The sequence below is a fragment of the Corvus cornix genome, chromosome 9, assembly GCF_000738735.6.
Source record: "Corvus cornix cornix isolate S_Up_H32 chromosome 9, ASM73873v5, whole genome shotgun sequence".
NCBI lineage: Eukaryota > Metazoa > Chordata > Aves > Passeriformes > Corvidae > Corvus > Corvus cornix.
Genome location: NC_046339.1, coordinates 1769147 through 2052048, shown reverse-complemented (window position 1 = coordinate 2052048; position 282902 = coordinate 1769147). Strand labels below are relative to the sequence as shown.

Genomic DNA, 282902 nt, shown 5'->3' with positions numbered 1-282902 from the left:
ATTTATGATCAGTACCTCAATCACTGCCTGCCATCCTTCAGAAGGGAGACATCTCCCAATTACACAGTCCAGATAAACTGATTTATTTGGACTGAGCCTTGGAATTTGTCATCGTGGTCTCTTCATTTCATCACGGAGCAGGCAGAAACTGATGGCTGGAAAAAAATCACTGCCAAGAAAAAGTGCAGAATTCTGGAGCAGATCTTTTTCTAGGACCTCAGGTTCAAAGATTTTTCTCCTTTCTCTGCAGAGGCAAATCCATGGTTCTGCTTGGAAAAGCTGGTAAGATTTGGCAACATCTGGACTTTCATTCAAACATATTTAATTCCTAAGAACAAAAAAAACCCCAAAAAGTCTTTAAAAGAGTAGCAATCTCAAATGTGACATTCACGTTTTCTTATGAATACACTTAAACCCCAATTCCAAAACAATTTTAAGTTGTATTTTACTTCATTTCTCAGAGAAAAGAGATTTCCACCCCCAGGAGTTTCTCCTAAGTGGTTCTAATTGGGATCTCACACCACCATTTAGGTTTAAAGGGTCTGAGGATGTGAAACAGAAATTAATCTTTTTTTTCCCCAGTATTTGAGTATTTTCTGGGAGTAAGATCTCAGGAGATCAGATTTTTATTCCCCGCCTGGCCCTCAAAAAGAAAAAGAGAAGAAGAAAAAATTTCTGCATTTAAACTTAATTAAACTCCTCAGAAAGTGCTCCTGCAGAAAAGAAAAATGCCCTGAAAATGAAGGAAGTGAAATAGGTATGAACAGGTTCATCTCCCAGAGGAAAACCAAACTCTTACAAGAGTTTGGATACAAACAAAATGCTCAGATTTTAGCAGTGCCTTTCAGTAATAATCAAGTGGGATATTCCCTTAAAACATTCCAATGGAATGTTCACTTAAAAGGTTACAAACCACCACAACTTATGACCCATCCCAGTGTAAAATTCAAAATGCAACAGGGCCCTCGTAAAAGTCATTAAGTCATAATCATAGAATTTCAGAATCGTTAAGATTGGAACAGATCCCCAGATTCCTCAAGCCCAACCATTAACCAAGCAGAAAATTTCAGGAGATCCAGGTTTTGTTGCAACTAATTCCCAAAAACCAAGCAAATTATTTCAGCAAATCTTTTCCTGTCTCTGGGCTATTCCCCGAAATAATGGAAAAGATCTTTGCATTGAGGCAACACTTGAAGGAAAACTCCAAATGTCCAACAGATTTTAGCACCTCCACCTTAAAAAGGTGAGAATTTCCTTTGGAATCCATAAAAGTGACAAACTGCTTCCAATGGAAGGAAAGATCTGAGACCGCCAATGGATTTTTTTAAAAAATAACCATAAGACAATTCAGGAGAAAAAAGAAGAGGGTGATTAATCAGAATAATTCAAGAGGCCACTGCAATGACTAAACACTAACATTCAGTACTGATCCAGTATTAAAATTCCTTTTTATTTATCAAATAATTGGGTCCTGACACTCAAACAAGCAGCAAACCTTATTCTTTTCTCTAAAACAAATATACACAACCCATTTTCCAGCCATTATTATCTGTAAGAGGCTTTTTATTATGATTTAAAATATTATCTGGAAAACAAGTCACTTTTTCCTTCTAAAAGTTACTAATTTTCTTAGCTGTGCTTCACAGGTCATGCGTGTCACCTCTCTTCGGAAGAAATTCAGCTCTAAGAGGGAACATTCCTGGAACAGCACTTCCCTTGCTCAGCCTGTAACAAGCTTTGTCCCTCGTAATTACCAAAAAAAAAATCTCTTTTAAGCAGGAGAAGAGAGAGATGATGGAGGAAAAGCTGCTGGGTCAAGATTAATGAGCAGGGGCAGAGGGAAAGCACTGTCTGAGGTGTTTGTTAAACCCAAATGTTCCCTCCATGGGGAACGCTTCAGTGTCTGGGATCCAAACCTCCCCTCGCCTCACCTGGAACAAATTCCTGGGGCTTGTAAGGTCACAGCTCCTGCTGAGCATCTTCGGCTCTTGCCCTACTGAGGGTTGATGGAGAAGAAAACTAAACAGCTCCTCTGAGAAGGGTAAATTTTACTCTTCCTATGATAAATGAGAACATTTTCCCCATTTTCACCTTTATTGTCACACAAAAACTCCAGGTGGGAGACTCAACTCGGTGTTTCCCAGAGCCCTCCCCTCACAGCAGCTTTAATGTGCCTTTGGAGAAACCCCAATCGTTCTACAATTGAACATTTCTGATCATTGAGTGGATTTTTCATATTTCACAATAAAAAATGAAGCGTTTCTAGAGTTTGTGCTACAGAAACTCAAAAATACAGTATCAGTGCTTTGTGTAACACTTCTCCTGAGCGTCCTCTTGGGATCAACCATCCCAATCCAGCTCAGATTAAAGTCCAATTAGACTCTTATCCTTAATTGCCCCTTTATACATCCAAATAACATGAAAATAAATTATCCAAAGCAGATTTTTTGGCTCTGCTGGCACAAATCACTCCCAGAGCTGTCCCTTTGAGGATTAACTCATCTTCCTCCTTTCCCTTCCAAGTCTTCCCACTAAAACAGAGCAGGAAGGAAGGCAGCAACACCTCTTGTTCCAGGATTAACTGAGCACACCACCACTGTTCTCTTCCTTCAGTTGCCTATTCTTATTTTTTATTTCTCATTTTAAAATATCCACTCTCATATTTACTTTACTTTTCCTTCAGCTTTTTCCTTTTGGACTGGCCATTCCTGTTTTCCCATCAGTCACAGGCCTGGGTTTGCCAGCATAGGCCACATCTCACTCAAATCTCAATAGAAGCTACAACACTTCATCCTATCCCCCCAAAAAACACCCTCAAGATTATTAAGATTTTACCCTCTTTGTCATTGTATTGATATCATTTGAAGAAGTAGTAAAGAAGTAAATAAACAATTTCTATCTTTTCCTGTGGGACTTCCTTTTAGAAGACCTTACTGGGAATTTTTCATGAGGTAAAACTTACCCAAGTTCCTTCATCACCAAATAAACCCAATTTGCAAGCCTGGGGAGTTAAACATTCATTTTTTCTGCCTGGGATCTGGCCATACAGCAGCACAATGTGTGATAAATCCAGCCACCCTTATCTGGCAAAGATAAAACTCTCATTTAACCAGGCATCAAACACCAAGCCACCAAAACCCCTAAAAACCCTGTTGCCAAGCATTTACTACCCCACTCCCAGATCTAAGAGGCATTAAATAATAGCAGGGTGGTTTATTTGAGGAGAAGTTTTAGTTTATGGCATTTCTTTTCATTTTGATGGAAAGCTGTCCCCATCAGGAGTTCAGATCATGGGTCAGCAACAGTAAACTTTTTCGCCTTTGTTTAATCTATGTGGAATATTTTTCCCGTGAATTCTACGTGGAAATAAATTATGTGAAATTTAATTCAGACATGGAAAAGTTGCTCTGAAGTCTCCAGAAAGTCTGGGTGCTGTGGGTTATGCAAATGAAGCATAAAATGCTGAGGAAGTCACCGTCGTGTCACTGTGATGATGGATAAAAATGTGTTTGGAGCTGACAGGCAATCTGAAAATTACCTTTACAGCTCATTTTGGGGTTTGTTCTTCCCAAATGAGAAGGAGCTGCAACGTCCTGAGCAAACAGCAGAAATTGGCTGCCACCTTCTGACACTCCACAAATAATGGGCTGTAATTGTGCTCCGGTAATTATCCTGATTCTCCTGGAGAAAAGCCCTTCCTGATTTGCATGGGAGGGATGAAAGATTGGGCAGGACATGGGATACAATTGGGAATGGCCTCAAGGAAATGACAGCACAAAACCCTCCAGCAGCCACAAGGGAGAGCCCCACTGAAAACAAAGTAAAACAAGGAAAACATTGAAAACCCAAGAGCACGAGATTTTGAGGCATTTTGTGATTATATTACAATTTTCCAATTAAAAAAAGTAAGTCTACATCCAATCTATTCCACAATAAATGTTCTGCTGTCTTGTTCCAACTCTTCTTGTATAATTTATATGAATAATAGAAAAAACAATTTAAATAGGAAATTTAAAGGAGAATAATTCAAATACTCGGGGCAGGAATGTGCCAGTGGAGATACAAGGTTAAGCGGGTTCTCTCGTGTCAAAATGAAAGTAGAACTATAAAAGCAGGATAAATTTAAGCCTGGAGATTTGCTTTGCTGAATTCTGCACTAGGGAAAATTAGGCAGCACACACGGATTGAGTAATAGCATCCCTATGGATGGGAAGGAAGACTCACTTCAATATTAAGCAGGGAAAAATCTGTATTATTATGGCAAAGCGTGATCCTGCAGTTCCAGGACAACAGCTCTGAGTGGCCTCTCCTGGCACGGAGTTCCACCAGCAAAAGATTTGTTATGCGTGGGCCAGATATTAAATTAGGATTTTAGAAGTATTTTTATCTCATTGGCTTCCATTTTTTATGTTTTGTTTTTAAATTAAGGCCAAAAAGAGCAGCATTCCAACCATCTATATCCATGCATAGGATAAAAAAAGCAGATTATTTACTGCAAGTATTGGTTCAACCACAAAAGTCAGGTAAAAATCCCATCCTGCATCAGCTGCTTTCGCTCATCACATGAACTCAGCTGCAGCAGCAACTGCTGAGAATCCCTGAAATCTTTTTATTTATCATCATTTCCCTGATCACAGAACAAACTTGTTCACTCACTGCCTTCTTTGCTCATCCACAATCTGTTGCATGTGGACTGAGAAACAGAACTCCTGTTCCAGACATGAATCCAAAACAAACAGAAACAGGGTCAGAAGAGAAAACAGAAGCTGAAAAAGAAGATTTTTTTTTTATTATTTTTTTTTTTTTTGGTATGGTATGGTATTGGAGGAATAATTTTTATTGTTGCAGTGGGATGTTCAATATTTTTATATTCTGAGGAAGGGGCTAAATGATAGAAAATATTAATTGCAAGATTAAACTTGCAATAATCAATTAAACTCCCAATAATCTAAGTCCACTAATTCTGAATTTTACTTTTGTGTATGAAAAAGAAAAGAGAAGAGGAGAATGGGAAGGTTTATGCAAGAGCCACACTGAGCCCAGTCAGGCTCTTGTATGCACAGAAATGAGCACCTGGCAGCAAGAAAAACGTGGATTTAAGGAAAAACAAAAAGATCCAAGGAGAAGAATAGAAAGAAAATGAGCATATAGTGGAAAAAAATGGAATTAAGCACCCTGGAATCCATCTTTATGCACTCTTATGCATACATATTTAAATATTTTAGGTGATGATGAGAGGTGAATGTTGCACCTCAACCACCAGTTGTTTTACTTTGGAAACATTGATTTTATCTCTGCTGTTTCTTTGGTTTCTGGGAAAGCACAGACACAAACCAAGTTCCTCACAGAGGACTTGTCCTTCTCCAAAACCTTCCCTGGCACCAGGGCTGCTCCTCTCCTGGAATCCCAAAGCAGCTTAGAGGGACTGATGGTGATGAAGCTGAGGGAGATATTTTGAATTTTTCCAAACCATGAGCAGTTTTTACATAGAGAAGAGGAACAGAAAGAGAAATGTAACAACAGATTATTTTTCTAAATCTCTGGTGGGGCTCTGGGCAACTTGGTCTGTGGAAGGTGTGGAACAAAACACCCCGCTCTTGGGGGGGCATGGAACAAAATGAGCTTTAAGGTCCCTCCCAACCCACACCACTCTGGGATTCTGTGATTAAGAGCAGGGTCGAGCTCAATTTGCATTCTCTGCCTGAGCCCGAAGGGAAAACACATCAGCTCTCTTGTTTCCCAAACTGCTCCAGCTCAGCTCTTTTGCTGCCTGGTTTTACAGGCAGAGCCTTGAACTGATGCTGGGATAAGGTGCCCTGTAAATTCCACCAAGTGGCTCCAAAATTCCCAACAATTCCCTCACACGAGGCTTCATTTCTTTTGGCATTACACAAGGAATTCTTGGTCATAACCAGAGCATGACTTTGTCACCCACTTTGGGGTCCAGAGGCTGCCACACTGTGCTGAATAAACTTCCCTAAAGAGCCTCCTCTCTTCATTTCCACCTTTAGTGGCATCATTAAGTCTAGATGTAAAAATGCATTAATTAAAGTTCATTTCATTAGCATGCAGCTGATTTTGAAGCCTCCAAAACTCCTGGAGCTCAGCACAGCTCCGGTGCTGCCCCAGTGGAATTTCAAACCCATCAGGGCTGTGAACCCCAACTGCAGCCAAGTCCTGCCCTGCAAATCAAGATTATAAAATTTAATTAATTCATTTATTACAGCCTTGATTAAGGTCAGAATCAAGGTCATTCAAGGTCAAGTTGTTTGGGGTCTTATAAAATCCCTACTCATTGTAGGGGGGCTGAGCAGGATGACTTTAAGTGTCCCTTTCAACTTAAAACTACTGCATAACTAAAGAATTTATTTAATTCCTGCTCCTCTTAAGCTTCAACACACAGAAAAAAATATTAAAATATATATATACACCAACATCCAATAGCTGAAAGTATTAAGCTCATATATCCACTGCCTGCCATATTTATTCACACACTTCAAGTCCGACAAACAGAATTATGGGGCTATTTTATGGCCTCATGAAAAATATATTTTAAAATATATCTTGGTTACAACTCGCACTGACACAGTGTAGAAAGCTCCAACACACTTTAAATAATTTAAACCCCAGGTCTTATGGGGCATTAGGTTGGATGAGGAGACACAAATAAAAAAATCAGAGTGATGCCTTTAACCAGCTCCAGGGAGGGGGGAAGTGAAGATTTCCATAATTAACCCACAGGAAGGAGATGAAGTAGAGACAAAGAAAGCATTAAAGTTCAAAACCAGAGAAATGGAACCAGGGCTTTTGAGTGAATTCATCCCCAATGACAAAGTCAAAGAAGGAAAGGATGTGTAGGAGATGTTAACTCACACCAGAGGGTCATGGAGGCTTTTTTTAAAGCCTTCCAGATGTTTTAGAAGCCAATACTGCCTTACAAAAAAATTAAAATAAATAACCTACTGTTTACAAGAGAGTGAACTGCCCTTGCAGAACTGTCTGGGTGCAGAGCACATCATCACTACCTGAGTTTAAATAAAAGTTAACTGCAAAAGTTGGTTCTTTGCCACATCAGGAATTTGCCTGCACAGGAAAACCTGGCTGGAAATGTTCCCTGCAGCAGCTGGTGGGAAGGGGACAGAGAAGCAGGTGGAAATTTTTAGGAAAAAAATACACTGGAAACTTCAGGAACCTCTTGATGAACCTGACTGAAACAACAGAAAACTTCTGACTCACCAGGAAGGTACCTCAAAGCCTCTGGTAGGTCTATTTTTTGATGCTTTTTATTTTTTAAATATCCATTTTTAGGGTGGATGGGCTGATCCTTGAACTGAAATATCTCCAAACACCTGGGAATATCTGCAAGAACCCCCAACATTGGCAGACCCAGAATGATGAGAGAAATTAATTTCGAAGGTTTTCCATCAAAACCCCACTTGTGTTCCTCACTCTGGTGGCCCCAAAGGGCTCCTGACACACATCAAGGAAGGGGGTGAGAAATTTCCTGCTCTTTTTGCCTTTGAGGACAAAAAGTTCAGGCTGATTTGGCAGAATTTGGCTTTGAGCTGACAGAAATTGGAAGAGCAGAGCCTGAGTCTTGCTCTTCTCTGCTCCAAAGCTTCCCTCAGCTGAGCACACAGAATTTGGCAGTGGAAATGCGTTGATTTAGAATTCCAGAGAATTTCATTGCAGGAAAAGCTGATTTTTCTGTGTCATGCACCTCCCCCCAGCTGTTTTTTTGTTGTTGTTTGGGTTTGTGGGTTGGGGTTTTTTTGCAACATCAGCTTCCTTTGAAGCCCAATGCAAATATCCTAAATGTGTGCTCAGGTATTGTCCTATTTCAGCAACCTATTTTCAGCATTAAGCAATTCCAAACAGGCTGATTCACCTCGGGTTATTAAGGAGAATATTAAGGACTGGAAACAGGAAAAAAAATGGTCTGATTTAATTTTTATAACTAATATAAAATATATTCTTATTTATATGTTATATATATTATGTAAGAATATAACTAATTCTTTTCTGTATGTAATAATAAGTTGTTATGATCCTGACAGTTCTGAATGCAATCACTATTTAGTATTTATTCAGATCTCTCCAAATGCACGTGATTTTAATGTAATATGATGCTTAAGGTGGGATTTTGGATTTATTTCCTCAAGTCTGAGTGCCCTCTCTTTGTGCAAAGTACCACGACTAGTCAGGATTGTCCTTTTTAGATCATTATTCCCAAAATAATCCCTTCCTACAATGGCATTCAAGTCTCACCTGGGGTTTTGCAGCAGCCTAAATAGGCCTTAACTTTAGGATTCTTTCCCTATTATTCTTTCTACTCTGTTAAATATCTTTACTAACGCTCCAGACAAGGGAATTCTAGGCACAGACACCCAAAATCTGCCTGTACCTGCTGCCCCAAATCCTCCTGCCCAGCCAGGGGCAGGACACACCAGGGAAATAAAAATAAATAAACATTTATTCCCAAGAAATTCAGCAACCAAATCTTTTCTTCAGATGGTAAAAAAGTGCTGCTGGTGGAGAATTCATGTTTCCTGAGAACTGGTGGCTTCCCAAAAGGAATGAGCATCCTCAGAATCATCTGATGCTATGGAAGAATCACCCACATCCATCCTTATTTTGCCTCCTGACATTCCAGCAGCCTCTCCTGCCGAGGGAAATTGCTGCTGGGTGGAAAAACTGCCAAAGAAAGGGCCAGAGGTTCCAGCTCCACCTCCTTCCCAGGGATTTGCCTGAGGAGATCCATCAATTAAGAGGGAGAACATCCAAATCTCTCGTCAGTTGTTGTGATGAAGGAAAATGAGCTCACTTGAGCAGCTGAAGGATGAACAATTCCTTGCTCCCTCTAAACGGTCCCAAGGGATGCCCTCAACCATGGAGCAGCATTCCCAGAGAGTTGGTTGCCAATTAAAGATTCGTTTCATCCTCAAAAACTGCATCCAAGTAAACAAGACCTCTCTAAACTCTTTCTGCTCCTTTCTTGGGACTGCTTTTCCCTGGCTGTTTGGAATTCCCAAAGATTTTCATGGCAATTGAACCAGGCACTGAAATTTAGGCCCATTAGCAACAAGAAATTAAGTGGGAGAAACTCAGAGATGCCCGAACAAAACTCCTGAGTGCTCTTGACTCACTTTTCCTTTCCAGCTGCCTCCACATTAATTGAAATCCCTGTTTTCAAGACAGGTGGAAGAAAGGGAGAGGAGAAGGCTTTGATCTCTGAAAACATTGAAGGGAACATGTTACAGTGGCAGAGGGAAGAAAGGAAAAGGGGAAGGAGACCTGGCAGAACTGAGGAGAAATCAAGCATAAAACAGCATCCGAAAAGAATTAAATGCCAGAGAAAGTTGGCTGAGGGAAACCTCGAGAAGAGCTCCATGTAGCTCCTTTTCATCTTGGAAAAATTGAACACCTGTAAGGGAAAATGTGAGGCATCAAAACAGCCCCAGAGACAAAAATAAATGAATTCCCAAGCTTGGAGAAAAAAAAAAAAAAAAGTGCCAATCTGGCTGTGCCAGAGTTTGTCCACTGAGAGCTTTCCTGTGGAAAATGTGCATTTTCAGCAATTAAGTTATTCCAAACTTGGCCAACTCCAGCCAAAGCATTCAGCTCCTGCTTTTAATAAAATACAGCCCCTGTCTGTATCCACTTGGACACTTTGCAAGTTAAAAACCAAACAGATAAATAAAAACATCCATGACCCTGTGGACAAGAAATTTTTCCAGAAATAGAATTTTCTGCCCATTAATTATAATTGCTGCTTCTTAATGCAGTGGCATCAGCTCTTATTTATAGCCATGTTTTCGTCAGGCAGAATTAGGTTTTATTCACCCATGAAAAGCCAGTGTTTTCCTGAAAATAGATTCATTTAAGCACCTTAATGGAAATCACTTGTGAAGCATCCAGCAAGATGTAAAGCCAAGCTCTGCTGCTCTTTTAAGCTTCAGGAGCTGGGAAAGTGATATTACAGCAAAAGCTGGAGTGTTCTGAAAATGAGTTTGAGGAAAAAAAGGATTCAAAGGATCCCAAAAGGAGCATTTTGGGAATTTTCGTGGCAGCCCCGGGTTGGGGGAGCTGGCAAAGAAGGGAATGTTTGTCCAAATGGGATAAATGACAGAAAAATGGAACAAGTCACTGGTTTGGGCAACCTGGGGCAAGGGCAGGTGAGGAGAGATCAGCCCCAGGCAAGATTTTGGCAGCAGAAAAATGTATTTATTGGTCTGGGTTTGTGGTTTAATTGCAGCAGTTTCTGTAAAAGCACCGGTGCAAGTGAGCAAGGGAGGGGCTTTTTGGCTGCTTGGGAGAAACCCAGCACTTAAAAACTCCAAGATAGTTCAAATAACATCTTTGTTATTTACACATGAAATCTATGCCTCAGGTCGTTCAAAAATACCCCCAAACTCTCAATTAACATTAGCTGAGATGGGCTCTGCTGTTCAAATTTCTCAGCTTCTCTGGGCAGCCTGAGCCAGGCTCTCACCAGCCTCCCAGGGCAGTTTATATAGAACAATTTATATAAAGCATTTCTATTTATCACAACCAACTTTTCTGGTCTTAATTTAATAAATTTACAATAAAACTTCGTCTCTTTTTTTTTATTTTTGTTATTTATTTATTCCTCATCAGACAAGTTCTCCAGCAGGAGCCACTGATACCATGGCTGAGATGCAAAGAAAGTTGATTTAAGTGCTAAATTTTTTTATACCTGAAGCATCACAAATAAATCTCAACTTCAGAGCTTCTCAGAGTTCATATTTTCAGTGCTAACATTCAAAAGAAAAGAGAAAGCCAATCTTTTCCCCCATGAAGGTTTTGATGAAGCGTCAAACAGCACGACGGGAATTTTCATGGACGAGGTGTTACCAACTCCCAGTTTATCCCCAGTGATAAACTGCAGGAATATTCTCAACAGAGCCAGAAAAGCTTTGTGTTCATCAGAATTCTCACTCTGCTCTGTCCATCAAAATAAAAGGTTTTAAAGGGAATCCTCTTCCCCTTTTATCTGCTGGGATGAAGGCAGCAACAACTGCAACCAGGGCCCAGGCTCTCCAGTCCAAGACATTCAATCCCTGCCACCAGACAGCCCCCAAATGCCTCAGAATGTGTCACAAAAGCAGTTTTTATTCCATATTTTTAGTAATTCTTGCTGTAAATGATCCCTTATCTGTCAAACAGCATCCTTCCGAGCAGAATATTCAGAGATGTGGCTAAAATTAAAGCCACATCCCTGAGTTCAGGTGGCTGGTGAAGCAATTGACATCCAGAAAAAAAAAAAAATCCCTTGTTCCCATCTCAAGAGAGCAGCAGCCAGAAGCACTCTCCCCAGTAAAAATGAAGCAAATCACTGGTTCATGAGACTAAAATACATTGTGAGAGAAAAAACTCTTTTCCATTATTAGTTGCCACATAAATAAGGAAAGTACAATTATTCCTCCCAGCTCTCCGCGTGTTCTGAAGTATTATTTTTGTCAGAAGTAGAATTGAAATGACTCTCCCTGACACTCGAGCTCCATTAACTGGGAATTCATGGCTTTTACTAAGGGATATGTAAAAATATTCCACATTTTGCATGTTATCTTTCCCCATCCAGGGACACAGATGAGGATGGAGATGAGCTGGAGACTGGAGACAAACTGAGGGAATGTCATCCTGCCCAGCCAGGTTGTTATGGATAACAAGATTATTCCACAATAGTTGACCCAAATTAAAGATAAAGGATTAAAAATGCACCGCTCTGGATGGTGGTATTCTCTAAATTTTCCCCTCTTGCAGCTGTTCTGAAATATTGACTTTGTAAGGGCAACATCATCGATTTTCAAGCTAAATTTATTAGATTTGAACCCACATAAAGCAGAGAAGAGAGATGCCCACAAGCAAATAATAATTTCTTGGAAAGGCAAAGCAGGATTAGGTAGTTACTCCTATCCAGAGAGAGGCACCTGAGCTACAACATTTCACAGGACAGAAAACAAAAGAGGAATTGGTGGCTTGGGTGGCCCCAGGAGGGGTCAGATCACACCTGGATCCTGGAGGACTTTGATTCCCAGGTTTCTTGGCTCCTTTTTGCAAGGGGAAAGCCAACAAAACCCAAAGTTTTCAGCCTGTCAGGTTTCATTCCTTATTCCTTTTTTACCTCCTACCTAGCAAGGGACCAGCAGAAATTCTTGGATAAAAGGCTGAGGAAGGTATGAAGGAAATACGGAGTTTTCCAAGCCTTTTGAACCAGATGTGGATTGCTGCAGCTTTTCCAGCCTGGCCTCCAAACCAGGATGGAAATGAAGGAACACAGCTGGACATGAGGCTGCCAGAACCTCCCCAATCCAATGGGTGCCTCCAGCTAGGATTGCCCATGGATCAAAGGCAAAATGCCCGAGGTGCCCAGCTGATCACCAGCTCTGCAGGTCTGTACTGATCAGCCCTAACCCAGAGCATCCACAGGGCAGGAGCTGCAGGATGTCCAGCAGGATATCCAGGTTATCCCAAAGGAATAGCTTCAGAGCACCGTTAAACTGGTGGGAACCAAAAGCTGCCAGTTTTGGTGTGGATCTCCAGCAGAAAAATCAAAAAGTCAATAAAAAACAAGCAGCAAGTCTGTCCTATGAACCTCAGCCCCCAAAACGCCCGTGAGGGGGGAGATGAGACACAAAACAACAGGTTTGATCCCACAGCATGGATCAGATCCAGTGCCAAGCTCTGCATCCACCAGCCCAGCACAGAGGACACAAGGAACACCCTCATTTCCACTCCCAGATTCCCTGTGTGCCTCTCCAACAGCAGCAGCTCCGTTCCTCAGCCTGCAAATGAGCTGAGGGACCAAGGGCCCATCAAGCACCTTCTTAATTGTTTCAAAAATTGCTTTGCTGCAATCTGGATCTAATTCCAACAAGAGTTTTGTTACTGAGTAAAGGGGAAGCAGAATTTCCTCCATCCCTTGGCTTTGATCAGACAAGTGGCCAAGGAGAAGGGAGTAACAGGTTAATTCCTCTTGGAACAGGAGATAAAGCAGGCTCAAGCCTCCTCTCAAGGTCACCATTTAATTGCATGAAGCCCTATTAGAAACCTACCCCAGGATATTTAAATTAATATAATAACAGTCCACCTCTGGCCCAAAAACAAATCCAAATCTAAATTACCAGGAAAACTCCAAAAGTTAAGAGAAGATAACTACAAGATCATACAGAAGCAAGGTTTTAATTATTTGTGTTGAAACAAATTACCGTGGTACAAGTTTTCAGGAGAGTTTAAAGGAAACTGCCTGCAAAGTTGCTTTAAAATCTTTTAAAATCCAGAATCTTTTGAACGTCACCCCATCATTAATATCAGGAACTCCTGCTGGCCAGGAACAGTCTGGAAATCAACGTGTGCCCAGCAAGGACTGAGGGAGGAGTAGGAAAGGGGAGGAAATGGGGGTGGAGGGGGAAAAAAAAGGCAAAACCCCTCAGTTTTAGGTGATCTCTGTTTGAGGTTGGGCATCAAGTACAGGGTTCCCTAATGGTCGAGCACAGAGGGGACACAAGAACTGAAGGTCCCCAGGAAGATCTGCAGCATTCACCAGATTCCTGCTGTTTTCTCTTTCCCTATTAAATGTTGACTTGTTTTATATTTAGACTCCAAAATAATGGATATTTTGTGAGGGTGCTCCATGGGTTCTGCCCCCAAAGGCCAAAGCACCAAAGCCCAGGCTCCTCCTGACCTCGGAGGTGACCCCCAGGCCCCGCTCCCTGTAACACATCAGGAGCAGCTGCAGAGCCAGGACCTTTCCAAACCCTTGTGCCATAAAAATACATCATCAAAACTTATGAATAAGTCCAATTTCTTCTAAAATTAGAGTTGCTTTAGTAGGGAAAAGTATTAATATGAATAAAGGCCTCCTGCCCTGGTTTTAAGGTCAGGATCAAAGCAGTCACATCATTCCAGGTCACAGCCTGGCTGCCACCGTCACCTCCCGCTCAGCCACAAAAGGCAAATTATTCCCAGAAAACAGAGCAATTAAGAGAGTATTAATAACCCAGCCATGTCTTCTTGGCCACGAATAAATTACAGCAGAAAAAAATAAATTAAAATATGCAGTGGTTGTTGAATCCGAGGTGTCTTCAAACACTGAGGGCTGGGAAAATAGGACACAATATTGCACAACAGAAGGGCACCTGAAATCCCTTGGCAACCCTTGCTGAGCCTGTCCTTGAACTAAATCAGTGCTAAATAGTTGTGGGATATTGGGAAAATTCCTTCATGGAAAGGGCTGCCCAGGGCAGGGGTGGAGTCCCCATCCCGGCAGAGGTTGAACAGCCCCGTGGATGTGGCACTTGGGGACAGGGCTCAGTGGTGGCCGTGGCGGTGCTGGGAAGGGTTGGAATGGTTGATCTCCGAGGGCTTTTCCAACCTCAGCAATTCCATGATTTTCTAAGTCAGGCCATGGACACTTTCTGCCCAAGATCAGAAATCTCTCCCTCGAGCACTGTCCGCACATTTCCCGTTTTGAGCAAATTCCACGTTGAACAAGAGCTTTAAAAAGGCATTCCAGCAATCTGGCATTCCCAGGGCTGATCCCACCTAACTGGCACATGGGAGCAGAGGATGGAGAGCCAGGGAGCAGGGCAGCATCAGGGGGTTCCCAGCAAACATTCCCAGGCACACAGGGGAGAAAGAAGGGCTTGGATCAGGAGATAAAACCAGGAGCAACATGGACACAGAAGAAAATCCTCCCTAACAAAAAAAGAAAAGTAAAAAGTGGGAATGAGAAAATGCCCTGGGGAGCCTGCCTGCTTAAAGCAGTGCCACGGGAGAGCTCTGGGTGAATATTCCAATGGTTCTGTGCTCCCAGAAAACTCATCCTGCCCTCCCAGGCAGCCCCAGCACAGAAATGATCTGCACTAAGAACCAGCAGCCTTTTGGGGGGTCATTCATCCTGCCCTGATCCTCACTAGCAGGGCCTTACGGGGGTAAAACTCATCCAGGGAGAGAAATCTCATCCTTGAGGTCAGGCTGTGCTGCTCTGAGGCTCAGACTGAGGCTGTTCTTCGAGGAAGATCACGTTTAAAGCTCAGTGGGGTTCCTCAGCCTTCCCAAATACTCAGACCCCTACACCTGGTGTTAGCTAAAAGGTTACATTTACTACAGGTGCAACCTCAGCTCCTGAGTCCTCCCATTCTTACTCTGCCTCTCCCCAGTATTAATTTGAAGTCATTCTAATGTCAAGGCCAAACCCAACTCAATATTTGGTAAAAAATTCAGAGGAATAACAGCTTGGAACAGCACATTTACACCACGGATTAAATCACACATTGCAGTCATTTTTATATTAAATATTCTCCTCAGAGGAAACACTGACAGATTCCACTACTTAAAAACTGTTAATTTTTTTTTTTTTCTAGAATAATTCATCTGCATTGAGTCTGACTGTAAAGGAACACTGTCCCTCATAAGCACTTTGCTCAGGAGGGTGGTGGTTTTGAGCCTGAATTCCCTTGGAATCCCACCCCAGTGGAAAGGAGGGACATCCCTTCTCTTTCCTTGCTCCACACAAACCATCCCTGACCCTACTCTAGGGTCCAAAAACAAAGCAGGGACCACCCAAGACAGAGGGCTGGGGTGAACAACTCATTCCCATTTCCTGGCTGAGACAGCTCCCACTTCCCTGGCACATTCCAAAGGCACCATCCCAGTGCTATTTAGTGCCAGAACAGCTACAAAGGTGTGAAGAGCTGAGTTAATACTACAATATTTGGGGGTTTTTAATACCTATCAGAATTCATGTCAGTGATTCATCCCTATCCATACCTTGTGCCTAAAGCTGCTTATGAGGATGAGAAGTTCCATCTGTTGGTGATTTAGGGGCACAGATTTAATAAGTGGTTCTCAAACTTTTTCAGTTCTGCTTTTAATGTGACATGGACAGAAATTTAAGAGTCCTGTTGATGAACTGGATGTGAGGGACAGAATGGGGTTTCTTGCTCAAAGTGCTTTTCAAATCCCTTGTAAACGTTGATAGGCAAAATGAGGAGAATTTATGACAGCATAAAATAAAACCACCCTTCCTATAAAACTTGATTAGATTTATTGATTATCTAATAAAAACCTAGAGCTGGGCTTTAATAAGCTACAAATGATGAGTCCAAAGCAAGAAGCATTTTAAGTTCCTCTCTCTCTGAAGGCTTTGAAATCCTGTTCAAACCAGTGGGATTGAAAAGCAAAAGTCAAGTCAGATCTTTAGCATTCCTCAATTTTCCAGTGATTCATGGATTATTGGATGAACCCTCACCAGTTACAGCTGGCTTTGGGTGATGCCCCGAGCAGAGCTCAGGGGTAAATCCATCCTGGGGGTTAAAGAAGGAGGCATTCCCTGGATTTCAAACACAAACTGTCCACGAGAAATCCATGGGCGAGGATGCATTTGCAGAATGTTTTCAAAGCTGACACTGACTTCCAAATGAGCTCCAGAAAAATCTAGTTCTGGAACCCTGTCTCTCATTTCCCTGAAGTTTTGAGGCACTGAATGCCAATTATGGCATTTCCAGCAGGAACAAAACCTGGGGACAATAAGGGATTGGAGGACAGCGCAGGTGACTATCCCAAGGAGAATGAAGTACCTGGCAAGAGAGTCTGCAGTTGTTAAAATGGCAGATGTTAAAGGAGGAAATTTGGGCAACAAGTGGGGAAAAGAGGTAGCAAAAGCAAAGCAAGGAAATGGGAATTCTAGAAAAAAAAACGAGAAAAAAAAAGGAAAATGACATTTGAATACTGAAGTGTGAAGCATTTACATCCCTTAAAAAGCAAAATAGAGCACTAGGAGATGCTCTGGCTTTAGGCTGAGTTTACAGAGAGCTGGAGTTTTACTACTTTTTAATCACTTTTTGGCATGGGATAAGCAACCAAAAGTTTTATTTGCAGGTGGCCCCAGCTGGAGTTCTGGGAGGCCTCCTCAGGAGTGTAAGGAAATCAATCATTGCAGCATCCCAGCCCTGCCATTCCACTGAATGGGAGAAGTGACACCACGGAAATCTTCCCCTCTTCACAAATGTCATTCTTTGCATTTTGTTTCCCCTCAGACTGTGCTGGTATTAAAAACCTGACTGTGCTTGAGAGGAAGCAAATGGCACAAAGACACCTCCATTCACAGCCCCTTCAAGGGCTGTCAGGGCTGGGAAGGAAAATAATCAGGAGGAGCAGGAAAACATGGAAAGTTCCTGCTGCAAAGCAATAAAAGGCCCCTGAGAGAGAACACTGAGAGCTCAGGAAGAAGAGTGGCAGGTTGAGAAGGGCTTTGACAGAGATAAAGCACAAATTAAAGGTGGAATATTTGGGGAGAGGCAGCAGTGGAAAGGGAAAACAAAAACAATTTCCACACAGCAGAGGCTTCACTCAGTGCTCAGAGTGTGAAGGAGGGCAGGTAAAGTTTGAAAACCACTGCTGGAAGGAAAAACACGACCTGGAAGCTTTGGGCTAAAATTAATACCAGATCTGAATCCCCTTTCTTTTGTTCTAAGCTCCATTTCACTGCAGTTGCCACTTTTGAGAAAAAACCAACACACACCCCCAAAAATAAAAAGAGGAACCCAACTTCTCTCACTTTTCTATTGTTTCCCCCAAGAGCAAGAAATTAATTTGTTGGTAACTTTTTCTGTGTCCCAGGGCAGATACCACAGGCCTGAGGCCAGCTCTGAGTAAATAATCCCCAACACTGATTCAGTCCAGGGGAGGTCACCACAGACAATATTTGTTATCTCACACAATTTCAGGGATCACCAGCTACTTCAAAAGGAACAATAAACTGTCTTAAACCAAACCCATGGAAGCACAGGATGGTTTGGGGGGGAAGGGATCTCAAAGCTCATCCAGTTCCACCCCCTGCCATCCAAGGGCAAACCCAGTTTTCCTTCTACATCCCAACTTCCTTTCCAACTCCCAAGGCTTCAGCATTACACATGTGGAGAGGCTCTAAAAAACAGGCTCGGTTTGGCTGCGAAGAACTCCTGATCAGCCAAGGTGTGGAGCTGCAGATTCCTGCCTTACCACACACTCCCAGCATTTCTGGAGCCTGTCTGCTGCAGAGGAAAAATGCCTTTATTTACTGGGATTAATAAAGACCTGCTCAGATAATGGCATTTCTAGCATTTGCAAATTTGAAAACACTGCAAATCCCCAAAGCTCCCCTGCTCGGAGGCTGTGAAATCTCAGGCAGATTTGAAGTCAAATCTTGAGGAAAAGCGATTCCCATAAATCCCAGCACCCCCTGGCTGATAATACCACCTTGGGAATGCCCAGCAGTGGCTCCAGCACCCCAATTCCACTCACATCTCCCCCAGGCTCCAGCAAAGCAGCACAGAATTAAAAAAAACCCATCACTTCCCCAAAGTATAAATTCTTGCAGCCCCACTCAAGCTTTGAATGTTTTCAGCAGTGCTGATTTATTTGGATTGCTCTGGGAGACAGCACTGGGAAGCATCTTCAGCTGGAAAATCCCACTGGCAGAGGATCACTCCTGACCAATGGGAAAGATCTTCTCCTTCAGGATGGAAGTGGTTTGGGATTTTTCGGTGATGAGCCCTCTGAGAGCAGGCCTGGGAGCCCCCAGAGTGCTCCTGGGAGGATGAGCTACTCCAAGGAGCAAATATTTCTCTGCTTAAATTAATCATGGAGTAGTGAACAGCTCCTGCCCACAGCAGCTCACTGGGTAAAGTTCTCCAGGGTTTTTGTTTTCCTTGGCACTTGGGGACATGGATTAGGGATGGCCTTGGCTGTGCTGGGGGAATTCAGTGCCTTTAGAGGGCTTTTCCAGCCTAAACTATTCCAGGATTCCACCCTGCCCCAGCACTGAGCAGATCCTCCTGTACATTCAGGATATTTCACACCGCACTTTGCCTGATGCATATTTGGCTTTTCTCTAAAAAGCAGCCCAAAAATCACTGTTTTCCCATGCAAACAGAACAGAGAGGGACATTTCCTTAGCCAGTGCTCCTGTATCCATTACAGGTCCTCTTAGAGCAGAAATGGCACCACAGAAAATATTTTCTCTGGTCCTCATAGCCCTGCCCAGGGTATTAACCAACTCCCCAGCAAAGGAAGGCTCTGCCAGGATCCCAGCCAGGGGGGAGGCACATCTGGAGCAGCACAGAGTGCTCCTGGAACTCCAGGAAATCAATAATCAGGTGATTAACTGGGAACAAAGCTAAAACTTGAAAACCTTGCTTTATAAACAAGAGGGGGCAGATGGAGTTGGAATCCAATTCATAGAATTCCAGCTATTGCTGCCTGTGGGGTCACTTCAGTCCTGGAGTTGTTGATATCCCTGTATTTTCAATTACCTCTTGTTTAGTCAGGATAAACCAGAGATGTGGCTATAACCATTCATCACTAAAACTGGTTTTATTTTCAGTCACTTTTTTTTGCCCACTTTAGTTTTAAAATAACTTTCCAGGGCCTGGGATGGGTTTAGTTTTTCTCCTTGATTACTCTCTTGGGCTGCCAAGAGATGCTGTAATTCCAATTATGTCGCAGACGAATTTGGGCTCCATTGGGAAGAGCAGCTCGTAATTTGGATTTATCTTTTTTTTAGTTTTAGGAAGGTTTTATGAGGAAAAAAATATATATATTTAGGCCCTCTTTTTTTCCAAGTTATTTTCCTTAAAGTGACTGAGTCAATTACAAACAATTGAGTGGAAAGATTTCCATTGGAGGTAAACAGGGATAACAGCAGTGACTAAGGAATGGGAAGATCTCTTTGGAAAAAGCTGTGGCACAGCTGTTTATAACTCTGATTACTGCTCTGAGAGCCTGCAGTTCTTCCCCATTATTGTTACTCAGCAGGAAGTTGTGCCCACTTCCAGCCTCTAAAGTCAAATCCAGGGATGAGAGTCAGGATTTGGTGATCCCGAGCCTTGGGGGATTCCAGAGGTGTCCTCCCGCCTGCAGCACTGGGCTGGATCCAGAGGCAAATTCCTCCTCCCCAAGTGTGCCTGGAGCCTGGAAAAAATCAGTGTGCAAGCCAGGAAAGGCCCCTCTGGAGCCATAAATCCCACCAGGCACAGAGGAGAAGCTGCACATCTGCAGAACAAACACAGGATCACAACCTAATCCCAAGGGCATCATCCCAAATCCGCTCCCTGCTCCCTTCCAAAGAGCTGTCTAGGCCTCCTGCCCTCATCCCACTGCCAAAAATCCCACTGCAGAGGCCTGTGAAGACACATCCAGACCAGGATCGAGATGCACAGCAGATTCTCCCAGGAAAAAAGTCCATCCCACTTCCCCTCTCAGTGCAAAGCCTGTTTACCTGATCTTCCAGTGTCTTCTGGAAGCATAAATTCCAAATCCGATCTTGACCACCACCTCAGAAGGCCTGGCACAGGAGGGATTCCTGGTTCATTCACTCCTCAGTGACCAAACAAGAGGAATTTTCTTTAAGGAGCTTAAAATCCCTGAACATTGTGACTTTCTGCACAGTTTTTGTGGGAGTTTTGTATCCACAGCTGGAGGTGGAACACCAAACCCATCCCTCAACACCACAGAGCTGAAATTTCAGCTCCAAAGCTTCATTGCTCTGGCTGAAAACATCCAGGTGATCCCACAAATATTTTTATTCCCATTCCCCTCTCACAATTCAACATTATTTCCATATTTTGCCATGGGAGGGGGTGTTTAGAAATCAATTCTCCGTAAACCCAAGTTGCTAATCTAGCAGCAAAGCCTTGCAGCAGCTCCCCCAGCCCACCATTCCTCCTCAAATAAATTGGGGATGGAGCTTTGGGGGGCTCTCACCAGTACAGGAATCCCTCATTTGCCAGAAAATTCAATTTGTGCTGTTAAAGAGAAAGAGCAGAGAGAGCAGAGCTCCAGTTCATCATAAAGACTCAGTTTTTAAGGATTTAAGTGACACCAACTCCCTCTCTCCCTTAAAATCACCCAGCCTTTGAGAGACAGGGATTAGATTCTATCAAACCACCACCTCAGGACATTCCAGAGAGCATTAACTGGAGATTCCTGGTGGAAAAAGTAATTATTGCTATTCTGAAATGGCTGGGACTGGTGTGAGAGGTACTGGCAGTGTTTAAGGAGCTTTTGCATTGCAGCCTAATGAGAAAAAAAGCCTGGACAAGAGGGATTTTTAAAATAAATATTATTTTATACTTAAGTATGAGGAGTTAAACTCACAATTTAGAGCTCTTGGGGGGTCACAACCCAGCCCAAAATCCAGATTTTACAGTGTTTGCAACAGGTTGTTATTCCTGCAGCTTCTCAGCTGGGAACCGGCACAAGACATGGAAGGAACTTAGATATAGAAATATTGAGGAAATGTGACAAATTTATATCTTAATAGCAATTTTATCATTAACAATTTGCATATTAATTTGCCCAAAAGAGTTCCCAAAAAGCAAATAACCTGGATACCCAGCTATGGAGCAGAGACCCACCCCCCCAGTTCAGCCCCTCAGTGCTGTAAAATGGATTTGAGAGCTCTGACTTGGTTTGCTCAGTAACCACAACCCTGCTCTTCCCAATGACTCCCATATCTCCCATTTTCTCCCAGCTTTTCTACCCAAAAGGAGCTCCAGAGCAAATGAGGCACCTGGGAAGCACCAGCACCTGCAAAGGAACATCTTTGCCTTCTTCTCCAGGCATTAAAGGGGAAGCAGGAGCCTCTCTCCCTGCAAACCCACTGGATTTACTGAGGATTTGGGATCTAGAAAGCCCAATGAACCTTATTCTTTTTTTTAAGGAACACCTCTAATTGTGTCCCACTAATTTGCCAGCCAAAAATCAATTGCAGGTGGAGATAAAACCATTTGGCTGCCTAATTAATTGATGAGTCCCATGAATCAGGGAGATAGCCAAGCTTATGTTGCATTTACAGCTTCTCTGCCTCCTGATTTTCCACATGCAGAGGCCCCAGAAATGTGGGAATTTTAGATTTTGGTTGGTTTTATCACAAGCCTTGTATCAAAAACAGCAAAGGGAGTCCCCCATGTGGTCACAGACTTCTTGGGATTCTTGAAGTTGGGGAATAATTCACATATCCCGAACTGAGGTTTGTGCTTCAACACTCTGCATCCAGAGCTGTCACTGTGTACACGGATCCTCAGAGGTAAAATAACATTTAAATCAAAATACACAGAGAGCCCCCAATAAACACGAACCACCCCATTGTGGGCCCGAGCTTTCTAGGGCATAAAATCATAAATGGACCTTCCCCAAGAGGAAGGGACAGGCTGGGAGTGTCCCCATCCCAACATCCCCGAGCCCAGCACTGCCCAGCAGTGCCAGCTCGGAGGGACAAAGAGCCCGAGGACGGGAGACAAAGCGACTCCTGAGCGGGTTCCCAATCCATCCATCCATCCCATCCTATGGCAAACCCATCACACGGCCCCAAATCCTGTGCCCAGAGCCTAAGGCAGGACCCCCACAGCAGCGCTCGTCTTGATTTTCCAAAGAATTTAGCGGCCCGTCCCGAATTCCCGGGTTCTCGGTCGGTTCGCAGCGCCACACTGCCATCTGCTGTCCCTGCCTCTCCCGCAGCATCCCAAAATCCGCGGGGAACGGATCCCAAAATCCGCGGGGAACGGATCCCAGGCGGCGCCGAGCCGCTCCGAACGCCAACAGCTCCCCGAGCCGTCACCTTGCAAAGGGCTTCGAGCGTTTTCATGAATGAGCCAAGAACTCCGAGAGATGAGCGGGTGCCGTGGGGTCACCCCGGGGCCACCTGAGCTGCTCCAGCGCTCCCTGCCCAGCCGGGATGGGAGAGAAAACCCAGGAATGGTTTGGGGTGAGGAAGGGACAGGGAGAGGTCCCTCAGCCATCGCTGTCACAGCAGAGCAGAGTCCGCGTGGGGAAGTTAATTTATCACCAGAGTAGGGCGACGAGAAATAAACCCAAATCTTAAAAACATCTTCACCCCATCCCTCCCTTCTTCCCGGGCTCAGCATCACTCCCAACAGAGGGAGCAGGGAATGGGGGCTGCAGGTAGCTCATCCCGTTTTCCCTCCTTCCTCCTCGAGGGCAGGACTCCTCAGTCTTCCCATGGGATCACAGAGAGCTGATCCAGCGTGGGCTTCCCATGGGATCACAGCCTCCTTCGGACATCCCCTGCTCCACTGTGGGATCCTCCCTGGGCTGCAGAGGGATTTGTGCTCCCCCACGGACTGGATTCCCAGGGAATCTCAGCTCCTGCCCCTCCTTCTGCACTGACCTTGGGGCTGCTGCCCCCACAAATTCTCCCTCCAGCTGCAGAGATTTCCCCCCCGAATTCCTAAAGCCTCTGTCCCAGACACTCAGCCTGGTCCAACAGCAGGTCCATCCTGGTTCCAGCACGGACTCCATGGGACACAAGGGAAGATTCTGGCAGAGAGGCCCCTGTACCCCCTCACCCCCCCAAATCCTTGCCCCACAAACCTTGCAAGGACTCAGTCGGATGCAGAGGCACAAAAAACAGTCCAGGAATTAATCCTGGCACACCAGGTGAGGTGTGCACAGCTGCAGCGCTGCTCAAACAGCTTTTTCTACTCCAGCAGTTCAGTCCCTCCACAATAAATCACATCCCTGCAGCTCCTAACATCTTGTTTTACCAGCCAAGCATCCAACACGATTCTTTCACTGGCTCCTGAGCTGCTACACCACGTTCTCAGCAGCAGATTTACCCTGCAAGCACAGCCCAGCCACCTCCTTCTGCAAACCCCCCACAGCCTGGCCATGCTCCTGCATGGAGTTTTTCCTGAAGAACCTGCAGAAAGGGCCATCAAATCCAGGTTTAAAGTGAGATGAAACCAGCTGGAACCTGGCTCTTAATGATGGTGAGATTTTAGAGGAATTTTTTTTTCACCAAGTCCCTTGGGCATGGAAAGTGAAAAAAAAAAAAATTCAATCTAAATCAATCTAACCAGGGGATTCCTCCCTCAGGAGCCAGGAACACCAACAGGAACACGGGGAAAACAAGGCATGGGGCTGTTCTTGCTAATCCAGGCCTAACTTGCAGCCTGCTCCACACACATTAATCCTCTCTGCAGCTCCCAGCACAAGCTCAGGAGGGAGCAGACAGATGGACAATGACTTATCAGTGGAGAGACTTGGATCAGCAACTTAGAAATTCACATTTCCACAGGAAAAGCAAGTTAGTCATCCAAACAAATAGATATGCCCTGGGGAGATGAAAAATCTGGATAGCGATGGAGCTAAAATAAAACCTTAAGAAAAAGAAAGGCTGTGAGTTTGCAGAGGGGAGAAATAAAGTGAATATAAAGAGAAAAGCGCCACACAACGCACAGACAACTCTGCTAGATGCTCCTTTCTGGTGTGGCTGCATTTGTAGCACAAGGAAATAAGGACTGAGGCTTTCAAAGCAGTGAGTAGATTTGGCTCTGTTACATACAGGGCCATGTATTTGTGTTTTCCCCAATATTTTAATATTTCCTGGCCCCAATGCTGCAGAGAAAAACCGAGGCTGCCGAGCTCCCAGCAGCTGCCTGGGATTGGATATTCAGGATATATTCCAGTTCAGGATTTAGGATTAAAATGATTGTGGGTGGGAGCTCCCAGAGCAGGGTCTCTGAGGCAACAAAGAGCTTTCCTGGAGTAATTCCTTAGAAATATTCCAGAGGAAGCAGCCCTGCCAAGGCAAGGATGGCGTGGGTGATCTCATTGGGGTGCATTCCAGGTGACACAGAACACCACAGCCAGGAACAACCCAGGCACAGCAGGGGCACCTCCTGATCCCACTGCTTCCCACCTGCCCAGAAATTCTGTATCAAAAAGCTTATGAAGGACTTGGAAACATGTAAAGTTTATTTCTCCATTTTTTTCCCATTCCCAAGATCTCCTGTAGTTTCACCCTTCCTTCCCACAGCTCCACACTGCTTCCCTCACTAAAGAGAAAATATTCTGGTAACAGTTTTACCCAGCAAAAGCTGTTCAGCAGCATCCTGAAGGCTTTGAATCTAAATTATTGGACTTGGTGTTTATAAAGCTTTCCTCTCTAACCCCAATCTCCCACCTTTCAAGCCAATTTAGCTCCCAGTGTTACCCAGCTGAATACCAAAAGAAAAAGGGCAAGAGTCAAAGCGAAAAAATAACACTTTAGCTCCCATAAAACCGTGGGATTATCCTGGCATTTTATCCACTCCTTCAAAGGAAGACACTGAGCCCAGGTGATTTTATTGACTGGGTTGGTGCCCTTTCAATCCCAAACTGATGCAGCAGCATATTAAGCACATATTTAGGAATATCCTGAAGCTTGATAAATGGTTACAGAGCAATAAAAGTTCCCTTGGATAATGGGAAGTGTGAGGATAATGTGACACAGGACCTATAAAATAATCACTCCTTGGAATCCCACTCTCCTCAAATAAAGTCCTGGTGCTTTGACTTTATCCTCCCAGTTTTCTAGCCCTCAGCACTCCACAGATGGAATTTTTCCTTGATGAGCATTGATTTCTCATTAGGCAGCAACAGGCTGAAGTTTAAGGGATAGAAAGTGCAGAGAGAAAGGTGGGCAAGAGGCAGCTCTAGAGAATTTAGCAATTAAAAAAAAAAGGATGTTTCCTCTGGCAGGGAGAAAAGTGCACCAGAAATTCCCCCACTGCCCCAGAGCTGCTTCAAAGAGAGGAGTAAATCAATGTTTTATTGTGCAGAAAAGACACATTTATATTTACATTGATCTTTTACCAGAAAAAAACAGGAGAGAACCACCCAGAGCTGCTTTTTCTTTCTCTCCTCTCCCAGACATTCACCTGGCTCCCTCAGAGAGGCTCAAACAGCCCCCAGATCCTTCACAAAAAAAAAAAAGTTAAAATAAATTCTCTTTTCAAATGACCCATCTCCCATCAAACACTTTAACCACGAATAAAAATATAATTTAGAGATATCTGAGTTTTAGGATGACTTATTCCTCTTTTTTCCCCTTTTTAAATAAGGCAAAGTCTGGAGAAGCTCAGACTAAAACCAGATTGGTTTAGAGGCTGCAAACCAAAGATTAAACTGAGAAAGATGAGCTGAAACAAAGCCAGCGCATTTTCAGTCCATCCACAACTTTATCTTAATGAAATAAAATATTTCCCATGAAAGGAGAAAAGTGTGGAAGTTCTGGCTGCAGCAAGAAGAGTTTCACCCAGAAAATGGAAAAATCTCTGCTTGAAAGAGGATTTATTTACAAAAAAAAAAAAGAGCAATTCAAAGAAGTCATTAAAATGAGCCAAGTGATTCAAATTTACCCCAAAATAGACTTGGACACTTTTAATATCCACATCTAAGTTTAGGAATCTAACAGATGATATTAATAGAAAACCACCCAGCAGCAAACCCTTCTTGTTTCCACATTGAATCTTTTCCTGGTGCAGACACTTCCAGCCTGAAAGTTTTTCAAGGAATATTGGTGAAACTGCAGCTTTCAGACAGGGCACACAGAACTGCGGCAGAGCTTTCCCTGGGAATGAACACCAGTGGCTCTACCTAGAGAACACCACCATAAATATTCCCTATTAAGCAGCTCCAGCATTTTACAAACCACTGGAAAACCGGCAGTGCTCACACCATAATCCCCTTTAACTCCAATCAAAAGGTGTTTTCCCTCCTTTCAAAAAGGAAAACCTTTCAGCAGCCAAGCAGCTGCAAGTAAAGCTACAGAATTCCCAAAAAAACCAAGGCCCATTTCAGCTGAAATGCAGGAATTTGGATTATCGTGTTGCTTCGTTCCGGGGCAAACACAGCTCAGCTGGGGAGATTCCTGATGGGAACAGTGGCTTGGCAACACAGAGCACCTAGAAAGCCCCAAAGCCAGGGCAGGAAGCACAGGGAGAAGCAAAGTGCTGCTGCTGCTGCTGCTGTTCCTCTGGTTAAAAAACCCAGTCCTGCCACTAAAATCATGGAATTAAGTGTTAATCTGTGGAATATTTGATTAAAAACCATGGAACACGCCAGAAAAGGGGTGTTTTTATGGCCTTGTGTCAGCTTGGAATAATTTTTCATAATAATTGACAAGAGCTGCTCGCCTGATTAGAACCCTGAGCATTTATTTTCTTCCACCAGTGTCAAAATGCTTCACTGCAGCCTGAAGAGGAGACAGTTTTACCACACAAATCCCTGCTAATAGAAGCAGAAGTGAAAGGGAACAAATATTTTGCCTTTTTTTTTTTAGCAGGGCTCCATAATGAGACAAAGCACATCCTTAATCAATCCATTGTCATTCTGCCATGGCGTGAAAAATGAGGAAAACCAGATCAAAATGAGGGATTTTTTTTACACTTCAACATTTTTAAGGTGGAAAACAGCTTGGATTAAGGTTTTCTGGTGAAATGGTCTCCGTGAGGCTTTTTTAATGTGCCCTCAGACCCTCTGGGCCATCACAAAACGTCAAGTGGGTTCCAAAATCTGCTCCTGGCTGCCCAAGGATGATCCCACAGCATCACAGGCTCAGAAACTGGAGGTGTGAGTAGGCCAATAAGGTAAAATATTCATCTCTCAGCTACTTTTGAAAGTTTCAGATTTATTTTTAAGACCAAGAGTTAGGAGGGTTTTTACACTGATCTAATACTCTTTTAGACAAATTTTTATATAATTCATGACCAAGACTAAAGCACTAAATAATACTGATTCAATGAGAGAAGAACTTTAAATCTTTTCAGGTGATTTCAAGGAACCTACTGCTCATGTTCCCATCTGGCTGAGCTCTATAAATCAAACTGTAGCATTTTTAGTGAAATCAGAGGTGATCACAACTGATTCCTAGAGGGGTTTGGACCATGCAAGGACTGCAGGAGCTGGGAAGGGAGTTCCATTCCATGACATGAATATGCTTATTACAAACTGTGATGGGAAATGCCCTCCCCGTGCTGGTCCTGCTGCTGTTTGGACAACGAACAAAGGACGTGCGACTTCTTCAAACTAATCCATACCTTGCAAATAGAAACATTTTTGTTCAAATATCACGGAAATAACAGCTAAACCAACGTGCTACCCTTTTCTCCTCTCACAGCAGAGGGAAAAGATGTTCCTCAGTATTATCTTCACGCTATAAACTTATAGCACAACCTCAAAACCATCAGGGTACAGAAGGAACCCCGTGAAGACGCTGTCGTCCTCCGCGCCGGCGTAGAGCCCGTTCCAGTCCTTCCCAACCTCCAGCCACACTTGGTCCCCCACCCTCAGCTTGAGGATGGTCAGGAAGGAGGCCTGGTCGATGTCCTGCCCGTAGAGGGTGTCCCTGGCCTTGGCTACCCTCCTGCTGCTGGCCACGAGGCTGAGGCGTGCGGGGCGGCCGCGCACGGTGACATGGTAGGAGAAGACGTAGGCGCCGGGCACGCTGCAGTTGAACTTGCCCGTGGCGGGGTTGTAATCGTCGCGCTCGTTGAACCACACGCGGTCAAACCTGATGGGCACGTTGGGAGGAGGGAAGGGCCTGGACAGGCCGGCGCTGAAGGCCGAGCGCGGGGGCTTGGGGACGTCCCCACGGGCACCCTTGGCCCCGCGGGAGCCTTTCCTGCCCGGGCCGCCGCGGTCGCCCTTGGTGCCAGGGTCGCCCTTGGCCCGCTGGGGCCCGCCGTGCCCACGGGGCCCAGGTCCCCTTTGTCACCCTTGCAGCCCTGCTCGCCCTTCTCTCCCTGTCTGCCATCCGCCCCCCGGATGCCCTCAGTGCCCGTGTCCCCTTTGCTGCCCTTTTCCCCCTTGGTGCCCCCTTCCCCTCTGTCTCCCTTGGCCCCTCTCCCACCTGGCTCCCCACAGTATCCCTTTTCCCCCGTGTCCCCCTTTTCCCCCTTGTCTCCCTGTTCCCCGCCCGCTCCCGGCTCTCCAGGATCCCCCCTGTCCCCTTTGTCTCCTTTGGTCCCGTTGTCACAGGTGTCCCCTTTAGCCCCCTTTTGTCCCTTCAGTCCAGGGAAGCCGTAGCTGCCCTTATTGCCTTTGGCTCCGGCTTCACCTGGGGGGGGAAAGAAAATTCCAAATAATAAAATTGGATTGCTCTGGAGATGGAAGGACCATCCAGAGCAGTTGGTCCTTCCATGCTGTTGTAAAACCCGGAGCAGAGGGAAAGGTCAGTGCAATCCTGGCTTCCCAGACCTACCTTGCGGCCCAGGTTTCCCTGGATAACCGGGGTTTCCACTCACTCCTCGCTCCCCTTGCTCCCCTTTTCCTCCTAGGACATCCCAGCATGAATTATTAATTAATTAATTGGTGCTGGTGTGTGCAGCACAGCAAACATCACACCCCACTGGGACCATCTGTGTGTGTCCCTCACTTCATTAATAAACCAGACATGAGCAATGAGGGTTTTAAGGAAACACCTTCAGGAGCCTCAGCTGGATCCCACAGCCCTGAGCACCACCTCACTCCAAGATTTCTGCCCCTCTGGGAGGCACTTGCTGCTGTTTCATGGAAGATGGAGATGATGACAGCTCTGCATTCCTCATTCCGGGGTGGCCAAAAGCCTTTTTCCAGGAGTAAATCACTGCCTAAGGGGCTGCAGTGACTGAAGAGCACCTCACTCTGCTGCTGGGACCGGGGGTGATTCTCCAGAGGCAGCAGCAGGATCCTGCCAGGACAAAGCTTCTCCAAGCCCCATATGAAGGGCAGGGTTTCCTTTCAGGAATTCTGATGGATAATGATTGCTCAGCATCTCAACTGGAGTGATTTTGCCTGAGATATTTAAATTGAAATGCAGATTTTACACCTGCACACGATTTCTGGGGTGGTTTTCTCCTATTTCTGTCCCTAAGCCAAAGCAAACTGAACTCAGATTTTGAACTCCTGTTCAGAACAAGAAGTTTGGAGTGAGATCTTTATGAGCAGCTGCTCCTATTCCACCTGAACAAACAGTGCCACCACCTGAGTTCCTGTCCCTGCACTAATGCCAGCTAAACCTCTCCAGGCCTCAATCCCTAGCAGTATTTTTGCTTTGAAAAATGAAGACAACAGCATTTCCCATCAGTCTGGTTTACCTTTTTCTCCTTTAGATCCTTTTGGACCTTGAGGACCAGGAGTTCCTGGCAGCCCTGGCAGCCCAGCATCTCCCTTCTCCCCCTTGGGACCTGTAAAAGCAACAAAATTATCTCAGTAACTCCAAGGTTTAACTCTGTAAATAACATTTTCAGTAATAGCTAAGGAAAAAGGCATTGAGGAGTGTGTATAAGGTGATTCCATCACCTTGGGAAGAGCTGCTTGTTTTATTTGACATCATCAAATCTCACAGCTTTGCATTTCACTCTGCGCTGTACTTAAAGACTTTTTAAAACCAACTTTGAGCTGCCTCAGAGCCACAGGAGCTCCAAGGTTCATAAAACACCAGAAATAATCTGTCTTGAATATCTGAGCACATCCAAGGAGCCGCCACAGCATTGGAACTGTCCCTTTCCTTAAGGAGAATTAATTCTGCAAGTACAGAAGTGGAACCTGGCTGAGAGCTCCTTGCTGCAGAAAGGAGGGGTTGAAATCCTTTCACTTTTCCACCCCCTTGGGAATCCAGAGATTCCCAGTGCCTGTCTGGGTTCATGACACCTTCAATCAGCACAAGGACTTTTCTATCAACAAATGTGAGACCAAACTTCCTTTGCAGCCACTACAATTTCCATGAGCCAACCCTTCCCAAACCACGGGAAGTGAAAATCCCTGGAGTACATTGGATTAAAGGAGACTTATTTCATGATTTTCCCACCTTTCCTCAGATGAACAGTTCCTATCTCCAACATTTGTGCTGTTAGTGAACATTTGCAGACTAATGCACTATTCATTAGAGCAGGAGCAGAATAAGGTGCTCTGTGGATGTGCATTTTAGCAGCAGAAAGAAGAGACAAAGTGTATTTTAGGAAATATTTAGGTACTTTATAGAGGGCTGCTTCTTGTGCTTTATTTATTTATTTTTAAAATTGAACCCTTTTTTTTTTTAATTTCCTCTTTTCCAATGGAAAAAAAAGATGAACAAAAAAAGAAAAGAAACCTTCAGTAAAGATGCAAAACTGCTTGAAGATATTTTTGGGCCATGGTTGAAATGAATGTGGAATAAAATCTGTGAATCCAAGCGGATCAGGGCAGGGATAGAGAATTGAGGAGCACAGCCTCCTGCCAGCAGGGATTTGGGATAGTCCCACCCCACTGTGGTCCCAAGGACAGTGCCACAGGCAGAGAATTCCTTTTTGGGGAATTCCCACCCACACTGGTGGTTTGTAACTTCCAGGATGCGGCTGCCATGCACTTTTCTGCTCTGGATTACACAAGGCAGGATCACATTCCACATTCCGTAGAATTATGGAATCAGGGAATATCCTGAGCTGGAGGGGACTCACATGGATGATCCAGCCCCACTCCTGGCCCTGCACTGACATCCCAAATCCCACCCTGCACATCCCTGGCAGCTCCTGCAGCTCTGGCAGCCTCGGGGCCGGGACCATTCCCTGGGGAGCCTGGGCAGCGCCCAGCACCCTCTGAGGGAAGAACCTTGTCCTAAAATCCTAACATCCAACCTAACCGCGCCCGGCACAGCTCCAGCCGCTCCCTGCGTCCTGTCCCCGTCACAGGGAGCACAGATCGGGGCTGCCCCTCGGGAAGAGCTGCAGATTGCTGAGATCCCTCACGCGCTGCACAGGCCTCTGCCCAGTGCTCTCCTGAGGGAAAAGCCCCTGGCTGCGGTGTGTGTGCCGAGGGAAAAGCCCCTGGCTGCGGGCGTGCGTGCTGTGGGAAAAGCCCCTGGCTGCGGGGTGTGTGCCGAGGGAAAAGCCCCTGGCTGCGGGGTGCGTGCCGAGGGAAAAAGCCCCTGGCTGCGGTGGGCGTGCCGAGGGAAAAGCCCCTGGCTGGCGGGGTGTGTGCCGAGGGAAAAGCCCCTGGCTGCGGAGTGTGTGTGCCGATGGGAAAAGCCCCTGGCTGCGGGGTGTGTGCCGAGGGAAAAGCCCCTGGCTGCGGGGGTGGGTGTGCGTTGTGGGAAAAGCCCCTGGCTGCGGCGGTGTGTGCCGAGGAAAGGCCCCTGGCTGCGGGGTGTGTGCTGTGGAAAAGCCCCTGGCTGCGGGGTGTGTGCCGAGGGAAAAGCCCCTGGCTGCGGGGTGTGTGCTGTGGAAAAGCCCCTGGCTGCGGGTGCGTGCCGAGGGAAAAGCCCCTGGCTGCGGTGGGTGTGCTGTGGGAAAAGCCCCTGGCTGCGGGGTGCGTGCCGAGGGAAAAGCCCCTGGCTGCGGGGTGTGTGCCGAGGGAAAAGCCCCTGGCTGCGGGGTGTGTGCCGAGGGAAAAGCCCCTGGCTGCGGGGTGTGTGCCCCGCAGAGCGGGCTCAGCGCACCTGGGGGGCCCTGTGGGCCCGGCCGGCCCCGCGGCCCGCGGCGGCGGGCAGCAGTCGCAGCAGTTGAAGAAGAACTCGGCCGAGTCCAGCGTGGAATTCTCCCAGGGGAAGAGCGTGGGGAGCTCGGCTCTGCCCGGCGCTGCTGGGAATGGGGTTTTCCCCGGGATAGAGGCGGCGGAGGCCGCCAGCTGGGAAGGCTTGGGCTTGGTGTAGTGCACGGCTGGGGTCACCTTCAGTGCCGCGAGCACGGGGAGCGCAGCGAGCAGCAGGAGCAGCGGGATGGGCCCCGGGGAGCCCCACATGGCAGCAGCTGTGGGAAAACACACACAGACAGTAAATCCCTGCTCAACAGCCTTCGGCTCTTCCCTAAAGCCAGAAGGACAAGCACCTCAGGGTGGGGAGGCGCTGGCACTGCTTTCCCAGAGAAGTTGTGGCTGCCCCGTGCCAGGAAATGCTCAAGGCCGGGTTGTTTTGGGAGGGAGCTTAAATCCCATCCCATTCCATGCCTTCCACACCTTCCACTGTCCCAGGCTGCTCCAAGCCCCAATGTCCAGCCTGGCCTTGGGCACTGCCAGGGATCCAGGGGCAGCCCCAGCTGCTCTGGGAATTCCATCCCAGCTCCTCCCCACCCTCCCAGGGAACAATTCCTTCCCAATATCCCATCCATCCCTGCCCTTCTTCAGCTCAAGGCCATTCCCATTGTCCTGTCACTCCGTGCCCTTGGGAAAAGTTTTTCTCCAGCTCTCTTGTAACCCCCATTAGGTCCTGGAAGGATATGGAGAGAATTCCATAATGTTTTCAGAGTCCAACTGCACACAATAAAACGCTTTGCTGTAAAAGAATAAGTGGAAACAAAATGGAACATCAAGTTTTCCAAACCCAGGTACTTTGGCATCAATGTCAAGTATTCCAGAATTTTTATCTTGATTTTTTTCCTTGTTTCTGCCTGATTTTCTGGATATTTTTTAGTGTAAACTTTCGCATACGCTCTTTTTATTTTTGAGGTGTTGATTCAGCTGACCCAGCAAGAAAGGACAAAGTCAGAAGGCCCCAGTTCTCCTATAGGACAGGTGCTGCCTCTCAGGTGACTCATCACAAAAAGCACCTTTGTTCCTTTTTTAAAGCAGGGTCCCCACCTGTAAATGCAAATGGAACAGAGTCCCTTTCTTGCTGAAGCTGAAACCCAACCTTCCTCAGGAGCCACAGCATTCCACTGCATGGGAAAACCTCCAGGGGAGACCCCCCCCAATCCCTGTCATCCAGAGGGCAAAAGCAGACCTGGCTCCAACCAGGCATTTGGATTAGAACCTTTCCATCTTTAACAATTCTGTTGTAGGGGAAAGAGTGATTTTTTTTTTTTTTCCCTCCCCATTTTCAAACAAAATAAAATCATTTAATGGCAAATTGATTCCCCACATAAAATCCCCAGTGGTCACTGCCGCCCATTGGGACCATTCAATCCACAATTATCCCTCCTCCATGAGTGTTGAATTGGGATGGAATTCCATGCACAGATTTTTGTCCAAGGCTGGGATTTTTTTTCCAAGCAGCCCCTGCCAGCCTTACCATGAAGGGTTTTCCCGGGAAGTTGGTGTGGAGGGAGATGCTCAGCACAGGCAGGCAGGGAGCAGCCAGAGCCTGCAGCTGCAGCAACGAAGGAAAAGGATCATCTGCTACCTGGGGAGAGGGAAAAACCCTAAAATTCTCCTTTTGAACAGTATCCTCATGCGGGAGTGTCCTGTAACAGCTGGAGATAAGTAAATAAAGCCATCATTTCCACACCAAAAAAACCCAGAGATTTTAGGGATTTAATAACTTTATGGGGAAGTTCTAAATCCGGTCTCCCATCCAAACCATTCCTGAGTTTTCCTGTCATGCACTACAAGCCCTAAACCCAGCCACCCTCCAGTTCTGCAGCCGGATTGATGGATTGCTGTCAAACACTGGAAAAACATAATTAATAACCAAATTTAACCTCAGCAGCCTGAAAAAATGAAGTGCTCAGAGCAAGGAATCACTAAACAGATTTTTATGTTAATGGGTAAGATTGTTCCTATATTAGTTATTCTTAAATAATTATTTTAAGAATTTTTTTACATGCCAGGGGGTTGGAACAAGATGATCTTTAAGGTCTCTTCCAACCCAAGCCAGTCTGTGATTCTAAATAAAAGCACTTGAATAAAACTGAAATTTTGGGCTTTATTATGACATTAATTCACCACCACTGAATATAAAATCATTCATTGCATTCCCCCCACTAAAATTATAATTCACAGTGGACACAAAATAGGAAGAATTAAACTTTGCTGCAGGGCCATATAATTCATAGAATTAATCTATATTTAATTGGAGCTAAACATCTCCTAATTATTAACATATTTCCCGTAATAACATGGCAATAATTCACTTGTTCTGTTGTGTGCTCCCTAAAATGATGGGATTTAAATATTCCAGTTCACAACAGGAATTGAACCCCAATCCACCAGTTTTAAATATCAGGGAGACGACTGCACTTTATCTCGTTGAATTATCTCTAGTTCTTAGATGTGTGAGGGGAAAACCAAACCCTAATCCTCATGCAGTTACACATTGATTACAGAGAGGAATTTTTCTGGAGACAAATCCTATTGCCACTAGGTCTTCAATTCTACCACTCTCTCCTACCTTAGAACGGCTCCTGCTCCCAGGAGGACCCCCCCTCCACGGCACCTGGAAAAAGGAAATAGCATTTTGGGAGAGAATCAGTTTTATTTTGTCCCAGCTGCTCCCGTGGCCAATGAGAGCCTGCATGGGAGACAAGGGGGGATTGGCAAAGTGACACTGAAATCCCAGGAAATCCAACCCTTCCCTCAGCCTGGGGTGCTGCTGGGCTGTTTTGGCTCTTCCCCCAGCACCAGTTTTTAGGGATTTAGGGATGCTCCTCTTTCGTCTCACCGGGTACCACCAGACTCAGCAGGAATTTGTCTGGACAGCGAGGACCCAAAGGAGAAGGAATTTGTCCATTTGTTCCTGCAAGGTCTGGGTTTCCCTCTCGGTATTTAAAGTGCAGATTTGGCATCACACTCCCCTCCCCAAGCTGGGAGTGTGGGAAGGGTTCTGTAGGATCATGAAAGCAACACATGGAAAGGGAATCACAGAATTCCAGAGTGGATTGGGAGGGAAGGGACCTTAAACCCCATCCAGTGCCACTCCCTGCCGTGGGCAGGGACACCTTCCACTGTCCCAGGCTGCTCCAGCCTGGCTTTGGGCACTGCCAGGGATCCAGGGGCAGCCACAGCTGCTCTGGGCACCCTGTGCCAGGGCCTGCCCACCCTCACAGCCAGGAATTCCTTCCCAATATCCCATCCAACCCTGCCCTCCTGCACTTGAGGCTATTCTCCCTGTCCTCGGGAACAGTTTCCTTGCCCGGTGGCTCTGAAATTCTGTTTGTTCTGAGGTTTCCCAGCCTGGCTCAGAGATCAGTACCAAACCCAGGGATGTGAGGCTGCCTTGTGCTGGGCAAACCCAAGCAAGGAAACCCCTTCACTCCTCCAGGCTGAATTCCCTACATCCCAGCACCCTCCAAGCTCAGCAGCCAGACAAGGAAAGCTGCTGGTTCCAGGCAAGAAAATAATCAATTCTCCTTTAGTTTAGGTGGAGAGAATCCTAATCCTCCCTGATTTATTTGCAATCCCTCCTTTCCTCCACAAGAGTCTCCAGAATTCAGCAGTAAAAAGTTGATTAAGGAAAGTCTATTACTAAACATCCCAGGCTGGATTAATTCAGCTTTCCAGGTTATTCCCAATAAATTAATCGGGAGTCTCGCAGGGAGATGCTCTAACCCTGAGTGGGACACAGGCTTGGCTCAGCTCCTGTGGTGGAACCTGCTCCAGCACTCGTTGGTACTGCTGGAAGCAGCTGGATCTGGAATTCCAGCTGTCCTTTTTAGAAATTAATGACCATTTTTAACACTGGAACTCCAGGTTTCAAACTGAAGTGAAAAATCTTTGTGTCTTCAGCAGTTCATGGACACAGAAATTGAGTGTAGAACATATTCCCCCAGGTGTTATCGCAAACCCTGCTCCAGGATTTCCTTTGTCGGGAGGCCTGGGCTAAGAAACGCACCCATTGTCTCCTCTGGGAACTCGAGACAGCCAAAAGGAGAAGGGATAAAATTACCTGGCTCCCCTTTTCCAGCGGGGTCTCCCTTTGTGAGCCGGCTCCGGGATGTCATGGACACCCTTTTCTCCTGAGGAATGTTGTTTTCCTTGTGTGTTTGGGAAACAAAACTGTCCTCAAGAGCCCTGGCTTTGCTCTTTGGGATCGTTTCCCTCCTTGTCCGCAGTGCCAGATTTCAGGGAAGGTGCTCGTGGCTGAGGGGGGCTGGAATTCCAGGCTGGAAGGTGAGAGCGGCTCATTCCTTGGGGCAGGGCTGTCATTCCCTCCCCCAGCCCCAGCAAAGCCACTGGAATCATCGTTTCAACCCCGGCAAATCCATTCAGCATCCAACTCCCCGCGTTAATGAGCATTTTATGCGACAAAGGGCTGGGAGATTTCATTCCGGAGAGGATCCTGCCCTGCTCCTGTGGCACGGAATCCCTTTGCAGGAGATTTCACCTCGGCAGGTGTTGCAACACTCCCTGGAAATAAGGAAATGGAAAGCTCTGGTTTCCTTTCACCCAAATTCTTCTCGGCTCTGGCAAATCCAGGCTGTGTCATAAAATCTAGGGCTCCAGCACAGGTCACAGAGTGCTGCAGTACCTCCAAATCACAGCAGGAAGCAAAAATCTGGGAATAAAACTGTCTGTATGTGCTGGACTCCAAGAACTTGGGGAGTTTATGGAATTTAGGAAATTAAAAAGGAAAGGAAAGCGAGAAAATTTTATTTTTTCTGATGTGCAAACTCGCTGCAAGAGGCTTTGGATCAGCACTAAAACCAGAGGGAAGATTCCCACTGATGTCTTTGGAAGAGATGCCTAAAACTCTCCACCTCCTCTGAAACTCACCCAAAAGCAGCAGAAGCAGCGAAGTATCTCCAAAAATAAACCAAGAGGAATGCATAATAATAAGATTAATAATAATATATTATAAATAAATGGTAAAATACATTGTATTTTTTAAATCTCTTGGCTCAAATCATGGAATATCCTGAGGTGGAATGGATCCACCAGGATCATTAAAGCTCCTGGCTCTGTACAGGACAGCCCCAGGAATCCCACCAGGAATCCCACCAAGATTAGGGCAGGAGCAGAGTGGCTTCATTTCCATCTCTCATCTTTTGCTTCCATCTCTCATTTTCCCCTTGGAAAGGGAGAAAGAGCAAAATGTGCTGAGGTGGGAAGGACTCCTGCGGTTCCGTGGAGGTGACAGGGACTCCAAATGCGGCGACAGCTGTGCCAGATGTCACCTCGTGCTGGAATGGGGGACAGCCAGGGGGGTTCCACGCAGGCAGGTGGAGCTGGAAGGAGCAGGGATGGGAGGGCGGGAGTGGGATGGAGAAGCAAAACACAGGAGCTTTCGGGAAACACGGAAAGTGCTGCTCCAGGTGAGGCTCAGCACAAGAGGGAGCTCCAGGAGCTCCCAACAGCTCTGCCAGGGAGGGATTTGCAGCGGAAGCACAAAAATCAGGGAATATCCCAGCTGGAATGGCCCCACAGGGATCATCCAGTCCAGTTCCTGGAGGGAACACCCCAGCGATCCCACCCTGTGCCTGAGGGTGTTTTCCAAACATCCCAGCCCCAAGAATTAATGACCCCACCGACCCTGGTCCACCCAGGACAAGCACAACGATCTAAACCAAACATTTTCCCGGGATAACTTCCCAAAATGGAATTTTTTGAACACAAAAATCAATGTCTGAGAGACCTACGCTGTTCAAAGCTGTTGGCACTGGAAGCAGTAACCTACATGAGGGGAAACAAACAAAAAAAAAAAAAACAGATATGGGAAGAATTCCTCGTTTAAAGGAAATTTCCCATGGAGAACTGGTATTGGAATGAGTAGGATTGATCTCAAGGCTGGGCCTTCTCCGGGTGAAAATCTCCTCCAGCAAGAGGGTGGGATCTGTTCCATGGGTGACTCCTCCCAGAGCATCCCAAAACGCAGCTGCCTTCTCCAGAGGGAAACTTCAACCTGCCAAAGCCACTTGATTTTCCTCTGGAACATTTTGGAAGCAGTGATGGGAGCAACCCAGGCACTCCCAGCCATGGGAAGGGGATTCCCACCTGATAGCCCAGTGAAGGTGGGAGTATGGATGTGCTGGGATCTGCAGGTCAATAAGAAATCCCAATCATCCCCATTATCCCAGGAGATCTTTGCTTATCCAGAGCCCAGCGTGGCTGCAGCAATTTAATATTGGCCAGGGGAAACAGCAGGAAGCAGAGAGATGTGAAAACGTGACTCACCCAGGACTGGAGATCCTGCCCAGCCCTTGTTCTCCAAGCTGATTATTCCTTCACCTTCTAATTACTTGTCCCTGATCCCAGAATTCCACCCAGCCCCTCCCCCAGCCGGGTGCAGGCCAGTTAACCCAGAACATTAATTAATATTGATATTGATATTTAGGAGGATAAGACTGCTGATATATAATCCCAGATCCACTCTGTGCCACATATAAACAGATTCCTATAAACCAGGATTTCCTATAAACCCCTTTCTCAGAAGGGGCCGTGGAACTTATTTGGCACAAAATTCCAAAGGAAATCCCAGCACAAGGGAGGATCAGACCCTGTCACTGCTGCCACCAGTGTCCCACGGAGCCTCTCCTGCCTCTCTGCAGTGCCACCAATCCCCAAAGCAGCAGCTGCTGGTGGCACCTAAAGCAAGTGGAGAGATAATCACCCACAAAGGGTTGTCACCCACACCCCACAGTGCTGATGGCTTTGTTCAGCCTGCCCTGTCATTAGATAAAAGGCTTCTTCTCTAATTTGTCAGGTTAAGTGCACTTTTGGCAGGAGAGGGTGACTGGCAACAGGATCACCACACACCAAATGAGCTGGGAACACAATTAGCGACCCAATAATCTCAGGTTTAGCCAGAGCATCACCCCTGCCCAGAATATTCTGCAAACTCCGACAAATTCCATGCTCACCCTGGAAGTTTCCTTTCCATTAATCAAGACAGCCTCATCAGCCAGACAAGATCTGAAAAAACACATCCAGATCTCTCGCTGCTGGAAAATGAAAAGAGTTCAGGCTGTTGCTTTGTTGGGTTTGTAGGAACATCCTCAAGTCTGTTCAGGTAGGAGGTTTAGATTAGATTTTAGGGAGAAATTCATCCCTGTGAGGGTGGGGGAGCCCTGGCACAGGGTGCCCAGAGCAGCTGGGGCTGCCCCTGGATCCCTGGCAGTGCCCAAGGCCAGGCTGGACACTGGGACTTGGAGCAGCCTGGGACAGTGGGAGGTGTCCTTGCCCATGGCAGAGGGAAGAATGGGATAGGATTTCATTTCCCTTTCAACTCAAACCATTCTGGAATTCTGGGATTCTATGAAACTGGATCTTCTGGGAAACCCTCTGGTGATCCAGGCTGGGAAGAGCCTGGCCTGTTGTAAAGTATTCCTGCAGGGGTGTGACAGAGCCCAAAGGCCCAGGAAATATTCCCAGACTCTATAAATGCCGTGTCGGCCTTTCTGGCAGGTGAGGGATTTTATTCCTGTCTCGTTTCCTGCAGGAGCCAAAGCCAAGGCTGGAATCCCCAGCAATCATTAACACAAATCCCCAGGGGCCAAACCAGGAAGGGAGCAGATCTTCCAGAGCAGCAGCCCCTGGGGAGATGAGGAAACAAACTCCCGGTTTTTTATCTACTTTATCCAGGTAATTTTCCTTTATCCAGGTCTGATTTTCACCATGACAGGCACAGGGCTTTTAGGGAAGGCTGAGGTTCAAGCAGGTGTGGAGCAGGAGGATGGTAACCTTGAGGAAGCTGGCTACTAAATGTAGTTGTATTCCTCATCCTTTATTTTATAGGCCTGGTTTGAAGGCATTGGGAGGTTTTGGGGCTCCTTTCTTTGTGAAGAAGGATCATCCTGCAGCTGGTAAACGCAAAGGTTGTGTTTATAAATGGATTTATTTGACCACATGAAGTCTCTCCTTTCAAACCCTGGTCTGATTGAAAAGTTAATTCTTTATTTCCTTTTTTTTTTTTTTTTTTTGGTTCACTTTTTGTTCCTGTTTCATTAATTTCCTTTTCATTCCTTCCAAGGGACAAGCCAGAGGCTTCTCCTGAGTCAGGGAAGGAAGCAGCAGGAGCAGGAGGCTCAGGGGGAAGCAGAGCCTTGCCTCCCTCAGCAGCAGTGCCTGATAAATCAAACCACAGCCTCCTTGAGATTAAACCCTGTCCTACTTCTCATAAAAGAACTGTTAATCCTGAATTCCATCGCTTCTGACTTGGGGAGGTTCTTCCCTCTGGAAACACCAGCAGGGCTTGGCAGGGCCCCTGCAGCCCTGTCTTGTCTCAAGGCAAACAAGACTTGATTATCAGCAAATCTGAAATTCATTGTGAGGGAAATCTGAAATCCATTGTGAGGCAAATCCTTCTCCGTTTGATAAGCCAGAGTGTGTCAGAGGCAAGTGTGAGGGGTTTAAACACACACTGAACCTTCCTCTGCATCAGTGCTGAGTGCACCTGCAGGGTGAAGGCTCTGGAGCCCCAGGAGCGGCTGAGGGAGCTGGGAAGGGGCTCAGCCTGGAGCAAAGGAGGCTCAGGGGGGCCCTTGTGGCTCTGCACAAGTCCCTGACAGGAGGGGGCAGCCGGGGGGGTCGGGCTCTGCTCCCAGGGATGAGGGAACAGTCTCAAGTTGTGCCAGGGGAGGTTCAGTTTGGATATTGAGAACAATTCGTTCCTGGAAAGGGCTGTCCAGCACTGGCACAGCTGCCCAAGCCACTGCTGGAGTGCCCATCCCTGGAGGGATTTAAAAGCTGTGGGGATGTGGCACTTTAGAACATGGTTTAGTGGTGGCTTTGGGAACATCTGGACTCGATGATCTTGGTGGTCTTTTCCAACCGAAATGATTCCAAGATTCAATGATTCTGTGCCCATCAGAAGCAAGGCAGTAGCAGCTCATCAGGGTGCTGACGAGACTTGGGACAGTTATTTGTAACCTCCTCTCAGTACAGAGCAGCCCCCTGGAAAACCCCAAATGGAGCTGTTGTGTGGAGCCCTGATAACCCAAAATGCTTTTGCCAGTATTTTTAGGGAATTTGGGGTGACACCCACCCACTGCTGATCCCTGGCAAAACCACTCAGACCATTTCAACCTGTGCCCACTCAAGGATTTCACCATCCCGAGTCATGCCCAGACCCAACACAGAACTGCAGGACGGGCTGGAGCTCTGCTCCGAGCTAGAAAGGGACACAACGATCTGTACATTTAAAACAAAGCCTTTCCATGCGAATATTTTAGGATCAAAGGCTAAGCAAGCATCAGTTCCTCAGTCAACACCCATAAAAATAGCAGCAGCAGAAAGAGGCACTGTTGGGCTGGGAATGAAAGCATCACATCCTGATCGCCCTTTTGTCACCTGCGCAGCTCTGTTTGTGCAAGCGCCTTTTAAAGGTGTTCACCGAGGAAAGAGCAGTTTTAAAGCATCGTTACAATGTGTTCAAACAGGAAAAGAGCAGCTTTAATACCAGCTGTTACATCTGGCCCTCGAAACAGTTTGCGTTCCTTTGTGGCTGGAAGACACCGGTGGGTGCCAGAACAGCGACATTGTTTAGTGGGGGAGATTGTGCCTGGAATCCTGCTGCCCCAGGGGGAAGTAGAGGAAAAAGCATTTCTGACACTTCTATTTCTCACTTAAACTGCAAGGTTTAGTTCTAAAGTAGCTGTATGGTAGCGAGCAGGACACTAAATTAAGCTTTTTTCTCTCTGGGACAGAATAAACTACAGAAACCTGAGCCTCATGATTGGCAGGGTCATGTTATATTTCACAGGATTTCAGATAAAATCTGGTAGGTCTTGGTCCATCCCTATCTCTCCTTTCTGGAAACCCCTCAACTGATACCTGGGGCTTCCTGATAAATGGTGAAATCATCCCCAATCCCCTCTCCTCCCGCTGGAACACCGCGCTGCAGCTTCAGCTCCTTCCCACTCATCCCTTGGAGCCGGGATGCTCGCAGGCACCTGCCGGCACCCTTGGCAGGATAAGAACCCTGCAGGGGTGTCTGTCGCGATGGAGGGGTGCGATATGAAGGGAGTCTGTCGCGATGGAGGGGTGCGATATGAAGCCGCTCCGTGCGGGGCAGCTCTGGCGCAGCCCCGCATCCCGCAGCGCGGCCGCCGAGCGCATGACGCCAGCGCCGGGAAAAGCCAGGGAAACACGGCGCTCCAGGGAAACAGCTGGCGTCCCGGAGGTGCCAGCCGGCTCCATCCACGGGTTTCCCCGAGCCCAGCTCCGCTGCTCCTCCTCCCCCGCGCCCCGGCGCCGCAAGCCCGAGCGCAGCGGCTGCGGCAGCGGGCGGGGCGGAGGGACCGGCCCGGGGCCGCGGCCACAGGAGCGAGCGGGCGGGAGGTGAGGAGCGAGGGAGGAGGGAAGGAGGGAGGGAGGGAGGGAGAAAGGTGGGGATTTAAGCGCGGGCAGCGCCGGGCTGGGGAGCTGCGGTGCGGGGAGCGGAGGTGAGGGAGGCGCGGGGCCGCGGTGCGCTGCATCCCGGTGCTCTGCATCCCGGTGCGCTGCATCCCGGTGTTCCCGCAGCCCGGTGCGCCCGTGCCGCCGAGCCCCGACATTCCCGCAGCCCGGTGCTCCCGGTGCCGGCGCTCATTCCCCGCTCAGCTCGGCTCGCCCAAGGGCATCGCGGCGGAGGCGCGTCCCGGAGCATCCCCAGGCAGGGGCCGCTGACCTTGGCGAGTGCGGCCGCTGCCACGGCGGGTCCCCGGCGGCTCGGTAAGGAGCGGGGGAAGGCCGGGAGCGGGGCTGGCAGCCGCAGAACCTCCGGGGGTTGCTGTGCTGTGCCTTCCTCAAGGGAGCTGGTGGCGTTCCAGCCGGACCTGCAGCCTCCGGCGAGGGCTCTCTGGGTTTAAGGTGCCCGTGCCCGTGGAAGGGGTGGAATGAGATGAGCTTTAAGGTCCCTTCCAAGCCAGACCATTCCGTGATCCTGTGACTTGTTGCTGCAGCTCTGCAGTCGGGGATTTCCAGGTGTCAGGAAGATGGTTTACCTTAGGGATTCCCTAAAAACGCATCAAACACCCAGGAGTGAAAAGGTTGCAGTAGGTGGGGGGTAACGGAGGAGGGAAGGTGACTGTGCTGCTCACACCACTGTGCTGGGAATTCTCATTGCTGGCGGATTTTTGCTCTTTGGTTTTCTTAGAGTTGCTGGTGGCTGCCTTCAGTGGGAAGCAGGTGCAAGACCTGCCTTCCCTGTTGGATAAAGCTTGGATAATATGGAGGAGAATCCCTGCAATAAACACTTAGGCTCTGCTTACTCAGCACCAGGGACTTTGAGGACTGTGGATTTTAATGCTTTAGGAATTGGGATGCTTGGTTATCTTTCTCTCACGAATATCACGAGTATGGTGCAAATAACTGTGTCTTGAGAGCAATCCCATGAGTCCTTGGAGGGATTTCTGGATGTTGCAGGTTCAGTGGAGAAAAGCAGGGAAGCTGTGCACAGAGCATGGATGTTATTCCAGCTGGAATGGGAGATGCTGAAACGCTGCCTGGGGAGCAGCTTGGGCCCATGGCAATGCCTGTCCCACCCCTCTGTGCCCCAAAAGCATCCAGGACAGGAGATGCAGTGCACAGCACCAGGACACAGCGCTCCAGCTGGCTGGGGAGCAGCTCCACTCTGGGTCCTGCCAAGCCAGATTTTATGGAGCTTTTAATTTGTTTTATGGATATCAACAGCTTTGTGTGTCCAAACCTGTTTGCTCACAGGGAGGAAATGGCCTGCAAAGGAAGCTGTTCCTCACTGCATAGATGGGGTTAAATCTGTGAAAAAAAGTGCATTTCCCTTTTTGTTTCTTATCTGTTGCAAGAATCTCACTCCATTTTTGCTTTTCCCCTTTGGGGCAGTGACTGGAGTGGTGCAACACTGCTTCCTTCCAGGAGATCTCGGGGGAGATGCACTTGCACAAGGGTTTGGTCCCTGTGTTTCCCTAATACCTGTCATAGCTGTGACAATATTCACCTTCTCATGTTGCACACAACCCAAGGTGTTACCTTCAGCTGCCTCAGAAATGACTCAGAGCAAAGTAAAGCAGTCTGAATAAATCAGGGCTACAACTGAAAGTAAATCTCTTTTTTTAGAGCCCAGACATCTCAGTTATTTTGTTTATAGTTTGATGTGTTTACACAACCTCCTGAACTGGAAAGCCTTCGAAGGATGTAGATCATGTCCCAAATCTCACAAGGAACTGAGGTTGGCCACCAGGAGCGAAGGCAAAACCCGTCTGAGATACTCCTGGAACAGTTCTTGGGGAACTCTCAGTTTTTAGGTGTTTGCAATTTAAACCTGGTGCTGGTCTCTAGTCCCAAATCTGGGGTTTTGGTTGGGAATGGTTCTGTTCAAAACCATGTTCCTTACACTGAAAATACAGGGAAAGCTTTCCCTGGGATCCAATTTGCCATTTTCCCCATCTTCCTTGGCAGAGCTGCTCACCTGTTCTGCTCCAAGGTGCAAATCCTGTCCCAGGGGAAGGACCCAGAGCCCAAACCATGCCCAGCCCAGGGAAAGCTGGAAAGGAAGGGATCTGTACATAGACTGCAAGGAGCAGCTGGTTATGTAAGGAAACGACCGAGGAAACTTCAGGGGAGGGAGGAACAGGAAAATTGTTGAAAAATTAATTTGGCCTTGGAAGAAAATGGGACAGAGCTGCTCCAGGAATGCTGTTGTTACAGAGAAGCTGCATCTTCTCCTTTCTCTGTGCCTGAGTAAGGATGAGACTGGGCACTGATAAGTCAGCAAGGCTGCAAAGTTAGGGACAGTTGAGTTATTTAGAGCTGTGGCTTTGCTGGGAGCAGCCTCCAGCTGTCAGGGGCAGGAGAGGCATTAAATCAGTCTGAACTTCAACTGCTTTCAACTGCTGTGCTGGTATTGAATGGTCAGAAGCCTCTCTCCAAATGAGATCCCTGTGGGTGCTGCAGATCAGGCTCTGCTTTCCTGAGGGTCAAAAACTTGTGGATGTCATTTAAAAGGACTTTCCACATCGTTTTAGGCCATCATAAACTCCATCTGTGTACTTAACCCAACTGAAGGAGCAAATTCAGCAATCCTCAGGCTGTCCTTCTATCCAGCTGGGGAGGCACACTGTGACAGGAATCCATGGGCTCCAGAATCCACGTGCTCCAGGCAGAGATGCAGCTGAATCACAGCACCAAACCCCAGTTTGGGAGCCCAGAACTGCTGCAGGAGGAGCACACACATGGATCTGAGCTCAGGTGGAGATGAGGAAGTTGGGTTGGACTTTGTGCAGGTGTGGCCCTGCCACTCGAGGAGGGGTTCGAAGTTACCAGAGGCTACAGGAAGTCTTCCTGGACAGGGAGAGGTCCTGGGCCATGTGTGCATTACGGAACATTTGAAAGAACCAAAATAGCCCCTGTGTGCTCCCAGTGGGGCCAGCAGGAAGGAAGGCGGTGTTAAAGATTAGGAAGATGCTGGAGTTCATTCTCCTGTGTGAGGTAAAGCAGGAACAGGGCTGAAAATACCATTGCTCTTTCTGCCTTACCCCTTCCACTCCTGGAAGATTTTTTTTCCAGCAAACCCCACTGGCGCAGTGGAACCACGTTCACCCACACGCGGAATGGCTGAGTCACACACAGCAGTAAAACTTCCCCAGCTCAGGCCTTCATCCTGCTGCTGCACGGGGCATATGGATGGGATTGACATTTCCTGGAGCTCTGTAATGGATGGCCAAGGGTGCTGAGGCACTGATTCAGGGAGCTGAGGGAGGGAAACCAGGATTACCTCACTCTGCTGTGCACTGCAGAATTCCAGGGATGGTTATTTATGAAAATCTGCAAGTCAAGATGGTTTTTGAGGTTCATCCTTGAGTGCAGTGGGAGCTGTGCTGGGATTATTGCTGCTCTTCTCATTCCCATTCTGTCTGGAATCTCCTCCCTGGGAGAACAAGCTGGAGGGTTCATTTAAAGATCCATGTGGGAGTGCTACAGGAACCTGCTTGCCAGGAGGGGAAGGCAGCTCTCCAGGCTGAGCTGCTGCTCCATGGCCACGCTCCGTGCGGGATCAGAGCCACAGGGATGCACCAGAGGAACAGGCTGAGGTGGAGTTCCCAGGAAATGCCAGGATTTGGATTCCCTGCACCAACTGCTGCCTCATCTCAATTTCTGCCCAACTGCTGATCCACTGCATTTCATTCCTTGTGCACAGTGCTTGGTGCTCACTGAATAAAACATGAAAGGAAATGCCTGATGAGCTGGGAATGGGAACGGGAATCCCTTCCTGGTTCTGTTTGCACTTGGCCTGCGTGAAACCACTGGGATCATCCCAGAATTATGCCAGCATTAGGAGGGACAAGATTGGTGCCCTGGATAAGTCAGGATATTCAGCAGAACAAACCCATTTAACACAGTGAAGTTACAAATAAGAACAGCTCCACATAAATAACCTGCAGACAGGGTTTCTATTTCAATCCCAAGGGAGTGATTACCCATTTAGCTTTTAACATCCCAAATTATTTACAGATCAGACAACTTTAAATGAATTCTGGCACTTTGCCTGGTTGCACCTGCCCACATGTGGCTGCTCAGGGGTGGTGGGACTGAGACCCCCTCAGGGGCTCGTGGGAGGAACTTATTTAAGCTCCAGCGCAAGAGGATTCCCTCAGGATGCTGCAAACCCCACCCACTCTTGCTGCGGGGCTATCCCAGCCATTATTCAGCAAAGGGCCAATTTTTAGCCAATTAAATATTTGCATTTTGGGGATGGATTGTTTGTTTGCTGCTTTTATTTCTTACCCCGTCCTTCCTTTACATTTAAAGCACCTGTTGAATGATCATGAGGCCATTTCCAGCTCCAGGCTTTGTTTTTCCCCTCCAGACAAACTTTTCCCAAATATATGTTGGAAATCCTTTTTCCCCGTATGTGTAACTCGAGCAACCCTTCCTGCTGAGGGCATAAGGTGTTTTTCAAGCATTCTTTGGAAACCAGTCTCTCCCAGTTCCCCTGCAAGAATGTTTCTTCCCACAGGAATTTCCCAGCAGGAGCTGTCCGGCCACGGGTCAGAGTTGCAGACTGATAATGGGAACAAAATTCTCCAAATCCCAGCTGCTCAGAGCAGGAATTACAGAGTAAAGGACCTAACACTGGCATCTTCCAGCTCCCAGCTAGCTCTGACCCCAGAAAATAAGGTCATTATTAAAGAAATTTGGGAGATTAGGCATGCTCTGAAATGAAACCTTGATATTTGGATGCTGCTTTATCTTTTGAGCTGCCCTAATCAGAGACATGTGTCAACAAGCAAGAAAATCAGGCAGCCACTTAAAACAGTAAAAGCTGCTTTACAGGTTTCTCTTCTTGCATTTTTTTTCCCCTTGGAAGTGGAATTGCTGAAAATAATCTGAATATTGCTTAATAGGAGCTGAATTCTCTTCATTTCCCTCATAGCTGGCTGTAACAGTCCCGTGGCCTCTGAACAGGAGGGCATTTTCCCCACACCGCTGAATATTTAAATTTAAAAATTTGTAGACAAATGAATGTTGAGTTAAAATTGCATAAGAACAAATTATCTCCTGCTCTAGAGTAGTGGGAACTGAGGAGTGAGTAACTCAGGGCCCTTTCAACTCGGAGTGCCAGCAGCGATCGAATAAAACACAGTAATGGAAGTGAAGCCTCTCTAGGACCAATCCTGCTTAAAACACAGATTTTTAGCCTCCAAAGTTTGTGTAGTGATCTGCTATTCCCTTTGATTGCTGCTACAGTTCATTGGGGTGGTAAAGCTGCCACAGACCTCTGGAGCTGTGAGGTTTGGGGCTATTCCTTACTCCTCACACCGGGCCCAAATGCAAATTGTCCCTTCCCCAAGGGCTCTGTGTCACAGTGACCCGGGGGAGCCTTGTCTCTCACTGCCTCAGCAGCTGCTATAAAATGGCTTTTCTGCCCTTCCCCTCCTGTGTTTTCCTTTATAAATTATGCAGCTGGAGTTGCGTTATCCCTCCCAGCTCCCTGCTAACGGAGGCAGTCTCTGGCTGGATGAAAAGCAGGGGAAGTGTGTCAGTGGTGAGGGCACAGACTGTAATTTGCTGTTTGCCTTTTACTTATCCCAGCCTCCATCATTCATTAGGAGACCACAGAGCATCAAGGCAGCTCGTGTTCCTCCTGGTGTTCCAGAGTGTCTGAGTGCCTGGGGATGGAATTACTGCCTTGCACTGGGAGCTGGGAGAATGAAAGCAACCCAGGCTGTCCTGGAGCTGCATGGAAATGCAATCCCCAGGCTGGGAAAAGGGCTTTGGTTAAACCCAAAGGGCTGCTCATCATTTTAACTACCTCATCCTTTATTCATGTGTCCCTCCAAGTGCTGGTGGTGGGGCTCCAGGCTGGAATATCAGTACAATAAACCTTGGGAATGTTTTTCCTGCCTTTGGCTGCTCTTTACACCAGCTGTGGATGGAGATGCACAAGAGTCTGTGTACCTCTGCTCACTCAGAGCCTTAAACACCCCCAGCAGTGCTCCAGCCTTGCCCCTTTTCCATGCAGGGGTCAGGATTAGCAGGGATTAACCCACGGAAGGGATGAGTTTAACCAGCACAGCCCTAACCCCAGTGTAAATCCCATAACCCTGGAGAGTGTGAGAGGGCCCTTTTCCTTTTCCTTTTCCTTTTCCTTTTCCTTTTCCTTTTCCTTTTCCTTTTCCTTTTCCTTTTCCTTTTCCTTTTCCTTTTCCTTTTCCTTTCCTTTTCCTTTTCCTTTTCCTCCTCCTCCTCCTCCTCCTCCTCCTCCTCCTCCTCCTCCTCCTCCTCCTCCTCCTCCTTCTCCTTCCCACTGTACAGGAAAGGGCTTCACCTCCTCAGTGGGAAATGCTGCTCTTTTTGCAGAAAGTCTAAACAGAGTCACTTTTGGCTCTCAGGGAGGCCCAGTTTGCCAGCTGGGCCACTTCTGTTGAAGGCTTTGCAGTATTTACAAGGCTTTAAAGCCTCTCTCTGGAGTTCTGCCTTAAAATAAATGATCTGAAAGGGTTCAGCTTCCATTCATGCCAGGCCAGAGAGCAGCAGTGCCTTTCTCCCCAGCCTGAACCCCTGCAAGGAAAGTTGGTCACAGAGACAGCCACTGCTGGATTTAAAATGTTCATCTGTCCCCCAGAGAACTGTAGGAACTTTCTTGGTCTAGGAAATATGGGGAGATAGAAGTGAAGGAAATGCTTAGGGAGAATTAGGGGGAAAACTTGCCTTCCCTTTTGTAAATCCCCACGTCCCTCCAGAACAGAGCAGGAAACCACTGAATATTGTCACCTTTCTGACCAATATCAGTGGGCCATCATTATGTTAATCCCAGGCTGTAAATTTCCCAGTGCTACTTTAGGATTTGTTGCTTTGAGGGACAGCAAAGTTCTGTTGGCCCAAACTCACTATGAACACCAGACTGGAGGGATGGGATATGTCCAAGCCTCTTTGTTCCTGGCATTTTAGGCTGCACAAGTGTAGAACAAAATGGGACATTGGAAGGTTTTCCAGCAGGGAAATCTGTTGTATTCCCTGTGGACTGATCTGCTTGAATGCCCTTAAACCCCAAAATAAAGGAATCCTTCTGTAAAGCCTTGTACAGTTTCTTATTGTTCAGTTTTCTCTAAATAGATGTTTTTAGCCTGCATTTAAAGATTGTTTAAAACGCCAAAAAGCAATTTTACCAATGAACAGTGGAAGCAAACCCTATTTCCTCGTTAATTCTTGCTCAGCCGTTCTCCTTTCCAAGTGGAGCCGGGAACAATGAATGCATAAAGGTATTATCCAAGAGGAACATCTTCCCTAGACTTGTAGTTTCCATTAAATGCTCTTTTAATCTGTAACGTTTTTCATTTCTTTGGAATGAGCTGAAAAAAATCCTTCTGCAATCAGAGATTACTTTTTTCTCCCTCTCTCTTTCCTAACTTGTCTTTCCTTTATTCCCAGCAACTGCAGAACAATGAAAATGGTTATCAAAAGTAAGCAGAGGAGTTGTTACAGAGCAGTTGTTTAATCTCATCTTTATTCCAGGGCATACGTGGAATTTATGGAACATTTATGGAAGCTGGCCCAAAGTCTTTCCTTTTAAATGCCTGTTTCTCTGATTTCTACAGGGAATGAATAGGAAAACACACTCACAATGTGGCAGTTGATAGAATCACAGGAAGGTTTGGGTTGGAAGGGAGTTTAATTATCCAGTTCCACCCCTGCCATGGGCTGGGACATCTTCCACTATCCCAGGTTGCTCCAAGCGGGCCTTGGACACTTCCAGGGATGGAGCAGCCACAGCTTTTCTGGGAACTGGGAATGCCCAGCTCATGCAGCTCCAATAACCAAGCAGCAGCTGCAGAACTCAACACTTTCCTTTGCTCCAGGGAGCTGGTTGGCACTGATGCCTTGGAAAATGAGTTTGTATAGTGGTTCCATGGGATATCCCAGCTGTAATCCCGACTTCCCTGTCATTCCAGGTCTCCTCCAACCCCCCTGGAGCTGAAGATGGACGTGAAGAGGGTGAAGGACTACCTCTACTGGCTGTACTACCAGTACCAGCTGGTGACGTGCAGCTACGTGCTGGAGCCCTGGGAGCAGTCCATGTTCCACACCATCACCGTCACCGTGGTGGCCATGGTGGTGTACACAGCCTACGTCTTCGTGCCCATCCACGTCCGCCTGGCCTTGGAATTCTTCTCCCAAATTTTTGGGGCCCAGCCCGAGAGCACCGTGGTGAACTGAGCCGGCCGCAGCAGGGCCCAGCAGCTCTTGCAGCTTTGTGAAATTGTGTTCATGCTGAAGTTTGGCACTTAGGAAAACCCTGCTTGCTTCACCACCGGGGCTGGAGAGCAGAGCGGGGCGCTGAGCACAGCCCCTCTTCCATAAACACTCTGGGAATGGGACACACCGCCTGGAATGGCACAGGATGCAAGCAGCTCCCGCTTCCAGCAGCCTCATTGAACCACTCTGGCAGAGACTGTTCTGGGGGCTCATCACACACCAAGTTCTATCGACACGGTCCAGTGGCCATGTTAGGGGATATTAAAAAATGAGGATATCCAGCAGGATTTGAGTGTTCATATCTGGCTGGTTACTGACTTCCAGGCTTTAATGCATGGGAGAGGAAACTGGAACAGAAAGCAACAGGAGGATGAACTTCAGTCCAGCTTTTTTCATGCCTAAGTTTCTGCATCTGAGTTCAGATGGTCTAAAATATTTTCTTTTTGAAAAAAATGCTCCACCTCATCTTGCAGTTCAGTGAAGATGACAGGAAGAAGCAGCCCTGCTCTGTCTCAGTGCCCTCCTGCCTGCTCTGCTGAAAATCAAGTTCTTTTCTTGCTGCTCCCACTCACCACGGCAGCAAAGTCAGCACCGGGGGAAGAAGATCCAGAGTGGAAATAATATTTTAATACCTGGAGGGAAGGCTGAGTGCTTCAAGAGATCTCCTTTACAAAGAAGAAATTAGATTTATTACCATTGCCTGTGGGGAGGTTTTGGAACAATGGGAGGTTTGTTTGGTTTTCACTTTACACCTAAATCAAACGTGGATGCCAAATCATAAATTACAGCTGCACACTGCACGTCTTTACCAGCTGATGCTCCTGTTAGTAGAAGTGAGAGGTGCAAAATGTAAATAGCTTTCAAATGATGTTTGCACAGTTCTAGATTTTCCCAAAAAAAAAAACCTCTTAACTTCTTTCTCAAGCTGCAGTGGGCTCCTGCATGCTTCAAAGCACAAGTTTGTTTGGAAACGAAGACATGTGATGAAGGTTGCACAGATCTGAACATGTGTATGCAGTTTTTTCAGCAAAAAAATAAAGTTTTATTCTTCAGAAATGACCTCTGGCTCCATGACTCAGCTCTCTTGTGCTTTCCAGTCATTCATAAATATTCTGGATGTGTGTGGGCCACGCTGGCACTGTGGCAGATGGATTATATTGTGGTGAATGTTTCAGGGTGAGGTTTAAGCATCCTTTAAATGGACCCAGGGGTGAACAGAGCCGTTCATCCTCACTGGTGCTCCAGCCCAAGACCTCTCCCATTTCTGGAGGGAGAAAAAAGCCTCTGATCTGCTTCAAATTAAGGCATTAACAAATAAATACCTGAGTGTGCTGGGGGCTCAGCTGAGAGGTTTAGGCTCCAACAGGAGCTGTCCTGACAGTTTATCAGAGTGGGGAACCTGCAAATATGAGGTGCCAAGCTGTAATCACACTTCGAGTCACAAACAGGGCATCTCAGGAGATGAAAAATGGCTAAACCTGTGACAAATCCTCTGAAAAGGGTCCGTAAAATAGACCAAAAGGTACAATCCCAACGCTGGAGGTGAAAAACTATTTACTCGGCCAGCTGGTATAAATTCTATCTCCAAAGATTCTGCTCATCTAGACAGTATGATGGTGTGAATGCCAGGGCACTTCCTCATCAGTCCTGTTTCCATTATTTTAAAATTCCTTAAAAAGTTGGTTTCTTCCCCATGACATCAAACACAACTTTTGGAGTTCAAGGAGAAGCAGGCTTTTACAGGAATGCAAAGGTTGGAGCTCCTATCTCCAGGAGCACACACCCGATGGAATATTGCTCTTTAAACATTTCATTTGGCAAACAGAGCACGGGGAGGGCTTTGTTCAGGATTTCCATTGCCCTCCCATGGTGGGATCCATGCAAAGCACTTCTCTTCCTTATTGCGCCTGTTCACTGTGTTAGACTTTGGGAGGTGCAGGAAGGGGCAGAAACAGCAGCAGGTGCTTTTTGGGGGGGTCCCTGCAGCCTTAATTGGGTGGAAACTAATTTTTTGTGTGAATTCTTCAGCTTCTTGACTAAATTTTAAAGGTTTTAGGCAAGAGGTATTTACTAGGAAGGAAAGAAACAGCTGCAAACAATCTCTGCTAAAAACCTTTTGAGATTTCCCCAGCCCTTTTCACTTCTCCTTGCTACCAGAAAAACTGGAATAACTCTCCCTACTTGATATTCCAAATCAGTGGGTTCCAGCAGGAGACTTCAGAGGATTTTTGGCACTCAGCAGGGAACAGAAGCATTTTTTTCCCCAACTAAAAGAGAGAGGAGGTGAGATAACACTTTCGACAGCTTGAGACCACAGCACAGCTTAGGAAACTTCCAGCTCTGAATTCCTTTTCCCTGGGGACAAAACCATTCCTGGACAAAGGGAAGAGGTTTCCATGGGGTCACAGCTGCACACTAAGGTGCGAGGGTGGAATTTTGGAGCTCCCAGTAACACCAGTATGCCCAGCACGTGGGTGACAGCTCTGTTGTGAAGGATATGATGTCAGGCTCTTTATAAAACACTCTTTTCTCCTGCTTCATTATTGCTCCATGTTAATTGTAGTTAATTGCTCCACTGTGCTAATTGTGGCGCAGGCTGAGCACAGCAGCTGGAAGTTTTCATACCAAAAAGAAGCCAAATGAACAGAGCAAACAGAACCAATAATCCAGCAGTGAAAACTGGAACAAAAGCAGAACAGGAGATGATCCAATTCCAGCTGCATTGACCCTGAAAGTACAAATGCCCCATTAATTTAAGGGATGGGAAATGTTGGGGCTCAGCTGGCCAGCACCATACACCTCTTGTTTAAAACTCATTTTCTTAATTTCATCTAATCAGAGCTCGCATTTATCCTGCCATAAAGGTTTCCTGGCCAATTTCATGGATCACCTCCCAAATCCATTACTGAGGGCCACAACACATCCACATGCCCAGACCATGAACCTCCAGAACTTTCCTCCCGAGGCCCCTGCGGCAGCTTTTACCCAAAACTATTAAAGACACTTTCCCAAGGACCTTTCCCTCTGTGCTGTTCCCCAGGGAACACAGGGATCAGGATCACCAGCAGTGCCCCTGCATGTCTGAGTGTTCCATTTACACAGAGTTCCAGGAAAAATTCCTGTGCTTATGAAAGTTTGGAACCTTAAAACAAGTCCATTTTTCTTTTTAAGGTTTTCTCATTGTTGTGATTCAGCCATAATTTAGAATTCTTCATTTGAATGCTCCACTTCTAAATTTAATTCCCTAATTATTTGGACGTTGGGGAAAAAATCCACACAACTACTTAAGCCGTGGTAAAAGAAGCCCAGCAGGTGTAGAAGAGTCAGCAGAACCACATGAACAGCGAATTACACTTGTGGAGCACCAGTGAGAGCCAAAATTGGGACAATTCTCACAGATGAATTGCTGCACCCCAGGGCACAGACGTGGACAAGTGGCCACGTGCCAGGCTGAGCACTGAAATTAAAGCAGAAAAGGCTGATTTGCAAATGAAATATTACTGAACGTGGAATAACTTCCTCTTAATCACACAGAATCATCAATATTCAGCACTGCCACAAAAGCAGCGCTGTCCTCTCACCCCTACCCAAATAATTTCAATTATTTTTTCCTCAAACACCAAACAACAGCTGTATCCTGAAATCCTACCACAAACTGAAAAACTGGGCAGTCAGGAGCAAAGCTGGACTCCTCCTAAAGTGCAGATGCTCATCTCCTACAGCCACATCAAACCACCCAAAGCAGCCCTGCTGCAAACTTGTTGCAGTCAAGGGAATCAAGGGAGATGAAATTAGTGAAATGTTCTGGGAAAATAATCCCAGGAAACTGAAAATTCAGTGTTTGTGAGCTGACAGAGGAGGTCTGATGCCTCCTGAGGTGCTCCAGAGGCTGGATCTGAGCTTGTCCCACTACACCACCAGGAAAAGACAAGAGGAAATGGGCTCCTCTTCACTCTGTCCTTACACACAGCAAGGAAAACGCAGCCTGCACTAAACAAAGCCCCTTGGTTCAAAGCATGATCGACTTTGTCCTTCACAGTCCTTCCAATAAGCAATCTTTTGCCTGAATTGGAGGAGCCCAAATCCTGAGAATATCTCCAGGCAACTTCCATGGAAACTCCCTGGCTGGAAGGCTCTGATTCACGGGTGGAGGTAAGAATTAACTCCAAGAATTCCCACTTGTCATCATCCCTGCCTGCCCCACCCTTATTTCAGCAGTTGCTCCATCAGGACAGGTAAGAGCTGATAAACTCTGCTGATCCTGGGGTTTCAGTACAGCCAGGATAACCAAGGCCTCCTTTTTGTTGGATTAAGGAGCTCCAAGCTCAAAACAGGCTATGGAAATTGCTTTCTGTGGCCTAAGATAAATTATAGCCCCCCTCAATTGCCAGCACGCATTAGTCTGGGTTTAAAAGTGGAATTAAAACCATGCACACAAACCCTTTGCATCAAAATAAGGATCTCAGTGCTGGAATGTGCTCAGGTAAGAGGAAAAAGTCAGGAACCAGGACAAAGAGGAGAGGGGAAATATCCACACGATGGAAAATAGGGTAAATTTGACAAATCCATACAAAAAAAACCCCAGATTCTGCTTTTCTTACAACGACTGAGCAAAGAGGGAGGAAATGAAGGTAAATTGTGGCAGGGTCAGGAACAGATCCATTGTCAGCCAGGGTGCTGGTCCCGTTACTTTTCCTGGCAGCTCCTATCTTTGCTTTGTAATCATGGAGTGGATCAGAAATACCTCTTTATTTCAAGGTCATACTCACGGATGAGTTACACTCTGTGAATTTTTAGGAGCTGTAGGTACTAAAAAAATGAACAGGAGGAGAAAACGCAGGTAAAATGTTCATCATGGAGAATGTGACACGGAACAAGTGAGGCCAGGCTCAGGATAAAGCAGCCCGACGTGGAAAGGGTTGGGATGGGATTGCAGCACTGTAATTAAAGATGGGGAGCAGCAGCCTCGCCCATCAGGCTGGCAGAGGAAAGGGCTTCCAGCAGTTCCTTGCGTTTTCCACAGCCACCAGTTGCACAAGAGCGAAGCCTCACTGAGGCACTAATTATCTGCCAAACGCACAGAGATTGAGTGATTTATGAAGGAACAGCTCAAAAAAAGATGCTGCAAACTAACTCAACACATCCAGCTCTGGACATGATGATGCCTTGCTCAGGGAAAGTTTGGGACATGTCTGGTATTTCACTCCAGGTAAATAATACATCCCAAGAAGTTTTCTCCACACACTTTTGGTTTCCCTTTCCAATATTTCTCCCCACGTGAGAATTGAAGGTGAACTCAAGTGGAATCAGACTGGTACTGAGGTGTGGGTACCTCCACCCAGCTGTCTGTGCTGCCTCAGGCTTGCTGTGGAGATGCATCAAAAAAATCCAGTTTGCTGCCTGTGCCCAAACCTTCCACAGCTGGCTACAGGTGCCTCCCTATGCTATCCAATAATCTGAGCCAACTGGAATCCAAATTTTGGCTAATTTTGGTATCCAAAAGCTCTTCCTTATCACTGATGCAGTTTAGTGGCACCAAAATACCTCAGAGCCCCACACCCAGTGCAGTATCATTTTTTAATTTGGGATTGGATATTAGGAGAAATCCTTCCCTGGGAGGGTGGGAGGCCCTGGCACAGGTTGCCCAGAGAAACGGTGGTTGATCCATCCCTGCAAGTGTCCAAGGCCAGGTTGGATGAGGCTTGGAGCACTCTGGGATAATGGAAGGTGTCCCCATGGCAGGGGGCGGCACTGGGTGATTTTCAAGGTCCCTTCCAACCCAAACCATTCCTCTCCAATCCCCTCCATCCATCCATACAGGACTCGGGCACTGAAACAGCCCCTTGCAGCAGCCCTGGCTCCATGGCCTCTTTTCCCCAAGAAATCTTCCATTGCCAAAGGAGCAACACTGGGATCATCTTTCCTACAAATGCAGATACTCCTAAATAAATAATGAGCTGCAGCACTGGGATCAGCTTGGGAAGCTTCCACTCCCTTGGCCATACAGTGAGTCCTGGTTTTGCAATGCTCTGGCTGAGCAAGACCTGCACAGGCACCTTTTCCCAGGGATGTGTCAGCACTCCGTGTGCCTGTGCCAACAAGGTGGGAACAGTGGGAAGAGAGATCCATCCCACGACAATTGTGACATCTCCTCCTGGGAACTTATCTCGCTGAATAATTGTAAAATGCAAGTGCCATCAGAGAGGACTGGAGCAAGCAAAATAAAACAGTGAATAATTAAGAAGAAGGAGTTAATTGTCATTTCATTTAGTAAATTCCATTTATTTCAGCACATCCTAGGTTACCACTGGGAAGATGCTTAATGCTGCAATGTCCCAGTGGTCTGGTGACTCCCTGGGTGGACAGAGTATCCCTGTCCTCCTCATCCTCCTCCCACTCCTCCTTTTTCCATGTTTTCCTTCCCTGACTGTTTAAGCAATCTTCATTCGCTGAACTGCATTTTTGCCATTTTCCCTGGTTTTGTCTCCAGCCAGCCAGAGTGAGGCAAGGGAAGTCAGGAAAGTGAAGTCTAGGAAATGTCAACTCTACCCATAATTTCTATGTACAGCTTTTGAACAGGCATGATGTGCAATATTTTTACCTGTATTTTGCTCTTCTCACACTCTCTCATCAGAGAACTCAAAGTGAAAATGTAAATTCTGTGAAAAATACACTCATTTTCCTGATCTCAGAATTACAGAATCACTGAGGTTGGAAAAGATCTCCAAGATCATCAAGTCCAACGTTCAACCCACTAAACCATATCCCGAAGTGCCACATCCAGTGTTGTTTGAACACTCCAGGGATGTGACCCCACCACTACCCTGGGCAGTCCATTCCAAAGCTCAACCACTCCTTCAGTGAAGGAATTCTTCCCAATATCCACCTGAACCTCTCCTGATGTCCACACTCAACGCTGGTGTGGACCCTCTCCCAGCAGCTCCCAGCTCACCCCACCCTCTCACCAGGATTCCTTTAATGGGACAAGATGTTTTATCTGGGACACGGAAGATTACCAAAGGCAAGAGGAAAGCAAACAGCTCCTGTACAATCATCCTCAGATCCTTCTCGTGTTCTGATGAGCAAATATTTACCTTTTTAAAACAATTATTTCTTAGTCTGAGGTTCAGGCCTAGTGCAGCCTGGTAACAAACACACCAGGACTAAAACAACACCTCCTGGCTCCTGTCCATGCTTTTCCTTAAAGTGAAACCTTTGCCATGGCTGTCCGTGGTTATCAAGGAAGATTAGGCTGTGATGTTTGAGTTATCACAGGAGGATTTTCCCTTGCAATACCCACAAGGTCCAATTTCATAGAATCCCAGAATGGTTTGGGTTGGAAGGGAAATTAAGTCCCATCCCATCCTACCCCTGCCATGGGCAGGGACACCTCCCACTATCCCAGGCTGCTCCAAGCCACAATGTCCAGCCTGGCCTTGGACACTTCCAGGGATCCAGGGGCAGCCACAACTTCTCTGGGCACCCTGTGCCAGGGCCTCACAGGGAACAATTTCTCCCTCACATCTAATCTAAATCTAATGTCGTTAATCTGGGATGTCTCCTTGTTTGAGCAGCTCAATATGGTTTGGGTTATTTTGGTTTATAAAGGCTACTAAGAACAATTCCGCGGTTTGTAAGCCCGTGACAGCAGTGGTTTTTAAAAGGTTCCAGGGATTTAGGAAGCAGAGGATGCCCTTCAGTGCCAAACTGCCGCGTGCATCCACTGTTCCCCTGAGTGCACAAACCCAGCAGCTCTGCCCCTGGCACACTGAGCATACAGCTATTCCCAGCTGCTTCAGCAGGGCTGGGAATTATCCCCCTCTGCTGACACAGGGCAGCACTTCCAGAGGTATCCCTGCACTGCATCCAACATGTTTTACGTGCAAGTTTCACACACACATGAAAAGGAAGCCAACCCACAGGTATTTGTGCTGTGACAACGCTCATTAAAGCTGCTGATGCAACACAGTTTCATCTCCATCAGCTGAAAGTGGAATGTCACAATATCCTGATCCCCGTCACAAAGCTATTTTAAAGGAGTTGTTCCAGCTTCCCTTGTTCCTGCCTCTGAAGCTCAGCAGTGATAATGCTCGTGGCTCACACTACAAATTGGATTGCTAATTGGATTCCTCACTAGAACTGAAGAAATAGGCAAGAACTGGAAAATAATTGGAACATTATCCCAGTAAATTTAGTGCAGGTGAACTCATGGCGAGCAGCCCCTGGAAGTACCACGTCCCAGTGGAATCAGGGCATGTGTTCCTCCCATTCAGACACAGAGGACAAGCTGAAGCAGCAGCCGAGGCACGGCTCTGTGTGTGCTGCCTTGCTGAAATTATCAGTTTGCAACTTCCCAGCTGCCATGCATGAAAAGCAAGGAGAGCCCTGCTTTCTCAAAGGAATAGACCACTTGGGGATGTCTGGTTACAACCAAACTGGGAGCTAGATCCTGGAATAAACCTGGCAGTTGCCACCCCACACACAGGCCAGGCACAATCTGTTCTGCCCAAGAATGTCTCTGGTGGCACTGGGAGCTGCTGCCTCCACCTTGGAGCCTACAACAGCTCCCTTTAAAAGCCCTGCTTTTAATTCCCCTCTCTGAATCCCGGTGACTCTTCTGTTGTCTGAATGGAAACTGCTCCGTTCCTCCAAACCATGACTTGGTGCAATAGGAAGAGGAGCAAAATTGTCAGGAATGTGTGAACGCTGAGGACCTCAGCGGCTAAAAATACAGACTGGGTGTCACCAGGATCCTCCTATAAACTGGGCACCAGTAAAGATCATAAAGGTGTTTTATTGTTATTGCACAGCCCTTCCCCTGCTTCCATCCAGATGCTGTTGCTAAAATCCTACATTTAAACAAGGGTATTTTTACTGTTTGTGCCTTGGAGCTGCTGTGCACACTGCTCTGAATCCCAAATTTATTTGAGAGGGAATAGTAAAAAAAAAGTGTAGAACACTGTGTTTGGTCCTGTTCTTAAATTCCTGGGAGTTTTATACCGAAATGAGCACAGGTAATGAAAACAGCAGCCCAGAACAAACCCTCTTTGGGAAGGTCACAGCAGCTCCAACTGGAGGAAAAGTCCCAGGAGCTCCTCGAGCAGCTGCAGCACCTCCTTTCCTGGATCCAGTTTATGTGAGGGAATAGTGACCTCAGGTGTCTGTTAAATTAATCACAGGAATCTTTCCCGTTTTACTGTTCTAATGGACATTCCTACTGGAAATGAAACTACTGGGAGCTGTCACCACTGGTAAACACTCTCCTGGTGTTTCTAGCCTTGGCACTTGAGCTTTCCCAAAAACACCGACAGGTACTTTCTTGAAGGCCCAGCCACCTGCAAACAAGCCTGAAAGCAAATCAATATTGAAACCTGGTTTTAAATAGTGTTAACTTTTTTTAATTTAACCTATATTTAAATGGTGTGCTTGCTGTCCTTTCCTATCACTCAGATCCTTTAAATGCTGTGAAAGAATATGGCAGTAGAGGCAGAAAAGTCCTATATAAAATCCATATAATATTCGCTGAAAAACACGTAAGAAATCAGTGCAAACTGATATTGTCTCACTAGGGGTGAGATTCAGGCTGCTTTGCTTTTTACCTTGTTTATTTTGTGCAAAGATATAAATTTCTTTATATCTTTGCACAATTTAAAACACACAAATTTTCCACGAAGCCAGAGGACAACCAGAGCCTGCAGAGGAAATACAGAGTACCTTGGTGACTACAAAGAACCCAGTTCTGATATTAACTGAGGCTGTGCCTTGAGCTGAGGTGGGGTTTGATATATTTGCACCAAAATTAGGTGGAAACACCTGCAGTTGAAAATAAATCTGCAATGGAAACTTTTCAAGCATTATCAGGAATTCTCTTCCCAGTGACTTCAAAGATGTGGCTTCCATAAAGGACAGGCTTTGTCCTACCCCTCTCCCAACGCTACACTCTCCAAATGCCAGCCTGGAAGTGTTTTATTTCCTAAATCAAAGAAATCAAAGATAGAGTGATTCATCAGGGCTTGAAGTAAAAAATATATAACATCCACTGTGTAGCAGAGGTTCTGAAACAAAACTACAGTGCAGGGAAACTCAATTTTTTTAAATTTTGCTTTTTCCTTTCATTGTTTTTAATAATGTGGTCCACAGTGAGTCTCCAGAGAGGTCTGCAAAGAAACTTAATTTCAAAGGAGCAGAAGTGAGGAACAGTGTGTGAACACAAGCAGCCCACCAAAGAAAAATGTGCCAAAGAATTAAAAACACGGCAGACAGCTTGACAGGCTGTGATTTTCAGTCCCTGAGTGAAAGAACTTTTCCTTTCCATCGGGATGTTACCACATTAAAAAGGGCCACACAGCGTGTTGATGCAATTCAGCTTTATTTTTCTCCAGCATAACCTGCAGGAAGCAAATGCTGATCCACAAACAAACCTTGCTATCACAGAATCACCGAATCACACAATGGTTTGGGTTGGAAACGACGTTAAAGGTCATTTAATTCTGACCCCTGCCACGGCGGTTCCTCTCTTCCAAAGGGCGGTTGTGATACATCACAAATGGAATATAAACCGAACGGGTTGTACCAGCTCCTCCTTGCAAATCAAATTATCATTTCATTCTTAATTAATGAATTGTAACAGCGTAGGTCCCTCACAATTTCCGCCCGCCTCTCCACAGCTCCCTCACGGCCCTTTCCGGGCTCCCTCAGGGCTCCTCCATGGCTCCCTCACGGTTCCCGCCCGCTTCTCCATGCCGGCTCCACCACGGCCCCCTCACGGTTCCTCCATGGCTCCCTCACGGTTCCCGCCCGCTTCTCCATGCCGGCTCCACCACGGCCCCCTCACGGTTCCCCCATGGCTCCCTCACAGCTCCCGCCCGCCTCTCCATGGCCCCCTAACAGCCCTTTCCACGTTCCCTCACAGTTCCCCCACGATCCCCTCAGGGCTCCCTCACCGCTTCCCCCGCCTCTCCACGGCCCCTCACGACGCTTTCGGGACTCGCTCACAATCCCCCCACAACCCCTTCCCGCTCCGCGCCTGCCTCTCCGCGTCCCCCTCGCTCCGCCCTCCCACGGGCCGGACCGAGCTCGGCCCCGCCGTCTCCTCCCCTTCCTCTGGCGGCCGGAAAGCGCGGCGTGTTCCGCAGCCATGGAGTACCTGCCGGCCCCGGCGGCCCCGGCGCAGGGACACATGTGAGCGGTGGCGGCGGGACGGGGGGTCCCCGAGGGCGGCGGGGCTGGGGGTGGCTGTGACCGTGACCGTGACTCACTGTGCTTCCCTCTGTCCCTGTGCCCCAGCTTGTGCTGCCAGTGCGGCGTCCCCATCCCGCCCAACCCGGCCAACATGTGCGTGGGCTGCCTGCGGGCCCAGGTGGACATCACTGAGGGCATCCCCAAGCAGGGCACGGTGCACTTCTGCAAGCAGTGCGAGAGGTGAGGGGCCGCGAAATTGCTTGGGGTGGCATTAAAATGCGCTTGGAATGCAGCAGGCTCAGGGTTTAGTGGGGCAAAAGCGCTCAAGTCTGGTGAAGAGCTGGGAAAGGGGCTCAGCCTGGAGAAAAGGAGGCTCTGGGGGAGCCTTGTGGCTCTGCACAAGTCCCTGACAGGAGGGGGCAGCCGGGGAAGGCTTAGTTTGGATATTGGGAAAACTTCTTCATGGAAAGGGTTGTCCAGCCCTGGCACAGCTGCTCAGGGCACTGGTGAAGTCCCCATCCCTGGAGGGATTTAAAAGTCCTGGGGATATGGCATTTGGGGATGTGGTTTAGTGGTGGCCTTGGCAGTGCTGAGGGAATGAACTCAGTCATCTTAGACACTTTTCCATGATTTTCTATAATTCTAAAAGTTGTAGCTGCATTGCTGTTATTAAACTGAAATCTTGGGAAATAGCTGCTCATCTTCCGAGTAATTTAAGATGCTGAAGCGTCTTCCACGTGCTGTAAAATGCTCCCTGTATCCCAGGTATCTCCAGCCTCCAGGAACCTGGATCCAGTGTGCTTTGGAATCGAGAGAGCTCCTGGCTTTGTGTCTGAAGAAAATCAAAGCTTCCCTGAGCAAGGTGAGAAGCTCATCCTGTCAGGATTTCACAGCATGCTCACAATTGTTACTGTAGAGATGGGAGCTGAGCAGAATGAACTGAGGGAAGCTGATGTGTTTTTAATGTACTTTAATTTTAGAATTTTCTTTTTGCACGTTTTAGGAATTATTTATGCAGTATTTGTTCTCACTGATTTATGATGATATGGAAAAGGGTTGCAGAGGTCTATATACAGACTAAATCAAATTCACGTGTTTAAGTTGAATAAAGCATTGCTTAGGTTCAGAATGTTATTAGAGGAAAAGACCTGAGATTGATCACCTTCATTTTGCACCAATTAACCTCCATGTTCTAACTAAGCATTATTAATTGGATTTGGGATATTAATACATATATTTTTAATTAGGATTATTCACTTCTTCACTTGTTTACTGAACCATAAGTTTGTGGACTGAATCATAAGTTTCTGTTTGTGGAGTTAGAGCTGGGTTTGCTGAGCTCTTGTCTTTTCCCACGGGCAGGTCCGGCTGATTGATGCAGGATTCATTTGGACAGAACCACATTCCAAGAGGCTCAAGCTCAAATTGACTGTTCAGAAAGAGGTAACTGGAGCCCAACATTCTCCCTGTGGCTTTTAAAAATCTTTCATGGCAAACAACAACAGGATTTTAAAATTATTCTTATTATTATTAGATTTCATCCTGCCTCAGTTGTGTCATGAAAGTGCCATTCATCAGAATGAAGAAAATTATTGTCTGTTCCAGTAAAGCTGGGAAGAGCCTGCTGTTATTTGTGACCCAAATCTAGCTGAAACCTTCATCACTTTGTTTTGCAGGTGATAAATGGGGCAGTTCTGCAGCAGGTGTTTGTGGTGGAATACGTTGTTCAGTCTCAGATGTGTGAAGACTGTCACAGGATTGAAGCCAAGGATTTCTGGAAAGCTGTGGTGCAAGTCAGGCAAAAGGTAGAGGCAAACTGAATTTTTATTTGAACAAGCAGGCAAAGAATTGGGTGATTTTTCTGGATTTCTCAGACAAAAACGTACTCACACTTTGCCACAGGGATATGTTTGTGTTCAAGAGTGTTGGGATTTTTTTCTTACTCAGTTTAGAAAAACTTTCTGCTGTCCAGTATTAACATTCTTTAAAATGGTTCTGGCAGGAGGATCTTGTGTGGATAACTAAATACCCTCCTGTATTTTAAGGTAGTTTGGAAACAGTGAGACAAATATTTAAATCTTCTTTAAAGGAAATAGATCTCTCTAGCAACCAGTTACACAAAAATGAGAAATGGAAGCTTTAAATAAGTTGGTATAAGTAGAGCACTCTGAAATCTTTTTGTTTACTTGGGTGCTCCTTCTCCAGATGATCTCTTCATCTAAATGGTTATTCTTCAGAGATCCTGCTTTGCACTTGATGGTTCTTAAATAACCTTGATGCTTTTGTGTTTGTTTGGCTTTAGACTGTGCACAAGAAGACTTTTTACTATTTGGAGCAGCTGATTTTAAAGCACAGGCTCCATCAAAACACACTAAGGATCAAAGAAATCCATGGTGAGTGGGTGCCTTTGTTGGTCTGGAGGCAGAATAACCTGGATTTATTTAGCTGTGTAGAGAAAAGCTTGTGAATTATGTTTGATAAAAACCCACAGTGCTGGAAATGGATTTGTTTCCTTTCTTTTCAGATGGCCTGGATTTTTATTACTCTTCCAAGCAACATGCCCAGAAGATGGTGGACTTCCTTCAGTGTACAGTTCCATCCAGGTACAGCACTCCTGTTTATTGCCTTGAGTACTCAGAAGATTTGGGGAAATGTCTTTTATCCTTCATTTTTAACTAATTTTGTAAGTGAAAATGTAAGGAACCTGTGTTTTAGTCAAAACAGACAAAATCCCTTCTACAAAAATCCCATGTTTTCCTTGTAGCCATGGTAAAATTTACCTCTATTACCACAATTTCCTTAATATTTGCATTTGTAACAGACACACTTTGTTCCAAGGGTCTCCTGTTTCAACTGATGTCCCTCTTGTTTCCTGAGAACTCTTTATTTTCTTGTTTTACAGATCCAAATCATCCCAACGTTTGATCTCCCACGATATTCACAGTAATGTCTACAACTACAAAAGCACTTTCTCTGTGGAAATTGTTCCCATATGCAAGGTAGGTTCCCTGTGCTTCATCTTCAGGGTGTTGTGGGAAGTGGGAAGAGTTGGGATTTGGAGATGGAGGCCAGATTGTGGGGTTTGGGGGGTGGGGAGGGAAATGCAGGAGTTACTGGGGCTACAAAAATAAAAATACAAAGTTTAAAATTTTCTAAACTTTACTAAAGACTTGGTTAAAAATTCTTGAAATAGGAATGCAAATTATTTTGTGTTGGTTTGCAGGACAACGTTGTGTGTCTGTCACCAAAGCTGGCACAGAGTCTGGGGAACATGAGCCAGATCTGTGTGTGCATCAGAGTGACCAGCACCATCCACCTCATCGACCCCAGAACTCTGCAGAGTAAGTCTGGGCTTTTTCTCAGCACCTGATCGTTCTGCTGGCACAATTATTGTTTGTTTGTTTCCACAAAATCTTGGATTTTTCGACCTTAATGTTGTTTAATGTACTGTACAGTTTAATGGTGAACTAAGACATAATTCTCCAAGCTTGATTTCCATAGGATCCCGGGCAAAGCAGGCAGGCTCAGTGCTGAGTCCCTGGATGTTTCCTGTCTCTGCTAAGCATTTACATGTGTCAGGTTTATTCCTCTAAAATTAGATGGCTTCTGGATTAAGTTTTTATCCACTTCCAGAAGTTCTGTGCTGGTGTGTGTGCGCTGGTGAGCTCGGCCAGCAGAATCCCTCTAAAAGGATGGACCCAGGGAATAATTCCTTTGAGTAAAGGCTGTCACAAATCTGCTGCTCTTATGGCTCATGTCCTAAAAAACTGTGATACAGTGATGAACAAAATGTGTCTGGCAGTTGCCTTTATTTTGGTTAATGGGGTTTTTTTCCTAAGAAATTCTCTCCCTGATCACTTTCCAGTTGCTGAAATTGATGGAAGCACCTACTGGCGTCACCCCTTCAACAGCCTGTTCCACCCCAAGCAGCTGGAGGAATTCATCATCATGGATATCAACAGGGTCCACGAGAAGAAAAAAGGTGCTGGGGCAGGGGCTCGATCAAACAAGGTGAGAATTTCTCTGTTTAATTCATATTTTGGGCCTTCTGCTCAGCCGAATTCATGATCTGGATCTGCCTGGCACAGTCAGACTGGGCTGTTCTGGATCTTGCCACTGGAAAAAGCTTTTCTTGGGACCCTGTGGACCATTTGGTTTGGAAATGGCACAGGCAGGATGTGAATTCCACTTCCAGAAATTCTTCTTGAAGAGTTTAAACTCTGCTTGTTACTGGTTATTGAAATATTTGATGTTAACTTTGCAGCTCTAATTGCTGAATTGGTTTTGTTGAAGTATAGAAGCATTGCTTTTTAATCAGAATTAATGAATCTTCTCAGTTAAAAGCTACAACAGGCATCTAGTCACAGAAACAGCCTTTGGAAATTCCTGGGAGTTGGCATTTTCCTTTCCTTCCTTCTGTAAAGATGAGAAATGAGGAGTAGCAAGGAATACATTGGATATTTGATGCAGCAACAGAAGTGTAATGACAAGTGGAGTTTAAATCAGTGCAGGTGTTGGGGTTAAGCTGGGTTTGGTTAAGGAATGTTTTCTTTTCCATTCCCAAAGCACACTCTGGCTGAAGCCTGGGTCAGGAAAACCTCGGAGCTGGACACGGATCACCAATACTTCTGCTGTACTCACCTGGGGCACATCCTGAATCCTGGGGACCTGGTCTTGGGGTCTGTTCTTCTTTTCTGAAACTCTGTTAAATGATTATTTAATGACTGAATTCATGTGTTATCAAGAAAGTGTTGAACTGTTCTGATTTCAAAATGAAAGCAGCAAAAGGGGTGGAATCATCCTGGGCCTAATCCAGGAAATCTCTTTTCTAGCAGGAGTTTTCATGTGAAAATTGTGAGAAATAAGAGAGCCAAGGCATTGCCTTCAGGGTGCAGCTTGGAATCACAATTTAGGGACAAATAGATGGGAAGGATTTTTAAAATACCAATTAATTATGTGTTTGCTAATGAATATCATACACAGTGAAAACAAATGTGAAGTTTTTGTAAGATTAGGTAAATTAGGTGATGCCTAAAAAGGCTTAAACGTGAACGCTGTGAGCCCAGCAGAACCTCAGTGGATGTTGCAATTTGGATTCCAGAGGGTGGGAAGTGCCAACAGAACAGGATTTGGGAACAACAGCTGCTCAGACTTATGAAAGCTGCACATTCATGTGGATTTTTATTTGTTTGCCTTCATCTGGAAATATTTATCTTCCTTAGGAGCTGCACCTTGCTCTGTGCTGCCCTTTAATACAAACATGATACACTGAGGAAATCTTATTCATAAAGCAGAATAAAACCCCTGTTTTTATTTTAGGTTTGACTTGGCCAACTGCAACTTAAATGATGAATTTGCCAACAAGATGAATCCCCAACATATTCCTGATGTGGTAAGAAAATCCCTTTCTCTGTACAGAGCTGTCTCCATTACCCAGGGCTAGGAGGGAATATGATTTTATAATGAGCAGTGTCTGAAGGAAGAGAGGATATCAACAGTGACATTTGAGGATCATCTGATTTTTAAGGATTATTTTCTTAAATATTTGAGTGATGATTACATAATACATTTATTGTTGGGGTTGTTTTCCAATTACCATGGTGAAATAACACATTTATTGTTGGTTTTGTTCCAATTACCAATCACTGCGTGGTTAAAAACTGTTTTGTAACCCCGGCGTGTGCTTGTCTCTTCAGGAGCATTTTCCAAGTGTTTGGAAACATTTTAACTGACAAATTCCCTACAAATTCAATATAACACTGCTGAGTGCCAGTCCAGCTGATTTGAGATGCCCAAGTGTGGATTTGGGTGCTGATTTGGGATTCTGGGAGGTGGAAAAAGGGGCTGCTTTTTCCTGCAGGTGCTGATCAAGAAGAGCTACGACCGCAGCAAGCGGCAGCGCCGCAGGAACTGGAAGCTGAAGGAGCTGGAAAGGGACAGGGAAGCCACGGACACAGATGATGAAAGGTTCAGTATCTGCTGCCCTTTGCAGGGGTTTGTTCAATGACAAAGCTGCTCCAGCAGCAGCAGCTTCTAAATAACCTCCAACTGAGTGGAAAAAAGGAGAAAATTAGAGAGAAATGAGCACAGGGAAATGAAACGAGTTGGGAATTCATAGGTGTGGACAAAACAGCAGCAAGAATGAGTTGGAAGTGGGGGAGTTCTCCCAGGTCTGGTGGGCTTTGTTTCTGTGATTTTACTTTGTTCCATAAATTTCCATGAATCCAAAGGAAAAGTGAGTAAATACATCCCACATCTTTCACAGACAATACCAGGACTTCCTGGAAGATCTGGAAGAGGATGAGACCATCAGGAAGAATGTCAACATTTACAGAAGTAAGGCCTTTTTAACTCCTTTGTTGGGTGTAATTAAATCATGTTTAAATCATGTGTGAGGGAAGATATTTTCACTGAAATTCTGTATTTGCGTTCTCCAAACTACCCATGCCTGGAGAAAAGCTGTGAAGTATTTCACAGGTGTGTTTCACCTGAGGGGTTTTGTTTCCTTGCCTTTTACAGGAGAGAGAAAAAGAACTTTCCTCCTTCACCCAAATCTCTGCTGGATGAAGGATTTGATACAGAATTCACTTTTTTCCATGAGGGGACTGTTGGGTTTTTAGGAGGAATTTTTTGCTTGTTGGTTTTGTGGTTTGTTGGTTGTTTTGGCGTTGTTGGTTTGAATTTTTTCCCCATTTTCCCTTGGGGTTCCTCAGGTGCTTTGGGGTTTGTTTTCTGTGCTCAGCTGGTTTTTCTGTGTGTTTTTAGATGCAGATATTCCAGTGGAGAGTGACACAGATGATGATGGAGCTCCACGGATCAGCCTGGCTGAAATGCTGGAGGATCTCCACATTTCCCAGGACGCCACTGGAGGGGAGGGAGCAGAAATGCTGACAGAGTAAGGACAGTGCCTTCAATGCAATAAATATTCCCTTGGGGAGGACAAACTCCTCAAACCATCATTAACCACCACAAGGCCAGGAAAAGTGACTTAAGTCCCACTGCACCCCAAAATAATGGCCTGGAATTCATATTTTATGGATGATAGCGCAGAGAATCAGCAATTAAAGTTCAGTTTCTGGTGGAAGCATTGCAATAGGAATTCCACAAGTTCCTCCCATCCCTGAGGGATCTTTCCATGCAATTTCTGCACTGGAGAAAATAAGGAAGGATGTCCAGAGGGAAAGATTTTATTCCAGTTTGCTGGATTTTAGGTAGAGTCCCTACCTACTGTTACAGCTTTAATCTCTTACATGGGGAAGGTTTTCCCCATTTTTTTGGCACAATGGTTTGAAGCCTTTTATGATACTGGTGGATTATTCCATACATTCATATTTTGGGGAAGCTCAACACTGTAACTTCTGTTCCCTTATACACAAAAAAACTTCCCTGGAAAGCTCTTGATCAGAAAGATTGGAAAATGCTGTGGAGTGTGATGAATATTGTACTATATCCCATGCCTGTATCAGTGGATTAAAAGCACCATGCACAGCAATTAATTAATAAATCAGCTATAAACGATGAAAAACCTGTTCAGATATTTTGATCCATCATTTTTTAGTTGACTTTAAAATCAAATTTCAGTCTGCAAGCCCAAAGAGGACAGAATAATAAACTCCCTGTTGGTGGTAGGTGAAGGGGCAGTAATAAAGGCTGGGTTTAAACTGTGCTGTTTTGATCAATCCTTTTCCTCCCTGTTTTCCTTCATGGAGTCTCCCAGGAATGTTGGATATTTGCTGTGTTGTCTCATCCTCTTTGTCTGTGGAGAGCTCCCTCTTCCTTTCCCCCTTTCCATGCTCTGCTGCCAGCCTGGAAAAGCTTTCATGGATCTTTCAGCAGCAGTTTTGTCTGGGAAGATCTTGTGCTGCTGGGCAAACAAGCCATGAATCCAAGGGTTGCTTGGTTTTGTGGGATTTGTTTGGCTGGAGCAGCTCTCCAGAACCAAAGCTGGGTCTCTTTGTAGCTGCTCAAGTTCCCAGTGTCCCTTTGGGAGCTCAAAGAGGTTTAGGGAGTATCCAGCAAATTTATTATTTGCCAATATTCTCACTGGCACTGGATAAGGGATTTAACAAAAGGCATTAATTCTCATGGATAACAGCTGCTACATGCCCTGCAGCTCTTCCTGAAAATCTCTGACTTGACCCAAAAAAAGATCCTTTTATACAACAGAAATTGTTCAGGATTTTAAGTCAGAGCTGCTTAATGATGCATTTCCACCCAGATCCTGATGAATTTTGATTTGGAAAAGTCACGGGAAAAGCTGTGCAGAACTTTGGAATTGAGTTTTGCTCAGGGGAAAATGGTGAAAGAAAATGTGCTGTGTAGGTCAGACCATGCAGCACAAAAGCTGGATACACTGGATACCTGAGGGGAAAAATACCCAGAAAAGGAGGAGGATTGGGGGGTGCAAACACTCAGTTTTTCATTTCTTTTCTAGACAAAAGTCGTGTATGTTGATGGTGAAAAGCTTAAGGTGATGATTTCACCTTTCACTGCTTTAAGAATCTGTGAGTGGATGGCCTGATGTAACTACAGGGGTCCCAAGTGCGGGTCAGGTGGGAACTGCTGAGTTGAAATATTTATAGGAAAACACTTCTAACCTCAGGCCAGGTGCCTGGCCTTGGCTGCACTCCAGGCCAGCTCCTGGGCCAATTTTGGGAGCTTCCAAGCTAAGGAATTGAGGCACTGCTCCAGTGGGGACTTCCAACAAAATCAGTGTTAGTTCAGTCTCTCACTCTTGGAAGTAGCTTAAATATAGGGAATGCCAGAGGAATGTTGTGTCAGGAAGTTTTCCATTAAAAAGTTAGACAAGGATACAGGTTCCTTCCGTTGGGTTTTTGGGATTTGGCATCATTTCACTGGATGCCACTGGGAAGAGCCTGGCTCCATTTCCATCCTGTCTCCCATCAGGGATTGATAGAGATGGATATAATTCCATCTCTTCCCCATTCTCCTGCAGGAGCATCCCTAGAAAAATCAGGATGTGCCTGTGCTGAACGTGAGAGTCCACCTGATGTCACTGTTCCTGCATGGCCCCAAGAGCTGCTCCAAGGGAAAGGTGGCTAAAAACTCAGGAAAAACGCTTTATGCCCATGCACTTCTTAATATTTAAATTCAAAATAACACCAAGCTAAAGAAAAACAAGGCAAGAACTGCTTTGAACTTGGTGTTGAAGGATTTAATGCCAACAAGCTGCTCCTTCTGCAGGAGATTGATCTCCACTCAGGGCCATTTATTTCAGCTGCACCTCCCAGAGCAGGTAAAAGGAGTGAGGCTTCAGAAGGATTTGGGAATGTTTCCTGTAGCTCATTCCAGGACATAATCATGGAACAAAGAATCTTGTTGCTGTCAGAATCTGCATTTCCTCCTAAATACAGGATGGGAAGGTGGTTAAGACAAGTCAGAAAGAGGAAACGAAGTTTAGAACTGGCCAGGGTTTCAGTTCCATGACAAAACAAGCCTGATGGTAAAGCAAGAAACTGAAGGGATTTTATGCAACTTGAATATTCAGCTTTCTAAAATGAAACCATTGTGGATGATACAAATCCCCAACAAGGACTGAAAGCCAATTTTAAACTCACCTGTGCTCAGTGAGAAATTCCTGAAGCTGTGAAATATTTGGTGGGGTGTACACACCCTGCTGAGACTTTGTGCTCTGGGGATGGTGATTAACCCTTGGAGCTCTTCCTCAATTCCTGCCTTTTTGTAGGGCAGGGCTGAGATGGAAAGGCTGCAATTCTGAACCCATAACTGCGGCAATGAATTCCTGCAAAGGGATGAGAGCTTGGCAGAGTTAATCCAGCAGGAATGCAGGGGAAGAGAAAACCCTTGGAGTCCTTTGGAGTCCTGGGCTTGGCTTAGACTTTTCCTTAGAAGGTGAATGATCTCAGTGACAATAATCCAGAGTTTTAGGAGGCTGGAATCATGCCTTTCCCACTCTAACAAGGTCAGCCTGACTTGAAATGCTTTGTGAAATGTGGGGATTCACAGCTGCTCCAGGGTTTTTCCAAGCTGGATTTGACTTTTCCAAAGCACTTCCCATAGTATGGACATAAAGCTTCCAGAGGTGTCCCTGACAGGTGGGGTGCAGTAAGAAACCTCCACGATGTGTAATTCCAGAATCCCTGAGGTTGGAAAAGCCCTCCAGGATCATCCAATCCAAGCGGTGCCTGATCCCCATCTTGTCCCCAGCCCAGAGCCCTTCCTTGGACAGTTCCAGGGATGGGAACTCCAAATCCCCCTGGGCAGCCTCTTCCAACCCTTTCCATGGGGAAATTCCTGCTGATGTCCACCCTGAGCCTCCCCTGGCCCAGCCTGAGGCCGTTCCCTCTCCTCCTGTCCCTGTTCCCTGTGAGCAGAGCCCGACCCCCCCGGCTGCCCCCTCCTGTCAGGGACTTGTGCAGAGCCACAAGGTCCCCCCTGAGCCTCCTTTGCTCCAGGAAATTCCCTAGACTCTGCCAGGATCCCAGATTATTTCATCTCAAAACTAAATTCTTTTAATGTAGATTTAGAATTTTTTAAAATAATTTTGCAACAATTGCCTGCACTTTATTTACACCCGAAGCCAGCACAGCTCTGCTTTAGCTGGATGCTCCAGCTGCTCCCTGAGGTGGATCACACCTCTCCCGGGGGGTTTTTGTGTGGTGATTCCAAAGGGATTGGAGCAGGGGCAGAAATCAAACATTCATTGAGTGCTCCAGCACCCCCAGACTGACATACCCTGAGAGAGGAGCTCTGGCAGGAGGAAGAGGTGGTAAAGAAGAGGCAGAGCCTTAGCCCCCTCAGGAAACATTCACCTTCCAAATTCTCTTTATCCCTGTAAAAAATACCTAGAAAAAGATCTAAATATATCCTTTTTTATGTAACATCTACACTCTATACTGGAAATTTCAGCAGGAGACAAAGAAGGAATTTGCTGTCACAGGGAGACTGGAACTCAACTGTTGCATGAAGCAGTTTCAGCTGAGCAGGAAAGTGAAGCAGAAACTTTCAGCCAAGCAGGACGGGGTGATTTAAGGCCAGCTCTGGAGCAGCAAACAGATCTGCTGGAAACTCAGCCCTGCTCTAACCAAATCTCTGCAAGATGGGAATGTCCTGTGGGATGCAGAGGCCAGGAAGTGCTGACAGGTTGATTTTACAAGCAGGATTTTCAGGCCAGGTAGTGAACAGCCAAGATAAGAACTGCAATTACACGTGGCTGTAAATAAAGCAAAGTGTAGACGCTGTAGTGCAAAACAAAGGCAGTAACAACAAGGAGTATGAACTTCTCTTAAACTTCTAGAAACCCCTAAAGTGGTCAGCAGCAGAGGGGGTAAAATCCACACAAACAGAGCCATCTTTAGTGCCTTTAGGAGGTGTAAACTCTTGGCATTGATAAAACACAGATTGAAGTTTAATGGGAGATAAGGTGTGAAAGTCCTGCCATAATAATCCCTCCCAATGAGGATGCTGGGAATCCACCAGGATGTGTTCTGGCTGGAAACATCACAGGGCTCCTGGGGAGCAGCAGGAGCAGTTTGATTTTAGCAGCTGGTTCTTATTTTGTTCTTTAGTTTCCACTCTTGCTGAACCAGTGTGAGTTACGTTGTGCAATTTAAATGTTTCCTTTTCAAATGTCAGGGATCTGGACAGTGCTGAGTGTCATCCTTGCATTCCTTTTTTAGTGCCACAGGACAGAAACTTCCCCTGGACAGACACAGCTGACCTTGGTGTCCTCAGAGAAGGGTGTGCAGGGAATATCCCATTTCCTGTTCCTCTTGACACGCTTCCCGCTTCCACCTTGCATTCATTAATTTAGGCTTGGAACATTTAGCATCAGGTGAGAAAAACTAAATGTTGTGGCCACTCAGTGCAGCCTGTGGAGCTGGGACAAACTTTGCTGATGGAAAAAAGTGTGGAGAAACGTGGGAACAGTCTGTTCCACCCCAACAATCCCACCCTGGGCATCCCTGGCAGCGCTGTCCCAACGCTCCTGGAGCTCTGGCAGCCTCGGAGCCGGGACCATTCCCTGGGGAGCCTGGGCAGAGCCCAGCACCCTCTGGGGGAAGAACCTCTCCCTGATACCCAGCCTAACCCTCTCCTGGCCCAGCTCCAGCTGTGCTTGATCCTGATCCCATTCCCAGCTGAGCCTGCACAGGCCTGACCTGACAAATCCGGAGCTCCTTGGGCTCCTGGTGCTTCCAGCAGGAACCTGCCCAGGCAGACAGTGTTGGAAGCTCGAACGGCAGCTGGAATTTGGATGTAATCCTTTAAATCCTGGAGTCTTGGGACAGGCAGGGAAAAGGGTGTGAGGAGGAAAATGAACCAGGAACTGTGGGGAGGTCCAGCTGCCACCTGGCCCCTTGTTTCCTCTGCTGGATTTTGGTGCATTCTTGGCTCTCTCCCATTCCCCCAGCCCAGCTGGGATCTGGCGATGGGAGCAGAGCAGCTCCACCAGCACAATCCCACCCCAGCTGCTGCAAAAGAGGCACCAGGCACTGGAGACAACCACAAATACCAGGTGGGAAAGGCAGCGAGGAACACAAACAGGCCCAGGGTAAAGTTCCTGCTCCTCCAGCCTGATGTGGGATTCCTGAATATCCATAAATGCTTGGGATGTCCGTGTGGAGTCCTCTGCTGGAACTGAGTGTGACCTGCTCCTGCCCTGGGCTCACTCCCAGGCACATCTTGAGAAATAGATATTTACATATTGAGAAATAGATATTTTGCACCTGTAATGCAAAGTACTGCCTGTATTTCTCTGCATTAGAGACTGACAGGCTGGAAGAAAATCACTGTCTCCATAAATAGTCTAATGAGTGACATAATTAAAATATTGGGTGCTCCCCCTTCTGTTCCTAAACATCAGTAAATACAAATTATATTGATAAATATCAATAAATATAATATACAGTCTAAGCATGAAAGCAAATCTGCACTCATTGCTACTTCAACTATTACATTAATAAAACATCCAACTGGATTAAAGTTTGAAAGTATTAAATTGATGTTTTTTACAAACTTAGAGATACTTGGGCACTGTTAAAAGGCTTGTGAGTTTGAGCACAGCTGCCCTCATTTTCCCAGAGAAATTATTTCCATCTCCTACCTGATTTCCCCCTAATTATAAACTGGGAAAACAGCTGTGTTGAGGTGACAAATGACATCATGAATGTCTTCACCTTGTTTCGTTGCCTCCTGTGACCAAGCCCCACTCCCTAAGTCACTGGATTGCCACCTACAACATCCCATTCTCTGGAAGGAGAGGGCATTCCAGGAGCTGGGAAAAAGTCCCAAAACTCACCTCAGTGTGGGTGTGGAAATGTGGATTTGTGTCACCCTGCTCTACTCCCTTCATCTCCTGAGGATTCCAAACCCCAATTCTCATTCCCAAGCTCATCCCAGTGCAGCTCCTGCCCACTGTAGGAAGCTGGCAGCACAGGAATCTTGTGGTTTTAAGGCTAAAAAGACACGGAATTTGGAACAAATTCCAGTCAAACTCAGCACGTTATTTACAGTCCCAGGGGTTCATGTTTCAGACACTGCTCAACAGGGAGAGTGTAAAAGGTGGAAAGTAGGGAATAAAGGGTTAGGAAAAAAAGGAGACATTGTACTTTTACAGTTTTTAGGGGTTTTATTTTCAGCTGAAACCCTACCACAAGGGAATCTGTGGTTTCATGTTCCCTATGTGATACATGTCTTCTAAAAGCAAACCAAAAATGCTCTGTTTTTATAAAGCCCAAGAATCTGAGAATTTCATCATGATTCACAGCAGCACATCCTCACATTCTTAATGAATCAACTGCATTATTTGCATCATTATAACAAACCAGTCAAGTAATTCATTGTATAAAACAATCAAGGAGACTGAATAAATACTGAAATCATTCCATAAACACACAGCAAGCTCAGGGAAGCAGCTCCCACTCCTCCAGGATTTTTGTGTGCACATCTCTTCTGGCAGACAGGAACAAATCCACTCCGTATCATTTCTCCAGATGAAAACTCTCCATGTCCAAGCAGCTTTCCCTGGAATAACAAAATCTTCAGGGAGGTTGTTCCTGTCCCAATCCCAGCTCTGTAATTCCAGTGGGTCATGAAAATTGAAAGCTCTTGAAGAAGCAAACAGTAAAAACAGGGATTGATTGGAGCTGTTTAGGCAAAATAATTCGCTGTTGGAGCAGAACACAAAGAGAGAAGAAAGCAGAGTTTGTACCTGCTCCTGGACAAAAATGGGACGTTCAGGAAAACACTTCTTTCACCCCGAAGGCAGGTTGATGATGGTTTTACTTCACCACAGACAGAGCATTTTCCCGTGGGTTTCCCAGGAAGCTCCAGAGGAGCTGGAAGGCCGAGCTGAGGTGGAAAGCCACGCAGACATAGGCAGTGTAGAGCAGCAGCCCGGCCATGGCCAGGTTGAAGGAGTAGAAGAGCAGCTTCTCCCAGGGCTCCATCAGGTAACTGCAGGTGATCAGCTCGAACTGGCAGAAGAGCCAGTACAGGTAGCTCGGGGTGCTCCTCTTCACATCCATCCCCGCTTCCCAAAGCGTCCTGTGGGATAAAGGATGGGCAGGCATGGAAATGGGAACCTTACATTGCGCCAGCCTCACCAAGGAGGCTTCATGAGATCTTTTCTCATCCAAGAGTTGTGGCAATTCCATTCCCTGGGCCAAACTCTGCCAGAATTTCACCTTGCACTGGGTTACCCAAGACTCTGTTGGAGCAGCTTAATTAAAAATCACTTTAAAACCTCTCTCCTTCCCCACCTGTGGATTTTGATACAGAATTTGCTACAAGGATGATTTCTACCACTGCACACTGGATTTTATGTCTCGTGCTCCAGTCGCTGCTGGAAGTCCCAGGTACAAACTGAGAGCGTGGAGAGCACCACACATACAGAATTCCAATAAAAGGAAACCATATCCAGATTATCCAGCTTTTTCTGCAGCAGGGATTGAACTGATCTGTTGCCAGAATGAACTATTATAATAATAATACATCTATACTATATACTATATATTATATAGTATATAATATATACTGTATAAATGTAAAATTATCAGTAATAAACAGATTTATTTTAAAGAATAAATCAATGCTAATAGCTACTGAGTGTTACATTATGTCAGCAGCAGGACACAGAACTGCAGAGGAAAAGGGAAAACAGGATGATTTCACTTATTGGCACTTCCTGTCCTTTGGTAAATAAGAGGAAACAAACCAAAAACTCCGATTTCCCCACTTTTTAATTGGGAAATAAAGAACTCCCAGTGGTGTCAAGACCTGTGGAAAGAAATTTATCCCTCAGAAATTACATACATTTAACTCCATAGCTCCAGAGTGGGATTTTATCCTAAAAAGCCACTTCCCAAAGTTTTTAGACACATTTTGCTTCCATAGGTTCCCCACCTCTTTTCTTCCTGACAGGTGAGCTAAACAAATGCTTCTGTCGTTAGAAATATTACTAATTACTTTCAGCAATATCCTTATTAATACCCCATTTCTGCCCATGACATGCTGTTTTTATTAAATCAGGTTACACCTGAGGCTCTTCCCATCAAATGCAGCACCAGGTGACTTTGAGGAAAGACTTTTCCTACGAAAAACTGGGCTGGTACAAAGCAGAACTCACCTGTCCACGTGCCCCAACACGGCCGGGAAGCGGATGCTGCAGAGCTCTGCTGCCCTGCTCGGGGAGCAGCTCCCTGTGTGGATGGAGAGGCAGAAACCAGGAGCTTTGATCCTCAATTACAGAGCGTGTCCTCTGCTCCCCGCCCTCCTCCTCGATTGCTGAAATCTCCTCTGGCCACAGGACTCTGATTTATGCAACAGGGCCAGCTCTGTCTGGCCCCACGCGCAGGACACGGGCACCTGGTTCTTGGAGCTGAGCCCAAGCTCAAGGACTGTGGCAGGGAGGAACACACCAGGCAAAAAATATTTACAATTAGTGCCTTCCCTAATTTCAAACCTCCCAAAACACCTCGGCCCCTGTGGGGCTTTTGGTTCCTACTAGGGGCAGTTTAATGTCTCTGCAGAATTACGGTGTCAAGAGTTAAGCAGCCACAAAAATGTGGCACAGGAAAGTCTGCAGTGAAGCCACCACCTCCTTTTGCAACCTCTGATTAGAATCATTTTCAAACAGCTCCCAATCTCTGCATCTCCCAGATCTCATCCAGAAACCCCAGGGTGGAGGGAATGTGGGGACAAGGTTTGTGTAAGGAAAAGAGGGTGATTTTTCCTCAGAAAAGCTGCAAAATAAGAGCAGGCCACAACTGCTTGAGGCATTTTAATGATCTAATTGGGCAAGAAAATTAGGAAGGAATCTGCATAATAGATGGTGTTCTAAACTATCTCCCTGCAGCCAAATCATTTCCAAATATGAATCAGCTTCGTTTGGGGATGATGTGCCACAGGCAATGTCTGAGCCTCACCTTTCCTCCCTTCCTTGCCAAACACAGCCTGAGCTCACCTGGGAGTAAACCCTGCCCTACTCCCTCACCCTTTTGGTTTTCTCCCTCGTGCTTTTCAACAAAACCAAGTTTTCTCTTTAAAAACTGTCCCCACTCCCTAGAAAATCCAGAAATGGTGAAGGACTGCCCCAGGCAGCAGCAGTCAAAATGCTCCATGTGCAAACTTTGTCCTTCAGAGAGAGGATCCTCAGGAGTTCCTGCTTCCAACCAGCCTTTCTCAGCCATGGATTTCAGTGGAGTCTGGAAGGCAGGGGTGGCACAAGGTGGTTTTAGGTGAAAATCAGTGTATTCAGTATTTGATCCCCACAGTGCCCACACTCCTGGCAGGACAATATCCCTATTCCAGGTTCCTCAGCTTCCTGCCAGGTGGAGCAGTCTCTTCTGAATCCTTCAGCACCAAACCCCAGGGCAGCTGAAGGCAGGGCTGGCACCTCCACGCTGCCTGATCCTCTCCAAAACCATCTGCAGAAAAGCCAGGACAACTCAGGTGATTCTTCCATCGCTCCCAAGTACAAAACCACACAGAAATTTTCAGTCTTTTCAGTAATTCTCCACTTTTAACAACAAATTCCCTCAGCTGAAACCAAGCAGTGAGCCTTGTGTGGGTTCGTTTAGCTCCAACAGCGTTCCCAAAGTTTTACCTGACAGCTGAGATCCATTGGGAAAGAGCTGTGCTGCGGGTGGGATGAGCAGGATCCATTCCCAAGCAGGGCTTGGATGATGGAGTGGAAAACCCCCAGGCATCCTCTGCTCCTGCTTCCTGAGCTGCTCCTGCTGCTTTTCCCATGGGGAGATAAGGAATCATTAATAACTTTCACAGCTTCACTCAGAATACAGGATTTGCCTGAAATCCCTACCTTTTAAAGCAAATTTATCTTATGTGCTCTACGATACCTTTTTTTCACACACAGCAAAAAAATAATCTAAAAAATATTCAAAAATTTTAAAAAGCAACAAGGACCAAAAAAAAAAAAAAAGCAGACAAAACCAGGTTCTACCTTTGATGGGTGACTGGAAATACATTAAAAAAGCAATTTTTTTGCAAAGATCTTACCCTGAAGAGCAGGAATGAGACTCTCCCAGTAGCACTTTGTCCCTTGTTTCAGGTCTCTTGATCGTGTTCCCCACACAATTAGATTTCAAAATCTCCTTTTACTGCTTCTCCCTGGGCTTTCCTGCCAAGCAAATTCAAACCCAACCATATAAAAGTGACACTGCGGCACAGCAATTGTTCTTAGCAAGGGAAAATTAACAAAACAAAGCAGAAATATTCAAATTACAAAGGAAACCACCAACCTCCCCTTTTCAGTGTGAAGATTTTTATATGGAAAAGTAGCGACTCCGGGTTTACACAGAATTTAACAGATGAGCTTCATATGTGTAGAAATAGTGATTTTTTTCCCCCTCTATTATTTCATGCTTTACAATGGGATTCTCTGATGTCTAATAAGAGGCAGAGTGGTTGTGTTTCGTGGGGCTTCTCTGCTGTCCAGCAAGGATTATGTAACAAAGCTGCTTTTCTCCTCCTGGTCATCTCTTCTGACAAGACTTACACCCTTGAGATCAGTATTTCTTTTCCCAGCTTCCCTGAAATTGGTCAAGGGGATGAAAAGTGTGGGATGTACAGAGAGAGAGAGAGAGGTATTGAAAGAAAATCAGCTTTGTTTCCATAGAAAACCAAGCTGAGAATGCCTGGAATCTCTCTGCCTCACACCTATAGACTGCAAGAAGTCGAAATTAAGTCCTTCCCTATTCCTGGTCCTGCTGAGGAGTGGGAGGACAAGGAACCCACAGAACATCCACCCCTGTCCTTGGGAAGGGGAAAAACTGCCCAATTCTTGGAAAGAATGTCCCAGGGAAGTGAAACACTCGGCTCCAGAGAGCAGGCTTGTCTGGAGGGATTGCCGCCTGGAACAGGGCTGCAGGACACCCCACAGAAACTGGATAAGGAATGGGACTCGATAAGGGGTTTATTTATCTGGGCTCCGCCGATGGGGCTGAGGCGCTGCTGTTTGTAATGCAAATCCCGGTCTTTAATTAGGACATTGTTGCCTGCAAGAGTCACCCCCTTTCCCACAGCTTCCCACACCCGGCCAGACCAGTCCAGGAGCTTCCTTAGTTCTGCATCAAGACAGGTAATTAACGAAGTGAAGAGTACGGAGCTGTGATCTGCACAAGGAATGTGCGTGGAATGTGCAAGGAACTGGCGCAGAGGATCAGGCACAGCCTATTCCAGCTCGAGGCGAGGTGAGGTCGTGTCACTGAGCGTGTCACAAACTCAGTGTCCCATAAAAGCTGCCCAGGGAATTATGGCAGCTGTGCAACCCAGAGCTCCCCTGCGCCTGCTTCCAGCACCTGGCAGAATTCCTGAGCTGAGGATGAGCCCTTTGGGAACAGAAGAGCTCAGGGATGCCGTGTGTTCCTGCGCAGCTGGGCTCTGCTTTCTCCCTCTGGTTTCTCTAAGCTGGCACCAGTGTTTATCCCCATCAGTTCTTCCCCCGTGCCACCCATCACTCACCTTAGAACTGCTGCTGTTTCAGGGGCAAAACAAATTCCCTGGGAAGGAAAAGCTGCCTAAAACAGGTTAAAACCTAGAACGCTGCAGATACAAAGCCATGAGTGACCGGCAGAGCCCGGACTAGGAGCTGATTAGACTCGGAATTCTTAAGACCAAGGTTCTGCTGTTCTCTAATTTCCAGGATCATTCTGTATTTTTACTTTCAATCAGGGCTGATACCACCCTTGCCATCTCACAGGCCTTCAGCACACATTGTACAAGAACTGACTGAAGCAGTAAGAAAGACATTTTGTCTGCTTCTAGTAAATAAATAGCTGCATTTTTATGACAGTTTTACACCTGTACAGCAACTCGTGATAGTCATAACAAGCACAGCTCTGTCAAATGCTGTGGAAGAATTTATTAACAGGACTTCCAAAGATAAACAAAGTACATTTGGAAGTGTTCAAGGCCAGGTTGGAGCAACCTGGGCTATGGAAGTTGTCCCTGCCCCTGGCAGGGGATGAGCTGTAAGGTCCCTTCAACCCAAACCAGTCTGGGATTGTATTTTGTGATTCTCAACCAGATTACTCATTCAAGGAACTACCAGAGACTGTTCCTCCTGTCATTAATCTGTGGAAAATTCCTTCAGAATACCCTGCTAGAAGCGGTGGCACAGGGAAGGGGCACAGCATGGGAGTCAGGGATTTTCCATTGCGCAGGGATATCGCATTCCCTCATGCTGCCATTGCCGCTTGTTCCCTCTCCTCTCCTCTCCTCTCCTCTCCTCTCCTCTCCTCTCCTCTCCTCTCCTCTCCTCTCCTCTCCTCTCCTCTCCTCTCCTCTCCTCTCCTCTCCTCTCCTCTCCTCTCCTCTCCTCATTCAGCTCGGAAGTTGTGAAGAGTGGGAATAAACACTCCCCAGAAATGCTTCACCCCTTCTCCAGGAAGATTCAGCTCATTCCAGCCCCAGCACTGAGGGAATCCCAAAGCCTCCACAAAATTCAGCCCAGCTGCAACAAAGACTGAAAGGGCTCTTCAGAGAGCAGCAGGTAACTCTAAATCATTGCAGCAGGAAACCTTCCTCCAGCTCCTGCTGAAACCACAGGGAATGGTGCACCGGGCCTGGAATATGCAAAAGAACATTCCAGCAGGGATGGGAGCATCAAAAGGATAATTGGGGTGTGCTTGGTTCCCTCTCCCAGAGTGTCAACAAACACGGGGCAGGAGCTGAGGATCCACCTGGGCTGTGCAGGAGATGCCTCTGGAAGATAAATCAGCGTGGGGTGAGGTCCAGGGAGCTGGGTTTTAGGAGGAAAGGCAGGGAATGAAAATTTGGGCTTTTTAGGAAAGTATTCAGGATGAGACAATGAGCTCAGTGATTTTTAAGGCCCCTCAGCCTTCCTGCTGAGGGCCAAAGTGGCCACATCATGTCTAAAACTTACTTCCAAAAAGTCTTTGTCACTGTCATCAAAGTGAAACGATTCCTAATCCTATTTAAACTAAATTTTCCTGTATCCCCACGCTTTTAAAATTCCGTTTCGATCCCTGGTGCTTTATAACTCTGAGGAAGAAGAAAATTCCACGGAGCTCGGGAGGGAAAATGGGGTGTGGGTGATATAAAACAATGGAAAGGATGCCAGAAGTTTCTCTTCCACTGAGGAATCAGCCCATGGGGGAGCCTAAAACACATAGAAATACATCTTTTGCTGAACTATTTTACATTTATCGATCTCCAGGCCCCACAAATTTGGAACCTTCAGCTTTTTTCAGTCAGCTCCGGCCATACTTGGCAGCAACGCCTCTCAGAAAAATGGATCCACCTTTATTTTATTTCTGAGTGGCAAAATTGATTCATTGAGAAGGAGAATTTGAGGCAGATTTTTCTTAACCTTGATGTGTTCTCTCGTAGAAAGCAAATCTTCTGCATTTCCGCCCTGCCAACATAATCAGTGCTGCTGCTGCTTTACTCACATTATTTTGACAGAGGCTCAGACCTGTCCCTGGATATGAATCCTCTTTATTTAGATATTTCCTTTACACATGTCCTAGTTTTTCTGGGACTGGGGTCCAGAGAAAGGAATGGGAATTTCTCTCTCCTGTAAGAAACAGGAATTTCTTTTCAGTGAAATAATGGGTATTTCTTCTGAGGTGACATTTTTCCTCGTCAGCTTTAGCAGTATTCCCATAAAATACTGCTTTGTGTGAAGTTTCCCAGGTTTTATTGCTGTCTTCTGGAAACTATTTCACACTTTGCAAAACAGAGGTTTCTGTTGTGTAGATTTATTTTCAATGGAATCGAGCACTCCCAGAGGGGAGTTGTTTCTCTCCACACACCTAAAAAGTGGATTTCTTGTTAAATATGATGCAGTTATTTGGTAATTTAATTAATAAGAGCTGGAATTCTGGAGTTTCAATCTTTGTTCTGCCTCGGCCCCCTCAGAGCTGCCACGAGGCCTCATTTTTAACATTTCTCTTTGCTTTCTCCCCCTTTATATCCTCCTCTTATTAAGAGCCATTTGTCACTGTGGAATTTTCAGAATTTTAGTTGTAGATGTAAAAATATCTTCTTTTGTACATATCCATCTTTATGATTAATATCAGACTGGCCTAAAAAGAGTGATTCCTTTCAGAATTTTAAAAGGCTTTCATCCCATCTCCATCCCCATCTGATCTGAAACGAGGACATTTTCACTCCTGGAAAAAAAAAAATGAGGTATTGCCACTCCACCTAAATCTAAATGTGAGCTCACAGACTCATTGAACCACAAACAAGAGGTGGAGAATTCCTGGGAAACACAGCCCTAATGATCAAGTGCTGGATAACTTCAGGTCAGGGGTAAACCCCAGCTCAGGCCAAAAACACAGCAGAGATTTGCAGGTGCCAGAGTTTATTTACTGCCAACCTTTCCAGTGGAACCCTCCCAGGGAATCCTTTCCCAGCAGGAATTCGTACCCAGAGCGGAGCTTTTGGATCCTCAGGGATTTATGAACCACGTTCAATTCCATTTTTAATTCTTCCCTCACACACAACACTTTTATGGCCTTGCCACCTATCAAAGCCCTGTAAAAACAGGGTTGTACCACTCCACAGAGACTGATTTTTCCAACACTTTACAAAGTTGCTATTAAAGCCCATTTCGTGTTCCATAAATTTTTATATCAAACATTCCTCCCTGGCTGGCTCTCCTGTCAGAGTGACCTACTGGATCTTATTTTCAAGATAAATTAAATCCTCTCAGCCACGTCTTCCTTATGCCAGATGTAACCCTGGAGGATGTCTATGAAATATTGTTTGATGGGGAGAGGAAACAAAGCCCATTTTGACAAAAAAAGGGCAAAAGTATCCATAATTTGTCTCATTTCTACTTAGATGTGGAAATCCTCCTCTGCCTGTCTTCATATTCAGAGTCCAGCCTCACAGGGAAGGATATTTATCAAAATAATCTTAGTTTGCTGGAGAAAAGGAGAGCTCTGAGTACACCAAAGAGTCCTTTTAGCCAAGATTCTGCCACAGATTCATGTATCAGGCCGATTTAGATGAGATTAAATGATCTTGGTGTCCTTGCAAATGATTTTTATTTAAAGGATGGCCAAGAAAGAGTTTTCCACCAAAAAAAAAAAAAAACAAAAAAGTGTTATCATTTTCAAATGTTTCAGTGAAAATTTTGGTTTTTATGAAAACCCTAAAACCAATGTAAGTGATTCCTGAAGCAAGTATTTATAGCAACTTTGAATCTTCAACACCCTCTTGAAATAGTTCTAAAGATTTAAATTAAAGAACAATCCCAGGCCTATTTTAAAACTAAATCTTGAGGCTGTCAGGAGACAGAGTGGGGTTAAGGAGTTATGTGGGAACAGTGAGAAAGCAGAGAATTGCAGCCTCTGAAATTCTGGCACTGAGGAAAAATCCAAGCGAGTCACACCTTTACACCGTGTTCTTTCAGAGCTTTTGAAGAGTTAAACACACCAAAAGACAGTTCAAGGGGGAAACGACACTATTTATGCTTTAAACACACAGCTATTAATGTGATTAAATAATTGAGCAAAGTACTGTCAAAATACATCCTGTGAGAACTAGCCTTGAACAGTGATGCAGGAGTGTGGAAAGAGTTATTAAATGGGATTTTCCCATTTTCTTATTTATGCACTGGGCTATAAAAATTCCACATCCTTTCCAACCAGGCCCACTGATTCCCCACATTCCCAAGGTAAATCCAGGAGAATTGTGTAGGAGGCTGAAGGGCAGCGGGACAATTTCTGGGCTGAAATATTTCCAGAGCAGGGTCCCAGTTAAAAACCCTTCCATTTTAGATTGTTCAGCAGAACTTGGCTATTTGCAGAAAGGCATTTGAAGCTCCAGGACTTCATTAAATGTCTCTTGGTACCAGAGAGGAATAAGGAATAAGTGAACCTTAAGGAAGTAATGGAGCAGGCTGAGAAATGGCAACTCTCAAATATGCATTGTTTCACCCCAATATAACTTAGTCAGAGTTTAAAATCTATTCTCACTTAAAATGAGGGTTTCTTGCTCCTTCAGAGAGGTTCTTCTGTCTGACTGGCTTTTTTTAAATGCCCCTCCTGCCTTGATATTTGTCACTGCTCAGACATTTAAGGACCCATTTTATTGAGGTCAGAGGCCTTTATGAGCTACCATCAAATTCCCTGGACAAAGAGGCTTGAACTTCCTCACATCTTCCCAACTTTTGACTTAGAACTGGCTGTGAGGGAAGTTTTTGTGGTGGCTCAGAGCTGTAGGTCACACAAGGCAACATTCACTGCAACATTCATGCTGCAGCTCCATCCCTTGCATTTCACCTTCTCCCTCCACCTCAGCCCTGCAGCTGCTCTTGAGAGTGCTTGTCACTGCTAGTTTTGGACAGAAACTTGGGGAGATCAAGGAAAATACCTTAAAGTCTTACCAATAATACGGAATAACCATTAGAGGCACAGAATTTTTGGGCATTCAGGTTTTTCCCTGTGGTTCTGCTGTTCAGTGTGTGATTGAAACAGCTCCTGCTGAAGGGAACACTTGAAAAGGCACTGAAGGAGTGGGGTCTTTCTTCTCAGGCTGCAAATCCATCTCCCTCCACTTCCAAAGACTTCTGTGACTCAAGATTCCTACTAATTTTCAGCTCTAGACAGACCAGATAAAGAAAAACAATCGAAGAAAGATGGGTGACTGCAGCCAGCCCCCAGATCCTGCACATGCTGCTGTGTTTTGCTTTTCTGTCCTCACATACACCAAGTCAGAAATTAATTCCTGTTGCTCCTGGTTGGGAACACAACCAGCAGAACCCAAATTTTGGCTGCTGGCCCAGCTCCTCTCATCTAAGTGCCTCAGCCACCTCCTGTTCCGTTACAAATCCACAGCACCGCGTATTTGTTACACAGAAAGTGCTGTTCCTTAACGCTCAGCCAAGATGGGAAATTATTTCTTGAATACTTTACTTTTCCCATTACAGCAAGGAGCAGAAAGGAGAAGCTGCTTTATGTGCATGCCATTCTCTGGTTTTGCTTCCAAAGCCCAGGATTAATTCTCTCATTAAGGTGTTTCTGCTCAGTTGAGCTGTCTGTCCTGAGGCACATTTCTTAGGCTCAAAAGTTAAAGTAGGAAAAATCCTTCCCTGGGAGGCTGGGGAGGGCCTGGCTCAAATTTCCCAGAGCAGCTGGGGCTGCCCCTGGATCCCTGGCAGTGCCCAAGGCCAGGCTGGACATTGGGGCTGGGAGCAGCCTGGGACAGTGGAAGGTGTCCCTGCCCATGGCAGGGGTGGCACTGGATGGATTTTAAGCTTCTTCCAACCCAAACCATTCTGGGGTTTTATGAGAGTCCATCGAGGAAGGGCTGTGCTGCTTTGTGCTGCCACTCCTGGTGACACAGGAGAGAGTGGTCAGTGCCATTTTTTGTAGCAGGTCAGCTCCTGGACTCCCCAAACCACCCCAGCACCAGCCAGGGATGGGAGGAACCAGGGGCACAAGGGGAATCCAGAGAATGGGATGGGAGCAGAGCCTTCCCCTCCTCGGGACACCGGGAAATCCTGGATCGTCCCTGCAGCGAACAGCAGCACATCCCATTCACTGCAGAGCTTTCCTTCCTGACTCCTGTGGCAACAGCACACAAGACTCCTGAGCATCTCCAGTGTCTCCATCTTGCAGAGTGTCCTCAGCTTGGGGACAGGGAATGGGATGGGACACACTTGGATTCCTGAGGCACTGCCGGGTGCTGAGCCCATTGTACAACACAGCTGCAGCCCCAGAGATTGAGGGGAATTAACCACGTCCTGGGGCAGCTCCAGCCTTTCCCCACTGCCAGACCTGCTTATCCCAGCTGTTGGGAGGTATTTGGGAGAGCAGGGATGGGATCTGAGCCAGGGCAGGATCCCCTCTGGTGTAAACCCCTCACTGCTCTGAGCCGAGCCCAGACGTGGGACTGGGTTTGACACTCAGCAGGAGCAGGATCCGGAGGGGAGAAAGAGCCTGGTTCCTGCTTTCCGTGGCTTTTTAGGAAGCAATGACTAATTATGTGAGCCAGGGAAAGTGCGAATCCCTGCTCCTTACTTGTGGAGCATTACTAACGGATTGGGAATGTGCTGCTGGGAGCCAGAGCCCTGGATGAGGAGCTGGTGCTGTAAGCAGCTGATCAAGTTGCTGGTTATGTGTCCTCAACTCCCTTATGAAGTGAACTTGTGGTGATTTTCTCTCTGTATCCCAGGTTTCTTGGTTGTTCTGGAGAATCCCAGGTCTCCACAGTGACCAGGATTGATAAGGCAAAAAATCAGGAGACCCAGCAGTTAACAGGGGACTAGAACACAACAAGAAGCTTTTTTTTTAAGTATTTTAAAGTTGTTTCATTTACTTGGCAGCGCTGCTCTCCTGACTTCCAATTTGAGCAGAAAGGTCAGCAGAGGACAATGTTTTTGGAGGAGTCATGAGCTATAAATAAAGCCCTTCATCCATCAGATAAACAGCCTCCCACAGAGGGATCCATGGAATTACATCCCAGCCCTTCCACGCGCCTGCTCCTCCTTTGTTTTGCTCCTTTTCCACCAGCCAAAGGCAGCTGCCAGTCTTTGCCCCCTTCCCAAACAGACCCTGGGAACGTGGCGCATTTGGGGAGCTGGGGATGCTGAAAACACCGGGGCTTGCAGGGAGGAAAAGTGGATTTAGGATCATCTTGCTCCCACCAGCTTTTTCCACAGGCACGTGCAGGAAGGAGCTGGAAGCAGCAGTAGGGAAGCCCACAGATGTCTGAAACTCATTCCCACATCTGGTGTCAGCTTCTGGTGCCTCAGGAGACCCAGGAGTGATGTGGGAATTGGAAGGGGGGGGGTTGGAATTCAATCAGAGTCATTAAATTAAATCGCAGTCAGACAATTTCCCCCATTAAAACACGGCTCCAATGCGGCAAATCTGCATCCTGGGGAAGCAGATGGTGCTGTGGATGGAGATTTCACCGAGTGGGGAGGAGGAGAGACAGTTCTGACAGCTGAAGGCTCCAGCCCAGGCAGCTATTCTGGGCCAAACCACGCCATTCCCATCACACCCAACATATTGCCCGGGAGAAGCCGGAGAGCAAACAAAAAGAAATGTGTTTGTGACTGCAGACACTTGAGAAGCACAGACAGCACTTCAAACACCCTGCAGTGGGAGCTGTAAATGGGAATTATCCCTCTCCTTCCTGCATTCCCTTCTGATGAACCCAAGCCTTGGGCAGGATTCAGCAGAGCACAAACATCTCTGAGCAGCTCATCCCTGTCCCCTGACACTGGACGGGTTTCAGTCTTCTCTGAGTGTCCCAAACTGTTGATTCCTGACATTTTTTAAAAATTCCTTTTGTATTTCTTTCTGTGCTTTTGTATTCTTTGCTTTTTGAAGAAGGTTATGGCTGTGGGAGGGAGGTTCTGGCTGCATCCAGCGGACATCAGCAATGCCCCTTCAGTTTTCTGTGCCAGCTCATTAGAGGAAATCTCCTCCTTTCCCCATCACTTCCAAAAAACATCTCCCATTTCAGCCCTAGAGGTGGGAATGCTTCATCATCTTTATTTATTTCTTACTTACTGACAGCCCCTATTGGAGCAAATTTCAAGCACTGGGCCTGAATACAAACACCACCATTTTAAAAACGGGTCGAGTCGTAAAAAACCCTCCATTAAAAAATCCTTTCACTGCCATTATTTGAATATTTCTTTATCTCCATCACCAAAATCCGGTGATAAAGACCTGAGCCTTTGGAACTGAGGAACGGGAGTGTGTCCTGAGGCTGCCTATGGAAATGAAGCAGTGGGAGAATCCATCCCATATTCCCAGAGACAAAGGGAGCACGGGGCTGCCAGCTCTGTGCCACTCAGGGAGTCACAAAACCCATTCATCTGCCTTGCCCGAGGAAATCTAAATCAGCCCAGAGCTGACTTATCTCGATCTTGCCTCTTGGAAGGCTTGAATTTTTTAGGTTTTATTCAGATTTTGGTCAAGGGAAGGCGTCAGGGTTGGAATGAACCTCTGGAACAGTCAAGGCACTGAGTGGAGCGTGGATTTTACACGGCACAGTCAGCTGAGGGCACAGCTAATTTTAGTTTTAGAGAAGTCACCAACAAAGGCACCTGTAACCTCAGCTCCCCTCTCACCTCAGCTTTGGGACAAGCCTGGCCTGAGGATTTAATCCCGAATGCAGCCCGTCATGTTCTGCATCCAAAAGTGCCTCGGAGTGAAAATGTGAGGCATCCAAATGTGGAAATCAATTTTGCAGCCTCTTGCTTAATGCAAATGAAATAGTCTGCACCACAGACACGAAACAGCTGCTAAACAGAGTAAAAATTAATGAAGAAGAAAATTAAGATTGCTTTGTTGCTGCTTTTTATCAATTTATGCCCAGATCTGAGGAAGGTTTCATAAGAACTCTGCCAGTTTGCAAAGTGATTCCGGATTGCTGAGCTTCTATTTATATTTTCCTTGCATGTCCTGGAGTTCTCTGGAAAAGTGGGAAGTTTGTGAGGCATTAATTCACCAGTGAGTGCTTTACAAACATTCCCAAGCATCTGCACTCTGTGGTGATGCTGCTGCTTAAATCAAAGATCATTTCAGAGAGCAGCTCTGGCCCTCAGGAGCATCTTCAGCTTTATCTGCTGGGTGCTTCTGGTGGCATCTCAGTCATTTCCCAATTCCCAGTGAGTTCATCTCTGGAAAATGACAGGGAATATCTGTTTGGAATAATCTCTCTCTCCCAAAGTGTGTCATGCCCTGGAGAGGTGGACTCCAAATCAATATTTTGGGGCTCGTGCTCCCACCAAGCAAAGACTCCCAGTGATTTCAGTGGCCAAATTTTTCTTGTAATTCCAGAATCGTGGCAATTTGAGGCTCTGTAAATTGATAAACACCAGAATTTCCTTCTGAAATACATCCCTGGTTAAATTTTTCCATGAAATTAATATTGGCATCTTTCCTTGATTGTCTCACCTGGTAGTTTGGCTCTGATATTAAAAGTAAGAACACATAAAAGGTAAAAAACAACACCCCTTAGGTTACTTGGGCAATGAGATAGATTCTTGTTTTCTTAAAATAACGTTCATTTCAGGTATAACTGACACCAAATTCCATACTTATAATCAGGAATTATATTCCCTACCAAGAGAAAGGTGGGTGTGGGATTTCCACCCCAGGCACCTGCAGGTATTTCACCTTCCCAGTATATCCAGGATGTGTTCCTATATATATAATTTATTCATAATTGATATATAATTTATATATACTAATTTCACTGCTGTGGTTTGGTGCACGCCATCCCACAGCAGAACTTTGGGTTTAAATAAAAGATGTTGTTAAAACAAGAGTCACAAATCTCCCTGGGCCTCTCATTCCCATTGACACCGAGGTCAGGCGCCAGGAAATCAATGAAAATCAGATTTTACACATGAAGATGTCCCAGGATTGAGAACCCTGGAGAAGAGAAAGGAGCAACCTGTGTGGAAAATTGCTGTTTGCATTCCACATCTGCAAACGTTCCTCTTCAGGGGAGATGCAAAACGAGCAGAATTGCTGGGATGAGGTTTCTTAGGAGTTCAGCAGCGAGGAGGCAAAATTTACCTGCAATTCTTGGCATCTGCTGCAAGGTAAAATCCTGGGAACAACATTGGGAATGTTGTTTATATCAACTGAGATGGAAACCACTGTCAGGACAACTCAACCTTATTTAGCTCTTATTCAAATACCAACCAGTTTCTGATACTGCCACCAAGTTATTCCTCTGGAGAGCTGTGCCTGTGCCACCCCGAATATCCTAAAATCTGTTTCTTTCTGGAAAGAGAAGCACAAGATTATTTTACTGCATTGCAGCCCTGACATGAAAAACTCCGCTTTTATAGTTGTTATTATTAGCAGTGATTTTTCTATTCTGAATTTACATCTCAGCAGAAGGAAAGGGAGGTGGCCCTGCAGGTTTTGGGCAATATTTTGCTTTGATTTTAAGAGTTTTCTTTAATTTTAATAATTTGCTTCACAGGACTAACCAGCAATGAGCCACATTACTGTGCACATCTGATTTATGCCAATAAAAGTGCTTGAACCTGAAAATCCTGGGAAAACTTTTTAACTGGGCAGCAGAATTCAGCAAACAACAACAGAAACATCCTCCAAGTTTTAGCATCCCAGACCCTATCACAGAACAGGTATCCCAGAGATTTTGGTAGTATTTTTACAAAGAAATTTCCATCAAATTAAATGTTTCTTGTAATGAATTTGCCCAGTAAAGCTCGTGGCCCATCAGTGTTGTGTCCTCACTGTTCATCCCCAGGGTGCGAGAATGGTAAATTCACTTTGCAACCACAGGAAATTAAAGTTTTTCACTGTTGTTATTTGTATTTAAGTTATCCTTGTAAGTACATTCACAAAATGAGGCTTCTTCCAATCAAAACCACTGGGGTTCGTTCAATACAAGCAGGAAACGACAACGATAAAAATGTTGCTATTGTTCAGACTGGCAAATAGTGAGAGCTTTCCCAATATCTCACTCTCTGTTTTAATTCTGGCTGCCACAAAAAAATTGCCTAGAAAAGCTGAATGCTGCTTTTTTCTTCTCCTGGACCCAAAATAATTTCCAAGTTTATTGTGCTTATAATCCACAATTCCTGTGTGTTAAGCACTAAACAAATGCATTCACGTTTGCAGCAGCCAAAACGTGGAAACAAATGATGCCCCGATGGCTTCATGCTACGTGCGAGCAGGAGGAGGAGCTGTTGAGCAAGGAATGCTTCTTCCCAGTTTTCCAAGTGGATAATTATCCGGTTTATTCACAAACCTGCCTCAGAAACCGCTTTTCATTCCTTTCACAAGTGAACAAAAGCCTGGGGTCGCCCCCCAGCAAAACCAAAATTAAATAGCAGCCGATAGCCCGAATATTGATGACGTTTTTACTGCTGATTTCCAGTGTTTAAAAGATCCCGAAGTTCTGCTTCTCCCCTGGGAAGAGCTGTCGGAGTGCCAGGGCTCAGCCATGGAGTGCAGGATGAGCCCTGGATTTGCATTTGTTGGCTCGAGCCACTGGGCTGGCTCAATAACCTTTGAATTTTGCACTTAACTGGTGCAGAACTTGTTCTTAACCCCTGCCTAACTCACATTTAACAGTGGCAGCTCCAGTCCAAGGGCTGAGTGCTCCCAGGGTGGCCCTATCCCGATGCCAGTGGCTTCCCTATCGCAGTTCTCCAGCAGGACGAGGCTTTCCTGCTGTTCCAACCCCTTCCAAAGGGAAATTTCAGGTTGTCTGCAGTTCCAGAGCTTTGCAGACCCTGCTCTCAGAGCCCAAGTGCTCCTGGAACCAGCTCAGTCTCTCCTGCAGGATCAAATACATGGAATTTAATGGAAAACTCATCCCTGTGTTCATGGATTGCTCCATATGGAGCATCCTCTGCTTCTGGGGCATTCAGCCCACGTAGGGGGCTGGATTTTGGGGAGAACTGTGGGATACCAGCCCTCAGCAGCTGAAGGAGGGGCTGGAAGTGATTTGTGTGCTCTGTGGCCTGGAACCACTTCATTTCCCTTCATAATTCCATAATCTGAACCCAAATTGCCAACACAACTTCCAGAGGAGTCCCGGCTCCCTGACAGGGACCCATTTATGTTGCAGTAAAATGACAAATAAATAATGAATTGGTTGGTGGGAGTGAGCAGCATTCTCCATGTTTTACCTTTATTTTATCGTTCATTAAGTGTAAGATTAACAGAATTTCAAAAGCCATCATAGAGATAGCGTTAATAACAATAATATTAGAATTATTAGCAACACATTTCTGCAGTATCAAAGGTATTATTTAATTGGTGCTTCCTATTTCAGGCTCTTTTTATGACATTCAGCCTTAGTTTTCCTGGAGTATTGATTAAGTATGTTTAATTAAGTTAATTAATCAGCCTCATTAGCTACAGGTGCTGCAATGCCTGTGCTGGTACCTCATTCCCCAACTCACAGGTGCAGATTTTGGCCTTTTGGGTAAAAAATCCATGGCTCAACTCAAGCACATCGTGACAGAGGGGAAGGTAAAGGTGAGAGTTTTTCTAGGCCTGAAATGTAAAACTTTGGATAAAATACTAACAGAGTGTCACGTACTTCTAAGATTTAAAGCAGTTCCATTGTTATATTTAATATTTGTCATGAACTTTCCTATTTCTCAGAGCTGGGTGTAAGAAGGGAACACAGAAAGGCTGAACTTATCCACTCTGGGTTAACCAGGCTTGGGGTTGTGTAATTTATTTCAGCTGATCTTTGAAAGAAGTGGCAAAATAAAGAGTTTTTGTGTGACTTCTACAGTAACAAAAGTCCAGAGGGAGCGGGAGCTGCTGGAAAATTTGGAATGCTCATACCTGAAGTTTATTGTTTTTCACTCAGAATTTCAGCCAGGTTTTGTGGTCTGCTAACTCATTTTCAACCCCACTCTGAGGTGTTTGACTCTTCTGTCAGTTCTGTCACTCTCTGAGGTTGATTCTGTGAGTTTTCTGCCGCGCAGCTGGCAGCAAACAGCTCGGGCACGACATTAAATTGTTTGTATTCCAGCAAACTTCTGCTCACACACTCATAGCTCGTGATTTTCAGTGCTTATCAGTTGCAGGAAAATGACAATTTACAGAAATGGGTCAGAGAAAGATGATAGATGCTTTCTTTTTCTTTTCTTCAACAAAACTCTACTCTCGGTTTAATAACTGACAAATTCCTGCTTTGTTTCCGTTGTCACAACGAGCTTGTGAAGGGAATTGGGGAATATGTGAGTCAAGTTCATCCTTTAGAAGAATCCCAGAACGGTTTGTGTTGGAAGGGAGCTTAAGGAGCATCTCGTCCTATGGGCAGGGACACTTTCCACTATCCCAGGTTGCTCCAACTCGGCTTTGGACACTTTCAGGGATGGAGCACACTTTGATTAAATAATTTTTTCCCTTTTCTTGCCGTTTCTCCTCCTCCTCCTCCCAGCATCCTTTCCCGGCCGCTCCCGGAACTACAACTCCCAGCGTGCCGCGCACTCCGCTAGGCGCCGGCGCAGTCCCGCGGGGGCTGCCGGGATTTGTAGTCTGGCGGCGGGGCCGGGCGGGGCGGGGGCGGTGGCCGGGACGCTCCGCCCGGGGGAAGGAGGGCGGGCCGGCGCCGGGCGCGGGGGACACGGGAAGCAGGTACCGCGGGCGGCCCTGCCAGCCACCTCCCGGCCCGAGCTGCGGCGCCGAGCGGCGTTCAGGAGGCATCCGGCGGCGGAGGGCTCCGCGCATCCATCGGCGGGCCCGCGCCCCCGCGGGAGGGACGGGGCGCGGCGGAGGGGCCGCCCGGAGCGCGGAGCCCGCGGGAGCGGCGGGAGCGGAGCCGGAGGGAGCGGAGCCGGAGGGAGCGGAGCGCGGGGCTCGGCGCTGCCCGGCCGGCCGAGCATGCACTGAGCGGCCCCGGGCTCGGAGCCGCCCCGCTGCATGGTGTGGGGAGACACGGTCGCGATAATAAATGATAGAGGATACAATGACTTTGCTGTCTCTGCTGGGTCGGATCATGCGTTACTTCTTGCTTAGACCGGAGACCCTGTTCTTGCTGTGCATCAGCCTGGCCCTGTGGAGTTATTTCTTCCACACGGATGAGGTGAAAACCATTGTTAAGTCCAGCAGGGATGCGGTGAAGATGGTGAAGGGCAAGGTGGCCGAGATCATGCAGAATGACAGGCTCGGGGGTTTAGACGTGCTGGACGCTGAGTTCTCCAAGACCTGGGAGTTCAAGAGCCACAACGTGGCTGTCTACTCCATCCAAGGCCGGAGGGATCACATGGAGGACAGGTTCGAAGTAATCACTGACCTGGTGAACAAGACTCACCCCTCCATCTTCGGGATATTTGATGGGCACGGAGGAGAGGCAAGTGCTCAGCTGGAAAAAAAAAATAATACAACAACAACAAAAAAAGGGGGGTGCGGGAGGGAGGATGGTCCAGGGCAAGGCATGGATGTGTTCTCACCCACCAGGTTTGTGTGGTTGTCTTGTACATTGTGGGGAGGGGGATTTCCTTGCTTTTTGGATGTCTCTAAAAAAGGGCTGTGTAATCCTGCCTTCCCTTTATCCCTCGTTACCCCTTCCACGCTCACCACGGCATAAATGTGTTTATACCCCCTTTGCCCTTTGCAGTAGTAAAGGTTTAATTGCAGGAAAAGCTGTTGGAGGTGGCTCTGACGTGCGTGGAATAACGATGATGGGCACAAAGTCCCCGGAGTCATCTTTTGTTACAGCCAAGTGTGGTGTGATGTGATTTTGGCACCGGGCTGGCTTCTCCCCCGTGACAGAGCTGGGCTCATCGACAGAGGTTAAACAGGAGCGGTCCTGAAGGCTCTTAAAGTGTGTGTGTGTAAAATGTGCCTCGCAGTAATTCCCTCTCCAGTGAGCGAGCTGAGCATGAGCATCGTGTTTGGGAATTGTGTGGAGTTTATGTCATTACAACTGCGCTGTCGTGCTTGTCCCTTCCCTAGTGGAAATCCAGCAAAACTGTCATTGTGACACTTGGTGGTGTTTAACCTCTCCGCTTTCCCAGGCAGGGTGATCTCCTTCAGGTTGTGCTGTGTGGCGATTCCAGCTCGCTGGGGTGTTTCGTGGATTGCAGATGACAAATGTGAAAGCTGCAGCTTCCTCTGCCTTTAGGATGTGGTGCTGCCACACAGCTTTTTGTGTGGCACAAGGCACACGTTTCGTAACTGTGGGAAAGGACAAGGAATTTGTCCTTGTGTGGCAAATTAGCTCCAGCAGGCTTTTTGCTGGGCATGAGAGAACCTGACGGGATGATGGAGAGAAATGTTGGGAATTTTTTGTGTGAGAGGGGAAGCAGCAGGAGAGCCTGGCTGTTCCTCCAGCTGCTCCCCCAGATCAAAGAGTCAAAGTCCCTCCTAGAAAAGCCCTGGCAGTGACCAGACATTCACAGGGCACAGGGGTGGCAGCTGCTGCCCTGCTAAACCTGGAAGGGCCGCCTGGAAAAGCCAGGCCATCAGCTCGGGATCAGGAAACCACTGCCAGCGTTGGGAAGGGACTCAGGCTCTCCACACAGCATCAAACGTTTTGCCCCCTTTAAATTAATGCAAACTCTTTGGATGTTGAGAATTATCGGCTTCATAAAAAAATGCTGGTGGTGCCTGAACCCTGTCTTGGGTTTTTCTGCCCGATTTCAGTTGGGTCACAGCTGTGCCAACTCCTCCTGGCATTCTCCGGCCAGTTCGCTGTCCCCGGGCAGTCGAGGAACGCAGGTGGAAATGCTGATGTGTCCCAAAGTGGTTCCCAGCTTTTCCCGGAGGAATACGAGCCCTGAGCAGTTTACTGGGGACATCTGGCTCTCTTGTGTCTGGGAGGGAAGGTGCCGGGGCTCTGCCTTTGTGTAAACCGAGTTTCCTTGTGGGAACCGAGCAGCCCAAACAATTGGGGAAGTATCTGAGTGGTGTTTTGAAACAGAGTATTCCGAGGTGGTTACGGATGGAAGTAGGGGGATCTGATTGCTTTCATTAATTTTGTATCTCACCCCACACGAGATTGCAAGCTGAGGGTATTAAATAACCCCCAACAAACACAGAGAATGTTGTCATTTAGCTAATGTGCCCTGCAGATATTGCCTGCTTTGTTGTGGATCTTGAAATTCCATCCACAGGATGCATTAATGTGGGATCTGTGGAAAACTCATTGGCCTCTTGTATTCTGCTTCCTCCGAACTTGTTCTGATGGGTTCAGTGGCAAAGTATAAGGAGGTTTTTAATTTTGAAAGGTTCAGCAGATCTCTCCTCAAATCTTTCTAAATTTAGTGCTTTATAAATGTATGCATCTCGCATCTGCTATTCATTATGGAATCCTAAGTGTTCTTCATGGCCTTTACTCCTACAAAAACAAGTTGAGGACCTAATTAGTTTCAAGCTTTAAATTTTACATAACACTGATCAGAAGAACATGAAATGTGTGCTATGCATACAGCAAGAAAAAAGAAAAAAAGAAATAATGAAGAACAGGTTTTATTCTAAGCAGGTGTTGTAATTTTGAGTAGAAAACGAGGGAGCAGAAATAAAAATTTACGCCCTTATTTAATCCCTAGTACATAATACTAAATTTTAAGTCTCTATTTGAATTGGGTTTTTGTATGTCTTATTTTATTTTTATTTTTTTTAAAGATAAGTGACTCCGTGAAACACTTTGTCTACACATGTCAAAGCCTTTGTGAAGGTTAAATTTTCCATATGGGCTCCCATTAAATTTCTTTATGTGTGTTTAAAGAATAAAGAACTGCTGATCCCTGAGGTTTCATGTGAAAAAAACTGTTCTGTATGGGGAAAAATTTGTTTTTGCAAGCAGCCAGTACCAGAAATGAGATGCCAGATTAATTATTTCCAGCTATATGCAAAGGAGCCTGTCTCCATTAATTACTTCCTGCCATATCCTGTTGAAGTGGAAGGATGGAGGAGCATGATTCAAGCAGCTTCAATTACTGTGCACTGCTAATTTATGAAGATTTCTGAGTTCATTTCGCCAACATTTTGCATAAATTCTACTTTTCTCTTATGTCATTTCCTCTTCCAGCTTCCAATTTTAGCCTGGATAGGTTGGCAGCCATTGCCTTGGATTTTGTGGGTGGCTTGAGAAGAAAGGAGTAAGCAAAAATAATTATTAATGCTCTGGTTTGCTGCAGTGACTTGTTAAAGGCAAGAATGTTTCAGAGAGAAAATTGGATACATGGTGTGTAGTGCAATCTTTTATGAAAAGTTAGTTTCTTGGAGATCTAATAGTAATGATAATGGTAATAATAATCAGAGCAGGTAAAGGTCAAAGAAGTAGACTTAGAATAAAGAAAAGTTGCTGCCTGTTGTCTCACTGAATGACTTTGGCGAAAGGATCACCCTTCAAAGTGATCTAACTTATAAAGTAAGAAAGTATCTGTTCTCTCATCAGCTTTTTTATAAGGTTTAAAGATAGTTTGAGTGCTTTTTTCTTGCCCTTTTCCCTTTACTTAAGAGTTTTGGGGCTGAACAGGCTGGAAACTCCACAAATGCCGAAATAACAAATGATGAGCTGGGAAGCTGAGCAGAGGAAAGGCTGGCTGCTTAATGAGAATGATTCCCTATTTTAACTACCATTTACTCTCAAATATTTAAGGTTTAAGCACGCAGTTTAATGAGATCTCAGCATCAGACAAGAGCGAAGTAGCTCAGCTCCATCTGCAGTTTTATAGTTATGGCTCTGCTGTAAATCACTGGTTTTTTCCTAACCCTGTGGGGTGAAGGTTTTAAAAATAATTATGGTAATAGATTGGACTTTCCCCTGCCTGTGCTTGTTTGCAGTCATAAACGGATGTGGGAAATTAAAGCTCAGTAACTGTCTCATAAAAAATGTCTCTTTTTATTTCCCTCCACCTCCTGAACAGGGACGTGGCAAGACTTGTCCCTTATGATGTGTAGTTGTGGGTAAGAGCTTTTTTGCATGGAATAATTGGGTTTTGGAGCTGCTGAGGCAGTGTTTTAGGATGTCAAATACACCTTTTTATTTTTATTTTTATTTTTATTTTTATTTTTATTTTTATTTTTATTTTTATTTTTATTCCCAGTGTAGGAAAGGCTGGGGAGCTGGAATGGGGAAGGGGGGAGTGGTGTGGAAGTGGCTGATGCTCCTTGGGACTCAGGACCTTGAAATCAGCAGCACCGAGTGCTGGCAGAAGTCTCTGGTTACTGATTAACTTAGAAAGACACAAAAAGAAAGTGAAAGGTCAGAAGACAATGGTGGAGAGTCCTGAGGTGCCTTGGGTGAGGCTATGGAAACGGGAATGCTTAGGTGAGGCCTGGAGGAGAGGTTGAAATAAACCTGCTGTGCATTAAAATCCAGCTCTCTGATCCTAATAGCAGAAGGTGTTTGTGCTGTGCTGAAAGAAGAGAAAGCTGACAATTGTAGTTCATTTTTTTGGGTTTTTTGAAATCTGCTAATGCTAATTCCAACCCCATCCCTCTGATACTGAACTACTTAAGCAATCTCAGCTATGAAAATTTATCTATCAGGTTTTTGAGTAAAGGCCACTCCGGATTAACCTGGGATTAATCCCAGGTTTGGGATTTTATAAAAGGTAGGAATAAATCAAACAACAGCTTTTGAGCTTCTCTGGGTGTTACAGCCCAGTTGTAAGGTGAAGTCTTGGGATTTTATAAAAGGTAGGAACAAATCAAACAACAGCTTTTGAGCTTCTCTGGATGCTACAGCCCAGTTGTAAGGTGAAGTCTTTGAGGCTGTGCAGTTTTCAAACAGAAACTGCTGGCACGGTTTTCCTTTTATAGTAATTTTCTTTGGTTTCTAATCTGGAATCCCCTGCAAAGTGCCCAAATGTTTGAATAAATATTTACATAGGTGAGGTCATGTTGATAGGCAAGTCCCAAGCCTGCTTATGAATTCCTCTCCAGTGGCCTAAAATACAAGTCAAAAATGGTCTATAGGAACATTCTTGTCATTTTGTTTAGTTTATCTAAGTTTTATTCTTGCATATCATGCTCCAGGATTATGATTTTCACCCTACACCACCATGCTGATTTGATTTAGGGTTAAACTCTATGCTCATTTGCTGTACAAAAATTGATTAAAATGCTGTAAAAAGCTGTAATTGGAAGGAGGAACTTTAATTGCTGCCATTCAGGGCTGTATCATTTGGTGTAGGATTGAGCCTTTTTTCAATGTTGATAAAAATCAAGAAGTCAATTAATTTTTAATGTGTTTTGCCAGCTTTGTTTTAATTGGTGTTTCCGTGTCTGGGCTCACAGGCTGCCACTGGTTTAATGAAATCAATTTTGATTGTGAGATGCTTTCAGATTATGAAAGTCATTGAAGTTTTCCCTGTGAACTTGAGGAACTCAAGACTCCTCCACAGGACGTGTTCATGTTGGGAATTGCCGTGGGTGGGGAACAAACAGTCTTGGAGCAGTGGGGTTTTAACAGTTTCTGTTCCATAGCTCAGGAGTTTGGATATTTTTGTGTTTAATAGTGTGAGAGAAGGAAAATGCATATCCTCTGTCTCGTGGGTTAATTAAACCAGCAGATTGCTCTGCCTCCAATGTCGTGCTTCCAGCAGCTCTTTTGGGTAGGATTTCTCCTCCCTCCCTTTTTTGCTAGAAACCCAAATATTTACGGTTTAAATTGTGCCTTAAAACTGCGATGTGGCTTCTGGCAGTTTCACTTTTGAAACAATCTCTTGGCATGTGGTTGCTGTGTTTTGCTGCTGTCTGGTGTTTGCTGGTGGCTGCAGTTTGCTGCAGCAGTTCTGGCACTGTGGGGATGTCCCATGCTCAAGGCAGCATTCCCCGTGCACTGGATCTGGCACTTCTCAATTTTTTCTTCTTCTCAGGGATCTTTAGCCCTGCCCCTCTTCATGTGGGGTTTCTGTTTCCCTCAGCACACAGGTATTGCCTGCACTGAAGTGAAACTCCACCTTTCCCCAGCCCCAGGAGCCTTTGGACACGTTGATCTGCTTAGAAATGAGCGGGGTTGTGGTGTGAGATCAGGCAGGTTTGGGGATCCATCCCTGCAAGTGTCCAAAGCCAGGTTGGACAGGGTTTGGAACATCCTGGTCTAGTGGAAGGTGGGATGAGATGGGCTTTAAGGTTCCTTCCGACCCAAACCATTCTAGGAAAGGCAATCCAGAGGTACCTGGCACTAATTTTTCTTGGGTCTCAAGGTTCAGGGCTTGCTCTTCCCTCCGAGCACAGCACAGAAACACTGACAGATCTGGGAAATGGAACAAAATGCTCATGTGCTCCTCCTGCTTTGAATCTCTGCCCTTGGAAGGAGACTTCCCAAACCTAATTTAAGGGCAGCAGCTGCTCTAATTATGCACAGAAAGTCACATGCCTCTTGCTCCAATTTTTCACTGCAATATTCGGTAAATTCTCAAAGTTTAAGCCTTTGGGCCCTACTGCACCCCCTGCTCTATGCCCCACAGAGACTCCTCACCCACATTCCTCATCCCTGCTGCTCCTGTGGCCATGCTTTTGTCCCTCATCCCATAAACCCTCTGGAAATGCTGTGTCCCAAGGAGCTGTGCCCATTCCAGCCCTCCTGGCATGAACTGTGTGCTTTAAAGCAGAGTTTGGAACTCCACGTTCCCTTTGGCTGCTCCTCTTCCTGCTCGGGTTCACCATCAGTAGCTCCATCACCAGATCCCAGCCCAGCTGGACAAACCAGTTCCTCTGGCTCAGTTCCAGCCCAGGAGTTCTCCCACTAAGACAAGGTCATCAACATTTAATGACCTTTCCTCTTTATGAGCCTGTAGAGTTTCACTTCACCCAGAAGGTCATAAAACAACAAAGGCTACAGATAAGGCAATCCCAAAAGGAAGTTTTCATCCTCACAAAAATGTCCATACTGGATCTCCAGGCTGTTTTAAGTTGTGTGTAAAATCAGGAGTTGTAACAAGCTGCAGATTTTTTTTTTCCTTTTGGGCTGTTTTATGTGCTTTTACTCCTGTTTTTTAGCTGGTGTTCAACACTTCAGCTGGTGGTTTTATTAAAGCAGTTTAAAGCTCGTGCCAAAAGTAGGTTTCATTTGAAAGCAGCATAGCTTTGAAAAAATGCAAATTTCATTACAGTTTAGGAGAGAAAAAAGGTTTGCAGGTGCCAGAATACTGACAAATACTCAGGGTAAGTAGGACTGGTGAGAAGGTGTGAATTTGAGTTTAAATAACTGCTCATTTATGCCATGAAGTTTGATGTTCATGTGGCAAATACAGCTTGGACCAGATCAGGCCTGATTCAAGAAGGGTCAAGGGAAATATTTTGGTCACACTAAAAGCCAAACAGAACAGAAAGTCATGAAGAGCAGGCTTTCAGGTCTGGAGTGGTTTGCCATCAAATAATGTGGGTGGAGGAGAAATCCACCTTTCTTTCTACTCATGTGGAAAAGCCATCCCAGAAAAGCAGCTGGTGGTGGATACACTGAGCTGGGGATGGGGTCTGGGTGTTGTGAGGAACAGAGTGGACAAAGGGAAGGAAGGAGGGATGAGAAGAGTGGACAAAGGGAAGGAGGGATGAGCAGAGTGGACAAAGGGAAGGAAGGAGCAATCATTGCCTGGGTTGGGCCTGTAACCAAGCCCCGAGAGCAGCGTGGCAGCACAAAGGACCATCCTGCTGCTGCTACAAATTGATTGTGATGCTGAAACATCGCCTGCTCTCATCATCTCCAACCTTGTCTGCTCCCCAGCTGTGGGAGCAGCTGACATCTCCAGCCACACAATCAAAGGACGTGTTTTCACTGCTGAGCCACGGCTCATCGCAATTAGCCACAGCTCCTCATGTGGGCAAACCTCAAAGCTCCCCCAGAGAAATGAGCACTTATTTGCATTTACTTTCAGCAGAAAAAATGTTATCCCTTGCAAATTTGCTCATTGTCATAAGTGTTGATAAAGCCTTTTTTATTTTTTTCCCCTCCAAATCCCCTTCAGGGGTAAACATTTGATTTTATTAAGTTCTGTTATAATAGCTGAAGCTGTCATACAGCACTGCTTTCAATCAATATGCTTTTTAATGTAATAAATCTCTTTACTTTTTCATTCTCTTCCCGACAGAAAATTGCTGGAGGGTGTGAAACATTTCTTCTGAGTGAAAGTGCGTGGCCCATAATACAGCTCTGTGCTGTGCCACTTCTTTAAGCTTCATTTTAAATGGGAATGTGATTTATTTCCAGGTAGTCTGTGCATGGATTGCATTTTCCCTGCAATGTATGCTCCCTCCAAACAAACACTGAGGTATTGAAATATCTGATTGTGGTTGGCATGAAATAAAATCTCTGTCCAAGGCTGTGCGCTTCAGCAATGAAGTGTGGGAGTAGGAGGAAGGGGAGAAGGAAACATGCTTGTCTCCTTAGTGTTCTTGATGTTTATATCCCTGAGCTTTCATCTGCTTTGCAGTGTGAATGGGGTTTTTCTGATTTTTCTAGCTTTATTTTTTTATTACTCAGGTGGTTTTGGAGATGTTTAGGACATTATGTAGGATGTAGAAGGTGCTTTGCATGTTCAGGTTTTTTTAATGTGGCATATATGTGATGTGGTTCCTGTGGTTTTTATTTCTGCTGGGAAGCAGGGAGGTTGGGCAAGAGTCTTGATAATCTCACCAAACAAAACTAGTGTTTCATTGGATATTTATTCCTGATTATCTGAAGTTTGGCCCTTTACTGGTGTGGGAGGAAAGGGAAATCCCAGCTGAAGTTTGGCTCTTTATTGGTGTGGAAGAAAAGGGGAATCACACAGGGAAAAGTAGGAAAAAACCAGTCTCTAGCTCCCAAGGGGAAGAGAAGCAGCAACCCTGGGGAGGAGACAATCCCATTTCCCCAAAGTGGTGGTAACTCAGGGATGAGCACCTTGGTGGGAGATGCCAAACTGGTGGAATCCATCCAAGGCCAGAGGGGCCCAACCCTATAGATCTGTGTTGTGTGAGGTGATTCCTGTGGTCAGGATGGATCCTGGTTTTCCCTCAGTGCAGGCTGAGGGGAACAGCAAGCCCCAGGGTACTGGATTTGTGTGTGAGGTGATTCCTGTGGTCAGGATGATCCTGGTTTTCCTTCAGTGCAGGCTGAGGGGAACAGCGAGCCCCAGCCCAGTGGATTTGTGTGCGAGGTGATTCCTGTGGTCAGGATGGATCCTGGTTTTCCCTCGGTGCAGGCTGAGGGGAACAGCGAGCCCCAGGGTACTGGATTTGTGTGTGAGGTGATTCCTGTGGTCGGGATGGATCCTGGTTTTCCCTCGGTGCCAGCTGAGGGGAACAGTGAGCCCCAGCCTGTTGGATTTGTGTGCGAGGTGATTCCTGTGGTCAGGATGGATCCTGGTTTTCCCTCGGTGCCAGCTGAGGGGAACAGCGAGCCCCAGGGTACTGGATTTGTGTGTGAGGTGATTCCTGTGGTCAGGATGGATCCTGGTTTTCCCTCGGTGCCAGCTGAGGGGAACAGCAAGCCCCAGGGTACTGGATTTGTGTGTGAGGTGATTCCTGTGGTCAGGATGGATCCTGGTTTTCCCTCGGTGCATGCTGAGGGGAACAGCAAGCCCCAGGGTACTGGATTTGTGTGTGAGGTGATTCCTGTGGTCAGGATGGATCCTGGTTTTCCCTCGGTGCAGGCTGAGGGGAACAGCGAGCCCCAGGGTGGTTTTGGCAGTGCTCCTTTATGGCTCCTGAAAAAGCACTTCCAGTGTTGTAACTCCGGGTGCTGCGGGCACTAAACTTTGCCCTCTTTGTTTCTGCCCACGGCTCTGGTTTGCTGGCACAAATTCCAGCCCCTGTTGCTCAGGACAGAGGGAACAAAGCGTGGAACCAGCTGCCTGCTCCATGGTGCCAGTTGGCATCACCACAGCAGAGAGCCCCAGGCAGCCCCACCCATAAATATTAATGTCAGGTGCTGCCTTATTGTACAGAGAATTTGGTGTGATGCTCGCTCAGTTTTGCAAGTGTTTGATGCTGTCATATGAAAAACATCCCTGAAGTTTGACTTTTTTAAAAGCCTTAGGACTGCCATCACAGGAGTGGTTTGGGAAAGTGAAGTAATGACGGAATTCTCAGAGGATGAATGTTGCGTGAAAGATTTGTAATCCTTGGCAATTAGGAAATTGTTGCTGAGGTTAATGGGGATATTATTTTTAACTTTGAGGGCAGGAGCAATCTCCTGCCTCCGGGACAGAATTATTTCAATCAGTGCTTTAAATGAGCACTTTCTGTGATGGTTTAAATTAACAAACATTTAAATCATCAACCTGAATTCTTTTTTAGCTCTTATGTACCCTGATATATTGCTTCACATTATTTTTATTTTGCATTGAAGCAGAATGCTACTTACTACTAATTTTTAGTTGTGTGAGGTTGGGTTTTTTTACCTGTTTTTTTTTTCCTTTTTGTGGATATCATTGCTGTAAATAAAAGCAGAATGAAAAACTAAATAAGAAGCCAAATAATGTGATGAGGTCAGGAACCTTCTCCTCAGACTCCAGTTATAACTGGAACTAGAGACAGACAAGAATTGGAGGTAATTCTGCCTGACCAAGGTAACCACATCTTCAAAGAGAATGATGGCAAAATAGTAAATTATTTTTTAAAAACACACATTTTTTCGTGCTTTTAGGAGAACCTCCTGGTTCCACTGGTTACCACTACAATAACTCTATTTTTCTTCAGCCATCAGAGGCAAGTATGTGCTGTTTACATCTATTATTTTAATTAATTATCATATTAGGGTAATAAGAGTGTATTCTCAGGCTTTGAGAAATAAAATTTGTTAAATAGTTTTATTCTTAAGCCTTTTTTTTTAAAAAAAAGGCAACCTATTTGCCTTTTTGTGTTGTATCACAGCTGCAGGCAGTAGCTGCACTCTGGGTCAGGCTGTAGCTCTGCATGTGATGACTAGAAAAATACTCCAAGTAAATTTAGGGCATCTCTTGGGATATATTGGAGCACTCCAGGCTTTTAAGCTGCCTCAGTTGGAGTTTGTGTATTCCAAAGTGTCCATGTAAACGTTCAGTTGAGAGAGCTGAACTCCAAACAGCCCAGATGCCACAGCAGAAGAGCCATCAAAAGTGTTTCCAGCTGCATATTGGAATTAGTTGTCTCCAATGTAGGTTTTAAAAGCTTTTTTGGCATGGTGGTGTCCATCTTATTAAGGAAAAACCTGACAGGGAGGGAAGATGGTGTGGATGAATAATAGGAGAGGCTGTAACCTCAAACCTATTATAGAAAAGAGATATATTTACTGGAATGTTTTGTTGCTGAGTTTCCCAGCACCTCCAATTGACAGGAAAGCTAAACACAATTCCAGTGGCAAACACCATCCAACTGAGATTTTTTTTTTTTTAATACACAACTGGAAAACTTTGCGTTTTTTCTGTCATAGTGGCTTTAATTGACCTCACTGGGCCTCTGATTCAAAGTATCTCAAAAGTGGGTCACAAAAACATATTATACCTCTGTGAACAGGTGTTTCCAGATCATTTTACAGGCTCGAATTTCTGCTTACGTCTCCTGGCTGCTCTCATACAAGTCAGGGACACAGCTGAAAATAGAAGTTTGTAGCCCCCCCTCTTGTTTTCTCCCAGGTGCACCTGCTCTTTTTATTTTTGCCAGACACCCCCCATGTGCCTTCTGTTATTTAATGTGACACCAGCACCTTCCTGCTGGGCTTTGCAGGCCTCAGGTTCTTTGTTTAATGCGATTATTAAGAAATTAATGGCACCTAAGGCCCAACAACACCATTCTTATTCCAGATCATTGATCTGAGTGGGTTTTTCACACCAAAATGAGTTTCTGAGGTGCCCTGAGAACCCTGATTTGAACCTGGGTCAAACCCGGTGCTGCTGGTCACGTTCTAAGTGCATTTTGGTGTGAAACAGAATTTTTGGTTCAAAAAGTGATCTAAAGAGCAAGGGAGGAGTGCCAGAGGAGGTGTGGTGGTGTCAGGACACCCGTGAGTGAATCAACCCCCAGAACTTCCAGCCCTTCCCTCTGAGAACATAATCCCTGTGCTCACCTGTTCCTCTGGAGAAGGACTTGGTGTTCCCTTCCTTGTCAGCAGGAGCCTTTCCATGCAGGCAAGGTTTGAAATCTTGGCATAATTTGCCCTCTCTGGAGCAGCACAAAGGAGAGTCTCTGCAAGAAATGGAAGTGTTGCCTTCAGCTGAAGGGCTGCAGGTGCTGCAGGGTGGCTTCCTGGGGCTGTGTTCCTTCTTCTCTCTCATTTTGTGCTGTTGAGACTTAAATACATGCCCTGGAAAAACTGAAAAACTCCTGGAAGCTTTTGATCCAGGAGCCTAACTCCTCAGAGGATGGGGATGTGGAGGCTGGGAGTGAGCACGGGCAGTGTGCTCAGATTTAAATAAGGGGAAAAAAGTTAAATTAGGGAGTTTAGCAAGGTTTATTCCTCTCATGAAAATGCCCCAGAATATCGAGTGAAGCGGTTTTGGTTTTCACTTCCAAAGTTACCTTAATAAAACATTTAAGGCCTCCTGATCTGTCTTGGATTAGAGTTGTGTGTTGTAAGAAAACTGCTCCTAGCAGTGAGGGGTGTTTCAAGGTGACACAGGATGAGTTGGGACCAATAAAAAGAAATTAAATTAATTACATTGTGAGCGAGGTTGCCTGTGTTTTATCCTGCCTCTGTACGGCCACAGGAGGAGAGGAAATCAAATGAAGAAAGCTGAACAGGATTTTGTTATTGCCTAAAGCTTACACAACTCCACACCACAGGAAAGAACCTACAGGCATTATTTTTGTGCAGCAAGAATGGGTGACATGTTAGGGAAAAAAGAGAGATAATGACTGGTCAAAAGCAGCAAATATGTAAATATTTCGTAGGGAGAAGTAATTAGTGGTAGGAATGAGCTCACAGCCAGCCCTGAGCTGCCAGAGGATCTTGAATCCCCAATAAACAGCTTGAAAACACATCAGTGGTGCCTTTTCTACCACACTCGTTAAGCTGTTCTACCCAGGGATGGCATTATGGAAATGTCAGGGTTCAAGAGCCTGCCAGGAAAGTGTGTTTGGAGGAGGGAAATGCATCAGAACACTCCAGCAAAGCTTTTTTTGCTCTCGTGTATCTGCAGGTGTCCATGTCCCGGGAGAACAGCTCCCATCCCTGTTCCTTGGGGATCTGTGGGAGCAGCAGTTTGCATCTGATAATCCAGAATTAGCAGCGTTCCCTGCACTTCAGCAGGAGGTACAAAGCCAGCGGTGACCTTGCTCTTTCAGGTGTGATAATGTTCAATATCTGAGGCCATTTGAACCCTTTGGAGTCAGTAAGCATTTTAGTTATACTCTATTGGCATCAACGTGATAAGAGCAGAGCTGTTTCCAATTGCAGCTGGATTCCAAAGGGACCAAAGTCCAGCTGGGTTGAACTGCCAGGTGTATTCCTTGGATACCTGTCAGGTATCCAAGGCACTGGAAGTGGGGCTTTCTTACCCCTGCCTTCCTCTTTTATTTGCAGAATTTATGGCATTATGGGACAGCACGAAAAGAGCTTGGCTTCTTAATTTTTAAAAAAATAAACTGAAGATCTCGGCAGCCCAAAGGGAGGTTTGAGGGAGAGTTTAAAAAATAGCAGTGAAACAAGTAAAGTTCTTTCCTTTATACAGAAAACCAAAATCAATTCATTTGTTAATTGAATCATTTTGGTAAAGATAAGAATATCTGGGCTAAATTCTGCTCTGTGTGAGAGATTTTAGTACTAATTACTCATTCTGTGGGTATTAGGTTTTCTTATTTTATATACAGCTCTTTAAATCCTTATGTCTTGTCTCAAAAACTGAATTCCGAACAGAATTTAACAGTCTGGATTTAGATGGTTTTGAAGCATGAACAGGAAAGTTTGCAAAGCCCTATCTCTGGATTTCATCAGAGTTAGTAATGCATTTGTTCTGGACAAGAAATTTGCATACACATTCATGTAAGGAATCGAGCGTGGGGAGAAACATTTTTGTGCTGGGTCACGGTGTGGACATGAACAGCAGGAGCTCCAAAATGCTCCTGTTCTATTATAAAAGCAGCTTGTTTTTTTACCCTGAAAATATATTTAATAGAGGTTTATTAACAGCAGAGAGGGGTCATCTTTAAAATAAAAACAGTTCTTACATCTCCTGGATTGTTTAAGATACAACCTGAGCAACCTGGGCTGGTGGAAGGTGGGAATGAGGTGATCTTTAAGATCCTTCCTAACCCAAACTGTTGTAGGATCAGTGATTTTTTATTTATTGTTTAGAGGTGTCCAGATTGTCTGTAGCCAAGGCAGCTGGAGGTGAGAGAACTTGTTGGAGTAACTTCTTGCTCCCATTTTGTAAAGGTTGCTTCAAACTTGCCCCAAAAGTGAAATTCGTCAATTTTTTAAATTGCCCAGACAGAGGAAAAAAGTGTAGATTTATCTTGGCTGAATAATTCATGGCTCCCTGGATATAATCCTGATGCACTGCAGCTTTTCCCACTGCAGGTTTGAGTTCTCCAGGCTGCTTGAGTTGCAGGGCATTGATCTGGATGAAATGGAAACAGAGCTTGGAGACCAAAAGAAGACAAGATTTTGCCAGAATGTGAGGAGAGATGAGAAAGGGCAAAAAGAGGCTGAAGCTGCAACTGGATCCAGTTCATTCCTGCTTTTTTTAGGATGTCCAGGACTGCTGCCTGTCCTCTCCTGGTTCTCCCAGCTGGTGTTTTGAGCCCTTGCTTGGCTGACAGAAGATGAGTGGAATGACAACAATTTCTGATGTCAGGGAACGCCTTGGAACCTGTTCAGAGGCTGTTGAACTCGTGTGTGTCAATCCAGCAAAACAAAAACACGGGGAAAATACGAGGGCAAAACCACGTAACAAAGGTCGCTGCCTTATTGCAGAAAAGGTGGCGATTCCTGTAGCAAAAATTAAGAACATTCAAAGGAAACACTCTGGTATTTCCCAGCTGACAAAGAACAAGGGGTCCAAATTTGCCATTTGAAGCTGCTCATCCACAGAATTTATCAGAGCCAAGGGACAGGAGTTGGAGTCAAGACCACGTAGGAGATGATCTGTGAGCATTATTGGTGTTTAGGTCAATTAGTCAAGAGGGTCGGGAAGATTTGTTATTTTAAATTGTTCCAAGTGAAAAAGGTGGATTGGCACATGAGAGGCTGAGCTTTTGCCATGTGTGTTGCACCTGCCACTGGAACGGGGTGGTGATCCACAAAACCTCCCCTCCTTTCTTGGTGGAGACCACAGCTTGCTTTCAAAATGTTTTGAGTAGCTCTTGTAAACATGAGCCTTTGAAATCATTTTTGTATTGTTGGATTTATTAGCCCCATCTGGAATCGATCTCATCTTAAGATAGGAATTCTCTTCAGAGAAAAAATGCAGTTTTTGTTTTTGAAACTTGGATGTAATCATACTTGTGTCATACTCGTTTTATTGTCGTACTCTGATTATTTGATCTTTCTCAATCCCAATAAATAACGGGGTTTTCTTGTAATGCTTCGGTGTTGTTTTGAGGTAATGACCAGCCTGTGGCAAATATTGATTTGCAGAGCTCAGTGCACATGTCCTTTCCGAAAAGTTATGTTTGAAAAACTTGCAATTATTTCCTTATTGAAGGAAGGTAGAAAAGAAAATTTCTGCTGAAGTATAAAGCCTGTTAATCTCTAATAAGTGCAGGTTTTCAGTCTCAATTTGATTCTTATTTACTGTACCAAAACCATGTTATTATTATTATTTTAAGTTTCTGAACCACTCTGCAGAAATCATGCAAACGAGACTTTTCCTTTAATTTTGAATTTTTAATTTAATTTTTCTTTAATCAACTGAGCAGCTGTGTTGTAAGGAAACATCTTGTTCCAAGACACATGGAAACGCACTTTTTGGGAATGACCATCACAGCTGTGATGCAAACTGGAGGAACTTTCTATCAGAGCAAGTCTGTCTGTGAATTAATCTTATTTTTTTTAATAGAAGTGAAAACAAGTTGAAACAAAACTGCTCTGTAATTTGATAATATTTTGACTGGACAAGAAGTTCCCTTCAGCCCTCAGTAGTCCAATATAAATAAAAGACCAGCATTGCTGTTCCAGGAGGTGTCTGCAGCAGGATCTCTTTGGGATGAGCTCTTGCTCTCCTCTTGCCTGGCAGAATTAATGGGATGTAATTCCCCATCTGCTTTTTGCTTTGTTCTGTGTGAAAAACCTGCATGGATGTGTGCAGCCCTCATCCTCTGATGGTAAGAGGGAGAAAATAAATTTCCATATTCTGGGAACACCTGACTCCCATGTCCTGGGTGTGTGACAACACATTCCAGTGATGGTCCCAAATAACCCCTCCCTTGGGCTGCCTTGCAAGGGAGAAAATATTCTTTGTAGTGCATGAAATCCACTTGGTATTCTTAAATATGCATGAAATTAAATATATATTTCTCCCAAGGCAGGGTTTTTATACAGAGAAATAAATGCTTTCCAAGAAATGGTCCTTGCTTTTTCTGCCATGGAGAAAACCTGCACCAGGAACGCTTGGGGAAAAAAAACCAAAAAGTTAGTATTTCTTCATTTTGGAGTTAAAACATTTGAAATCTTTGGGAAACCTTCAGTATGGTAAATACGTGGATTTTGGTGGCTCTTTTAGAGGAGTGTGTTGTACCTTCTTTAAAAAGAAAAAACCAACGATGGAAAAGCATTTCAGTAGAGGACAAGTGTCAAAATCCCTGAGTGCACTGAGCGACACCAGCTCAGGTTATTCCAGGTATCACCAGGAAATTTGCCACATTTACAGCCTCTAGCTTTGGATTTACAGTCAGGGAGTAATTTCTTTCCAAGCTCATCAAAAATAGCTCCAACCACTCTGTGTTTTCCGTAGCCTGGATTGCAGAGGTTCCACCAGACTGACATTTCATTTGCTTGCACTAAATTACTTTGCATCAACACACAGCTCTTCAAAATCCTCTTGTGTAGGGTGCCCTGTTTCAGCCCATTCCTACCCTCTTCCTGCCTGCCCTGCTCCTTCTCTTATTTTTTCTGGCCACTCAGAACACTGCAGCTGGAAGTTTTCTGTTAGGTTCATTCTCCATGGATTTTGCTTCCTCCACTGCTTCACTGTGCTAAAAGAAAAAAAAAAAAGGGGGGGGGGAGTGGGGTGGATGGCATTCCTAATTCCACAGCTCCCCTGGGTGCTGTCCTAATAAAAACCCAGCAGGGCAGACTTGAAATGAGGTTGGTTTATGCAGGTGGGTTGGCACTGCCTCTCCAAAAATTATGTGGTTTGTGGGGTTTGCTCTTGTTTATAGGCTGCTTTGTCAGGGGAAAGAAGCCAGATAAAACCCCCCTGGAGCTCCTCCACAGCAGTTGTGTGTTCCACTGAAATTTGCTGAAGTAGAGTGTAAAAAAAAAGTATAAAAAAGTAAAGGGGGAAAAAGGGGAAAAAATAAAGTATATCCACTGAAATTAGCTAAGTCCAGGGATTAGTTCAGAGCTCCCAGTGGTGCTCGTTGAGCTCTGTCCCAGTAAAACCCAGTCCTGCAAGGAAGCACCTTACTGGGGCTCACCCAGTTCCAGCTTCTTTCCCGGGCCACAACACCCAGCTGTGTTCCTGCTTGACTTTCAAATGGAAACACATTCATTAATTTATTCTAGCGAGATGACTGAACCTCTAAAATGGGTTTTTTCCTTCTGCCCGGGGTGGCCGTATCACAGCTCATCTGCTCAAGAAGTACCCAGGATGTGGGTTTGGGGTGTGAAGCTGATCTAAACACCACGATTTCCTCTTGCTGCTACTCCAGCCTTGTTTTCCTCCTGCCCCAACACTGCTCTGCCCATCAAGAGCAGCTCTGGGAAGCTGAGTTGGCAGAAAGTGGGGTTTTTTCCAGTTTTTTAACTCCTGGTACCCACAGGCAGGAGCCAGCCCTGGAGCCAGGGAGGAGAGGGACTAAGGCAGGGATCACCTGCACAGACACGGATGTTTCAGGCACTTGTTTTTCAGAATAAACATGACTTAAAAAACCTGATTTTCCTCACAAATCCTCAGGTGAAGCTCCTTGGGGTAATCTTCAGGTATTTCTGTGACTTTCAGCTGTTGTTTCCACATGGTTTTTACATCTGTCTCTCATTAGAAATATTTTTCCTTTTCCTTTCCAAACCCTTTCACTGCCTCCAAGGATTAGCTGAGCTCCTTTAGCCTTGGTGTTCCAGGTATTCCCTGCTGACCTTTTTCTGTATTTATTCTGTTTGCTTTGGATGGGGTTTGGACATCAAAGTGCTTGTGGTGGGTTCGAGTTCTGGGAGAACCAATGGATTCTTCAGCAGCTCCAGAGGTGTGGAGAGGTTTTTAAACAGCAGAATGCATCCATAATGTCCTGGGAAAGGCTCTGTTTGGTGGGAAGGCGGCAGGAGAGGGAATGGAGGTGGTGTTTGAGCACAGGGGGCTGTCTGTGCCTCCTTTGTGCAGGGTCACAATGAATTACTTGTCTCCGATATGATAAACTGTGATTGCAGGTTTAAAAGTGCCCTGTAATAGGCAGGGCTTAGCAGAGCCCCAGCAGATCTCCCCAAAGGCTGTATTAATATTCATCCCAGAGTTAAAGCATTCCAAGGCTCCCAAACAGAACAGGGAGAGGGAACTTGGTGGGGGGAGGGGGGGGTGTTGAAGCTGCGGCCTCTCTGATCTAAAAGTAGTGGCTGCAATTTGGGAGCCAAAGGAATTTTGGCAACAGGAGAAGCAGCACTCCTCTCCTTCCAGCCATGACGAGGCAAGTAAAATATAGCATTGCAAAGGCTTTCTATTTGCAGCTCCATAAATTCACTGGGAAGAGAGGAATGGGTCCCCTGGCACGGGCTCCAGGCTCTGTCACTCAGCCGGGGTGAGCTCCAGGGATGTGCCACAACCTGGCACTTCTGGCTCTCTTAAAAGCCACTTGGAGAGCATCTCCCTGATGAAACACCTCCCTCAGTGTGTGTGTGTGGCTGCTGGGTTAAAATAAATCTATACTGAAACCTCTGCTCAGCGTAAAAGGCAGCTCTGTTTATGCAGCTTTGAATTTGGGCGGTGTTTGTAGCGGTAAAGTGGTTTATTCTTTATTTTATTCGTGGTGACTCGTGAAGTGAGAGGCACCTCTTGGAGACAGGGTGGCTGAAACAGAGCTCTTTGTTCCTAGAAGAACTGCCAGTGGAAGAGAAGAGCTGGCATGGGGGTTCCTGGGGATAAGGGAACTCCGTGAGGGAGCTGGAATGGTGTTTCTATTCCAGGTCACTACACCTGGCTGGGCTCTGAAGTGAGGTGATGATGATAAACTTCCAAATAAGCAATAAATCAAACCTGTGCTGTGTTATTCCATCATTTTTACGTGATCCAGTTGCAAGATACTCCTCTTTTTTTGTTTATTTGACAGTGATATTATTATAAATTTAGTTGGGGGAAGCTGGAGCTCAGCTGCTGCCTTCATGGAGCCAATACTGAATATATCGATACGTTTCCATCTTTCTGAAATGCCACATTATTACATTTCTTTAGCAAACTTGGGCTCTCTTGGCCTCATGGGCTGCATTTCCCACATTCTCAGTATCCCATTTATTTTTATTTTGCAGTGGAAAATCTCTGCAATTCCAAACGGGCTTTTTGTGCTTCTGGACCGGTTTGGCATCATCTCAGCCAGATTTATTAATTTTTAATTCCTTTCATGTGAAAGCAGCCATCCCATTTGATGTTTGCTCTGTGAAAAGTCAGAGATTATCTAATAATAGCTGTGAGTTTGCTAAATAAGGCCCTAACCAGCACATTTTCTTGTAGCAATAAAGATGTGTTAATTAGTTTTGCTCTCTCTGGTGAAGGGAACTAGGTATAGGTGGAAATCAGCTCTGATCTGATGAGTTTGGGACCCAAGGGGCCAAACCTAATCAATGGTCAGATTGGGGTCTGTTTATTTTTACAGTAACTGTCTAGGCTGGGTGTTTTAAGGTGAATTTTTGTCTGTTTAAATATGTCTGTATGCAGTGGAATCAGTCTGGGCAATGATATTTATTTAATGATACTAAAGTCTCCTGATGGCTCTGATTAAAACTATGACTAAAATCAGGCAGAATGCAACGCAAGGGAAATAATTAAATCTTTTTGAAGTATCAATTATTTTTTGAAAAGACAATGCAGTTAGGATTATCCTGTCTGTAAATTATGTGCCACTTCCACGGAGAAAAGGGTAATTTGTGCTTTATTCATGTGCATAAATAGAAGTTAAAAAGAATTTCAGGTCCTGAAGAGGAACCATGGTTGCCAAGTGCTTTTAAGCTGCTCTTTGCTGTGGTGTGAGATGTTCATTCCCTGCCTGCATCCAGAGGTCATCCCACAGGAGGGAATTCTTGGATCTGTGTTGTTGGAAACACTCAGGCTCCCAGGGCAACCGTGTTTGGGTTGGGCTCCCGATTTGTGGCTCTGTGAAAGTGCTTGGCTGCTGTGCCAAGAGTCACCCAGGGAAAAGAAAAGCTTCACATCCCACAAATTCACTTGCAAAATCAGAGCAAGTGACACAAATAACATTATTTGAGCTCTTTCCTCCACATATTTAACAGAAATGTGTTGCTCTTCCTGCCAGACGTGGCAAAAAAGGGAGGAGAATTCGTTTCTCTGCCTCATCTGCCCCCCAGAAAATCTCTTCAGGGCAGTGCTGACACTTGATTTTAAACCAGGGATGATGCTAATACATCAAATTTTGGAAGGGAAAGTTTTTTCTCCACAACAGATCGTGCTGTTTTGTCTATACTGTGAATATTGATCTCGGTGAGGGTGCTGGGCCCAGCACAAATCACTGCCAGCCGACAAATAAGTGTTGCTATAACTTTGAAAAGAGGGGAAAAAAAGTTGTTTATTACCTTTGTAAAAATAAAGGTGACGGTCTCTTCTCATTTAGAAAACCCTAGAGCCAGACCTGCCTGTGACAAAGCACCACAGGAGCATCATTTTGGTGCCCTTTAATTTGTAGGATTTGGTGGAAATAGCAGTGAATACAATAAAAGTGACTTTTATGCTTAACTCTGGTGAGGACGAATCACAAAAGTGGTGGTTTTGTGTTAAATTCGTGTGTGGCATGACGCAGTCAAGCTGTTAGTGAGGGAGAAATAGATAAACAACTTGATAAGAGTCCTTGCACGCCCCGAAATGGCTTCAGATGGCAAATTCGAGGGGTGAAAATTACAAATATTTTACAGCTATAAAGACTCAAAGAGAGATTTTAAATTAGAATTGCTGTTTCCTAAGAGTTCATTCAATCTGATACAACCCCATCATATTGGAGAGGTTAAGATAACAAATCTCTAATTTTATAATTAGAGATATAATTCCCTGCAAAATCAGTTATAGTTCACCATCGTAGAAATAATGGTATGGGTTTATCAGTGTCGGTTTAGAAATTTTCCTTCCAAAGCCTAAAGAAACTTTTATTTTTTTAGCCCCAAATAAACCTTCTGGGATTATATTAACAGGTTGCTTGTCAATAAGGACTATAATATGTTTTAGGTGTATAATTTTATCAGGCATTTGGAGAGTAAGGGATGTTTTTAGAGGACCAGTTGACCTCCATGTCTCAAAGACATTCAGCTACTCCTAAGGTTTCAAATCAACTTCCAGGGATCCAATTCCTGCCCAGCAGTCACTCCAAAGTTGATATTTATGGTGTTCTGTCTTGTGGGGTTGTCCCCACAAGCTCTGTACCTTAAACAGAGGGACACTGAGAGGAAAAACAAATCCAGTTTTATTTCGCTTTTCTTCATCGCTGTGGCCTTGCAGTGCCCTGGTTTCAGCAGTGTGGTTTTTATAGAAAAATCCTGTATTCGTTTTTGATCTGCATGTTGTTATGTAAAATTAGCAATTATCACATCCTTGCCAGCATCTTTCTTCCAAAAGCCTCACCCTCTGGTCTTTGTGGTTTGATCCTCTGACCTCAATTGATTTTGATTTCAAACCTCCCGGTGCTTTCCTGTCTCATCTTTCCCTGGGTTATCTCCCTCCTCACTTCCAGACTTCTCCAGCACTTTTGTTTTCCTTTTATCTCCCTCTCCCCACGTTCTGGCACAGTCCCTGGCAGCTGCCCCTTGGTCCTTCTCTTTCTTCTCCAGCTCAAGGTGAAATGTGCAGAATTCCCCCTCTGCTCCCTGAGCTGTCGGAGCTCCCGGCCACGTCCTGATCGTCAGTCACTGTTAAATTCCAATTTCCCCGAGTGACAGTTTCTATATCTGAGGGCTAAATTGTGCAACACCTTGACAAACACTCATTAATTTCCTGCAACTGGGTGTGGTTTGTCTTTTTTTTGTGGTGTTTCCCAGCTGGTTCATGAGGACAACTGCATCAAAATAAGCAGTGAGGGGCTTTCTCTGGTCATTAATTCCCTCTTCTCCTCTGTTTTTCCAGACATGTTGTTAATACTGACTTCTCCCACTCTGGCTGAGCTCCTAAGGCTGCCAGTCTTGGATCTGGGCTCAGATCCAGCTCATGTCTTGGGTGCTGTACTGGCCTGCCTGTCTTTTCCTGCTGGGAAGGACTCCTGGATTGCCTCATTCTTATCTCTGTGCGGTTTTTTCTACACAGATTCTGTGGGTTTGGGAGGAGCTTTTCTGGTTTGATTCAAGTGAATTGTGCTCTGTGATTTTATAGGGTGAGAGTGCAGCGCTCAAAGGATGAGTCTGATACAGAAATAGGTACTAACAATAATATAATATGGCGTTTTTATCATTCTCTGCAAACATATCCCAATAATTTTGGGGGTTTTGTCAGTTTTCTACGTTAACTGCTCAATGTTGTAGCAACATCTGGCTGTGCTTGTCACAGAATCCTGGAATCCCATCCAGGGCCACTGCTGCCATGGGCAGGGACACCTTCCACTGTCCCAGGCTGCTCCCAGCCCCAGTGTCCAGCCTGGCCTTGGGCACTGCCAGGGATCCAGGGGCAGCCCCAGCTGCTCTGGGCACCCTGTGCCAGGGCTCCCCCACCCTCACAGGGAGGAATTCCTTCCCGATATCCCATCTAACCCTGCCCTCTGGCAGTGGGAAGCCATTCCCTCTTGTGCTTATTGAGTCCCGATTTATTCCTTTGCTGGAAAAGCTGTTTTTCTTTGCCTGGACAGATTTACTATTTCAGCACTTAGTCCTACAAATGTGACACAGAGTTGAGGGAGCGGGGTACAAAGTGTAGTTAATTTTTTTATATGTATTGCTAAATGAAAAAATCCCTTACTGTGTTTGTATTTTGCTATTTGTAGAATTTCCTGCACATCTGTGATCTCCTTGCACCCAGCTTTGTCCGGTTCAGCAGCTCCCACAGGGGAGGAGAGGGAGGGATTGTCTTGCAGTGCTGTGACACTTGGTGGATCTCTTCAGATTCCCTGGATGGAGCCCTCAGCTGTGAGGAGCACTCTGCTCCTTTGTTGGAATTCTGGACAAATCCACAGCTGTGCACAGTCCAGAGGCACTTCCCCAGCACTTGTGAGGGGAGGAAAAGGAAAGAACAATGCGCCGTGTGTACAGAACAACAGAATACTGAAAAAAAAACCCAAATCTGCCTGCCTGGCGTGCTGTCTCATAGAAGGGAATTGTTCTTGGAAAGCTTTCCCTCTTTGCCTCCGTGCTCTGCTGCTGGAATGTCATCCCAGCCATCCCCCTCGGAGGCTTGTGCTGACAAAAGAGCTTTTGATTTGGATATGAGCATTCAGCAGTGTGCTGTGGTCGTTACATACCTTCCTTAAAAACTGCTTTTCCCCCATGTGTTTGAGGGGACAGGAGTGAATTCATCCTGGTGTCACTTGTTGTTTGCAGAGTGACTCGGCCCAGCGATGTTTTAATTACACCCTGTGGAGTCTAATGAGCTTGAAGGGGAGGTGACTTCCAGTGGCAGAGCTGAATGAGGAGAAAAATCAATATTTAAAGATTCAGCCAGGGCCAGATATCTGCAGTGAACCCCTCCCCACCTGAGCCAGCCCTGCTGCTCCTTCTTCCATCAGTCTCCCTCTTGCAGAGCTCCATTGTTATGGAGATCAGCATCTCCACAATAACATCCAGCATCTTCCAGGACTTTCTGCTGTTGGAGCATTATAATTCAGGAAGAGTTTAAGAGAAGCCCAATGAATTCGCTAGATTAGGCCCTAATCATTTCAAGACAGATGGGCACAAATTAGCTATCACAGGGCTGAGGGCTGTGTAAGTATCGAGCTAAATGTTTAATGACACAAAATCCTAAAAACGAGCTCTCCCATAGGGAGGGAAACACGAGGAATAAAAACCTGCCCAGTGCCATTTAACTGGAGCGTGAGTGGCTTCGAGCTGTGGAGAGCAAACACTCCTGGGCTTCTGGGGGAAAATGAAACTCCAGCACAAGTGCAGGACTTTATCCCCAGCCTGGGAATGGATCCTTTCATGGCTTTCCACGTGGATGTGGGTCCTTTTTGCTTAGCAGTAAAATCCTCTGCCTGTGATAGGAGCTCCCTGGGATCGTCTAGGAACTGGGAATAAACGATCACAGGACCTTGTTGTTCTCCTCAGTTGTTTCAATCCCAGCTTTCCTTTCCTTTCCTTTCCTTGTCCTGTGAGCACCAATGCTTTGTGGATAACTCATGGAGTCACAGCTGGATGCTTCCGGAGGGTATCCATGTGGATTAGGGAGGTGGGATCAGGCTCTGCTGTGTCCTGTTGATTGAGGAAAATCCACATTTCCTCCTGCCATCCCCATTCTTGCTGAATTGTTACGTTGAGTTTGTATTTGCACATCAACTCGTTCCCTCTCACACTCCAAAACTGAAGGAATTAACTGGCTGGGAATAAATACTCCCAGGTAGCATAAATATTAAATAAATATAATGATGAGATTAATCCCATTTTACGTATTATCAAAAGTGTGTTTGTCCTTTTTGTAATGTTACAAATGAATGACATCAACCCTTCTCCCTCTATTGCTTTGCTTTACTCTGCAGGAGAATGTGGAGATAATTTACAAAAAAAGGGCATTCTGGAAAAATCCTTGTCTTAAAAGCTCTCAGCTTTGCTGTCCCAGGAGGATAACTTTCAGTTGGTAACAAGTTAAAAAACAAATCGTGTCATATAAATGTATAAAACCCTGTATTAAGCAGGCAATTTGCATGTGAGGAGCAAATCTTAAATCAGTCTCCAAAAGCTCTGCCTGAAGAGCTGCCGCTTGTCATTACCTGCCCTGCCACTGATTTTGAAGGTTTACTATTTCAACCTCTTGGATCTGTTTAAAGTTTAAAAACGTTCCTGGGAGTGCCAGCTCCTCTTAGCAGGAACCTGAAACCACCTCAAGTGGTTCCCTAGCTGCTGTGGGAAGGCAGGGGAGCTTCCAGGGCCTTCCTTGGGAGCTGCTGGGTGAGCAGGCAGAGCCTGCAGCATCTCTCAGCTTTTGCAGTTCTGTTCTACTTTTGCCTTGATTTAAAACAGTTCTATGATCATTACCCAGCAATGTTTGTATTTGGTCAGGACTGTGATGCATTTAAGATATATTTTTATATCTTTTTCAGAATGAAGAATTAGATTATTTTTAAAAACTCCTCTAATTTAAGATCGTGCTATTTGGGGTGTTTTCCCCCAAATAGGCACCTACTGGGGATTACAAGGAAGTGGAGAAGGAACTCAAGGGCATGGATAGGACAAGAGGGAATGGCTTTAGGCTGACGGGGGGGAGGTTTAGATTAGAGATTGGGAAGGAATTCCTGGCTGTGAGGGTGGGCAGGCCCTGGCACAGGGTGCCCAGAGCAGCTGTGGCTGCCCCTGGATCCCTGGCAGTGCCCAAGGCCAGGCTGGACATTGGGGCTTGGAGCAGCCTGGGACAGTGGGAGGTGTCCCTGCCCATGGTAGGGGTGGGATGGGATGGATTTAAGGTCCCTTCCAACTCAAACCATTCTGGGATTCTGTGAATTCTTACATGAACTTCACAGTCCTGGGCCTCGTGCCTCTCCTGGATCCCGGCTCAGTAACTGGATCAGCCTCTGGCCTTTCCCCACTGCAGAATTCCTGTGCCACCCTGGGCAGTGATTCCATTTCCGTGTGTTCCGTTTCCCCCTCTGTGAATCCAGGAGGAAAACCCTCCCTGGTGTTGCAGTGCCTGAACACAAACACCCAACCAAGGGCAGCTCTGCAGGTGCCTCAGCCCAGCTTCAAACAGGGGCACGTGGATCACACAAATATCTACCTTTAAACAAACAGTTTTTTCAGGGAATAATCCCAAATCAGGCTGTTTTTATGGAGCTGGCTGTACAGCTGGTCTCATCAGACCTAAAGAAGCTCATTTCTGTATCAACATGAAGTTTGTTTTCCTGTGGGAACGTTGGCTTTAGGCTGAGCTGAAACTCTGTTAATTTTTCCACAAGAGCAGCTGGAAATACTCTCCTTGATGCATGTCAGGTGTGGAGTGGCTGCAGGGAGCCCTGACTCCAAATCTGGCTCCTTGGCTTAGCACCTGTGCTTTAGAAAGATGAATTAATGTCATTAACTTCAGCCAAATCCAGTGATGGGTGAGCCCCACAATCCATTTGCCATGGCATTTTTTTAATTGGCAGCTGTGTTCATTAATTAATGCAAAGCAGATATATTCCATGGTAGCTTTGGGGAACGTAAAGCTCGACTGTGGAACAGATCAATTGATGATTAAATATTTGGGGTGTTTGTACAGCCTGCTGGTGGTTATTTTTCTGATATTTTCACAAAGTGACGCTATGCCAAATTTAGTTTCCATTAAACTGGATCGAGGCAGGCACCAATCTGTATCTTTTAGAACCCCAAAATTTCAATATATCCATTCCTGCCTGATTCCCGTATTTAGTTCCTCATGCAGAGCATTGCAGGATCCAGAATTCAAAATCCCTTCCCTCATAACTTTTACAATGTTGTCCTCCATGTAGAAATGGAGATTTTGGGAATAAGCCACTACTTAATCAATGGAAATTCTCTTTTTCAATTTACACTTTCTAAGCACAAAGCAACAATTTGTGATTTAAAGAAGTTTTGTGTCACAGAATTAAAGCTCCTGTGGAAGTTCCTGTAGGATCCCACTCCATCATTAACAGTAAATTACGGGTTAAGTGAGGGAATTCTTACCCCAAACTATTGACTCTAATGAAGTCTCACCCTTTAAAAATCCTTTTGGAACTCGGGGAAGGGCAGAGGGGAGGTGGGAGCAGCTCCTTTTCCCCAGGGTGGGAGCAGGGACTGTCCCTTGTCATCCCCTTTGCAGCTGCACTTTCTCCCAAATAGTTTAAGAACAATCCTAATGAATTTATCAGGAAAATCACCATGGAACCCGGGGCTTTTCACAACTGAAGACCTGTGTGGGTTTCATTGTTCTCGTGAGGGAATACAGAGAAAGGGAAAAACTGTGTGTTGATTTGCATTTCCTGGGGTTTTTGATGGGAATCAGGGAACAGGGATCCAGGTGCAAAGGGCCTGGTTGGACAATGACCATACAGGGTTTTACACTGACCATACACAGGATTTATTTGCAGGTGAAGGCCTAATTTTGGGCACCTGCTTTGCCCCTGCAGCCCTGGAGCAAAGCCCATATCAGTCGTGCCTCTGCTGGCATCCTCCTGCTCTATCCTGTCTGTTCTGGGAGCTGGGAATTGTCTGGTTTATGGCACTGGGCACTTGGGGGGTGGCCCAGCCCAGTTCTCTGCCATTTCAAAAGAGGAAAATAGGCTGGGCTGCAAATCCCTGGAGTGGGGAGACTGGGAGGTGTCAGGGTAACCTCTGCAGGCTCAGGATTGGGATCCTATAGGATCGGGACCTTGTCTTGCACCAGTTTTTTTGAGGCTGGATGATCTTGGAAGGTCTCCTCCAAATTTAATGATTCTGTGATTAAAGATTATTTAATCAACACATTTCGGGACATACTTCGTTTATTGCTGCTTTACTGTTTGCTCATGGGTGATCTTCATGTACAATAGTGAGAAGAAAAATCAGATTTATCGGGCAGGTTTGCATGCAAGAGGTGTTTGTAACAACCTCACCTCTCAGCAGAGCAGAATTGGCTTCCCAGGGTTTGCAGGGAGGGGGAGTTGGTAATTGCTGCTTTTCTTCCAAAGAGTTTGACCAAAGTGAAAAAATAATGCAGTTTCAGGTTTTTAAGAGGTGCTTTAATTTTAAACCTATTGTGTCACCTAAAGGATTTAAACCCACCTCAAATCCAGTTTAACTTCTCGTGTAGGTTTGGACAGGAGGGGACAAGGCCTGTTATTGCTTCAGATTTTGATTATGGTTGAGTCCTGAATAGATTCAGATCAGCAAAAACTCAACCAACAGATTTAAGTATTACAAAGCCATTTTTCGAATGCTAAGACAAAAATATCCAGGATGGGGTGAGGGAAAGGTGTGAATTTTCTTAGGAAGAAGTCGTGTGTGTCCTGTGAGGAGCAGGGGCAGCCTGAGGAGAATGAATTAGTCCTGGCACTGGGGAGCAGCTCCGAGTGTGGCCACACGGCTGGGCCAGCACAAAGCCATTAATTCCACATTTACCAGCCTCCCTCGTGTCCCACTGTCTGCTCCCAAAATCCCTGCCCGTCCTGGTGGTGCCCTGGTATTGGGACAGGTGGAAAGTAAATGCTAGAAGTGGTAGTAGACATCCCTCAATATCAGTGTGAAAACCTGCTCCAGTTCATCCTTGGCTCTGTGAAAATACATTTATTTTTGGGGCTAATTACTCCTCTTGCGTGAGGTTTTCAGCTGTTTACTTCAGCCACTAAATAGCTCCTTATTTACTACGGCCCTGAGTAGCTGAATGCCCTGCAAACCCTCCTGTTTCACAGCAAACAACCCTTTCTCTGGACACTTGCTGTAAAACAAACCCACAGCAAAATGTGCAAGATAAATTCTTGTGATCCTGGATGTGCGGCGAGGAAAGTGGTTCTGAGTTAGTGTTTGATCTGTCTGTAATCCACAGCTTTGAATTTGTGTGTTTTTATGAGCTGCTCAAAAGTGATATTGAAGTGGGTGATTATAGGATGAGAGAAAAGAGAATGAAGTTACTGCTCCTCCACCACCACCACCACCAGGAATTAATTATCAGAGCGGTTTGAGGAGAGGCAGCTCCTGTTTTCAGGCTGTTTCCCTGAAGAACCCCAAATCCTGTTTGGCATCATGGCTTCCCTCTCTCCTTTGATTTGTTCAGATCTATCCCAATTAGCTGTACACTGCTTTTATTGTGGGGCCTGAAATGGAGAGCAATTTATTTACTCATTTCAGGCCACACTTGTAACTTAATGTAAAATTGAAGTGCGATTTTTGGTAGGCAGTTTTAAGTTTAGGGGGTTTGTTTTGTTTTGAGTGGGTTTTGTTTGGTTTTGTTTGGGTTTTCTGGCTGTTTGGGGGGTTTTTCTGGTGGATTTTTTTAATGGCTGTTGAGGAATTTCAGATTTTTTGAAAAGGCTAAAAAGTTGTTTGACAGGAGCTGCTGTGAATAACTTGCAGAAGCAGCCAAACTTACAGCTCTGAGCCTGTTTCAGTGATGTTCAGGGAGGAAAACATGCAGTTTTCCTTCCCTTTGCACAGCCAGCCTGATAAATACAGTCACTTTTAATTAGCCGTCCTTAATGAACGGCATCTCAGCTTTTCATTTACAAATTGCCAGGGCAGAGCCTGTGGAGTTGTTGGAATAATTGTGACTTTCAGCAGAAAAGGAGGAAATGAAGAGAGAATGGCTTTTTGAGCCTGTTCCTATGGAAAGGCTGTGGGAAGCAGCATCAGTGTTAAGAGTCCTTTTTGGTGCATCTGTTACATAAACCTTCACTTTTCTTGAGTTTGTGGCAAGTTGAATAATCTGATTTATTAATGCTCACCGACTGCTTGAAGGTTCAGCAGTGCTGAAGAGATGGCACTGCTTGTGACTTGGATATTGCTCCCTTAAATAAAATCCTCAGGGAATTTGGGGGGTCTCTTGCCATCCCTCAAGACAAACATTCCCTGGGAAGTCCTGGGTTGGATTTTTTGGCTGTTTAAGTGTGGCCTGGAGCGATGTCCCCAAGTCAGGTGGCTTTGCCTGGAGCCTGTTGGGTGACACAGCCCTGCACGAAAATTTGCACCATTTGTAGAGTGTTCTTTAAGGCAGAAAGTTCTGGTTTAAAAGATACAATTTCGTGGTTTTTCTTTTTCCCTGCCTGACTTCACAAGGAAGGAAGGAAGGAAGGAAGGAAGGAAGGAGCCTTTGGGCAATTCGCTGTGATTTAAACCCTGACTTGTCTGTGAGTTAAGTTTATCAGATGAGAAATTCAGCAGAATTTCAGTTTAAAAAGGCTTTTGTTTCCAAAGGAAGATGAAATCAGTGGTGGTGGCACTGCCTGGCACATTTTTAAACCATCACTCCAGCTTCACCCTCAGAAATTGCTATGGGCATATGCAAGGAAAACAAGTTCCTAATTAACTTGCTGAATCAAACAGGCACCCAGGGTCATTTCTATCCCATTTAAAATCAGTTTTTCAAGGATATTTTGTCTATCTTGACCCAAAACAATTGTTTAGTGTTTATACATCTACAAAGGGATAAGTCTACATCTGGAATTTGTATTTTCCTGGCTCGCTTTATTGAAATTTCTTGAAATAAAGTGTTTATCCTGCTGGGTTTTGGGCAGGCTGGGATACAAACCCGTTTGGGATGTGCTGGTGGCAGCTCCTCCTGCACTACTCAGGTCTCAGCTGCCCTGGGCAGCTCAATGCCCCCATCCCTCCTGGATCCAGGATTATCCCAGTCTCTGTTGATTTAGAGCGTGTAAAGATCTGGTGTAAAGATCTCTGTGAGTTATGAATGGAAAACACCCCCTTGGGATCTCCAGGAATATGGATGTGTAAAGTGTTGCATCAATGGAAGAAAATTATCCTGAAAAATGAGCTCTGGCACCAAAACAATCCAGGGAAAATGATCCAGGCCCAGCTTTTTTGGGCAGAAGTGGCCCCAGCTCTCTCTCTGCCTGAAGTGCAGACTCTGTGGTCACAGCTTTAAAAGGCACTTCAGTTTTCCTAAACTGAGGAATTATTCATAGCAGAATGTACACGAGAGCTATTTTTAGAATGTGCAGACTCGAGATTGTTCATTTTATATTTACTTGGGGATTTAGACTCTGTTTCATCCTGGGGAGCACGGAGTGAGCTCTCTCAAAATACCCTGTGCTCTCAGAGGGAGGGAGAAAACCCTGGGCCTCGAGGGGTGTTTTGTGCATTCTGGAAGGGCAGAGATGCTGCCTTGGTCTCCTTAATTAATTTTCTGCTCATTATAGGAAAGAAAACCTTAAATGAAACACCAGCTCCACAGGAGGGATTGCCAGGGGATGTTCAAGTCAGGTATAGACACATCCACACTGCCTTTGTCCCGTGGTAAAAGCAGAAATGTAACATTTGCAAGCAGATATTTAACAGAATCGGGCCTTGGATGTATTATTTGTGTTTCCCCTGCATTATCACACAGGATAAATGGCTACTGTAAAATCTTTTCTGGGCTATGAGTGTCCTTTACTCAGAGCATGGGGTTGCTGGTGGTGTTGTGTGGGAGGGTGAACACACACAGATTAAATCCACCTTGCAAAATCACCCCTCCGAGGGGGTTTTTCTTCCCAACAAAGAGGTTTCAGGAAAATTGCATTTTGCTGCCACAGAGCTGCTCTCCCCACGCGTGGCAGCTTTGTACCAACCTCAAACCCAGTTCTGTCCAAGCCTTTAAATGGCACCGAGGAGAAACCCAAGCAAAGCTTAGAAAATATTCAGAGGAGAAGATCTGGTGGGGGGAAAAAAAAACCACTTTAAAGCACTTATTTAGTCTGAAATAGCTGCAGAGGAGTCACTGGAGTGTTCCCTCCGTGCTTTGCCATTAATATTTATCTTGGAGGAGCTGAGAAGGCAGAAAGGGAAATTCTTTGGTGTCGGTCCATTAGGCTGGAGGGGAGATAGGAGAGCACATGAAGGTGTTCACTGACCCTGCAAGATGTATCTCTTTCAATAACAGAAATATATTTCTATTTTTGGAGCTCTTGAGGGAAGGGTTTATGGTAATGGCTTTCTCTGGGTTAAAGCCGTGACCTGCTCAGCCTAATGACCCTTCCCAGCCAGGCCTTGGGAGGGCAAGGCTGGAAAAAAGGAGCTGGGAGCTTCTTCCCGGCCCCAAATGCACAACCAGAGCCGTGTCTGAGACCCAGCCCTGCTGCAGGGTCACAAATTCAACCTCGAGTTGAGCTTGTAGAAGAATTTGGCTCTTGAGATAGCTCAGAGTTGGTTTCTAGACTGTTCTTCACGGTCAATTTGCAGCTGGAGCTGCTTCTTTGAAGAGCATTTGTGTGGATCTATAAAGAGCAAACTTTTCTCCTCTGCACTGACCAGAACTGACTCCTAAAATGAAGCAGAATTTCCTCTTCCCTGGCTTCAACATCCTGACAAAATCATCAAATAGTGCCCATTGAAGACCTTGAAATAAAGAGGGTGCCCTGCTCTATGGTTTTTGGGGGTTTTTTGGGATCACTATTTCCAGTTCTTATTTTCACTGGAATTCTGTCCCAGGTCAAAAATATAAAACACACCTTGCATTCATAACTGAGTTGTAACTCTGTGGTGAAGCCCAAAATACAGTCATTTATTAAAGGGGCTTTGAGGGCGTGCACCCAAAAACAGAGTTAGGAATTGCTGTCCCTTATCTTTCATGTTTTGCAGGAAAATCTGTCTTGTCAGCTTGGCTGTGATGGATGAGGTTTATTGCACTAAACTGAATATATTGATATATAAGAATCCTTGCAGTTGTGTTCCTTGAGAGCAGCTGCAAAACCACAGGCAGCAGAGTATTACCAAGAATTAAAAATCCCAGAAGTGTTTTAAACTCTCCAGAGTTCACTAAAATTATCATGGACTGTTATTTTGGCCTTTTAATTATTTTAATGTCCTTGTTCATTCTTTATGAGTGGCTGCAGAGACTGCTATAGTACACATGTAGATAGATAGATAGATATACATAAATATAAATATACATTTATATATAAATTAAAAAGTTGAGGTTTGACCTTCTGTGGTAAAAATACCAAGGTTTGGACCATGGGCTGCCTGGATATGTGGAATTTGGATGCAATACATTAATTTAATGTTGGCAAAATTCACCTTTCCCTTGAACCATCCCATGCCATCACATCTTCCCTTCTTACACCCCTTCCTGTGGTGTCCCTGTGAGTGAGGGCAACTCTCCTTCCCTGTTTTCCCAGAATGGGAGCTTTTCTTTCTCCTGGTGCTCTCCCTTCCTCTTCCCTCATCCCCTGCCTGCCTCAGCAATTCTCCCTGACAATGGAGGGGAACATCCCTTTATTGATGGAGTTGCTGGCAGTTTGCAGCCCGGAATTCAGCGGAGCAGCTCCGACCCTTCCTATTCAGCAGGACTCTGCCCTTGGGTAGCATTAACAGCGTAATTTCATATTCCTATTAACCAGCCTGGAAGGACAGCTTCCCCCTGGAACGGGAGCTGCTGCTCAACGCGCCTCAGATCCGAGAGCGGGAGGAAATTAGGGAGGGTTTAAAGTTTAGGAAAGTGGCTTTCAAGTGGCTCTTTTCTCCCCTTGCTCTCGGCGAGCCATCAGCTCGGTGCTGGCAGCAGTCTCGGGGGGAGCTGTCCCTGGGAGAGCATCCTGCTTTTCCACAGCAGTGACGGGGTGGGATCGGGGTAGAACAGAGCTCTGCTGCTTTGCAGAAGGCACAGCCAGCTGGGAGCCTGCAGGGTAAAGCCTGGAGTTCGGACTGTGCCTCTGCTTTAGGAAAAGGCTCATTCCAGCTGCATTTTCTGCAATTCACCTCGGCCCCGGCGGCCCTTGGTATTTGGGCTGTTCAGGGAGCGGCCCCCAAGTTGTGTGCACACATTTTTCCTGCCTCTCAAGTTCCTGCCCTGCCTGAAGTGTGGCTGGATTGTTTTAGGTACATAACATCATTTCTCTGTGCGTGGTTTCTCCAGGTGAGAACTCGTTTGTGCAGGAATTGTTTGCTTTGGGTGGCTGAATGGGCTCCAAAGTGTCTCCTGTGAGAGGGTGTAGGTGAAAGCAGCTCACCTTGGGGGATGAGTTTTGCAGGAGCCTTCAGTTTGGGGAGGATTTGGGTGGTAAAAGCTGCTCAGGGATGATGCAGAGCCTATCTGTGAACAGTTTGCCTTTTATTGCAGTTTATTGTTGCATTTTCCCAGAGTAACTGGACATGTTTTCTGTGGGAGACCCATATCAGCACTTAGTGTAAAGCCAAGCACCAAGATCCTGAAGCTGATTTAATTTGTATGCACATTTTGAACAGCAACATCCTCAACCCCAGTGCCAGGCTTGCCCTGATAAAGAATTTATGAAAACAGATCATATTATTGCAGATTTACCAGGAGCAGATTTTGTGTACACAAGGTTTGTCATTTTTAGATCGTGTCCCAACTCCAGCAAGTGTGTTTAAGTCCATTATTTTATTTTTGGATATATAAATAAAAATATGAATGTCCTTGTGTAGATTAAAGCCCATCAGTGCTCACAGTTTCCCTGGGTCCCATCACAGACATAAATCCTGCCAGTTCCTACATCCCCACCAAAAAAATGGGCAAAATGCTGCAAATTGCTCTTCTCCAAGCGATTCTGGCAGCATGAGGAAGAAATGTTATTGTTGTTAACAAACCCTGGCTTCTCTGTGCCACTTCCAGGCTTCAGATTGGCATCAAGGGCTACAGAACATCAAGTCCCCAAAATACTCCACAACTCCCACTCCCAGCTCGCCCAATAAATCATCTCCTTTTTTACTACACCGCTGTGTCAGAAACAACAAAGCAGGATGGGGCTGCCAGAAGCCAAAAGAAAGGAGAGCATTTTCCTGTATTTCCCTCCCAGCTTTTCTGGCAAGGGCTGCACATCATTTATCTTTAAACAGTTTTGCTTTGCTCTGAGTTGACTTTTGAGTTCAAAGAGGCGACAGCTTTGGGGAGTGGAATTTCGTTGCAGTGTGTGTGAAGGGAGAGGATGTTTGTGTAGTACTTGCCTGGCACTAGAGAGGCTGAATTTATTATTTATATACGTGTTAAAACACAGATAGACAGGGTGTGTCTTTATTAGAGTTTATGTTGTTCATACTGAGGTAATCCCTGCAATATTCCAAGTATTGCTGCCCTCAGTGAAGTGGTACAAGCAGCTTTAATGAAATTTTTGATTGAATTAATGTGGTCATGGATCCTGGGAGCATCACCACCTTCCTGTCAGAAGCATCTTGGACTGGTCACTTCTGAGCCTACTGGGTCCCCAAATGCTGCTGGGGGTGCTTGTGCGTGGAGAGATGGCAAAATCCCACATTTTTGGCAGGAAAATCCCAAACCAACAGCTTCACCTGTGCTGTTCTTGCCATTCCTGGAGCAGCAACAATCTCAGGGCGCAGAGGGAAGGGCCATGAACAGGAGTGGGCTATGAGAGGGGTTACTCTGGGAATCCATGCCTGGAACCACACCCAGACTTTTCCTCCTGCTTTTCTCTATAAAGAGGGAAACATTTCATCTCTGATTTTTAAACGTTGCACTGCAAAGGCAGCACTGGAGAAGCAGCAGGTTCCTGTAGCAAAAGGTGCAGGTTGTTCTTGTCTTCCTGAAATGCACAAATGTGAGGCCTTCCAAAATCCAGGAGATCCAGGGCTTTGTAGTTTATTCCCATTTAGGAATGTTGCTCATATCTTCCAAAATGCTCAGTTCTGGATTGATACATGGCTTTGCATTCACCTCTGAAGCAAAAATTACATCTGAAGTTCAAATCTTAGCTCTATCTATGGGTTCTGGAATCTATTTCTGAAATGTTTGTGCCATTATAAATTTAGGGAGAAAAACCTGACATGTGAGTCCTGTGTCAGCAGCAATTTGTCCACTTTTGTCAAGAATAAAACCTCCCCTGATTAATGAATTTTAAGCATTGCATGTTATGTGCTCAATAAACTCTGCAGCTGCAGAGGTGAAGGCACTCACAATTATAGTGAGAGTAGGAAAATGCCCCTTAATTTACTATTTTGCTTTAAATGTTTGAAGGATGTTTGGAAAAGCAGAGTCAACATCCTTAAGGCTGCAATCCCCTAAATGTAAAAATGGAGTTAAGTTTCTGCTCCTTGCACTGTGTCCCACACTTCCCCCACACTCATTCTGTGCTATTCACACTCTGAGATTTAATTTGTAGGGGTTTTTTTTATTTTTAAAGTACAATCTGATGCTAATTTTGCATTAACAGAGGAAAAAAAAATCATTTCAGCTGATTAAATTAAAATGCATGGTCGTGATTTCATCTTCACTCCGTGCTCGGGATGAAGTTCCTGAGCTAGGAGGGTGGCTGAGGACAGGGATGGGACAGAGCTGTGCCCCTGAGAGGGAATCTCTAATTAGACATTCCCAAATCACAATTTATTTCCCTCTTTTCCTTGGGATTCAACCTTCAGATGTGCCAGGAGAGTGAACAGCAGCACCAGGCTTTGCCTGTGGTCAGGAGTATCTCCTGCCAAGCAGTTGGTGTTTGGCTTTCCCTAATTCCAGTGATTTAACTCCTGTTCCCTCTGCTCCATAAAACCAAACTGTGTTCCTTGTAAACAACAGTTCCACTGCTGCTGTGTCCCCTCTGTAATAACCCATCGTTAATGGAGTGGAGAAGAAGTCATAAATACCAACTGCTTGTGGAGCTGCCTGCTGCAAGAAGGTGGAATGGCTTTGTAGTGCAGCATTCCTGGGATTGGCCAGGAGCTGGGATCTCGGTGACCTGACCAGAATCATCATCATCATCCTCCATGAGGAGCCTCCTTAGCCCCGAGCTCCACCTCCTCCTCAAGGTTTTCATCCCAAGAACTCAGAATTAAGCAGCTATTTGGTTTAAGCATAAACGTATCCCTTTTCTGCAGCCTGCTCATTAAATTTTAACTTCTGCAGTCTTCTCCAAGAGGGCTTGGAGCAGGATTTTCCCTCTGCTGGGATAAATGACCCCTCTCTGGAGATGCTGGGGCTGTGGTGTATCGAAGGGTGATGTTGCACAGGTTCTAAAGCTGGCAAACACCATTATATTTATTGAATTAACCTCTGAACTTGCTTGAGAATAGCTCAAAACACCCGACACAGAGCAGACAGCTTTTTTTGTTTTATAGCCACAGCTTGGGTACAATTTACTTCGTTTGTCATCTTCTGTAATTATTTTTCTAATGCTGCATCTACTGCAGGGACAATATGTGAATTTGAATAAGCTGTGAAATGCTGCTCATGAGGGGAATAGCAATTTAGAAGTGTGGAGGTAGTTACTTACATTCATTCGTTTATTTTTAAATGGGAGTTTCTTTATCCTCTTTGTTTTCAGCCTTTATTATTAACAATGTCCCCAAACACTCCGGGGGGGTGTGAGTTGTGCAGACAGCTGTTAATGGGAGGCAATTTCTTTCTGTTAACCGGAATTCGCTGCAATGGTGTCAAATAACCAGGCAGGAATTGGAGCTGCTCACCTGAGCAGTGGAGCTGACATGAGGAACAAACCAAGGTTTCCAGGGAGCTGGAATGGCAGAATGGAGAGCCTGGTAATAAAGTGCTTTAATGGTGGAGTCTCCATCCCTGGAAGTGTTCAAAAAAGGTGTGGATGTGGCACTTGAGGATGTGGTTTAGTGGTGACCATGGTGGTGGTGAGTTCGACTCGATGGTCTTAAAGGTCTTTCCCAAACTTAAACATTCTTTGATTAATTTGACCCATCCTGGTCATTTCCTGGTGTGTTATTGGATCATTTCCTGCTCCTCTTGCCATTCCTGCACAGCCTTTTAAACTCTGGGAGGGGTCCCACAACCCCTGGTGTGAAGGGGGCTCCAGATCTGTCTCCAGCATCAGGGCTGGTCTGGCAGGATGAGGGGAGATGGTTTTAAACTGAAAGAGGGGAGGTTTGGATCAGGAAAAAATTCCTCCCTGTGAGGGTGGGCAGGCCCTGGCACAGGGTGCCCAGAGCAGCTGTGGCTGCCCCTGGATCCCTGGCAGTGTCCAAAGCCAGGTTGGACATTGGGGTTTAGCTAGTGGAAGGTGTCCCAGCCCATGGAATGGGATGGCATTTAAGGTCCTTGCACCCCAAAGCACTTTGTGATTCCATTATTCTGCTACCCCTTGTCCTCCACCAGATGCCCAGACCTGCAGCAGCTGCAGAGGCCCAAGTTTTTGGGCAAACCATTTGGTTTCATCCTCCTTTTTCCCCTGGCTGGAAGTTCTGCCAGGAGCTCTGAGCCCAGCCCAGCCTTACCTTGTTGCTGTCCTTACCCTGCTGTTCCTGAGCTCTCCCTGCCCTGCTGCTGAGCCAGGTTGTTCTCACAGCTCCTGCTCGTTTTGCTGCGAGCTCCTGGCAGTGCCTTTCTCTGCTCTCCCAGGTACTGACCTTCGTAGCTGCCTCAGATGCCTTTTCTTCCCTTACTCATAAATCACTTCCTATTCTTTTATCAGGGTTTTTTTCTTCTCCTTTTTGCCGAGTGCAGGGCTTTATTTTCCAGCTGTCAGCACTTATCTGAAGCGTACCAATGTCACTCCTCCTGAAATGCTGCCAGGTGGGGACAGAACTTCCTTATCACCTGCTGATCTCTTCATGGAAGTATCTCTCTACACAGATTTATCTCCACTATTTAAGATCTCTCATCTCAGCTTCTGTACTTAGGAGAAACTCAACAATTCTTGTATTACTGTGGCCTACAGAAGTTTTGTTTTCTATTTGGATTTTGCAGTTCTTGTTCTTCATGAAGGAGAGACCAGGGTGGTGAAATAGGATAGAAAAGCGTTTATCCAGAGGGATGTTCCATGCAGGAATCTGCACTTGGAGCAGATCAGAGCTGGGGAACTCTCTCTCTCCAACTCTCCTCTTTTCCCACTGAAATTCATGAAAGAATTATGTGATTTCTTCTTTTCTCTCTATAAAGAATATTCCCTCAGTCTCACAGGACTGAGCTGCACTCCTCAGTCAGGTGCTTTGGGCAAATTCACTTTCCTGTGTTTCTTCCCATTCCCTTCCAAATCCTTGTGGTTGCACCAAAAGGAAAACAAAGGAATTTTGTAAATACCATTCACCGAATTTGGGGTTTTTTTATATCCCATTCATCTCATGCTGTATATTGGACAGTGGAAATGTGGAACGTGCAATGCAATTAAGAAAGAATACAGTTCGTAAAAATCCACCAAAAAGCTCTGGATTTTGGGATTGACTCAAATGGGCATCTTGAACCAGGCCCAAGGAGCAATCCCGTGTTTCAGCCCAGCCAACAACATCCTCTGGAAATGTTCTTGGACAGAACCACACCAGCAGGGATGATGGGAAGCTTTAATGGTACAAATTTGCTAAATACAGAATTAGGAGGGCTCTTCCTAAGAACTGCCAAGTCTCTTCCTAGAGAACAAGGGGATATTTGGATTTAGTGGCAAAAGAAACAAAGCTGGAACAAAATCCTTCACTGACTGCTCAGGGGGATGTTGTGTGAGGAGCAACACTGTGGGATTATTAACAAGGGATTTGGCCCGTCCAAGGGCAATCCTTGGCCACGTTTTTGGGGTGTAATGTCAGTGCCACAGGAACATGGTGGGAAGGAGCAGGACTGTCCCTGTTGAGGGTAATTGGTGTTAAATCAGTTTGTCTTGCATCTGTGGGGGAAACCAGCGTGGCCAAGGAGCGTTTTTGGAATAAAAGTGTGGCCAAGGGGCTTTCCTTGGTGTTTTATCAGATTTAACAGGTCCCATTCCTGTTTTCCCATGTCCCTTCTTCTCCAAAACCACCTGGATTTTAAGAAGTCTTGGTTTTTTAATCATTTGTCACTCATTCTTTCAATCTTACATCAACATTCCTTTATTTGATGTGTTCAGGGTCTGTTTCTCCAGGTCCCATCCCTGTCTCCGGGTGTTTTTAGGATGCTGATGTGAGTGGGATGCAAAAACCTACCCCAGGCTGGATTCCAGAGCAGGAATCTTCATGGCTTGAACGTGATTCCAACTTTTATCCTGGCAGCTTCCACGCAAAGCGTGCGTTTTGCGCATCAGGACACAATAATCCCCTTCTCAAGGGCAGAGCTCACAGACATCCTGTCCGCTTGCGTGGCAACACCGCTTCCAAAAACGCCTCGGGAAATAATCCTGAAAGGGACACATCAAAAAGGGACCTTGTCAAAATTTCTCCCACCCTAAAATAAACCAGCAGACAAAGCCCTGGATAGGATGTTGGAGTTAATAATAATATTTTGTGTTGCTTCCTTGAAGAAGGAGCTGTGAACTTCAAGGTTTGTTATGTATTTATAAAGCATTTTCCCTCTCAAATTCCCTGTGGGGTTTAATTTGATTTATGAGTTATAGTTAAGGTGGGCTGGCTTTTCCTTCCCTTCTATATCTACATACATGCAGTGGTGAAAAATTAATTAAATTATGCTGCCCATAGTGATGACACTATTCCCTGGAATGGGGTACCACCAGGAATGGGATTTAGAAATATAATAATGATCATATTTATAACTGAGATTATAATATTTGATAATTTAATATAATAACAATAACATTTATAATTACATATAAAATTATAATATTTATAATTTCGAAATTATATATAAACTATGCCCATAATTGATCACGTTCTATACAAGAAAATGAGATTTTTTTCCCCTCTGTTTATTGAGCTTTAGGAACATGTCAGATATCCTGCTCTGCTCAGGCCATTGCTCTGTAGCTTCCTTCAATTTTCCCTCACTTCCAAGGAATTTTTTAATCACAGCCACTCCATTCTTTCCCAGGAAACCTCCGTGCAAACGGTGCCTCTGATTTAAATGCTTGGTGTCCTTGGTTTTGCCTCTCTGTGACCTGATTGAGCTCTTTAACTCTGCAGAACGAGGCAAAGCAACAGCAAAGTTTCAGGTTTTGCCCTGCCACATCGAGCAGTGCCACACAGCCCTCAGGCAGGCCAAAATATTCTGGTTTTAGACCCAAGATAATGCTTTGAAGTACTTATTCCAGCCAGAAAAGGCACTGGGATCAGCACAAACTCTATTTTATTTATGCCAGAGGTACAAAATGGAGGCTTTTGCTCAGAGATTGTGCCTTGCAGAGATTTAGGTCTGGAAATGGGAATGCTTTGATTTTTTTCCTGCTTAGCCATTCCTAGGCTAAAGGAGTTTTTAGTTTCTTCGTTGGTTTGGTGCAAAGGAATAATTGGTGCCACAAAGCCCCCACTGGGGTGAGTTACTCAGGGTATTAATGCAGATTTCAACTGGTCAGATTTCCAGCTGTCAGCACATCTGCTAGATTTATACTTACTTATGAGCTATATATATTTTTTTAATATGTATTTTATATATATATAAAGATATGTTATTATATATTATTATATTTATTGTAGAGTATGTATTATATATTGTATATTATATAATATATTTTATATTAAAATCTATTTGTTATATTTTTATATATCTTTTATATATCTGTAGTTATAGATAGATATTTATATGTATATATTTTATATATTCCAGTGGTGGAAACTGGGGGGGGGGGGGGGGAAAAACCTCTCTCCTTCCCTCTCCCAGTGCCCCACAAAGCAGAAACTTCAGAGTTTGCATGCCCTGGTTTTCCCCCTGGGATTGCTGCAGTTGTTCACAACCAAAATATATAAGAAGGTTCCAAAACAAAAGTGATGGAAATATTGAGGGAAAGCTTTTGCTTCCCTTCTTTCTGCTTGCAACATTTGGTGTTTGATTAAAAACTCAAAATCTGGCATCTTGTTTTATGCAAAGCACCTGGAATTGGAAGGGGCGCAGTCAAACACAGGAGGTGGGATTTATCCCCAATTCCCCGTGGGATTTCCAGCTCCTGGCATTTTCTAGATGAATACTCAGACAAATTGCACGGAAATGATTTTATTAGATGCCTTTCAAAGCTAAATACGTGTCAGTCCTTGGAGAAAGGGGCAAGCTGCAGGTTATTTTGGTGATATTTGGTAAGAGAAAACCAGATTTTTCTCGTAATTGATTTCACTCTAAAAAACCACGATGCTAAATCACTAAGAGAGGTTGTTTGAGTGGGTTTCTAGCTCGGTTTCTGAGAGAAAATCAGATTATTTCTTGGCCACTTACCTATAAAAACATTTTAACAGCTCTTTCGCTTGACCCTGTAGTTAGAGATTTTATTTTACATAATTCCTGTGAGCACTGAGAAGGGCCAAAGAGAAAAACCACAGGAATCAGCAGGAAAAAGCATTTTCCCTCAAGCACATCATCCTGATGCATATAAAGTACAATTTTAAAAGATTTTAAGGAGTTTTATTCCACCTCACTCATATTCCCTAAAAGTGGAACTCGTGGGGTGCTCAGAGTTTGGGTTTTAGGCGCAGTGAGCTTCACTGTTTTATTTCTTCTCTGCTTATTTAATATATTAAAGAACCACAGAATCATTTCGGTGGGAAAAGACCTCAAAGATCATCAAGACCAACCGTATTTAGCGGATCATAAAGCCCCAAAATCTATAAAATACTTACCCATAAATATATAAATATTTATCTAAAAAAATATATATACCTATATACATTTGTATATAATATATAATATATAACATAAAATATATAATATATAATATATATAATATATAATATTATATATATTATATATATAATATATAATATATATAATATAATATATTATATATATAATATAATATATAATGTATTGTATTATATCTTTTATAATATATAATATAATATATAATGTATTATATTATATCTTTTATATTATATATTATATATTATATATATTTTCTGTTTCATCCTTCTATATATATTTGTATATTATTTTTATCTATTTCTACATTTATAAATATATCTATTTCTATAGAAATATTTATAATACATCTAAAATCCTATAAAATTTTATAAAATAAAATTAATGTTCTAAGTGTCTCGTTATGCAGAAAAAAACCACAGTGAGAACACGAGGTTGGGTAACAGTGTGTGGGCCCTGCTGGAAAGTTGAGGCCTTAAATTCAGAGTTTTTAAGGAGAATAAAAGGGGATGCTCAAGGAAAGGATGCCAAAGAGCTGGGATTGGGGGAGAAATGGGAGTGGGAAAGCTGTGCAGAGAGGCCAAGGGCAAAAGCACAGCAATGAGAAGTAAAAATAGCACGATAAAGATCATTCTGGTACCAAAAAATAGCCTGTAGCTCCTCGTGTGCATGTGAAACTCGACTAGTGACCAAAATAACCTCCATGGAAAAGAAATCCAGGATGTTTCCCCAGCAGCTCTCCAGAACACCGTGTACGGATGGCAGTGAGGAAGCATCTCGTGGTAAACAGCTTTTTACCCATAAAACCAAGATAGACTCCCTTTTATTTCTCACTGGGATTGCTGGTGTTAAATATTTCATTTTTTCAGGTAGTTTAAGCTGCGGTTCTTTAAAAATAGAATATCCCCTAATTGTGTCCAGTGAAAACATTCATTGCGTAATTTTGTGTTTGGATTCATTCAGCCCCTGATTTCCACCTGATTTCCAGGCAGCAGAGTTTATTGCAAAGCTTTAGAAAACCAGATTAGAATATAATTTTAAGTGTCAGGGAACATCAAGCATTTCATCGTGATTTCCTGCAGTCATTGCTCTTGCAAATTTGATTTCCCACCTCGCTAAAATCCACTTTATGGAAATACTGCATCCACGTGAGGGGGAAAGGGAGTTTATGGGCTCCAAAATTGAGATAAGGAGTTCAGAAATAGCCCTGATTCAATTTTCCTGGGCTTTTCGCTCACGTGTTTTGTTCTGGTGGAGCCTCTTAGGTGGGAAATGAAAGGAAATGTTTCTTTAAAGCAGCGTTTTCACCTCCCAGAGCAGCCCATGCATTTGGTTTAGCTCATCCCATTCATTTGCTCCCAGATTTCTCTCCCGGGATACTTTTGGGTTGATACAGGAGTATCAGTAGCTCCTTAAGGTGAGGCTCGCTCTCAGTGTTTATTTTGCAGGGGATTTTCTCCTTCCTAGAACGGGATGGAATAAAAATAGCCAGGATTCAACCCCAAGGCCAAGCAAGGCAATGTAATCTGGTTTTGAGCTGCTGAGCTGACACCAGCTCCCGGGCAGGGATGGGCTCCGGGCTATTCCTGGGGCTTTGCAGCTGGAAAAGCCACCTGGAACTCCAAGTTCCTTCCTGAGTCCAGCTTAGTGCTCTTACCAGCACTCATCCCAACCCCAGAGGCCTCTCTCCAAAAACAGGGAATGACAGGCTCCGTGCAGGGATTTAATTCCTGTCAGGGCATCGAGCGGTGCCAGGGCCTGGGATCTGCCAGCGGAATCCTCCCAGGAGCTGCTGCTGATGCTGGAGCTGCTGTAGGAACTTCTCAGCCATGATTTTCCTTCTCCTTGGGAAAATGGGAATGTTTTTTTACGGAGCTGGAGGCCGGTGCATGGATTTGGACACTCCAAAAGGCACCGCCGTGGATGACGCTCTGAAGGGAGGCTGGCCATGCTTAGCCCCTTGAGCACCTCTCCCTTCTTTTGGCCTCTTTGCAAAGCTCTTAAAGGTCTCTCCCAAAATTGCCTTTGCTTTAACCAGCTCCTTGGTGGCCAGCCTTCCCTTTTGTCCCTTTTCCTTCTTCCACAGACTTTCTCCCTGAGAAATGCCATTATTTGGCTGTACCACCACGTTGGCTCCAAAATAAGTTTCTCACTCTTCTGCACACCAGGTTTTTTCCCCCTCAACGTTTCCTGCTGGTATTTTATTTGTCTCTATTTAGCTGAGTTTCTGTCACACCCACAACATTCCCAAATCCTGTTTTTACCCCTTTTTTTGCTCGGTGTTGGCAGCATTTCTTTGAACCTTACGATTCTCTCAGATGTTGTTTTCTCGTTCCCTGTTTGTGTTCCGCCGTCGGTCGTCAGGAAACAAACCCACTTTTTTGGGGTGGAAAGCTGTGATTCCACAGTTTCCTGCCCGAAATGATTTTCTCACATGTTTTGTCCCGATCTTTCGAGACACTTCAAGCTGTTGAGATTTTTCCATTCTGCTCTGCTCCTTTGGTTTCACCACAGGTCATCCCTTTTGAGTTTACTGCTCAAAGTGTTGCCAGAGAAGCTGGGAGTAAATGTGGATGACAGCGGGAAGGGTGAGCAGCAGCTGGGATCATGCAGTGCCTGGAGGGAATGGGTTGTGTAGGTGGATTTAAAAGCAGCTGCACCTGGAGATGATGTTTAGACAGGGAGGTTTAGACATGGTTTAGTGATCAGGGGTAGTACACAGAGCTCAGGCGGAGATAACACCTTGGAATCATCGTTCTGAGAGTAATCCTGGAGCTCTCTGGGATGAGAGGATTAAGAGCGATGCTCCCACTGCTTCATCCTGCAGCACTGTGGGGATGTCCCCAGAGCTGCCTGCCTTGGGTTGGAGTCCAGAAAGCTCTGGAGAGTCAAGATTGGGAAGTCATCAGCTGATTCCTGGGAGTGGGACTCAGCCCTGATCCTTGCCCTGGACAGCTGTTAGGAAACACTCTGGAAAATAACAGGTGGAGTGGGAATAGGTCTGTGAGAATGATCCGAGTGGAATTATGAGCAGCAGGGGGAAAAATCCCCTCAGAGTTCATCCATCCTGAGGGGTAACACCAGAGTGAGGGAACAGCACCAGGGTGAGGGACAGAGCACGGCACCAAAGGGCCCAGGTGCCAGAGACTTTGGGGGAAAATATTAATGATTTTGGGAAATAATAAATCAATACCTGAGTGACAGCAAAACATTGATTTGGTGCCAGCCCTGTTTTGCTGAGAAATAAACTTGATCACTTGATCTCCCCAGCTTCCAGCTCTACACTTCACAGGCTGACAGAGAGCTGGCTTAGAAAAACCTGAGGAATTCATTCCCAAGAGGGAAGGTGTTTCAGTGGGATTTGGGAAGCGAAGGCTGTGAGGGGAGCAGTTTGTTAGCCCTGTTAATGTGGTTCACAGGGAAAAGGGTCCAAGTGCCTGGGATCAGGGGGTTGGAGCAGCATTCCAGCTCCCAGGGCACTGCCAGCATTAGTTCACCACCATGGGATGAAAGCCCAGCCAGCCCCTGGGATATCTTGGGTTTCTCTGTATTTCAAATCTGTTTTTCTTCAGAAACGTTGGCTCAGGTTTGCTTAAATTTCTGTTTAAGCTCCTGGAAGTGAAAGGTTGAATATTTTTGGGAACATTGCCAAAATATTAAGCTCCGCTGCGTAAGTTGCTTCTCTCCACGCTCCCAATAAAAGGTATTTGCTTTTTGTTGTCTCAAGGCTTGCCATGAAATCTGAAAACTCCAGGCTGTGTCACTTTAATATACAAACACTCCAAGCAATACAAAAGCCTTAAAATCAAAGCTGTGCTGTTATCTCTTCGGAGCAGGAGCTTTTTCAAGGAGCTTCTAATGCAGAAGCAGAATCACTTCCCAGTTGCTGCTTTGAAGTTTTTATAGTGTGCTATCATAGACCTTTAATCCGTGCTGGGGCTGCTCTTAAAAATAGGAGGAAATTGCAGAGTGAAGCAGTAAAGGGAAAGAAACTGCTTGAACATTTAATCAGCCTCACTTGATAGAGAGGCTGGTGCTGTCCCAGTGAGAGGAAACCTGGTCACGGCTGTCACTTGGAGTGTGGTGCTGCTGGGATGGCCCTGTTTGGGTGCAGCACAGCCTGGTGATGTTTAAAGACATGAAATGAAGGTATAAAGATGTAAAATCTGCTAAATGATAACTACAACACTCTCTAATGTCACCCAGAGTGTCTGTGGTCAGGTCTCAGCTTGAGGCAGTCTCTGCTTATTCCCCTCTGTAAATCAGCCTGTCCTGAAGTTACTTTTCCCCCCTCAGCTGGAAAATTCCCTGCTCAGGCCCCCATTCTCCATGAAAATAGCTGGAAACCTCCTTGACCTTCTGGCTTGTTACTAAGTGCAATTAGCAACCCATGTCCTAACGAGCTAGAGAAACAAAGTGACTATGTACCATCTTATTTCATTAAACTGTGTTTCAGGAAAATGGCCTTTAAATAGCCACCTACATTGCCCTGGAATTGAATCACTGAGGCTGGAAGAGACTTCCAAGACCATCAAGTCCAACCTGTTCCCGATCCCCATCCCTACCTTGTCACCAGCCCAGAGCACTGAGTGCCACTTCCAGGTGTTCTTTGAACGCAATTGGTTTCATCTTTCCTTTTTCTGGCTACTCCACTTCACTCACTCTTCTCCCTTTCCTGAGTCTCTCCTTTCTTTTTTCCTACATCTGCCTCCTTCCTCCTTGTTTTCCCGTCTTTTTCAATTCGGTGTGATTTGGCTGCTCATGAACTTGAGGGATGTGAACAAAAACACCTCCAAGCCTGCTCCCCACGTGCCTTTGGGCTCAATAACCAGAGATGTGCTGATCACACAGGCAGGAGAAATCCTTTTTTCATTCTGTCACATGGACATTTTTAGAGGGAAGAAGGAATAACATCCAGGCATTGGTGTTTGTCCTAAGTGGGGCCTGATTTATGCCTCTCCTTCTCTCAAGGGTACAGCTCTCCGTGTTTATGTAGTGAAATGGCTCTAGAAAATGAACAGGCTTTGGGAACTATTTATGGATTCGAATTGGCTGCTTTTCTATTTAATGAAGTCCCTGTCTCTGAGCCTGTGCCATTTAATTAAGTGGTTTATATAATTACTCTCTGACATCAATTCTGTCCACTCTGGAAGGTTTGTCTCTTCTTCCTGAAGGAGGTGTTTTATTTAATGGGAGTCTCTGGGTCCTTCAGCTCGGGAGAAGAAACTGCAGATGAATTCCAAGGCAGTCGCTCTGTAGCAGGGTGGGCTGAGCTCAGTGGCTGAGATCCTGCTCTGGCCATCCTTTTTTCCCTCAGTCACTGATGTCCCTAAATGTTCTCGGATTCCTCCTGTGTTTAGGAAGAAGAGCTGTGATCCAGGCTGTGTCACTACAAGCACAGCATCTCTTCTCTCAGAGCCTTCACATCCTCACCTCTCTGACCCGGTAACTCCTCTGAGGGCAAGTTTCCTTCTCTGGAAAAAACCCTTTTAAAAATAATTCTCCCTTTTCGTTACTGTTTTCTTTAGCCCTCAGATATTCTCTTGATTCTCAGATTCCAGGTATAACAACCAGACAGGGTTTTCCATTAACAATTCCCTAATAACCTCACCACAACCAGTCATTATTACCCCACTATTTATACATCCCGGGATTCCAGGAGCCTTTTTAAGCACTAAGTTGTGCCACAATCTCAGGTTTCAGCTGCTTATCACCCACATGATCACAAAAATCTCTTTTCCTGGCAGCGTGGTGTTCCAGGAGCACACGGAGAGGAGACAAAAGTTCGATTTATTCCGGATTAGTTTTCCAGGGACCGGGAATGCGGCACTTTCCTGGCTGGCTCCAGCTCATTATTTGGGTCAATACAGTGGATTTTTCAAACCCAAAAGGAGGAGAGGATCTAAGGAAATAACCATCATTACATTGAACCAGAGCTCACTGAACCTTCAAGTTGTTCCCCTCAGAAATTGTAGTTTCTGAAGGAAAATGTCAGCGGGCTCCTTTTCCCTGTTAACTCTTTGTGTGCAGGATTTGTCCCAGCTCTGGGATGGACGGAGGAGAATCCAGCTGGGACAAGTCTCAGTTGTGTCTCCATTCCTGGATCCCTCTGGAAGAGCTGCTGGGATGAACCCTGAGGCTCCACAGCTCCTCTTTGTCACCCTGGAAGGTTTTATCTCCATCTCACCTCCTTCTCCTCACAGCTTTGGATGTAACACAAGGCTAATTATTAACGGGATTTCTTAATAGAGAATTTTTTAAGGTCAGACTTAAACGGCAGCTTAAGGATTGTTTCCAGCATTAGATGTATCCCATTTAGGAAAAGCCTTATCAGGACAGGACTTGGCTCCAGGGGACAACATCTGGCCACAGCTCCTGCTCCAGGAGCTTGCCTGGTTCCCTCAGGGGATTTATGGCTGACAAAGGCAAAGTGATAATATTTTATACATTGGCACTCTGCTGTTACTTGAAAATCCCTATGTGTTTCCTACTTGCTGAGCTTTGGACTTGCACTGGATGGAATCACAGAAATATTCCATTTAGGAGTGCTAGGAAGAGCGGGAGACAGGTTTGTGACCAGATGGTTGAACATTGGTGAAATTCTAAGCAGGTGAAAATAGAGATTTTTTTTTTTTTGGTCTCCTGTGTAACTCACCCAGACTGGATCTTTCCAGTTCTTGATTCCTGCTTGGCACAAAGCAATGTCTCTGAATCAGGAGAGACCATTTAGACTAAAATAATTCCACTCCTCTCCCTCAGTGCTTGGAGGGAGAGAACAATGGCAAAGAAAGATGAATGCTTCTTGCTATTTAATTGAGTCTAATAAGCTATAAATACATTTTTTCCCTCAATTCCAGGAGCAGAATGAAAGGCTTCTGGTAAAACTGGTTTTTCACTAAAAGAAGCCCTGCTCTTTGGGAAAGCTTCTGCACAGAGACACCTGTGGCAATCCCCTGGAGTAGTTTTAAGGCATTTTAATTCCTAATGAAAGCTTTCAGTTCAGGGGCTGCACTGATGCAGGGTTACAGGCACGGAGGTGGAAATGTCATTTAAAGTCGAGTCATTTTGCAAACCTCTTTTATTTTTTTACCTTCCATGTTGAACTTGGTGAGCTCAGTAAAATCCAAAATGCAGTATTTTGCTGTATCAAAACAGGCTCCCAAAATCAGCACCTGTGTGAGTTCAGCGGGTTTATGACACTCTGCCCATTATTTTTAGGGTTCTTGCTCTTTCTCTCACTCCTGCTTGTTTATGCCAATATGAAAAAGGATCCCCTTTGCTTAGATTTGATTACAGGGACGTAAGGGAACATTTCAGATCCTCCTGGTTGGGTGAAATGTTCCTGGCAGGTCTCCAAATGCAATCCCTGCTCTGTACACCTTGGTATTTAGTAAATAAATGGTAATTTGGGACCCGGATTTTTCTGCTTTGTTACCTGGTAATGGGCAAGTCTTTTCAGGCATTTTAAAACCCTTTTTTTATAGGCCTTCATTTCATATTCAGCTCATCTCTGTTAATAGTTCCACCCAATTAGCATCAAAATCAGGTGAAATCTTGACATCCCTATTTTTTTTCAGCACTTCAATCACACATATTTTGCATTGTGTCATTGACTAAATCGTGCCCTTTGGTAAACTCAAATATTAGTCAAACATTAATGTCCTTTCCCTATGGCCATGTGGGTGTTTGTCAGAATTATTGCTGCTCTTGTGTGTCTGTGCTCATGCATCTTCCAGGATTTATGGAATCCATCACCTTTAAACCAGCTCCAGCTCCCTGTTTGCCAGAGCTAACAGGAATTTTATCAAATGACTGCTTCGTGCCTCATTTTCACTTTAATTCCCCCACTAATCTTAATTTTTCTCCTAAAAGAGGCATGGATAATAATTGACTTTCTAATTAAGATTCAGAGTTTGTGTCTGTGCGTGTGCAATTTTAGTGCTGATGCTTTTCTTTTAGCTCCAGGAATAGTTCCTTTACTCTCATTGTTCCTAATATTCTTAATTTTGGGGGTATATATGTGGTTGTCAGACCAAATATTCAGGGTGGAGTAAGCCAGCCCAGTTGGGATTTGATGTTTCCACGGATGGTGACCCCCCCAGCCTCTTGGGGCACCCTGTGTTTGACCAGGAAAAAAGCTTTAATTTAAGTTTCAATGGCATTTCCTGCATTTCAGTCTGTGCCCATTGAGGATAACGAGAAACAGAAATTGTTGACTTGGTGTGTTCACGTGGAAAATTGTCCTGTGACTCCTCCAGTCTTTGATGGGATTATCGGTAAATAATTGATAAATCCCGAGGAATTGCACTCATTTGCTGTGGGAGCACATGTAAATAAGTTGCAATTAATAAACCCAAGCACAAATCTGGGTATCTGATACTGCACAGTGTGGTCCTAAAAGAAGATTTAGGGGCTCCATGAGCTGTCCATGAGCTCCCAGGGCAGTGGTGAGCCCAAAATGGACAGAATTAATAGAAGTAAGGAGGTGGTTTTGGTGTTAATTACTGGTTCTGGTGTTAATCACTAGTTCGGGTGTTAATAAATAGTTTGGGTGTTAATAAATCTTCCTCCACCTCCTTGCTGCGATGCTTCCCCCTAAAGATCCAGGCTGGCAAACGGGAGTGTTCCAAGGAGAAGCCCGTGAGCGGCTGGCAGGATTCCAGAGGGAGCAGGGAGATGTGTCAGGGACTGATGGAGGGAATTCCAGCTGCTCTGCTCCTCTGCGACGGGATAATGGGGTGGTTGGATCCATGGATTTACATGAGAAAGGGGAATGGAGGTGGGAGAGATTGCGCTGGAAGTCGCAGATAACAGCGGGTTCGGGCTGGGGATGAGGGGAATGTTCCCTGTGGGACGGGAATCCATCCTCTCGCAGCACGGATAATGAACTTCCAAGGGCTGGGGAAGATTCTGTCTGGGAATATTCTCCCATTTTTCAAAACGACTTCTTCATTCAGAGAGTGAGGCAGGGAGGTGCTGTGGTCCCGAGTGGAGATGCCAGACGAGCTCATTAGAACGATGCCCCTTGCCTTGATGCAATTAACCTTTTAATTGGACCCCCAGAATGTTCCAGAACGTTCCTCGTGGCTCAGCCAAAGCAGTGGGGACAGATCCGTGTCCGTGCCTTGTCCTCCCTCACCTGCAGCTTGGCTCCACCACACAGAGCATGGCTTGGTTCGTTTCCATTCGTTAATTAAAAGCAGCCATTAAAAACACGGCTTGTACGAGTGTTTCGTGAACCAGTCCCTCACTGGAAAATGGCAATTAATTGGGTTTTCACTGATTGTCACCTGTGCTGCTCCGTGCCTGGCTGCAGGAGGGTCACACGTGTGTCCCTGCAGTGTCACCCTGAGACTGCTGGGCACAGGCAGAACGGGACGTGCCATTTTCCAGCCCAAATCCCGCTGATTTCCATGCTCCTCGTTCCAGGACACTTCAATAATTCTCTTCAAGCAGCGAGTGACAGGGGCTGTTTAAAGGGCTGGACTAAAACGTGTACTTTGGAGCCATAAATCATCCTGTTTTTATTTTTACCCACGTGGGGACGTGGTTCTCAGCCTTGCTGGGAGCCAGGAATCCACACACAGGCTGTGCCAACGGAGATCGAGCTCCGTGTGCTCCGAGCAAAGCCCAAATTCCAGATGGCTTTTCCTTCCCATTTCAGGGAGCCCAGTCCTCACTGGGCAATTCATTATTTTCCACAGCTGAAGCAGCTGTGGATTACTGTAATTATGGATTTAATATATCTCTGACAATCCAGCGTGAATACTAATTTGAACTTTAGCCATCTCCTTGGAATCAGGTTAATTTCCTCGTTATTACAGAGTGTCTGATGAAGTGAAGATGTTTGTGAGCTGATGCTTGGCCTGCTATGGAAATAACAGTGTGTGGACTGCAAAATAACAGTGGTGGTTTTGGTGTCCAGTGTTGCTGAAAGTCCCAGCAGAGAATTTCTGAGCTCCTCAAACATTTTCAGCTCGTAACTTCATTTTAAATTGGGAGCTGGGCTTTCCTGGGATACGTATTGATCAATTAATGTTTATCATAGAGGGAAAAAGATACTTTTAAATAAAAATAATAGGCTAAATGCATGAAAATTTGGGATTAAAGGACAAAAATTCTGTTGGCATGTTTGTCCTTAAATAGTTCCTTGCTTTAGAGGGCAAACTGTTTGTCCTGGTGCCATTTGTGGATCTTGCATTATCCCCTGGAGAGCAGATTATGTTTTGCTCTCATATGTTTTCCCTTGGAATGACTATTCATAGCTCCATGTCCTTATTCCAAGAGGTTTGCCTCAGCAAAATCCCACTGGCTTCAGGGGAGCTGTTCCTGCTGGTGAAGGACAGGCAGCTGATCCCAAATACCAAGGGTGGGATGGGAGAGGAGCGTGAATTTCCCTGGAATCAGCACAATTTTGGGATCTGATTCCATCCCCCTCCAGCCCTTCCTGTGTGAAAAGCTTGAGGAGGTGGTCTGTCTGCCATAAGTTTGGCTCCCAGAGAGAAAGGAATCCAAGGAATATTCTTTAGCCACTTCCAGAGCGTCAGGGTGCCAAGAAACAACTCTTGGAATGGCAGTAAAATGGGAACAAATCCTCGCTGTGTTTGAGCAGGGGGATGTGCTCATCAGGTTGTCCTGGTTCAGCTGGAACATCTCTGCCAGGATGACTGGATCAGGGAAAGGTGCACTTCCAGGTCTTTTATTTAATCTGGGATGGGATTTTTTTAACCTCGGAATCTCAATTTATGTATTTATGGCAATGTAGGGATATTCCTGCGCTGTCCTTTTTGGAAGTGAACAGGAAAGCCTTAGGGAATTTCTACGAAAATTCACTGATGGGCTTCCTGGAATACATTTCTTGTCCACAGCCTCATTATTCCATGGTTTTTACTTTCCCAGAGAGAGATGTTTAATAAGTTAAGTGCACTTTTCTTAGAATAATGAATTGTGTGGGTGGATTTGGGCTTTTTTTTTTTTTTTTAATAAAAAGATGCAAGTCCAAAAACCTGTATTTGAAAGTATTTCTGCTAAGGAGTGCTGGTCTGGGATGTGGGCTGTGAAATTCCAAATGGGATCATCATGGATTTCAAACAGCACCTCAGGCTGGAATCTTTCCCACGATTTTCCATCTTTTTGATGAAGGATGGGGTGGGTGTGGGTGGGAAGGTGATAGTGACAGTCACCCCCACCCTGGGAACACCTTTGGGTCCAGGGGGCCTTGGAGATGGGTCTTAATCCCTGAAGATTCTCTGACATCTGCTGGGATTCAGCACCCTGATTTGCATGGAAGGCTTTCCCGGGGATCCTGAGGCTCAGGAGAACCACGGGGAAGGATTTGTGGAACTGAGGGGTTCCAGCGCAGGGTTTTTATTGGGATGAGCACAGAATTTGCTCCTGAGGCTGCAGAGGGCAGGAATGGGATCAGCAGCTCCGCCAACACCCTGAGGAACCACTTTGCTCCCTGTGCCTTCCAAACCTCGGGTTTTTCCTGGGCGTAGGAATCATCTGATCCCACATCCCGGTTTCCAGGCACCGCAGTTACACCGACTGCTCTGTAGCTCCACCTCTCTCCCTCTCCCTTCAGATCGTGTTAAAAGTGCCCTTCCCAAGCAGCATCTCCCCATCCCCTGGGAATTCCCAAACACAGAGGTCCTTAAGGAGATTTTTTTCAGCCCGTTACCTGCGTTCCTGGGTGGATTTCAGCTGCCCCAGCCAGCTGGAAAATAGCTCATCTTTACAAGCGCTTCCCAACCTGCTCCTGCCCTGTTCTGCCTGGAGATTTTGGTTCTTTGCCTGGGATTTAGCTGCCAGTGAAGGCAGCAGGGGACAGGTGGCACTCAAGGAAAGGGAAATGAGCAGTTTAGTACAGAGAGACATTAAATCCTGGAGCATTTAGGCCATCACCTGTCAATAGCTCCTCTGCTCAGCAGTGCAGCAATGTTTTCCCTGGGTTTTCCTTGTTCCACATGGATTTGTGGAACCTTTTCTCACTGCCTTTTCTCCAAGTAATTTTTTCCTTCAGTTTCCCTTTGTTTCTGCATTCATTCATTCTTGAGTATGTTGTGACTGTGTAGATGTGCCCTTGAGTCTGCGATCACGGAGCAGCTCAGGGCTTTACCAGGTAAATCCTGGGCTTTTTCTGCGCCAGGACAGTTTTCACTCACACTTCCCTAAAGTTTCCTCCCAAAACCTTCTTTGACTTGCAGCTTTGGACCTTTTGCACCGTCAGGCCTCAGAAATCTTTGTGTCCTTCCTTTGACTTTAAAGATCATCTGATTCCACCCCCTGCCATGGGCAGGGACACCTTCCACTATCCCAGCTTGCTCCAAGCCCCATCCAGCCTGGATTTGAACATTTCCAGGGATGGGGCATCATCTCTGAAGGAGGGAACTTGTGGTGATCCACAGGAAACCTGTGGAAAGGAGGGGCAGCGGGGTCTTGGTGTGTCTTGAAATCCGTCACTGGTTTAGGGCCTACGCCAGGAATGCCACACTCTGCCCTGGATCCTGCATTTCCCCTGCTCCCTGAACGCCTGCAGCAGCTGGGAAGGCAGAGTGAATTCTCCCAAGGACATGAATATCAGAAATTTGTGGTGTCCCTCCTGTCCCTGTAAATCAGGGGCTCGGTGCCGCGGGTGGGGCTGAGGCAGTGAAGTCTCTGCGGTCGGTGTGTTAATTGGAAGTGTTGATAAATAATGGCTGCTCCAGCTAATTGGATCCCTCAGAGCTTCCCAGGCCATGTCCTGACCTTCCCATGGCTCTTGTTTTCCACCCTGGCTTTTCACGGGGCCGTGGAGCCGTTTAACACTCAGTGTCTTAATTAAATTAACTGAGTTTGGTCACGGCACGCTCGGGTCACTCCTTGTCCCCATGTGTGCCCACACAGGGGGAGCTCCTCCATTTGGGTGGAAAACCAGGGAATTCGGGGTGCTCTGCCTCGCTCCTCCTCCTCCCCACCACGGGATGAGCAGCATTCCCAGGGCTTTGCCTCTTGGAGAGGGATTCCCACTGAGCAGCGTTTATAACACAATTAATTAAAGCTTGCTGGAGTGTTTCAAGGCCAGAAACATGCAATTTGGGGGGAAAACATGGATTTTAAAGGTTGGGTGGGTTGGGGGAGTCAGGCTGTGGGATGTGGTGAGCCTGTGGAATGTGCTGAGGATGAGGAAGGATGCAGCTGTCCCTGCTGGGCTTCCACCCACCAAAACCCTCCTGTGTGTTCCAAACTTTCCCAAAATTCCCCAAATCACTGACTGAGGAGCTGCTTCGTCCAGGCACCACTTGATTTTTGAAGTAGCTTCATAATGAAGCCCTTAATGAGCATTTTAGACCTTTCCTCCCCCACGTACAAAGCAGGTCCCAGAAGGAGCCACTTCAGGGAGCAAATTTCAGCATCATTTATAGAAGGAAAATTTGCTTTGGATGTGTCTTTCCCATCAATTAAAAAATGTGGGCAGGTTTGGTAGTGACAGGAGGCCACTGGCTGCGTTTGGGTTCAGGTTGCTGCAGAATGAGGGATTTCAGCAATTCCTGATGGGATTTTTATGTCCAAAGTGGGGGGGAGGTTTAGAAAAACGGGATTTTTGTGGTGAATGAGCTCTGCGAGTAGATTTCATCGTAGATCTTTTAAAATGTGTTCTCTCCATATGAAATATTAATTTTCCATGGTAGGACGAAATACCCTAAAGTCAATTAAGGTATTAAAGTCAATCCTTTATTTAATTTGCTTCGGACTGGAAGCAGATTCCCAGGGGATGCTGGAGTTTCAGTTTTAGAAGAGTGGCCATGGAATTGCTTTCCCACAGGGATGAGGAGGAGGCAGATTGACCAGCAGATCGAATCCCTGAGCTCAGGTGTTTCCCAGGAGCACAAAAATCCCCCCCAGGGATCAAAGAGAACAAATCTGTTCCCAGAGGAAACATTGAACACAAATTCCTGAACTTGGGCTGAAATAATCCGTGTACAATGTGCCTTTTGGCCTTCCTGTGGAAAAAGCAACTGTTAAAATATTCATTATTCTGTGCTCATGTGGGCAGTTCCTTTGGTTTTCCCGAGTAATTCCCTTGGTGTCACACGGCTCAGAGTGCAGGAACACGGAGCACAACTTCAGGGGTATTTTAAGATTGCAATTTAATCACTGGTTGACTTTGGAAAACTAAATATAACCCCAGGAAGAGCCTGGAACAGAACAGGGGTGACTCCTGGTCACTCCCAGGCCTGGAATAAAACAACTTTGTTGTCATTTATTTTCCCTTTTTTTGCCTTGAGATGGGCAGGAAAAGGAGCACGGAGCCCTTGCTGCTCTGTCAGAGATGGGCAGCTGAAAAAACCCAACCCAAAGCTGTGCCAGAAAAAGGGAATTTCTATTCCCTGTCAGAGTGGGAGCGTGATAGTCCCAGGGGAGGGATGGTGGTGCTGCAAATCGGGAATCCAGGCTGGGTTTGGGTCTCTCCAGGTGTGGAGGGTGCCAGGGATCCCGGCCAGCTGCTCTCAGTGGTTACTCCCCCGTTACTACATTTTTACACGCGGCTCCCAACATCAGTCCAACCATGCCCCCTTGTGTTAATTCCCTCTCCTTTGGGCCCCTGAGCGGCGGGAGGAAGGAATTAAAGGAATTTTCTCTGTGTTCGTGTGTATAGGAATATTAATGGCCCTGGCCGTGTATCGAGAGCGGGTGAAGCGATTCCACTCTGTGCTTTAAAATGTAGGGAAAACACATTAAATTTGATTCCACTCTGCCACTTTGTGCTTTAAAATGTAGAATAAACACATGAAATCTGATTCCACTCTGTGCTTTAGAATTTGGAATAAAGACATGAGATTTGGTTGTTGTGTTTTCAAGAGGCATCAGCTCTGATGAAGCTGTGCTGTTGTGCTGGGCGTGTGTAGGAATTCCCTGGGGGAGGCCGGGTGGTGCCTCAGCTCAGGGGGGGTTTGCTCCATGATACCCCAACTCCAATTAACACAAATGGATTAATTACACTCCTCTTTGCTCCACAGTCAGCAGCAGAGTATGTGAAGTCCCGGCTGCCCGAAGTGCTCAAACAGCATCTCCAAGACTATGAGAAGGACAAGGAGAACAGTGTCCTGTCCTACCAGACCATCCTGGAGCAGCAGATCCTATCCATCGACAGGGAAATGCTGGAGAAGCTGACTGTGACCTATGATGAAGCAGGTATGGCTGTGGTTCTTTATAATTTCCATTTTACTGCCAAAAAAAGGGCTCACTTTCGATGTTTCCCCAAACACCTTGTGCAGGTTGAACTTTTGTCCTCATTTTTGTGACATTTTTTTGCCTCCTGAAGTCAGGCTGGGGTGGAAGATGTTCCTCATGAGTGATGGGATGCCAGGGAGCTGAGAGGACACTTCTGTTTCTCCCAGCACTTTGTGCTCTGAGCACTGATGTTGATTGATCTCCCTGTGTCTCTGCACTGTCCCTGGTACCACCTGCTTTCTGCTCTTTTCTCCTTCACAAATAACTGATTTTTGGGCTTTCCCAGCTGAGAGTGGCTGGGGCAGGCACAGAACCTGATTTTAAACATGATGTGAGGCCATGGGCAGCCAAACCCAGGCAATTTTGGAGGCATTTTAACAGTGAAGTTCCAGTTTCCAGGTTTGGTATTTACATTTTCTAGCATTTGGTTTTCTAGCAGTTAGAAATGCCTTCCAGCTTTTAGATCCTTCACAGGGTTCTCCTGATGCAGGAAATTTCCAGTTACACAGCAACGAAGACACACTCTTGATGTTTTTCACTGATTGTCCAAAATAACCCCCGGTGTGTTCTATTTGCCCTGAGTCTTACCAAAGTTTCTTGGTGTTTAGATTAAAATCACCTGGCCATCTGGTAAAGAAAGGCTCAAACAGAGAGGACAGTTCATCATTTAGAGCTGACTTATTCCCAGCAGGGCATGGATGGAGCTGCGAGCTGAGCTCTGGGTGCTGCTCTTTGTTCTCCTCTTCAAACACTCGTGGCTGAGCTGGAGCCCACCATCCTTCCCAGCAGCTTCCAGCCTCATCCCTGCTATCCCGCCCTTCCTTGGAGTACAAAAAGAGGGTTTACACTCCCTAGATCCTCATTTTGCTGTTTCCCTTAATCCCTGGTGGCTTTTCCTCTGGAGCTTCCCTGGTCTTTGGCACCGCGGTGCCCTTGGGTGCTGAGCTCAGCTCTGAGTCTTCCTCCAGCTGCTTTAGGCAGAAGCCTGGAACTTGTAATTGGGTTTTTCCTGCTGTCATTGGGTTTTTCCTGCTGTCATTAGGTTTTTCCTCCTGTTCTGGTGGATTTGCCAGGCAGCAGCCCCACGGGTCACTCCTTGCTTTGGTTACTGTCACCATGATAAAAGTGCCACCACTGGAGCTCCTCAGCACTTCCAGCTCTGCCAGAGGGCTGGGATTTTCTTCTGGCATTTCCTCACATGTCCTGAAGTACTTGAAATGGTCCAGCTACAAATATTCCAACTTTAAATGCTCCAGCTTCTTACCCACTTTGCTCAGACTCTTCCTCACGCTCCCACTCCTGAGCAGAGATTCTCTTGCAGCTGCTTTGATCTCAGATGTAAATGCCATTTACAGACTGCACACTCTGGCTGCTCTCAGTGCTCTGGGAATGGCAAACAATGACAAAGCTCTGTTGCTTTATCAATTAAAGCCACTCATTAACCCAATAAATTACCTGGTTCTCTGAGCTGCTGGGATCTGGAGCACTCTGGAGCCTCCTGAGCTGCATTTTGCAGAATACACCTCACGCAAGGAGCTTGGATTGTGGGTTCTCAAAGGCCAGCAGAGGTAAAATGAGGGTGCAGAATATTTCCTTCATCACATCTGGCCTGCTTTTAATGATGCATCAAAGATAAGCTTCAGAAGTTGTTGTTTTCTCTCACCTCTGGTGATCTTTTCTCACACAGAATTTCCCACTCCAATGAATCCTGTGAATTTTTTCCCCTCAGTTTGGTCACTCCAGCTCCTTTATATTTTGATTTATAGGAGTTTATTAGGGAGGAGAAAATGCAGGGAAATGACTGATTCCTGTCAGAAGGCAAAGAAAAGCTTTTTCCTTTATGGAAATCTCTGTGTTTGTACAGCAAAAATAAAGATTAAAACTGCTTGAAGCACATATTTGGGGATTTATCTCGTCCAGCAACAATCATGTGGAAATGAGAAGCTCCATAATAACTGCTTGAGAAAACTCCCAGCACACATTCAGAGCAGAGAGACAGCACAGCTGCAAATGTACCCCCAAAATTCCAGCTTCCCGAGCAGGTGGAGGCACCTCCAGAGATGAAAACACAGCAGTGGAGCCACCTCATCCTCCTGATTGTGTCCCTTATTTATGATAAAGGCAGAAATGGCTCTACCTGCTCTTGAAGTGAGAGCTGATTGGGAGCAAAGCACAGAAAATGGGCAGTTAAATATAATTACAGCAGCTGCTGGTGAGCCTGGGTGCTCCAACCACTCCAGCCCTTGGTGGCGGCATTCTCCTTTTTTTTTTTTTTGGCTTTTTTCCACCCCAAAATCAACTCAACGAGGAACTCGAGCTGCTGGTGGGGCATAAAAAATGAGGGAAAGAATCTTTGAAAATTGGCAAAATAAAAGTGATGGTGCTGAAAGGGGAGAAAACAGAATTTTGTGTGGCAGGCAATTGTGTGAGGGATCACCCAAACCCATCCTGGAGCACTGCCAAGGGTTTGGTTCCTGCAGGTGGGATTCCAGCAGGTGCCAGCCAGGGAAGCTGGACAGGGAAAGGTTTGAGGGGCTCCAAGGGCTCAGTCACTGATTGTAGCAGGGTGTGCTGGACAGGGAAGCACTTCCACACCTTTTCCAGCCAGGAAACCTTTCCCATCCCTCTTGGAAGGAGCATTTTGCACCCCCAGGAACTCCTTTCTCCCCAGGGATGCTTCCCAAAGTGGGTCGAGTTCAGCTGCATCCCTTTGCGGGAATGAAGCCCAAATGCTCTGGGTTTGGCACAATTTTGGGTGTTAATTTGGCCTTTCTGGCAACATCCAGTGTTCATAAAGTGCAGCCTTGATGGACTCGACATCCCAGTGTGAATCTTTCCCTCTTTTTGTGCATCTTTCTCTTTAGGAAATCAACACATCAGAGCTACAAATCGAATGAGTTTGTCTGGAAATAGTCAAATGTTGGCAAGATTTTTCGTGAGGTTTGAGTAAGGAAGCTTTAAAAAATGAAAGGAGGCCAAAAGTGACAGATGGGTCCAAATCCTCTCCTAATCCCTAAATCCTTTAGTTTAAAAAGTGGCATTCTTGACTAGCTGAGGCTGGGGTAATTTTGTGCAAGAATATTTTCTCCCAACAAAGCTTTGTTGGTTCTTAATCCCATTCCTTTCATTTACAGCATCCCTAAACATCCGAGGTGGTCAGTGCCTGATCTGTGGCAAATTTAGGTTATTTAAAGGCACTTAGGCATTTAACTCTGGTGTTCCAGGGAATTCCAGCCTGCTGGGAGGTTCTGGAGGTGGTTTCATCCTGCAGACCATGTGGTTTTTTCCTTAATGGATGGCCCCTCTTCCCCAGGAGTCCTGGCGAAATTGAGTTCCATTATTACACAACAAAAAGAGATGGAATTCATTTTTCCCTGCTGTCAAGCAGTCCTGGAAGATACTGGTATTTAGGAATTGCATCCAGAGCCAGGTGTCAGCCCCAAAATGGCTTTTCTTAGCTGGTGTTTGCTGGGGTCCAGCTGGTTTGGGGTGAGGGGGGGATGGGTTGGGCTCGGCCTTCCCTCACCATGTCCAGGGAATCCCAGAGCCAGGGATCCCTCATCCTCCACTCCTCCCTCCCAGCAGGATTTAATAGATACTGAATTGCTGAAATTCCTCATATCCAGGGTTTCTGTGCTCCCTGGAATCCTGGCTCTGGTTCCAGCTGTGGAAAGCTGCTCTGAGCATAAATCCAAGGCTCTGCCCTTCATCCCAACTCCAGGACTGCAGCCCCCAGTCCAGTCCTGTGAATGTTTCCCATTGCTGGAAGTGCAAAAAGCCAAAATATCCAAGATGAAACTTCAGCCAAGAGGTGGCAGATCCATCTGCTTCCCACAAATGTCCTGGCTGGAGCTGGGAGAAGTTGATTTTAACAACCAACAGGCCAAGGACGCCCCTTTTCCAGGTACTCTGCTCCCTTCCTGGAACTGCAGGCAGGTGTTTTCCCCCAGGGAAGGTGATTACCAGGAGAAAATGAGAAAATTAAAGCAGGAAATTGCAATAGGAATCATAAATAATGGGCATAATAAATGCTTTGTTGGGGGAAAAATGGGGTTTTTTCCTTCTGCAAAGAGCCTGCCAAGGTGAAGTCATCATTGTGCTCCATCATAATAAAATGATAAATAAATGATATCATTATAAATAAAATGATAAATAAAACGATCACAATAGAATCAGTTGTCCTTGCTGGGATGTTTATCCCAAGGTAATCCACTAAAGGAAGATCTGTTGGATTGATTTTCTTTAAGAGAAGTCCTGTCTTGTAATGCACCTTCCTCCTTGGGCTGTGCTTTGGGGCTGTGCTTTGTCCTGTTCACAGAGGGCTTGGAAAAATGGGAACACACTTCCACCAGGGGTGACTTGCCAGGAGTTGAAATCCTTGTCCTGACAAGGAATTTTGGGAATATTTCTCTTCCAGCCTTGGCTGGAGCCATGAGCAGTGAATGCTGGGAGCACTGGGGAGAGCAGGCACCTGGAATCCCACAATTACCCAGGGATCAGGATCCTGCAGGAATGTGGGAATGCTGCTGAGAGTGCAATGGCCTGAGGCTGCAAAGTGGCTGGGAAGCTTTCTGGAAGTATTTTAGGAGGGATTTAAAGAGCAGGAGATAAAATCATCCATTAAAGGTGATAAAAACAACTCTTCCAAAGGCAATGGGGCTGCACAGAATGTGCAGGAACAAAATCAGGAGAGCTGGAAAGGAGGAGGAGAAGAGCCAGAGGAAAGAGGGGAAAATTATTTTGGTGGTTCGGGTTTTATTTTCCCCAAGTGGGATTTTCATTTTGCTCCTTCTTTTCCCGTGGGATCACCATCCTTGTTACAGGATGTCACCTTGTTTATGGATGTCACCCATAAAATCACTGAGCCTCAGCTGTCCCAGCAAACTTCTGCCTGGCTTAAAATGCAGGATGGATCCTGAGGGATTGGACTCCCTCAAGGCCAGCTAATCCCATAAACATAAAATCTTTAATATCTTTGGCACCGTGATTGTGGAGGGGTGGATTTGCCTGGAATTGCCAAGACGTTGAAATCCCTTTTTTTTTTCCCCCCCGCTTTTTATTTTTGCCAAATCAGTTCTGCAGATGGTGTTTTACGTGGATTTGAATATTCCATAATGGGAGCTGCAAAGCTGTGGAGATTTCTAATGGATCCTGAGGTGTCCCTCAGAGATCCCAGAATTCGGGAGCAATTCCAGAGGAAATTGCACTTGTGGCCTCCTGCTGTTGAGCTGTCCTGGTGACACACACAAACCCCTCACCAGGGAAAAAAAACCCAGTGATTTTCAACTTATTTAAACCATTTCCAACATGTTGCTGCTGAGGGGGATGCTCAGGTGAAATTAAACACGGGAATGATGCCAGGAAATCAACCTGGGAGCTGAAATGGAATTCCCTCTGTACTGGGATGATTTTTCATCTGGACAAGGGAGGAATCACGTGGAGCTTGGAGCTACTGATGGTCCCTGTCAGAGCAGCCTGGAAGATGGAGAGGCTGCCCAAAAGGGTTTCCATTTCCCAGTAATTAAATTTTGCTTCCTGATGCACAAAATTCCCTTCCAGCTCTCTTGTTTTCCCACCTGGAAAACACTTTTAGGGTGTTGAAACACCTCCAGAATCCATCAGTCTGGGAGTGCCCCCAAATCTGGTGAATATCGGATGATTGATGGTGAGGAGGATTAATTGTGTGGGTTTGGATGGGATTTTGGGAAGGAATTCCTCCCTGTGAGGGGGGGGAGGGGCTGGGATGGAAGTCCCAGAGCAGCTGTGGCTGCCCCTGGATCCCTGGCAGTGCCCAAGGCCAGGTTGGAGCAGCCTGGGACAGTGGGAGGTGTCTGTGGGGGTGGGAGTGGATGGGATTTAAGGTCCCTCTCATCCCAAATCATTCCATGAGTCCCAGATCTAATTGGAAATAAAATGATTCTCTGTTTCAAATACAAACCCACTGGGTACAGCCGCTTGGGAATTCTTCTGTGGTGGAATTTAAGCTCCAGTCTCAGAGATCTGAAGTCATTCTCTGTATTTCTATGAACCTGCTGCTTCTTTTAATCTCTTGTGAAAGAAGAGAGTTCTTCTAATTTCAGGGGGAAAAGCACATTATGTTGAGATATGATGGAATGCTGAGACCTTGAGCTTTCAGAATGGTTGTTTTTAGGTTCAGGCTTTACAGAATGGATTATTCGGGAGAGTTTTGCTGAGAGAAGCAGGAGGTGCAGGGCATTGTAGGAAAGAGCAGCACTGAGGGGTTTGGGATCAGTGCCTGGATGATGTGCTGGCTCTCTGGTCCCACACACCTTGAGGAAAGGGAGGCGGGTGCTTTAAAAGTCCACGTTTTTGAAAGTTTGTTTGCTGCAATTTATTTCATTCACAGGCAGTAAGCCCAAGCATTTGGCAAAACTGTGTATTTTGGAGATTTTAACAACATTCTCTCCAATCTCTGTAGCTTCTGCTGCAAGAAATTATTATTATTTAAATATTCCAGGAACCTAGAAAGGAGGGAAGGAGTGAAGTCCCTGCTTTGTCCCCACAATTCCTGCAGGTTCCCTCCCTGCTGGAGCATAAACGAAAAGTGAATGTCTGCTCCTGCTTGTATCATTCCTGATTTTATATTTTTATCCCTGGAGAATCAGATTTATTTCTCTGCCTTTGGATTAGAGTTGCTGGCTCACTTGGAGGGCACGTGGAGGTGGAGCTCCGTGATCTTGATGGTCTCCCACCACTTTTTATCCAGATTTTTCTCACTCCTGCCTATTCTGTGGGCAATAATCCCAGTTTTATTTGGATTTCTGAGCATGTCAAAGAGAAATGCAGGAGACACAGGAGGGGCTGAGGCAGATGGGCCCAGAGGACAGTGAGGTGAACCATAAAAACATCACATTGCTGCCCTGGAAACTCCAGGAGTCCTATTGTTTGGGATTTAAAGTCCCTGGAAGGCAAGTGGGAATGTGTGGTCTGTAGATGAGAGCTCCATGTGGTGCAAGTTGCAGGTTGGTGGAGAATAAACCCAAATATAAACCTGTATTTTGGGTTATCCTGCTTTCTGCCCTGTTCTGAATAACTCTGATCCCTTCTGGGCATTATTGAAGCTCAAAAATAATAATTCTTGCTTAATTATTGTGTGAACTGAAGCTTGAGCTCTGTTGGGAGGACATAGGGATGGGGTTGATGAGTTGGGTTTGTTTGGGGTTTAATCAATCCAGGCCAGGAATTTTGGGGTTTTCTTGCTCTGGGGTCACTCCAGATGGATCCTTGTCCAGAGGGTACCTCAGGCCTCTCCTCTCCCGTGGGATCGGGCATCCAGGAAGGCAAAAATGAACCTTTGGGACCCAATTTGTTTATTCCTGGCTGGTTTATTTATACCACTCACGGGATGTTTGCCATGGGAACAGCCAGAGTTTGTCCCTCTGGTCTGGACAGGGATGGCACCACCCAGAATTTGGGTTTAGGGCCACGGAGCTCAGACTGGAGCCCTGCTCTGGACCTCTTCTGGGGGCTGAGTTTCATCCCCAAGACCTTCATGGCCCAAGTGCTTCTCCCAGAGCACCCCAGCTGGGGATAAATCCTTTTATTAATGAATAATCAGATGTAAATTAACAACAAAAGTGAAAACTCAGCCTATGAGGCTTCTCTGCCTAAAAGGAGAAGGGTGTGGCTTTAATTTTACTGAGGGATACCGGAGTGCCTTTGGGAACAATCAGTGCTGAAATTCCCTTTTAATCTGTGTCAGCGTGTCTGCAAAACCTCACTTGTCACCTTTTGATGCAATGGTCGATGCCTAATCTCATTTTCTGTGCATTTAAAGGTGAAAGTAATTGAAATGTCCAATCTTTACCTTTTTTCAATAAAAACATCAAGAAGTGACCTCAGTTCTGGCAGGGCTGAGGGGAGAGAGCTCCGGGGTACCCCATCCCCATCCAGTGCTGCAGGTTCAGTTCCTGGGGGCTCCAGGGCTCCTTTGGGCTTTCATTGCTTCCCTTGGCCACTGGGAAAAGCCAGTTCTGATGGAACTGCAACGGGAAGATGGGAACTGGAATGGCAACAATCCCTCCCCTTTCAGCCTCTCTGCCACCGTTAACGTGGGCTTGGAGGGGATCAGCCACAGGCTGGACTCCACCATCCTGGAAGTCCTTCCCAACTCAACGATCCTGGGGCTCTGTAAGAGGAAGAACGTTTTCCTGCTGATCATTCCTGTATTTACACCCCCTGTGTGTGTGGGCCTCCCTCCCTCGTGTTCCTGCAGGCACCACGTGTCTGATCGCGCTGCTGTCCGACAAGGAGCTGACCGTGGCCAACGTGGGCGACTCCCGGGGCGTCCTGTGTGACAAGGACGGCAACGCCATCCCCCTGTCCCACGACCACAAGCCCTACCAGCTGAAGGAGAGGAAGAGGATTAAGAGAGCTGGTGAGTTGTCAGGAGGTTCATCTTTTATGTGGCACTAAAATTGACATTTCCCCCGGGAGAGGGTGGGGAGTGCCCGACGGAGGCCTCAGCAGAACAAGTCTCCCGTTTTCCAGCCAGAATTCCGGGGGATGTCACAGGGCAGAGATGGCAGCAGATGGTCCACCCCTAAATGAGCTGGTTGGGGTAGGAGAGCAGCCTTCAACAGCCCAGTGAGCACTCCTTGGGATCTCCCCAGGGAGCAAATGGACAACCAGGAGCATCCCAGGAGCTTCAGCCCCAGCCCTGCCCAAAGCCTGGTTTTGAGAGGCCTGGTCTGAGCCTGAGGGAGGTTTAGTGCTGAAATCAGCAGAGCATGAATCTACTTCATCCAAGCTGGTTTTTATTCCCATATAACGAGCACAAACATGGAAATCATGGCAGGAGTAGAGGGAAAGAAACCTTCCCGCAGTAAATCTTCCTTGCTTTCATCACTTGTCACCTTTGCCACCTCCTGGGCTGGAATTTACATTGGGATCATCAGGTTTAACAGCCAATTCTCCTTGGATTTGTCCAAGTCTTTTTGGAATCCATTCCTGGTTTGGCTCCCACAGCAGCAGCAAATTCTTTGATGGAGGAAAGAAGTTCCTGTGGTTTATGTTAACCCTGCACTGAGTGTTGCCCCAGCAGTGCTGGGCCTCTCTACCCTCCAGAATGGGAATAACAATTTTTTCCATGAATATAAAACATTTTTAAAGCCCTCAGGTTATCAGTGTGCTCCCACCAGCATAAATACCTGTCCCGATATCTCATAAATACCTGTCCTCACAAACTCAGGGATGGCAAGATCTGCCCTCACTGTTTTCTTCTGCTCATTGCCAGAGGTTCCCTGAGGAATTGTGTGGAGCAGGAATTCCTGTGCTGTTCCAGAAGCTGGGGGTTTCTCTGGGGGAAGGCAGAGCCACTCCTAGGGAAAACAGAGCCACTCCTGGGGAAGGCAGAGCCACTCCTGGGGAAGGCAGAGCCATTCCTGGGGAAGGCAGAGCCACTCCTGGGGAAGGCAGAGCCACTCCTGGGGAAGGCAGAGCTACTCCTGGGGAAAAGCAGAGCCATTCCTGGGGAAAAGCAGAGCCACTCCTGGGGAAGGCAGAGCCACTCCTGGGGAAGGCAGAGCCACTCCTGATTGAGTTGTTGCAATCCAGCTCTTCCCCGCAGCACTCCGAGATCTGCCAAAGGCACCTCCTGCATTTTGAGCTCTGTAACCCCTCAGGATGAATTTGGGGGGGTCTGGCAGGAAGCAGAGAGCTGCTTTGATGTTCCAGAGAGCCGCTTTGAGCGTTGCTGTTTCTCCCCAGGTGGATTCATCAGCTTCAACGGCTCGTGGCGCGTGCAGGGCATCCTGGCCATGTCGCGCTCGCTGGGCGATTACCCCCTGAAGAACCTGAACGTTGTGATCCCTGACCCTGACATCCTGAGCTTTGACCTGGACAAACTGCAGCCAGAGTTCATGATCCTGGCCTCGGATGGGCTGTGGGATGCCTTCAGCAACGAGGAGGCCGTGCGGTTCATCAAGGAGCGCCTGGACGAGCCGCACTTCGGGGCCAAGAGCATCGTGCTGCAGTCCTTCTACAGGGGCTGCCCCGACAACATCACAGTCATGGTGGTGAAGTTCAGGAATAGCAGCAAAGCAGAGGAACAGCTGTGAGGGAGCCCCGGGCTCGCTCCGGACTCGGAACAGACTCGCACATTTTAACCACAGTAGGAAGCTCTACAACGCCGTTCGGGTTCTCCGGGAGGAGCGGAGCCCTCGGGGCTCTGCTCTTGGCTTGACAAAGGAGCAATACAACAAATCCATGCTGAGCGACAACAAGAATCCAGTTTGTCCCCGTGTCCCTGCCTCCTGTGCCCTTGCTGCTCCTTAGGAACCGACTGGAACCTCCCGTTTCTCACTTTTCTTTATGAATCCTGTGTAGATTTTGGTTTGATTCCTCCCTTCCCGTGTGCCAGCCCAAGGCGGGCGCGGGGGCACGGCAGGGTCAGGGCGGTGCTGCTGCTTTCCCCTCGTGGGTGTCACTGCTCAGAAGCTGCTCTCATGTTCCTCATCTCTGTGACCTGCAGTGATCAGGGTGGATAGGAGAAGGGTTTGTGGTCTGAAGGAGGAAGAGGAGCCAACTTTCAGCCTGCTGCCACTGCTGGCTCTCGCTTTGTTTAACCTCCCCCCGAAATAAACCCTGCCAAGCATGTGAGTAGGTAGAGCTCCTGAATTACCACGTTTATTCAGGCTGTGCATTACTCTAGAACAGTTCTTCTAGGCCATATTGTATCCAAACCAACTAATGGTGAACTTCAGCAAAATCCCGGGAGTTCTGAACCTCCTGGATCAGAAGAGAGCTCAGTTGTGGTAGCAGAATGTCTGTCATTCACCGAGAATCACCCTGACCTTATTTCTGTGGCACGGACTTGGAAAGTGATGCAAGAGAAAAAGAATTCCATGAGTGACTGTTGGGAAGCTCATCCACGCAGGGCGTTCCTCAGAGCTGGAAGTCAAGCCTGTGAAAGACTTCCTTGTACCACTGCAGATGGATTTGTGGTATTAATCCCGGGGCAGACCCCTCTGGAGCCGGGTTTGGGGATGACATGCAAATGCCAGGCAGCATCAGTGCACTGTAGAGACGAAAGGTTGTGTTAAATCTAGGTTTTAAAAGTATGTTTAGGTCTAACCTTCAGTATTTAATTGTATTTTGGAAACTGTGAATGCTGTAAGTTGGAATAAGGACAGGCTGAGCGTGCTGCACCTCTGGTAGCAGCTGTGTCATGGCAGAGGGACAGGACAGGCAGGATTTTGGATGGCTCGTTTATCCTCATCCTGCCTTACAAAAATCCTTGGGATCTCCCCCAAAATGTGGTCCTGGGCAATCTGCTTAAGCCTTCAGGGTGATGGAGGCTGCCCGTGTCTGAGTCTGGAGGTGGGTCAGGGATGTGATGGATTCCCTGGCATTGCCTGTTCCTTGGGAAAGTACAGTATTCCTCATTTACCAGCACTCTCCTGCAGGGCTTTGGGTGAGGCTGAGCTGTGCTGGGGAGGTGCTGAGGGGGTCGGGGTCTCTCAAGGCAAAAATCAAAGAGCACAAATTCCTGCTCGAGAAGGAATCCCCATCTTTGTCTGTTCAGTTTTGTCCCTAGGTCACCTCTCCCTCAACAAACTTCCCTCCTTTAATTTGTTTGGGGATAATCACAGCCCTTAATTGGAATTCCCGGTGCTGTGCAAAATGTGCCTGCATCCCGTGGCAGCCTCTGCTCATCCTGAGCTCCGGAGAGAGCCCCTGAGAAGTGTCCAGCATGCTCTGGAGCAGCAGGCAGCCAGCCTGCAGTGCTCCTCTCCCAGAGGATGGGAGGTTCCTGCCGTTCTTAGTCCTTTGCACTCAGTGGATGTGCAGCGCAGCCCGGCAGCTCCATGGAGCAGCTACCGGGAAATGGCAATAATTGCAGAGCGCTTCCGTCCTTTCCGTGTGAAAAGGCACCTGAGGGCAGGGCGCTGCCAAGTGCAGCCCTGGGGCGTGAATTCCATGCGAGTGCTGGATGCTGGGCTGGGAATGGCACAGCAGCTGTGGTGGAGCTGTGCTCCAGCTCGGTGCGTAGAGTTTGCCTTCCCTGTCTCCTTCGCTGGAGATGTTCCCGTTGTGCCTTTCCTTTGGGGGGCACAGCCCGGGTACAGCTGCCCTGGGAAAAGGGGAATTCCACCCACAGCTCTGTGTAGCAGGGGCATCCCCATTCATCCATCACAGGCTCTGGAGAAGCTGGAATGATGGTCATTCCCAGAAAAATGGGAATTCCCAGTATAGATCGACAGCACTGGGATGAGAGCTCCTGGCTGCACGGAGCATCCCAAGGTCAGTGAGCATTCCTGAGGGATCCATGACCTCTGGAGCACGGCTCGCTGGCTGTCCCTCCAGCACTGGGATAGCCAGGAGAATGAGCTGGCAGGAATTCCCAGCTGGGAGAAAGCAGAGGGAGAGCAGCTCACGATGGAAGGGAGCCACGCTCACAGGATTGAGGCAAACACGGCAGGGCAGGGCAGGGCAGGGCAGGGCAGGGCAGGGCAGGGCAGAAGTGGTTTGCAGCCTGGCCTGGAGCATTCCAGGACCATTCCCTGTCACTCCCAGCCCCTCCAGGCAGCTCCCAGTCAGCCCTGTTCAACCTCCAAGTGGCTGCAGCTGCAGCAGGAGCTGGTTTAGCACCTTCAGCTGCCTCTCCCCGGCAGCGCTGTCCTGGCCAAAGCTATCCACGCCAACGATCTCTGCTTAACCTGGGGATTTTTGCTTTGATTGCTTTAAAAAAGGAGTTTCAGCTGCTTCGGGTTTAAAGAGGAAGGACTGATGGAGGTGAGAGGCTCCGTGTGGTCTCCCACACCCATGTGCAGTGCCTACCTGTGCTCCCTGCTGGAAGGTTGGAAGTTTTTTCATCCCAATCAAGGCATTTACAACTTTCCAGTCGTGCTGATTTGTGCCAAACTCTGTCGTGACACAGCTGGGGGCTGACAAGATGAATCCATGTCCATATTGCTTATGCAACCTGACCAATCCAGGGTTCTCCCGCTGCCTTAACGCTCCATCCTCCATCTGGAAAGGGTTGCCAGGTGCCGGAGCCGGGAATCCCCCGCTGGCTGTGGCAGAAGGGCTCCGGCACTCCGGCCTTCCTGCTGCTCTCCTGCCCGGGCTCCTCTCCAGAAACAGGGAGCTGCCTTTGGGTGGGAGCGGCTGGCACAGCTGGGAGCTCCTCCTGCCTGCTCATCCAGGGAAGTTTTGTGCCTGGATCCCCTGGGGGACATCTGTTCCCCCGGCGGGAGCCTCGGGGCACGGAACTGATGTGTGGAGTCGCTGCCAAAGAGCATCTTCCGTATGGTCCAACATGACAAAATGTACCTTGAATCTCTCAGCCGAGCCAGCGCTCCGGGAATTCGGGCTGTTCCCAGGGATATCCGAGCTCCCAGGTCACTCACGTGGGGGATTTTAATGATTCTCTCAGCCTGGAGCACGGATTGCCGTGGAGTTCATTCCTCTGCACTCTGATCGTTCCTAGAATTCCTGGCAGGGCTGTGCCTTTCCCAGCCTGTCCCTTGGAGCTGGGGACAGCCGGGTTGGTGGCACCGTGGCTCCTTCTAGTGGCCTGAGCCTGCCCCGAGCACGGATCCAGCAGCATTCCCCCAAATCCCACAGCAGCTCCGGGGATAAATGATTTCAGCTCCCAGGACTCAGCCGGCTGCTGCTGTTGTCGCAGGGTTAAACCATTCACAGAGGTGAAATTAAAATATCGGGACGATTTTAGACTCCAAAAGTCAGAATTAAAGTGCTGCATCAGCTTGAGCAGTGTTGGCTGCAGAAACACCAACACCACAGCCTAAAAAACAAAAAAAAAAGGAATTTTGTGTCTCAGGATATATGACAGCCCTGCTTTAAATAATATGGATTATTGCTAACGTAGCTGATACTTGTTTTACACAGAAAAGCATTTAATAAGTGATTATACCACAGAAAAAAACACCTCACCAGCCTTTCATCACCCAAAGTAGGATTTTAAGCCCCTGTACAAAATTCCAGGTTTACAGCTGAGAATGTTCTGCTGGAATTTGGCCCCTGCAGAGCCCAGAGCTGCTGCTGGCCCTTGGTGTGCCCAAGATATTCATAAACAGCCTTTCTAAAGCTGAGGACTCCCAGCATAAAGCGATCTGTACAGTTAATGATGAGCTGGAGTTCCATTGCTTTTATTTTTCACGCTGACTGGACGAGGCTTTAGGGGAGCAGGTGTTTTATAAAAATGGTTTTTCCTTAGGTAACTTAAAATTCCAGGGATCAGCTGTGTCCAGTGCTGGAGGATAATCTGGGTGCCCCGGTAAGCAAAACCTGGTGGATGCAGCTGAAGCCTCAAACAGAGGTTTGAGGGCAATTCTTGAGGGAAGACTTCATGGATTTCATGGATTAGGGCAGCTCCTGTGTCTGCTGTGCTCAGTCCTAAATTGGAATGAGGTGGTTTTGAAGGTCCCTTCCAACCCAAACGAGTCTGGGATTCTGGGAATTATCTGAGCAACAGGGAACTCCAGCACTTTTTTCCCTGAATATTTAATGGCCAATCCTGCATTTTTTTGAAGCCTGTGGACTTGGATCAGTACTTCCATGGACACAGGCAGCCTCTCCCTTTTCCAGCCTGCTCTGTCACCAACCATCCATAAATGTGAGGCAAAATTTCAGGAAATATCCCAAACATCCCGGTTATACTGACCACAGGGAATGCTGCCCCTACGTATCCTGCATGGTTTATTGGAATTTGTTTGTTCCAGAGTGCACACAAAGCATTGCAGCATTTTGACTCCTCTGAAATAACATCCAGACTGGGAATTTCACACTGGAACCCACTTTTGCTCCCCACCCAACAGCAATTTCCAAACACCTTTGCCCAATGAATTATTATTATTATTATTATTATTATTATTATTAGGCTTTTCAGGTCAGAAAACCCCCCAGTTTTCCTATCAAAATCACAAATATTTGGAATTCTGATTTAATACAGCTGCAAGAGAAAGAAAACTTCGGATTTGGAAAAATTTTACCCTGTTTTACACACTTTGTTTTTAGTACAATATTCTAGGCAGATGCAATAAAATTTGGGGCCCCCCCCCCGATTTCAATGCCCAGATTATTTCATGCTTTTAAGGTTTTTCACCTTTTGCCTGGCTGCTCACACTAAAAACTTCCCTGAGAGTGGCTTTGAGCAGAAACAGGAGCTCCGTTAGGAATTTTACAGTCTTTTAAGCAATAATAAGGACAGAATCAAATACAAACCAGATTTGGAAATGAGGGTTTTTTAGGAAAACCAGGAGCAGGATGGATCTTTTTCCAATGTTGCTGTCACTGTAGGTGACAGTTAATTTCAGGTGGCACAAAGAGATCACTGTGTGTAAACCCAAGCCTTGTAACCTGTGAGAGTGTCAGCATTTGGGGCACAAACCCCCAAATTCCTGCAGGTGACAGGAGAATTTCTGGCCATCCTCACCTCCCCATGACTCTCATTCCTCCCTCACCCCGAGCACTCTCTGCTTTATCCGTTTTCTGAAGGCAGCAGAGTCATAATTCCATTCTTTTTTTGGAAAAAGCAATACAAACTGTGCTGTAGGATCAGTGTTCTTGTGGCAAATAATTTATTTCTAAGCATTTCACATGGCAGGCTCAGAGAAAGACTGAGGGGTTTGGGGTTTAAGATGTGTAAACAATCACAGAACAAGGCAGTTCTCCCAGGATCTGCTCAGAGAACAATCAAATCCCAGCTCCTAAACCCACGGCACAGCTGGAATTTTACCTGGATCTAGGAATACAAGAGCATCGTTCCCTCAGTTATGCAATACTGTATTTTCCAAAAAAAAAAAAAAAAAGCCTTTATTTTTTAAAAGCTTTGACCTCCTTACCATCCATCCTTAGAACACTGACATCTGCAAATCCTTGTCTGGAGAGTGTTGTCCCCAAGACCTTTTATCCCTAAAAAACACAACCCCATCCCCGAATTCCACCCAAACCCCGCGTGCAGTTGTTGAGCAGAGCAAAACCCAGCACTGCCCATGAAGCCCAGCGTGCTGGAGGCACTGGGGACACCTCAGCCGTGCTCCTGGAGGTCTGGGCAGCCCTCGTGCTTTGTCTCTAAGAGACAATGGGGCTGTGGGATCGTGCCAGCCAAGCAGGAATCCCTGGGAGCGTGGCCAGGATGTCTCCGTAGTCTCTTCCCCGTGTAGTGGATGTGTCCAGGTTAATTATGTTCATGCAATTGCAAATTCTGTATCGTTGTCCATTAGAAGTGTAAACTACTGAAAACTGGGCCTTGCTGATATGAATAAAGTGATTAAAAACCGGTCTTTACACACAGGGCAGAGTTGGTCTTCTTGAAAGTATTAAAGGGGGAATTTCTTCCTTTTTTGCATTTTAAAATTGGAACAAAAAAACTCATTTGGAGGCAGACATAAATCACAACAGAAATGGTTTTTCATCTGCCCTGCAGGGTTCCAAAACTCCTGGGATGCATCACCCACACAGGTGTGGGGGGGTTGATTATCCCAATGTTTTTGGGATGTCCAAACTGCTCATGAGCTCCACTGCATCTCCCTGGTCTGGGAACACAGCAGAGACACCAAAGCCCTTCCATTTAAAATGGACAGAGACACAGTGCACCACATTCCCGGCATTTCTCATCAGCTCCTGCAGATCCCCCAGGATCCCCGGGCTGGGAACACTCCTGGAAACGCTGTGGAGGTGACACATTCAAACACCAAGGTGTGACACTCTCGGGAGGGTTACGTAGAAAAAAAAGAGGTTGGGTTAATTTTGTACTGGGCAGAGAACAAATAATGGAGAGTGGCAATAAAACAATAAAAACAATCCAGGCAGGAATTTGGGAAGCATCCTCAAAGCTGGTTTCTTGGCAGAAACATTTTTCCTCAGTGACACTCTGTACATTCCAGAAGATTCAGGGAGAAATCCCAGGGTTGTTCGTGCACAGGGAAAGGCAGCAGAGGCAGACGGGACAGAGCATTCCAAAGTACCCTCTGGGTGTGGGATACACACATGGAAAAGTGCTCTGTGAATCCCTGCTATTTTTATTTAACAGCATTGGGATGCCCTGGAGAAACGCTGCCCTAGCAGTCAACGTCATCTCTAGAACCCACTCTTACACCAAATTTAAGTTTCTAAATGAACCCAGAATCAAAGGCAAGTTTCTGAAGTGTTGGCTGACAAATCCTGCCAAACCTGGATCAGTTCACTTGGTGTAAGGTCATGAGCTGCAATTAAATGTCTGTACTTACAGGTATCAAATTGGATTTTATAGAGAAAGAATTGTTCTGTATCTGCTGGAATAGTGACGTTGACTTTGAGTATGTTTAAGCAAATTCCCACATAAACATCCTCAAATTTCAGAGGTTTGATGTGGCTCATCAGCTCATAAGCCCTCAGAGCCAGTTTCCCATCCAGTATGTATCCCAACCTGCTGCAGTAGGGAGGATACAGCTTGAAGGGATATTCCTCATAGGAGATGTATCTTTTTTTGTCAAAGCCTCGGATGGCGAAGTTATCGATGAAGGGATACCCAGTGAAAACGTTCTCCGAGGAATTCAGCTGCAGCAGGAATTTCACCAGGTTGGGAGTGTTGATGAAGACATCGGCATCGGTCTTCATGAAGAACCTGGCGCTGGAGCAGAACTCGGAGAACCACTGGAATGCCATGATGGTCTTCAGGGTGAGGTTTTCGTAGGTGTCCATGAAATCCTGGCGGATGATGTCCCCGTAGAGGATGCTCTCGTCCTCCACCGACAGCGCCGCCGCCTTGTCCTCCCTGTGCATGTCCTGCCCCAGCAGGAACAGGGTCAGGACGCGCTGGCCCCACCAGGAATCCTGGGAGCCCCACGTGATCCTGATGGCCTGCCTGGCCTTCACGTCCCTGGGGCTGGAAGCCACCAGGATGACCAGGAAGGGGTTGATGTCGGCGCAGTTGAGGTGCTCGCGCAGCGTGAAGAGGCACTGTGGCCGGTACACGGGCTCGTACTCGTAGAAGTGCAGCAGGTCCATGTTCTCCGGGCCAGTGTTGAAGGAGAAGGTTGTGTACCACATGGTTATCAGGGAAAACACCATCAGGAACAGAAAAGTCCACTTCAAGGGTCTCATGTACAAGGCTTTGACTGGAACCAGTGTCATGGTTGGGATCTATTGGTGCCCCTCAGAGTCCTGGAGCATCTTCCTTGCTGAAAAAGAAAGGGGAAAGTGGCATTCAGAGTGCTGTTGTTCAAATATTACCTTTTCCGTGTGTTGTCTGAAGTGCCAGCTGGAATTACCTGTGTTATCAGCCAATCCAAGCACTCCTGATCCTGTCACACCCCTCATCCCACGCATCACGGCAGGACATGGAGCCACTGCCGAGCAGGGTTTGCATTGAAACCTCGTGGCTTTCACCTTGGCAATCTCCCCTGCAGGGACCTGATCTCCACCCAGGATCCCACTCCAAGGGCTGTGATCCCAGGGATCTCAGCACAACGCTTCTGACTCAATTCCACCTCGAGGACAGAACACCATGCACCAAATCCAACAAATGCTCGGCAAATGGATGCTCAGAGGCCTCAAAAATTTGTTACTTCTGTGAAAGACAGGAAGTCCAACTGATTTGCATGAGCTGGAGCAAATGGGACAAGAAAGTAGAAGTACAAGCAAGGATTTTATCCTCATTCAAGGCTTGAGCAGCTGCTTGGGGAGGGGAGGGAAGGTAAAAATCAACTTCCTTAAATCAAGTGATGTAATAAAGCCGTTTTTGACCAAAATCATGACCATTTTTACCTTTAGCCAGGACATTTTTGGATTTGAGGCACACAGCTTGGCCTGCAGCTCAAGCTCCAGAGCAGGTCCTTCCAAGCTCCTGTGGAATCCATGCTGAAGCTGCTGCTGCAGGGTTAGGAGTAGAGATTCCAATGGATAAATCTTCACAAAACCCAGTTAAAACCAGACCCCCAGTCCTGTCCCCTCCAGTGTTTGCCTTCACTGTATTTCCCTAAAACTGCATATGCTCTATTGTATATTTTAGACATCTTTAAGCCAAAATAATTCCAGTGCTTAACTGTGGGAATTCCAAATGGTTTCTGATGTTTGCAGTAATAATATTTATCCTGCACGAGTACACACAAAGACACAGTTGGGATGATGGAAGGTTCAATTTCACAGCACAATTAGTTACTCTTTATCTTCAAAAATATCACCACAGGACTCATAAATGTTTTATATTTGAGAAATAAATCCAACCCCCAGCACAGCACTCAGGAATCCAAGGGAATTTGATTTGCCCACCTGCCTCGTGTTTCTGTGTAGGATCTGATTTGAAATTAATCATCCTTTAAAGGAAGAATTTGGAGAACATTTCACTAATGATGGCTTTAAAATGGATTAAAGCAATTTTATATAAATAAGTATTTAAATTGAAGAATTTTGGACTGATTCCTCTCAAAATCAGTGATTAACTAATAGGAATTTTCTCTTTTTATGCATCAACCTGACTTTCAGTGGACAGTAGGAAAATACACACAGGAAGAAAATATGTTATATATCAATGCTTATTAATTGAGTTCAGATCAATAACATTTATTTTGATGATCAACTTAAAAGCATATCACTGAAAACTGTTCAGTTTGATCAGTTCTTGGCTGCCTAATGGGAAAAAATATTATAAATGTTTAGATTCTTTGCAGGCAGAAAAGCCCAATTTCACGACATTCCGAGCAATAAAATTTGAGACAATTCCTCATCTGCTACATAATGAAAAATCTGGGAAAATAAACATCAGTTCAGGTTCTTTACCCCCACTATGCAAAACACAGCCTTAAGGGTGCTGGATCCTTATGGAAGTGCTGTGCACCGGCAGGCAGGGCAGAGCCAGGATTAACCCCTTCAAACACAGCGAGAAAACAGCACATCCGGGGGAAACAGCAACCACACAGGGAAATAAATCCCCACCTTCTCCTATGCTTAAGCCAAAGTGAGGGGGCTGAAGCAGCGAGGTCTGAGCGCTTCTGCTCAGTCCTGGTGCAGGCGCAGCCCTTCCAGCTCCTCCAGCACTTCCAGACTTTTTGCTGGCAGCTTTTCCCTTCCAGTTGTGGACGGCAACTGCAGCAGGAACTGCTCCTTCCAGGGCATTCCTTTCATTTTCCTCCAAGCTGAGGTTGTGCCAACAGCTGAAACTGGTGAACTTTGAAGCAAATATGAGGCAACACAGGCTCAGAACGCTCCACAGGGATTTTAGATCCATCTCCCACACAGGTAGGGAATTATGGCGTGGGGACGTGATTGGCAGGAAAACGGTGGGAAATTCTCATATTCATTAAAGATTGCTAACTATAATCTCCAGTATAAAGACTTTAAAATGCCATAATGATAGATGTATAGAAAAATGAATCCCTTTTAAAGCTCCCACCAGAAATAATTTGGAAAAATGTTATTTAAACTTGGCTTTAAGGCTGGGTTGGACGGGGCCTGGAGCAGCTTGGTCTATGGAAGGTGTCCCTGCACATGGCAGGAAGGGAACGAGATAATATTTAACGTCCTTCCAGCCCAAACCAGCCAGTGATTCAACGTTTTCAAACTTAAAACCAATCGAAACTAGAGGCAATTTTGCAAGATCCCGGGATACGATGCTCTAATGTAACAAAACTTTAAGCTTTTCATTTAAAGGACCTTTACCAACGCCTTGCTCTCACTCCCGCCTGCCCAAGCCATCCCTGGTCTCTGTCCCAGGCACTTTTCCCAGCGCGGGGATCACCCGCGAGGTCCCGGCCGAGCAGGAAGAGATGGCTGTGAGGGGATGTGCCGCCCTCTGCCCAGTCCAGGGACCCACTTCAAGCCATTTCTCTGCTTTCTGTCAAATCAAGCCCCGGAGCAGCGCTCGGGGCTCGCTCACACCCGCGGTACCCCCCGCATCCATCTCACCCCACCCTGAGGTGCCCGAGGGCCGCCTCCCCGCTCCCTTTTCTCATCCCCATCTCCATCATCTCCATCCCCATCCCCGTTACCTGTCGGGGCGCTCCGGGCCGGGCCGAGGGAAGGAGCCGCCTCCTCTGCCGTCTCCCCGAGCCCCCGCAGCGAGCGGCCCCCGCTCCTCCGGCTTCCCTCCGGCAGCGATCGAGGGCAAAGGCCGCGAAGAGAGAGCGGAGCTCCTTGTCCTTCCTGTCCCGGCCGCTGGAAGTGCCTCCGGTGAGGATTCGCTGCCTTAAGGAGTAACATCCATCACGCCCGGTAATCAATCAAGCACGCGCTGGAATGTCCCGCCTGGACAACTTGGGAATGCGCACGGTTTACATGAAGCTGCCCAGTTTACAAAGGGGTTACTGTGCAGAGCTGGAGCTTAGATTAGTGGGTGCTAAATCAACTGTCCCGGTTTATTACTCTGGGGTTTGCGGGTGAACTAAAAGGCAAACTCAACACAGACGAGATAGTCGCAGCCTGGCAGAGCAAACACACCTTTGGACAAAGCAAAGGTGGAGGTTCCTTCCCAGTGCTCAGGTGCAGTGTGGGGTCAGAACCAGACGGCAGAAGGGGCCGTCCTGTGCTCTTTCCTGTGGTTTGATCTCCGGAGCAACTCAGGGAAGCCTTACTGGAAGCAGCTCTGGATCACAAGATCTCGCTCTGGATTCCGGCACAGGCAGAAGCTGCCAAACCCCAGCACCTGCAGAGGCCCAGATGGCCTGGCCGGGCCAGCGCATGATTTACCTTGTAAAAAGTCAGGCTCTGCTTGATCCCTGTTTGAAGTGACGGCTGATGGAGGAAAAAGCACTTGTGACCATAAACACCCAGTACGGGTGGAGCAAACACAGAGCAAAGAACTCTGAGTGATCTTCAAATCAGCTGAGGACAGACCAGCCATCCCTGCCTTGCTCAAGATACCCATATTTTATTGGAATTGCATCAGGGAATTGTGATCCATTTGACGTTTTAACACTGGTTTTACAGTTTGCTGCCTCCCCATCTTTCCATTCATTCATGTCCATTTATTTATAAAGAAATGCAAATGCTTTCTTCCCTGGTTTAATACATCAAGACCCGCTTCTGAAAAAACCCTACACATAATCCATCGGCGTTATTAACTATGAAAAATGTACAGCAGTGAGTACGTCACTGTCATCTCTTGTTGCCCCCAATTAGTCCTGGTCTAACCCTTTTAGCTTCAAGAGAAACCAGATTATAACTCGTTTGTCAGGGCTGAGGTGGATTTTACGCAACCAGTGTCGTAATTATCGAAATGATTGTCCTATCAGTCAGCAGCTTTTTTTGACCACAAGACCTTTACATCTTTTTGCTGATTCTGGACTTTCTGAAGCAAAGAGAAATGGTTTCCGGGGTGTAAGTGCAACTCCTGCAGTACTCAAGATGTGTCAGAGCAGCCCAATGTGCACCCACTACCAGAACAATAGAAAGTCAATAGGAATTCATTAATAGCTGACTAAATTTTCTATCTCCTCTTGTTTTATTCTGCTACTTGGAATGGTGGCAAAAAAAATTATCAAGACTCGGTTATTTCCTTGGTTCTTGTCCCTTTCCTGAAGGAAATCTTCATTGGGCGAGCACAGAGTAGAGCAAAAGGAAGGTAACAGGAATTTTTAATTGGAGGCAGCGGAACCTCAGTGATGACCAGCCCATAAGCTCTGCATTTAGTCTCCACCTTACAAGGTGCAGTTAAACTCGTTCACAAACAACACAAACAAACTCCCCAGTTGACAGCTCTGGCAGGAGGAGTCACTGAGGCAGCTGCTTAGAGCAAAGCCCAGTTTTAGTGGAGCTCTCTTAGGCTTTGATGGAGTCCACGGGCCTGGAACTCACATTAGAGACCCCTTGAGACCAGTTTGCTGGGAGATGAGATGCACCGATAAATCAGCTACCTGGTCACTGTGTGGCTTGCTAAGCATGGACAAACCTTAAATCTCCCCTCCTCACCACTCATGTTCCTATCCCATTGTTTTCCCAGAGGGCTGTGGAGGCACAGGGAGATTCTCCCTGAGACAGGGCAGCTGTTTCCCTGGCCGGATCAGGGAGTGCATGATCAGGCTGCGGGCGCTGGGACCGTGGCTGTTCAAACATGCTGGCAGCCTGTAACCTTTGTGCCTGTGCCACTGGGGCCGGTGTTACTCATGCCCGTCCCACCCACAGGCTTGGCACGGAGCTCTGCACCTTCCGAAGCCTCCTGGCTCCTTATCAAGTCGATAAAAGCAGCGTGTTTGGACAGAGGTTTGACTGCTTCAGAGCTGCCTCTTCTCCCTCTCTTGTGCTTCACCTCAGGAGGGGGAAAGGCAGTGACCCAAATCGGCCCCACGGAAGACGGGGAATATCCCAGCCTGAGGTTGGAATAGAGAATTCCCCGGGATAAATGGGCCTCCTGAACGCCAAACCCTCCCGAGTGAAGCGGGCCAGCATCCTGATGCTAGGGCTGGATTCTGCAGGGAAATCCACGCTGCTCTACAAGTTCAGGTATAAAGATGCTTTTCTAACAATGCCAACAATTGGCTTTAATGTGGATATGATCGAAGCAGGGAAGGATTTTACACTGACGTTTTGGGATGTTGGAGGACAGAAGAAAATGAGAGAGCTCTGGAGCAATTTCCTGGAAGACACCGAGGGGCTGCTGTACGTGGTGGACAGCTCTGACAAGCGCCGGCTGGAGGAATCCAGGAGAGAATTTGAACTCATTTTAAAGAATGAATCCATAAAAAACATCCCGGTGGTCGTGCTGGCAAACAAGCAGGATTTGCCTGGAGCTCTGAACGCTGAGGAGATCACCAGGAGGTTGAAGATGAAGAAGTACTGCAGTGACAGGAACTGGTATGTGCAGCCCTGTTGTGCCATCACAGGAGAAGGGCTGGCAGAAGCTCTCCAGAGAGTGGCCACGTTTGCCAAGCAGTACTGCAAGTCAAAGGAGACTTTCACCACCCTGAAGGAATTCAATACCCTCTAAGAACTTCCATCATCCAGTTCTGGTGACTGGTAACATATTTTATTGGACAGAATAAGTCTGGAAATACTGGATTCTGAAGAACTTTTATACATAAATATTTATGAAGGACTTTGTAAATATTTATGAAGAACTTTGACCATATTAAATTCTACTGTTATACCTGCAGATACTTGATATACCTGGTAGGATATCTCATACCTGAGATAGGACTCTGTAGCATTTTATTATTATTTTTTTATTTACTTGGGGTTGTTCAGTTCAAGTTGAATGATGAGAAAGGGGCAGTTGAGCACATGGAAATAGGTGAGCAGTGTTTAAGTTGCTTAATTCCAATGAAGATTCAAATGAATTTTTCTCAAGATGTAAACCAGCCGAGTCATTTGGTCAGCAATGATCAAATGCTGTTTTGTAATAAATGCTCCATGGATGTGTTTCTCATTTGAAAATAGAGTGGGGTTAGAGCTTCAGCTCTCGGAGAACTTGTTGGCTGTTTCTGCATTCTAGAAACAATTACTGCAGAGAGGTTGTGACGAGCAGGACGTGCTCCTCGCCCAGCCCCAGACAGAGCCTGGCTGCAGCGCTGTCTCCAAGGTGCAGCTCTGACGTCCCGTTGTCCCAGATATCCACGTGCTGCTTCCCTTGCTCCTGCACTGCTGGATTGCCCTCCTTAGAGGAAGGAGAGGGAGGCCAGCACGGGATCAGTCAGGGAAGAGCTGAATCCCATTGGTTTTGTAGTGACTTCCCAGTGGTGGGCTCTGGAAGAGTTGTGGCAGGGGTCCTCTTGTGCTCCTGGTTTTTTGTGGCAGGATTACACCAAGGAAGTAGGTGGGAATTAGGAAGTTTACATTTCATGCTTACTAATAAACAGACAGGAATGTCAAGTTATAAAAGGGTGAAGCAGCAATAAAATCACCCAGACATAACCTGTTGTCTCATGCACAGATTATTCAAAGACCAAAAAAATCATCAGGTGGATTTGCTGAAATAGTAAACAAAGGGAAGTTTCTCAATAGCAGCTGTTATTAATACTGAGACTAATTAATTACCAGGGGCTAAATCCTGACTCATGCTGAGACTCCATTGCTAAAAGCAGAGCAGGTGTCTGGATTTCTCATTGCCTGGTCTGATGATTTAGGCTCAATAGAAAATACCATCTAAAAAGATCTTTAAAAGTCATTAATGCTGGCTTTCTAAACCCAGCACGTCAATGTTTAAAAATGTGATATTCATATCAATACATTTACAAACGTTTGCATGTGGCTGGTATAGAGTGAATTCTCTTAATCAAATCATGTGTCTGTTATAAAGCAGAATTCCGTTCTGTGGCCTCAGGACTTCCTCAGGGAGAAACACTCCTGAGAGATTTAACGAGGGTGCACCAGGGTCTCTAATTAGCCAAGAAGCAAGTTCTGAAGGGAGAAATGAAGTTGTAAAATAGACCAGCTCATACAGCTAAAAATGAGAATGAGCTCTCAGGCACACAGGCCCTGCTGCAGGTTATCAAATTAGGCTAAATGACACATCAACTTGAAGAAATATTTTACATTATGCTTCAAAAGAAAGGAATAAACTCAATTCCATTCACTTTATAGAATATCAAGTATTTAAAAATTGAATTTTCTAAGAGCTTGGTTTCCCAGGCCCGTTATATCTGCCCAAGGAGACCCCAACCTTTTGGAATAATTTTAAAGCTTTAAAATAAATATCAGTCAAGCTGGCTGGAGGCACAGCTTCTCAGAGGAATTAGATGCCTGAAAGTTTAATTTAAAAAATCACTGAGACACAGAAAAGTGGCCACACCAGTGCCCCCTTGAAGGCAAGGCTGATAAGGTACAAAGGACTGATCCCCACGGAGATAAATGTTCCATTGGAGCCGACAAAGGACATCAATCCAGTGCCAGGGCTTAATGAGTTCCTCTGCTCCAGGAGCTGCTTGGGCTTTTCCATCCTGCTTGGATCAGCAGAGCACTCGGGGGCTTCCTCAGGATGAGGAGACAGAGATGGAATGCACTGCTCCAAACGACCTGGAGCAAAGAGCCTCCCTGACCCTCATCAGCTTTTGAGAAGGGTGTTTGGGAAGTTGCCTGGGCAGGAAGGTGCCGAGGAAGCGGAATTGAATTGTGGCCCAGCTCTGCACGGAGCAGAGCACAGGCGCTGTGTGACTCCCGGTGGAAGACTGGGAACTGTTGGATATCCGATCCCATCACGTGTTCCATGGTGAAATCAATAGCCAGGGAGTTCCAAAGGTGTTTTCCAGCTCTATCCTGCTGGGGAGAGCTTGGACTGCTTGGCTGAACACAGTGAGCAGAATCATCGTGGTGTTTCAGGAATCCTACTGGTGCTAAAATCCAACCCACAGCACCATGATAATTTGTTCCTGGATAAGTATTGGTTTATTAGTTAGAATTTTTACAGATTACTCACTGAAAAACTTTTAGGATTTTTGAAGGATTTGGGATGCTTTGAGATGGTGAGAAATGGGAATCTGAAGAGCCCCAAGGCAGTGGAGCTGAAAGCTTTTCATGGGATGAAAGGCCTTGAAGAGTTGGGGTCAGCTGTTTATTTTGTTTCAGGTTTGGGACTTTTTTCATCAGCTCACCCTGCTGTTTTGCATTTTTTAATTGCTGCATTCTGGCAGTCTCGTGCAGAAGCCTTGCAGGTGTTTTGTAGTTAAAAGGCTCAGATCCTTCAGTGTCTGCTCATATTCCTTACACAGTTTGCTGCACCTGTTCCTTTGTGCTGCCAGAAGAGTCACACATGATAAAATGAGCAGAACACACCTGAGATCAGGAATCACAAAGGGAAGAAGGATCTGTGAACCCCAAGGCCTGCAGGACCCCGTGCCCTCTCAAGATGTGTTTGGATGAGACCGTTTAAAAGCTGACAGACCCAGAGGATGGGGAGCTGTCCTGCTGGCCATTCCTTGATAAGATCCTTGTGGTTTAAAGTCACAAAGGGCTTTCTGAGTTTAGCAATTACTCATGGAGCTCATTGAACGTGGGTCCAGTGGGGTGAAATGCCATTTTAAGGGAAGGTGTGAAGCAGCAGAAGAAACCATTGCAAATTTGGATAGTAGCACTCCCTCCTGCTTTGCCTGGGAGACAACTGTCCCAATAATTGAGAATCCAGGGGAAGTGTAGTGTCTAAGGAATGCAGGCCAAGGCTTTTCCAGTATCAGGTAACTGGTGTCACTCAAAATGTCTCGGTGCCATCTCATTTCTGACAGGTAACTGAACCAAAGGAAAGACTTTGCTGTGTCAAACAAGTTCCAAGTCTGCTGCGAAGGGAGGCAACACCACTTTGAAGTGCTGTGTGCACCTCAAACAGCTTTTTTCCCCAAAGTAAATGGGCCATGCTGGGTTCTGTGCTGCTACAATTAGGCTTCTTCCAGTTTAATTAGCTCAGATATCCTGTTTGGATTCTGGACATCCATCTCCTTAGATCTCACAGCCTGGATCAGCCAACTCTCTGTAATTTGGGATGTAAACTCTGAGGGTGGAGGCCCTGCTGAGCACACACCACACTGCAGGGACCATTTGCAAATGTAAATTCACGGACAGTAACAAATCCAGACACATTCTGAAGACGGGGGATTTTAGCAAATTGAGCATTCCTTGTGTTTCAGTTGCTCCAGTGTTGTGTTCCATAGCTGTGCTCGGTGCTGCTGTGCCGCTCCTGCTCATCCACGATGTGTTTGTGGTACCTGTACCAAGAGACACCTCCCCTCAGCTCTGTCACCTCTGTGTCCCCTCCCCACATTTACACAGCAGAGCTTTCTCCCTGTCCTTGTCCTTCCCCAGGAGTCCCACTGGCAGTGCCAGCTCTCGTGGTCTTGTTACCAGATTTCCCTTGGGTTTTTGGGTTTGCTCTCATGCCACTCCTCGTGCTTGGAATGACCTACAGACATTTACAGCCCCATTTCATTGTTTTCTGTCAGGTCCTTCCTCAAAGCACTGCTTTCCCATGATGTGTGCAAACCTCCTGACAATGCTTTATGAGCCATAGCTTTTGACGAGTATTTTTTATTATTTCCTTGTTCTTCCCATGTTTATTCATCTGCCCCCTCTTAGTCTTACAAGGTGCTTTCTTTGGTGCAAAGATCATCTTTTTGTTCTGTGTTTTTACTCTTTTTTTAACCTTTTGTTGACTTGTTTTTACTTTGTTTTTACCCTTTTGATTTGCCTGACCAATGAGAAGTTTCTAGGCCTTATATTACTGCTATAAGTACCCTGATTTTGGAGAAATCTCTGCTAAAATAAGTAATTTTGTGAGTTTAATAAACCACCTGGCTTTGAAACCTGAGCCATGTGTATTGTTTGGTTTTAGCAACTACAGTTGGGAACTGCAGCAACAATTTTATTGATCCAGACAAAGGCCAATCTCCTTTGAAATTCTGCTTGGCTGTTAAAGGGTAACTGTGCCTTAATCAATAGTTTTCTGTTACTTTATCTAAAGCACACACATTAATCACTGAACAATGTGAGTCTCTCAAGCTTCCCTTAAAAAGTCAGAGAAGTTCTATTTCTTATAGGGCCATCCCAGATCCCTGTGAAAATCCCTCGTATCATTTGGGTATTCACAAAACATAAAGGCATTCTGCAAACAGCTTAATTAATAGATGATAAATTAATGTGTCTCTTCATGGAGTGGGTCTCATGCTCACAGCTGGTGCCATCAGCTCTTCCCAGCACAAGGGAATAATTTTGGACTGAATTCACATGGATTTTCCTTTGTTGAAGACTTAAAGATTTGATCTACCTAAAATGTCTATAGGTCATCACACAATTATTGTGTGTCCATCAGTTATTTACACAGCTTGAATTACTCTGAAAAGGTGAAACAAGAAAGAATTACAGAAAAAGAATTAAAGGAGTTCATCTGGAGGGGCAGTGGGGGAAGGTAAACTACAGCAATACAATGGAAAAGGGAAGCAAAAAGAAAAATGAGAAAATTCTCAGGCCAAAGTGCTGAGTGTTGTAGACACACAAAGCAACAGAAAGCAAAAAAACTTTACACTCTGGTTCAAAAGCTGAAACTTCTCTTTTTCTAAAGTCAACATTTCATGTGTGCAAACCCTCCTGGTGCTCACAGGGGGAACTTCCCTGTGCTCTCTCTTAACCTTACACGCTGAAGGCAACGGTTTCATAGATAAAATAACGTCAGGCCCCAAAGAAAATGTAACCGTGGAGAAAATATTCTGCAAAGAACTGTCTCCTCGAAGTAACTCTAAACAATATTAATCCTGAGTATGAATAGTTAAAAATACTTAACATCTTATTAAAATCAAACGTTGTGGAAATTAATTATAGTTTCAAATAACTCTTCCCTTTAACCTACACAGGAAAGCTTTCGTATTTCTTAGCTGTCACCTACACTGAGCCTTCCCTTTTTGAAGCTTAAGGTTTTCCACTGAGTCATTTGGATCATCGATTATTTAAAATACCCATTTATTGCCCACGCTAACGGGTAAATTTGTACAGGCTTTGCTTCCCCATGTGCTGCTGAAAAGCCCCTGTCAGGCACTAAGGAAAACCCAAGGCAGACACCAAAAAATTGAGTTACGTTATTTTAAAATACGTGTATAAAATGTGGTGTTTCGTCGCTGAGACATCTTGTGGTGTGTGAGGCTTCCTGCAGCTCGTCAAAACGAAACTATCGGGTTGCAAACTCAAACGGAGAGACAAGAGGAGCTCGAGAACGCTCTGGGGAGGCTTAAACCACACAGCGAAAAATCGCTTTTTCAAACAAAAACTGCCTCGTTACAGCAGTGATGCGCTTCTTTTCAGAGTTTATCTTCAATTTGTTAAATATAAATATAAATGTCTGCTCTTTAGGTAAAGTCCACATTTGTTTTCGTCGTGCATGAAGATGAAGTTTCACTTTGTGGCACTGAAAATTCGTAACAATGAGTGGTGTCCAAACTGCCCAAACAAGCAGATTCCTAAACTGGAATTCCCATTGCTGCTATGTTTTTTTCCACGTTCAGCTGGCTGTGATTTAGAAGAGCCCTGGATACCAGTTCATAAGTAAAGTGAGATTTGAATATAAAGAGGAGTAATGAGCATTAAAGAAAGGCTTGATCTCGGTGATCTGACAGAGGCGTGGATTCCTGAAGCTGCTGAAATGCTGCGTATTTCAGGAAAATTATGTGCCCTTTATTCCCCCTCAAAAGAAAAGCTGAACAGAAATATTACCATTTATCAGACATCAGAAAATCAAGGAAAGCTCAGTCCTGAGCCTTGTGAGAATGGGCCTCGTTAGTGCTGCTGCTCAGAGCACTCATTTTCTCCATTACAGCAGAACAAAGAGAGATGCAAACTTCGACTATTTTCATTTCTCTGCTCAATATCAAGCCCTGAGCCTTTCAAAATTCCTTATTCAGTCATGTATTCGAGTTTCCTTTCAAAATGAGCCTCAGACACAGCACTGACAATAGCAATCTGCATCTGGACATTTACATTTTTGTTGCATATTGGGTTTGATGCTGTTTTATGTGCTAAACTCTGCTCCCTGTAAGTGTTAACAGGCAGAAACAAGAGTTTAAATTTGAGACGCTCCCAAAAATGTCTCTGGTTTCATGATCCCATCAGTGTTTCTGTGTACAACATGAAACACATCACCTAACGCCTCACACCATTTAATTATCTGAGCGTATTGTGTAGTTTAATTTTTCAAATACAGCTCCAATGATCAGCCTTCCCTTTGGAAACCAGAGGAATTAAGGATGTAAAAGCAATTTCCCTTCCTGCAGTCAAGTGGAGCAGGATCCAGGATATTGGAGTTCCCAGACCTGCCAGCAGATAATAAGTTTTCCTTTCCTTTTAGGAATATTGTTGAGCTCACCCCAAAACAGCAGCTGAGACAGAAGTGGTTTTTGTCACTGTCCCACCATCAGTGGTGCTACAAGGATTTGTTTTAATATGGAAAAATCATATCACTGCATCTTGCAGGGCACACTGAAATGGCTCATTTCACTAACCAATTCTTCACTTTTTATATCAAATGATTTTTTTTTCCTTTTCCTTTACTAGGAGATTGTTGTGTTGCAAAGGCAAAGCAGCTGGGACACCAGCAGGGAAGTGCAACTCCACAGTCTGCTGACTGAGGATTGATTCCTCTTCTTCTTGGGCTATTTGCAGCTGATGGATTTTTGGGATCTGCTCCAGCTCTAGTACCAAGGAACATTTTTGCCAATGGTTGTGTCATGACCTGTAAATTTGTCTGCAAAAGCTCTGATTTAGTGCATTAAAAAGGGAACATTTACGGGCTGGATTGTAGCAAATGTACCAATGTAAATTAAAAACAATCCCCAAATCAGAATTACAGAATCACAGAATAACAAGGTTGGAAGTGACCTCCAAGATCATTGAGTCCAACCCATGTCCTAACACCTCAACTGGCACACCAAGTGCCATGTCCTTTTTTAAACACATCCAGAGATGGTGATTCTACCACCTCTCTGGGCAGACCATTCCAGTACTTCATTATTCTTTCCATGAAAAACTTTTTCCTAATATCCAGCCTATGCCTTCCTTGACGCAGCTGAGACAGTGTCCTCTTGTTCTGTCAGTTGCTGCCTGGTGGAAGAGACCAACCCCCGCCTGTCTGCAGCCTCCTTTCAGGAAGTTGTAGAGAGCGATAAGGTCACCTCTAAGTGTCCTTTTCTCCAGGCTAAACAACCCCAGCTCCCTCAGCTGTTCCTCACAGGGCTTGTGTTCCAAGCCCCTCACCAATCTTGTTGCCCTCCTCTGGACACGCTCAAGCATCTCAATGTCCTTCCTAAACTGAGGGGCCCAGAACTGGACACAGCACTCAAGATGTGGCCTCACCAGCACCAAGTACGGGGGAAGAATGACCTTCCTGCTCCTGCCGGCCACACAGTTCCTAATGCAGGCCAGGATGCCTAAACGAATGTTGTATGAAATAAAAAGTGATAGCAAGCAGAGTGGCTGAGATCAGAGCTCAGAGAGGCAGCTCTGGAGCTCTGCTCATACATTTGAAGCTGCCTGCCTCCTGCTTGGTGTCATGTGGGAGCCCTGGGCTGATTTTCTGATCACAGGAGCAGATGTTGAGCTGATGTGAACCAGCAAAGGGCCACTGGAGCCATAAGAACTCCCTCCAATTTGCCCGCTCTGGGAGCTGTGCTGCAGCCTCTCCTTTGGAAGACACAGAATATTGGGTGTTATCTCAGAACTAATCACACCGTAGCTTCCAAAAAGATGAGAATAAAAATATCTAGAGGTCTTTAACTAAAAAAAAAGGTGCTCATTATGGGCTGTTTCACATTCAGAGAGGCCTTGTGGGAGGAGATCCCTGCCCGAGGCAGCTGGAATGTTCAGGCCGTAAGGGACACAGCAGAGCCCAGGGACAGTGGGAATGAGGGAGAGATCCCAAACGAAATCAGTGACATCAGCAGGCCCTTGGCTGCGTTAACATCTGATAGGGGCCAGCACCAGGAGCCAGAGCAGCTCCAGGAGTTTTAGTGCCCCACACAACGTGATTAAAGGGTTATAAATGGAAAGGCTTTGAATCCTGTCATATGGGGAACATTTGAAGCTTTTGTCTTGCTCCAGCCTGTGCAGTTCATCACTTTAAGATTTTAAAAAGTGAGGTTCTAAGTACCACCCCAACTGCAGAGCATTTTTCTCGAAGTATAACTACTTCTTTTTTTTCTAAGTAGGAAAAAAATGCAAAATACAGCGTAACCAGTGGTTCTGTATGAACAAACCCAAGGGGAAACATGCACAGGAGCACTACAGCTTTTGAATAAAAATGTTCCCTACACAAGGGAACAAGCCGTGAGTGAGTGTGAGCACAGCCACAAGACAGCAGAGCTGTTCAGATGTCCGTGGGCCAAATCTTTGATTCCTACTCTCAGCCAAAGCGCTTCAGCCAACTCCCCTCAAAAATCCCCTTCAAACCTGTCTTCTGCAGAAGAGTGTGTTTGTACACCAGCTGCAAGATTATCATAAACTATCCTCCCAGCACTGGGCTGCTTTTTTGTTAATGCCAGCTATGCCATTTGTATAAACCCCAGGATTAATGGGCATTTTTCTGTGTGCAACACAAATCTTTGCAGCTTTACATAACATTGTGTTTCTTATACGAGGGAGATAGGGCTATGAAAAGCCATTCGCAGGAGCTCCTTTCACCTAAGTGTACATTTAGTAAATATATAGTATATATTTATATATTTTTTACTAATATATTAGAAAAAGCATTCAGATCAATTCACATTATTACTCGAAAGAGGTGTTTAAGATAAGCTGAGAATTAGACATTTTCTAATTGCATAATGAGGTGCAAAATTCACAAATTATGAATTGTAAACAAAATGTAAACTCTTTGTAAAACAAATCTATCTGTTGCTTGAAGGGTAGGAAGGTGAGCAGAGCCTAATTCCCACCTTTACATTTGCATTATTGTTTTCCAAGCTAAAAAAGATGCAAAAAATATCAAAGAAGCAGAGCTTTGTTCTATAGCATCACATGAAGTTTGAACAGCATCATAGCAAGAGGATTTGTGTTATATGCATAATTTATAATGTTGTAGGCATACATTTAAAAAAAACCCCTCATTTAGAATCAAAATATCCAATTGTTTGGGGTTTTTTTAAAGACAGCCCAGTGACACTGGATCAAGGATTCAGAGGGGAGCTGGTCTATCCATCAAAATTGGTCTTCTGAGTGTTTTTGCACTGTGGACCTGAGGTAAAACCAAACAAAAATAACATGGTAATTGTTCCTCTGAGAGCCAAGCAGCTTAATTAGATTACAGTCACGCAAAAAATGCACTTGATTCATCTCTGATTATGTCTTCAATGAAGTCACGATATAAATTATTCTTTGGATGATATCAGATCAAAAATACAGCTCAAAGACCACCGAAGGATTGTCTTCCTCAGAACACACATAATTTCGCAAGGGCAGAGCGTGTTCTGTGCATCATATGGAGTTACACGGAAAGGAAACGGGGTGTTAGAGCTTCTGGTGCAGCAGTGCGATTTTCACACAGCTCTGGATTTGAAGGGAGATTCCCCAGGGTGATTCTCGGTTATTTTCAAATGGTTACTCATAAAAGAACATGGTCGTTGCTCAGCCCCTTGACTCGGGCAGTCTTTTTCCAAGAGCACAGAGGGAAGGTCAGCAGAGGGATGATTTCCCTGCAAGGTCACTGTCACTGGTTAGGGCACTGAGTCAGCCCAGGATGTGCTGGCTTTCCAATTCCATCCTTTCCAGACCACACCAAGTGGTCGGTCAGCGCTAAGGGAGGCGACACTGGGGGGTGGTAGAGGTGGGATGAGCATGGCTGGGGTAACAAAGGTGTGGAAAAGCTGGTGATGAAAAGGGCAGTGATGGAAGAAAAGGGTTTTCTTTCCTTTCATAAAATTCCAGGCTGGGTCTTACACACCGTGTATTTTTTACCACCGTATTCTGACTAGTTCTGAAGACTGGGCAGGAATGGAAACATGTAGTACCAGAGTCCAATTTCATTATTCATCATAGAATTTCTGCCTAATATCTAATCTAAACCTACGCCCTTTCAGTTTAAAGCCATTCCCCCTTGTCCTGTCATTCCAGGCTCTTGTCCAAAGTCCCTCTCCAGCTTTCCTGGAGCCCCTTTAGGCACTGGAAGGGGCTCTAAGGTTTCTACAGAGCCTTCTCTTCTAGGCCGAACAATCCTAAATCTCAGACTGTAAATGAAACAGAGCACTATCTAAAGGGATTACCTTTTAATTTTATCTCTGTGTAGTCTTTTTACTTTTAAAATTGTCAATAGCTGTATCAAGAAAATGTCCTTTTTGTCCATCCAGACTGGGATGTGAAAGGGCTGCTGTCCCTACACTGGGTTGGGACAAAATGCTTTACATACTGTTAGACAAGCAGCCATGCTTATATGGAATATAACCAGCACCAATTAGCCCTGACTAAATTACCCACCTCATATTGCTGTGACATCACTGCTACATTTATGTAACAGATGGGGCTGTGGTGACTCAGCTCCTGTGTCCCTTTTGGAGGTTTTTTTGAGAACTATCTAGAGCCAAGCCTCATCCTCTGCAAAGTGTCCAGAGATAAAACACACAGTTCCTCATAGTCTGAAAAATCATTGTCTTTGTGCTTTCCCAAGAAGCTAAACCAAGTTCTCTTTCCTGATGTCCCTCAGTCTCTGAGGGACTTGGTGACTTCATTTTCACACTTGGGAAGCTGCATCTCCTGTCAGAGCTTTGAATTTTCTCAACAAGTATCATGGAAAATTATAACAAGAGCTCTGTCAACGTGCAAGAATTAACAGAGTTAATTTCCAATCATTAAAAATGAGTAGAGACTACATGCAGGATCAGGGCACTGTGTTTGTATATATATATATATATATATATATATATGTATATACATGCATTCCAGAGTGTGCTTCCAGTTACGCACAGAGGTATTCTTTTCTGGGTAAAATTTCAGAAGTAGGAACAAATTTACCATCCCCTCTGCTCTGCAAGTGTATCTCCCTATTGCTTTCAATACTCTTTATCTTATTTCAATAAAAATGAAAAAGTTTCTATAGCAGCTTTTCTTTTTTTTCCCTAAAACTCTGGAAGACTGGGAGGAGCAGGGATTATTCTGAGTAAATGCAAAGTGTAGTGAGGGGAAAGATTAAAGCGTTAATTTTCGGCTCCATGATGGGAATTAATGCGAAGTGTAGTGAGGGGAAGGATTAAACTTAATTTTTGACTCCATGATGGGGGTAAATGCAAACTTTAATGAGAGGAAAGATTAAAATGTTATTCAGCTCCATGAAGGGAGTGAATACAAAGTGCAACGAGGAGAAGCGTTAAACTGTTAACTTTGGGCGGTATGAAGGATCTGGATGGACAGTGTAGTGGGGAGAGTGATTGAAGTGTTAACTTTCGGCTCCATGACGGGAGTGAATGCCAAGTGTAGCAAGCGGAAGGATTATACTGTTAACTGTCGGCTCCATCGGGGAGCCAAGGGAAAGTGTAGTGGGGGGAGGGATTAAAATGGTAACTTTCGCCTCCAAAGCCGAGTACAGACGGGATTAAACCGTTCCCTCCCGGCCGGCACGGCGGCGGCGCAGGCGCGGGGAGCGCCCATCCCGCCGCCCCTCCCCTCAGCCCCCGCCACCCAAGATGGCGGCGGGGCTGAGGCGGCCCCTCCTTCCCTCCCCCTTCCCGCGCTGCGTCACCGCTCCCTCCCTCTCCTTCCCCGCTGCCATTGGCCGCCGGGCGCGCGCGGCGCAGCCAATAGGCGGCGGCGCCCAGAGCGAGGCTGCCCCTGTTTCCCCCTCCCTCTCTCGCTCGCCCCGTCCCTTCCCCCGCTCGGCGGCACCGGCGCGTTCGGGCCGCCGGCACCGGCCCCGGCCCGCTGCGAACCGCCCCGCTCCGGGCCCCGCTCCCGCCCGCGGCACCGCGCCCGGCCCGCTCCGGGCCCCGCCGCCCGGCCCCGCAGCGGCGCCCCCTCGCCCCGGCCCTCCCGGCTCGCCGAGGCCGAGAGCGGGCCCGGCGGGCCCCCGGCGCGCTCGGGCCCGGGCGGAGGCGGAGGGGCCGCGCTCCTCCCTCGCCGCCCCCGCCATGGCCGACAACGAGAAGCTGGACAACCAGCGCCTCAAGAACTTCAAGAACAAAGGCCGCGACCTGGAGGTGAGCGCGGCGGGGCCCGGCCGCGGCGCCCGCCCTGAGCCCGCGGGGAGGCGGGAGCGCCGCTCCCGGGAGGGGAGGGCAGGCCGGGCCGGGAGGGAGGAAGGAGCCGCCGAGGCCGCGCTGTGGGGCGGGCGCGGCCGGGCCTGTGGGCGCCTGGCGAGGGGCAGCGGCCGCGCCCGCCCGGCGCCGCTCCGGGGGCTCCGCGGCCCCTGGGGCCCGGCAGCGGCGGCCTCTCCCCCGGGCGGCTGCGCCCGCTGGAGCCCGGCCCGGCCCTGCCCCAGCGGCCCCGGTTCGGGGAGGGTTTTCCTGAATTCCTGCAGGAGCAATCTCTCCGAGCAGCCCCTAAAAGCCTGAGTCAGGATTAGGGCCCAGTTGGGTGTTCTGCTGCGTGTCTCCAGGATACCTAATTAAATAAATAATGCCCTAACCTTTATAGTAAAGATTATTTTTAAAAGGTCTCTTTTATTTTCGTTTTTTAATTTTTTTTTTTTTAATATTTCTGGTTTTTGCTCAGATAGTTGAGAAGTAGTTCTGGCTTGTAGCACGGAGCCCCTGAACTTTTTGGTGGCTCAATTATTTGAGCTGTGAAGGTGCTTCCTAAACACAGCAGGATACGTAATTAACTAGGAGTTTCCTTAGGAAATAGTTACATTTTAAAATTAGGTATCAATCCTCATCTTTAAACCCTCGTCCAAGAGTGCTGGTTGGAGCTTAAAATTGTCTGTATGGGGTTCTGGACAAGAATTTTGGCATTCTCATGGCTGTTGTTCACTAGCCTCAAACTGTTTCTTCTGTTTTCCATAATATTCCAGTCTTTCATATGAAGACAGTACGATGTTTCAAAAGAAAAAATTAATTTATGTCTCTGGCATTAATTAAAACGTCAACCAAGTTTCCCAGAAGTCTGTAACACCTCAATTTTTAACCTGTCCAATGAGATGGATAAAACAGTTTATTATTTAGAGATGTCCGAAGTTTTGGCAAAAATATTGGGAGTGGGGATAATTAATTGCTCTGTTTGCTAGCAGGGTAGTGAGGTTGGTTGGTAACCTCTTGCTTTAGCTGTTAATTTGTTCTTATATAAATTCTGTTACCACTAAATAGACGACTGTAGGGAGGCATGTTTAGGAATGCACACAGAATGTGCTGTTACAGTGAAAAATGGGATTAATGGGAAGATAGAGGTTGGAATTTGGCTGTTTTGGTGCAGAGTTTTAAGGGAAAAGGGCTGAAGCAGGGAGGGTTCAAGATGGACACATGCAGGTAACACCACGTGTGAGTGTGTCAGGAGGCAGGGAAGCTCTTCAATCATTTTTTTTTATTTGCTGCTGCGCTTAAACGCCTTTTTCCACAGTCAAAACCCACTGCTGGGCCGTGTTAAATTTTAGAGAGTGACATTTATCCAGCAAATCCTGGAGCACACGCCTGCTCCCTAAAATAACCACGGTGCAGGGCTATTTTTCATACAATAGCTCAGGCTTCTGGCTGTCCTTCCTGCTCATTAACTGCTTACACATCACATCGGTCATTAGCGTGAGGGAATTGGTGGTGCCCACTCACAGCCAAGGTCCTGGCGTAGGACAGCTCCTAAATCCAACTTCCAGGGCTGGTTGGGCAGAAAGTTGTGTATTTACTTCACAGAGGAAGCCAACATTTGATCTTTATCTCCTTCCCTCCTCCACTCCTCCCCCTTTTTATCTCTGCTGAAATTCTGTTTGGTCCTGGGTTGTTTTTACAAAACCATCATTTTTTTAAAATATTCCATGGCAATTCACTTCTAGAGAAATAAGAATAATTTTGGTGAATCCCAAATGAAGAGATTTCTCGAGGTTATGAAAGGTTGCCATGTTGTGAATTGCAAACTTCCTAAAAATGTTATCTGTTAATTCCATGTGCTCAGATCAGTCCATTGACAGTCACAGTGCCAGCAGTTCCTGTCACATTGTCCTTGCCTTCCAGGTTTTACATATTCACAGGAAGTCCTTGTATTTCTGACAAAAATCAGGGAATTTCCTGAATTTCCTACATTTTATCCCTTAAAGTATCAAGCATTTATTTACCTTTCTGGATAGTTAACAAGCTGAAGTTGGACTTTTTTTTTTTTTCTTCCCAAAGTGCTTCTGAAAATACAAATTCTGGCCTGGAAAAAAGAAAGCAAACCTTAACACAAGCACCTGTTTTACATAAGGTGTTTAGCAAAATTCCTTCATATGCTGAAGTCTTGGGTAAGCATTGCCTGCACTGGCACGTTGTAAATAATTGCTGCCATGTGTTTGGAGAGGACAGATTGGTGATGACACTGGGAATAGAGGGATTCACTGGGACCAGAAATCTCCAATACCTCCTTGTCCTTTCACTTATTTATGCTCCTGCTCAAAGGAATACACGGTGTAATAAAGTTTTTAATACTAGGAGAGTTGCTGCTGGGAGAGCAGTGATTTGGAGCTAATACTGAGGCAGCATCTCTGGGGGGTTTTAAGATTTCTGGTCAGTGCTTGCAACATTCTTTTAGGGTCTTCAAGATTTTAGAGCTGTGGGGGAAAAATAGAATTGGTTCAGCACAAAGAGGAGCCTTAAAAACTGCAGGAGTGGCCACAGTTTTTCTCTTTAACGTCCAGCCCCAGGATCTGACTTGAAGAAGGGCTTATCTGGACTCTAATATTAAATTATGCAAATACTTAGCCATTAGGGAGCTGGGTAAGGTGACTTTTCTCATCTTGTGCCTTCAGTGAGGAACAGGTTTTACTTGAGCTTTTTTTTTCCCCTTGGATAAGAAAGGATGAGCTGTTTTTTACTGTTTATTGTGGGTATGGCTGTGCTGACACCCAATTTTCTTTCCAACCTTTATTTTTAATGGTAATACCACAGAGCTTGGCATTAAATACCAGATCTTTACTATATAAAGACCAGATAAGTGCAGATTGTTCATTGTGTCTGTGATAGTTTTATGAACAATTTGAGTTTAAACAATGCCTTTTTAGCTCTGCATTTAGGGGTCTTGGTTTGGGAAGGGTTGCAGAGTTTTGGGGTGTTTTATTTGCTTCATTTTGTTTCACCTGGTGATTCAACATTTCGTTTTCTCTTGGTGATTGTTGCCTGCTGCAGCATTCCAATCTGACTGACATTTAGGTTTTTTTGGGGTTTTTTTTTTTTTTTTCGAAATGAAATGAAATAAAAACTGTTTCATACATTTTATTTCTCTGGAAATCCTGGAAGAATCTGCTGAGTTCCTGCTGGCCTTTTCTTCCCTGACTCACCTGTGTTGCTGGGCAGGAGATTAAGGATTGCTTTAACAGTGCCAGCACAGGAGAGGTGTTAAATAGAGATTTCTGCTCTGTAATTGAGAGATGCATGAAGGGAAATGATGATAATTCCGTGATGCAGAGCACTTCAAAACTAATTTTGGAGCAGCCATTGCATCAAGATGCTTTAAGATCAGCAGTGTCAGGATTTTAAGAGTTGCCAGTATCATTCACTGGACTTGAAAAATACCAATGTATTTGTGAACACCAAGGCAGCTCCAGGGGAGTGAAGGAAAGGTGGTGGTGTGAGATATATTGAATATTGCAGGTACTTTGAAGCTTTTCAACCTCTTCTGTATCCCACACAAAATAGTCTGCTTGGGATTAAATATGGAAGAAATGAAGGAGAGCAGGAATTTCACTCACTGAGATAAAAATAGGTTCCTTTAAGCTGACTTGGAGTTCTGTGGTGAAGCTCATCCATCTTGTCGCTTTCAAATGATCCTGAGATATTTGTATGAGGCATTTTCTTTGCCATGCACAGCTTCTCCTGGAAAAATGGGGCTGGTAGCACATGTAATGTCATATTGATTTTTATTTTTCTATCTGTAACTCACATTCCCATTTTCATGCTGAAGGGGGAAGAGTTGCTGAGATGTGATTTCAGGGGGTGTCTTGGGTTGGCTTTATGGTCGCAAAGCATTTTTATCAGTGATCTTGAGAGTAGACTTCATTGCTCCAGTTTGTAATTGTGGTAGGATTTGTATAGGAGGGGAATACTGGATGGAGGAGGGCCTGAATCACTGGATATAACTGGGGGAAAATAGTCTGGTTTCACGTGTCCATGCCTTGGGGAGTGTTTTTTGTTTTTATTTTGAGTCCCAGACCACACTGGTGCTGGTAGCAACTTCCTGGGAAGGAAGGATGTCACAACCAACTCTTAATTTACAGTAACTGTTGACTTTGCAGTTCCCCAACAGAAACAATGTGCCTTTGGAAACCATTCCTTGGGATGAGAGGAGTAGCCAAAGTTCTACAGTTACTTGTGTGCTGTCAGACCTTCCTGTTGTAGGTGTAGAAACAGAGTGGAATATTTTATAACAGCAAAAAAAAAAAACCACACCCTGCACAGGAGTGAGCACAGGCTGTGCGTGGTGGCAGCTGAGTTCCTGATGTGTTCAGGGAAGGAAGAAGGGTCAGGATCCCTTTCCAGGTGTATTTAGGAAGGACTGGTGGATCCCAGCTGCTCCTGCTGTGGCACTGGGAATGTTCCTCGTGTTGTTGTGAAAACCCCCAGAATGTCTCAGGATCCTGCAGGCATCACTAACACGAGATTTTAATGATAAGCTGAAGGGCTCAGTCATGACTAATGGTCAGAAATAGCCCTTATGATAAATCTGAAGCTAAATATAATTGAAAAAAGGAGGATGGAGGGGTGGCCATCACAGGCTGACAGAAATAGATCGGATCATTTGATTTTTGATGTAGCAAATGGCAAACAGGATCCAGTGACTGAAAGAGCCACATGAATTCCTGATGAAGTGGTGTGTGTTTTTCAATTGGAGCCCTTCCCAGGACCATTCTGAACTCTGCTTTAAAACCCTTTCTGGTGGGAGTGGTGTCCTGCTCACAGCTGCGTTGTTGCAAGCTGGGAGCTGATTCGGATAACTCAGATCTCCCCCAGAACAGAAGGAATAATCGCCCACGTGCTAAGACACCACCATCCCTCATTTCTGCCCTTTGAGCTGTTTTCCAAAAGGCAGCACAAGTTGATCTTGACTCTGCTTGGCATTTTAGTTTCTCCAAACTATTCCATCTCTAGCTGGGGTGGTGATGCTGGGAAACTCCGTGGCAGAGCTGACTTCAGTTCTCATTTGTTGTGCTTTTCCTCTTCCTCAGAGGATGAGCAGTGCCAGGTTGACCTGTAACTATTCTGTCAACAGACTCTGTTTACACAGAGAATGATTTGGAGCCCAGTTTTGGCAAATTGTGCTTAAGAGTGACTTCACTAGTGGCTTGTCTTTTCATGTGAAGGCTTTTGTGATTCCAAGGTGTGCAGGTAGGAATTACCTCTTCATGGCAGGCAGGAATTCAACCAAGGGCCTGTCAGCTTGTGGCAGGAGGGAGAACATTCTTTGTGTTCCAGCAGAGGCTCTTTTAAAGTCTCATCAACTGCAGATATGATTTTTCAAGTAAAGAATCTTCTAAATGACACATCTGAGGCTTTTTTTCTTGTAATATTTGTTTTGGTCCCATTCAGTTCTCCCTGTGTCAGCAGCAGCTTTGCTGTGACCAGCAGTGTCATCCTTGGGGGCTGCAAAGAGCCATCCCTTTCCCAGGGCAGCTTTTGGATAGGAATGCTGATTTTCTTGGGTTGTGGTTTGGGAAGGTGCTAAAAGTCCTGTGAGATCATCAGGGGTGTGGTACAGTTCTGCAATCCGATTATCAGAGGGATTCCTCACATTATTTTCATCTTGGATATGCCAGATTAGTGGAGCTTGGAGAAACTACACTGAGCATTTGAGAGCAGGAGCCTGTAGTAGGTAAGTCAGGTGTAAAGCTGCAGCATCTTTCCAAAGCCTGTAAGTGCTGGGTGGTATCCAGCAGTGGATCAGCTTCTCTTGGAGCTCAGAGAAATGTTCATGGAGTGTTTCCTGCCCTCAGCTCTGCTCTTCAGAGCTGCATCCATTGACCTGGGGGGTCTGGGCGTTCCTGGGGAATCCCAGGCTGTGCTTTGCTGGGGAATCCCAGGCTGATGCTGACCGGCACTTCAGTGTTGGGATGCTCTGAACTCCTCCCCTCTGGCTCTTCCCAGGTTGCTGCAGCTGCTCCTGGGCACTTTGCCTTTTCCAGAGCAGGAAGCTGTCACTGGGGGGAGGTTGGAATTTTTCCTCACCTGTTTGTTTTTCTGACCATGAAAAGTTCTGCCTTCAGAGCAGCAGGAAACCATCCCTTCTGTTCCACTTTTTCTTATCCTTACATTTTTCTCTTAGCTCCTTCCTTTGAGGAGCTAAAGTGTCGTGCTCGGCTGAAATTTGATCGGATGCACTGCACATTCTTTTTGATAGAAATAATTATGCTTTGAAAGTGAAGCTTTTAATGCTTATCTTCAGATCTCTTTGCTGTTCAGGAGGTCTGGCTGCTGTTCCTTTTCCTTCTGTCCTGTGCTCGGGAACTTGCAGCTTTCCCTGGGCTTGTGAAAGTTTAGTCACAATAAAAATGGAATTGTTTGGAACTTTGCTGTTCTCATCCACTGTGAAGTTGAAAGAATAAAATCACTCCAGACTGATTTATTTTTCTGTTTTCCCTGCAGTAGCACAAGCAGCAGTAAACCAATTTATGTATATTTACAATTGATTTTTTTTCCTGAATGCTGTCAATGGCAGCTGTAGAGAAAATGACCAAAAAAGCCCATTGCTCTTAGAACGTCAAAGGTTTTATGTGGGTTTCATTTATAAATAATAGTTCTGTAACTCAGCTTGGCTTACAGGGTCTCTTAATTTGAGTAAAGTTATTTCACTGTAGATTGCCATGGTCTTTATAATGCTTTTGGTGCTGCTTTATGCACAACTCCTTTCAATTTTGCCCTTTAAAGGACATGATTTTATTCCTGATTCCTTTTTTCCTCAACATGAAGGCTCAGGAGAGTGTTTTACTATGAAATAACAGAAATATTGTAGTTATTTCCATTCCTGTAGGACTTCTACTTTTATGATGACAATTAAACCCTGTGTGTAAAAGTTTGTTTAAAGTGCATGAACTGAAATAGTTGTACAAGAACTTTTTAAATTGGTTGAAATTCAGATTATGATGTATTTTGATCTTGATTCTTTCCAGACTATGAGAAGACAAAGAAATGAAGTTGTTGTGGAGTTGAGAAAGGTGAGATGAGCATTATTATTCTTTTATATTATTCTTCCTATGTTCTTACTTTTAGTAAAATGTAAGAGTTTTTGTTGAAGACTTGAAAGTTCAGAAGCTACCACACCTGCTACTGGGAGTCCCATAATTTTTGTCCTGAAAACCAGGGGTTTATTTGGAAGCTAATAAAGGGAATCATTCTTGCACTTCCAATTAGGTTTTTAAAGATTTATAAGAAGCTTGGTTTTGCCTTTGAAAAATCAGCTGTTTCTGCAGGCAGGAAGTTATTTCCTTACAAGTGAAAGTGGAAGAGTGTGAAGGTAACACTGGAATTGTTGGAAAAAAGGAGTCACAACTAGAATTAGTTTCCTTCTGGGCTGAAGAGAAAACCTCTGGGAATTGCTGCATCCTGTTAGAAATGATGACAAATAGGTTGGAATGTTGATGGATGTGTGCACATAAAACTTCCAGCACAAGTTGGATGCAGGATGTTTTAGGAAGAAGTAATTCCCAGAGTGTGCTTCTCTGTGCAGCCCTTTCCAACTTTCTTTTGTTGGAAATTTTAACAATATCAATGACAGCAACTTGATGATGCTTGTTTAAAACAGAAGCTTCTCTTCCCTACTTAACACCCCTACAACCCATAAATCCAAGTTTTAAAGGTGTTCTATCATTTTTCTCTTTAAGAACAAAAGAGATGAACATCTCCTAAAGAGAAGGAATGTTCCCCATGAAGATATCTGTGAAGATTCTGATATAGATGGGGACTTTAGAGTGGTAAGGATTAACTCTCAGTGATTTCTTCTTTTTGCATACTTGAAAGACATTCAGAATTTCTAACTGCTTTTTGCCTCTGTTTTCTAGCAAAACACTTCTTTGGAGGCAATAGTACAGGTAAAAACAATTAAATTGTTTGAATATTCTTCATGTCATGATATCAGATGTATGAAAAATCTAATTTTTCTTATTTTAGAATGCTTCAAGTGACAACCAGGGTATTCAGTTAAGTGCTGTGCAGGCAGCAAGGTAAGAACACATTTTTCTCAAATATCCTGATTTTATTCTTATTTTATCATGCTCTTAAGGTCAGAAGATGTGTTCCATCTTAACTGAAATTGTATGTAATGGTTTTTAAAAAGAAAATAGGACTTTAAAGAAATCAAAATACAGACCTTTTAAGTAGTGTGGATTTTCTTTACGTGTAAACACTGGGATTTATTTGGTGCAAACTTGATGCTCTTCACAGAGTAAAATACACATTTTAAAGGACTATAAAATCTTTGGCTTTAAGTGCAAAAAGATCTGAGTATCTCCTTTGCTGGGTAGAGGAGGAAGAAGCTGTAGGAGGGTGGAACTGGATAACTCTGATCTTTATTTTCCTGACTGGTGATAAACTTCCGAAGTAGAGAAAACATGGAATGAAATGGCCAGTGGATGTAATGGCTTTGCTTTTCCAGTAGCTCAGTAACTTCACTTTGGGGGATTATTTTCACTTAAAGAGGAGGGGAAAAAAATCCTGCTGGGTCTTTGGGAGGAGGAGAGAAGCACTTGGGAAGGGATTCCCAGGCCAGGAGGAGCAGTTTGGTTGTTGGGGCTCCACTGGTGATTCCCAAACTCAACCGCAGGAAGCATTTACTGACCTGCTCCAGTGCCAGGACCGATCCCTTTTTGAGTGGAAAGTTGGATTAAACAACTGCCTGCTCCTTTCCAGGCAGGATTTTTCCGTAATCTGCTTTTTTTCTCCTTTCCTGCACAGGAAGCTGCTGTCCAGTGACCGCAACCCACCCATTGATGACCTAATAAAATCAGGAATATTACCTATTTTAGTGCACTGCCTTGAAAGAGATGACAAGTGAGTTTTGCCAAAACTCAAAACCTTGCACCAATTCTTGCTGTTTAGCTGACGTGCCACTCACTTGAATAATAATTACTGTATTTTTTCTTTCTCTGCAGTCCTTCCTTACAGTTTGAAGCTGCGTGGGCTTTGACAAACATTGCCTCTGGAACCTCGGAACAAACCCAGGCTGTAGTTCAATCCAGTGAGTCCTGCAGGGTTTGAGTTGCTTCCATCCACATGTGGGATTTGGTTGGAATCAGGTTGTCAGTCAAGGCACTGAAGGAGCTGCTGCCAAGTGTTTACCTCTGGCCTCACACACCTGGTTCTGGCTTTATTTTCTCAGGGTTGAAACTCACTTGGGTTTCCTAATGGTGAGCAGCATCTTCTGGAAACTCAGAGTATCTTAGCAGAGTTGGTGTCTGCTGGTTTCCAGTTTTCAAACTTAAAACCCCCACCAAAACTCACCAAAAATTTGAAATAAAAGCAAACAACTCCTCTGAAAAGCTCCCTGTGGTGAAGAGGGAAGAAAAAGAAAATTCATGGACCCAGAGGGTGCCTGATGTTGAACCCTTCCAAAATCAAGTTGAATTAAAAAACCTGTCCTTCCTATTTTGAGGCATCTGAAACATGGGAAGGAATTGTTGTTGGACTTGGAATCTGAGTTGCCAGGCAAAGCAAACCTTGTTCTGTACTCCAAGCATGTCCTAAGTTGAAGCTAAGCTTCTGCTGCTAAATTAGAACTAAGTGGGCAGGATTTTTAATTGGGTGAACAAACCAGAGGTTCTTGAAGAATCACAGATATTTTGAAATGAGCTTTTCCTAAAATTTAGGGAGAAAAATACACAAAACCTAGGTTGGCTGCAAGATCAGTTGCTTCTACTTTTGCAAACTCAGTGTTAAGAGCCTGTGAACTTTGATAGAATTTTTTTCACCCTTATAGGATGTACCTTTGGTAATACTTTTAACTTTCCTTTTTCCCCATCCTCTTCCTTTCCCAGTTGCATTCTGAATTTTCTTTGGGAAATGTAATCAACAGATAATCTATCCCACCTCTGATCTAGAACACTTTATATTTACACCTGATTTATCAATGGTTTGAGCACTTCTTTGAGTGATTTCTGTAGGTCTGTATTGCACTCTTAGTCAGTTTAATAGCTGTGACATATGAAATAATGATTTATTTCAATTAAAAAGATGCTCTGTTGTAATTTTTCCGTAAGAATTTTTTAATCTGCTTGCTGGAGATGTTTTTTCTCCTGGCATATGGACATTGTAAATACCCTTATTTAGCAGGAAATAAGAATCCTGCTGATATGTTGTTTCTCTACTAAAACGGGTTTTACATCAAGAAATAATCTAACTAAAAATACCAGTTTCTCTTGAAATATGTGAAGTAAATGGGTTCTTTACAGACTAAGCTATTATGTAAGCAAGGACCTTAGTGCTGGGGGAGAATAAAACAGGATCAATTATCTAAATGTGGAGCCTGTGGAGCCCTTTCCTGCCCTCTTCCTACATTCCCACTCCTTAATGGAGCTCTGTTCCTGCCTATTCTCAAGTTGCTTCATTTGAATGGGTGAGTTTGGTCTTTGTTGCTACTTTGCACTTGGGTCTGGTGCATAACTTAGCAGAGAATTTCTGAATTCAATAAATGGAACTAAATTTGGATCCTGACAAGCTCCAGTAAACTTGAGACTTGCAAACAAATTGAATGTCAGGGGTTTAATATTCTCAAGTGCAGGTTCTGTAAGAACATGCAGCAAAGGAAGAATTACTGCAGTGTTTTATTTCAGTATCACCTGGGAAATTAGTGAAGCTTTGGCCAGTTCTTAACAGGACAAAAATGTCTCACGTGAGAGTTAATTTTGTGAATTATTTGCCCTTTTGAGATGCGTTTTTTAACCATTTCCCTGGGTTATTTTTGTACCTTTCAGATGCTGTGCCGCTTTTCCTGAGACTGCTGCATTCACCTCATCAAAATGTTTGTGAGCAAGCTGTGTGGGCTTTAGGAAATATCATAGGTGGGTGTTACTCCTGCCACCACAAACTTCCAGGAATGTTTCATTAGTGTTTGGAAACTTTGTCAAGGAATCTCCAGGAATATGTTGGGCTCTCCACTGTCCTTGGTGGTTTGGTGTTGTCTGCCACCCCTCTCCCTTACCCACCACCATAAATCCATAAATGATGGGATGTTTTCTGTTAAAATACCACTGATTGTGTCTCCTGCAGGTGATGGACCCCAGTGTAGAGATTATGTTATTAGTCTTGGAGTAGTGAAGCCACTGCTGTCCTTCATCAGCCCCTCCATCCCCATCACCTTCCTAAGGAATGTCACCTGGGTCATGGTCAACCTGTGCCGCCACAAAGACCCCCCTCCACCGATGGAAACCATCCAGGAGGTGATGGAATTGCTCTGGAGTGGGATTGAACTCCAGCTCAGTGTTTGTCTGCCTTGAAAGTAACCCTCAGGTGTTTCTTTCCCCCCTCAGATCCTGCCAGCGCTCTGTGTTTTAATTCACCACACGGATGTAAATGTGAGTGACCCCTCTTAAAGCCACTTCCAGCTTCTGCTGTAGTTTTTTAGCTGAAATATAAAATAAAAATCTGTGATGTTCCCTTTGATTAGGACAAACTTCTTTTGATATCAACTGCTTACTTTAAAATACTGATGTTATTTTTAAATAGTGATGTTTTTCCCTGATATTTCTGTCTTTGCAAGTGTTTATTTGCATGTACTTTCCCTGCATTTCTAACTGAAACTACATTTTATTTTTATTTCTGTGAGCATTCATTCACAAATAAAACCAGGATGTTTTTGCCTGGTGCTTAAATTTGTAATGAAAATCAGTGTCTGCTGGACATGTCACATGTCAGGGTTAGATGTCATTTCTGAGGTGTGTTAAATGTGAAATTGCTATTTAATAGTGAAGTAAAGGAGCAAAACTTGATTGAAATTATGAAATAAGTCAGATTTTTACCTAAACAAAAATCTCAACTTAATTTAATGATTTTTTGCTTGCTAAAGAAGTTGTAGCTGAGTTAAGTTAATGGCAGCAGCCAAAATACATCTACTTTAACTTTACTATTCGTATAGCAATTATGGGATTTAATTTCTTGTCTCTAAGTAGGTGAAATTTAGTTCATTTGAATTTTTGAAATGGCTGCACTGGTGAGCCAGTGAAGAGCTGTCAGCTGAAACAACACTCAATATTTTTACAAGCTGCCAGTTGAAATGCTCACATTTACTGCTGTTCAGACTGGCTTTTCTGTGTGTGAATGCACACACACGTTAATTTAAATTAATTTTAAATTGTTCTAGAAATGTACATTATTTTGGTGCTATTTCTGTGCAGTGGACAGAGCTGTTGTTTTTTCCTGTCAGATATTGGTAGATACAGTCTGGGCACTCTCCTATCTAACGGATGCTGGCAATGAGCAGATCCAGATGGTGATAGACTCTGGAATTGTCCCTCATTTGGTTCCTCTCCTCAGCCACCAGGAAGTTAAAGTCCAGGTAACTTTGGATCACATGGAGGAAGTGACCCCCAAAATGTGCTACTACGGAAAATGCTGCTTTCTTTTTATAGCTCATGTTGAAATGTAAAGAATATTTTTTTCCTGTGGGCTGCAGTATTTGCATAAAACCTTTTATGTGCTCAGCTAGGAAAATATTTGCTGAAAAAATGTTGGTTTTTAAAGGAAATGTTTTGTTTTCAGACGGCTGCACTGAGAGCTGTGGGGAACATCGTCACTGGCACCGATGAGCAGACACAGGTAGTTCTCAACTGTGAAGCTCTCTCACATTTCCCAGCACTTCTGACACATCCCAAAGAAAAAATTAATAAGGTGAGCAACACCAGGGATTTGACTTGATTGATGACTTTGAATCCAAGCTAAGCCAAATATAAATGTTGTGTAGTGTCATAAAGATGTGAATAATTGACTCCTTCCACCAGTTTGTGGCAAATTTCAGCAAATACTGATTTTTTTTTTTTTTTTCCTGGAAATTCATATCTGTAGGAAAGTCTCTTAGGAGCTGCAGACTTGTGCTTGACAAGAATGTCAATGTTTGTAGGAAATCAAAGCTTTCTCTTATAAATCTGGCTGACTTAAAAGTTGAGAGTTCTCTATTAGTGAAATGTCACCTTAATTAAACTGACTCTCTTGGAAGTGATGAAACAGAGATAATTGGGGGTGTGTGTGGATGGAGTGTGTGTGAGAAAGGGAATTATCCCAGAGTCAGGCTGGGGGTGGGGATTGAGTGTGGATGTGAGGAAAGGGCTCTCATGGGGGCACTGATGGCAGTGCTGAGGCCGGAGTGCATCTGAGGCGTGTTGGGCACCTCGGGGGCCCCTCTGCAACACTGCCAGTGATTAAAGCCCCAAGCAAGCCCACCAGGAGAGCCCAGGCAGCCCAAATCTCTACCAGGGTCAGCAGTGATCCTGTGATCTGATCTCAGAGAGTCAGTGAAGTACAAACATTGCTGAACCTCATGTTGAGAGAAATACTCGGCTAAAAAGTCATTCAGAGAGGTTGGGAAGGGAATTGAATGGTGGAAGGTTTCTAGGAAGGGAGAAATCTATCAGCTGTAAGATTTTGAGAAGTTGATACTCTGAATATATGTAAATTTTTATGTGAAACTGTTGCTTCTTGGTTAAAGTGTAGATTCCCACCGTAAAAGGGAGGTGAGGGCTCTGAATTTAATTCAGGGAGGGGCTGCTGGGGGAGAGATCTGGTTTTGCTTTCCCAGGCACCTGCTCTTGGGTATTGCTGGGAGGAGAGTCCTGGACTTGGACAGAATGAGCTTAAAGAGTATTGTTAAAAATCAAGTGTTTATTTAATAGTGCTGCATTTTCTTGAAGCTAAGAAGAGCCGTTAGGAAGGAGGTAAAGAACTGTCTCCTACACTGCCGTGTCTGGAACACACAGTGCTGTCAGGCATCTTGGCCATCAGCTGAAACCTGCCTATTGGCAGGGCTGGAAGCAATTACAAGTGCTCATTTGGGATTGTCTCTCTCCAAATAATTTTTTCTTTAAATTTGAAGCATTTGGTTGAAGCTGGTAACAGTGAAAGACTGAGAAGCCTTGTGGAGTCTAAGGTGAGATTGTCCCTTTGGTTTGTCTCAGCAAGAACTCAGCTCTGCACAGTGAGGCTGATTGAATACTTGGTTGTATTTAAGCTTGGCCAGTTGCAGTGGACATAAGTTACATGGAGTCCTGCTCTCAACTAATTCCTGATCCTTTCCTTTTGCAGGAAGCAGTGTGGTTCCTATCCAACATCACTGCAGGAAACCAGCAGCAAGTTCAGGCAGTAATAGATGCAAACCTTGTTCCAATGATAATACATCTTCTAGATAAGGTCAGATCCCAAGCATTGGTGTTGGGCCTTCAAATCCTGTGTTCCTTTCCAGCTGTTGGGCCTTGGTGTGTTTTAAAACACGACTTCCCAAACCATATTGGATCCTCAAGGATCTCCGTGTCAGAAAGAAGGAACAGCTAAAAGCACGTGGGAAGTATTTAGGGGAGACAACAAATAACACAGAGCTGCTCACAAATAGCTCTGTTCAGTGCCAATTTATTGATCTGTGAGGAAAGGGTGGAGACTTTTCCATTTGACAGCCCGAGCTGAGGAACTGGAGCAGCCCCAGCAGCAGCGTGTGCAGTGCCTTATCACAGCTCAGCCCGAGTGCTGAGCTCTCCCTGCAGGATGTGACAGCTGCTGATAAGGACTGGGAGAGTGCAGTGCTGCAGTTCTTGCTTGCTTTGATGTAAACAAAGTTCCCCTCCCCTGGAAGATCAGTTGCAAGATGTGGTTGTAGGGGAGGGATGAACACAGAGAGACTCAAACAGCCACAGGATTTATTTGTTACTTTCCCAGAAACTGATACAGTGACACCATGCAGAGGGGACTGTAACAAATACAGCTCTTGTGGGAATATACTGCCTGACATAAACCCTGGGATGACTGTTCCTGTCTCTGGTTGTGCTTTCAGGGTGACTTTGGTACCCAGAAAGAAGCTGCTTGGGCAATAAGCAACTTAACAATCAGTGGGAGAAAAGACCAGGTGAGTCCAGCTTTAGGAAAACTTCCATTCCTGTCTTGGCAAGTGCCAGGGTTATGGATGTCTCTGTTCCTCCACTGTTCAGTAGCTCTTCCTTTCTGCACATGGGATTTAAGAGTGGCCTTCAGTTGTTTCTGGGGTGACCTGAGATCAGGAGCATCAGTGGGGGGGTTTGGTTGGAAGCTCTTCTGTTGGGATGAGTGACTCCAGTCAGGCTCTGATGGGATTCTTGAACATTCCACATTTCTTTTTACCTTTTTTCCCCAACCATAAGGATGTGATAATTCAAAGGACAGTAACCAATCAGTAGAAATACACAAGTCTCCTATAATCCCAGAGTATGAGATTAGTGGCAGGGTTGGGGTGGTGCTGTCACTCTTCAGAGAAGAGGTTGAAACTCCTTATCTAACACTGAAGAATTCACAGTATCTGCTGGGTTTGTGTTGTAGATCCTAAATCTAATACCCAAATGTTACCTTTGAATGCTCTAAGAAGGGATTCCTGAAGTGGCCACTGCAGAATGCTCTGGCTGGGTGGCTGACTGAGTACTTGGACTTGCTGGAATATGTTTGCCTCTGTGCTTGTGCTGCTGCCACGTTCCTGCTGTAACTCTTGGCTTTTTCCCCCTCAGGTGGCTTACTTAATTCAACAAAATGTAATTCCTCCCTTTTGCAATTTGCTGACAGTAAAAGATGCACAAGTTGTGCAAGTGGTTCTGGATGGACTAAGTAATATATTAAAAATGGCTGAAGAGGAAGCAGAAACCATAGCCAATCTTATAGAAGAGTGTGGAGGTAGGAGGAGCAATATTTTAATCACTTCTTCAGGGATCACTGCTTTGGCCTCCTGCTTGTGTTGGGTTTATTGTTGGCACAGATGTTTTAAGCAAACTTTTCTAAAGTGCCCTTTTCATGCCTATCAAGTGAATATCCACAGCTCTTCCTAAGTTCATAATCAAAATGCAGAGGAGCAGGATAATGGCAGTAAAATTTATTAGGTGCTGATTTTGTAACAGTCTGGCATATTAGACAAATTAGTGTAATTAACAGACACTAAATTAGTCAGTGTGGGGATGGTGTGCTTACCTTAATTATGCACAAGTCATGGCCAGGTGAACTTGAAAAAAAATAATTCTACAAACAATGGTTGTAAAAATGCAATAACTTTCATTTCCTCATGGCTTTGAGACTTTCTCCATGTTGGTTGTGGTTTAAGTTGACTGAAACTTTTCTGGGATGAAAGAAAAACTTGGGCATAGGTAAGAAACTCTGTGGGATTTGTTAACATGGAGTAGAATAATCTTTAAAATGCCAGATCTTGAGGGAGGGCAGAAAGTGATTGGTGGTGGCTGGGAGGAGAAAAAAGGTGTTTGTGCCAAAACTCAGCTTGTCAGAGCTTCAAGATTTCTGTGTGCTGTACATCTGTGTTTATATGTATAAAACACATATAAATGTGCCAGGTGGGTTTAACAGCATCCTATTCATAACCAGATTATTCCTAACTCTATTCCCAGCTGTGTTTTAATTGCTTTGTTGGAAGCTGTTCGGCCTGAATTTGGTGTTCTCATTTCTCTGGTGTGTTTGTTGCAGGCCTGGAGAAAATTGAACAGCTACAAAACCATGAAAATGAAGACATCTACAAACTGGCTTATGAGATCATTGATCAGTTCTTCTCTTCAGATGATGTGAGTGTGGCATTCCCTGCAGTGTGCTCATTGTTTTCATTTATAAATCTGGCTCAGGAGAAAGGCAGCAGCCCCAGAGCTGCTCTGTGACGCTGGTTGGGCTCAGGGAAGAATGAGCCCTTGTTTGAACCTATTGCATCTCCTACCATTGCTCATGATGAAGCATCTAAAGAAGATCTGATGCCTAATTTAAGCCTCATCTCTAGGGATTAAAATCCCAGGCTGTGAATAGTTCCTTCAACTCCCAGCCCCTGCCTGAGTGTGACATTTCACATTTGATAAGCTCCCTGCTGACTCCAGGGCTGAGGCTGCTGCTTAAGAAACAAAGTAGTTGGAATAGTTGAAGAATTTCAGGGGTGGAGTGTGCTGATCAGGACCGTTGTTTCCATGTCAAACATGTAACATAAACCAAAGGAGGGGTTGGTTTGTGTGCACTTCCAGTCACAGGAGTTAATTGCAGAGGCAGGGAATGCAGCCCTGGCAGTCTGTGCCGTGCAGGGAGGGGTTTCTGCTTGGTTGAAGAACTGCAGAAATGGTCAAGCTCAGCTGCACTCATGGCCTATTTTCACTTGGAAGATTATTTTGAGCTGGAGTTTCACTTTTATGTGAACAACAAAAGATCCAAGCCTTGTTTAGGAGCTCAGCTTTTGCATATACAGGCAGACTTTGAGTTAATGCAGTGTCAGTTTGGTAGCCACAGTTTGGGCTTAATCCTTCCTTGGCTCAATGGTGCTGGTCTTCTCCTAAGAACTGAGACAGTTTCTAAGACTGCCTGAAGGCTTTCCAGGAGGGAAAAGTGTGTAAACAAGAGGGTTTTAGGTGCCACGTAGCCTTTCCTGCTAAGTACAAACTAAAACATTTGGGCTTAAATTACTTCATTTTAGTGCTCTGACAAAATGAGGGGAAGGAATGGCAGGACTGGATGCAAGGAGGTGGAGAGAGCTGCTTTTGGGATTGTCCAGCTCCTGTGTGGTGAGGTCTGGTTGTGTCCCTGCTCATGATGTTGCCATTCCATTGCAGATTGATGAAGATCCAAGCCTTGTTCCAGAAGCAATACAAGGCGGAACATTTGGTTTCAATTCATCTGCCAATGTACCAGCAGAAGGGTTCCAGTTTTAGAGTGGTATTTTGGAAGTTTAGGTACAATGCAGCACTGAATAAAAAAAAAAAAGGTTTGATCCATCAATCTTGGCTCATGGGATCCGCTGCTGCATTAAATCGGGAAAGAAAATGTGAAGATTTCATTTGGAATCACAGAAAAGCCCAAATGAAGTCAAGATGGCGAGTGGGTGCGAGTGAGAATGAGTGGCAAAATGTAATGACAAACTTCACACTGAATGCTTCTTTAGATTGTTCAAAGAAAAAGGGCTACAGGTCACAGATCTTCAGTGCCTGAGAAGGAACACCGACTTCCTAGAGCACTTGGGGGAACGCAGTACTCTCATCATCAGCCTCGTAAGCATAAGAGAATAGGATGCCCACACAATGCAAGGAGAACGAGCCCAGGCCTTGCTCTGAAGCCCCGTGTGAATGGCCAGCGTGGAGTGAGTGTCTGCACCCGCTGCCCTGGAGCCAGGCTGTGGCCGGGGCTGCCCTGGGGCCAGGCTGTGGCCCCTGGGGCCGGGCTGTGGCCAGCCTGGGGCTGTGGCCAGCCCGGGGCCGGGCGTGTGCGCGAGAGAGTGGTTGTGATGTGTCTGTGAACGCATGCGAGCTTGAGTCGCCTCCAGGGGCTGAGAACCTAAAATCATCCAATGAGTTCATAAGTGTTGACTTACACTGGACACACAAAGACCGGTTTAGCAGCAGACTCTGGTTTACTCCTGCAGCCTGTGTTTTTTCTCTTTTTTTTGTTTTGGTTTATTTTTTTTTTTCCCCCCCTCTTATTTTTTCTTTCAGTTCTTTTTCATTTCTTTTCCTGTTACGGCTTCTTAGTTGTTTGTAAAGTCAGAATTTCAGGAAGGCTTCCCTGTGCATTTGCACCAGATGAATGTTTGATGTTATGAAAAGCTTTTCCATATCATCAAAACTAATTTGTAGATTTTTGCATGGAAAAAACAAACAAACAAAAAAAATCATACATTTCCCTTCAAACTAGACTGTGTTGCAGTACACAAGTTTCCATAATAGTAGAAAGCAGTAAAATGTGGTAAAACCTCATCCTTTTCATTTTCAAAGATAACATGAAGACCTTTGCATGTGGTATTCTCCAGCATAGTTCATTTTTAGATTTTGTTGAGTCCTGTAACCAAAATGTTTCTGTTGTGGTAGGATACCGTGCTGTGTTTCAATGTTACTTGTTTTCAAACTTTGTTTTCTATGAAAATGATATGGAAATGTCTAAAAATGAAATTTGGTGCATATGTACTGCCGAATAAAGACCGAAAAAAAGAGGTGTGAATAGATGTACAAATCAAGTCATGGTTTGAACACCTTTAATATGCCTAATCCAATTGTTTTAGACTCTTTTTATCTTAGATGTAGGCAGCCATGAACAATCTATTTTGAGCCACTTTAGAGAGAAAAAAAAACTTTGTATTTTTAAAACTTGCACAAAAAGGATGCAAGTGTTTTTATAATTGGAGGAATGCCTCAGTTTTGAGGTCCTGCACACTAAATTCAAGGTGATGTTACAAATTTGTACAAACTGAACTCTTGATAAGGTGGCTCATTGTAGGAAATGCTGTGCCTTCCCCTTTGAGCACAAGTGTTGCATGAACAACAGTTTGCTATAATAAAACATCCCAGATTAGCCACCATTAGCATCTATATCTACCTTGTGTTTTAAAATCAGCTGGTAATTCTGAAACACTGTAGAATGGATAAAGATTATTTTGTGATCATAACTCTTTGTTGGACTAGAGTATTTTTGCAGCATTCCTTGTCATCAGAAACATGGTTAAAAGTTTAAAACTAGAAGCAGCGGAAAACTAGCTTGTGAATTTATCCAAGTAGAGTGCAGGCTAGGCTGTCTTGGGGAAATAAACATTAAAACTTGCAACTCTGCTGCTGTGGCTGGTTCTTTATAGAATACTCACATTTTCCATCATCAAGCACAGGGATTATTTGAAGAAAGTGACTTTTAAAGGCTCTGGGATGAGGTTTTTACCTCAATGTTTGTGTGTTGTAGTGAAAGCACGGAATAATTTTGGTAGTTTTTAACATTTATACCAAATTTATCTAATTGCCTCTGTGTGTTCACTAAATAAATCAGGGCTGTTTTCTTGGAAAATGCAGGGAATCCATGGAGGAGGGAAATGAAATCGTTTTTATGGAAGTTCCAATGCTCTAAGGAAAATTCTACCCAGTAAATAACAATTTTCACCCTCAAACACCTTTGTGAGGGATGTTGTGTAGAAAAGTGCTGTTTTATAAAACTAACTTGTTGGGGTAAGAGGAGAACAGGTATTTGTGGCAACTTCTCAATTTCTAAAAACAAAATTCCACCAAAACTCTCTTAATTACTGCCAAAAAATGCCTTTTTGGGCAGTTCCTTGGTTCAATATACCTACAGAAAATTCCCTTGAGTTGGTGCTGCTCCAGCTTTTTCCCTCTTTGGTGGGCTTGGGTTTTGGGTGGGTTCTTTAACTGTGACATTCTCTTCCCCTGCTTCACAGCAGCTCCTGTCACTGTTGTTAACTCACCAAAATAAGGAAAAGTGAAATGTTCCGGCCTCCACAGGGTGGCACCACTGGAGCTTTCCAGCAGCGAACCTGCAGCCGCTTTGAGCAACGCCTTTTCCCCCAAAATCTGCATTTTGAGGTGATGGAGTTGATTACATTGTTGGGGAAAAGGGGATTTGTTTGGGAATCTTGGGATACCAACAAGAAATAACTTGGGCATTGCCTCAGGGAATACTCATCACTGAGGCTGGATGTTGTGTCCATGTAGATGTTATATTTATTAAAATATCCTGTAGTTCAGAGTAAAAAATTACCTTTTCAGCTGAGTTTAGGATAGAAAATGGAAAAAGATTTAAAACATTAAAAGGACAAAAATGAATCCACAAATCAGCTGTGCCAGGTGGAAATTTTTATTTCAAGGGGAAAAAAAAAAAACCAGCTGCCCTGGAATTTTAGGATCTGGGAAGAAGAATAAGCTGGGTGGAAAGGGATTTCTTGAGAGAAGTTGATCCTTTTTCTGCTGAAGTGGGCTTGCCCCTGGTTGTGTGAAGCTTTTCAGCATTCCCTGGATCGTGGAGCCCTGGACAGATCTCATCCCATCTTCCTTCCCAGCTATTCCCAGTAAGTTGTTAATTTCTGGTTTGGGAGTGGGACAGGCTGTTAAAAATCCTGATTTCTGCATAGAATGTTGAGATAATGAACAAATTAAAAGGATTTCAAGGAAAATGAAACGCTGGCAGAGGCAGCTTAATAACTCCAGAATGTGTTCATATTGAACCTCGTAGACTTTTTGCCACTTTTAACTATAAATGTTTCCTCAGCTCTGCGTGTCACCAAATTCCTGGCAGGAAAGCTGGTCCTGAGGCTGGAAGCAATTAGAGGAGTCTTGCATCTGGATCAAATAGACGTGGGGAGAGGAAACTTAGTAGCTGCAAATGTGTCAAGTTTACAAACTCTCTCAGACTAAGTTTTAGCTACTGGTCCAGTGAAACTCGGGAGGCACACGAAAGTCACTGGAAAAGTTAATATTGCTGCAGTATCCACAGGAAAGTGGCTGGAAACTTAATTTCCATAAAACCATTCCCATTTTTGCTTGCCAATGCATGATAAATCCTGTATTTATCCTGCTGGTTTGGTGTGCCCCAAAGCTGAGGAAGAATTTTCCTTAAGTTGTCATTAAAATGGTCACATGTCAATACTTTTTATTTTAAATTTCTGTAGAGCAGCACTGAAAGCTGCTCTTAGTAGAAAAGGACCAATTTTGGGGAACTTTCAATGGCAGCTATTGGTAACTGTGTTCCAGAAGTTTTATAATTTGAGGAAAGGCAGATGATGGTCAGACTTCCTCTCAGCAGTACAGATCATGGGTTTAATCACGGATTTAATTCCTGGAATGGCAGTTTGCACTTTAAGTGCTGCTTCATCTTGAATTGTTAATTTAAGTAGATAAAATAGGTGAAAACCAGTGTATGTTCTTAACATCACTTGGTTGTATTGTAAATTATTGTCAAAAGCTCCCTTATTTTCCGCTCCACTAGTTTTCCCCTTAAGATTTTCCTGCTGTGTTGAAGGGGAGTAATAGAGGGAAAGCATTACAATAATTTTTAATTCTGGATTATGTAGGCTGAGTACTCCTGGAGTTAAGGATCAGCATGTTCCCATCCACCACCACAAAAATCAGAGTGTGGAGCAGCACCTTTGGAGAAACAGTCAATAGATTTAGACTTTGCTGAGCCTGGTATTATCAGCACAGCTTCACACAGAAAAGAGCAATTACAGCTCATAGTGCTGTAAACTTCGTGCCTCTCACCTAAACTGTGGTGGGTAATTTGTAATTAGAGCATAAGGGGTTTTATTGTTTGAAACATAATTCCAGCCGTTTCCCAGATATGTGTAATGCTTTCTACACAGTGGTTTTAAGACATGTTTAGGGAAGTTTTGAAGGATGGTGCATTATGATTTACATCACAGCATTAAATGAGTTTCGTTTCTCTTTCAAATTCACTTTGTAATAGCTGAGAATAACTTCGGTGAACTGCAAATTACTAGAGAACAATCTGGAATATGAGAAAAGCCTTCATTGGGTGAATCTCTGCCCCTCCCCACCCTCCCGGGGAGGAATTCCTTCCCAGTATCCCACCTAACCCTGCCCTCTGGCAGTGGAAGCCGTTTCCTGTGTCCTGCACGATGTAAAAATTCTCTCGGCTGTCTTCGGCAGCCAGGGCAGATAAATGAGCCTCAAAGAATAGATGAAATAATTCTAATTTCCGTGGTTAGCGGCTGGCACAAGGTGCGCTCGTGTAGCTCCGCAGCAGACGCAGAAGGTTCCGTGTCTCCCGTTTTCCACCTTCGGGGTGAATTTTTCCGCGGCTTGTGGAGAGCAGCGAGGTTGTTGGTTCGCTGGATGCAGAGCCGGGATGAACGCGGCTCCCCTTCCGTGTCACCGCTGCCTCGGAGGCCTTCCTGCCCATGGAGCGAGACCGTCTCTGATGCTCCATCCCGCCTGAGCCCTGCAGTGATTCCCGGCTGCTGGCACCGAGGGACCGTTCCCGGTGAGCTCCTCCCGCGGCTCTGCCATCGCAGCGCCACAAAACCCCGCTCCTGCCGCCCGGGGGAGGCACTGCGGGGACCCTCGGCTCCGTCCCGGCCCTCCCTCGGCTCCGTCCCGTCCCCGCCCTCGGCTCCGTCCCCGCCCTCCCTCGGCTCCGTCCCCGCCCTCCCTCGGCTCCGTCCCGGCCCTCCCTCGGCTCGGCCCCGTCCCCTCCCTCGGTCCCGCCCGTTCCCGCCCGTTCCCGCCCGTTCCCGCCATTGGCACCCGCGGCCGTTGCCGGGCGGGGCCCTGAGGGCGCGGGAGCGGCTCCATCGCCGAGCGGAGCCCCGGGACAGCCCCGGTGGGTGCCCGGGCGGGCGCTGAGGGTCCCCGCAGCCTGAGGAGTCCGGGAGGGCCCGGCCCGGTGAGCGCTGCTCTCCCGGGGCACCGCGGGGCTCGGGGCCGCGTGATCGCCGCTTTTATCGTATTCCTGTTTGTTCCTATCGCTGTGACTCGGCAGGTTCCAGGCGTGGATCCCTTTTCCCAGCTGCTCGTTCAGGGACGGCGCCCATCGATCCCCGCTGTCTGTGGGAGCTGCAGGGGACAGGTCAAGGTGTGTTCCTCCCTCTGGCTCCGCTGCCCGGGACTGTGCGGTGAGTAACAGGTAAATGCTCAAGACCAGAAGCTTTGAGAGAGTTATAAGGGATGGAGAGTCAGTCTTGGCAAGGGAATCGAAAGATGGAGGGGAATATGGTTCATTTGGAGGGGACCCACAAGCATCATCAGAGACTAAGTCCTGGCCCTGCTTTCTACTGCTTTCTTGAAGTTTGGTTTTAAAATTACCAGCACAGTGCTTGGACACACAGGGGCTTGTTTCCTCACGTAAATGTATCAGGAGCACTAGGTTTATTTCTGCACTTGGGCCTTCATCAGCAGGAGCGTGGGGGAGTCAAACTGAGCATGGGGATTAAGCAAATCTGGTGCAATAACAGCTTGTACAAAGTTCAGCGTGGCCGATGTGGTGCTTTTCATGAGCGTCTGAGTCCCTGAACAGTGTTTCTGCTGTAGCAAAGACCACAGAGCTGACTGGAGCTGATGAAGGGGGCAGGAAAGCGTGGCACGAAGAGAAGGAAATTTGGTACCAATCTCCCCATTTCTTAGCAAAAGGAAGACCAGGATTATGATTTATTATGAAAATAGGCTTTAGTGTTACTGCTGCTTGGGACTGCAGTGTGATTTCACTCAGCTGGGGAATAGAACAAAGCAACACTGCAGAGAATGGAAAGTGAAACTTAATTTTTAGGTTTTGTGCTTAATAGTAACCCAGGAGTATTTCCTGGCGTGGTGTTGTCTGTGAGGGCTGCTGAGTTGGACTTTTTGTGCCAGAGCCTTGGGAGAGCTTTTAAATATGAGTGTTTAATGCACTTATAACTATTTTATGTTACAAAAAGTAACACTTGAAACAAGTAGGGGAAAAAATTCTGTACCTCTGTTCACATTGAAAATGTTACTCCTGGTGGGAGAAAATTTCCACAGCTCTGAGGTTATTTAGAAATTCTAGTTCTGGCTTTTAGCACTCTGCTACTGTTTCCTGCTGTAACCGATAGCTAGTGGCAGAGGGCTGCTTTTCCGGGCTTTTTAAGGCAGAGGTTGGACATGGATGATCTGGCTGCAGTGGGATGAATGCTCTCTGAGTGCAGCTTGGAATTTGCTGAGCTCCTTGAACCATTGCTCACATCCATTCTTTTTTCTTCCCCCCTTAGCAGTGAAGTGCCCAGGCAGGGAATTCCCGCTCAGGAAATGTGCTGTTGAGGCAATGGTTGTGAGCAGAGATGAACCCCTGTTGTTCGTGTGTGTGTGTGTCCCTGGCAGGCCATGGAGCGGCTGGCGGAGGAGCTGACCTGTGCCATTTGCTACGACATCTTCCAGGAGCCGCGGGTGCTGCCGTGCTCGCACACGTTCTGCCAGGGGTGCCTGCAGGACCTGCTGCAGCCCTCGTACGAGTTTCCCAGCGGGAGACGCCTGCGCTGTCCCACCTGCAGGGCCGTGGTGTCCGTTCCCGCTGCCAGGCTCGAAGCGCTGCCCCTCAACTTCGCCCTGAAGGCCGTGATCGAGAAGTGGCAGCAGGAGGAACGGGCCGGGGCCGGGGCCGGGGCCGGGGCCGGGGCCGGGGCCGGGGCCGGGGCCGGGGCCGAGGCGGGGACGTGCAGGGCACACCCCCAGCAGCCGCTGAACATTTACTGCCTGCAGGACCGGCAGCTGGTGTGCGGCCAGTGCCTCACCATCGGCAAGCACCACGGGCACCCCATCGATGACCTTCAGAGCGCCTACAGGAAAGCCAAGGAGGCTTCGGGAAAGCTCCTGGCGGAGCTGACGGATAAATCCCACTCCAAGGCGTTCTCGTGCTCCGAGAGGCTGCAGCAGCAGAAGGCCCAGTGCCAGAGCGCCCTGCAGAGTGACAGGGAAGCTGTGCTGCAGTATTTTAATGAACTTGGTGATGCTTTGGAGATCAAAAAAGCAGCTCTGCTGAGTGCGCTGGATGAACTCGACAGCTGCATTTCACTGACATACGATCCCCTCATCCAGGATGTGGAAAAGCTGAAGTTAGAAGAGACTGAGTTAAAGGAGCTGCTTTCAGCTCTTGAGAAGGAGGAGTCCCCACTGCTTTTCCTGAGGAAGCTGGATGGGCTGCAGCAGCGGTTCCATGCTCTCATACAGCAGCAACTCCCGAACCCTGAACCTCTGGAGTTTCATCCGAGGATGAAGACACTGCTGCAGGACACGTGGTCTAAAACTGAAATCGGCCAGGTCAACAACATCCACATTCCAGAACTCTACCTGACTGGCAAAAGCCACTGCTCTGGTAAGCAAACAGGAGCATCTGCAATGTGGGCTGCTCTTACAGAACCACGCTTTATTTTGCTGTTCGTGTCTCTAGTTGTGTCACTATGGCACAAGGAAATCTCATCTGGCACCATCCCAGCTCCTCTCAAAGCCCTCTCGGAATTCCTGCTGCGGATTTATCAGGATTCCTGCATCTACCTGCGGGACAGAATGCGAGAGCTGTGCTACACTTCTGCCCTACCGAGGGAGTTGTGCAGGAGAATTCTTCCCGACTACTTCTATTAGATGAAAATCTAGTGCAGCAACCCAGCATTAGTCTTAATTTCTACTTAAAAGCTGGATTGTTAAAGCTCTACACTTGTTCTATTTCTGTATCCTTCCTTTTCTGCATTACATGGATTTCCTCTGAGCTGAAGTTCTGATTCACTTAAGGTGAGGAGAGTTTTGTCTTGATCCACAACTGCGGAATTTGGTCCTTAACATCCTCCTGGAATTCCTTGCCAATGCTCAAGTGCATTGCTGAGCTTCTCCTGTAACTCTTGGCAGTTTTGCATTGTAGTAAATTTCACTGTTTCCTTAAGTTGGTGTCTGTGACTTCGGTGCTGCCCCTGCCCCCTGGAAAAACCAATGCACTCTGTGTTTTCATCAATTTACATACAAATAAAGCATTTTCTTAAAGCAGGACTGGCCAGCACCGTGATTCCCTCACTGCAGCCCCCCATCCACCCACCACTCCAGAGAGGAATGTTTGGGATCGTGTCAAAGGCCGTGCAGAATCCAGAGATGACATCAGCAGCCCTTCCTGTGTCCTCTGATGTGGCCAGTCTTGTGCTGGCTGTCCTCAGCCCCTCCCTGCCCTCCACATGCCCTGGCACAGCTTCCAGCAGGATACTCCATGCTCTTCCCAGGCACAGGGAGAGGCTGACAGGGTGGTAGTTCCAGGCTCCTCCTGTTTCCCAGCATGGACTGAACTTCTTCCTTTGCTCCCTCTTGAAGAGGTGTCCCCCTTCCTCAATTTTTACATGACATTCAAATAGTGGAATTTGTTGAGGCTGGCTTTATATTAACAAGATCAAATTTTTACAAAGTTTAATCAAAATTTACAAAACAAAACAAAGTCTAAAATACAAAATAAGATCAGACAAAAAAGCAGCCACAGGGCTGGAAGTTGCTTCCTCCCTATTTTTGGGCTACGCTGCACCCAGCCATGCCAAGTTCCTCCAGTCCTTTCACAGCCAGGATTTTGGGGTTGGTGGCCACACTTTTGGTGGTGTTCTGGGTTTTATAGATCCCAATTAATCTGTCTGCAATCTCAAACATGTTGTTCCGCAGGGAGATGATGATGAACTGGGCATTTTTGGTTTGTTCCTGAAACAGAAGTGATTTGTGTTAGTGCCCAGCATTCCCAAAAACTCTCTGTCCTGGCGTGGCACACAAAGCCAAGTTTAAAACTACAGCTGCAGGCAGGGAACTTTCAAGTGTTTCCCTAATCTGAAGTAGCTGCTCCTGATCTTTGCCACCCATTTCCAAAACCAGAAACAGTAAGTTAAATTACTACAATAAACTAAGTTAATAATACTGAACGTTCAATGTTTAATTACCAGTCTGGTCTGGAGCCATGTAAGGGGTTTGCTTTGCTTAAATATGGTGAGGGCAGAAGTTGTAAAGGCATGAAAAAAAACCTAATTAAGCTATAGATCAAAGACACTGATGGGAATGACGTGGAAGTATGAATCCAAGGAACCTTGGGAAATCATGCAGACGTCAGTAACAGCTAACTGTGTATTCTGACAGTAGCTGATGGTTTTGGGGCAAGTTCTCAAGAGGAAGCAGTAAAACTCCAGCATCCCAGATTTTAAATCTGGCTGTAATTGTGAGGCCACTTTGTCCCTTCTGGAGGAGCAGGGACATCTCAGGAAGATGAAGCCCTGAGGAACTTACATAGATGTAAAATGCTACGATGGAGACGTTCTTGAAGTCGAGGGCAGCGTCGATCTCGTCCATGAAATACAGCGGGGTGGGTTTGTAGTGGTGAAGGGCAAACACCAGGGCCAGGGAGCTCAGGGTCTTCTCTCCTCCTGACAGGTTGAAGATCTTCTTCCAGCTTTTCTTGGGAGGCCGGACACTGGAACAAAGCAAGCGTGGGTGTGTCAGGAATTCTGATCTTTGCCTGAGCTTGGCCTGGGGTAACACGGGGCTGTTCCTGCAGCACCTCACCCCCACTGCTCACTGCCTTTCCCAGCTGAACTCCCAGTTAATGAATTTCCTCCTGGGAGCATTTATGACAGAACACTGCCATCATTCCCCAGGCAGAATGAAGAGACCTGGGAAATAAGAAGTGCTGGGAAATGAGTTCAGAGCTTTCCAACTGCTTTAGTTCCTGATTTCTCCAGGAGAAAGAAATGAATTTGAGAGCTAAAAAGTTGTGGTTTCTGTCACTATTTGCCCACACTGAGCCTGTCTTGGTTCACTGATGATCAATGAACATTTACTTTAAAAACAGGTTGAAAGAAGAACTATGATGATTAAAAATTAATAGAATATTAAGTATTTTGGAAACCTGAACATGATTCCCTCTGAGAAGGGATCCAGACTGTCCACAAGCTCCAGCTCAGCATCCCCTCCCAGCGTGAGCATCTGGTAGTTCTCCTTCAGCTTGTTGGTGATGACATTAAATCCTGCCATGAACTCATTCAGCCTCTGTTTCCTGAGCTTTTCAAAGGCCTGTCTGAATTTGTCCCTCTCGTTGGTGATGTCATCCAGTTCTCCCACATGCTTCAGGTACAGCTCTTCCTGCAGGGGAAAACAACCAGACCCAAGGGCACTTAGATGCAGCTGCCTCCTCAATTTAAAGTTTAAACCACTCTTCCTACCATTTGAACATTCCTTTTCCCCAGCTTGGCCAACAGCCCTCAAACAAAAACCCCAAATTACCTCTCTTTTCCTATCTCCACTGTTGAGGGAAAAAAAACCCCAAACAAACTTGTGTTAAAATAAAAAATGTTTCATCTGTTGAATGGTTCACTGTTACTGGAGTAAGGAGAGAAAAAAATCTGGTATTGTGCATCTGTCTCAGCTGTGAAGACTCAACTCTATTAAATACACATTCCCAGGAGAATCACAGAATTTAGGTTGGAAAAGACTTCAAGATCCCAGGAAGTCGTTGTCACCTGACACCGACGGTGTGGAAGGCAAAAGGCACACGGGAGCTCCTAGAAACAACTTCCACCCTTGGCTAAGGACGAGCTGGTAACAACAGGAACAGGTCAATTCCAGGCTTCCACTGCAGCTTCCAAAGGAAGGAGGAGGAACGGGCCCCCTTCTCCTGGAATGCCCAGGGCTGGGATCCTTCCCCCTCAGGGATTCTAGGGCCCTGGAGCTTTACCTTCTTCCTGTACTCGGCGATGGCGCCCAGGTTGGGGCGGAGCTCGTGGCGCTGCGCCTCCAGCAGCGCGATTCTCTTGCTGAGCACATCGGGCTCCTGCAGCGCCTGCAGCTCCTCCTCGCTCAGCGCCTGCAGCTCCTCGGGGGCTTCGCCCTCTATGGGGTGCAGGGATAACTTGGAGATCTGCAATGCAAAACCCACGTGGTGGAAAGCTTTAATCACGTGGAGCTGTTTCTAAAATGAGTTTTTCTGGGTTAGTACAGTGAAGTTTCCCATCTCCAAACACTCCAGGATTCTTCCCACAACTGCCTTTAAAATAGGATGTGAAAAAGACAATAAATAGCCCTTTATCCTATCATCCTGTTCCTGCATAAACACCAATAAGCTGTGATCTGAAGAGGAATTTTCTCCCAAATTCTCTGTTTTCTAAGGGGATGCTAATGAGTTTATTCTGTGAGATCCACAGAGAAGCTGTGGCTGCCCCTGGATCCCTGAAAGTGTCCAAGGCCAGGACAGGGCTTGGAGCAGCCTGGGATAGTGGAAGGTGTCCCTGAGGGTGGAACTGAAGGAGCTTTAAGGTCCCTCCCAACCCAAACCATTCCACAATCCCCTGATTTAAGTTTTAGGAACTAAACCATTTCCTACCTCTTTTTGCCAGTATTTAACCTTTGCCTGGTGGGTGGAAATGTGGCTGTCAATTTGTTCCATTTTCAGCTTGATGCTCAGAGCTTCACTTTGAAGCGTATGTTCAGCATCCTGAATAGTTTTCATCTCCTGGAGTAAATTTTTCTGCTCCTCCTGCACTGCTGGCAAAGCTTCCTGAAGAGAAAAATGGAAAATGCCCCAGAAAAGGGCATTAATCAATCACTTACAAAAATGTTGCCCCTTTTTTGGGTGATAAGTCTGTTTTCACTTAATTTACTCACAGCTATTAATGGAAACAAAGAAGTATTCTCGGATTTATAACTGATCCCTGAATTCTGGAATGACTGAGAAAATGCTGCAGTTTGTACTTTCATCCCAGATCTGGATCAAACAGGTCCTACACTCAGTTTTAGCTAATTAGAGAAAGACATCAAATCCCAGATTTATTTGGAAGAATTTCAGCCGTCCTGGTTTTCCCTCTCTCACAGAAATCTAGATGGGAAACTAAAATCCCACATAACTGGAAAAATTTTATGGTTAAGCAACTAATTTTAAACCCAGCAATTTCTTTGGGGAAACCTGGCGTAAGTTTTTTCCTAAACTGAGCCAGGATAAATTTCCAGGTGAGTGTAAAAACATGAAAATACACCATTGCTGTGGCCTGGTTGCTCTGCAGAGAGAAGGGGCTATCAGTGGGATCCAAGGAGGGTTTAACTCCTCTCCCTGATTTCCCTGGAGCCCAGAGTGGTCCCCAGGACTCACCTCAGCCTGCCTGCGCTCGTTCATCACCTCGCTGGCTTTGTCCTCCAGCGTTGTCAGCTCTGCTGTCAACTTTTTCATTTCCATCTCGTTTTCTTCCAGCTCCTTCTCCGTGCGCTGCAGAGCCTCCTCGGATTTCTTCAGGTTCCTGCCCAGGGACAGGGATCTTTGTGTACCTCACACGAGGCAAATGGGACAGAAAATAATCCAGGAGCACAGTCTCACTGACAACAAGGAGGAAGTGCTTGTTTAGGCACCAACTCCCACGCTCCAGAGGTATCCAAGGAAAACAAAGTTGTCTTCCCCAGCAGCCAGACCTCACTAAATGACTTAATTTGTTCTTGCAGAGTTTGGAATCTCTATGGATTGGTGAGCTCCCATAAAAAATAGACCCCATTTTATTTCCTGACAGCCCTCCTAATAAAATCAATCCCTTCAGATTTGAAGTGCTCCAGCACATCCAATCCAGTGCTATTTTGGACTTTATTCTGAATATTGAAGTTTAGGCAATATTAGACAAATAGTTCAGGGAAATAATAGAGAAATGCTGATTAAATGTGACTTTTAAACTATTAGAAACTACAAAATTTGAGTTCCCTTTCCCTGCTGAGACACTGAGTAAGTGCAGCTCCAGCCTGGAGCTCCCTGTGCTGTACCTGTCTGCAGTCCTGGCTGCCACCTGGGCCTTGGTGATGGCTGAGGAACATTCATCCATTTCCTTGTCAATCTTATCAATTTTGTCCTGCTGTGCCTTCAGTTTCTGGTTGTTGGTGTCCATGATGAGCTTGTGCAGTCGTTTCACCTCCTCTTCCATCTTCGCGGCTTTCTCAGCCACGCGCTCGTAATCTGTCCATGGGAAAGGGGAGTTACGGGCACTGTGCCGGCCTGGGACTGCTCATGGACATCAAGGTTGAAGGGGTAAAGTGATGGAAGTGATTCCAGATTAAGCTCTGCTCTATTCCTCTATTGAGAAGTGCACATATTCTCTATGCTGTGGCAAATGATGAGTAAACTGTGACAAAAAATACACCCAACTTCTTTCTGCCACTGCTCTACCAAAGCTCTCCTGCTGTAAAAAGCACTCAGCATGGATTAGTTAATGTACACAGAGTACTTAAATACGTGAGGTGGTGCAGTAGGAGCTATTCTGAGCTCATTCTTTGCTTTTAATTAATTGGAAGATGCTCAAAAATTAAATTTTAAGAACTGGTCAGCAATGTTTGTTTCTTTTATCCCTCTTAGGAAAATGAGGTCCCAAACCAAGACATGGAACTGAAGCCCAAACCCAAACCCATTCCTCCCTCTACAGTTTTACTCTCTGATCCCCTCTCCACAAAATGCACCTTTTTTATAACCATCAAGGACTTTTTCCAACTCCCTCTGTTTGGTTTTGTCTGGAGCAGCAGCAGCGACATTGGCTTCTAGTTCCTTGATTTGGTTTCTGAGATACATTTCTTGTTCAGAAAAACCCTGCAGAAAACACAAAACTGGGCTGGAATCTTGTCCTTGGAAAGCTCCTTGACACCAGCCAGGCCTGTGTGGGGCTGAGGCTGGGAAGTGCTCAGGAATTCTCACCTGGATACTAGCTGTGAATTTCTCCGAGGTGTTACTCATTTCCCGAATGTCCTGCTGCAGTTTCCTTATGGCTTCTTCAAGCTGGGCTTTCTCCTCCTCACACTGCATGGCTCTTTTGGAATCCCTCTGCAGCTGGGACTCCATTTTGCTGATCTACACAGAATGAGAGCATTATTTACTGGTGTCACCACGACAAAACCAAACCAGGGCTCATCCCTGTGCTCAACAGCTCTTAAAACACAGGGGAGAGTGCAGTAAAAACTTCAGCTTGGGGAGTTTGAGTGCTGGGAATGTCAGCTCTGCCAGTGAGAAACAAGAAGAGCAGCTCCAGATTAAAAGCTAAATGGAATTCAGAAGGAAAAGCAAACGGTCCCCTGATATGCCAAAATGATGTCCAAGCTATCACTGTGAGACTAAATTAAATAATGGGCTGGGCTGTGAACAAACTGAATCCCAGAATCCCTGAGGCTGGAAAAGCCCTCCAGGATCAGAGTCCAAGCTGTGCCCAATGCCCACCTTGTCCCCAGCCCAGAGCACCGAGAGCCACCTCCAGGCCTTCCTTGGGCACTTCCAGGGATGGGGACTCCAAACCTCCCTGGGCAGCTCCTGCCCAGGACAACCCTTTTATCCCTGATGCACTTCAGAGCATTATAACCTCTGCTAACATTGGGAATTTTGGTTTGGAACCCCTTGTTAATTCTCTTCCATCCCAGATTGCTCCTGCTCATGCTGCTTTGAAAGGCACATGTGTGTAAGAACTGTCCAAATGAAGGAATTCTGCTGGAATTCCATTTCCATTACGTACTAACCTCTTCTTCCGAGATATCAACCACAACTGAGGAGCCCATTCTGCCTTTCATGACTTTTCTCCCGCCACCAGTCATGGTTCCTACAGAAAAAGGGATGAAAAGAGGTCAGAGAACTCCTTGGGCTGCAATATCATCCACTAAGTGCTTCCAGTGGAGCTCCAGGCAGTGCTGCAGTACCTGACACCTCGATGATTTGTCCTTGCAGGGTTACCACTCGCCATCTTTTCTCCTTTTGGAATGCTATCCTGGTGGCTTCTTCCAGGTTTTTGGCCACCAGAGTGTCCCTGAGAGCAAAGTAAAACGCCAGGCGAACCTTGGCGTCCTCCACCTTCACCAGGTCAAAGAGCCGCGGGGTGTTCTCAGGAGTTGGGATTTTCTGCGTTTTGTTTTCCCACACAGCCATCTACAGCCACAAAGGAAAGAAAGAAACGAATCTTTAGGATAAAAGCTGAGGTCACTCCATTATTCTATAGGATGTTAAAGCTTTAAAAGAAATGTCATTAGACTGCAAGTAAAAGTAAAATAATTTGTTTTCCGAAGGGTGGGACTCACCTTGTCCAGGGCTATGAAAGTGGCAACTCCAATGCCTCCTGCCTTCAGGAAGTTCACACAGGCCTGGGCAGTGTCAATGGTGTCCACAACAATGTGGTCCAAGGCTCCACACGACGAGGAAATGGCCACGTCGTACTTGTCATCGATGGCTCCCAGGTCTCCCTGAGGATTGAGGGATGAGGTGGAAACACTGATTAGTTGGCACCTGAGCTGCTCTTTGAGTTCTGTCCTTTCCCAATAAACCCATGCATGCACTTTTTAAGATCTCCACACACTGAATAAACTAATTTTTCTGAAGCAGAGATAATTCTCCTTGGACAAAAGATTGCAGAATACAAAACCAGCACTTTTACATTTACGCTGACATGCAACAGGAGTGAAAAACTCAGGTCTGAATTTTCAGAACTTTAAACCAACATTGCTTGGAAAGAACTGAAAAATGTTTTCTTTTACAGCAAGTCCACAGGATTTACAGCTCTCCTCTCTAAACTCCTACTGCCAGGGAAGTGAGGCATCCCACACTTCAGCACAGGAACACCACTTGAGCTCCTCTAAAGTTTAACACTAAAAGTGTGACAGCCTTCTAAAATTTACCAGTCTTCCATAGAGCCCAGGAATATTCCCACATTTCTTCTGCTGGAGCAGAGCCTCGAGCACTTTTCCTCGACTGCGACTTTGTGCTAAAGAACTTTTGGCTTCTTCTACTTTTCGGCGCAGGTTTCGCACGAGATCCTTGGTCCCAGATTCTTCTCTTTCCAGCTTCTCCAGGGCATTCTCTTTCTGGGGGTTCAAAGAAACACATTGGCTCAGCCTCCCAAAAACTACTCGATTCAGGGGGTCTTCAATGCATGGCTTTGTTCTTTGGGGAATGATTGAGGAGCAAGAAATGAAATTCAAAGAATCCCAGACTGGTTTGGGTTGGGAGGGACATTAAAGCTCTGCCGGTGACATCCCTGCCATGGGCAGGGACACCTTCCACCATCCCAGGCTGCTCCAAGCCCCAATGTCCAGCCTGGCCTTGGGCACTGCCAGGGATCCAGGGGCAGCCCCAGCTGCTCTGGGCACCCTGTGCCAGGGCCTCAGCACGCTGCAGAAGGCTCAGGAATCCAGCCATGCCTCAGTGTGAAATTCAATCTATTCCCTTGCAAGGATATGTAGGATTTAATTTAAGTCAACATTGGCTTAACAAAGTAAGTTTAAAATCAAATATTTGCTTCACCAGCAAACTGAGTATCAGAAAACAGCTTTTCAATGTTCTTTTAGAGGAGATGGGTTATGGTTTATTTTCACCACAATTATTGCTAAAGAGTGAGCCTTTGATTTGTGTGTGACTCAAAATGAAATGGGAAAGTCAAGTCTCACCTCCTTGAGCTGCTGCTCAGCCTGGGGTAATTTTGCAGAGATGTCTCTGATGGAAGCTTTCCTTTCCTTCAGGATGCTTGAGGTGCTGTCCAGGGCCTCCTGTGCCTGGCTGAGCCGAGCCAGAGCAGAGTTGTACCTGCTCAGGTACAGCTCCAGCTCCGACTGCGCTATTTCCATGCTGGAGCGGGCCTCGGTCACCTCCTTGCTGAACTCCATCAGCTCCTTCTCCTTGCCCTGCAAAAAATCCCAGGGTACAGCTCAGCCCATCGGCTGGGCAAAGGGGAAAGAGAAAATGGGATGTGCTTTTACAGCCCTGGCAGAAGGAAACACTTCTGTTCTCTGGGAGAACCAGTGTTCCTTCATTAATGAACATGAATGGATGGGAATTAAACAAGGCTTTTCCTCATTATAAAGAGCTTCAGGGAGTTATCACAGAGCATTTCCATACAAGCTTTGTGTCATTTTCTCAAAGGTGGGAGGAGCCCTACACATGGAGCTACACTACAGCTCAAATGGAGAATCCACGTTTTCAAGGCCAGAAAATAACCCTGCAAATTTACAGGATAAATTTCCAGCCTCCAGGTGTTCAGGGGCTGAACAGCAGCAACCAACAATCACCAAGTGTTAAAGGAGTTCTCCATTAACTCACAGACACATCAGAGCTGTGGGAAAGGCTGGGAACAGACCATTCCAGGATATCTTTATTTATTTAAGCAACATACTAGCTTCAATATTTCAATGGGAGAACATGAGAGTGTATTATTTAAAATAAATCTTATGAACGAGCTACAGGATGATGCTTGAACATTCTAAAAGCAGCCAAGACGGATTTAGCTGTAATTATTAATTTAAGATTGATTTCCCACTGAGGCTCCTCTGAACTGCCACAAGGAACAGGTGAATTGTCAATAAATGGCATTTTAGAAGTGTCTGGTGCTGGTTTCCTTCAGAAGAGTGAAGTTATTACAGCAGGTGGGTAATTCCTGCCTGTCCAAACCTCTTTTTCCTTCTGAATTCCCTTGGTCTCCTCCTGCAGGCTGGCCAGGACCTGCCTGAGCTTGGCCTCCTCCTTCTCCTTGGCCTTTGCCAGCAGCTCCCTCTTGGCCGTGGTGTCCTCAATGGCTTTGGCACTCGTGGAGGGGACGTTCTTCAGCTCCTCCACCTGCACCAGGAAAGGACTTTGAACTTCCTCTCCCACTGGGACAACAGAATTCCTGAATCCCCAAGTCCCCCCCTCGATCCAAAGACATCACAACAGCTGGCAATGACTAAATGCATGACACAGATCCATGAATTAACTCCATTAATGGAGTCATCACTGCAGTGATTATTTTGCAAACAAAATCTCAGGCTGATTTAATGACTTAAAACATCTGATTAAAACAATTTAAACCCCGTTTTTCCACCTTCTTTGTTGCAATTGGTGCCCTTTGCATTTTCTCCCACAAATAACTGCACTCTTCCAAGCCAATCCAGCTGATCCATCCCACTACCTTTTCCTTGTCCTTTTGAAGCTGCTTCTCCAGTTTTTTAGCCTTGCTCTTGGCATGTTTGAGATTCTCCCTCACTTTCACATCTTGCAAATCCAACTGAGTGAATTTTTCTTTATTTTCCTCTATGAACTTTGTGATTTTATTGAATTTCCTGAAGGGAAAAAGAAAAAAAGAATGATTTCATACAGTATAAAAATAATGCCAGTGGAGCTTGGCTCAATAAGTCAACATAAAGAGTATAAACCAATATCACGCAGTTTTTGTGATGAACAACATCCAATATTTACAATATGCACAGTATTTTCCCTGGAAAAGTGATGGTCCATCAAAAAAAGATCAACTACCCAAGCAATATCAAACATCTTTTCAGAAATTTTCATTTTTTTCTTGACAGAATTGATAATTCCCATCTCTCCCCAGTAATTCCCTGAGGATGAGCAGGTCAATATTGCAGCTGGATTTGGGATCAGCACCCAGGCAAAGCAATTTTAAAGAAACACAATTTATGCAGAAATGATTCATGAGAAAACCAGGAAAAAATTCCAAATCCATGCCCCTAAGGACTAGGGTTGCAAATCTAAAAATCATCTCCCAATTATTTTTTTGTACAGTCAATATGAAGAAATATTTAAAATGCATTAGGAAAGATCAGACATTTTCTTATTGTAATTGAGAATCTTACCCAGAACCAAATCAAACCAACGTGAATTTGCTTTAATTTATTTTTGTGCATTAATTTAAATGCATTTTTGTGTATTTAGATGTACCAGAAGTGACTCTACTATCAGATAATTTAAATTTTTGGTGGGAACCATGTAAAACAGCACTACACATCCCTGAAGTACTCACTTCTCAAGTTCTTTCAAAGCTTTTTTCTTGGTTTTTGTTTCCTCGGCAAGATTACTGCTTTTCTCATTAATACTTTTAGTTTCTTCACTAATTTTCTCTTTCTGCATTTCCAGGTCATTTATTCGTTTCTTCAGGTCATGGCTAGGAAATAAACCAAGAATAAACCCTCACTTTTCTCCATCTTCATAATGAATCTCTATTTCCAATCTTCAGTGTAACAACAGGATTATGTAAGGTATCAAAAGGTAACAATAATTTCAAGTTAAGAAAGGCAAAATATTTCTAATTCAAGATGCTGAGGCAAAGTTTAACAGCACCCCCACCACATTAAAGCCAACCCAAACCCTGAGAATTACTTACATATAATACTGACAGATCTTATTCTTTTCTTTAAATATTTTGTTTTCCAAGCAAAGGAACTCAATGGCTTTATTCTTGTCCTCTTCCAAGGCTTCTTTTTCTTTCTCCACCATTTTAACTCGATTTAACTGGAGAAAACAGAGGGGCAGAGCTGAGGCAGGGCCAGCACTACAGGAGGAAACCGTGAGGAGAAAATCCCAACCCTTTGTAGGACACGATTCCTCTGGAAAACGGTGATCAGGAATTACCTCTGCAAGGCAATTTTATGGTGATTTTCTCTATCTCAACCTTCTGACTGGCCATATTAAATTTAATTCCTACAACTGGCCCCTTTTAATTTAATTCCTACAACTGCAGGTCTTTTGTTTCTCTTTAAAACGAGTCTGCCACAGGATTTACCTAGGACACACCAAGGAAAAAGAACTTTGATTTTATTTAGAGCTTTTTTTAGTCCTTTTAGCACTCAATGCATCAATCAAACGTTACAAAAGCAAGCTGTGCAGCAGTAATCCTGGGTAGTTTAAATTCTCCTCGGAGAGCTGTGTGTGAACAATCCTGGATTTGTTTAGGATGCCCCAGGAGGTGCAGCCTCACCTTCTCCCCCCTGCGCTCGTTGAGGAGCTCCACTCTGCGGCACAGGGTCTGGATGGGCTCCTTGAGCCGTGCAGATCCAATCAAATCCTCCAGATATTCCAGCATCCCTTCATCGTGCTCCGTCTGCCCTTTGGGCTTCATCATGGAAATCTGCTCCACCTCCCCCTTGGGAAACAAAAGTTGGGTGGTTCTGTTCTTAATAGGGGTTTTTTTCTGGGGTGGGGAAAGTATTCTGGAAAAAAAAATCTATGGAATGAGTACGAGACATTATAAAAAAAAAAGAATAAAATAAGGCAGCAATCAAACCTATTCAAACTGGAACATCACACAATCATTAAGGTTGGAAAAGACCTCCACGATCAAGTCCAACCTTCACATTTATTTGGGAAAACAAAGATCAGAATCAATGGGAATTTCCTCCAAGGTGGTGACAACTCTCCTGGAGCCACCCTTCAGGTCTGACCATTCCTTCATTCTCTAAAGATTCAAAATGTGTTTCCCCAACCTAAAAAAAGAAGATGAGAATAAAGCAAGCCCTCTAAGTCCCTGAAGGGTCTCTTCAGAAACAGAAAGTCCATAAAATCCTGGCTGATGGATGAACTGGAATTGTAATTCGTTTAATTGAGGCTTCCTTGGTGGAGAAAGAAAAGGACTCTTTAAGTATGAGGGTTCTTTTGTGTAATTTCCCTTTATGTACAGCATTAATTTTAAGTGATATAGGTGATATTAAAAATAATTAGATTTTTAAAAATAAGATTTAGAAAGCATTAAACAGAGGCAGAGACAAGGACAGTTTGTGTTACTGTTGCAGGTCTGACAACACAAAAAACCCCAACCCAACTCCTCCTTTTATTTCTTGCACATCTCAAAAAGCCAAACAATCAGTTTGTGAATAACTGCTGCTGGATTATATAAAATCCCAATTACCCATTTGCTCCCTCACCACAAAAGTGTGGTTTCTCTCCCCAAAACTGCCTGTCAGCCCATGGGGGAGGAAACTGTGCAACCTCCTAAATTCCTCTGGGATTGTCAGAAGTCTTTTTCCTTCTTGCATTAAAGCATTTCCTCTGTTTACGTCCATGGAAAAACAATCACAGGAAAGGTTTAACTCAATGCTGATCAGGACTGAGAAGTTTCTACACTGGGTTTACACCCCTCATGTTCAGTGTTGTAAATCACAAACCTACCCTGGATTTAACAGGGAAAAATGGGAATTATGGACAAGCAAGGAATGAATCAATTTTTTATTATTTGGCTAAATATAATTAACCATGTCTAAGAAAGATGATGATGCAGTTGTGGGGTTTCTCTGTAGCTCACTAAGGTGAATATTTACATTATTTTCTTGTTGAGGGTAAAAATAAAAATATTTAGGAATTAGTAATTAAATTGTAAGAGTACAAAGTATTATTTAATATTTATCCCATTTATTAAGATAATAAAGAAATCTGTTTAGTCCACCCCAGTTTTAAGAAATAAAAAGGTTTCCAGCTGTTTTAATTGATAAAGGAGAGTGAAAAGCTTGTACCTGCTCTTCTTGACAATGATTAACAGAGCAAACAGATTTTACAACTCTGCATTGTTAAAACTCAATTTTAAGTGTTTCCTAATCATTTACCAGTGCTCACTACCTGACCCATTATTTGAATTATGAATTTGAAACCCCCAAACATCCTTGCTCTTTCTGTATTTTGAAATCCCCTGATGTTCTGAAAGTGAAACCAAGGCAGGGCAGGCAGACATTTGTTGAGCAATGAGGGGAACGAGCTCGGGCAGCTTCTCAGAGCTGGCACCCCCACCTTTGCCAAGGCTCCCACCAGAACCCCTGGAAATCTCCAATTCCTCCCCTCAGTTGTCTCCCGCTGGCTCAGGGATTCAGGAGAGGGAGCAATGTGTAAAATAAAAAGGAAATGCAGGCTGTGCTCAGACAATCAAAATGGATGTCAACACTCAGCCATGGGCAATGCCAACAAGGAACCAAACCCCCCACACAAAGGAAAAAATTCCTGGAAAAAACAGCCTCAGATCTGTCCTGGAGAAGCTCCAGGGTGACTGAACTGTGACCTTCCAGTGCCTGAAGGAGCTACAGGAAAGATGGGCAGAGACTCTTTACAAGGGATGGAGTGCCAGGACACAAGGAACAGCTTCCCACTGGCAGAGGGCAGGGCTGGATGGGAGACTGGGCAGGAATTGTTCCCTGGGAGGGTGGGCAGGCCCTGGCACAGGGTGCCCAGAGCAGCTGGGGCTGCCCCTGGATCCCTGGCAGTGCCCAAGGCCAGGCTGGACATTGGGGCTTGGAGCAGCCTGGGGTAGTGGGACAGTGGAAGGTGTCCCTGCCCATGGCAGGGGGTGGAATTGGATGCAATTTAAGGTCCCTTCCCACCCAAACCATCCTGTGATTCCATGTTTCCACACCCACCAAGCCCTTTGGGAAGGTTCTACACTCAGTGCAAGAGCTCTAAATGGAATTAAAAACCAAATTTCAGCTTCTGCAGCATGAAGCCTTCCACATCCATGTGGATCCATAGGGATGCAGGTACAGCACGAGTTAGAGGTGTACCATGCACACACATCCCAGTACCAGTTCCCACAGAATTCCTCAGGGTAGTTATCAGGGAACAAGCACTGGGAATGCTACAACACAACCATCTGGGGAAACATTTCCAAGCAATCAGCTGAGCCCTGGGGCAAATCAGGACAAACCTGGTTTGACACCAGGCTGTAAAATAAGGGAAGAGCCCTTCTCAGCTGGAAGTGGCTCCTCTAGTGAAAAGCATGAGGAATAAATTCCAGCAATTTGGAACCTGTTCAACTCTGCACAGCTGAATAATTCACAGCTGGGATGTTTAAGATACTTCCTCAATTTAAGAATTTAAATTTCTATTGTACCTAAGTAAAGAAGAAAAGCTTTAGAAGCAGTTTCAGGACTGGCAACACCAGCAGCAGGTTCCATCACTGGTCTAAAATTCTGAACTTACCCACAACCCCTGTTCTCTAAAAGCAGAAAAACACAGCTGAGCAGCTTAGAACAGCTCTAACCTGAGTTTATCCAGTGTTTCCTGACACAAAAGGACTGGAATTTTAAACAAGGTTATCAAACTGCTTGATAAAGGGAAGGTCTGACTTACTCATGAGGCTTTTTCTGCAACTTACACTGGCCTAGAAACAAGATCTTATAGCAGTAACTCCCATTTATTGCACTGTGTTCCAAAACCTTCCTTGCCCTTTGGGAGTGGGTCTTGTTTTCCAGAGCTATGGAGTGTGAATGGCACGAAGTGCTAATCCCAGCAGGGACATGGCCCAGCCTCCAGTGGTGTAACTGGGGGTGTGGGGCATTTGTGCCCTGCACATGGTGCTTAACAGGAATGAGGGAGTTTCAGGATACAGCCACCATATTCCATCCCAAAATTCTGGTGTGAAAGAGGCAGGGATGGCAAAAAGTCTCTGGCATTGAAAAATTACTGACAGCAACCTGAGAACTCTTCATGAACAGCAAACAACATATTTCGGGTTGCAAGGGACCTTAAAGGGGACCTTGCACTGTCCCAGGGTGCTCCAAGCCCCATCAAACCTGGCCTTGGACACCTCCCAGGATGGGGCAGCCACAGCTTCTCTGGGAATTCCATCCCAGCCCCATCCCACCCTCACAGCCAAGAACTGCTTCCCAAAATCCCATCCACCCCTGCCCTCAGGCAGGATGAGCTGTTTCTGGAGAACCTAGGAAGATGGTTGCTTTTATTGATTATTGCCTTCTCTTTTCACCCTGAATATTTGGGAAAAGCTTTGGGAAGGCAGCACCTCGAACACCCTGAGTTTTGTCTAAACTGTCACTACAGCATTCCCAGAGCTCTTTGTTAATGTCCCACAGAATAAATATGGCACCAAGGACATAAAAACAGTTTCCCAGGATTTTGGATCATCACTTAATTGCTGCTGTCTTAAGCTCAGCTTTAGAATCCAGTGCTGAGAACCTTGGGACAGCTTGGAATGCAGTAGCTGGGAGTGCACCGTGCTCTGGGGAGGAGCTATGGGGAGTTTGGGTGGTTTCTGAGGGGAATTTTGTGGTGCAGTCGTGGTGGTTTAGGTTTTGGAGGGGTTTTTTTAGGGGAGCTCTTCACCACTACTCAAACATGGAGTAATGTGACATCTGACTGAAGTGAAAATCACAGTTGTGCTCAGGAAAAACGGCTTTAGAGAAAAGACTCTGTAGAAAATGCAAAATTATAGATAAGAAAAACCTTCCCTGGGCTGGGGACCAGTCAAACCAGGTAATTTCGTTTCAAAATCCCATTAAACCACCAGAAAATTTCATGCATGACAACTGTCACTATGATACTTAGTATTTTTAAGAATATTTGGTATTAAGACAATTTTTAAAATTCAGAACAATATTTTAGTAGTTTCACTGTAGTAGCAGCATATTTTTATAATATACAAAGTTTTGAGGCTTTTTAAACCCCCATAAATGAAGTTTTCTTATTGAGACCAAAATCTTTGAGCCTCAGCAAACTTTACTGTAATCCAATCATACCACCTTTTACAGCTCAATTCCAATAATTTTACTTCAATATGTACATTTAATTTGCTTACTAGAGTGATTACATAAATTAGTTTGCAACTATATGGCATTACATAAATGAAATGGGTTTAAGTGATATCCGAATGCAGTGATCAGGATATCATTTAATTTATGAAGCATCACAAGATGCAGGGATATTTGTGATGAAATAGTACTACAAATGCAGTACTACAAATTAAATGTAAGCAGTGTTTGTAGTTATAAAAGCCACCTTAACTCACACTTTTGCAGAGGATTAGAGCAGCCAGAGCCAAAACCTGCTATTTTTTTGTCCAAATGACAAAACCTCATCTTAATCAATGCAAATTACAACCCAATTTCAATTATTTTCTTAATTTTTAACATGGAATATGAGACAAAAGTGACCCAGCACAGGGCAAACTTCTCTTAAAAGGCCATGTTATATTTTAATCTGTTTTCCAGAGCACAGCAACATTTCAATTCTCTCAAACACTGAAGGAGCATGAACAGATTTTGCAAGAGCTTCTACAGGAGCTGAAAACGCCTCAGCATCATGAGGAGCAAAGCCAGAAGGACACAAGGACACCGGGTTTGCTTGAAGGAAAACCACATTAAAACAGCTGGAATGTTTATTATAAACCTGTTTTTCTAGGGACTTAAAAGAGAAAATCCAGTACTAATTCCTGTTTTTCCTTTAGTTCTTTACCCCAACTCCTGCACACAGAGTAGAAGCAGCACTACTATGAAGTTACTACACCTGAGGTTCAGCTTTTTGCTCATTCAGCTCCAGTTCCACCTGTATGACACAACTTGGAACTGCTGCAAAAGTCAAGGGGCAGTAAAATCTAGAGAAAAAGTAGCCTGGATGTTGTGTAATTTTGTTTTCTCACTAAATTTTTATTTCCTGGCCATTTTGTGCCATCAATTACTTGATAACAAGGCACCAAAAGTGCATTTTGCTCTTAAGAAAGCCTTTAGGCAGCAAAATGAGGCAAGTGTCTCCCTTTCCCTGCCTGCAACTTCCTCTGTTTTCACCCTCTCTCCCATATCTCAATTTTTAAATTTTTCTTTTATGTGCTCACACTTGGCTTTGGGGCTTTTTCCCCACTTTACCTCAAGGGTAGCTCTCACTTTTTAAACAGGAGTACAGTAAGGAATGGCAAAAATAAGTCCTACATTTCTGTATCTTCAATTTATTTTGAGCCATACTCCCATCTCACAAAGCTTTGCCCATGAATTCCAATTCTGCATCCATGTATTCTGGAAGCTATGTATGGAGAGCCAACATTCCCATAACCTCATTATTCTCCTGCTGTAATACAGCTCTTGTAGGCTACAACAGATAGTTTTGGGATTTTTTTTTCCTGTTATTCCATGATATTGTTGCTATTATTTAACGCTTGCAGTCCTATCTCATTTTTACCCTTCAATTTTATCACGTAGTGAATACACAGGAGGGGAAAAAGCACCAAAAACTCAACTTCATGCTCTGCCTTCCCAGGTAAGATCAATGGGAAACAAAGTCAAATAAAAAATAAATGTACATATTAAAATCTACAATGTCATCACTGCCCAGGGATGAGGAAAAACTCAGAATGAGCCTTTATACAAAATTCAGCTGTTTGCACAAAATTACAAATCTGCATTCTGGAAATAATTCTAGAGGTTTTAAGGACATTGCTGTGTTTAACATAAGAGCACAGAGTGAGTGCAAATCTAGAGTCACGTTGGGATTTAAATCAGGAATTAGCAAACCCAGCCTGCAATGTTTGATTTGTTATTGGTGTGTTCTAAAGAAACCATTCAATTACCACTCATTTTCTCTTCCCATTTTTCCATGTTTTTCTGCAGCATTTCCTACAGGAACAACCCTCTCTTCACCTCCAATGCTGGCAGCAGAGTTTTTTAATAATCCCATTTATAATCCCATTTATAGCCTCAGCTCCAATGTCCCATCAGGAGCACAGACCTCAACAATTGGGAATTTCTGGTTTACCTCAAAGGGGAAGAAAATCTCTCCCTCATTTCCTCCCCACTCCCCTGGAAGTGACTCCCACGTTGTTTCCACACATGAGCAGGTAAAAAACCTGACAGAATTTCCTTTCTGGCAACCTCATCTTGCCACAGGATAAGACTGAACTCCAATCAGTTACAAAATACACCCAAATAAAATCTCTGCAGTTGTTTATACCTGCTTATGATTACAGGAGAGTATTTTAATTAAGTCTATCAAACATATATACAAGTGAAATACCACGGTAATTAGTACAAAATTGACTTAAAGCAGTTTCAATTTGTTTGTAGGATTCTGAAATAAATTAAAATCAACTCAGAAGTTTGCTGCTGTGAATACAGAATGAATTCTGCAATATTTACGTGCAAAGGGGCTGGCTGGGGGTTACCTGGGGAGCTCCACTTTGCCTTCCCACCTTTTCTGGTGACCCTGCTCCTCTTACCTTGCCCATCCCAGAGGTGGCCATAGCCTCTGCTCCCAAATATTCCCCCCTGCACTTCCAAACCTGACATTCCCTCAAATGCTCCCATTTCTTTCATCATTCCTTAGAGGAAACCAGGCAGGAGGAAGAGGCTGAGGTTTTTTAACCTTTCACAGGAGTCACTACAGAGAACAGCACAAATACTTACTCTGAGTTTGTCAGCCTGGGCAGAGCAGGGTTCCAAGGCTTTCAGTGAAAGCTAAATAATTTTATTTGTTGTTCTTTACACCTCTACAAGTTCCTGGAATGGGAGCAGTAGGTGTGGAAGACAGAAAAGCAGCAGCAAGATGCCAGATTTTCCACCAAACACTCTTTTTTAAGTGACAAGATGCACTTTTTCCTGTTGCAGTTTCAGGCTCTGGCAAGCTTATTAAAAATGCATCATATTTATAATAATTTTAAATATTAATTATTATACTAATGCAAAATAGTTGTCTATTCCTGAAGTACTGAAAGCACAGGGCAATTTACTAAAAATGTGCAGTATGGAGTGTTGGGAGTTAAGGATCACAGAAGTGACAAACTCCTGTTCTGTGCTGGCAACATCCCATTGGATCCAGAAGAATTCTGAAACCAGATTTATTTCAATTTGCAAGTTCAGGCACAGAATTTGTAATTTTTCTAGAACTACTCAATTACTCTCACATTTTCTGTTTTTCCACAGGTGTTCTTTTGTAATGGTATTCACAGAAGTCAGCAGTTTGCTTTTAATATTTTCAGTTTGGCATCAGCAGAAATACCTCAGTCAAAACTCAGCTCTCAAATTTTACCCTAAAAAAGCACCAAAATCAGCAGAAAAACATTGCAAAATAGGGGGTGAAAGGGGGAAAAAGAAAGCAAAAAAACCTTAAGCAGTCTTCTAAAAAGCAAATATTTTCCATTGAGTAATGGTAGTTATGTTAGCAAGATAAAATCAAAGCTCTAAAGGTGTTGTTACTACATGTAGGACATGTTCCCCTACAACATTTTCTTTAGTACTAACAGTGAATTCCATCACCCACCCAAACCAGCATTTGATAATCCTTAATTAATATTTTTATCCAAAATGAAATATTTCAACCACACCCTATTGATATAGTGAAAAATCAGAGACTTACAACTTATTTTGAATGAGAAATACTTGGTTAAACTTAGTTTAATTCAACTCTTAGTTTTGCTATTAAAAAAAAAGAGAAAAAGCCAAATAAACCTGTTATTTATCCCTTCAATTTTAAATAATTTGGAAAACATTAGGGAGAAAAAAAGGCAATCTTTGTGATAACAATCCACAGCCTTAGATGGTCTTATTTGCTTCTAGCTATAAATTTTAGGATTTGGGGGTTGAAGTTCTGCTGTCATTCTGTGGAAAATATTGCTGCATTTCCCAAGTGGAAATACTCAGCTTTGGACTGTCAGGTCAGTGGATTTCACTTTAAAAAGGCAAAGAGAAAGGCCCTGCCCTCAGTCAGAAGGGCTAAAAAAACCAGAAAATCCCAGTGCAGTTTCTGAGACAAAGCCTGGTGGGATGAAAGAAAAAAATTATGGTGGGAAAACACTGGTTTGTGCCTTAATATTGGCACTACTTCGCCTTATTTCCCTTTGTAGGGTGGAAAGCCTGAAACTGCAGCTTTTAGGAAAAAAGGGGTGCTCTCCTCATTGAAACAATTTGTGGGAGAAGAAAACAAATCACATTTGGGGGCAAAAAATACAAAATTAATTAATAAATAATTCCAAATGTTCCCTTCCCCTGCTCCCAGTGTTCTCCAACACTGAACTTTGGGTATCTCTGCCCCCAGCATTTCCACCCTGCTTCATCTTTCACTTTACATTTCTTCCTTCTGGAAGTTTTGGCAAAATGAGATTTGAGAACAACTGTATGGAAAAAAGGGTGTATTTACTCCAAGTTGTTTTCTTGGAGGTGCTTCCCGCTCCATCTTGAATCAGAAAACACAGGAATAAAGTGCTGGGAGGAAATAATTAATTGGCATGGAGACCTGCAAACAGAGATATCCTCTTTTTGTGGGTGTAGCTGTAAAAAAGGACTGCACAGAAAGCCTGGAGGAAGTGAAGCAAGCACAGCCACCCAGCTACACGTTTTTATATATATTTTGGGTCTTTTCAGAGGGGAACTGGAAGCTCCTTTGACAGAAACAGGCCTAAAATAAACTCTATTAAAACATTTCAGGCCTTGGGAAGCTCCCACTGATCACTGATTTCTAGGCTATGATTCTCTAGAGTAGATTTGGGACTTGTTAGGAATTACAAGTAATGGCTGAAATAGTTATTTAATGGAATTAATATTTAAATACTTGTAAATCAATTTACATTTCAATTGGCATGTAGCAAAATTCTCATTATTTAAAAGCTAGAAAAAAATAAATGTTTTCCCCTTCAGTCTGTCTTTAAAACAGCAAACAGAAGCAAGTGTCAGAATTTGAAGGTCAAATGTGAATATAAACGATATTATATTGACAAATTGTGATTATTTTTACAGTATGGGTTGTGTTAAAACTGCTGTTAAAAGCAGAGGCTGAATTGGTTATAAACCTGCTGTTTCTGGAGCTGTTAAACAAGTGTAAACAACAAACACAATTCAGGCGATTTTTCTTGCACTTTTTTATGCACAGTTCATTTTTCCACACTCCCTTCTCAGTAAAACCATGTCATAGGAGAGCTGCAGACAACAGTAGATGAAACAATTAAACAATTAAAATTTAAACTCCTATTGACACCATTTAGCTAAAAGTACACCCCAGCTGCTGAGTCTCTGCCACGCTGAAGCAGCACAATAATATTGGGGTTGAAGGTTTATTTTACACGCCAATATTTACGTGCTGCTAGGGCGGAACGAGCACAACTCCTCCAGTCAGGATCACAATTCCCTCATGGAAAAAGGGACATCAGGGTCCCCAACTGCTTCTCTGCCTTCAATTTCTACAGCAGCAAATAATGATTTGCACCTTGAGCAGAGCATGCAAACCATGATGTGCTGCTACAGCACTTCAAGGCCTCCAAGGCAAGATGTCAAACCTGCATTTTTTAGAGTTTTAACTGGAAATACAACTTTCAAATCGGTTTTATTCACACACCAACCTGTAAAATTAAGAACCTGTTATGATCCAGATCAATTCCATGGCTTCGGAGAAGCATCCCAACATCTCTGAATGTCTTTTTCTTGCCATTGATGTAGTAGTTGGAAGAATTGTCTCTATAGGCAGTTCTGGAGACACAGAATTTGCTGTCAGGAATGACTTCATAATCATCTCCTTCCTGCTTTGAGGAAACACAAAGCCAGAGAAACAATTACTGTAGCTGTGTATTTACCTCCTATTTCACAATTAAGTAGATAAGTTTTATCATGATCTGGTTTTATCATGGACTCTGAATTGTAGAAGTGGGAGCTGCATCTCTCAAAAGAAGAGAAAAACAAAACAAAAAGATCCTTTGAGAAGTGGACAAAAAATAACCCTGAATTGTTTCAACTGAATTGCCTTCATCTGATGCCTTTCCCACCTCTAGTATCAGCTACTGCTTTGAAAATGCTGCATGTATTCCCTTTGAAATGCCAAAGGTTCCAGGGGCTGTGCTGTCCCCCAGCCTGGGGCTGTGACTCTGGGAAGCCCTGAGGGACTGCAGAGCTCTCTGCATCTGCAGCTCGTCTTCTCCAGAGCTGCTTTCAGCTCAGCAGCTCCAAAGAGAAACTGCACAAGATAAAAAAGCCAAACATTAAAGATGTGACAAATGTGACATCAGCAGCTTCAAAAGAGAGCTTCCATTTACCTCCAGAGCAGCAGCCAAAATAAAGCTGGTGCCAGGCTTTAAGAAGTTAAAACTTGCCCAGATTAACCCCCAAAAGCTCTCAAATTGCTCTCTGGTACATACAGAGGGGTTTTAAATCAAACTCAGCTTCTGGATGTTAACACAAAATAAAAAAAACCTTTTTTTTAAATTAAAGAGATGAATTTTTGAATCTGGTTATTACAAATATAAAAAGAAAAAAAATAAATGTCTTTTCAAACAGTTCCTAAAAAAAGGCTAGAAATGCTGCCACTTTATTACCACCATTTTTGAAATTTCAGTGTACACTTCCCACTTTTTTGGTTGACCCTAAATTTAAAAGTTTGGATGTGTGCACAAAAAAGAAATTTAAATTAAGGGAAATAAATTCTTTGTACCACAATTGTAATAAATCAACAAAAAAGTGCTAAGGTTTTTATCAATATACAAAGCAGCAAGCAAAATAAATATTTTTTAAATTTGCCAACACTTTTTATTTCATTCAAACAAAATATCAGCTTCAAAAAAATGTAGTGGTAAAATGTGGGGTCCAGAATTTTTGCTGAAAAATCTGTTATAAAATTGCAGGCATGTTTACAGTACATAAAGTGTAAATAAGTTTCAGATTAATTATATATTTTTCTAAATTTAGATAACCTAAAATAATTTCTAGTTGGTTTGAAAAGTTTTGCTTAAATAGGTTTTATTTCTTAATACACGTTTGTGTTATACATTTAAGAATATATAACATGTCCAAACATAGACTTATAAATTTTTATTTCATTCTTTTAATTGCAGAAATAAGTTTTACATACTTGAGGTAAATGAGATTACAAATCTAAAACGACTTCTTCTTAAAATGATTATTAGAAATTTCTAAACTGTTTTAAAACAGACATATACCACATATTAGTCTTGCAGCAAATAAAAAAAGAATCCTTACTAATATTTTAAGAGCTGCGCTACTCAACAGAGGATTTTTTAAAGTTAATTAACACTGATGGTTTATATCCCAAAGGTAAACGAATCATGTTATGAAGTTTTCCCCAGCTCCAACTAAAATAAGCAAATATTAAAAGTTTTTCAGATCCTTAAAGGAAAAACCCAGGCTCCCCTGTTGTGCCTGGAATCATACATACCTTGTCAGTGATCTTTTGGAAGTGAACTTCCACAGAACAGCTCTGGATGTCCTTGTGCTCATCAGAATTATGGATCAGCACCGAGAGTTTTTTGGATCTGATTTTTTGGGCTCGATAGCCAAATACAAAAAGCAGGGAATCAATGATATTGGATTTGCCACTGCCATTTGGCCCGATAATGCATGAAAAACGCTGCACAGAGAAGGGGAAAAAAGTGATATTCAAAGGGAAATAAAACCTGCTCAGTGTCCATCACCCATTTAAAACACAATTATTCCTCGTGCATGCAAGTGTTTGAGAGCTCAGCTTTTGTAGCCAAAGGTAAAAGTGAATAAAAGCCTTACACCTCAGCTCAGCTTTCCCAGCTGAACTGGGTTAACCCAAAGCATTGCACTTCGCAGGCTTCACAAGCAAAGTTTCATGCTCAGCCACGTAAGTCTCTTGTGGGCACTCAAAAATATTCTCTTTCTTCAAACACAGCCCTAAAAGTTCTCCAGCAAACGAAATCAAGAGAAAAGTGAGCTTTTCTAAGCTGCGCTGACAAATTAAAATTGCACAGCATTGGAAAGTTGCACTTAACTGTTTTCTCTACTGAATTTAGAATATTACTATCAAAATATTTCTAAACTTTAAATATCTTTTCAGTTATTTTGAGGTCAGCTTAGATGAAAATGCAGGAAGGAATAATAGCACCCAGTGAAGCCTTACCTTCAGTTCAAAACTACTTGAGGTAAAAGAAAGATACCTTGTGAAAAGGTCCCAGAGTTTGCTCCCCTGCATAGGATTTGAAGTTCTGGTTTACAATGTGAGTGATCATGAGCCGAGGAGCACCAGGTTCACTGGTCATTGCTGGCAGTGGGGGAGGAGGGATGCTACCCAAAATCTCTTCTAAACTTCGATTATCCACCACCTCATCTGAGGCTGCTAAAACCCATCCAAATAAACAGAAAGATAAAAAAAAAAAAAAGGAACTGTAAGCTCTCGATGATTTGACACCTTTTAAAATGTTCAACCGAAAAAGCAAACATCACTTCTGTCTGAATCAAAGCTACATTTTGGCCTGTAATTATTAGCATGAGCTGAGTGGAATTAAAATTCTTTCCACAAACAAAATGTTTTTTAAGAGCTACTTAAGATATCCCATCGCTGGGTTTGTTCTTTCATTATGTAATTCTTATTCCAACACACTTTAACAGGCCCCCTGCAATTCCAACAGCTCCAACCATCACAATAAATCTGCAAATCTGAAGCAGGCAAAGCCTTTGTAATTAATAAGTGCAAAGCCACATTTCAGGCGTGCTCCAGAGTCACTGTACAAGATTTGGGGATCTCTGCACGAGGCTCTGAAAGCTGCAATGACAGCACGGCTGCTCTGCAAAGACAGGAAGTTTGTTACGAAAACAAACTGGCCCCCTGGATATCAGCAGAGCAGCTTTTCCCCAGGCACCAGCAATTCCTTCTTCCAACAGGCAGCAGTTTCTGCCACCTATTTCAATGTATTCATCTATTTGTCAAATACCTGCCTTTAAGAACTGCACATCTAGCTCCCTAAAAAGTCACACAGCTGCTGGTTTTTCAGATTTTTTCTGCGAAAGCTCAACTGAAGGAACTCAAGAAAATACACTGCTTCATGAAAAAGAAAGTCAAATCATTTTAAGAGTTAAGTAAATAAACTTGACATTTATTCCATTCCAAGAAATCCCATACCATTGGCTGCCTATAAATTTGAAAAATCCTGCTGTTGTACCACAATCTTAAATACAATGTTCCAGATCAGGGCCCCGAAATAGGCTTTAATAGGAGAAAGTCTACAAATTGCTTTTGCACTTGTACTGGGCCAAACCCTGTAATGCTCTGCAAGCCTTCTGACCATTTAAAAAGCAATTCAAATTTGCCAGGGGTTTCAGCATTACATTGTAAAAGGGAAAGGAGCAAATCCCATCTGGAAGAGTTGGAAAATTCAAGTTGCTGCTAAGGAGGCTCAATCAGCACCACACAGCCAGAGCAGACCTACCTTGGGGAGGTTCTTTGCCAGGCTCCCTGGTGCCTTCATTTTCCACTTCCATGTCACTGGAGGATTCCTCCAAGGGCTCCCTGCCCTTTCCATGGGCTGCAGTGGAGGTTTTGGTGCTCTTGCCTGGCACGGTCCCTGTTGGCTGCTCCCCTTCCATTCCAAGCAATCAAACTACTGAAGGGCTCTATCTCCTTCACTAACACAAACAAGAAAACCCCGTGATCTCAGCACTGAGCTACAACACCCCAAGGAATTTACCTACACCTCTGCCCAGATGTTTGACTCATTTAGAAACTTAAGACTGGAGATTTTTAGAAGACAAAAATCCAAATTTGAAACAAAATATCGAGGTTAGCTTCATCATGATATATTTTAAGATACATCACTCCCCAAAACGAGGGGCTGAGCCTAACCTGTTTTAACAGCATGGATCTACCTGCTGCCAACTCGTGTGGACACGTTCAGGGCAGTGACTTTGCTCACTGAAGGCCACCGTGGTGCTGGGGGCAAAAGAGTTAAAGACACATTGAATAACAAACCGAGGAGCCACATGTCTCTACTCTCCTGGAAGAGCTCGTTATATTTCCGACCCGACACTCATTTTACTTTCAATAATCCGTGCTAAATATTTGTATGTATATATAGAGATTGATAAACAGATAGAGAAACAAAAGACCTGCGTAATTATAGCAAAGACTTGACTCTTAAATAATCTAAATCAACACACTCGGCTCATAAAATACAACACAACCCCTCCTGCCAGCATTCAGCATTTCACAGAGAAAGCAAAACGAAATACCTTCATCTAGCTGGGATGTTAAAGCGATCTGAGCAAGGACGAGCATTACAAATGCCATCAGCTAGCACTTCAGCACAGCTCCCCAAACGGGTGGAGAGAAAGCACCCGATGAGAAGAAAAGACGAGTGAGGAGCGAAACTCTCCCCAAAGAGTTGAAATCGCAGCAAGTGGCGAAGTGAGTTCCCAGAAAAACAGACATGAGAAAGTTTACTTCTCACAAGATAAAAAACTGACGTGGTTAGAAAGTCATCTTACAATTGGTGCCAATCATTTGACGTTTTCAGACCTACCCCCAACCCACACTCTCATGAGAGTCCTTCATTTGGGACAATGGGGGAGGGGGGAAATGAGACACAGAACTCATTTTCAGGCAATTTGAGTTTATGCCCCCGTTCAGAAGTGTTCCGCAATGGCTGTCTCAGACAATTACAGCCTCTCAAAGCACATTTATTTATTATTTTTTTTTCCAAACTGCTCCACTCCAACAGAATTGTGCAATATAGACCTATTTACCTTCCCAACCCTTCCCCCCCTCGGATACTTCACCAGAATGAACAAGCCGAACTACTTGACCTCAGCTTTCACAGCGGGATAAATCAGTTGCCACATAGTCTCTAACAAATTTAACAAATTCGTGCCCAGCCCCTCCCCCGAGCCAGCTCGAAGGTGTTTGGTGCAAGCATCTCTCCTGCCAAGCGCCGTTTTCCTTACGGGGATGGCGAAAAAAGAGCCAGAGACGGACAGAAAAGCTTCCTTATTAACAGCCGCTTAAATCTGATAGCGACAAGCCCTGTCAGTGACAAATCTGGGGCTTTTTTAAAGCCTAAGGAGCCCGACTGCACCCTTGTCACGCTCTTTCCAAGTCACAGAATCCCAGAATATTCCGAGTTGGAAGGGACCATCGAGTCCAACTCTTTTAAGTGAATGGCCAATCGCTAAGAGCTTTCTTGGCATTTTTCTCCCATCCTTCAACCATCAAAGCAGCAGGCAGAGCCGGGGCTAGGAAGGTCCCTGCTCTAAGCAGATTAAAATCGGGTCTCTCTTCTACCCAAACGCGTCCCTGAACTTCCCCGTCCTCCGCGGATCTCGGAGCCGCGGTCCCCGGAGGTCCCTAAGGACACAGCGGGAACCTTGGGCTGCACAGCCCCTCTGTGACCCCTCCTCAAACCCTGTGCCGACAGCAGCCGGGACGGACCCGCCGTGCCTGGAGCCCTCGGAGGGACTCTCAGCGGGGCAGCCCGGCCCGAGGAGAGGCGCTGCCGCCGCTTTTGCTCCCTCCGGGCGAGGAGGGAAGTGGGAAAAGAAGGCGCGGGGCAGAACCCGCCATCCCCTCGGCAACCTTCGCCTTCCCTCTCACCACCCCCTATCTCCCCTCTCAGCACCCTCTGTCTCCCCTCAACACCTCCAGCCTTTCCGCTCGGCACCTTCCCTTCAACACCCCCTGTCTCCTCATTAGCACCTTCCCCTCAAAAGTCCTTTTCTCCCCCTCAACACTCCCAGCATCTCTTTTCTCCCCCATCAGCACCACCCCCTCAGCACCCCCTGCCCGGGGCAGCCCCCGGAGGGCACCTCCTCCGCCGCGAAGCCCCCCCAACCCTACCGCCCGGAGGCGAGCCACCATCGCTTTCTCCCGCCGAGCTCGTACCTGCTCGTCCCGGCGGCTCCCTGCCCCGGCGAGGCGGCGGCAGCGCGGGCGGCTCCAGCTGCTGTAGAAGCTCGGCCGCTTCCCACACTCGAAAATGGCGCCGAAACAGCGAACTCGAACCGAAATTCGTTAGAAAAGCGCGGGGCAGGCTGGGACGGGAGGGGCCGGGCCCGCGGGTTTGAACGGCACCGCCGCCCCCGCCCGCCATCTTGTGTTCGTTACGGCAGGGAGGGGAAAGCGCCCAGAAATCCGCCGGGAGCGGCTTTTTGTGGGGAGAGACGGAGGGAGGGGAGATATCAGGGGCTGAGGGTGACACGGTGACACTGCCCCGCGGCCGTGCCGGCGGAGAAAGGGTTTAATTTTAACTTTAGAAGTAGGTCAGTGGGCGGCGCTTGGTTGCTGGGCGGCGCGCGCCAGTTTAAATATAATAAAAAAAAATTCATAAAAAAAATTTAGAAGCGGAAAAAAAAAATTAAAAATTGTGACAGCGCGGCGATTTTGAAGCGGGTTTAATTAATTAACGGGCGGCGCCGTGGCACCTTGGGGGGGGGCGGGGGGGACCCGTGAGGTGGCGGAGGAGGACGAGGAGATTGCAGTCTCGCGAGAAGTCGCCATAGAGACGGCGGCGCTTGGCGGCGGGGGGAGCGGGTCCCGCCGCTCCGGAGGCGACGGGAGCGGGAGAGGGAGGTGGGATCATCCCGGGGTCCGCCGGGAGCGGCAGGCGGGATCGTCCCGGGATCTGCTGGCAGCGGCATCCGCCGGGAGCGGGCTCTGGCCGCCGCTCTGCGCGCTGCCTCCCGCTGCCCGCGCAGGTAAAGGCGCGCTGGGGAGGCGGCGGCCGCCGTCGCCCTCCCCTCGGCTGAGTCACCGCCGCGGTGGGCGAGAGGGTCGGGAGCCCGTGACCCCCGGCTGGGCGTGGGACGGACGGATGGAGGGGAGGGAGAGCTCCGGGGGACGACAGCTGAGATCCGAGCAGGGAAGCCCCGACCCCCGGCTGCTGGCGGCCCTGAGGTGGGGGGTGGATAATCTGCTTCTTGGAAAGCTGGAAACTGAGGGAAAAGCGGGTGTTGGCACGGCCGGAGAGCGGGCGGTGGGGACCGCGGCTGCCCCGAGAGGGTTTGGTGTCTCCTTCTCCGTGCCCCCGTGCCGCCGGCTGCTTTTCCTTCTCAGCATCCCCCCCATCCTGCTGTGGCATTCCTTCCCGGTGCCCCCATCCTGCCGCTGTTTTCCCTTCCCTGCGCTGTCCCCATCCCGCCCTCCTGCTTCTCTGTCCCGCCCGCTAGTTTTCCTTCCCGGTGCTGCCTCATCCTTCCCTCTGGCTTTCCTTCCCTGCGCTTCCCCCATCCCGCTCTTGGCATTCCCTGCTCTCCACACCCCGCTCCTGCTCCATCTCCTCCGCCGTCCCTGATCCTCATCCCCTGGCCAGCAGCTCCGGATGGGAAAGGGAGGAGGCGTGAGGCGCTTTGGCTTCTCCGAGCCGGGATAATTCCTGGTTATTGCCGCATCTCTCCTAAAACTCCAGCGGAGCCGCTGCTGGATTCCGTGGGAGTTGGATGTAGGGAATACGTGGGCTGGTAGTGATGGATGTACCTGTGGATGGGCCCAGGGTGGCCGTTCAGCCTTTTCGCGGCACATGCAGAGCAATTAAAATGCATTAAAAATGATCATAAAGTTCGAGGCTTTGAAAAGAAAATATCAGGTTTTCCCTTCCTGGCTGTGTCAGCACAAGGAAACTCCAGTGCTCCAACCTCTGATGTTTCATACTTGATCTTAAAGGTCTTTTCCAACCTTAATAAATCAAGGATTCTCTGTTCACAGCATCATTTTTTATTTAAGTTGTCCATATTCAGTTGGATAATGGGAAAACAGAATTCCCTTTAAACTCAAGTCTTTCTTGGTGCTTATTTTTCCCCAGTACTGATGTACTATTTCTTCAGAACTTTTTATTTTAGTGGTATTGTCTTTCTTTTTAATTTTGGCTGCCTATGTATGCATATATATTATGCTAATTATACATACTTATATATGTATTTTTGTTTTATTACAGTTGTAACACATGGTTTTAATGCTCTGAACAACTGAGATGAGACTGAAGACTTCCCTTTTAAAGGAGCCAAAACATATCCTTTGTCACAGAAAAAATACTTAGAACACCACGTTCAAGCCCTTCCAGAAAGTATTTTTTATTGTTGCAATTACAGTAAAATACTGGTAAATTGCAGATGTCTTATTTCCCTGTTTTTCCTTTGTTCCTCTTGTCGTTGAGTGCAGCCTTTAAGGACAGTGTTTTAAGAGATATTGAACACATATATGATGTGGTGTTAATAATCCAACACCTTTGAATGATAGCTGGGTGTTTTGAACTTGTATTTTGTACTAAGACCTTTCATTAGCCCGACATTTTAGCCGTGTTTTGATAACTTTACATCGTGATAAGAATTATATTTTTACATGGTAGTTTGCTTTATATTTGGCGGAATTTTTACCAGCTCTTCTTGGCACATAAGAGCAAAAAAAAAGAACAATATTTTTTTTTTATATAAAACATTCCAGGCAATCTTAAAATAATCTTCCTGTATTGTCCCTTCAGTTTTGCATAGCTGAGATGGGATATTTTGTCAGCTTATTTTTAAGAGTTAAACGTTTCATATTCCTTAATTGAATGAAACATAAGGAATTGGTGAGCTGTGTGGGATGGACAACAGCTGATGAGCTCTACTCCTGTAGTGATGACCACCAGATTATGAAATGGAACCCTGTGACCAGCGAGACCACTCGAGTGGTGAAGCTTCCAGATGATGTTTATCCCATAGATCTGCACTGGTTTCCCAGAGGGATTGGTGGGAAGAAGCAATCCCAGGCTGAGAGCTTTGTTCTGACAAGTTCTGATGGTACAGCAGTTTAAAATATTTATTGTTTCATACCCTTCAGTGCTCGTGTCACTCAAATACAAGATGTTATTTGGGGAACAAGAAGCTTTGAGGATTGCTTGGGGTGGGGTTTTTTTCCTTTCTCCCCGAAATGATTTTGCACACAGCCAGGTTTTTCTTCCTGCATGAGTTTTCCTGCACCAGCTTATTCCTGCAGTTTTCCTGCAATAGCCACTGCCTCTCTGTGATAAAGATTCCTCAACCCAATGGAAAAGGAGCATAATGTCTTTAAAAGGTTGCATTAATTCCTGCTTGAACTGCAGATGTTTGAAATCAGAACAAATGTAAATTTAATCCCCTTGGGTTTTCTTCTGAAATGCATCTCTTGGGGGATATTGTTCTTTTACTTCCTACTTATGTTGGTTGTGTTGCTATTTTTTAACAAAAATGAGGAATATGTTTGGCTTTAACCTTCAAATTAAGCACAAATCATAAGTGATTAGAATTTTTTTCATCTTTTATTGAAAATTTTATATTAGGTCAGCATTTAAGAGTGCATGGAAGTTAATGAACAAAACATACATATTTTATATTCTCTGTTTGGATAGGCTGGGAGTCTCTCACTGGAAATTACTCCAAAACTGGGGAGTAATTTTCAGGTTGAGGACAGTTCTGGCTTCAGTACTTAATAAAAATAAAGGAGCAGTATTTCACAAATGGGAGATGTAAAGTAAGGTTAAATTGAATCACTTCTACCTACTCCAGGCACGTGGCTAAAGTTTTCCCTTTCTGTGTAGTAAGTTGTAATTTGAAAGTCTCTGTTCCCTCAGTGTTAAGCTGAAGAACAGAAATCCATGGAAATGGAGAAACCTCCATGTGGGAATGCAATAAAAAAAGCATTTGACTGTCAGCAATTGTAAATTCCCGTGTTGGAAAAGCAAAGAAGTTGCAGAAGTAAAGGTGATATCCATGAAAACTTGATCTCCCCTGTTCTGCAGAGGGATTATGATACAGTTTTAAGGGATGATCACATTTTTTCCAGAGAATTCTGGAAAGGTGATCCTGCTTTTACACGTGACCATGTTCTTCCCTGCTCAGCTACAATTTTCTCCGTTTCCCTCTTTGGAAGGGGCCTTGTGAAAGATGTAGGAGCTTGTGGAGTGGGAGAGGATGCAAAAGATTGGGAAAAGAGTCGAATGTCAAATGGATAACAGGATTTTGTCCCATACTTTGACCTGACCCATTGTTTTCTTGGTATTTTGACCTCGCCAAAGCATTCCCAGTTGCCTGTTCTTCCATTGGAATTCCATTTGTCTCTTATGTGTTGAGGAATTGCTTACAGAACTATTCAGGGATTCTCATTAGGTCAGTGGACACTGTTGTTTCAATAGATAAAGTCCCACGGAATTCTTTATATCCTGAAAAAAGTAATGGCTCTGCGGAGCTCAGCCACTTCATGCCGAGTGCTGTAGGTGATGGCATGGGAATATTCCTAGTCCTGGGACATTGGGTTTAAGGATTCTCCAGTGAAAAAGGTCTTGGATACAGATGGGATGAAGACACTGTGCATGGAACAAGGAGATCAGAAAATAAAAGATGTTTTTAATGTAAAAGCAGAAAAGGCCATTTTGGCAACTGATTTGGGGAAAAAAGCGTTGAATTCCTCTGAATCCAGTAATGGCTTGCACATGAAACAGGAGAATCTCAGACCTGAGAGGTGTTCTGTACAATAAGTGATGCATTAGTTAGATAAATTCTCTTTTGTGGTTATCAAATAATGGAATGCATTAAATGAACACCCCGGAAGTGTTGGATGGGGCTTGGAGCAACCTGTTCTGTGGAAGGTGTCCTGCCCATGGCAGGGCTGGAATGAGATGGGATTTAAGGTCCCTCTCAACCCAAACCAGGCTGGGATTCCATGATACTTTAAATTATCAGTTCAAATAAACTGATTTATCAAACCATACTTTTTCATCAGTGTTAAAAATCTTTACCTTGGAAATCTTGCATGGGCAGAGGCTTGGCTGGATGATTTTGCCAAAAGTTCAGGTCACTCAGGAACTTGCTTGTAGTGGTTCAGTCTGGCAGTTTAGATCAAATAATACTAAAATAATATGATTTTAAAGTAGTTACTTTGAATAACTGGACTGTTCATTTTTCCAAGCTCTCCACTGTCTGCTCTTTGCTCCAGTTTAAATTTGATCTTCCTGGATTTAAGCAGCATCCCTTATTTGGGAAGAAAAACTTCCTGATCCTTCTGTTGAAATCATTACAAACTTTGGGGTTGGCTGCTGTGGAATTCCATCCCAGCTCCATCATGGAATCAGGAATAGTTCTGATTTTAGCTGTGAAAAACAGTTGGATGTTTTCTTTGTACTGTTGATTTCTTGGTTTGTGAGTGTGTTTTCAACAGAAGGTAACAGCACTGCTGTAATAATACATAATGTAATGCAATTAATGATTTAATATATAATTGATTACCTACAATTATATGAATTACACACTGTATCTTTCATTTAGGGAAATTCCACTTGATTTCCAAGTTAGGAAGAGTGGAGAAAAGTGTGGAAGCACATTGTGGAGCTGTCCTTGCAGGAAGGTGGAATTATGAGGGAACAGCCCTGGTCACAGGTGAGCATTCCTATATTAATGAACTGCTTTGAAAACTAAAATAATAAGCTAATTATTTTTGGTCTTAATTATCACTGAAGTTGTTATCACCTTGTTTACTAGGAGTTCATTTTGCACTATTTAATTAATGCTGTTTAACTTAATGTTGCCTGTTTTAATTAATAGAAGTTGTAGTAAAAATATTTCTCTTTTTTAGTTTATGTCATCCAATCTGCTTGAAAGGAAATGTTTTAATATGTGCTTAGATGGTTTTGTGGCTGTTCTGAACTTCAGAAAGGAGAGTATTTGATTTCTTTTTTTTCTATCTGTTCCAAGGAGAAGTTGCTAAGTTGGTACATTTATATCCCTGCACGTTCGGCGTTTTTTAGCCAAAGTTTACTGAGGCCTCAGTGATCTTGAATATTCCTGTCCTTTTATTCCTTAATTATCAGTAATTATCACCTGCAGCCTGTCTATATTGATGCTAGGAGAGTGGGCCCACAATTTTTTCATCCCTACACCCTTTTTTGTCCTAAATCTTTTGCTAATTAGTTGCTTTTGGCGTTTTTTGGTCCAAAATTCTATCTTGGTGTTAAGGGAAACTGATGAAATTCCCTGTGCTGGACTCCTTGCTAGGATTTCTGGTGGTGTCAGCCTCCTCTGCAGCCTCCTGCTGATGGAGGACAGCTGATTCCTCTGGACAAATTCCAGCTCAGGCCACAAGAACTGAAAATAATTTTGGATCTGCTCATTTCCAGACCCTGAAATGCTGCTTCAAGGAACTCTGTCTGGCCTGTTCCTCTGAAATCCCAGAGGGACAGAAATATTGTTCGTTTTAAAGACAGCTTTGCCTCAGGAACTTCTCCAAAGACAAAGTCAAAATTGTCTTTTGAATCCCTTTTTTTTATGAGACTGCATAACACTGACACTTTTTTTGGGAGTGTGGGAATTCATCACCACTTCCAGTTTATTCTGAGAAGATCAACTCCTCTTATACCACAACTGTACTTGGAGGAAGAGTAAATAAATCATTGCTACTGCATCATTTAAAATACATTTATGGCTGTATTTCAACAGCATCAAATGTACACAAATAAGTTTTAATTTTGACGGGTTTTTTTTTACATTTTTTAAACATTTAAAGCTATCTTGGCCAGATATAAAAAGCAGATATATGGTAAATAAATGACCTTTGAATGGAAGACTCCATTAAGATCTAGGTGTACCTTTTTCCTCATTAATTGAATCTGGGAGGCCTAAATTGAAGGGCCAGAGCATTTTAAAAATGACACCACACCAGGAAATCTGTGCTGTTAATAGAGCCCTAAGTGTGTTGGGTAGTGTTTAACAATTTAATCTTCAGTAAATAAACTGAGTTATTGGGTAACACACAGTTATGGCAGGAAATTGAAGCTGTCCAAACAGAGTTATCTTTCCTTTCACCATTTATCAACTGTGAAACCTCCAGTTCAATCCATAAAATCTGCTCCTGCTCCCCTGGGGCTCCTCAAACTCCTTTAAGCAGCCTCTGGGCCATTGAAGGAATCAAAAATACAGAATTTGGGATACTTAAATTGTGATGGACTTTGCATTCCCGGGAGCAGCTTCAGAAAAGACTTGAGGGATTTTCAGGAAAGGAAGATTTGTTGATAGTAACAAAAGAACCATCTTAAATATTTTTCCTTCATATACTTCCTAGTGCATGTTTGAAAGACTAAACAAAAGGAATTCACCTGGAACAAAACCTGGATTTATTTTAGCTCAAGTGTTTTTCCTGAGTAAATACAAATACATTTGTTAGACTGATTATTGCATTGAATGTGCTGATTTCTGTGCTCCTTTTCAGTTGGGGAAGATGGCCAAGTGAAAATCTGGTCTAAAAGTGGAATGCTGAGATCCACTTTAGCTCAGCAAGGTGAGTTCGTTTGCTCAAAGCTCCGTCAGAACTCATTCATTTGGGTTATTCTGAAATGTATTTAAATAACAGACCCTAAATATGGCACTGATGGTTTGTTCAAGGGAGTAAGGCCTCAATTAAAGTTAAATGTAAATTACAGTTGCATTTTAATAAGGTTTTAAAAAAATGTTTCGATTTTCAAATTAAAAGTATTGCAGTATTTTTAGGCAGCAGTCTCAGTCCCACCCTAAGGATTTGGTGCCATTTCAGTGAAGATCCTCAGCTAAATTTTTTCACACTTCATAGATTGAGCCCATGTGACCTTCTGACATTTTTGAAGAAACCACATGCACCTGGGGTTGGGTTAAATGTCAGACCCTTATCTCTTTCTGAAACAAATTATCTGAATTCTTTCAACCTGGGGAAGGCATTTTAACCACAGCAGTGAATGTAAAATGTATTTCAGTTCTTCTAAGGAAGTTCACATGCACATGCAGTGTTTTTCAGGTAAAAAGCTAAACCAACTGAATGAGAATTTTTTAAAAAATTAAAATTGAAGCACACTTTACTATTTCTCAGTTTATGTTGTCAAATTTTTTTGTGTATAACTGTGCTTACTTGAGGTTTGAAAAAGCCTATGAAGTAAATGATACGCTGTAGTTTGAAATAGGAATTTTCACCCATCTCTGCAAGTTTCTGGTGCAGTACAAAAGCACCGAGTCTCCATGGAATAACTGTCACCTTGTATTTGTGTTTTCAACAAAAAATCATCTGAAACCCTTTAAATTCAGAGTCAGAATCCCACAGCCCCCTTTGGAAGCACTGCCATAGCTGGGATCAGGACAGGATTCTGCGGGAATGATGATGTTTCAGGGAGGTGCATCGTGTTCAACCAATTTTTCCCTTCCTTTATCATCATGAGAACTGAAAGGATTCCCATTGCCAACATTCCTTTGCCTCATTCCACTCTTTGTATTAGAAATAAATTCTCAGGCTCGTATTTTGGGATGATGATCCACGTGCCTGTTCTATCCTTGGCCTTTATTCCTCCTTGGATTCCCTCAAAATGCTTCCTTTTGTACTCCTTGTCCTTACCCTGAAATGTTACATTTGGGCTTCCACAGTCCACTGATCCATTTTGATGAGGAAACTTTTTTCCATGATCTCTCAGATAATGTGTTGGGAACCCACAGGATTTTCATGGAGTCATGGAACAGTTTGGGTTGGAAGGACCTTAAAGCTCATCCCATTCCACTCCTTCCATGGCAGGGACACCTTCCACTGTCCCAGGCTGCTCCAACCCAACCTTGGGCACTGCCAGGGATCCAGGGGCAGCCACAGCTTCTCTGGGAATTCCATCCCAGCCCTCCCCATCCTCCCAGGAAGGAATTTATTCCTGATATCTATATTCTCTTGGAGACACCCTCACGAGATCTAAAATTGTCTGAATTAGTGTTCCTCCTCCTGTGACAGTCCAAAATCCCACACAAACTCTTGGAATTACCAGAGTCTCTGTTGTGGGATAAGAAGCTGGATCTTCCTCCTTCAAATCCCAATTTTGTGCCTTTCTCCCTGCTTTTCTCCCAGAGTATTCCTTCCTGCAGTGTTTATCCCTGCAGTGTGTCTGTTCCTCGGAGTTTTCCAGGGTGTTGGCAGTGTTCTCCCAACCCAGTCCTTGTTAAGTGCAGAAGGAAATGAGTTAACTCAGCTCCTGCTGTTAAGCCCTGGAAATTGTGGTTAAGTACTCAGGCATCATAAAAAAGGGAAACATTTGGTTTAAATAGAAAAGTCTTCTGATTGTTAAATCAGCATTAGAACAGGACAAAAAAATTGAGTTTTATTTAGAATTTCTGCTCCAGCTGGTGACAGAATTTATGGCATTTTCAACAGGAACTGCCAGGAGGAAAACAGCCAGTGCCACATTTATTTAATATATGTTGTGTTTCTGTGACTTGTCTGCTCTGATGGTTGACAAGTTAAAAAAATCTTTCATAATTCTGTATTTTTAAGTAATAAAATGCCCTAAAAGAAAATATATATGAAGTACAGAAATCTTCAGGAGCAACGACACCAGGTCTCAATTTAGAGGGTGAATATTTGGGAGCTCAAATAGAGTTTAACCGTAATAAAATCAGCTTTTTGCACAGAGAGAAGTGGGGAGATACGATTTTAGGGCAGTTGGAGCAGTTCAGTCACTTAATTATCTAAATCTTATCAAAACATTCCCATACAAAAATATTCCTGGGTCATTTTCTGAAAGAGAAAATGCCAAAATTGTCATTGAGGATTTTGTCTTGTAACAGCATTTTTAATCCTTTTGGGGTTTTTTATTACCATAAAGTTACATTTAAAATTGTTTATTTGAACAATTTTAATTCAGTTGCTCAGTTTAATAGTTGGAGATTCTTTTTACTTAACTTTCTTAGTTTTATTTCAAGGAATCAAGTAGCAAAATCCTTTGATTTTTCTTCAGAGGAGACAATCCTGTCAAATAATGTGGAAAATATTTGCATAGTTGGCAAGTCCGACTTTTTAAAATTCTTTTTTTTCCTTGGATGTTTTTCCACGTAATTTTTGCTTTATTCTGTTTTCAAAAAATCTAATTTGAAAACTGGAACGTGATTTTAAAATGGAACAGTCAGCTTTATTCCAGATGAAAAATTCTGGGAGTTTCAATGTAAAAAAATTTCAGTTAATTGGGAAAAAAATCTGTGAAGTCTCTGGGCCAGTTTTATTTATTGTCATTTATTTTGTAAATTATTTGTGTATGGGATGGTTGGGGGTTTTGCATGTGCAGCAAAACAAAAATATGTGTTAATTATGGAGCCTAAATATCTTAAAAAGAATGATTTAGGTGTAATACAGAACTTTCTACCCACATTTGTGTTCAGTCTCACAATTTGGGGTGAAAAGAATTGTTTTTTGCTGTCTCTTGGTGAGTGTTATTTTGATTTTCTGTATGTCTGGAGTGACAGTTGTGGCTTAAATTGCAACAGTAGATAAAAGCTGAATATAAATACAAAATGCAGCTATTTCCTGTTGGTTTTCTGGACTTGTTTAAAACTGCACACTTAAAAGTTTTAGAAATTGATAACGTGGTAAATGGCAATAGATAATGGGGTTTGAGAAACATGTAATGTACATTTATATAATACAGTATTATTTACATAGATATTTAATATAAATTCAATCTCTTTTCTGCAATAATTATGTAATATATTTTATGTATCCTTCCATAAATATGTATTATATAAAAATATGTTTTATTTACCACACATTATTGTATTTTATTATCAAGATGATATCTTTTATTATTAAAGTATATTAGATAAAATAAATTTTAAAGTATTAAAAGGACAGGTAATGACGTGCCTTGCTGTAGGAATTCCTGCAGGATTTGTTCAGCCAAGCCCCAGGAATGTTTTCCATGTTTTCCATGTTTTCCATGCCCACAGGAACACCAGTGTACTCAGTGTCCTGGGCACCTGACTCTGACAAAGTTCTCTACACCTCAGGGAAGCAGCTGATCATTAAACCCCTCCAGCCAAATGCTAAAGTTTTGCAGGTACCATTCATAATCTGATGAATTTTTGGCATTTATTTGCGTAAAGAAAGATACAGAAGCCTTTCCCTTTTCACTTGGGAAGAAGCAGTTGTTTAAAGCAGGATTTTAGTGCAGATTTTTGTCCTTTGATTCTGCCTTGTTCAGGCTTTTTTTAATTTCTTTTTCTGCTGAATCATAAAATCGTTAAGGTTGGAAAAAACCTGCAAGATCATCAAGTCCAATGAGTGATACATGTTAAAAATAGAAGTTGTCAGGATTGTTGCATCTGTTTAATTGATTTTTTTCCATTTCAGTGGAAAGCCCACGATGGCCTGATTTTAAAAACTGACTGGAATTCAGTGAATGATCTGATTCTTTCTGCAGGGGAAGATTGTAGATATAAGGTGAGTTCTGCTTAAATTTTAACTACCTGACCAAAGAAGTTATTAGATATCCTGAAATTTCTGAATTTTAATCTGGAAGCCCAAAATGAAATGAGGAGTCTTTCACTTTTCAAGAAGAAGTTGTATTATTTATACATGCACTTCACTCTGTGTAGTAACACAAAATTACAATTTTTCTTTAATTTTACGGATAAAAATCCATAAAATGGGAGTGAAACAAAAAGAAAAATATGTAGAAATCTAGAAGTGATCATTTGAATTAATATAAGATGTGACATATCAAATTAGAGGAGCTAAAGCTGCTGTTTGCTATTACAGGAACATTAGTGAATCCCTCAGTAAATTTTAAAATATATTAATATATATTTGGATGCAGAAAATAAATTAATATAATCTGCATCCAAAATACAAAGCACATTTTGTGTTTCTTCCCTTAAATAAAAACTGATTTTTAAATGTATCCTGTGTTTGGTTCTGTCATTTAACTGTGTAATGGCTGTGATAGAAGATATACTTACGAAATTAAAAAATCCAATAAATTATTAAATTGCTGTGTGGATTGGCTTCCTGGTATTTTGTTGATTTCCATAAAAATCTCTTTTTTTTTGGAAATTTACAGAGGAGCCTCATGAGTACAAGCAGAATAAACCTTGTGGCTCTTTTACAGACTTGGGGTAATTTACAGGGAATAAAACTCAGGGGTACAAAATATTTTATACAGAATATTTTGTACAGAATTATGTGACATTTGCCATGGCACAAAGCAAAGTCTGTTGCATTAAACAAAGCAAGACTGATTAAATAATAATATATATGTGTGTGTATATATATAGTTACACTAAATTAGCTTGGACAATTATTTCTACAATTTCGATGGTCATGAGGGAAAATGATAGTTCTGGGATAATAAAAATATAAAAAGTATATATATAAAATAAAATATGTAACTATAATATAGGTGGTTTTTCTAGTAACACTAAACTTGGACAATTATTTCTACAATTTCTATGGTCATGGGGGAAAAATTATACTTCTGGAATAATGAAACTATAACAAGTGTATATATAAAGTAAATGTGAGGTATAATATAGCTGATTTTTCTAGCTACACTTAACCATGAGGGAAAATGATAGTTCTGGAATAATAAAAATACAAAAAATATACATATAAAACAAAAGCGAGCTATAATACAGGTGGCTTTTCAAGTTACACTGAAAACATGGGGGAAAATTAAACTCCTAGAATAATAAAAATACAAAAAAAAATATATAACAAAAGCAAGCTATAATACAGGTGATTTTTCAAGTTACACTGAAAACATGGGGGAAAATTATACTCCTAGAATAATAAAAATACAAAAAAAAATATATATAACAAGAGTGAGCTGTAATACAGGTGATTTTTAAGTTACGCTGAAAACATGAGGGAAAATTATACTCCTGGAATAATAAAAATACAAAAAAAATACATATATAACAAAAGCGAGCTATAATGCAGGTGATTTTTCAAGTTACACTGAAAACATGAGGGAAAATTCTATATATATATAACAAGAGTGAGCTATAATACAGGTGATTTTTCAAGTTGCACTGAAAACATGGGGGAAAATTATACTCCTGGAATAATAAAAATACAAAAAAAAATGTATATAACAAAAGCGAGCTGTAATGCAGGTGATTTTTAAGTTACACTGAAAACATGAGGGAAGATTATATATATATATATAACAAAAGTGAGCTATAATACAGGTGATTTTTTAAGTTACACTGAAAACATGAGGGAAAATTATACTCCTGGAATAATAAAAATACAAAAAATATATATATATAACAAAAGCGAGCTATAATACAGGTGATTTTTAAGTTACACTGAAAACATGAGGGAAAATTATATATATATATATAACAAAAGTGAGCTATAATACAGGTGATTTTTTAAGTTACACTGAAAACATGAGGGAAAATTATACTCCTGGAATAATAAAAATACAAAAAATATATATATATAACAAAAGCGAGCTATAATGCAGGTGATTTTCAAGTTACACTGAAAACATGAGGGAAAATTATATATATATATAACAAGAGTGAGCTATAATACAGGTGATTTTTCAAGTTACACTGATAACATGAGGGAAAATTATACTCCTAGAATAATAAAAATACAAAAAAAATACATATATAACAAAAGCGAGCTATAATGCAGGTGATTTTTAAGTTACACTGATAACATGAGGGAAAATTATACTCCTAGAATAATAAAAATACAAAAAAAATACATATATAACAAAAGCGAGCTATAATGCAGGTGATTTTTAAGTTACACTGAAAACATGAGGGAAAATTCTATATATATATAACAAAAGTGAGCTATAATACAGGTGATTTTTTAAGTTACACTGAAAACATGAGGGAAAATTATACTCCTGGAATAATAAAAATACAAAAAAAAAACATATATAACAAAAGCGAGCTATAATGGAGGTGATTTTTCAAGTTCCACTGAAAACATGAGGGAAGATTATTCTTCTGGAATAATCAAAATGCCCCCAGAGTGTGCTGCCATGGGTGGATATTTCAATTTTGCTGCAGGTTTGGGACAGTTTTGGCCGTGCCCTGTACAGTTCCCAGCCCCACGAGTATCCCATCACTTCTGTTGCCTGGGCTCTGGATGGAGAATTGTTTGCTGTGGGATCTTTCAATACTTTACGTCTCTGTGATAAAACTGGGGTGAGTAAAACTCTGCAAATAGGGGTGGAATTGTCCAAATTTATTGATATCACAGCAAGTATTCCTCAGGATATCAGTGTATGGGTGGGTATTTTATTAACAACAACTACTTGTGATTGCCAGCACCTTTTTGCTGACCAGAATATTTTATTTTTAATAATATTTTGCCTTTTAGGACATGAGGTTTTTACCTAAAAGCACAGAGCTCACAAACATGTCTTGTGGTCATAACTAATCATAAATTGCAATTTTTAGCCATAAAAAGGAGTGTATAACAATAACCTGATAAAAAAGGAAGGACCATGCTCTGCACTTTTATTATTTAATGATCTTTTTTTCCTTTGAAGGTTTACTCCTGAATCATTTTTACAGGGTTTTTTTCAACCTGGTCTCCAGTTAAAATGAATTTAATGCAGTTTCAGCTCCCTTCATTGGTGCTCTGAGTTAGCACAGATTGATCTCATTGTCTCTGTGGGTTCCTTGTGGTTCTGCACATTTTTGTTCAGATTTTTTGCAGCAAACTTTGATTATTTGGGACTTATATTGTCCCATTTTCTAACTCTTTTCTCATTGTGCTTGTTGCTCTTTTTGGGAAAAAATTGCCGTGGTGTTTTGGGTGTGTTCAGTCAGGGATGGTTCCTCTCCCCATGAATTTGGAGTGTGTATTTCAGATATTTTGAATTCGTGAAGAAGAACCTTTAAAGATTATCTGAGAAGAGGCATAAGGATAAAGTCCGAGTTTTCATATTTCACTTTTTGTAGTGATTCTGATTTCACTGATATTCACTGACAGTGTATAAATAGAATTCAATTACAAGTTCCTAAGTAAAATTTAATTATAATTATCTTGAAGGAAAAGTACTCAAATGCAACTTTCTTTTGCAAAGTGTCAATTTGCTGATTTAATTTTTTTTTTTTTTTATATCTCCAGATTTGTTCTGTAATTTAATTTACTGTAAGTCTGGGTCAGACTCCTGCTAGCTGAGAACCAATAATGTTTTAATCAGCATTTAATACTGAACAGGTTATTGGGAATTTTAATGCAGACAGGTTTATTTCTTGTCTAAAGTAAAGATTATTTTACCTGGTTTATTATTCAACTCTGAAACAAAAATGAACAGTAGCTGGTGCCAGATGCTTTGTGTATTTAGCAGCTCCCACTGATAATTTATTCTGTCCAAATTCAGGATTTTGGATGTAAATAATGACATTGAATGTAAATATTGACTGAAGGAGTGGCTGTGCTGGAATTGAGGGAGAAGGAGGATGGGATGGAGTTTGAAGAGAACCAGACCTGGCTTTTCCTGGTCAGCCCAGACACTTTTATTGTGTCTGATGTAATGGGGCTGCATTGGCAAATTGCTCTCCAGGGAGCCATCAGGACAATAAATATATATCATTAACACTTCTCTGGCATATGTGTTCACTTTGGGGCATAATTAAATTAAATTCTTGCACTCTGTGCTCTTTTCTCATTTTCTTTCTATCTCTCTACGATGTTCAAGCAGCTTCATGGTAAAAAACAAACTTAAAATAACATTTTAAGTTGTATTTCTTTGTTAAAAAAGCACTGTTGATTCTGTAGCATTTGAAGAGAAATCATATATTTATATATAAAATAAATTATTAAAGCTGTCCTACAGGCAGGTTGTGTTCCCAGGGCCTTGGAAGTGTGGAGAGATCAGTGATAAAAAAACATTAAAAGTGAAACACTGGTCAAATTATTGATTTTAGTTAATAAATAGGGGCATCCAATTTTTATTTAAGTAATGCTGAATGTATTTATGCATCTTCTGTTAATGATTTATTTACCCTGAATGGGGATTGATCAGTTTAATTTGATTTTTTTGTTTATTTTCCCAATGCTCTGTGCTCTTCTTCTTGAACTTTTTTTTATCTGGGGATGTTTATCTATAAATTGATGTTTATTTGACTGCTAAATCCTGCCCTTTTCTTTACTCCTGTCTTCATCACTCTGCTGAGCAAATTCTGTGTAACAAAAGCAATTATTTCCATTAATCCATAAATTTTTAAATTATTTTATACATTCTTCAAACTTTTTCTTGTATTACAGAATAAATTTTGGCTATTTTAGTACACTGTCAGTTTGCATATTGGACTGATCCTCTTACATTTTTATATTCTATCAAATTTTGCTAGAAATTCTATTAAAAAGATGGAATATTGCCTGATAGCTTTGGAAAATAAAACATTCTGCAAGGGTAACTATTCCTCAGCCCCACCCCATTTAAAACCAGTGGAAGTCTGGTGCTGTGGCTAAAAAATACTGAGGATAGAAACCATCCAGGAATATTAAAACTACAGTGCAGCAGGTCCAGAGAAGCTCTGAAAATTACTTAAATGTTGAGCATTAAATGATTTTTATTCAGGGCAATAAACTGTGTGATTAATTTAAAATTAATATAATTTATCCTTAAAATTACCATGATACTGATATTATACAGATATAAAATAGGGAGCAAGCTTCTGGAAATGAATGTGTGCAGCACATTTGTACAATACATATTTTTTCTATCATTCTGATAGAAATGAACTTTCCAAAACTAGAGCACTAGGAAATCCCAAAAAAATCTGTTTTCTATGGAATTACAGCTGTGATCCCATTCCATTCAGTTTTAGTCTTGTGCATTTGGCAGTGTAAAAAAATCAGGTGATTTTTCTGCACTGCCCCTGTTTGATCTGCTTTTACTGTTCAGGATCCTGAATTCTTTGCAGCTCAATAAAAGCAAAAATATTATGGATAGGTTTCCCACGGAATTATGCTGTTGAGCAACTCTTTCCAAGCTGGCATATTTTAATTTATTGGAATTGGCTAATACAACTTCTGGAAGAAAATTAAAGCACTTGGATCACCTATGGAAGTAATTCTTTACATCAATATTTCATTTTCTGAGGGGAAGAATTTATAGGGGACAGTTTGGCATCCTATTTTAGTTCTTGGGTTGGTAATTGTGGGAATGTTGTTGGATTTCTGGACAATTTTAGGTATCTTCTTTTGGGGGTTTATTTTGTAATGTTGAGCTGATTTTCTTACCTCCAGTTTTCCAGATTGGTTCTGGGTTAGAGAATCTTGTGTGATTTCCTGTGGGGATAATAATAGGTAAAATAATAATAAATAATACATAAATCTAATACTAAATATATTTCTAAATCTGATATTGTGAAATAGCAGTTTAGTTTATATTCAGTTCAATATCAGAGGAGTTCTATATATAGATATATTACATATACATTTCCAACAAGCTAATTCCATAGGTGTGTGCATCTTCAGGTGGTCCCAAGTGTGGATTTCCTTTGGAAAATGACTGTTAAAACCTTGTAAGATCCAATTTGACAGCTGACATCAGCATTCCCTGTTCAGAACTCCTCACCCTGGGAAGCAAAATCCAGCCAGGAACATCCAAGTGTCCTTTGCACAGCTGACATCAGTGTTGCTCTTTTAATTTATACTTTATATTATAAATTGTTATTAATTAGTTTATTATTTCTATTTATTTGTTATTTTATTTATTTTTTAATAAATTATTATATTTTTAATTTATAAATTATACCTACTTATATATAATTTATATAAAATAAAATACTCTCTCTTCACTATATTGTTTTAAAAATGGGTATGATGTGTATTCATTTATTGCTTTCAGTCCAGAAATTGCTGATTAAATCCCTCAGATTGAGTCTTGGAGCATCAATATTCCAGATGTGGAAGCCTGTCCTTGTTCCTGGGACAGAGTTCTGGGAATGTGCTCCTTGAAATCCTTTCAGCCACATCCCGGGAGCCAGAAATGGGAATTGAGTAGGAAGTCAGGCAGCATTTAGGGACTGCAATTCTTCAGTTTTACTCAGTTGTGCAATCAGAAAAGGGAAGCTCAAGTTGCTGCTTTTATGTATTTATTTAACAAAATGAAACTTTCAGAACTCCTGGGTTTGTTCTTGAGAGAATTCAGTGAAAAATTAACGATGGCACAGGAAAAGTAGAACCCAAAGTCTAATAGTGCATTAATGTTGGACCAACATTCATTCCTGGAGTCACAGTCAGACCTTTCCTACAAAGAAAATCACTGTATTTAGGAACTACACAGCAGCTATTCCAGTTTTTTAATTCTTTCTATTTAAAAATGAAGAGCTGAAGTGATTTTTCTGATAACATTTTATGTCCATGATAAATGCAGCAGACATCTGCAGGGAGCATGAATCACTGGAGTGGTCTGAATTACGCAGAGCCTTCAAAAACAGCTGGAAAATAAAGCTTTGAAATGGCTTTCTCTGGGTTTTTTTTTTAAAGTGTAGGTTTTAATCTGGAAATATTTGAATGATTTTCAATGACCTGAAGAAAAAAAAGGTTTATAAAACAAAGTAATTTTGGGAATGGATCCTGTCAGAGCTGCAGCGTCTCTGCTTTTCATGGAAAAGTAGCTCCAAAAAAACATTCCTGGAGCCCTTCAAGTGGTTTTTAATTGATGGTTTGATGCCCTTTTATTCCTTCTGGGTGGATCCTTGATCCAAGGGAAATGACCTCGGAAACAGCCGGGTCTGGCTGGGAGGATCCCAGGGCTCAGCTTGAAACAACTTCTTCAAAGTGTTCCCAGACAGATCCCAGCTGGGAAAAACATCTGGGATGGAGGTCAGGGAGAGCCTTCTCCCAGTGCTGGGCACAACATTCCAGGGCTCTTCCTGGCCGTGGGAGGAGTCAGACTTTAATTATTGGGACTTTGATTACTAGAGAGTGTTTGGGGCTGAATTCGTGCTGGCCAGGCAGAGGAGCAGTTATGGACTGGTCTCCAAAAATTGGAATTTCCTTCCCAAGTGCAGCTCACACAGACAGGGAATGATGTGGAAGGTGAAGCCTTAAAATTGAGGCTTGAAAATGGAGATTCAGGCAGTGCCAACATCACCTTTCACTCACCCTGATGTGTAAAAAACAGCTTTAATTCCACGCAGAATTCCCAAACCAGGAGCACAACTGGGGTTGAACTTCACCCCATTGAGTTCCCTTCCCACTGAACATTTTGAGTCCAACCCCTTTATTTTACTCCACTTTTTGGGATTTCCTTCGATCTAAATCATATGAAGACTTCGTGTGAAGGACTTAATTTTTAGGGGTTTTATGCTCTGCAAAAGAAATCAGTATATGAAATATGCTAGAAACATCAGGTGAAAGATTTTCTTCCAACTGTCCCCCTTTTCAGATAATTTCATGTGTCCAAAAGTCAATCCAATGTTTGCATTTAACTTTAATCGCATGATTTTTATTATTGAATTGCTCCTTAAGACATCAAATATATTTGAATATTCAGGTAGTTCTTCAATTACTACGTGTTTTTTTTAAATACTCTATTACATAAAGAGGAAATAATTGAGATTTGCTTCTTGTTCTAAAATCTGCTTTCATATCTTCCTAAAATTCGCTAAAAAGATGATTTAATTTTTATTTGTCATCCATTTTCAGGGAAACATCTCTTTGGAGATTCAGGGTGATTGGTGTGATCTCTATTTCTGAGATGCAGGAAATAAAAAACAACTGTCTTAGTCTGCAAATTCTCATTTTTGACAAGGATTTATTAATAAGGGTCTAAACTTCAGAGGGGTCTCATGGATAAGGCTGGGGGAATTAAGAATAAAAGTCTCTGCTGGAGGAAATTTTTAATTAATCCTTCATGTGGACAGTAACAACAGAGTGGAGAAAATACCATTATTTCTTAAGCACCTTGACTTAATTTTATGTTGTGATTGCCTGGATTTATGAATGAGAGTACACTTGCAATAAATTGTGAGTAGAAAACTGGTATCTGATGTACTTCAGGCATATTGACATTTTAGTTTCTGCTTTACCTGATGCTTTTTCTTTGCCAGAGTCTGACTTAAACATCCAATCCCAATGCAATAAAAACTTCATTTATTGCTGCGCCTTCAAAAACCCCAACCCTGCAAATGTGTTTATGACGATAAATGACTTCTAAAAAATACAGGATAACTTGAATTGTGATTTTCTCTCCTTTTCCAGTGGTCTTATGCCCTGGAGAAGCCCACCACTGGCAGCATTTTCACCATTTCCTGGTCCATCGATGGCACCCAGCTGGCCGGAGCGTGTGGGAACGGCCACGTCATCTTTGCCCACGTGGTGGAGCAACACTGGGAGTGGAAAAACTTTGAAATCACCTTAATTAAGAGGAGAACCATGAAGGTAAAATCACATCAGAGCCGGGCAGTCTGATCACAAAGCTTATTTTAATGCAAAATGGGAGTTTTGAAGTTAATTTGTGTTCCCAGACACTGACTCACGACGTTCACTCTCTGGGATAATAAAGATTTCCGGCCTTCCACATTTTCCAAATTACAAGTTTGCTCTTTTCAGCATCAAATTCCTAATTAGAAACTAAAATGTTTTTTTCTTTTCATGTTGGATTGGGTGAAGTTGGAGCAGCAGCAGTGCTGGATTTGAGTCTGGGGCAGTGGGTGGGATGTTGTGAGTCAGAGTCTGGGAACACACAGCACAAATCAGGTAAAAATTCCCAGTTTTTTCTCTCATTCCCAGACATCGACTCGTACCAGATGGACTTGGGAATGATCTCCATGGGATTTAAATCCTATTTTTGAATATGCAAAGACTGAGGAAGTGTAGCTAACCCTGAGTCAGGACTCATTTTTAATTCTTGTATTTGATAGTGATTTTATTCCTATATATTTATGTAGGAAAATCCTACAAAAATGTTGCAGGTGGATGTTTTTCCTGAGTATTACAATGAGTTAATGAGTGATGCTGTGGTGGACGTAGCAATTAATATATCCTTGGCAATGGTTTCTGGGCTCTTGGAATAATTGAGTTCAGACCTTGTTTTGCAATTGGTGAATAATGGAGAACATCAGAAGGAAGTTACCACCCTCGGAATGGTGACATCTTCCAAAAAATCCCCCAAAACCCCACAAAAAAACAGGATACTTTTTTTTTAAGGTACCCCCTTGGATTTTTATCTCCCTAAAATCTCTTGAGCTGTAAAATCTGTGTTGATTTGAGGCAAATTCTGATTTTCTTGAGCAGGTTTTAAGCGAAATAACAAAACCAAAACCTGGCCACCCAGCCTATCTCCTGAATTTCCTGTGCTTCCAAGTGTGGAATCATTAAAATTCTAGAGCTCTGCAACATCTTCATCCCAATCCTGGGTATTGCTGGATTGTTTGGATGGGATCACTGAAGTGTTATTGCAAATACTCAAATCATCAATGACTGAACAATCTTAAAATGGGAATTTTCAGACCTCCTCCATCTCGGATGATTTTCTCAACAAGAGCATGTCACTAATCAGTTTTCCTTTCAGCTGTGTTGTTTCATTCTGTGGCCCTTTTCCTTTGCTCAGGTGCACAATGTCATCAACGATGCCGTGGATTTGTTGGAATTCCGGGACAGGGTCATAAAGGCCTCCCTGAACTATGGATATTTGGTGGTTTCCACTTCCCTTCAGTGTTACGTGTTCTCGTGAGTAACACTAATTCCTCTTGCTCAGATTTTGTGGGAAAGAGTGGCAGGAACTCGATTGGAAGCACAATAATTAAGTTAAGGTTTAATTAATGGAGATTTTCTGCTCAGGAATATCTGCTCAGTGAACGCTGATGCAGCTCTAATAGGGCACAAAGACTCTCTGACCTCCAGATCACGGTGAAAGAGTCAGAAATATTTTCAAAATAAAAGAATCCATATAAATATCATTTTGCTGGTTTTTAAGGCTCCTGGGGCAGCTGCTGCTGGTGGGAAGGGATGAAACCATGAAGGCAGAGGTGTTATTCCACCGTATTTTGTGCTTCTCAGTGTTCCTTGGCTTCCTAAATGCTGTTAGAAGTTGGAAAACCTCCCTTTTAGGAATATTAGGTGATTAAAAATATGGGGTTTTCTTTACTGAATCCAACTTTGTGCTTGAAATACGTGAAAATTAATGATTTTAATGCTGATTTTTTATATTTGCAGGACAAAGAACTGGAACACTCCATTGATTTTTGATCTAAAGGAAGGAACTGTGAGTTTGATTCTCCAAGCAGAAAGGTACCTGACTTCTTAAAATGTTCATTATGAACATAATATAATTATTAAATGAATAAATAAATAAATTCAGTTATTATATATATAACAAATAATACATAGATGTATTTATTTATATATAAAATAAATACATTTATTTATTATATACATATATATAATGAACATAATAAGCTCAAATTGAAATGTTGTAAATAAACAAGAAATACCCAGATAAAATCATGAATATTTCACATAATAAACATTTCTTTTGGCAAAAGATAATACTCACATTAAAACCAAACTTTTCCATACAGAACTTCCAGAATATCTTGGAAATGTAAAGCTTAGAAATGATGGAAACTGGAAAAACAGTTGCAGGATATTAAACCCGTTGTTGAAAATATGATTTTTCTGTATTACTTGGTGATTTACTTCTCTGTTGTTCAGGTTTTTTTCTTTTTTTTTTTGTAGGCATTTTCTTCTTGTAGATGGTGGAGGACTTTATTTATATTCCTATGAGGGCAGATTAATTTCCTCTCCAAAATATCCAGGCATGAGAACAGATGTTTTAAATGCCCAGACAGTGTCCTTGAGCAATGACACCCTGGCAGTGAAGGACAAAGCTGATGAGAAGGGTAAATTCTGGTTTATTTGTTAGAAAAATACATATATTTAGTATAAAAATGAATTCAAATTATGGGTCTTGCTTAAAATTGATTTCAAAACTTCAAGAGAATGGTTTGGCTTCGAACTTCCAGCTGATCCGTGGAATATTTACAGAAAATACTTGAGTAAGTTTTTACTCTTTGATGGGATTTTTCAGTCAATTTTCTCTCTTTCTAAACATTTCCATTCATTGAGTTGTGGGTTAAGATTGAGTCAATCTGGTATTGGAAATGTGGATTTATTTAAATTCTGAGTGCAGATTTTTATCAGAACTTGGTGTCATTTCTGTAAAGCCCCATTTGAGATAGGAAATGAAAAATAGGGATAGGAGGTGAAAATTCAGTTTTTTATACGATTCTTTTTTTCACCAGAGTGTGAAAATCACTGGTAAAGCTCACACAGAATATTTTATCCACTTGCACTAAATCACACTCAAAAAAATGGAATCACTGGGAAAATCTATGGAAAGCTGCTGTTTTAATTAATAAAGCAAATCATTATTTTTCTTCAGTTATCTTTATATTTGAAGCTTTATCTGGGAAGCCCCTGGGTGATGGAAAACCTCTGACCCACAAGGTAAAGTGAAGGATTTAATGACTTTATTTTACTTAGAAATTAAGGATCACTAATGGGCTTCCTCCATAATGGGACTGAAAACCCATTAAAGGTTTTAAAATCTTAATAGAATGGAGCTTTTCAACTGACTTTTAATGCTTTGTGTTGTCTTCAAATTGTTTTAATCTTCATGAAATTCAGTTTATAAAATCACAGAATCATGGAATGGTTTGGGTTGGAAAGGACCTTAAAATAATATTAATTCCAACCCCATTGAATGATTCATTCCACAGGGAAATGACACAAAAAGTATTTTCTCAGCCCAGTTTATCAAAGAGTTTTCTGCTTTGCTTTTAGGGAAAAAAATCAATTTGAATGTCCAGACATTAAATCTCCAAAATAAAATTCAGAGATTCTTTTCCCCTTTTCAGACAGAGATCGTGGAGATTGCTTTGGACCAGAAAGGACTTACAAATGAGAGGAAAATAGCTTTTATTGATAAGAACAGAGATCTTTTCATCACCTCAGTGAAAAGGTTTGGGAAAGAGCAGAAGATTGTCAAAATAGGTGAGAAAAATTCAAATTGGTGTTTGGGAAGATGCTGGCAGGGAAACAGATTTTTATCTAATGCAAGAGACAACATTTTGCTTAATTAATAGTGAAATTGAACTTGAAAAAAAAACCTGTGGCTTTTATATGATAGAGCTAGAAACAATTTCAGTACATTTTATCTAAATTCTGATAATTTTTCTGTCAGTTCAATGTAAAGCAGCAGTTAAAATGTTACAAACTTGGGGTTAAAACCTTCGAGAAACAACCCAAAAGGATGAATAAGCCCCCTTGGAGAATTCCCTTTAGTTTGAAGTTTCTCATGGCAATGTCCATTATTTCTTGTCTGTAAATGAAGGGACAATGGTGCAAAGCTTGGCCTGGAATGACACATCCAACATCCTGTGTGGGATTCAGGATTCCAGGTTCACAGTCTGGTATTATCCCAACACAGTCTATGTGGATAAAGATCTTCTCCCAAAAACTCTCTATGAAAAAGATGCCAGGTAAGAAATCCTTTTTAATCCAAATATGATTTAACTATTTTCCTCCTTCCTTAACAAATTGTGGTCAGGAGAAGTAAAAGCTGGGCTTGCAACTTTTTGAAATTCTCCTGTTTCTTGATTAGGAAATGAGGCAAAAGTGTTTTATAAGGAAAATTATAAAGCTCAGGGTTGAAATGATGATGTGGGGTTTGAAAGTAGAGCAGCATCTTGATGGAAAAGCAAAATTTAAGTTCTTCCTCATGAAATACTGCCTCAGTTTTTTGTAAAAAACAAACAGCAAGTATTTGGTTAAATTACGTTCGACATTAACAAAATATTAGGTCACAAAGAATTCGTGGTAAATTCTTCCCTGTAAAAACAAATGAGTATTAACTTCTTTTTCTTTCTCCACACAGTGAATTCAGCAAAAACCCCCAGATTGTGAGTTTTGTGGGGAATCAGATCACAATTAGGAGAGCAGATGGGTCCCTTGTCCATCTCCACATCTCCCCTTACCCTGCAATTCTCCATGACTATGTCAGCGCTTCCAGGTGGGAAGATGGGGTCAGACTCTGTCGCTTTGTCAAGGTACAGCTGATTTTTGGGAATATTCTGGTACCATTCCATGGGATATTTATGGTTTTAAGTGTCCTTTCATAGTGATCTCTCCCTATCAAATGCTACATCTCATTTCCAGCCTGCTTTGTCACTCACTTTTTTGGCTGCTCGTGGAAAATGATGTGGTTTTCTTAATTCCATAACATAATAATTTCATAACTTTCATGATAAATAACAATTCTTATTTTTAGTCACACCAAAATCCAGCAGGATTGAACAGAGATGCTCACAGAATTTAGTTTTAGGCTTAAGTTTTCAGGTCTGGGCCTTAATATAACCAATTAAAAGTGACATTCCCACAATTACCTGTTATTTTCCATATTTCATTTCACTTCTTTTTATTTTTTTTCCTTTTCCATTGCTTTCTTTTGTATTTATTTAGACAACAGCAACAGATGAGGTGAGTGTGGTAGTCTTTAAAACAACAAAATCGCTTCAAATCCTCATTCCCATTTATTCCTAGAAAAGTTTAGCACTTTTGTCATGACCTTAAATGTGTATTTCAGGTATTTGTGTCACTGAATTATTAAAACAATGCACATCCAGATAATTTGGGTTGTATTATTATAATTAATTGTAACAGAATCTTTATTTTTAGTGTCCACATCACCTGATTTAAGCATCCAAGTCAGGATATTTTGATTTTAGTATTCCCAAGTAGACTGTAGAAAGTATTTCCAGTCAGGAATAATAAAATGGGTCATATTTCTGTGGGGGAAAAAAGCAGCAAAACCTATCAAGGAACAACTCATAGAAATTTCATCTCCTGGATAATTTCAGGCTGAGTTTTCAGCATTTATCACCTGATTTTCTAAATAAAAGGGAAGTGGGAATAGAAGGGGACACAGATTTTCTGAGCTTTTGATTCTCTGAACAATCTTAATCCTCCCAAATTATGGGCTGCCTGCAGGAGGGTTTGTCCTGAGTCATGGAAAAATCAGTTGGGAAATATGGGAATGGGTTTAGAACATCCTCAGTGTAGGTGTCAATTCTGATTTAAATCAAGAGTGATCCTTCCAAAAACCTTCACAGGGCAAAGCCTTTATTTCCAGATTCGCTATTGAACACACTCAACAAAAATATTAAGACCCATTTAATTCCTGCAGTCCACATGAACTAAACAGTCAAAAATTACCTTTTTCCTGTCTGAATAGAGTTTTAGATGTGGTAGCTTAAACTGTGCTTAAATATGGTTTATTAGGGTGTCATTGTCGTAATGTTGTCACTTGAAAATCCATCAAAATGTCATTTAGGGTCTTCCTGGGCTCTGAATTTGTGGGGTTTCCTCAAGGCTGTGTAAAAAAAACCCAAAAAAAACCTCACAGAAACAATAGAAGTAATAAAAATTATAATTGAAAAATGTAATATTATTATTACCATTAAGTTTTTCTAGTTCCTAGTTCTGAGAAATAATTAATAATTTCCTAATAAGAGACTTAGACCACAGTGCCATAAATGGCACACAGAGAAATGTATTATTACCCATAATTTCCAGGCCTTGTGCAGTTGCTTTGAGGAGTCGTTTGTAGCATGATAATAAATATTTGAAGGTTTAGAAGTTGTTTGTATTTTGAATTTCAGGATCAGACCCTGTGGGCTTGCTTGGCTGCCATGGCAGTGGCCAACAAGGACATGACCACAGCTGAAATTGCCTATGCAGCAATTGGGGAGGTAAGAAAATGCACTTAAATCCCAATTAAATTGTTGCAAAACCAAGTTCATGAATTAATTTCCTTGCTGTCCTGCCCCTGAGCAGATTGACAAAGTGCAGTACATCAATTCCATCAAGGATCTGCCATCCAAGGAATCCAGGATGGCTCACATGCTGCTGTTCAGTGGGAGCACCCAGGAGGCTGAAACCCTCCTGCTTCAGTCAGGCCTGGTTTACCAAGCTATTCAAGTCAACATTAACCTTTACAACTGGGAGAGGTAGGATTTTTTCCCATTAAAATATGTTTTCCTGATTATTTCAATCAGTTGTTTTATTGCTGACTCATTTTTTTATCTTTTAATCACCCACGACTTGGGAAAAAAAAAAAAGAATTAAATCATAGCCTGACAACAACCAAAAAAAAAAAGCAGCATTTTTGTGTCATATTTAGAAAACACAAATATTTGGTGATAAAAGCCCAAAATCTTCCTGGAAGCATTTTGAAATAACATTTTGCTTTCTCATCACTGTTAGCACAGAGAAGTCCTCAGTGATGCCCCAGACTGGCTGTGGAATTTGGGCTGGTTTGAAGTGTCTTGTTGCTAAAAATAGAGCTGTGGCTACTCAGGCTCCCAGCATTGTGTAGGTGGAGAAAATATGAATTAGGGCTGAGAAAACAAAGGAGGAATTTCTCCTTTAAACAAAACCAACCCCCACGTTTTCTGACAGAATCCTCTGAGCTGTTCACTCCTAATTTCTCTGCTATTATATTCATATATTCAGGCAAAAGGTTGATTTTCCCCCACATATCTGTGATTGTTGTTTTGTTATGAAGCTGTGTCAGGGGAGGTTTAAGCTGGATATTAGTAAAAGGATATTCTTTTATTCTATATATCATCTAAAAACTCTCTGTATATCAAATATCAGTGTTCTAAGCCATTGAGGAGAAACCAGATGTGAATAATGAATTAAATTAATCCAGTGTCTAATCTTTCCCACCTATACAATATTTGTAAATATTATATAGAATATGCCATAAATGTGTATTATGAGTGTTCAGAACCTATTTTTGACTACAAAAAAGTAATTAAGCATTATTATTTTTGCCCCTTGTGCTAAACTCTCAAATACTCTGCATTTCCTTGGAATAAAAAGCCTCCTGTGGTCAAAGTAATGATGATGTGATGAGGTTGTCAGTGGAAATAACTGTTGGGTATTTTTCATCACTGGCTGCTTTTAACCTGCTGATCCTCATGTGGAACTGCTTGGATTTGGGATCCCTGCCCTCACCCTCAGAGTATCTGCAGAACCTTGGTGGTTGTGGCTGTGCCAGAGCATCTCCCCAGCCTGACCAAGCCATTCCTGCTTTATTCCAGAGCCCTGGATCTTGCAGTGAAGCACAGGACACACGTGGACACGGTCCTGGCTTACAGACAGAAGTTCTTGGAGGATTTTGGGAAAAAAGAAACCAACCAAAGATTTTTGCAGTATGCAGAAGGTGTAAGTATCCCTCAGGATTGTTCCTGCTGCTTCAGAATGAGCTCTGTGGCAAATTGGGGAGGGTGGGATGGATGTGCACCTCTGTTTTCCTTCTGTGGTTCAAATGTGCACATAAATGTGACATTTTTACAGCTGCTGGCGTGATATGGGGCTGCTGGGCCAGGAATAGCTGGACATGTGTTGTATTTGAAGGCACAGATTCACAATATATATGTTTAATATATATATTTAATATCTGGTGAAGATCACACCAGTGAAGGCACAGTTGTTTTCTATAAAACAGGGAGCTAAACCTCACCATGGTTCAGTGTGTCTCTCTTAAACATCTCCAACATTTTTGTGGCATTTTATGGATAGAAACAACAGCAAACTTTGAAGGTATCTGGATGTTTATGAAGTGAACTACAAACCATTCTGATAAATACGATAAACAGTTCAAGATACACTTATTGGAAACCCTCTGCATCATCAGGAAATCAATTTATTAGTATTTAACAGATCCTGAAGGCTGAGGGCACATCCTAAAGTTCAGAAGCTGGATCTTGGATTCCATTGGAGTATTGCCACACATTTCCCTCAGGAGAGGCACCCACGTGTGCAATTCCCCTCAGCAGCCCTCAAGTCCTTCCTGCTTTTCCCCTCCTTATTCCTCAGCATTCTCAGGGTGAAATTATCAAAAGAGACCTTTCCTTTGTGTGAAATCCTTTTATCCACTGCAGCTGATGGATCAGGGAACACCTGAGCTGGGAATTCACATCCTTTAATTGGACACTGCCCGTTTCACTTTGAATAAAGCTGAATTCCTAATGGAAGTCATTAGCTCTTAGCACTTTTAAGGATTCTCATTTCCTAAACGAAAGTCTGCCCCTAATGAACCACTCTGCAGTAATTTACCTGGAAAATACAGAAAAATAAAGGACAGATTCCAAGCATTCTTACCCTGCAGCTTTTCCAGCTGCTGTGCAGGAAGTGTGTGTTCTATAAAACCCATGATAGAGCAAAAATCATGTAAATCCCGTGGTGCTTCTGATAGACATTGTAGATAATCCTGATTTTCTTTAAATCCTTGAGAAAGCTGTAGATTCTGGAAAGATTCCTAAGGAATTCCACCTTGGCAGTGACAAGGTGTGAGCAGGATGATTTTTCACCTTACTCAGTCGTGAGATTTGGGTCTCACTCAGGAGATTTCTGGAGGGGAAGAGTCCTTTTCCACATCCAGGTGCTGGAGGTCTTTGCTGGATCTGAGAGTAGGAAGGATCTACATAATGTGAATTTTAAGCTGTAATTAAATTCTTAATGCAACCTGCCAGATTCATAAAGCAAATCAGAAGAAACTTGAAAAGAAAAGCAAGATTTTGTGCTGCTGTTCTGTCTCAGACTTAAAAAGGATCTCAGTTTCTCTCTCACAACCTAAAACCTCTTCAGGCTTAAATGAAGAGGTTTTTTCCTCTCTTTTCTGGAGCCAGACAGGATCTAAAAGTGTGTTTTATTTTACATATCAGGTTCTTAATACCTTGCACATATCCTGGGAATCCTGGACCCAGTAAGTGCCTCTGGAATTGAGGAATTATTATTATATTTTCACCTGAGAACCTGAGTATTGCAGTTTCACTTTCCCTCTTAGAGAATCTTCCCTGTTATCCCGTGACTTAATTACAGAGGAGAATTCCCTGTGCAGCCCTTGAAATTCTTCTCCCATCCCACCTTTGACAGTGTTAATTCTCCAGCAATAAACTGAACTGCACAGTTTCATTTTTGGATGTGTTTTTATGGTCATCAAATGCACCATGATCCCTTTTTTTCCTTGTCACACATTTTTGGGAAGAGACAACTCTTGTACCCACATTTGTACTGTGATACTGTGCTGTATCTATTGTCTGAGCTTTCACTGACACAAAACACAGCCAGAAAATGACAATTCTCTGCAGCTGGAGAAATGCCAAAGCGAAACTAAAACATTTATTGATGGAGAAGGGCAGTTCCAAGCAGGAATCTGATTTCTGTTTGAGCAGATAACTGGTTTAATATCCTATCAGCTTCCTTGGAGGAGACACCACTCATAAATTATTGACACAGGGCTAAATTTTCAGTAGCAGGACACTGATGTCATGGTATTGAATTAGAAGCAGGTTATTTTTGTGTTACACTGCCAGACACATTGAGATGTGGTGGGATTTATTAAAATACCTCAGGCTTGGTTTATTTTGAAGGTGGAAGCTCAGTTAGAACTCAGCTGTGCCTTCATCTCTTTCAGGAGTTTGTGTGCTCAACACTTTATAATTGTATTTTCAAGTTGAATAACTGACCTCTTTCCCTCTGATGTTGAGCTCTGTGTATTTAATTTTTCTGTTCTTACAGCTGGAAGTGGATTGGAATAAAATCAAAGCCAAAATAGAGATGGAAATTGCTAAAGAAAGAGAACGAGCAGCAGCCAGTCCTGCAGTGAGAACCAGTGTAACTGTGCAGCAGTAATTGACATTTTGGACACCTTTAAAGTGCTGCTTCAATATTTGGTACTGGCTTGTTCTGACAAATGTGAAAAAAAAGCCACAGCAAACATTTTGTGGGCTACAGGAGTGAGAATTTCTGTAGATTTTAAGCGTTGGGTGTCAAACAGAATGAATTATTTACTTTCATTTTGAGCTGGGTTTATAGTCTGGTGCCAGTGAGTGCTACATGTCTGAGAAAAAAAGGGAATTCACTGTCTCTGTCTTTGTGGCTTTAAATTTTCGTTGCCACTGATATTCTTTAACCTGGGTTGCCTCTCATGAAGTCCCCATTTAAGCACCAAGTTAAGCAGCTTGGTTCTTTCTGCAGCCTCAGGGGCCTCTCCAGACTCATTTAAATTGCCCTAAAACAAATGAAGCAAAGTGGAAGTGCTGGAAATGTAAGATAAAAAGAGGAGCTTGAGCCTCTAAAGTACAAATATTTCCCTCACAGCTGTGGTAAGACATATTTCTGTTAGGATGTACCAGCAAGTTCTTTAATAGATGATTTCAGCAGCTCAGGTTTGTCACTGAACAAAGCATTCAGCAGTAAAAGGGTATTTTCCTGTTTAAAATACTTTGGAATGTGCTTTCAGGGTTGTTGGAAGTAACAAACAGCATTTGTAGCATGTGACATGTAAAACTGACAAGAATATTTAAAATAAGAGAGTATTTCATGTATTTTTTTCTGCCCTAAGCGCTTGATTTGTAAATATTTTTTTTTGTATTTGTGTTATTTCATCAGGATACATTTTTCTTTGTTTCACATCCAAAACTGGCTGCATTCTGTGTTATAAATATATTAACAGATTATTCAGCACTGACAAGATATATTATGTATCTTTCAAATGTTACCAGCAAAACCTTAAATAGCTGTACATACAGCGAATTTGTGGATCATTGTGTGACCTTTTCTTGCATAAATTTCTTAATAAAACCGAATAAATGTGGAGGTTTTTAACATATCTGAGAGCTGTTGCATGTGGTGATCTCCACTGACTGCTGAAAAAAGAATATTTGGGGTGTTTTAATTACATTTGGAGGTGATGGGAAAGGTGTTTAATTCCATTTTTTATCACAGGCATCCAGTCCTGAGCATGCTCGTGTTCAATAGAAAACAAAGCAAAATATTTTGGAAATGCACTTTTATTCTTTGTTTTCACCAGGTTCTAAATACAGTTATGACCCTGGGTATGAAATCTGAATTTCAGAATATTCTCAGGAGAAGACGTTATCTTATATGGCTTTTCTGGGATTATGGCAGGGGTTTTAGAGATTGTAATTCCAAGGAAAGTGCCATCTGTCCATGCCAAGGTAATATTGAGCTGGTTGGTCTGGGATTCCAAAGTTCTGGATTAAATTTGTACCTCCTTTCAGTTATTTTCAGTATTAAGTAAAAAAAAAAATAGCAGGAGGATACAGATGTTTCAGGTATATTTTGGTTACATTATTGCCCAGAACAAGAAATTATTTGAAAACCCTCTTTTAAAAAGCGATACCTCTTATTTAATTACTGACTGCTTCATTTAAACCATCATAACCCAATTTAAGAAACAGAGATGAATTAACATGATTAATATTCAGGTTTTTAGGTGCTGTTGTGATGGATCAATACCCAAATATAATCCAGATTTTCACATTGCAGGGTGGGGAGTTTTGTTCGTTCACTTCATTTAACCTTGACCACAGTAAATCCTCTCTGATTATAAAAAGGGAGGTGGAAAAATGCATCTTTAAGTGAAAAATAAAGTCCTCAAGTGAGGTAGAAGTAAAAGGTCAGGTGGGTGTTTAAAAACCAACTGCATATTTGTAATAGCTCAGAGGAAAAAATTTTAAAAATACTTTGTTTTCTGGTATTTAAGGCGGTAAAACTTTGAGATCTGGGTTTGTCTGTGGGATTTTACCCTTTGGGACTGGAACAGGAGGAAGGTTTGAATCATCTGACATGAAAATTTGATTTTACAGATTATGTGGAACCATTTCCTGTAGAAAAAACTGGTGATTGTTGCCTTATTCACTCCAGAATAGTCAAAATTATAAATAAGCAATAATGGAAAAGCTTGAAGCTTTCTAAAATTTAATTCTGAAATTTTAATGTATATTTGTATAAAGTTTGTATTGCCTACAGATGGGGGAGGTTGGAGAGAAGCAATTTACTGTTTGTATTATACATACGTCTTTTACATTGGTTTTTACATGGTTTTTTATTAAACATAGCAATTTTAAGACCTCTATTTCTTCATTTTCATGATAACAGAAATGATATTTTACTCTGCAGGGGATGGGGAAGAGCCAGGGAGAAAAAAGGTTTTTATGAATTGATCACATGTAAGAATCTCTATTTCCAAAGTTTATCAATCCAAATCAGTCAGGGGTCGCCCTGTGCTATAAAATTTCCAATATTGGAATTTAACCTGTTAATTTTAGTTCAGGTGCCTTTGCCCTGCTGTAAAGTTGGGGAAAATAGGATGGTCTGGTACCTTCAGGGAAGGAGAGGGATGAATTCTGTCTGCACAGAGCTTGGTTGTACAAAAAATAATTATTTCTGTGTTTTTCCTGAAGGATCTGCAAGAACTTTTTTACTTTATATAAAGAAACAACTGTGGTAGTTGGAGCCCTGCAGTTGGAAGTGCTCTAATCTCTGTTTTAAATAAACCTGCAGGTTTTCTTTGCCAGTGGAGACACCTTCCAAAGAGATAAAGGACAGGGCTCATGGCTGCAGCTCCTGCACTGACCAGATCCTCAGTTCCACCTGCTAAAGTCAGGCTAGGAAAGGAAAAAAAAGGTATTTTATGAAAGCTTTGGGCACAGACCAATTGTCAGGAGAGGTGGGATGAGCTCGTGGTGATGCTGTAGGGAGAATTTAGGAGTAAATGAGGCACTCCCAGCTTGTTCAGGTATTCAAGGGTGGATGGAGGTTGTTTCTGCCTTTCCCTGGGGATTGGTGTTTGCGTTGTTTGTGGAAGGTTTCCCAGGAGCTGTGGCAGCTGTGACATTTATTTCCCTTAGAGCAGGAGGGGTCCCAGGTCCCCTCAGTGAATAAGAGCCATGGTAGCAGGAGGTGCTGATATTTTATTAGGATTTGGAAGGGTTCCCTCCTTCCCCTGCTGCCCACTCCGTACACCCACTGCAGCGTGCCAGGGAGCACAGCCTGGTCTGGCTGTCCCAAAACCTCCCCCTGGCACCCGTGGGTATGGCAGGGATGAGGATCACCCAGTTATGTCCTCGCAGCACAGTCCCACAGCTGAGCAATCCCAAAACTCCCGGCGAGCAGGAGCCCAGCTGAGGGCAGCTGGGAATGCTGCGGCAAACTGCAGCCAGCTCTTCCCATCACTCCACGTCCTCCTACTGGAGGTGATGTCCCCAAGTCACCTTCCTTCTGGAAGTCCTTCCAGGACTGTGCCACGTCCCTGTGAGGCGCCCTGGTGTCCTACAGGCTGTCCCAGTGGGTCCCTGCTTCCCAGGCAGCGTGTCCCATCCCTCCACGGTCCCCAGGAATTCCGCAGGTCCCTTGTGCAGCGCCAGATGTCCAGCAGGTCACCCTGCGGTGTGGAGCCTTCCCGGGGATCCCCATTGTCCCTGACACGTCCCCTTGCAGAGCCGGGTGTCCAGCAGGTCACCCTGCGGTGTGGAGCCTTCCCGGGGATCCCCATTGTCCCACTATGGAACGCTGCCGGTTCCTGGCGTCGCATCCCGCCTGGGACACCTGGGGCTGTCCGCTGTCTCTCCCGGGGTCCGGAGGATGACCCCGTCCCGCGGGTCCCGCCGCGTCCATCAGTGCGGTGCCCGCGCTGCGCAGCGGGGCTGGGCGCGGAGGACTCACCCCTGGATCCCCGCGGCCGCGCCCCGTTCCGCGGGCCGGCAGCGCTGCGCCTCCTCGTAGCTGGGCAGGTGCTTCACCTCCTCGTAGCTGGGCAGGTGCTTCACCTCCTCGTAGCTGGGCAGCTGCGGCAGCTCCACGGCCGTGCCCGGGCCCGGCGGGGTGGCGGTGCCCGCGGTGCCCGGGGCCGCGGGCGGGGCGCGGCGGGGCGGGGGCCGGGCGCGGCGGGGCGCGGAGCAGGCGCGGCGGCGGAGGGCACAACCGGCGGCCACCAGCGCCAGCAGCACCAGCAGCGCCGCCAGCCTCCGCGCCAGCCACCGCGCCCGCGGCACCCACGGGGGCCCCGCCACCGCCCCCGGAGCGACCCCCGCCCCGCCGCAGCCGTCCCGGCCGCACGGCCCCGGCCCGTCCCGGCCGCCCGCCATCCCCGCTGCGCGCCTCGCCGCCGGCAGCGCCGCGCTTTATCCGCGCCCGGCGGGCTCGATCCGCATCAAATATTGATGGGGCCATTTGGCGGCGCTTCACGGCCTAATGGGGCCGGGGCACGCGGCCAGGCGCGGCCTCACCCGGCGGGGTCAGCGCGGGATGGCCCCGCCACCGAGCTGGTGGCTGGATGTGCCCCGAGCTTAGCGCTGAGCCCCGCGTGGGGCGGGGGCCCTGGCAGGGGTAACCTGTGCGTGAGGGCACGGGGGTCAGCGGTACCCGGGAGCGGGGAGGAACGCGGGGATGCAGGGACGAGCAGGAGCCAAGGATGTGAGAGTGAACCTGAGGGTGCAGGGATGAGCAGGAGCCAAGGGTGTGAGAGTGAACCTGAGGGTGCAGGGATGAGCAGGAGCCAAGGATGTGAGAGTGAACCTGAGGGTGCAGGGATGAGCAGGAGCCAAGGGTGTGAGAGTGAACCTGAGGGTGCAGGGATGAGCAGGAGCCAAGGATGTGAGAGTGAACCTGAGGGTGCAGGGATGAGCAGGAGCCAAGGATGTGAGAGTGAACCTGAGGGTGCAGGGATGAGCAGGAGCCAAGGGTGTGAGAGTGAACCTGAGGGTGCAGGGATGAGCAGGAGCCAAGAGTGTGAGAGTGAACCTGAGGGTGCAGGGATGAGCAGGAGCCAAGGGCAGGAGGGTACCTGAGGATACCTGAGCTCTGAGCAACTCGAGGTGCAGGGCCCACCACTGATTTTGCAGCTTAGAAAGGCCAGCAGCGGTGTCAGAGTGGGCAGTGACAGACTGGGGCCCTGTGCAGGTTGGTTTTTATTCCTGCCATTAAGCTTTTTTCACAGGTCCCTGTGTCACCCAGCAGTGACATTCCTGGTGTCCCAATCCACCCCCGTGACCACAGCCCCTCATCTGTGTGCTTTGCTGATTACCTTCAGCTCAATTGCAAAACTCCAGCAAAAGGGAGAGGAGAGGGAGCTCTCATCCAGTCATGGAAAAACTGACTAACATAAAACATGGCAAAAGCTGACCAGACCTTTTCTGCTTGGTTTCCTTTTAGGTGACCCTGCCAGATCTGATAGGCGGCTGCTGACCCACCTACGTGACCATCACGTGGAGTAAATTTGTTTCCTTTGTCCTGTTTACTCGACTGGTGATGATTTCGCTGCTGGTAGCTGCAAGCCATCCCCCTGCTGTCAGCCCCAGTTTTGGGTAATTGTATCTATTACACATTTTGGAGTGCTCAGGACCAAAAAAGGAGGGGACAAGTTCTCAGCTGTGATGCAGAGTTTGAGGAAGGAAGGGTTGGTGGTGCTGGGCTTCTGGCGAACGAGGAGAAACTGCAGTTTCTCCCTGCATTTCAGGGATTTGTTCTGCATCTGTTTCCTCACTTTTGGGGCATTTCTCCCTGCAGAAGGGGGCTGGGGCTGGGAAAAGAGGGCAGGAGGGTGCCAGCAGTGGGTGCAGCCCCAGCTGCTTTAGGACCGAGCTGCTGGAGCAGCCGCCTCGCAGAGGGGGGACCCTTTGCTTTGGGGACTCGTCCCTGCCCGTGGCCAGCAGGATTTGGGGTGCTCTGCGGCAGCTCCAGCAGCAGCTCCAGAGGCCACATTCCCTCCAGACCTGACAATAACTGATGTGGTGTTTTGAAGGCCAATTGTGAGTAAACAGCAGGCGCCTGGCGAAGCCGCCCGGCCGTTAATAGAGCTCAGCCTTTTAACAGCAGTTCTGACCAGCTGTGGCTCCCTCAGAGCTCCATGAAATATTAAATCCTGTTGATAGCTTGTTAAAGCCAACGTTTTGGCTGGCCCTGTGTGCCGTGAGCTGGGCTTTGGTGCTCAGCCTGCAGCAGTGGCTCAGGAGCAGCTCCGTGTCCCATCAGACAAGGAAAACCGTGGCTGGAGGGAGCAGGGTGCAAGAGGGAATAAGAATTCCAGTCCTGGCATCCACCTCTGCTCACTCCAGCTGCCCCAGCCCCAGCAGCCCCATGCCTGGCTTGGGAAAATGCAGGAATAGGGGCTTATGAGGAATCAGGGCCAGAGGATTCATCCTGGGGTGGCCGTGGATGTAGGGGCTGCATCTTCTGTGGGTTTAGGGGATTTGGGGTGGTGCAGCTGCCACATTTTGGAAATCTCTGCAGAGTGGGAGTGTGGTGGCAGGCAGGGATCTCTGATTCTATCAGGATTCCATGGGCAGGGACACCTTCCACTAGAGCAGGTGGCTCCCAGCTCCATCCAACCTGGAATTTCTCTGTCCCCCAAGCACAGCAGAGCACTGGGGCAGGACCAGGAGTTGTGAGCAGGAATAAACCCATCATTAGTGACCACATCCTGCCTGCCCCGTCCCAAAATCTGTAGGAAACCCACTTTGAGACTCCCTGGAGTCAGGTAAAATCTGGAGCTGTTTCTGGGAAGGAGCTTTCAAGTTGATTTTCTCCAGTTTTACAGGGGGTGGACAACTATTGATCCTGCAAATGACCCCTGCAGAAGGCCATCGATCCCTTTGGAGCAGCAGATCATTAAGATCATCCACATCTTCCAGGTGGTGCCAAAGTGCTGACACGGCAAAATAACCATTTGATGGAGTGATTGTCCCCGGGACCGTTGGCATTTGGGGAGCTCCAAACTCTTCCCCACGGGAACCTGCTCCAGAAGATGCTCTTGGCACAGCAATGCTTCACGTCTGAACTCCCTTTGAGGTGTTTTTCCCCTCAAATATGGGAAAACTACTTAGGAATAAACATCCTGATGACCTGAGGTTTGTCTTTTAGGAAGACTTTGAAAGCCTCACGTGTTTGGGAGCTGGAAAAATCCCATGGATTGGTGGAGGGAAGCACAGCTTTGGATGTGATAGGAATGAGCTCAGCACTCTCAGCTTCAATGATATTTTAATACCCTTAGACCCAAACCTTGTGATAATTGAGGTTTTTATAGGAATTATGGTGCAAATTGCTGCTGCACTGGGGGTTGGACAGAAAATCTGTGGCTGCCACATCCCTGGCAGTGTCCAAGGCCAGGTTGGAGCAGCCTGGGATAGTGGAAGGTGTCCCTGCCCATGGCAGGGGAGGAATGGGATGGGCTTTAAGGTCCCTTCCAACCCAAACCATTCCAGGATTCCATGATAATCACACACAGCCCAGTGGGAATCTCCTCCAAGGCCAAAATAATTCTTAAATAGTTCTTAATAGAACAAAATAGTTCTTGATACTCCTGTAAAAACTTCCAGAGAAGCTCCTAAGGAAGCCCTTCCATCAGCAGGGAGCTCGGAGCAGGGCTCAGGGAAAGCTCTGAACTGCTGGAATTAAACCCCAAAGCTGAGCTCCAGTGCCTCCCCTTTCTCAAGCACATCTGTAACTGCAATAAGGCTCCAAACCCGAGGAGATGACTCTGCAGATGTAAAAAAACTCAAGCAGCCATTACCTCACAGCCCAGAAATCCCCACTGCCAGCAAATATTTGCTGTTGGGCTGTTTAAAAACCAGGGAAAGTGAGAGAGAAAGGCTGAAACCCTCCTGGACAACTCTGACTCCTTCCCAGGCTGTTAACACGTTTGGGTGTCCTCCAGAAATGAAATGTGCTTTCTGCAATAATCAAATCAAATAAACAAATAGAATTTATTCATTACTATCCATTCGACATTTATTTCTGTATTTCATGTATGAAATATTTATTTATTTCAAACAATTTTCTTTTCTCCAGTACATAAAAGGTGGGAATATCAACAATAAGATAATATTACAGGGTAATGATATTGATACCAATGGGTTGTCAGGCTTCCAGCTCGCATGTGACACTGAAAATATTCTTTATTCCTTCTGCTAAACAGAAGCGTTAGAAAGATTGGGTTAGACTGGTTTGCCCTTTGCAATAATTCCTCATAATTGGGATTTTAATCCCTTGACTCCATGGAAAGGCTCCCTCTCATGCCATGACTTTGGCTGAGGCTTTTGGTGTTACAAACAATGAGCATCTCCTCCTGTAAGGGATGATTTGCTGGTTTTGCTTTGAATCGAATGATCTTAACTCCTAAAAATGGTTCCAGGATTAAGCCTTGATCCCACACCATCCATATGGAATCCCTCTGGGATCCAGGGAGGAGCTGAGTGGCCACAGAGGGCTGGGTGGGAGCAGCTGGACACAGAAACACTGGAATATCCTAAAAGGCACTACAGGACAATTTGTCACAGCTGGAA

At 44.6% G+C, this 282902-nt stretch overlaps 11 protein-coding genes, 2 long non-coding RNA genes and 1 other non-coding gene across 24 annotated transcripts; 9 read left to right on the top strand and 5 right to left on the bottom strand.

Moving 5' to 3' along the window:
- Window positions 1-27455: 27455 nt before the first annotated feature.
- On the bottom strand, window positions 27456-34117 carry OTOL1 (otolin 1). Its single transcript, XM_039556621.1, is given in 7 exon segments — window positions 27456-28511; window positions 28514-28903; window positions 29048-29119; window positions 29922-30011; window positions 32240-32277; window positions 32279-32549; window positions 33806-34117. Coding segments are annotated over 6 exon segments (1356 nt in total). The 5' UTR covers window positions 32542-32549; window positions 33806-34117; the 3' UTR covers window positions 27456-28008.
- Window positions 34118-42572: 8455 nt separating this feature from the next.
- Window positions 42573-52158, top strand: SPTSSB (serine palmitoyltransferase small subunit B). Of its 2 annotated transcripts, none has more exons than XM_039557200.1 (2): window positions 42573-42726; window positions 50796-52158. In XM_039557200.1, the coding sequence occupies exon 2, from the start codon at window positions 50824-50826 to the stop codon at window positions 51058-51060; it is 237 nt and encodes a 78-aa protein (XP_039413134.1). In that variant the 5' UTR covers window positions 42573-42726; window positions 50796-50823; the 3' UTR covers window positions 51061-52158. The 2 variants fall into 2 exon arrangements, with proteins under 2 accessions (XP_039413134.1, XP_039413135.1); XM_039557201.1 differs by lacking the exon at window positions 42573-42726 and adding an exon at window positions 42799-43098.
- Window positions 52159-61449: 9291 nt separating this feature from the next.
- On the bottom strand, window positions 61450-62092 carry LOC120410476. The gene is made up of 2 exons (XR_005602661.1): window positions 62043-62092; window positions 61450-61681 (listed from the first exon to the last, which is right to left on the bottom strand). It is a non-coding gene; the product is annotated as an uncharacterized LOC120410476 (long non-coding RNA).
- An 83-nt stretch (window positions 62093-62175) lies between these two features.
- Window positions 62176-69945, top strand: NMD3 (NMD3 ribosome export adaptor). Its single transcript, XM_039557199.1, has 15 exons — window positions 62176-62280; window positions 62386-62520; window positions 63046-63142; window positions 63643-63723; window positions 63957-64085; window positions 64583-64673; window positions 64805-64883; window positions 65183-65279; window positions 65504-65621; window positions 66146-66291; window positions 66847-66959; window positions 67600-67672; window positions 68141-68247; window positions 68546-68616; window positions 69046-69945. The coding sequence occupies exons 1-15, from the start codon at window positions 62237-62239 to the stop codon at window positions 69177-69179; spliced, it is 1515 nt and encodes a 504-aa protein (XP_039413133.1). The 5' UTR covers window positions 62176-62236; the 3' UTR covers window positions 69180-69945.
- Window positions 69946-75866: 5921 nt separating this feature from the next.
- On the bottom strand, window positions 75867-78140 carry LOC120410494 (serine palmitoyltransferase small subunit B-like). The gene is made up of 2 exons (XM_039557316.1): window positions 77888-78140; window positions 75867-76806 (listed from the first exon to the last, which is right to left on the bottom strand). Exon 2 carries the CDS (start codon window positions 76785-76787, stop codon window positions 76542-76544), a length of 246 nt encoding a protein of 81 aa, XP_039413250.1. The 5' UTR covers window positions 76788-76806; window positions 77888-78140; the 3' UTR covers window positions 75867-76541.
- A 16685-nt stretch (window positions 78141-94825) lies between these two features.
- On the top strand, window positions 94826-169153 carry PPM1L (protein phosphatase, Mg2+/Mn2+ dependent 1L). Its single transcript, XM_010397427.2, has 4 exons — window positions 94826-95580; window positions 152665-152839; window positions 161115-161276; window positions 162608-169153. The coding sequence occupies exons 1-4, from the start codon at window positions 95182-95184 to the stop codon at window positions 162955-162957; spliced, it is 1086 nt and encodes a 361-aa protein (XP_010395729.1). The 5' UTR covers window positions 94826-95181; the 3' UTR covers window positions 162958-169153.
- B3GALNT1 (beta-1,3-N-acetylgalactosaminyltransferase 1 (globoside blood group)) lies at window positions 168644-173751 on the bottom strand. The gene is made up of 3 exons (XM_019284677.3): window positions 172781-173751; window positions 171614-171718; window positions 168644-171027 (listed from the first exon to the last, which is right to left on the bottom strand). Exon 3 carries the CDS (start codon window positions 170978-170980, stop codon window positions 169994-169996), a length of 987 nt encoding a protein of 328 aa, XP_019140222.2. The 5' UTR covers window positions 170981-171027; window positions 171614-171718; window positions 172781-173751; the 3' UTR covers window positions 168644-169993.
- A 1248-nt stretch (window positions 173752-174999) lies between these two features.
- On the top strand, window positions 175000-177815 carry ARL14 (ADP ribosylation factor like GTPase 14). Its single transcript, XM_019284604.3, has one exon. The coding sequence runs from the start codon at window positions 176181-176183 to the stop codon at window positions 176763-176765; it is 585 nt and encodes a 194-aa protein (XP_019140149.1). The 5' UTR covers window positions 175000-176180; the 3' UTR covers window positions 176766-177815.
- An 11455-nt stretch (window positions 177816-189270) lies between these two features.
- Window positions 189271-209104, top strand: KPNA4 (karyopherin subunit alpha 4). The gene is made up of 17 exons (XM_039556599.1): window positions 189271-189417; window positions 196497-196541; window positions 197208-197297; window positions 197385-197414; window positions 197494-197546; window positions 198277-198372; window positions 198474-198559; window positions 200292-200378; window positions 200587-200756; window positions 200847-200891; window positions 201740-201871; window positions 202075-202203; window positions 203611-203715; window positions 204350-204421; window positions 205050-205212; window positions 206008-206102; window positions 207123-209104. Exons 1-17 carry the CDS (start codon window positions 189349-189351, stop codon window positions 207219-207221), a joined length of 1566 nt encoding a protein of 521 aa, XP_039412533.1. The 5' UTR covers window positions 189271-189348; the 3' UTR covers window positions 207222-209104.
- LOC120410512 lies at window positions 202523-202815 on the top strand. Its single transcript, XR_005602714.1, has one exon.
- Window positions 209105-212508: 3404 nt separating the features above from the next.
- TRIM59 (tripartite motif containing 59) lies at window positions 212509-215780 on the top strand. Of its 4 annotated transcripts, none has more exons than XM_039556604.1 (3): window positions 212509-212613; window positions 212773-212905; window positions 214125-215780. In XM_039556604.1, exon 3 carries the CDS (start codon window positions 214128-214130, stop codon window positions 215379-215381), a length of 1254 nt encoding a protein of 417 aa, XP_039412538.1. In that variant the 5' UTR covers window positions 212509-212613; window positions 212773-212905; window positions 214125-214127; the 3' UTR covers window positions 215382-215780. The 4 variants fall into 4 exon arrangements, with proteins under 4 accessions (XP_039412538.1, XP_039412537.1, XP_039412536.1 ...); XM_039556603.1 differs by having other exon boundaries at window positions 212773-212916; XM_039556602.1 differs by having other exon boundaries at window positions 212511-212676; window positions 212773-212916.
- Window positions 215781-216130: 350 nt separating this feature from the next.
- SMC4 (structural maintenance of chromosomes 4) lies at window positions 216131-243984 on the bottom strand. Of its 5 annotated transcripts, none has more exons than XM_039556596.1 (24): window positions 243868-243984; window positions 241424-241619; window positions 240155-240333; window positions 239410-239601; window positions 237587-237763; window positions 227480-227644; window positions 226886-227013; window positions 226526-226666; window positions 225677-225827; window positions 225181-225345; window positions 224184-224417; window positions 223416-223601; window positions 222822-222983; window positions 222447-222672; window positions 222270-222349; window positions 221461-221613; window positions 221229-221355; window positions 220542-220731; window positions 219889-220033; window positions 219127-219300; window positions 218482-218664; window positions 217657-217889; window positions 217038-217221; window positions 216131-216464 (listed from the first exon to the last, which is right to left on the bottom strand). In XM_039556596.1, the coding sequence occupies exons 2-24, from the start codon at window positions 241578-241580 to the stop codon at window positions 216276-216278; spliced, it is 3921 nt and encodes a 1306-aa protein (XP_039412530.1). In that variant the 5' UTR covers window positions 241581-241619; window positions 243868-243984; the 3' UTR covers window positions 216131-216275. The 5 variants fall into 5 exon arrangements, with proteins under 5 accessions (XP_039412530.1, XP_039412532.1, XP_039412531.1 ...); XM_039556598.1 differs by having other exon boundaries at window positions 240155-240330; XM_039556597.1 differs by having other exon boundaries at window positions 241424-241614.
- A 499-nt stretch (window positions 243985-244483) lies between these two features.
- IFT80 (intraflagellar transport 80) lies at window positions 244484-276691 on the top strand. 3 transcript variants are annotated; one of them, XM_039557013.1, is made up of 21 exons: window positions 244484-244679; window positions 245915-245987; window positions 246537-246758; window positions 249258-249368; window positions 251194-251262; window positions 254700-254809; window positions 255103-255192; window positions 257784-257921; window positions 263947-264126; window positions 265298-265416; window positions 265903-265977; window positions 266425-266588; window positions 267131-267195; window positions 267606-267741; window positions 268082-268229; window positions 268625-268796; window positions 269209-269226; window positions 270408-270497; window positions 270583-270755; window positions 271854-271977; window positions 274336-276691. In XM_039557013.1, the coding sequence occupies exons 2-21, from the start codon at window positions 245951-245953 to the stop codon at window positions 274447-274449; spliced, it is 2355 nt and encodes a 784-aa protein (XP_039412947.1). In that variant the 5' UTR covers window positions 244484-244679; window positions 245915-245950; the 3' UTR covers window positions 274450-276691. The 3 variants fall into 3 exon arrangements, with proteins under 3 accessions (XP_039412947.1, XP_039412949.1, XP_039412948.1); XM_039557014.1 differs by lacking the exon at window positions 244484-244679 and adding an exon at window positions 244801-244878; XM_039557015.1 differs by lacking the exon at window positions 269209-269226.
- Window positions 276692-279006: 2315 nt separating this feature from the next.
- Window positions 279007-282333, top strand: LOC109144365. Its single transcript, XR_005602657.1, has 2 exons — window positions 279007-279926; window positions 281151-282333. It is a non-coding gene; the product is annotated as an uncharacterized LOC109144365 (long non-coding RNA).
- The last annotated feature ends 569 nt before the right edge of the window (window positions 282334-282902 follow it).

Bases quoted from the DNA above. Each gene is read 5' to 3' on its own strand.
- SPTSSB (XM_039557200.1), top strand. From the start codon at position 50,824: ATGGACGTGAAGAGGGTGAAGGACTACCTCTACTGGCTGTACTACCAG.
- NMD3 (XM_039557199.1), top strand. From the start codon at position 62,237: ATGGAGTACCTGCCGGCCCCGGCGGCCCCGGCGCAGGGACACAT. The intron at 64,884-65,182 runs GTACAGCACTCC...CTTGTTTTACAG, and splicing joins CAGTGTACAGTTCCATCCAG to ATCCAAATCATCCCAACGTT. The intron at 65,622-66,145 runs GTAAGTCTGGGC...ATCACTTTCCAG, and splicing joins CGACCCCAGAACTCTGCAGA to TTGCTGAAATTGATGGAAGC.
- LOC120410494 (XM_039557316.1), bottom strand. From the start codon at position 76,787: ATGGATGTGAAGAGGAGCACCCCGAGCTACCTGTACTGGCTCTTCTGC.
- PPM1L (XM_010397427.2), top strand. From the start codon at position 95,182: ATGATAGAGGATACAATGACTTTGCTGTCTCTGCTGGGTCGGATCATG. The intron at 95,581-152,664 runs GCAAGTGCTCAG...TTTGCTCCACAG, and splicing joins TTGATGGGCACGGAGGAGAG to TCAGCAGCAGAGTATGTGAA. The intron at 152,840-161,114 runs GTATGGCTGTGG...GTGTTCCTGCAG, and splicing joins TGTGACCTATGATGAAGCAG to GCACCACGTGTCTGATCGCG.
- B3GALNT1 (XM_019284677.3), bottom strand. From the start codon at position 170,980: ATGACACTGGTTCCAGTCAAAGCCTTGTACATGAGACCCTTGAAGTGG.
- ARL14 (XM_019284604.3), top strand. From the start codon at position 176,181: ATGGGCCTCCTGAACGCCAAACCCTCCCGAGTGAAGCGGGCCAGCATC.
- KPNA4 (XM_039556599.1), top strand. From the start codon at position 189,349: ATGGCCGACAACGAGAAGCTGGACAACCAGCGCCTCAAGAACTTCAAG. The intron at 200,892-201,739 runs GTGAGTGACCCC...TTTTCCTGTCAG, and splicing joins TTCACCACACGGATGTAAAT to ATATTGGTAGATACAGTCTG. The intron at 205,213-206,007 runs GTAGGAGGAGCA...TGTTTGTTGCAG, and splicing joins TCTTATAGAAGAGTGTGGAG to GCCTGGAGAAAATTGAACAG.
- TRIM59 (XM_039556604.1), top strand. From the start codon at position 214,128: ATGGAGCGGCTGGCGGAGGAGCTGACCTGTGCCATTTGCTACGACATC.
- SMC4 (XM_039556596.1), bottom strand. From the start codon at position 241,580: ATGGAAGGGGAGCAGCCAACAGGGACCGTGCCAGGCAAGAGCACCAAA. The intron at 239,602-240,154 runs GTATCTTTCTTT...TTCTCTGTGCAG, and splicing joins CTCTGGGACCTTTTCACAAG to CGTTTTTCATGCATTATCGG. The intron at 220,034-220,541 runs GTACAGCACAGG...GTCCCTGGGCAG, and splicing joins GCAGCCAGGACTGCAGACAG to GAACCTGAAGAAATCCGAGG.
- IFT80 (XM_039557013.1), top strand. From the start codon at position 245,951: ATGAGACTGAAGACTTCCCTTTTAAAGGAGCCAAAAC. The intron at 266,589-267,130 runs GTAAATTCTGGT...ATTTTTCTTCAG, and splicing joins GGACAAAGCTGATGAGAAGG to TTATCTTTATATTTGAAGCT. The intron at 270,756-271,853 runs GTAGGATTTTTT...GCTTTATTCCAG, and splicing joins AACCTTTACAACTGGGAGAG to AGCCCTGGATCTTGCAGTGA.